Source organism: Macrosteles quadrilineatus, unplaced genomic scaffold (genome assembly GCF_028750875.1).
Source record: "Macrosteles quadrilineatus isolate MER2022 unplaced genomic scaffold, UCM_ALF_1.0 Scaffold_12__1_contigs__length_5162894, whole genome shotgun sequence".
Classification (NCBI taxonomy): domain Eukaryota; kingdom Metazoa; phylum Arthropoda; class Insecta; order Hemiptera; family Cicadellidae; genus Macrosteles; species Macrosteles quadrilineatus.
The window spans coordinates 4,265,838-4,554,195 of record NW_026542605.1 but is presented as its reverse complement, the minus strand read 5'-3'; the positions used below and the strand labels follow the sequence as shown (position 1 = coordinate 4,554,195).

Genomic DNA, 288,358 nt, shown 5'->3' with positions numbered 1-288,358 from the left:
ATCTGATCCTGGATTCCAATTATAATTGGATTTGGTAACATTCGTGGAATACTCTTGTTGATTATATTATGCACACACTTGTCCATGTTATGTTTACAGTGAATATTGATTATCAAGGCATTATTTGACAAAGGCTTGACGTATGTAATATACCTAATCATTAACATCATGTATACAGGGTGACAAAAAAGTCTGGAAACGGTTTGATATCTTTTTAACTAAATTCGTTAGAAAATTCAAACTTTTTACATCAACTTATATGTATGAAAACTACTTTTTCCAAGCATTATAACTTTTTTACCTTCACCAGGGGACGGCCCATGAGGAGTCGGTACATAATCTTTAATGTAAGCATAGGTTGATATGCATGTCATTTTAAAGGTCTGGTCAAGTGGAGTTCATTGCCGGAAACCGCGTCAAAAAAGGTTCATCCGTTACAAAATGGTGGCAGTCCAAAGTTCTTGCGGAATATACCTGCAGAGGCCTTAGAGCCTTATTATGCGCGGCCACTCGAGTGGCGCGCGACCGCGACTGCCCAAAGGCCACTTTTAGCGGGCCATTTTATCATATGGAGCTTATTAAGCGACGCGACTGCGGTGGCGAGGCACGCGACAGTCGCCGCGACTGGCCACTCCAGTCGCGCACCCTCGCTACTAGTCGCGAGCTCACGCGACTGTCGCGTCACCAGCGGGCCATGTTATCATATGCTGTTTATTACCCGCAGCCACAGTCGCGGGCCACAGCGGTCCCTACTCTCTGCACTCGCCTCAGTCCTGATTTTTGTTTAAAGATTTTATTAGATTAATTATATTATCTATATATTAATAAATATTGGTTTTCTTTTCCGAGTCGGTTCGGATTTTCTACCTGACCGATTTTCATAATTTTGGTCTTAAAATAAAGGTATTCACGGACATATTTGCCACCAAACATCATAATTCATGTATCTACTGTATTACTTGACCAAAAAATAAATCAGATTTGTTTCAAATTTTTACTTCGATTAAAGCGGTATTTTGCCCGTTCTGATTACATTATCCTATACAGTTTTCGTCTAAGAACCTTCAGTGAAATGCCAGCTTTAATTTTGAGCTGTAAGATCGGACGTACGTGAAGCATACGCTACACTGAATCACGAATCAACAACAATTATTATTATTTTAACACCTATCCACAATCAATGATAGATACGTAACTCCATTTTTATTTAAGTTATTCTACATGTCTTGGTCTTAAAACAGGCTACCCTTCAAAACATAGGCTTTCATTTGAGATGTTGACCATTTGAATAAGTTAAGTTCAAGATACAGACTGTATTACTCAATTATCAACATTATTGTGAATTTTATGTTGACCCGGGCAACGCAACGCCAAATTTTGCTGCTAATTTTGTACAAATACTATGATTATATCAAATCAAAACCATTATAATATTTAATTTAAGGTAAGTGCTAGCCTCTCCTTAACTGAAATAAAATTATTAATTTTCTTGTGCAATACAGATAAGTCATTCTTTTTTACAAGGTTATCAAAAGAACGTCTCGTCTCCCGAAAACAACAAAAATACATCTTGTCATCCACTCTGAGATCATCATATAAAAACTGAAAAATACCCCTGAATTTCTTAGTTGTAGTAACGGATTGCCTCCCAATACTTTTGTTTCGTCTACGTTTACGACGCTTAAGTAAAATTAAAATAAACAGATCAGCTTCTTTACTTATTCACTCAGAGAAAGTACATGCAAGTCTGTATAAAATTCGGTTAGACGCGTCACCTCGCCACACCTGTGTGGCTACTCATACAAGTATACTCATACAGTAGTGAACATTACCCGGGAAATTTTAAACCCGGTTAAATTTGTTTTGAAGATTGAATAATATTAGTCTATGAGCTAATTGACTTTAAAATACAGTTTCAGCCCTCAAGCTAATGTTTAATACGAGTATTTACCAATACTAAGGCCTGTGCAGGTATATTCCACAAGAACTTTGGACAGCCGCAATTTTGTAACGGATGAACCTTTTGAGACGCGGTTTCCGGCAATGAACTCCACTTGACCAGACCTTTAAAATGATGTGCATATCAACCCATGCTTACATTAAAGATTATGTACTGACTCCTCATGGGCCGTCCCCTGGTAGAGGTAAAAAAATGATAATGCTTGGAAAAAGTAGTTTTCATACATGTAAGTTGATGTGAAAGGTTTGCATTTTCTAACGGATTTAGTTAAAAAGATATTAAACCGTTTCCAGACTTTTTTGTCACCCTGTATAACTATTGCATTAACTGACGTCACCAATTTTTCAATAAACCTTCAGTTTAAGGACTAACGTTGCACTACGAAACCCCTTCGAAAAAGTGTGATATGTTCTTAAACTTTACCAAATAAATCTTTTAATAATTAGGCTTTAGTTATAAGTGCGTTAAGTTATATAAATAAGTGTTAGTTAATAAGTGTATTAAGTTATATAAAACATGTGCTTTATATAAACATAATATCTTTTAATATATGCCTACTTACCTCAGAGTTGATAGCATAGCAGATGTTTTTTGCGTGTGTTAGCAGCATAAACCTTATTTCCTCAGGTGTATATTGTCTTTAATTAAAGCTACTGTATTGAAAACCTAGAGCTACTAATGATTCTTGTACAACGATCATTGCGTTACTGTAAAATCGGTTTTTTGATCTGAATAAAATATACGAGATAATTTAATGATTTAGAATATAGGCTGAAACACGTGTTCCATATATCCGATAATCAATTAATAATTAAGCTCTCATGAATATTCTTACTCATATAATATAACACACTTAATTAATAATAAAATTATAAATAATAAATTAAAGATATCATACATAAATTAAAAACGGCTAAATTTAGTATGAAATAAATGAACTGTTTGAATGAAATTTTGGCAGAGCCATATTAAACGGGGATCAAAATTAAAAAATTTATTTCTTAAATATGCAAAACTGAAATTTATTAAACAGACTTTTCCTGCTACTTACCAAGATAATGAGATTGTACTGTGTTATACACATTGTTCTGGGTTCTCAATATGTAGTTACAAGCGCTAGAAATGTAGAGCTTCGATAAACTAGCATTGCAATTTTAAAATAACTTAGTTTTCCCAAAGAAAAGGATAAAATCGCCTTGCAGTAATGATAAAAATTATCTCTCGGATCTTCCACTTAAGTTGGTACTGAAAAATATGACACCATCACTGATTCATGGTCAGAAAGTTGTACTGGGACAAGAATGTGTGGATTATAGTCGATATTTTAAAATATTTAGTAAAATATGTTTTTAATAATATTATTATGTATCCACAACAGTGCTTAGCGATGGCAGTTTTTAGCTATCGCTATACGGTGGACAATTTACTAGAGTCTGGTAAGTTATTGAAACCACTTTACTACTAAGCGCCTTGGCTACTCTAGCCAACAAACTACACAATACATTGTTGTGTGAAACTTACTTACTTACTTAGCTCTTCTATTTTAGTAACGCAGTAGCAGTAACATTGCTATCTAAATATAAAATGTTTCTAACAAATATACTTCCTGCTCTTTATTTTTTTGGTTTAAGGATATCTCAACTACAAATATGAAATTGAAAAATAAATATTTAATCTAATTTTTAAATTGATTGAGCGTGTATTTCAGTCGTCGTTGAAAATTTGGATTCTTTTTATTACAACGAGAACACAAACAAACGTTTAGAATCTCTAGGGTACACAAAAATCAAGTAAAATGAAAATTCTTGTTTTTTTTCAGAACTGAATTTAATTTCTCTAAGGGTTCAATAAATTGATTGGCACCACTTGAAAACACCCGGGCTGCCATAACTAAATATTAAACCTTGAGCCCCTCCATTTGATTAGTTTTTATCAAATTAGTCAATATTTATTTAGGTGGTACGACATACACTTGATTTACAAAATTTCTCAACGTGATGTTCTTAAACCATTCAATCACAAACTTTACTTAGAAAACACATACAACATATTTTTGGTATTTTAGAGTATAAAATATATTTACATGCACTTATATACTTGATGCAAATGTATTGTTTACAATAGAATCATTGTTAAAATTATAATAAATTTCCTATTAGAAGTAATGTTGCAAAGTAACTGGCATGTATTAGCTACATTCACTAACAACTTTTAACCTTGTAGTTGAAGTACATGTCACTGAAGGCTTTTTAATAAATGTTTCAATTACTGGAAAGGGTATTTATTGTAAATACACTATTGTATCAGGATATCGTATTCAATGTTTGTACTACAATACATGGCAAAGAAAACACTGCCTTAAGAAATATAATTATAGTTTACTACGGTGGAAGTAAATATTTCATCAAGAGATTGATTATTAGAACAATCACATTGAATACAGTAAATTCAAATATAAAATATAAAAGCCCATTTAAAATGAAAAAATAGGTTTTTTCCTAAAATAGGTTTTTTTCCTAAAATACCACATTACAAAATGAATTAAAGGTATGTTTCGTCAAAGGTTAAAATTCGAATTAATCCATACGGATTGAGCAAGGGACCACGAAAAGGGAAGACAATAAAACAACAACACACACAGTGCCTGACTCTGTATCACAGTGGATTCTGGAATCCAATTATAATTGGATTAGATAACATTTGGATTTGGATATTCAATTATATGAACCTATTTGTTGATACTGTGTAGGTACCGAACATTGATTGGCATTGTGTAAGATTTGTTTGATCAAGCCTCTTAAAATTGGATCTTTAACGAAAGTGTTTTTTTTTTCATGGTACTTTTCTACAATTAATTAAACATTTATTCTAGATTAATTATTGGCCCCCAGAACTGTTATATATTATACACACCAGATTTTTCGTATCAGATAAGCAGTGTAAATAATAATTCACAGTTATTAAATCTTACACATAAGTATCTAATTTATATATCCAACCCATTACACAGAACTGCGGCTTAACTTTAAATTACTAAATAGATTAGGTTTTTAACTACTAACGGTAGGCACCACAGAATATCTGATCTTTTTGAGTGAGCATACTACATAAGGAAATTCTAACACGTATTTTTGAGCACTAAAAGTTTTTAGCTGAGAATTGTTTATATAACACATAAAGTAATAGAAAAGAGTCCGCCTGGAGTAGAAGTGCTGAGGTGAGACAAGTTTACTGGTGTTACAAGAACCCTCAGACCTGACAAACTTACTGCCTCGGTCACTTCTACGTTTCACCCTTTCCAATTCCCCTATTTTTTGTACTCTTTACTTATTTATATATTTTTCCATATACTCATGGATATATCTATATATTAATAGGCAAGCATGTTTCTTTAAAAACTTTTTTCTCAGCTCGTGTTCTTTGCAGGGAAAATCTACGCATACTGTTAGGAAGATATTTACCTGTAGATGTACAGAATCCCCTTATAAATTAAAATAAACAAAAAAATAAGTACAAAAAATGAATTTAAAATTTTGAAAAATAACATGGATCTTATGGGTTGCCATGCTGGCGACGAAATAACAACGAAATATAAACAGAAAATCAAAACAAATGGAAGAAACTCCAATCACATGTTCTATTCACAGTGTGGGATAAAAAACAAAGAAGTCTGTACATTAAATAGTTTTGGTCGAGTTTCGAACACTGAACGACCTCTAGCATTTAATTATTATTTGATAAAATGCTGCATTTAACAGTATACATTGTAATATTCTTTAGGTAATATTCTTTCAGCGCCACCGTCAGTCGGGATCGGCTTTCTAAGGATTTAATGGGATAAGGTACTGAATTCCAAAGGCGGCATGCAGTTACTACAAAAGATTTGTTATAAAAAGTCGTCCTGTGATGAGGAATACGCAGCGTGGACGAGCCAGAGCGAGTATTCCTTGCGCCTCCTTCACGCAAAAATTCAAACTTGTTGGCTAGATAATTTGGAGTTCCAAGATTAATGGCTGAATGAGTAATTGAAAGTATTCGGATTTTTTCGGATGTCATCTTCCCTAGTGTTTAAAAAAATAGCATAACTAATTTAACAATAATCAATTAAAATTCATGAAAATCTCGGCAAATGAATGAACACACTATTGTGGCATTTGATTGGCGAGCGAAATTTGACTGGGATCCCAAAATGGCTAAAATAGAATACCCACTAGGAAAAAATAGAGGTTTCTATCTCAATTCAGAAAACAAATAACGACTATGCTATATTTTATTAGCCTGAGAGAGCGATCATAATGTATTTTCAACTGTCCGCAATATCGTACTGTCTTGAGATAGAGACTAATACTTTTCTGTAGATAATATAAATTTATAACAACATTTTAAATGAATTGTCAACGAATTGCTATTTTACATTAAAAAATTTTAAGCTGTCCTCATTTTGGGGTTCCAAAAGGAATGCATATCTTTTCTTGATGTAACTTATTGGAAGCTAAAAGGGGTATGCATACCATGGCCGAACCCTTTATACTCGTAGATCAGTAAATTGAACTATTTTCTATATTGAAACCATAGAATGTTACAAGATCAGATCAGATTTGTTTGACGCTGTCACACGAATGGTATATAGTTTAAGACAAAGTTTACTTTGTAAAAAAAATGAAAGCGTTTTTATGGCTTTAAAGCTGGTTCTCCAGCCAGGGCTAATAGATTTAAAGCGTAATTAAAACCACCTGGTTCCTTTCCATTAAACCGCCAGCCTTCTGACGATATATACAACTTTACACTATCTCCACTCAGCTACCCAGTCACATAATGATGTATTCTGGTCTATTTTGTCCATATTTATAAATTAAATTAAAATGCATGAATTTTCTGTAGAACATTATTAGTTAGGCCCAGTTTTTTATATTAATTTTATACATAGAAGGTGCTTAGTTAGTTCCAAGATATTTAGGCAACATATTGCCATATATTTTACTAAACCTAATATTTTCCAGATAGTATTTGAATTGCTACTGTGTAATTTACTCACGGCCTGTATTTATACTAAACAAAATTATACAAAAACTACCATGGGGTTTTCAACTAATCTTTGAAAACTTTTACTAATTTGTTTATCTAAAGATTTGACAGCTTTAACGATGAGTATTATTCTGTATTCATCTATAAGATTGTCGTTAAAATTTACCTTTATTAAGCTAAGGTTTATAAGTTAAATGAAAATAGTAATGTGGAACAATAGGCAGGATTCCTTTTTAGCGATATCTTTTTGTACGGTACCTTAGAGGAAGAACTGTAACTTTTACTTTGCTATCGAATTGCATGTGACACTGATACATTTTTACAGTACTGTGAAAAGCTGCTGGGCTATTGGTGCTATTAAAAAAATATAAGATTGTTTTCATTATAAACTCTAAATATTATTTGGCTGGGAGAATTATTTTTAGCGTTGTAATGATACAAAGTAATTTTGGAAAGTAATAACAAAACTTGATCAAAAGGTTTTTTTAGTAAAAAAAAGACATCCAATTCTAAAACCTTACTGTAGGATAACATTAATCATTTCTGTAAAAAGTACCACATTCGTAAATGAATTATTTTAACATATAATGGAACTACGTTTTATTTGTCATAAAACCTGTAATCATATTTAGCAAAATATTATCATAGTGTGAGATATGTAAACCGTGAAATAATTTAAGTTTAATGAATTAACTTTCGATATAGAAACTCAGGAATTGTAAGATACATCAGGACTTGGGTCGGTAATTTGTCAGTAGAACAAGTGCCAAGTATACTCATCGATGTATAATACTCTACATCGAGGAGTCATTATACATCGGTGGGTATACTTCGGTATCTACAACTCAGCGGTTTCGAACTAAAGAATGTTTTTGCGTCAGCACTTTAATATTTTTCCTACAGTTACCTAACAATGTACATGTTCTCTCACTGATTTGAGAAAGCAAAGTGGCCAATTCGCTCATCAGTGAGACAATTGTTTTGCTTTAATTACTTTGTCTCACTCCAGATTTGCAACGTGAAGGCACGAAATAGTGAGCGCGTAACATGCAGGCAATGTCGTATGCGCGCGAAATACGTTGGCAGCACTGGCTGTAAATCAGCTGGTCAGCTGTTGTACCGTTGTATTTGTCACTTCACATTAAATGTTATATTAAAAGTTCACTTATGTGTAAAAATAGGTTATGTTTCTTCACCAATTTATTTGTTTTATGGTAACTGTAGGAAAAGTATGATGTGCAACTCGAGTTCAAAGTACAATTGCCTCACTCGAGAAACCATTCCTCACTCGCCTACGGCTCGTGAGTAAGGATTTCTCTAGAGTGAGTCAATTGCTCACTTTTCTCACTAGTTGCACAAATAACTATTTTTACTTATTAAAAGAAATATTTGTTGATCTTCATATTATGCAATATCAAATAAATATTCTTATATACTCTGATTTTACACTAGTTGTCTACATAAATGATTCGTGTCGCATCGGAGTAATAAAAAAAAGGATTCCTACATTTTTATTTGCTTCTGTTGGATTATCAAAATTATAGATCTAACCGTTTCCGTAATAAACTTAACATTACTTAAATTTATTGACAAATCCAATACTTCACTAACCAAAATAACTGACCTTTGAATAAAATAATACGATTGAAAAACAGAGGTCATGTAGTCCCTAGACAAAGTTACTTGTAACAATGCAGTTACCAAGTGGCCATGCGGTAAAAAGTTTTAATCAGATTACAAGGAACACTGGAGACTCTGGAGAAAACTTTATCCTTTCTTTTGTACTTATTTTATTTGCCAAATTAGATAATCAAACAAGTATTTCAACTATCTTAAACAAATTGCTTTGAATGATTCACTATATTTTACTAAACAAACCTAGAGTAACGTATAATTGTGTTTCAAATTATAATACTAAATCACTTTTTTCATAAAAATTACACTTACACTCGAAGAATAACTTTATTTAACAACGTAAGACATATTTTCCTGACATTTTGAAATGTTTTTACAACATAAGTATTTCATGTTTATAGTTATTTTTATGATCGTATTGTGTAAGATTTTTTACTTCCTTGAAAGTTTTAGTGACATTTTAATATTTAGGCTAGATATTTTTATAGGCTATTACATTCTGTTGAGTGTGATGATATCGTAGGAATAAAATCAGGATTCCTTATACGAAAATACAACTCCAGATAACGTCAATAATGATATTGATGTAGTTTTACAATGTTTTAACACACTCATTTTGAAGAGCATCAATGTTGACACGATTTATTCGCAATAAAGATCATATTGTATCTTCCAAATGTTTGCTCAGGAATTGAAGCAAGAACCTCATTTCCTCTGTTAGAGATATATCGTCCTTAACTAAAGCTACTCCTTGTTTACTTAAAGATTATTGTGTTATTTCTTATTTATTTATTTTTATTTCCGACTAGAATTAGTAGCCTATATATATTGAATTATAAATACCTACGCTAATGTTAAATATATCCAATAACAACTATAAATTAAAAACCAACTAAAAACATAAGACTTTATTTGTTTAAAATCATGCATGGAGTGGGGAATAGTTATCTAATAAGTGTCCTACAAGCTGGAGCAATGGACGTAGCAACTGGTCTTCCACTTTTTGTTATCAACTTTGTTCGTCTTTACTGACACTCCGCGGGAAACTAAAATCAAGTGGAAAACTTGTCTCTCCACTAGTGGACGACAGAAAAGGTAGCTGTATCTTGTAGAAAAAGCAACTAATTGCCGCAACTAGTGGAAGACTTAAGTGTAAACACGGCTAATGTTCTACAACGCGACTAATGTTCTACAAATAAGAAAATTAATGTTGCATTTTAATTCAATATATAATTATGGACTAAATTAACAAGGCTACATAACCATGTCACTGGGTAGCTGAGTGGAGATAGTGCTCGCCTATTAGTCAGACGGCTGACGGTTCAAACTGCTACTGGAACCAGTTGAGTTCTTGTAGTTGCTACAGTTTTTAACTTATCTGAACAAAACTTATATCTTTACACATGTTTTACGCAATTTCACTTATTAAAAATAAGTATAAATAAAAACAATGTTTTCAAGATAACATAGTAATGTAAAGTACTATTATCGTAAAATTGAAATAATAGTAAATAACTGCTTAGGATAGATTTAGTAATGTGTTACTAGCATTTGTGAACAATCATAAACTTTTATTAAAATTTAGTGTCAACTTACATGTTTAATATCAAGAATATCATTAATAGTGATATAATGTTTATGTATGTGTTTTTGTTTTACTAAACTACTAAAATTCCTTTACAATGGGCGCATTTTTTAGTCTGGTTTTATGAAAAGCTTGGACAAATTATAGTCAAAATTGTCTTTAAAACTGTTCTAAAACTCACTGACGAAGACCCTCCAAAGGGGAGACTTGAGTTCAGAAAGTGGAAATCGACATAAATTTCCACCCAAGACAGTATTCTTACTTTATGGCCAATGCGTCATTTTAAATGGTTTAAATGGACCAAAACCCAATTCGTCGTAGCATTCAGACGACCTTTCACCCAGTATCCTTTAACTTGATAATGGAGCATATTTTGCTACAAAAGATGCTGTTTGGATTAACCTCTTCATAGCTGCTACAGAACCAGTAAGTATAAACATGTTTATATTGTATAATACTTGTAAATATTTTACTAAGGGAAAATTGGCACAAACCAAAACACTTCACAAACTTGGTTAGGTCAAACTGTTATTCCATATATTATTTAGGAAAAAAACACTACAAAAACCCATGAAGTGGTTGCAGGGAAAAGTGGTCTTGTTGGCCGAATTAAACTTTTCCACTTACTAGGGACTCTGTAATTGCATTGCTTGTTGTAAGTTACTTTAGTCTCTAGTGTGAAATGTTAGGTAAAGTAGCCTTATGTTTACCAACTTATTTCATCCAAATACTTGAACGACATAGTTAATACTGTTGAACATATAATGGAAATACGTTGATTCACTCAATTTAAATTAGAGTAGAAAGATGCAACTAAAGTTACAACTGAATAGCGAACAATTTAAATGTCAATGAGATTCAAACGCATAACTGGTTAAGGATTGAATCTGTTTAGTGCCAATACTTTTATTTCAGACTTATTAGGGTGAATTTGCATTAATAAAACTATTCTTTGACAGTATCTTAATTGTTATCAGTTCCATTGCTCATATTACAGCGTATCTTAACATTACAACACCCATCCATATTTCACTCCAAGAAATAAAATTTGGAATGTTTCAATTTGAGTTATTTTCTTATTATCCCAGAAAATCTATTTAATAGCAGTTGCATATCTCTCAACGCACGATTATCACCTCACAGTACTAATTTGCTCATTAACTTTAAATAGTTCATTTTTTTTTTTTATAAAACTATGTTTAACCATTTGTGTTAAAGTATCAAAGAATTAAACTACTAATTTTAGTTAGTAAAATATACATAGCTAAAAAAGTTTAACCCGTTACAATTTTAATAGTTTTTTGTCAGTTATTTTTATCAATTATTAATAATTTTTTTGCAAGTAAAAATAATACATCCGCCATTAAATGGATAATATAGGCCTGAAAATGAAGAAATATTCAATGAGAATGATAAAAAACGTTTCAAAAGCATTAAAAAATCATCCATTAATTGTTATTTTTATACAATGTATTCAATTTGTTTGGTATCAAGATACTAACTGTTAATACATGTATGTGTTTAATTATATTGGACACTTGATCTTGATAGCAATGGCTTAGTAAAAGGTATTCCACCAAAATGTATTTTAAATAAAAGACAACCAATCGATACTACGTCTTTGTTTTGCCTTATGAACATAAAAATATCCTGATAAAAATATTCGACAGATTTTAAATATATAAATTACATGATACATATTTTTGTTATCAGTGTAAATTTGTAAGCTATTATTATATTATGGTAAAAACAATTACCCATCACTGGCGTTTTCTTAGACCATTAAGTAATCAACGAAAAAGATTTTTTTTAGCAAGGTTTCGTTGGAGAACAACCTTCAGCTTTCTCTATCAACATTGCACAGCTACATGCATAAGTTTTAACGTTAGTTCCTCCAACAGCTCTACATGAACGGATTGCTCGAGGTTACAAACAGCATAATCATCTAGACCCTTACTTATGAGGATTCGTAACAATTTTTTAATTTTTGAAAATAATTGATAGCACATAAACAAAATATTTAAAAAATGAAAACTGCGATCCTATCAAAATTGAATTGGAGGATTTTATTTTGATAAATTATAAATGAGATATTGAGTTATACCATTGTTCTAGTTTACAAAATCATAACATGTAATACAACTAATCAAATTGCAGTTACATTTTGAACCATAACCTCTACAGTATATTTTCTAAGCCATACAATATTTTATAATTTCACAGATAGGAAAGTTTATTATAACAATAGTTCAGATTCTAAAGTAGACCTTAAAGGCAGTTGCATCAGTACACAGGTATGCATATATTGGATATTACATTCGACAATGCTTGAACAAACAAATCCTTTACCAGGCCAAACATTATTCGCTGCCAACATAACATTGACATGTGCATGTAATTAATGAGAATATTCTCCGAATGTTACCAAATCCAATTATAACAATTGGAATCAACTGTGATACATTTTAGATTGGAGATTGGCCACTGTTGATTTATCGTTTTGGCGATTCTTTATTAATACGTTTTAAGAAATCAAACCATTTTAAAAATGAAGAATTTAATTATTATAGGTAAAATATTTTATTTACCATGTTTATTATAATTAATTTTCTAGTGTATACTATGTTTATTACTTAATGAGTTGTATAATTAAAACATTCACTGTTTTAAAAAAAACTATGGAAAATAATGGATATATAAATTAGTACAGCATATATTTCACATATATGCTGTACTTATTTATATAAAACATAATACGTTTTTTTTTATATGTGTTGCGAAATGTAATCATTATTTCACTTTGTATTTGTTTAATATAAAACTACACAATTCCTGAATTTTTTTTTTAAGGTTAAAGTAATACATTATTTTAAATATATTTATTGAGTTTATCAATTCAGTAGGAAGAAGTTTGCAGGTCTAGGTATAAAAAGAGAGAATTTACTTTCATGCATTATGTATTCCGATCCTCTGCGAGCTTTCAATGACTCTTTATGTCCCAAACTAGGTTAAAAGGCTGCCAATGTGTGTAACTTACACGTCTCAGGTCTTTTTCAAGCTTCCACAAAAATAAACCCTTATAGGTAAGTTTTCAATTATTATTTTTACAGTAAAGATAAAGATGAGTTTTTTTCGGATGGATGTAAAACAGCCGTGTAAGATTGTATGTTTAATTTATGTCAGAAAAAATAAAACTGAAAACAAATCATGCATGATTTAAAGAGCTTTTGTCCTGCCATAGGTCAAACCAATAATTACTAAAAACTGGTTTTATACTCTATTGTAATGTTTTGGATCAATTATTTGAAATGCAATCCTAATCTTAAACAGTTTAAACCAACAAATAGAGTGTTTTGTAGCATGTTATAGTGTTGTTAGTTAAGTTAAATGCACGAGTATGCCGAAAAGGTTGAATTACACCACAATAGGTAATTGAATGCACGGCTGTTTAGTATTAGTTCAATCTATGTAGATTCTTTTAACCAAGACCTATTCCAAATACTTTTTAGTTAGTTTTTAAGAATACAAATGGACACGGTTAAATTATTGCTTTCTAACGTTTACCAGTAGGCTGGCATTGGCAAGCCAACATGAAACTGCTAACTCAATTAAACACATTCGGACATCGTAACTTTGAGAATTCACCGTCCACGTTTGGTAGCCTATATGGCTATTTTTATACTGATTTGGGTGTTTTTTGTGTGTGCATAGAATGTAAAGTGAGCTTCATAGTTGGAAGAGATTGTTGGCAATGGACAAATTAATAAATAGATATCAGAATAGTTTATTCTTCGTACCTATACACAGTTTATGATAGACATTTTGTAGGATAGAGGTGATAAGGATTAAAATTAATATTATTTTTCTTTAATTAGTAATTTTTTATTTATCATAAGACATCGTACAAAAAAAGGTTAGTTTTTAAAATACTAAAGTGTTAAAGGTTGTTTTCATGTTTGTATTGTTGTATTTCTTTGTATTTGTATACAGGGTGAGTTTTAAATGAGTTCCCCCCTACTTTTTTCTACATTTCTTAAGATATCAACTCCGGACCACGTCAGATCATTGTAAAGTAGTAAGTACTTCATTTTGACTGGGTATATATTTTTGGCTGCCATCTTGTATCCGCCATATTGGATACAAAGGTTTTTTTTCAATTAAAAAGGTACGGTTGTGACCCATCGTTTTAAACTAGATTTTTATGCTAAATAGCTGCAATTAGTTTTTTTAAAATCTTGATTTGTTCTAAAGTTATGAGAACTTTTTACAACATTATTTTTAGCCCATTTTAACATTACGCATTTAGAAACTAAGAACATAATCGCAAAATAGTGCTAGATAAAGATTTATGTATATCATGTGGTGTATACTTATCTTTATCTAGCACTATTTTGCGATTATGTTCTTAGTTTCTAAATGCACAATGTTAAAATCTGGAGTTGATATCTAAAGAAATGTAGAAAAAAGTTGGGGGGGGGGAACTTTTTTAAAACTCACCCTGTATATTGTAGCTAAGCCGTATAGCAAACAGTAATTATTATATGCAATACTAATTATTTATCATTATATTTTCATTGATTAGAAGCTTTACTGTTACAAAACTTCACTGTTTGGGTGATTTATAATAAATAGTTTTATATTCTTGTTCAAATTCACTTATACAATCACGTATTTACACGCATTTAACAATAGTTCCATTAAATTAAATTATAAGCCCAAGCTAGTTTAAGTTTGCACGGAAAGACACTGTGGAATGTTTATGGTTATTGGGTAACGAATTCTTACCGGACAACAGATCCCAGTACTAAGGGTAATGCAGATAGGAACTTATATAATTGCGCAATCAAGGACAATTGGATAGAAAGTCGGTCAGGCTTCCGGAAGCTCTAAAAAGAAACTACTGCAAGAGAACAATAACAGCTTTTGCAATTGTTCAAAGTTTTATATAACCAAGTTGCATTTTGGTTTACTTTTTCGTGTTCAAGATTTGTTTAATTCTAATTTCAGATTTTATATGAAATTTTGCTTACTTGCATTCTTTGAGATGTTTGTGTCAGTAATGTTTATTCTTAGACACAACTCTGGTTTGATACCCCTTTAGGAAAACCTTTTATCCTACATTCAATCTATTTAGTATGAATCTAAGATGCATTATTAAAAAAAAACATATGTTATTAAATAACGAGTCAAGCCAATTTAAACAACCATCCGTTTTTCAGTAAGAGTTTGTAAAACTAACTTACAGTTACAATGTGATTACCAAGTGGCCATGTGGTAAAAAGTTGTAATCATATAATCATGGTACACTTCAGACTGGTAAAACGTAATTCGTTTACTTTTTTTTATTACTACTCTAGTTCTATTTGCAAAATCAGGTGATAAAATAAGTACTGTTCCTCACTCACCCTGAACGATACCCTGAGAAAGCTGTTGGCAGAGCTTTTTGGGACATTTTTTCCGGTAATTCACTATCACTAGTTTTTAGAGCAAAAGGGTATATTATTAGCAGTAGAAGTGGTAGTAAATTAAACTTTGGTAAGTTTAGGTTAGGTTAGGTTAGTATAGAGTTAGAAATACCTATCCTAACACTTTCCCCTTGTGATAGGGAATTAACGGAAAGCACTGTTTATTGTGATTCAAAATCAAATATGCGCAAACTATATTTGCAATATATCTTTAGTTATCTAAACAATAATACTCCTTTCAAAGAATTTTTTTTCACTTTATACTTTTTATATCAGCTGTGGTGAAAGTCAACGTACTTGTTTACAAACTAATCAGCTTGATTTTATTGTTGTCTGAAGATGTTATTGTTTATTCAATGTAGCCAGTTCCTCAAACTTTTTACGCTTGTTTTTAAAGTGCACACGCAGTGTTCTTTGAAAGTGTCGTTGTTTAGGAATGGTTTACCAATTTTAAGCAAATTGTGACGTTAAAGGTGATATAGTATACGACTTAACTCAATTATTCCATTCCCAAAAAATTAACAATGATAACACTCATTGATAAAAATATCTTCAAACTAATTTGTGTTAGCTAGGCCCAATCTAAAACCTTGTAGGTGACATTAAAAGTAATTAAAAGCTTTTAAATACCTTCTATATTCTTCAAAATTTCATATTCTTTATACGCCCCGACCTAAAACAACCTTTTTGACAGGATTTATGTTATCCGTATACTGTAATAGCTAAAAGCAGCCATCATGCTCCTGGCCCCAAGGGCGACGGTTAATACAAGTTCTACTGTACAAATAAATTAGCGATTTCAAATTTATGTTGAACAATATTATTACGTTATGATGTGTTTTATGTTATGTAGAAAGAAAATGTCCTTCTGGGCATAGGGCCGTTTACAGTTGATACATATGGGTTATATATTATGACCAAAACACTTATGTTTAATCGTGCGAGCTTATTGCTATTACTCCAAGGTTATTTTTCAAGGCAAGACTGCAGCATTTCTGGAATTCTTATAATTTTTTGTAATATATTTTGTAATATTTGTTTTATAATAGGCCCTAATATTTTTGGCTAGCTTAATAGTTTAGTTTAGTTTATGTAGTTAGTTTAGTTGAGTTATATTTTTTTTCCAGTTAAATATTTTATATGATAGCACTTGTTTCTACGGAAATCTATATTAGGAAGTAGAGTGCCCTTGGGTCTACGTTTTACCATGCCTATTATTAATGTAAAATATTATTTACGATAAAGATGAGCAATATAAAATAATTTAAAGCAATAAAAAATTTAAATTGTTTAATAATAGAGATTTTTAAGGTTGTCAAAAGATAGTTTATTGATTAGTTGTCTTTAGACATAATAACTTCGTAGTTTAAAATCCAAAGAAAAGAAATATTGAACACTAACACTCGCGACCGAACGAAAAGTGGTCGAAACTGAAATACCATGAAATTCCAGTCGGCATTCCTATAGTAAATTAAATATTATCTAAATTGATATTACAATTCACATAATGGTAAATTTAATTAATTTGCCATGATAAATATTATATTCGTGTACCAATAATGTAGCGCAAAATTACTATGTTAATTGCTTGCCAACATTAACCAGTAGACTAGTGGTGGTGAGCCAACGTGAAACTGTTAACAAAATTAAAAACATGAACACTCAGACATCATGGCTTTAATACTTCACTGTAAATTGTTAAATTAAATACATTTTCCTGTAGTTTCATTTTCATAATATTTTTAGTGCTGCTTTAAACATTCTGATAATGGAATAAATTTATGACTACGCAACACTATACTTTGGTTATAATCTTACGTTTAAAATGCATAAATTAAAAAATCAAGCGGTTTTAGAGGTCGATTTAATCATTAGTAGCCGGTGTTATGATTGTATACCCTTTTTAGGCTCAGTTTTTTAATTCCACACAATTTAGTTTTTTAACATTTTATGATCACCTAAATCAGCTGCTTGGCATATTAATTCATAAATACTCATAAACATTTAATTGGAGAAAATCACTTTTGCAAATAATCTAAATGTTTGCTAAATAAATTTAATTGTAAGATTGAAAATAACGTATACCTTATTAACTAGTGATTTCTAAATCAATTTCGAAACAAACTCAATGGGATTTATGTAGACACAGATCATGTTTAGAAGATACTGTTATATGGTTATTGTTATTAGATAGCTAATTCGTATCGTACAACAGATCCCAGTACTTAGGGTAATGCAGATAGGAACTTATATAATTGCGCAATCACGGAAAATTGGATAGAAAGTCGGTCAGGCTTCCGGAAGCTCTAAAAAGAAACTACTGCAAGAGAACAAAATCAGCTTTTGCAATTGTTCAAAGTTTTACAGCGTTAAACTCAGTTGCCTTTTTCATATGTTTTACTGTGTACAAAGTTTAAGTTGAATTAGACAAAGGAAAAAAATTGAATACCTGTTTGCATTGTAACTCATCAGAATTGTATTATCTAATAATTTTTGTTTTTGTTTTTCCATTAAGTGGGATATTAATCGTTTATTTCGAGATTTTTAGATTAAAATTTGTTTATGGTTACTATCAATTGTCCTTTTCCGTTCTGTAAGATTTACAAGAGTTTATTTATAACACTTCATGTATCCCTAAAGTCACAATAACTATTAAAACCTTATATAAAGGAAGTTTGATACAATTTTAGAAAGGTGTTTTACCTATTAATATCCTTTTCTCTTTCATTTAATTTGCTATTTGCTAAATATTACTAGTTTTATTTCTTTAAAACGAAATAAAACTTTATGTAACTAAATAAAAATAACCAAGTTAATAACTGCCTTTAATTCAATTTAATTGAATTTAACCTTTAATTTAATTCAATTACATTGAATAATCTGCTGGTTTTCAACCTGAGATCGTAAAACAATGTTACTGTAACGATTAATTTAGTTATAAAGTTTTCAGGCTGCCATGCAATAAAAAAGTTTTAAAATAATTATAAGAAACTCTTGAGAATAACTTGATTGAATCACATATGTAATACTGTTATTTTATTATTACTCTTATTTGGTTAGAAAAATCTTAAAATCAAAAAAGCACCTAGCCTATTTTGAATGCTTCAGTGTGCATGGCTAATTAAATGGTATATGCATAGTAAATACGCTATCTATAGTTACTGTCACAATCGTAAGTGCTACAACTTTTTTAGTAAATATACGGTATATTTTCGTGAATGTATAACAGTATTAGGTATATAAGTACTCGATGCAAATATATGATCCCCGTATTGGAAATATCCAGTTTTTATTTTCTTTAAAACAGTTAATTGTTTACATTTTTAACCTAAAACCACTAAAATTAATTCTCATTGTTAATTTCGGAATTTTCTTTCTATTGGATGTACAATCGATGAGAGAAACAAATAAAAGTTTTGAACAAACTGAAACTAAAACCCAAACCATATAAAACTACACAATGTTTTGTAAAATATTACTACTTAAATTACAGAGCTCAGCCGTGTGTTAACCCATGTTTTTATAAAGTAAAATGTTCGATTTATATGTATTTTAAACTAAAGTAAATTTTCTTCTTAAAGTATGTTAAATCTTTAATATGCCATACTCAGTCTGCAACTGTATTAATAAAAGTTTGCATAAAATATGTGTTTGATACTAAACAACACTCAACGGAAATAAAGTATAATATTATCCTTATCCTTATATTGTTTTAAACGTTTTGCACACTCATTTTGAAGAACATAAATATTTGATCTATATTTTATTAGACCCCAGAGTATCTTGTATTTGTTTGCTCGCGAGTAGAAGCAATAAGCAGCATGATGCTCATTTCCTCTGTTAGACATTTATTGTCTTTAGCCAAAGCTACTGAAAGCCTGCAGCTACCAACACACACATGTATTGTTTACTAAATCATTATTGATTTTACTGTATTCAAAAGGTTTTTGGTATCTGAATTCTCTTCTATTATGGGTCCGTTATATCTTAAATATGAAATATGTGGTTTTTATTTGTAAAAAAATAGAATATACAACAAGTAAGATCTTTTTTACTTTAACTATTCGTCGTGATTAATGTTTTGAAATCTAATAATAATAGACCTGAAATATTTTATTTAAAAAATTAATTCAACCAATGTTGTATCTATAAAACTAGCTAGGTGAAACCCGTCGAAGTCGACAGTTATTGTTGAGGTTAATAAGCAAAATCATTTTCTATGAATTGATGATAAGTAACTCATTTTTTTGAACAATTTGGGTTGTTCATGATGATAAAGTTCGTTATAAAATTATAGTAATTTTTAGTAGGTAAATGACATATTTTACCTGTTTTATATATTAACGTACTTCAATACTCTTGAAATTCGATCCAAAATGTAGCAATTTAACTGACCTCAAACTTTATTATATGGTTTACAAAGTGCCAATAAAAACTTTTTATTTACAAATGCAGACAATTTAAAGATTATCTAACTTGGTATTGATAAACGTGCAAACATTCATTTGACAGTGTTTTACATTTTCATGAAATACTCTATGTGTAAGGTGTTCTAATATTAACGATGCCTAACATTTCTTTCTTGTAAATTTCATCGTTGGATATTTTTTGTACATTTAAAATTAGTTTATTTTATAAAACGATTTACTTTAAATCACGTCATGGTCACAGAATCACAGTATAATATTAAATAAACTGATAAATTATAAGAATTTTCAGTTAAGTACAATTATGTACAGGACTTTCTTATAATCATAAACTACCATAAGAAAATAAACAGTCCAAACACCCTTGAGTCTTTGGTGCAGTTGAGGATTAAATTTGATTACAAAAAAGTCTGAAAATTGTGGTTGTCATCTCGTAAAAAGTTTAACAATAATTTAATTGTCGATTTCCGTTAGTCTACACAATTTGTTGTTATCCAATTAGACAATATTGATTTAGGGTTGACAACAAACCTGAATTGATCAACGCAAATTGCAAACATTTTATTGGGTTACTTCTTACGATAACATTACGAGAACCGGTTTATCTGTACAGTCAGAAAAGCTGACAGCAAAACACTGCTAGGCGACTTTTATATTTATAAAATGAAGAGTACTTAAAATTGTTTAAACTTTATTCTTTCAGTTAATTTGAAGATTGGTTTTGTTGTTTATTGCTAAATGCTGACCAAATTATTAAATCATTACCACCAAAATAACTTTTGGAAAGATTTTTGATAGGTTTGTTGTTCATTAACTAACAAGTGTTAACGAGAACACCACAATATTTTTTTTTTCAAACAGATTGTTTTAAATTTATATATAACAAAAAAACTTAAAAACTAACGAATATGTGTTAGAGGAATGCACTTAGACGTTTTGTCCATTTAAGTAACGTAAAAGAGACATTGAAAGATTAAGTAAAATCAAAACACATAATACACGTTAGTAAAGTTTCTCTTTATATTCCCCGATCTGATGGTGTCGTTTCTACCGAATATTTAATCTTCTGACAGGTTGGAAAATTATGTACTCCTAAATTTGTACTCGTACGGTATTTCTTAATAAATGTATTTACAAAAACGAGTAAAATCATGGTTGAATAAAGCAAAAAAGTCAGTGTGCTTCGTTATTTAAAAAAATGTATCATGCTTTTAAGCAATGTTAAAAAGTTATTTTTTTCAAAGTTTTTTTTATTTATTTTTTAATTAGGATAAAATATTATTGGGTTCATTAAACGTAAATAATACTCTAATCAATGTACTCAAACAATCGTAACTAAGAATAACTGCCCCTGGCCTCACACCATTACAGCAGGAAGTAAAAGATTGTATCGGAAATTTAAAATGATTTATTAAATATTTGATCCAGCAAACATTTACAGAACTCAGGAGTACAATAAATCAACAGTGCTTAATCCGATTCAGTATCACAGTGGATTCCAATTATAATTGGATTTGGTAACATTCGGAGGATATTCTTGTTGATTATATGCACACGATCGTCCATGTTATGTAAGCAGTAAATAGTGATTGGCATTATACATGGTTTGTTTGACTAAAACTAACATTTGACCTTGTAAATGTATACGTAATCCATCTAGGTAATCTTATGTAACATATATGTATATTTTATTTAATACACAAGCACGTGGCATGTCTGACGAATTTATCTGATATACAAATACTTGTGTCAAAGGCACTACCTCATCAACCCCATATTAAATCGAGTCTTGGGGCAAGTTTTTGTATAAATTAAGTTGTATATACTTAGTGTCTATATTTCCAAAAGAATTGAATTTGTTCTGATTAGACTTATGAATAAAACACCATAGTTTTAAATAATATACCAATTTGAAAATAAACACATAATATGTCTGATTTATATCATGTTAAAATTCTTTATCCTTTACGGAAAACACTGATTATAAGTTATATTTTAAGTTCTGTTCTAATACTATGTGTCTATATAGCGTCTTCAAAGGACTAAGTGATTTGTGGTCCTTTGCAAATCTTGGGTAAACCTAAATGGTCCATTACATTAAACCTAATAACATAAATCCTAACACCATTACACACTTGCACGGTAGTCATAATTTAAAATGTGGAATCTGCCTTGGCGATGATAAGTATAAACCATATTTTCTAAAGTAAATGTGGGAGTTTTTCTGTCCAGGAAATTGTGTTTTTTTACCGAGCTTATTATAATATATGCGTATTATTATTTGAACCTGTTTTATTATTCTGTATATTTTCCAAATGAAGGTGTCTGTAGAATTTTAAAACGACACAATGTATAGTTTACTAAAATAACGCTTTTAGAAAAAGCTGTCTAAACTCGTATTGTGTTTTGGATATACCGGTAATCGAACCTGCCTCTCCCGCACCGAATTCTGAGGCCCTAACCACTAGGGTAGCAACACACCCGTATTATAACTAACAATAGCAACACACCCGCATTATAACTAACAATTTAAAGACCGAAATTGATTTTAATTTGATTTAATTTCAAACTTGGTTTACTGGTGAGGTAACAATCACTCAAAATATGATTCTATGCTAAAGAGTTTTAGAATCAGGTGTCTTTTTGGATTCAATTATGTCATTAGTGTTGATTTATGTCAATAAGAAATGATGGTAAAAATTGTAGTGTATTTAAAAAAAGTTTAAAAAATCTATTGCTCTATTATTGTTAATATTATTTTCCAATTTAAGGTAGAGAGACGATAAGGGTAGAGGCCAACAGACTAATGCATGTAGCTGTACAATGTTAATGGAGAAAGTTTCTGCGTCACAGGAAAAGGTTACTATCAAACGTCGTTTTACCAAGAAAATGAAGCGTATAATGTTTTTTGCTGTTTAAAACTTCTAAACAGATTTATAAAGACGGCAACATTTTTTCTCGTCGAATTAGTAGTGAACATTGTATACCTGGCGAGTATTGATAACATAATGTTTAGAAGATTATGTAAAACTTAGACTTTTTACTATGACATAAAAATGTATAAAACATAATCGCCAAAACTTCTGTAAACCAAAGATATTTATTTTACTTCACTTGATATTGTTAAACCAACATAAATAGTATGCTGTAATCATTACTAGAGCATGATTTGGCACACAAAACAAATTACTATATACATTACGTAAAGTAGTATTTTCAATACAGGCATGTTTACTGTTAACTTAATTAAATGTATATTGCTTTAAAACAGGCTCTTGTTTAACATACAATTAATAATCATTGACGAGGATAAACCCCTCAAAAGAGAAACACGTGACAAAGAGAAGTTTTAATTTCACCAATACAGTATCTGAGAGAAGGCAGATTGTAGTTGGGCGCCATTGTCAAAGGTTTGAGTGAAATTTTAATATTTGGCTCGAGGGTTCCTAAGCACTCTATTACAATGCAGCTCTTTCTTTCGCTCTTTTCTCTTTATCTACCTATATTTCTACATGTCATTTATTTCTCAACGTTGTTTACTGGGAAGTTTATTCCTCTCTCGATATAATAATATCTGTTTAAAGTAAGACAAGTTTGACGTTTAACCCAAAGAGGAAATATTAAAAATACACTTAATATAGTTATTTCAAATTACTATTTTAGCAGTTAAAAATACACATATTTTAATCAGTTTTGATTCAATATTTCAACAATTACGTGATAACTGTTTAAAATCTAAATACCATTATGTTATTTGATCACAATGACTACAACTTTGCTATAAGTTATGACGAATTTTATATTTGTTGTGTATTATAAGCTAATAAAGAGAAATGGCCTATGCAGTTTTGGTACTTTCTTACTACAACGACCACGCTGATAAATCGACTTCGAAATAAGATTTTAATTATTTTAAGTATCACAATCTTCCTAACCTAACCTAACCAAAGGTATTTGTTTTACCGAAGTTTTTCTATCTACCTAAATTATTGTTTTGGATTCTTTTTTTCCTTGGGTTATTGGAACGCTCTGTGGACAAGTCCATGTATTTTCTATTGTATACTGTGTTTATTACTTAATGAGTTGTATAATATGAAACATTTACTGTTTTATATTATACAACAATATTTTATTATACTGACTAAACAGATATAAAGTGAAAAGATGATTACATTTCGCAATACATATTTTAATTACAAAAAAATTATTGTTTTATATAAATTACAGCATATATAATTACAGCAGTACAGCATATATTTCACATATATGCTATACTAATCTATATAAAACATAATAAGTTTTTTTATATATCAAAATATGTGTTGCGAAATTTAATCATGTTTTCACTTTGTATTTGTTAAGTATAAAACTACACAATTCCTGAATTTGTTTTTTAAGATTTAAGTAATTCTCTATTTCAAATATATTTATTGAGTTTATCAATTCAGCATGAAGACGTTTGCAGGTCTAGGTATAAAAAGAGAGAATTTACTTTCATGCATTATGTATTCCGATCCTCTGCGAGCTTTCAATGACTCTTTATGTCCCAAACTAGGTTAAAAGGCTGCCAATGTGTGTAACTTACACGTCTCAGGTCTCTTTCAAGCTTCCACAAAAAAAAACCCTTATAGGTAAGTTTTCAATTATTATTTTTACAGTAAAGATAAAGATGAGTTTTTTTTCGGATGGATATAAATCTGTCGTGTAAGATCGTATGTTTAAGTTCAGCCAGAAAAAAATATAACTGAAAAACAAGTAATTCATGATTTGCAGAGCTTTTGCCCTGCCATGGGTCAGACTGATAATTATTAAAAATAACTGTTTTGTACTCTATTGTAATGTTTCAGATCAATTATTTGAAACGCAATCCCAATCTTAAACATTTTAAAACAACAAATAGAGTGTTTTGTAGCAAAAAGGTTATAGTGTTGTAAGTAAAGTTAAATGCACGAGTATGCCGAAAAGGTTGAATTACACCACAATAGGTAATTGAATGCACGGCTATTTAGTATTAACTCAGTCTATATGGATTTGTTTAACCAAGACCTATTCCAAATACTTTTTAGTTAGTTTTTAAGAATACAAATGGACAAGGTTAAATTATTGCTTTCTAACATTTACCAGTAGGCTGGTTCAAGCCAGCATGAAACTGTAACCTCAATTATACACATTCGGACATCGCAACTTTGAGAATTTGCCGTCCACGCTTGGTAGACTTAATGGCTATTATTATATTGATTTGGGGTTTTTTGTGTGCATCAAAATGTTAAGTGAGCTTCAATGGTTGGAAGAGATTGTTGACGATGAACTAATTAATGATTAAATATCAGAATAGTTTATTCTTACGTACTCACTATTCATACGAAATTTCATGATATACGTTTTGTAGGGTAGAGGTGGCAAAGATTGAAATTCAAATTATTATTTCTTTAATTATTGATTTATCTATCTTAAAAAATTTACAAAATCCCGTTAAGGTTGTATTAATACGTGTATTTTAAAGATTCAATTCCATCACACTTTTAAAATTTTATGACGGTTTTAGCTAAACTGTATGGCAAACAGTAATTATTATAAGCAATACTAATTAATTATCAGTATAGATTTCATTTCTTTTATTCATTTGAAGATTTACTGTTGCCAAAATTCACTTTTTGGGAGATTTGTAATAAATAGTTTTATATTCAGGTTCAAATTCACTTATAAAATCACGTATTTACATGCTTTGACAATAGTTCCAATTAATTAAATAATAAACCCAAGCTGGTTTAAGTTTGCACTGAAAGAAACTGTGGAATGTTTATGGTTATTGGGTAACTAATTCTTACCGGACAACAGATCCCAGTACTAAGGATAATGCAGATAGAAACTTATATAATTGCGCAATCACGTAAAATTGGATAGAAAGTCGGTCAGGCTTCCGGAAGCTCTATAAAGAAACTACTGCAAGAGAACAATCACAGCTTTTGCAATTGTTCAAAGTTTTAAATAACCAAGTTGCATTTTGGTTTACTTTTTCGTGTTCAAGATTCATTTAATTCTAATTTCAGATTTTATATGAAATTTTGCTTGCTTACTTAATTTTTGTTTCTTATAAAACGCATTAGGTTTATACCATAACTTTTTTTCCATCTAATGCTAAACATTATGAAAAAGTTATATTGTTTTCCAGTTTTAGGTAAGATATATGTAATTGCTCTGTTTATTTGCAAAAAATGCTTAAGCCGTTCGAGGTTTAATTTAGGACTTTTGAATTTGTTCTACAGTTCAGGAATGGTACCTCATTAGGTTCATTTTCATACTTTGTCTGGCCATTCTATGAGATGTTTGTGTCAGTAATATTTATTCTTAGACACAACTATGGTTTGATACACTTTTAGCAAAACCTTTTAGCCTACATTCAATCTATTTTGTCTGAATCTAAGATGCATCATTAAAACAAGAGTTATTTTCCTACAGTTACCTAACAATGTACATGTTCTCTCACTGATTTGAGAAAGCAAAGTGGCCAATTCGCTCATCAGTGAGACAATGTTAACATTGTCTCACTCTAATTACTTTGTCTCACTCCAGATTTGCAACGTGAAGGCACGAAATAGTGAGCGCGTAACATACAGACAAGGTCGCATGCGTGCGAAATACGTTGGCAGCACTGGCTGTAAATCAGCTGGTCAGCTGTTGTACTGTTGTATTTGTCACTTCACATTAAATGTCATATTAAAAGTTCCCTTCTGTGTAAAAATATGTTACGTTTCTTTACCAATTTTATGTTTTATGGTAACTGTAGGAAAAATATAATGTGTAACTCGAGTGCAAAGTGCAATTGCCTCACTCGAGAAACCATTCCTCACTCGCCAACGGCTCGTGAGTAAGTATTTCTCTCGAGTGAGTCAATTGCTCACTTTGCTCACTAGTTGCACAATGGTTATTTGTGCAGGGTAAACAGGGTCCAACAAAAAAAGTTCTCCTATACTCATGGGATGATATTTCGGATGAGATAACCAAAGAAACAAATCAGCTGGGCGGCTAATAGCTTACCAAATTCAAACCAAATATTACTCCAAAATGACAACAACAATAATAATATTATCAGCAAGTTCACTAATAATCAGTAGTAGTAAATGGTTACCCAGTTTAGCATAGAACTCAGATACCCCTTATCAGTTGTTGATGATATGACTAGATAACTCAGGCTATATAGTTTACTAATACCCAAGAACTATTAGGTTGTTTACTAAGTTCAAAATCCTTTTAAGTGTCAAAAGTAATGAACCAATCAATAAATTAAATCAACTTACAACAATAAATTTTTGAACTAGTCAGTACACAGGAACACAACAACGCTTGTGTACATGGCCATGCTAGAGAATTTTTTATACCAAATATGATAATACGCAAGGTCAATATAACAATAATTTATGATTTACATTCCCATGCAACCAAGGATCCAGTCCTTTTAAATTAAGGCAATCAAGAGCAATTGACAATCACTAGCAATTATACAAATAAATAAATAGATAAATTAATTGATTTGTGAATACAGTATTGCAATCAATGTAATATATTTTCCCTCTGAGGTGTGCTCAAATGGCTTGATAAGAAACAGAATATAATTTTAGATCAGATAATCCCCCTTCTGTAGCTCAAAGCATTCAATAGCTCACCTAAAATGCACAGTTTCAAAGACAGATAAATACAATCACAAACACTAACCAAAATCTTACTAGCTAAATTACAAATACATGAAAATTCAATGACTGGGGCCCCATTTAACCTAAAAGATTAATCCGGATAGGCGTGAATAGTCCAAATGTCTTGAGCTGTCCTCCGATAAGTCCTTGTTAAGTCCAGGCAATAAATAATAGGTAAATATCCCACATAGCACAGAATATTTATTTGATATCAAATAAACGTTCAATATATCAAACTATGTCAAATCAAAAATTTGATATTTATTTGATATTCATTTAATGTTCAAAATGTCAAAGTCAAACAATGTCAAACTTTGAATATTTATTGTATCTTCAAAATATCAAAGTCAAATAACATCAAATTTAGAATATTATCTAAATATTCTTAATGTTAAAAATTTGATTTTCTCTTTGAAAATTTCCAAATATACTAGTTTTAAAAATTTTTAGATTTAACTTTTTAAATTTTTTAGAGTAAAGAATTAGTCCCCGGCCTACAGGGGCCCATTTCATAATAAACTACAAGTTACAACTTGTAACTTGTTATTTCCATTAGATTTGCATTGGGCAATCAGCTGATTTACTAATAATTAATAATATTAGTTTGTACTTTATTATGAAATGGGCCCCAGTTTGTAACATGGAGGTCGGAGGTCAATTATCTCAAAATAATTAATAATAGGAAGGAACACTGAACACTGTAATTTTTAATTAATTGATGATGGATTTTGACTTTTCGCGGGGGGGGGGAGTTGTTGGAACATCTGATATTTTTCTGAATCTAGGCTTACTACACATTTCAAGAAGAGTGAATAGGAAACACAGCTTTTTTAAAAGTTTTGTTTATTAATAAAAAAGTCAAACTCTTAACGATTGGCCTTATCATTTTATTTATACTAGTAAATTAAACCAAACGTAAATTTAAATTTTTTAAGTGTAATATAACTCTAAAAATATGTTAAGTATCTAGTTTGAGCTTGACTTGGCCCATTCGTATGAAAGAAAGGAAGAGAGGAAGACTGAAGACAAAACACCAACTTAATTCTAACCTAAAACTCAGCAAACAAAACAAAACATTACAATACAAAACAAATTACAAAATCCGTCGCGCGACCAGTGGTGGCCAGTTTACTCACGGTGTGGATTTATTTATTTATTAACCAACAAATTGCCCATTTTGAGGGAAAGTACACGATTTATGTAAAATGTACCTATGACAACTAACTTGTTGAGTAGGCTACACAAGTAAGTAGTGAAAATAAACTATGGAAGCAACAAGAACAAGAGTATCAAGATTCAAGAACAAGACATAACCTCAAATCAGTTAACTTAAGTGTGCTGATATTTTGTTTGGTGTGTGTCACTGTTAGTTTAGAGTTGTTATTTTTGTGACTGGGTATTGGCATAACCTACACTGAACATCTTTTCACGTTTTGATCCTTGGAGTATGTAAGTATAAGTCACTATACCTAGTAACATAGACGTATTTTAGGCCTTGGCCTTACCTAGACCTAAGTTAAGCTACTGTACAAATTAAATTGGCCAGCTTATCATTCCTAATGCCTTAACTTAAGTATAAATAGATAAATCTGAAACCTCAAAATAGGCAATCTGTTTTAGAGGAAGTATTTTTCTGCATACTAATTAGGCCTAGGCGTAAGCTACTAAGTTAGGCGGCTTGCTTAGTTCTTACTGAACCAGTAGTTTATTTAGCTTCAAAAGGCAACTTCCGGATGAAAATAGTGTTCAATATATAGGCTAGTAAGTAGGACCATTGACTATACAGTCAATGGTAGGACTAACTTACTGGTTTACAAGGCAAATGGAATACCATACTGTGTTGTAATACCTTGTTAGGCTAATTTTGAAATATTACTAAGTTATGTGGGTTATATTTTACGTCAGTCACTAACTTAAGTTTATGTAAATTCACCATCAAGAATAAGTTAACTTAATTTAGGCTAGCCTAGGCCTAACATATTCTACCTCAACCAGGTTACAATTTACCGGTATTATAAAAGAAATAGCCTAGCCTATTTGAAATCCATTTTCCTTTTAAACTGAATTGGGGTACACTTCCGTATCTGTTGTCAAAAACAACTGAATGAACATAGGCTATAACGATCGATATTTTCATTCGGTTGTTTTTGACAACAGATACGAAAGTCTACCCCTGTATTGTCTCTTAGTCTTTTGTATTTTAGTTGTTGTCTGCTTCCTTTACCAACCAATGATTAGGCCTAACTAATCTTGATACATATTTAGGCCAGAGAAAGGTATGCATGAATTTAACTAAAAGTAGTTTTCTCTCCATTGTTTCAGTTGATAACTCTGCAGCTTTGGTGGAAGTTATTATTTGGTAGCAGTGAATAATTTGCCTACGGTACCAATTCTCCCGAGTGACAAAGTGGCTGTCTAGCAGCCTGTAGGCTGGGAAGGAGGAATACATTTTTCTTTTGCAATCTGCATCTGAAGCCAGCTATCTTGCGTAAGTTTTTTTTTTTTTATTTACAATCAGACATTAATAATAGGTAGACATACATATATTTAAATTAGGTTTTCTCAAAGTTAAAATAAGTTAAAATAAAGTTTCAATCTTAGGTGTTTTTATTTCAATTTTTCTGTTTGATTCGCCATGACTGTGTATGTCTTTTTTGCCATAACGGGTACAGTTCCGCAGAGAACCTGCGATATATTATCGGATTAATAACATTATATCAATAATTATCCGATTCAATACATCGTTCCCTATGTTTTTTCACTATGTAAACATCAAATTGAGTTATGATTTGCAGATTTGGTGAATTGGTTTTGCAATATTAATATCAAATCAGATATATATACCGTCCGATAATATATCGCAGGTTCTCTTAGGAACTGTAGATAAGTTAGGCTCTACCACCAAAACACAACCTAATTCATGATAGGTACCTATTGGGTAATAACGTAGCCTAAGGTTCATCACACAGTTAAGAGAGTTTCTCTTTTTTGTGACCCACTTATATAGGAAGTCTTTGATTTACACTATATAAATATTCCGGCAGTGCTAACTTGTGTAAAAGAAAACTGTATTAGTTGAATTTTTTTAAACGCACACATAGGCCTATACACACACCAAACTACATCCGACCGTTGCACTCATTTCAGTCAGTGCTCACCCCAATATTTGTCCGTTCAAGTGACTGAGGATTACTTTTACCACTACCTGGGTAAAAATTTTCAATTTTCAGATTTAGATTTAGCTTTAACAAGGCTACTCAAAAGAAGCAAATGCCATCAAAATATAAAATAGATTTCACTAACAATTTAATATGTGTACCTAGTTGTAGGCTATCCTGGGTGTTGATCAGGAAAATTAAAATATATACAAATTCTAGTGCTAATACTAATCTCTTTTATACAGAGGCAGAACTGGTACGCAAGAACACTAGGATCGTGGTGTAATGGAAATATATGTTGTTGCTACTATAATCAAGAATTGGCTTCGCCCAGCAAAGTTTAGGATTGATGCAAGGTAAATTTATTGTGTTATTTATAATTTAGGTTAAAGAAAAGATTGCTTATCTAATTACCTAATATAGAACTTAAATTTTATTATAATTAACAGATTAGGCCGACATCTAACTACTGTGATGTTTTCTTTTCAAATTGTGAATTTTCAGTGACAGGCTATGCAAATGAGCAAAACTTAATCTGCGGTTTTATCCATCTCTTTTTTCTTTATTGTCAAGAACTCAATGCCTTATCGACGAATTTAATTATAAAGTACAGGTATAGTAAAAAAATAGGTCTTAAAAATGCCTAACGAAGGGGTCGCCAACCTACAGCCTGTGGGCTACATCCGGCCCTCGTGCAGTTTTATTCCAGCCAGCAGAAAGCCAGCATACGTTTTTGAAAATTATTATTTTTTATAGCAAACACCAATTATATTCTCCCACGATTGCGTAAACACGTGTGGTCAGGTGGTCTCAGCTATATCGTGATCATCTCCCGTGATCTCGCCAAGACTCACGAGCATATTAATACTGCAGTCTCGACGGTGCCGTGATTGTCTTTTGCAATCCCAGCAACACCCTTCATTGTTGACCGTGATTTCCTTGAGGTGTAAAAAGAGAACTTTGTCAATGAATGCAGGCTCAGCCATGGGATATTTATTTACCTCGCGGCTCATACCATAATTAAGAGCAATTAACTGTCTCTTCCCCATTCAACAAAATTTGTGTACAATACCCTGTCTCCAAGTTGGCAGGTTAACGTATTTAAATAGGAACATAGTAAATGTCTCTCACTTGCTAATTTTTTCTCAATAGGCCTAGGGGAATATTAGTAGTAGTCAAGTAGCGGCAGATTAATTTAAATATATATATTTTTAATTGATCCTAATTGGCAGAACTACAAATTGAAATCTTAAACTAGCTGACATTTTAAGTGTAAAATTTTATAGCCTATTCTCACTAAAAAATCATTAAACTTTTTGTCAAAGATTTAGCTTAGAATGTGATTACTTCTTAATTGCACATCTTTCATTAGAATTAGAGGCATTTATAATTTTATTTTATGAACAGAACTATATTTTAGATTATTAAAAAAGGAAACTATGTAGTTTATTTGTTTATGGACAGATTTTGATAAAATTTGGCAAACTTATTTACTTTATCCTATACTATTGACGTATGCTCAAAAAAACTTTTTACCTTCTCCATGGCTGCAAACCTAACCTTGTTAAATCTAATCTTCATTCAATTTTTATCTTGTATATTTTTTTATATTATCAGCAAGTTAGGTTAGCTTATGACAGTTTAATTTTATAATAGAATGCTCTCATTTTGTCCGTAGTAGCCTAAACCTTAATTCAATTTTCTCACAATCAGCAAGTTTGGTTAATTTGGTTAGGTTACGACATTTTAATTTTATAATAGAATGCTCTCATTTTGTCCGTATCACAAAAAGCCTTTACCTTGTGACAAACGACAACTACAATCGCATCGATAGTAGATGATGTTGTGATTCGATAGAGTAGCGAACAATTAACGTTAGTCGCTAAATCGGTGGCGTTTTTAGACAAAAAAGTGCTCACCAAGGGAAAAGGGTTGGAGACCCCTTGTCTAACATATTATATTTTATCTATAGCTGTCTTAGAAAATAACTCTGTTGAACCTCTTTTACAGGAACAATAGAAAACTCAAGAAGGCCATTTGGGAGATGAAGAAGACCAGAATTATTTTTTTGTAAATTGTACATATCTTTTTTATATTTGTGTTTAAATAATTTTTAATTAAACTTATTTTATCATACAAACAAAGTTTTTTCTTTAAAATGTTTTCCTTGAATGCAATTTTGTTTTAAACAAATATGTTTTGTGATACTTTTGTTAATGTTTTGTCAAATAAGAAATATATATATATATTTACATTTTTGGGTCACCCAAGAACTTTAACAAACCACCTATAACTTCAGAATAATAAGTCAAATCAAGGTAAGAACAGTAAAGAAGTCTGAACTGATATTATTTTAATCGCCATGAAATTTGAAATGTGAAAAAATGCAACCTAATTCTTCTAAACATATTTTACCAATAAATGTATGAGACATTTATTTGATATTCAATTTAATTTTTATTTAATGTCAAATTAAGTGAGGTTGAACCTAAATTGACCATTTATTTGATATCAAATGAATGTTCGCGAGTATTAATTTAATATTCGAATGTCAAAAATGTTATATCAATATTTATCACCATCATATTTAAAATGTGAATGTAAATTCAATCATATTCTCTTTATTATATTTTACCAATAAATTTATGAATGTCAAATTTGATATTTATTTTATATTCAATTTGAATATTTATTTGATGTAAAATTGAGTGACGTTTGAACCTAAATTGAACGTTTATTTGATATCAAACGAATGTTCGTGAATATCAATTTGATATTCAAATGTCAAAAATTTGATAGCTATTTGATATCAAATAAATATTCGGTGCTATGTGGGATGTCACTCACCAAGTCCACCGCACAAGGTAGCTATCAGGGGAATTCCGGTCTAGACCGATTTGTCTCACACAAGTAGATAGCACACAGGTCACGGGGTTAATGAGGTCCAGATAGGTGTGAAGATACTGGTAATCACAGTAGGCAAGTCCTGTAGGCTGTCACAGTAGATCCTCCAAGTATGGTGTGAAGGGCTCACAAAAACCATCATCCATTTAAAAATAAATGGTTAAAATCCACATTGAGTGCGAGGGTGAATATAATTCAATCTTCATAAAGACAACATGAAGAATCTTCAGACAGGTACAACTGGTCTTGTTCAAGGTTTGAACCGCTCTGCTCCAGGCTACTCTCTTATCAGTTGAAACATCCTTATCAGTTGAGCTGGTGAACTGATACAATGGCTATTGTCTGGTTGGGTTTGGAGTAATTGTTTGACATGATCCTCTATTTTTTTATTTGAGCTGATTGCGCGCTCATCAGCTCAAAAAGATGTTAACTCATCTTTTGAAGTGGCCAACTTCAATGAATGATAATTAGTGAGGCAATAGAGTATATCAATTGTTACAACAATAATACTCCTTAAAAAAAAATGTATATACTTTATAATTTTCATATCAGCTGTGATAAAAGTCAACGTACTTGTTTACAAACTAATTAGATTTATTTTATTGTTGTCTGAAGATGTTATTGTTTATTCAATGTAGTTAGTTCCTCAAACTTTTTACGCTCGTTTTTAAAGTGCACACGCAGTGTTCTTTGAAAGTGTCGTTGTTGTTTAGGAATTGTTTACCAATTTTAAGAAAATTGTGACGTTAAAGGTGATATAGTATACGACCAAACTCAATTATTCCATTCCTAAAAAAATTAACAATGATAATAGGCATTGATACAAATAGGTCCAAACTACAAAAAACCCAATTTGTGTTAGCTAGGCCCAATCTAAAACCTTGTAGGTAACATTAAAAGTCATTAAAATCTTTAAAATACCTTCTATATTCTTCAAAATGTCATATTCTTTATACGCCCCGACCTAAAATAACCTTTTTGACAGGATTTATGTTATCCGTATACTGTAATAGCTAAAAGCAGCCATCACGCTCCTGGCCCTAAGGGCGACGGTTAATACAAGTTCTACTGTACAAATAAATTAGCGATTTCAAATTCATGTTGTGAAATATTATTATGTTATGGTGTGTTTTATGTTATGTAAAAAGAAAATGTAATTCTGGGCATAGGGTCGTTTACAGTTGATACATATGGGTTATATATTATGACCAAAACACTTATGTACAATCGTGCAAGCTTATTGCTATTACTTTAAAGGTTCTTTTACAAGGCAAGGTTGCAGCGTTTCTGGAATCCTTATATTTTGTTGTAATATATTTTATAATATTTGTTATATAATAGGCCCTAATATTTGGCTAGCTTAATAGTTTTGTTTAGTTTAAGTAGTTAGTTTAGTTGAGTACTATTATTTTTCCAGTTAAATATTTTACATGATAACACTGGTTTCGGAAGTCTATATCAGGAAGTAGAGCATCCTTGGGTCTACGTTTTACTATGCCAATTAATGTAAAATAATATATTAAAAAGGTTTAAATACCTGCTATTAAGCAATCCATTTAGTTGCAGATGCAACTAGTTTCGACTCCTATGTGGAGTCATCATCAGGCGGTACAAGGACTTCTTCTTTCTTCATATGAAGAGCGTCATGTTTAACGAGTAAAAATAAATAAACATTTACACACTACACAAAACACGTTACGGACACGAAACATTTACTGTTCAGTTACGACAACAGACGACGCTAACCCGACGGAGTTTAAGTCCAGACTGCGGGTGGTCATTGCAGTGGTGTACGTCCGTTATCTTATCACCTCAGGTTAGGTCCTAGTCCTGTCTAACACACTTCCACTCTCCAGTATCCCTATCGCAGTGTCATATATAAAATTGGACGAAAACGTTAGTTGGTCATTTAACACATTTTCGTGGTCGGATGTTACTGCCTTATAAATCTCAAACTCTTCCAAGGTGTTTAATTTAAATCTGTCTTTAGAGAAATGTAAAATATTCATGTTGTTACTAATGCTGGTATTATGGCCTTGAGAAATTAAATGTTCTGCAAAAGATGATTTCTAGTTTGTCTGTTTTTTAGTTCCTGTTTTATTTTTATGTTGGAAGATGAGTTTATCAATAATAATGCTTGGATAACCATTTGCTACAGCTATGTATTTTATTGTATTTAATTAAAATTGTGTAAATGTTTATTTATTTTTACTCGTTAAACATGACGCTCTTCATATGAAGAAAGAAGAAGTCCTTGTACCGCCTGATGATGACTCCACATAGAAGTCGAAACTAGTTGCAACTGCAATTAAATGGATTGCTTAATAGCAGGTATTTAAACCTTCTTAATATTATTTGGCAATCCGGAGGCTACATCCACAATAAAATAATATATACTATAAAGGGGAGCAATATAAAATAACTAGCTGTACCCGAGGGCTTTGCCCCGTTTTACTTCATAAGTGAACTCGTTCGCATGGCTCAATCACGTCCTGGTTGAAGTTCGTTCGCTACGCTTACTCACCTTTAGGTTGGAGCTCGTTCGCTGCGCTCACTTGCCTTCAGGTTAGCTCGTTTGCTACGCTAACTCGCCTCCAGGTTGAAGTTCGTTCGCTACGCTCACTCACCTTTTGTTTGCAAATTTGCTGTTGTCATAAATTTAAAAAAATAATAGTGCTGCACCCTGTTGGTAATCCTTGTAACTTTAATGCTATTGAACATCATAGAACAGAACCAACTTGTTTAATTGGATCAGCTGTTAGGATTCATTAATTCCAATTCATTAGTTAATTCATTAGTTCAATATGAGTTCTCATAAGGTTAACATGGGAAACTCCAGAGCCACTGGGGCGGAGCCCGAGAGTCCGATCAGAATAAAAAACAGCTTAGTTTTCCTATTTAATGCCTAAAAAATCAGTGTACCAAATTTCAGCCTAGGAAGGTAAATGGGAAGTAAGAGAATTAGTGATGAGTGAGTCAGTCAGTCAGTCAGTGAGGGCTTTGCCTTTTATATATATAGATTCAAAGCAATAAAAAATGTAAATTGTTTAATAATAGAGAGTCTTAGGTTGTAGATTGATAGTTTATTGATTAGTTGTCTCATTGGGGACTTAAATAACACTTTAACTATAATAACTTCGTAGTTTAAAATCCAGAGAAAATAAATATTGAACATTAACACGCGCGACCAAACGAAAAGTGGTCGAAACTGAAATACCATGAAATTCCAGTCAGCATTCCGATAGTAAGTTAAATATTATCTAAATTGATATTACAATTCACATAATGGTAAATTTAATTAATTTGCCATAGTAAATATAATACTCGTGTACCAATAATGTAGCGCAAAATTACTACGTTAATTGCTTGCCAACATTTACCAGTAGACTAGTGGTGGTGAGCCAACGTGAAACTGTTAACTCAATTATAAACATGAACACTCAGACATCGTAGCTCTAATACTTCACTGTAAATTGTTAAATTACTGTAAATATACATTTATATGTATTTAATATATATAGTATATAATATAGTAAATATATGTATTTTCCTGTAGTTTCATTTTCATAATATTTTTGGTGCGGCTTTAAACAATCTGATAATGGAATAAATTTATGACTACGCAACTCCATACTTTGGTTACAATCTTACGTTTAAAATGCATAAATTAAAAATCAATCAGTTTTAAAGGTCAATTGAATTACTATTATAGCCCCTGTTATTATTGTATACCCTTTTTGGGTTCAGTTTTTGAGTTCCACACAATTTCATTTTTTAACATTTTATGATCACCTAAATCAGCTGCTTGGCCTATTAATTCATAAATACTCATAAACATTTAATTGGAGAAAATCACTTTTGCAAATAATCAAAATGTTTGCTAAACAAATTTAATTGTAAGATTGAAATTAATATATACCTTAGTAACTAGTGATTTCTAAATGAATTTCGTAACAAAATGGGATTTATGTTGACCCAGATCATGTTGAGAAGATACTGTGGTATTGTTATTGTTATTAGGTACCTAATTCGTATCGTACAATAGATCCCAGTACTAAGGATAATGCCGAAAGGAACTTATATAATTGCGCAATCACGGAAAATTGGATAGAAAGTCGGTCAGGCTTCCGGAAGCTCTAAAAAGAATCTACTGCAAGAGAACAATAACAGCTTTTGCAATTGTTCTAAGTTTTACAGCGTTAAACTCAGTTGCAGTTTTCAAATGTTGTACTGTATTCTTACTGTATACAAAGTTTAAGTTGAATTAGACAAAGGAAAAAAAATAATACCTGTTTGCATTGTAACTCATCAGATTTTTATTATCTAATAATTTTTGTTTTTGTTTTGCCATTAAGTGGGTGTTAATCGTTTATTTCGAGATTTTTAGATTAAAATTTGTTTATGGTTACTACCAATTGTCCTTTTCCGTTCTGTCAGATTTCCAAGAGTTTATTTATAACACTTCATGTATCCCTACAGTCACAATAACTATTAAAACCTTATATAAAGGAAGTTTGATACAGTTTTAGAAAGGTTTTTTACCTCTTTATATCATTTTCTCTTTGAATTAATTTGCTATTTGCTAAATATTATTAGTTTTATTTCTTTAAAACAAAATAAAACTTTACGTAACTAAATACAAATAATTAAGTTAATAACTGCCTTATTTCAATTTAATTGAATTTAACCTTTAATTTAATTCAATTACATTGACAACTCTGCTGGCTTTCAACCCGAGATCGTAAAACAATGTTACTGTAACGATTAATTTAGCTATAAAGTTTTCAGGCTGCTATGCGATAAAAAAGATTTAAAGTGATTATAAGAAACTCTTGAGATTAAGTTGATTGATTCACATATGCAATACCGTTATTTTATTAATACTCTTATTTAGTTTGCAAAGTCTATAAATCAAAAGTGCACCTAGCATATTTTGTATGCTTCAGTGTGCATCACTAATTAAAATAATATATATGCATAGTAAATACGCTATCTATAGTTTCTGCCACAATCGTCTGAAAACTACAACTCTTTTAGTAAATCTACAGTATATTTTCATGAAAGTATAACAGTATTAGAGGTAAATAAGTACTTAATACGAATATATAATCCCCGTATTTGAAATATCCCGTTATAATTTCTCTAAAACGTTTAATTGTTTAAATTTTAACCTTCAAACACTAAAATGAACTCTAAATATGTTCTGATTGTTAATTTCGAAATTTTCTTCTTTGTTGTATCTACAAACGATGAGGGAAACAAATGAAAGTTTTAAACAAACTGAAGCAAAACCTAAACCATACAAAACTACACAATGTTTTGTAAAATATTACTACTTAAATTACAGAGCTCAGCCGTGTGTTAACCCTAGTTTTTATAAAGTAAAATGTTCAAATTATATGTATTTTAAACGAAAGTAAATTTCCTTCTTAAAAATATGTTAAATCTTTAATATGCCATACTCAGTCTGCAACTATATTAATAACAGTTTGCATAAAATATGTGTTTGATACTAAACAACACTCACCGGAAATCAAGTCTAATATTATTGATATCCTAATATTGTTTTGAAACGTTTTGCACACTCGTTTTGAAGAACATAAATATTTGATTTATATTTTATTAGACCCCAGAGTATCTTGTATGTGTTTGCTCACGAGTATAAGCAATAAGCAGCATGATGCTCATTTCCTCTGTTAGACATTTATTGTCTTTAGCCAAAGCTACTGAAAGCCTGCAGCTACCAACAAACACACATGTCTTGTTTACTTAACCATTATTGATTTTACTGTATTCAAAATGTTTTGGTATCTGAATTCTCTTCTATTATGGGTCCGTTATATCTTAAATATGAAATATGTGGTTTTTATTTGTTAAAAAAATAGAATATATAAAAAGTAAGATATTTTTTACTTTCACTATTTGTCGTAATTAATGTTTTGAAATCTAATAATAATAGACCTGAAATATTTTATTTAAAAAATTAATTCAACCAACTTTGTATCTATTAAATAACTAGGTGAAACCCGTCGAAGTCGACAGTTACTGTTGAGGTTTTAAGCAAAATCATTTACTATGGATTGATGATTAATAACTCAATTTTTTGAATAATTTGGGTTGTTCATGATGATAGTTAGTTATAAAATTATAGTAATTTTTTGTAGGTAAATAACATATACAACCTACATGTTTTATATATCAACGTACTTCAATAGGCCTACTCTTGAAATTCGATCCAAAATGTAACAATTTTACTTACCTCAAACTTTATAAATTTTTTTACAAAGTGCCAATACAAATATTTTATATACAAATGCAGACAATTTAAAGATTATCTAACTTGGCATTGACAAACGCGCAAACATTAATTTGACAGTATTTTACATTTTCATGAAATACTATATTTGAAAGGTGTTCTAATATTAAAGATGCCTATCATTTATTTCTTGTAAATTTCATCGTTGGATATTTTTTGTACATTTGAAATTAATTTTATTTTATAAAACAGTTTACTTTAAATCATGTCATGGTCACAGAATTACAGTATAATATTAAATAAACATGTAAGTTATAAGAATTTTCAGTTACGTACAGTTATGTACAGGAATTTTCTAAGAAGCATAAACTCCCATAAGAAAAAAACATTTCTAACACCCTTAACATCGGACTTTGGTGCAGTTGAGGATTAAATTTGATTACAAAAAAGTCTGAAAATTGTGGTTGTCATCTCCTAAAGAGTTTAACCATCATTTAATTGTCGAGTTTCGTTAGTCTACACAATTTGTTGTTATCCGATTAGACAATATTGATTTAGGGTTGACAACAAACCTGAATTGATCAACGCAAATTGCAAACATTTTATTGGGTTACTTCTTACGATAACATGACGGAACCGGTTTATCTGTACAGTCAGAAAAGCTGACAGTAAAAAACTACACATAAAGAGTACTTCATATTGTTTAAACTTTATACTTACAGTTAATTTGAATCTTGGTTTTGTTGTTTATTGCTAAATGCTGACCAAATCATTAAATCATTACCACCAAAATAACTTTTGGAAAGGTTTTTGGTAGGTTTGTTGTTCATTAACTAACAAGTGTTAACGAGAACACCACAATTATTTTTTTTTATTCAAACAGATTGAGTAATATTTATGTATAAAAAAAAACTTAATAACTAACGAATATGTGTTAGAGGAATGCACTTAGACGTTTTGTCCTTTTAAGTAACGTAAAAGAGACATTGAAAGATTAAGGAGAATCAAAACACATAATACATGTTAGTAAAGTTTCTCTTTATATTCCCCGATCTGATGGTGTCGTTTCTACCGAATATAATATTTTGACGGGTTGGAAAATTATGTACTCCTAAAGTTGTACTCATTATTGAAAAAATATATGCCGCTTTTAAGTGATGTAAAATAGTCCTTATTTTATATAGTTTTTAACGTTTTAATTAGGACATAATATTATTGGGTTCATTAAACGTAAATAATACTCAAATCAATGCAAACAATCGCAACTAAGAATAACTATCCCACTCCTGATACACAACATTACAGCAGGAAGTAAAAGATTTTATCGAAATTTTAAAATGATTTAAATATTCCATCCAGCAAACATTTACAGGACTCAGGAGTACAATAAATCAACAGTGCTTAATCCGATTCAGTATCACAGTGGATTCCAATTATAATTGGATTTGGTAACATTCGGAGGATATTCTTGTTGATTATATGCACACGATCGTCCATGTTATGTAAGCAGTAAATAGTGATTGGCATTATACATGGTTTGTTTGACCAAAACTAACATTTGACCTTGTAATTGTGTAGGTAATCCATCTATCTTATTAATCTTATGTAACATATATGTATATTTAATTTAATACACACAAGCACGTGGAATTTCTGACTAACTGATATAGTATACAAATACATGTTTTAAAAGCACTACCTCATCAACCCTATATTAAATCGAGTCTTTGGGAAAGTTCTTGTATAAATTAAGTTGTATATACTTAGTGTCTATATTTCCAAAAGAATAGCATTTGTTCTGATTAGACCTACGAATAAAACACCATAGATTTAACTAATATAGCCGTTTTAAATTTAATAAATTATAATTCTGATTTATATCATGTTTAAATTGTTTATCCTTTACAGAAAACACTGATTATAAGTTATATTTTAAGTTCTGTTCTAATACTATAACCGTCTATATAGCGTCTTCAAAGGACTAAGTGATCTGTGGTCCTTTGCAAATCATACCCCTTTGCAAATCATGGGTAAACCTAAATAGTCCATTACATTAAACCTAATAACATAAATCCTAACACCATTACACACTTGCACGGTAGTCATAATTGAAAATGGGGAATATGCATTGACGACGATAAGTATAAACCATATTTTCTAAAGTAAATGTGAGAGTATTTTCTATCCAGGAAATTGTGTTTTTTACAGAGTTTAGTATAATACATGCATATTATTATTTGAACCTATTTTAATTATTCTGTATATTTTCCAAATGAAGGTGTCTGTAGAATTTTAACGACACAATGTATAGTTTACTAAAATAACGCTTTTAGAAAAAGCTGTCTAAACTCGTATTGTGTTTTGGATATACCGGTAATAGAACCCGCCTCTCCCGCACCGAATTCCAAAGCCCTAGACACTAGGGTAACAACACACTCGCATTATAAATAAACGATGTCTTAAATAATGACTGTAATTTATTTTAGATTTATTTAATTTCAAACTTTGTTTACTGGTGAGGTAACAATCACTCAAAATATGATTCTATGCTAAAGAGTTTTAGAATCAGGTGTCTTTTTGGATTCAATTATGTCATGATTGATGATTTATGTCAATAATAAAAGATAGTAAAGATTTTAGTGTACTAAAAAATGTTAAAAAAATCTATTGCTCTATTGTTGTTAAAACTATTTTTTCCAATTTAAGGTAGAGAGACGATAAGGGTAGAGGCCAACAGACTAATGCATGTAGCTGTGCAATGTTAATGGAGAAAGTTTCAGCGTCACAGGAAAAGGTTACTATCAAACGACGTTATACCAAGAAAATGTAGCTTATAATGTTTTTTGCAGTTTTAAAGTTTCTAAACAGGTTTTAATAGGCGGCAACAGTTTTTTCTCTCGTCAAATATGTAGTGAACATTGTATACCCGGGGAGTATTGATAACATAATGTTTAGAAGATTATGTAAAACTTAGACTTTTTACTATAACATCAAAATGTATAAAACATAATCGCTAAAACTACTGTAAACCAAAGATATTTATTTTACTTCACTTGATATTGTTACAGCAACATAAATAGTATGCTGTAATCATTACTAGAGCATGATTTGGCACACAAAACAAATTACTATATACATTACGTAAAGTAGTATTTTCAATACAGGTATATTTACTGATAACTCAATTAAATGTATATTGCTTTAAAACAGGCTCTTGTTTAACATACAATTAATAATCATTGACGAGGATAAACCCCTCAAAAGAGAAACACGTGACAAAGAGAAGTTTTAATTTCACCAATACAGTATCTGAGAGAAAGCAGATTGTAGTTGGGAGCCATTGTCAAAGGTTTGAGTGAAATTTTAATATTTGGCTCGAGGGTTCCTAAGCACTCTATTACAATGCAGCTCTTTCTTTCGCTCTTTTCTCTTTATCTCCCTATATTTCTACATGTCATTTATTTCTCAACGTTATGTTATTTACTGTTAAGTTTATTTTTCTTACGATATAATAGTATCTGTTTAAAGAAAGAAAATTTTGACGTTTACCCAAAGAGGAAATATTAAAAATATTCTTAATATAGTTATTTCAAATTACTATTTTAGCAGTTAAAACAGATATTTCAATTCGTTTTGAATCAATATTTCAACAATGACGTAATAATTGTTTAAAATGTAAATACCAATATGTTATTTGATCACAATGACTACAACTTTGCTATAAATTATGATTAATTTTATATTTTATTTTTGTATTTTTAAATAATAAAGTGAGATGGACGATGACGTTTTGGCACCCTCTTACTATACAAACCACACCGATAAATGGACTTCAAGATAAGATTTTAATTAGTTTAGATGACAAAATCTTCCCAACCTAACCCAAGCGTTTTATTTGACCAATTTAGGTGTGGTTGGTATAATATGAAAGTACCGAAGTGTTTTTACCTTCCTAAATTATTTGTTTTCGTTGTTTTGGCTTGGGTTTTTGGAAAATTCCGTGGACAAGGCCATGTGGGTCCAGACTCACCCCATTAACATGGTAAAACCCGATCTCATGATTTAACAATATATGAACTTAACTGATTAGCAATTACAAACATTTCTTTCTATTAGACCCTTAAGAAACTAACAATGGATTACCAAATTTAAGTTAACACTTAATCTTTAAACAAATCTAACATAATAATCCTAGAAATAATATTTTAAGAAATAAATTCAGAGTTGTTAAACGTCGCCGGCAGTGAGAGCCTGTGTGCTGTGTAGTGTGTGCGTGCGTGTAGCCCTGCGGTTGTAGTAGTGTTGTTGTTATGTGGACAGGTGTAGGCGGCTGTTTGGCCCTGCTCGATTGTGTCAACACTGTTCTCTTCTCTCTTATGAAATTTACTGAAAAAAACATCACCCTTACAATTATTTTAGTGCTGGTTTTATTCAGAAAGGTTTAATATGTTGTTTCACACATTGAAAAAATGCTCCACAATTTACTCCTTGCGTAAACAACGTTCTTAAGTAGTTACGAGCTCGTAGTATAAGCCATGGGCTTTTTTACGGTTTAAAGTACACTTATATATAACCTTATATATAGACCACATATATATAAAGCAATAAGTCCCACCACCAAATAACACCAAATGATTCAATTTAATAACTTTTTAAAATAATAATTTGTACCGGTATTTGAATGAGTATTAATTTAGTTACGGTAAAACTTAATTTTGTCATGTAATCTATTATCAGCGAGTATAAATCCCGCGACTATTGATATTAATCAATCAAAAGCTGCCCACTGGGTCGGTATGGATGTTAAGGTACGGCACGTACAGTATTTTTTAAAAGTAAAAAAACTTTGAATTAAATAAGAAAGCGCTCACTGTGTCGTCACCCAGAATATTATTCAAAAGACTTAACGTCATCTTCCATTAGGTTTGGCAACAAAGATTGGAATTCGCCACAAATCAAAATTTTCCTACTGATGTTGTGAGTCCAATACCTCATTTTCCTAACTTAACATTCTCCTCTTTTTCTATCAAAAAGGAACTCTCTACCACAATTTTCCCCTCCACATACATCTTCAGTGTCGACCCAGTGGGTGCGTAGCAGAAGGTCTACACAGAATACAGGCATTCAACTCTATGTATATGTTTGTATTCATTTATTTTATATATCCTGGAAACTAGACCCTTTCTAATTTCTCAGTATGGATACAGTTTAAAAAGTAATACTTAATATTATTTTAAAGTTATAGTATTTCTTGAAATAATCATTAAAATTGCGAGTATTTTCATATAGCTAACAGGTAAATGCTAATTTTTTTTTTAAGATACGTGTAGTTGAGTGATTTATTCAAACCATATGCGCTCTGATCAATGTGATTATACTAAATACGCTAACATCTTGGAAAATTGGCATAGCGTAGACAATTGTAAAAATACACCCATTTTTGAAACAAAAAAAGAAAGGAAATCTATAAAAAATTGATGGATCACAATCTAACGGTTTGAAATTATGATTCCACAAAAGTATAAATCTTTTAGGGATTCAGAAAGCAACTGAGTTATAATGAATGGATGGGACCGTGTTTGGGTAGAGCTCAGGGGAAATGAGCTGGTCGACTCATCCCTTCGCCAAACACGGCTTGGTCGGCTGCTGACGTCATTACTATCCCTACACTACTGTTGAAAGCTTTGTAGGGTTGTCATTGCATAAAGGTGTTTGAATTTGTTTATTAAAGTAGTTCTAACTCTGAATCAAAACGAAAATGAATCTTCTTGAATCGGGATATATTGTTGGAGAATATCATTGTGGTTTTCAACATGATTTATTAAATGACATAGACGTAGATATGTTTATAATTGGTATTCTTGCATCAACTTCTTCTTTGTTTCAAAATTTGTATTGCAATTAAATGAATTTAGTGTTGTATCCTAACGAATGGATCGTATAGAACGTAGATCGAACGTATATAGCTATAGATGCCCCTTCATACCCTTAGAGTAAACTTGAAATATATTTTCTAAAAGATTCTTTTTGACAACCAATAATCCCCTTCTCTCCCCAAGCATTGAGACATGAAAGACAAGCCGATGCTACAAAACGCTATACAAAACTTTGAATTAATTAATTTCCTCCAGTCAGACTGACTACACAGAATGTTGGTAAGCAAGTACAAATCGCCAAATTGATCGTGCTCCAGTATGCCTCTCTTGATCATATTATTTAGGTTTGTGTCTGATGTATATTGTAAATTTTACGTGACAACTAACCTATATGAGGTTAGTGTAGCATAAAAACACTCACGATAATAATTATGTGTTTTGGCTTAAGATGCATTACCACGCGGGACACCTGCCCAGTGTCCAGTCTCTAGAAGCTTGTTTTAAAATCCTCGGAAATCTCCAATGGCTATGAGCTAATGTAACGGCAAGTCCTAGCCAACATGCCAAACTATGCTCCAGGTTCCAGTAGTTTGGAGTCAACTTTAAGCTGTAGGGGGTCATATCAAAAATTAAAATAACAATTGCAAAAATATATTTTGGCACAAACATATCCCGATATAATTTCTTTAAAATAAAGTTAAAGTGGAATTGGTATGGTTGATAATTTAATTTACCATTCATGTTTCATACAAAACGCATTCCCTGATAATCCAACATACGGGTTTAAACCTATAGACTAGTTCATGTAATTACCACACTGAACTACATAACGATGTATTAATTTAACAATTCGTGCCAATTTCAATTGCAGCGACCATTGCTGAAGGGATGAAGCAAGTTACACTCGCAATAACTCTGATAATTACTATGTTGATTAACAATTGCCTAATTATAGTGAACTATTTAGATATTCCGAATGCAATTAATTAATTATTTGATTTGATTGTAGGCTATTTGTGAACAACAAGAGTTGCAACACTTCGTAAGTTCATTGGAAAATATTTTAATACATGAAAATGTTTCAAATTTACTGTAGACTACATTTTTACCACTAAGCTTATGCTATTATTTTCTGTATAGCGAAACAAAATGTGTTTAGGTGATTATTAGATTTTAAGCCTTGTCAAGCGTTCTCTGTAGATAAGTAATATCAGCTTGAATGTCAATTGGAATGCTGAAAAGCATAATTCTCTACATGGACATGCAACTGCCTGTCCATGTAAACCTATAAACACATGGCTTATAACACAACTTTTCTGTGAAGCCTAAAACATTTATTCTTATAACGCATAGAAATATAAAACAACAAAAGTTTAATATTGACAAGATTAGCGTAAGGGCAATATGTGCAATTGAAGACTGTGCTGTCAAAGAAATAAAAGAACCAGAAACGTTTGGATAAAAGTAGTCATTTTATAAAACGTGTAGACGTTTACTCATTGGTATAGGAGGATACAAAGCGGATCATCAAGTAAAAGTCAAACTGTATTCAGGCTAGCAAACATTCCAAATTGGTCATACCGTAGACAATAGCTAAAACCATATTGATTCGCCTATTGGGTCTGATGATCATTGGAGTGTCCAACCGAAATCGATCACCACTTACCAGTATATTTACCGTCTTGTGAGTAACAGTATAAGCGTAAATATAGGTTTCAAGTGTTATAAGACGTTTTTTTTATTTCCTTTCCGTAATAGCTAGAACTAAAGTTAGGTGCTTTTACTCTAAACCCCCTCAATGTCACCTTTAGTAAAAACGCATTAAATACATAAATTTGTGTAACTAAACTTTGTATGATTTCTGATGAGCGTTGTTGTTAATGTGGAAAAACCAACAGAAAAAAGGGTCCCACAGTTTTTACCCCCATCCATCATCCGCCATATTTACGACGGTAACAGATACTAGAAGCATTAAATTAGCCTCGGTAACACCTTATCAGATGTTAGGCTCGCGCGGGCAGCGATCATTCATAGCAGACAGTGATACGAGATAGGATCAAAAGCCGAAACGTAAACAAGCAGTGCGTGGAGGATGGTGGGGTGTTGAGGGGCCAGTGGGCCACCCCCCACGGCAGCCCAGCTCTAGCAGCCCTCTGATAAGTCACAGTCGGGAATGAGCCGCGTTCCAGGGAGGACCCTAGCCGATCACCGCGCTTGCTACTTATGTGTGCTCTCTAGTGACATTCGCGTGTGTTTGTGTTAAGTGCTCAGACTATATCGTCGTGAACAGTGTTTTGGAAATATTCACCACGTTCAGGTAGGGATGACATGTAATAAGTGAGATGAGGGTGAAACTAAGGAAAATAAGGGTTTGAACGCAATTGTTTGGAATATGTGTAAAGATTTGTTTTTCACTATGGTAAGGTTGACCGATTATGTGTCATCATTGATGATCAAAGACTAGTGATTAAATCCAGCACATGGAATTTATATCAACTATAATTATTATTAAACTAATAACAAATAAATTAGCACCCCAAAAGTTATTATTAGATTTAAACAACTTACATGTTATAGGTCTTTGACAATGATCACAATTATTTAATTAACATAATACACTAAACACCTTTATTATTAATAAAGTAATGAACTAATTAATAGTAGTATCTAACCCTAATAAACAAGCAATCAATTCCTAATGGTTTCTATACATCCAGTGAGCTCTATAAAAATACACTAAAACATGTCAGTTTATGTTTAAATTAGTGTATTCTTACTACTACCTACTTGAACTACGTCCATTTTGTATTGGAATACGAATACAGTACTTAATAATTTACAAACGTTTGAGTATTTGAAATGTAAACAAGCAATGACAGCATGCACGAATATCACGCAGACAGTAAATTATTTGTCAATAATATTTAACGTGGTAGTTTTATTAACGAGTTAAAGTGTATGAGTTTTAATTATTGAACACATAGCATTTAGTCACTTGTTGATCATAAAATACTAGTGAAGTTTACATCTCTAATACCTTTACGTCAAACAGCTGTTGTTACAATCTGGCCGTCACAATCAATACTAGCTCCAGCAAACGTTTCAGCTGTAAAATCATGTTTAGGGGTTTCTGCAACTAATACGTTTCAATCGAAAACTTAGAATGCCATTCCTCAAATACAAGACACGTTAACTATGTAATACTAAGAAAAACCAATAAATAATTAAGCTACATACTTAATGTTATGTTCAGAAAAAAAAATCATAGACGTTTTTTATTTACACGTGTTAACAAGTTTTATATACATAAATAACTATTTTTGATATTAATTTTAGTTATGCAATGATTTTGAGTATTGCATAACGGTGCCAATATAAGATATTATGAAACAAAGATATAACCCTAACTGAGTCTTAATATATTCCACGAACGGAAGAAATAGAAAGTCAACATTTATATATAAATGTCGAAATATACTGTTAACAATTAAGGAAACAGTTGCATATCGATCGTTAAATGAAAAATTGAAATTAATTGAAACTGCATCAAGAGCTACTAATTATGATAAAACGCAAGTTTGTGAATAGCACGTAAAACATTTATGTACTATTAATTTAGGATCCAACCTTGATCATTCAGTCCTAACACTTAACTCATTACTATCCATGTCCCTTTGAATCTGAAAACCGTTAAGCTGGGTTTTCCTAGACGCGGAGTCGGCCAGCGGAGAGCGGACAACGGAGAGCGGACTCAGCTTGTCTTAGGTAATTTAATGTTACTGTTTTCCTAGCAGCGGAGCGGAATGCCATGTTAATTTCAATTCCGCTCTCCGTTGTCCGCTCTCCGCTGGCCGACTCCGCGTCTAGGAAAACCCAGCTTTAGGTGTAAATATAAGTTAGGTATAACAGTAGTTATGCAGTTTAACATTGTTAAGATGAATTATATATGAATCAAGTACTCTTGATATCCCGTAAATACAAATCAATCTTTCATAAGTGAGAACGTTCGACGGGACAGACATTGTTATGGTTATATAGCCTTTATCAAAGTTACAGGGTTTGTTTACAGTTACAGGTTTATTAAATGATTTTTCTAGACTGGGTTATGACATGTATATAATTTTTAATGATGGGCTAGAAGCTTAAGTATTTCAACTGATAAGAGGCAATTTTGTTAATTGAAACACTTAGTCAGATGTATTAGTGTATACATAATATACATACAGTACCCATATCTGTATATCAGTACCTATATAGAATCGCGGACAGAAGACCCGTAGTTGTTATTGAGTTTCTTAAGGGATTGATTTTGACTTCATTCGAAGCAAACACTTAGAATTGTAGGTCCATTCAGGTAATTATTTATCGGCAAAAGGTAATTGTTAATACTAAGTTCAACACAAACTGATAACCTAATTGTATATACTTAAACGCCATTTCAAAAGTTTTACGGTATTTTTTGGAGTTTGGCAGCCTCTTTATACCTTGCATTTGCCCAACAACGGGCAACAGATGGGCCGAACGTAACCAAAAAACAAAGGGTGAGCCGCTACAGTACAAGGGTGAACTGTACCGATCAAAAGTAGTGACAGGTAGCCTACCAGGATCCGAACCCATAACATTGCTTCCTTCGGCCCCAAGTCCGTCAGCTACTACTGAGCCACCGACTCACAAAAGCCATATTTTCTCAAAGACTTGCATACATTTTTGTAGCGCATGACATTTGATATCTAATTAACCTAAAGAATCTACAGTTTCGTTGCTGTTAAAAATAATTCATTGTCGTCTAAGTTGGTTATTAACATAAGTTTAATGTAAACGGTACTCAAATGGACGAAGCCTATTGTTATTCAATATAAGCATATTTACCCATTCTTTCGTTCACCTTTTTAATATTGTAAGGTTTGATTATATCGCTTCTATGGTTTTAGAATTATTTTTTATTGTAAAAGCTGTACTATACAAAAATACTTGAAGTGTTTAAAACACATTACCAATTTGTTCACACTACTATCTAGGCTGAATGTCTCTTAGAACGTAAATCGAAGAGGACAAATAAACATTGGAAAGAATTTCTTTACACACAATACTTACGAATCGCGCTCACAAAGTGAACTACATCGTTATTTATGATTTTTAAGTATTTTTATCGTATTAAATAACTCTTAATTTGTAAGCCTTATCGATTTGAACTGAGCTTCCCAATAATTAGATGTTTCATGCGGTAAAAGAGTAATTGAAATTGCATAATTGACGTGAAATTGACGAGGAAATCAAACTATTAATTAGTTACAAAACAATATAACAATTGTTCTTACAAATAAAACAATACGTGTAAATTATCCCACTTAACAATGACTAGACAGCTAATTTTTTATGTCCCATCTTAATTACATCCGCATTTAAGAACCAAAAATCTAGACTATTATCACAAGTCTAAAACTGATGATAACCGAGTAAACGGTCGACAATTCCCCCATATTGGATGCAAAGCCAGGCTCGTGTGGTCGAGGCTTGATCACTCTTCACCACAGAACGAGCTCGCTTTTAGCAACTATTCGACTGATTACAGATAACATAATGCCATTAATTATTGATAACGCAGCAACCGCCCTGTTTGCGTCAACGTTTTCATGTTTGGCCATTATGATATTGAGAACACTTATTGCATTAGCTTCAATTTTGATTGATTGCCCATTGCGATGACGTGTTCCTTCAAAATATTGAATTAGGATAATAACCATCTATTATTCTATTTGCACGGAACCACCGACGCTTCAAATGTCAATTGGTTGTTTATTTGATCAAGTGTTTATGAAATGCCCTTTTTGATGTATTGTAAACAGAGGTAATGTAATCGGGTTATTTTTGTTGGATGAATTGTTTATTATTTCGATTGTCGACTGTCCATTTTACTTTATTGGACTTTGGCATTAAAATTAAATTAGACCGTTATATTAAAACAGTATTTATTTTTTACCAAGATATCAAACGAAAAACAGTGGCATAAGAAAAAGATATATTCATATAAAATTTGTTAACTCTTTTAAACATATCAATACAATACATATTATTGTATCTTTTTAATGTTTGAACTCTTTTTATAAATTTGGAATTTTATGTAAAAACTATCGTTCTATTTGCAAACGGAATACGGATTAAAAACGTGCTTGGAAAGAATAAAGATTTAACGGGAGAAATTAAAAATACTTTTGAAAAAATTATCGTAAAAATTATCGTTTTAGTATTCAGTGTACTATTGGTTTGACTATAAAACCAATTCCCAGCAAAGTTCAGTTTCACTATACCACTGAACTGAACTTTTCTGAGTTTAAAGTATCCGACAGGAAGTGTTATCTAAACTCTGTTTGAGGCCGACGACAAATATTCCTTTAGGAGTTTTTATCTCTTATCAAAGTTTCGTTTCTCGTCTGCGTCCCGATGATGTTTGTTGTCTGATATCTTTTCCAAGAAGTCAACATGTTGTCAACCTCAGATAACTCAATATCAGACTGAAGTGAACAAAAAATATTTAACAATAGATTTTAATTGTAAATAATGTCAGTTCCCACGCAAAGCCCTATTGTTGAAACGAAATAAATTAATTATATGTAATTTTAAGATCTCTTTTAAATGTATAGTAATGTAATTTAAATATTTAGTATAGTATATATCGTTTTGTATGGTAATATTAATAGTGTGTTTCGCTCTATTTTAAATTTATTGTATTTCAATTTTATCTTAATATACATTGAACATTATTAAAGCAGACTAGTAGTTCGTAATATAAAAATAATTGTTATTTTAGCATCAATATTTTAGTAAAAAAATACTACTGCTATAAATAAAAATTGTTGTTGTGTATTTTACCACAAATAGTCATTATATTCATTTTCGCTAGCATCGGCAGATTTACTCAGTTTGTAGGATTATCATTAAGTGTTTGGAGTTAGTATCTTTTGGTGTCTTTATTAAACAAACACATAAAAACGTCAAGATAACTAAAATATTTTGAAACCAAACAAACATTGTATGTTAAGTGATGTTTTTAGTTTGGTTGATTTAGGGTACTTAAAAGTACGTACATATCCAAACAATACAAGTCCGATGTAGGGTGTTCGTAAAAAAAACCTTCTTTTAACGTGTTATATTCTCTTGATAGTAATAGAAACCCTTGTATACCTAAAAGCCTAATTTATTTCCAAAGCAATCCCTTCCGTAAGTATACACGATTAAGCCCTACAAGAATAACTTTTCTCGCGTGTTTGGAATTAGTACATCATCCGGCGCCGTGCCTCGCTACGCTGGTCTGGCTGGTTATCTTGTCCTAAACAAAGCGAAACTTTAGTTTATCTTCCTACAGGCTTGTACTACATAGGCGGTCATTAAATCTAGCCCTTCTTTAGGTAAGCAAATTTCTGTAATTTTCCAATACCTTTAAGGTTTTAAAACAGGTTAAAGTAATTAATTCTTTATTAAACGCACTCTTACTTAATACAAAATTGCGTAACACAAAATTAAATTATCTAGTATTCTTGAAATAATGTATGCAATTTTACAACCACTATCAATCTAATAGAAAAGCATAGTGGAGATTGAATAGTTAGTTTTCTTGTCATCCAACAAACGAAGCTTTATTTTTGTTTATGGATGACAAGATACGTTTATGAGTAGTATACTGTTGGATTGTGTTTATAAAATTATTATTTTCCATTAGTGCGTTTCTGGTCACAACAGTGGAATTACAGAATTTTATTAATTATTAATTCTCTAACTGAGTTCTTAAAGTTGTTTATGTATTTTTTTTTATTTTTTTTTTATTCCCACAGTAAACTCCATTTTTACAGGAAATACAGACAGTGCTGATGTGCTTCATGCCAGTATCAATATTTTAATTGAGTATAAACGTATGTATACTCAATGATATTATAAAAAATAACAGTAATGCTTTGCTGCTACATCAAAAGTAAATACTTATAACTTGATTGCCAGTGGCTATGTTGCTGAAACTCTGATAGAAAATTAAATCACGATGGAAAGATAATAGGTTTAAAATTAATAATTGATATGATGGTAGACTGTCTGGCAGGTAGAATCAAATACCCCCGCCGCAGCAACCTGCAGACTAAGCGAATTTAATTTACCTGGCTAGATTTCTATTAAAATATTCCCTTGAAATTGTCGGATTGCTTTCCAATTTAAATATAATTAATTTGGATTAGTTTATATTTAGGTTTGCTGTTTCAGGGAAGGTAATGAGGCGTTCTTTATTGAAATTTTGACGCCTTAGTATAAAATCAACAAAGTTTTTAAATTTAATTGAAATAAATTTATGAACTAGCAAACTAAAGTAGATATTTATTTTCTATAAGAATGACAGGGGGAATTTTTAATTTGCACTTTATATTATTTCATCCACCACCTCCACGACATACAATAACGCTTCAATATACTAAATGAAGTATTCATATTTTAAGCTCGCCAAAATTGTTTGGAAATTAAAGTTTTTTTTGTTCTTATGGCCAAAAATTAAAATAAAAACTGTCTCGCGTTCGAATAAACGTAGGTTATTTTGTTCTAAATTTTAAACAAATCAGATAATTTTTCTTGATTTCTCCCACTTACGAACATACACATAGGGTGTCTTGCAACCATATGAACAAACTTTGTCACGTTTTAACATGGCAAAAGAAATAAAAAATTTAGTCTAACATGTGTCCTATCTCATTTTGTTTTCGGTCTATCTGTCTGTATGTGATTAAAAAAAAACATTCATAACGCCTTAACAGTTTTAGTTAAAGCGTCGAAATGGTGTAAAAATGTTTATCTTATTGGCCACTGTTTTTGTGCAAAATATGAATAAAAACTATTAAACTGTAAAAAAATGACAGTTTTTAAAAATATTTAATGCCAAATTCCATTAAATCCGATAGTTTTACAAAATGTTTGCAGGAAATGAAAAAGTTAGTTATTCAAATTGCAACGGTATCTTATAACCTTAGTTTCGACAAAGAATGACTGATTGATTTTTTTTATACATTCAGTTTTATCAATTGAAACAATGTTAAATTGATAAAAATACTTGTTAACATTGTTTATATCGAGAAAAATTTAGGTTTTTGACCTCCAACAACCTAAAAACTAAAAAGTAATTAGTAAATCGGTCCAGGATCTAGGTCCCACCATGAAACCTACGGTATTAGCTTATTTCCAATATGGCAAATTCGCTAACAGAGATATTAAAAAGCTGTTGCAAAAACATTTATAAAAATATGACCAAACAAAAACTTTAAAATAATGTGTTGATATAACAACGTTCACTAAGTAGGGGAAATAAAAAATTAATTTAGATTGGATATAAGAAAAAAAAAATGATTTTTTTACGTACACTTTTGCTATTGCATCAAAAGTTAGGTTAGTATAGTTTTATTTCATTTTCAGGTGTCACTTAAAACCAGTATTTCAGTTTACGTGGGTTAGTTAAAGATTTTTTTTTAAGATTGGATATAGTGTTTTATAAATACAAATAGGCCTACTAAATCGCTTACACTATCAACTGCCATGAAGATACATGAACTAAAATATAATTCGACTCATAATACAAATTACCCAATTTTTTGATCGGTTTTAAAAACTGTTTGTGTAACAATCTCAAGAAATTGGTCCCTTCCCTGACCTGATTATAACCTTAAAGATAGCCTCGTGAAATGATGACGGCTTGGATTTGGGTGCCATTTTATGTCTTATTGTGCAAGCCTTGGTATATATTAGTGACAGTTATGGTACTATATCGCAAATTTATTTGTCTGTTTTTTTTCTCAGTTAACTTAGGCATTAAATTTGTATTATCCAAAGCGTTTGCATTATACTGCTACTATACTTAAAAATAATGTTGACAGTGAGACAAATTTTGATTTATGTTTATTTTTAAATGGGTCGCAATTAGAAAGTATAAAATTGTTGTAATATCAAAATTGATGTATTTTATTATTCATTTACAACAAAGCTTACTTACACAGTTTCATTGGTTTTATGTCTTTTTACCTGCACGCTGCATCTATTTCTTTTCTACAAACAGCTGTGGGGCAGCTGAGAGGTAATAACTAGGCCCAGTCAGCACACGAGGTATTATATACATATATTTTAGGCCAATCTTGGTAAACTATGTAAAGTATATTGAAATATGTAAAATTTACATATAATTTACTCGCTGATATTTACATAGAAAATATCGTTACCTTTTGTTTTAGGTCAACATGAAATACTGTCTTAATTAATATGTGATTGATTTAAACCTATTTTCTGGCCTATTTCTCGATACATTTAATGTATACTGAATGTAACTTATTCACATCCCATATACTTTAATATTGACGTAAAATATACATATATTTACGTCAAATATACATAAACCATTTTCCTGGATTCATACCAGATAGATTTGTAAATTTTGCTCAAAGCCTTGAGAAAGAGATATTTTCACTCAGACCAAACAGTTGCTTTTAGAGAAAGTTTTTCTTAGAAGAAGGGACAGTAGGAATTTACAATACAGGCAGCTAGACAAAGAACTGTAACAAAGGGGTGGCAAGTGCGAAGGTCACTTGTAGAATTCCTTCACCAAGCCAAGAAGTGTAGTTAGACCGAACCGGTTTGGGATTGGGGTTGGGGTTGCAGCGTTGACTTATTGGATCCGAATAAAAATATCGAAGCCAGACTGATAGATACTAGAATTATATCATAGTCAATATCAACATCGAACTTGATAGGCTCGATATTTCTATTCGATAGCTTACTGGGCAGTTATGATTAATTTAAATTTATGTAACTACTACAGTCTAAGTTAGAAAAACTAAATAAGTTAATAATTAATAACTAATATTATTATTATTACTAAGGTATAACTGAAATAAATCATAAATCCTTTCTACACGGAGCATTACTGGTCTTTCGATATGCATTGAAAATAGTATTAGCACGATAGTATCGAATGGGTCGGACAGTACCGTAACGCCGACTAGCCGTCAGCCGAGGCCGCCATTGTTGTTTTTGTTTTAGTTGTTTAGTTCTGTGTTTCTGCTGCAGTTCGAGTTCTTTACTTTATCTCTTCTGCTTTTTATTCTGTGTAGTCTCTGCCCTCTTCGAGATCAATATTTCAATCGTTGTTTCCAAAACTTAGCTGTTAATTATTCAGTTTTTTAGTTAGTTTTAAAAGTTTATTTTACAGTTGTTGTAACTTATTTAAGTTCAAGAATCAAGAAGTTTATTGGCCATCGGTGTTACCGTTGGTCCTAGGCCTACTTTTAAGATTTTCGCTAGATCAACCTAACTTATTTATGTTTTCAATTTATCATCAATTTTCTACAACCCTCAAAGGTAAGTGTTCTGCTTTTATTTATGGTCTAAACTTACAAATACTGGATTTTAATTAGGCTAGGCTAAGTAAGGTTACATCACAGACAATTGGTTAAAAAGAAGGTTTAAGTTACATCTTCATTTTTACTGGTCTTGGATGATATTTTCGGTAGGTGTGTATTCTTTCAAGATTTCGGTTGCACTTTAGTTTCTGTCCTATATTTACTATTATAGGACTACTAGCCACGAATACTAGAACATGTTTTCTAGTACCTATTTAGGGTACTTCAGTATTAAACGGAGGCCACATTTTGTCAGCGCGCTGCGGCGGTTATGTTAGGTTGGGTTATCGTAAATATTATGTGTGTAGGACTTTCCTCGCTTCGTTATGAATCGAACGATACTTTCTATTATGATAACCCAACCTAACATAACCGCCGCAGCGCGCTGACAAAATGTGGCCTCCGTTTAATACTGAAGTACCCTATTTAGGTACGGTACTACACAAATAGGTAGGCCTATTTGTGCTACCAGCTGATGAAACTGTTCTAAACTTAACTTAACCTTAACCAAACATGCAGTTAAGTACTAGGTAACTTGAGTTATGTGAGTAAATGTAGGACCGAAACTAAAGTGCAGCCAAGATTTTATCAAGTAGGCCTACGATATTAACTAACTTAGGTTAGGCCTATTAATTAGCACATTAGTAAGTTACAGGGTTTTTAAATTCGCAGAGGATACGCATCCGGTAACTGGACGTGGATTAGGCGTCCAGCAGTTACTGTCATAACCTAACCTAACCAACCAAACTTGCTGATAATGAAAAATGATAATGAATGAAGGTAAAATTATGTTCATAAAATACAATTATAAATGCCAAAAATTCTAACAAAAGATGTACAGTTAATGGCATTCAAAGCAAAATCTTTGACAAAAAGTTAAAGTTACCGATGTGATTCGAACCAGGGACCTCTTGCGTTAATCAGCCTAGCACTCTATCCACTACACCACAAACACCGATGGTTGTACATTGTATCGTTGTGGTAATGACGTTCTGGGCCCTCACAACCCTGTGACGTCAGTGCCGGACGCCTAAGTTAATCCACGTCCTGTTACTGGACGAGTATCCTCTGTGTTTTAAGTTACGCTTGATGTTTTTTAAATTTACAGTAGGTAATGGTAATTCCCAGGCCTACACTAAGATTTTAACGCAACTAATTATATGCTTCCTTATGTTAAATTATCAAGAGATAAGTTAATTTTTTGGATAAGGGTTTTTGAACTTGTCCAGTTTTTGTTAGACGGTTTGTTTATTTAATAATGACTAATAGGTAACTATACTATATGCTAATTAACTTAGGCCCATGTTATACGGACAGCAAGAACGCGACAGATAAAACGCCGACGCTGATCTACAAATTCAGTGCTGTTATACAATCAGCAATCACGCTGTGTCATCGACGCCAGGGAGCTGTTATACGAGCAGTAAACACGCCGCGACAGGCTCCAAGGGAGCCCGAAGGTCGCCGAACTGTGAATTTCCACTCCCGATAAGTCGCCTGGGAACTATCCTGTCGGAGAAGTATGGTGGGGTGAAGCACGGATCTGCTGTGTAAAAGCTGCCCGTATAACAGTAGGTACTCGCATAATTTCTGTCGCGTTTTTTCCGCCAGTTTTACCGGTCCGGTCGCGTTGTCCACGCTGACGCCAGGTTTACAGTGTCTGATGCGACAGATCAAACGTTCGTATAACTTGCACACAGTGACGTCCATTGCTCGGTAGGCTTGGCGTCCACGCGGCGGAAAATCTGTCGCGTTTTTTCTGTCCATATAACATGGGCCTTAGGCATACACAATTTCATTCAACAATTATTACAAGGAATTAAGTTAGCTTATGCATGGATAGGTATATCTGTCATAAGTAAATAAGATAAACTTAATTAATTGTGAATGCAACAAATAGGCCTAATTTAAAAAACATACCTTCTGTTGCTGTATCTAGGTTATGTTATGTTCACTCCTAGGGGCCAGTTGTGGAATCAGGTCTGGATTTACTTATTGTTTTGGGAAATAGAATGGTTATAACAGTCAAACACACCTAAGAAGGTACTTAGCCGAAAGTATAAAACGATTAAATATGACTAAAAAGTTTTTTTGTTTTTGTAGATCGACTTCTTCCAAAGGATTGGGGGCGCAACAGTGGTGGACTCTGGCTGTCGAGCCCTCATCAGATCGCGGACAAACGAAGTAGATGTTAGCTTCAGTTGGGAGGGAAGGAAGGGAAAGAGGACCCTCCACAGCCTCAACTTCATAAAACACTGGAGAGTGAGTATAATAGTTGCCTACGGTACTAATAGTTACTGGAATCTAATGGAATTTAAATAATAGTCCCTGAAAAGTTATTTTACCTTGGGAGCAGTGATTAACTCTTTTGTTTGAGTTATAATTTTAAATCTATTTTTAAAATCTACCCAACTTAATATTTATGAACACTCTTTTTTTAAAGGTGTGTGAAATATTTGATTTATTTAAATCTAATCTGTATCTAATCATGGGGAGACTGTGGGAGAAATTTGTAAGGATGAGATGCTTTTTTTTTCTAAAACTAATAGGCTAATGTTAAACGTGAATCCGTTCTATATTCATTATTAGATTCAATTAAAACCCTCTTATGTTCCCAACCGGAGACTTTATTTGGGGCCCCTAATTTAAACCAACAAAAACAGAAAATATCAAAAAGAAAAAGAAGAAATAGTTATAAAAAAAGTTAAAGGAAAATTTTAACAAGCTAACAACAAGTTTAAATTCTTTTAGCGAATTTCCCATATAGGGAATAAGCTATTACTGTAGGTCTCATGGTAAGACCTCGACCCGGGACCGATTTACTTTTTCATTTTGGGGTCCTCCATAGGCCAAAAACACCCTCCGTTTAAATTCATATATATATATGAAATATATACATATGTATGTATATGTCCGTTAGCGCGATATCTCGAGCAAAAATGAACCGATTTTGATCAAATTTGGTACTAATGTATAACCTACGTTTATTCAAAATAATTTGAACAGACTATGGGAACGAGGGTTTATGGGGGGTTTTATGGGGTAAAAATTGGGTTTTCTGATTTTTGACTCTAAAAACACAAAACTTCACGATTTCTTTCCATACCATTTTGTATAGCTTATAAAAGAAATAATTTTGTATATAGAAGCGTTGTTGTATGCCTATCGGTTACGGAGATAATCGAAAAATATTGTAAATTAATAATTTCTATGTTATTCTCATGGAGAAAAACTGTTGTAGGCTATATAAATATATTTTTGTCAAATTTGACAATTTTGTTTGTTTCATTCTAGTTTATGAACATTTCAATTGAAATAAAAAAAACACTTCAATACCTTCCTTCCTTGTAGCAGCAAACGTAAGTACAGTACTCATTATAATCAATGTTACCTATTTAAATAGGAAATAAATCTTACAATTTTAAGGGAATGCAGTAGAGTCCCGAAAACTCGGCGTAATGTGGACTGGAAGGGTGTCGAGTTTGTGAAATGTCGGGTTATTGGGAACTAGGGTTATAAATAAGAACTATACAATTTGTAATCCTTTTAGCTGCCTTATTTATTTATATTTATATTACACGTCAGTATTAAGTCATCAGATATAGTACAATAAATCCTTGGTACAAGTTGGGAATGATTTAACTTGAGCCCATGTTTAACTCATGTCGTACTCAAAAATCACTAATTTTCTGAGCCAGGTGATGGCCGAGTTATCCAGACTGCCGGGTTATCGAGTGCCGAGTTTGCGAGACTCTACTGTACTTAAGTAGAAATCCAGCCCAGTAAATGGAAATTTGCTTAGTCTGCAGGGTTGCTGTGGCGGGGGTATTTGATATCCATAACATAAAAAAACTTTTTGTAAATCATTACTTGGCCTCTATTAATCTAGGTAACGACAGTTGGCTCTCAATAATCGGACATTTACTTAAATAGGCCCATTAGAATGTCAGTTTGCCAAAAATGTTTGACTACCAATGTGTGGTGATTTTCCCAATTTCATGGCGATCGTAGGTGGCAATGGTTTCATGATCACAGGATATGTTAACGATTTCGCCGTGATCGTAGGATAACTGAGGTTAGTTTGACCTAGGTCCGCAAGTACTCTAATTACGGCACTGTTATTAGTAATGATTATTTCTGGATACACGAATAAGCTAGAGTATGTAGGCTATGTCTAAAACATGCAAAGGTCTACCAGACCAGTCCAAGTAGATGACAGAGAAGTGTTGATGAACGAGTCTATTTGTGGGTCTCCTTAATCCTGAACATTGGATGCGCCATCTTGCTTTGCTTCGACCACGTACTATGCTTACTACTCAAACCGGCCCTGCAAAATATTCCCGAGTTTATACTCATAAAGTATTTAGTATTAACTAATTAGTGTCCAGTGGCATCACCGCCATGTCGGATTATCAAGGGTAAATTGTTTTGAACCCCCGTAAAAAGTCTTCTTCTAAGTTAAAGGACAAAGTAGAAACGACCTTATGAGAAAAAAACTGAATCAAACACATTAACACTTGCTTATAACATAACAATTATAGTGAAAACTCTGTGGTATCACATTGTAAAATCATGTTTCAGGTGTTGTTGCAGCGTCTCACGGAGACAATGTCACATACAAGGCATTTGAAACCAAGGTTAAAGAATGGTTCCGGCAGGCTCGAAGATTAAATTTTCAAATGTAAAGCTGTACTTGATTTATTAAGATTACATTTTTAATTGTAAAGCTGTACTTTGTACTTATTGCCTACTGTTCTGATTTTAGTTTTGTTGGGTACAAATTCAATTCTAATTACTAATTATATGATATTATGTTAATAATTCTAGAATGATTAGTTTTCCTTTTGATTAATGAGAATTTGTTTCCTATAAAGTAACACATTTTTATGCATTCAATTCAAACAAATACTAACACACCATGAATGAGTGAAGACAATTTAAAAAAATAAATTAGAACTTACCACAGTTTTCATAGTACTACCGTACTGACCATAGTTTATCGCCTAAAGAGTCACCCTTAAAAGTGCCTCAAGTTTTTAGGATGAGTAATATTTTTATAATAATTGACTTAAGCTGGGAACTAATCCATCTTTCTTATGTTGATTACTGACAGAACATTTATTATTATGTTTATTTAGGTGCTAAACATAATTGGATAAATTGATTCTTAATACAATTTAATTAGATTCAGATAATTTTTGCATTACTGTACATAATTAAGATGATTTACATAAATAATACTTAAGTTTACATATTATTGCTTCAGTTTAGCTTGTACAAAATTTACATTCCATATACATATATCATTGACGTATTATTTTTGTATATGGTTTACGTAAATTGACGTATTAGTAATACGTATTATTTACAAAATAAAGTGGGACGTATAGACGTAAAATATAAGTATTCTATATCAATTCAATACGTATAATTTATTTTGGATTTACTTTGGCTCAAAGTAAATAATACATATTATATACTTCTGTGTGCTGACTGGGGGCCTACCTTTTTATAGGTGACACTAAACATACCTATCCTTGTTGTAATCGAACTCAGCAAAAAACCACAAAAACTGCTATAAAAAAGGGTCTACTGAAATTGATAGTAAGTAATTATAGTCAGTCTAAAAAATAGATTTGTGGGCACCCAGTTTGTAAAATAATAATATGGAATTTTTTATATTGCACATACATGCATATAATATTTTGTTATCAGTTCAGTTGTACTGAAAGTAAACATTTTTCTTCTGTTGAATTACTATCGGTTCAATCTCAATTGCATTAGCTACCATCAACAAATTTAAATGTTAATTCAATTCAAATAAAATAATACCATGAGGTTTTTTCGTCGAACTTATTCCATAAGAAGTCGACCTCCATGTTGAAACTGTTTGATCAGTTCTATAATTCATCGAAAATAGAGGAAACGCTTTTACGGCAAGAAACTTGGTGCAAGTCCCATTGCGGCCGTGTGTCTGTGTGCGTGTGGCCGGCTGTGTGAGTGAGAGAAGGCACTGGGGGGTGAGAGAGAGAGAGTGAGAGAGAGCAGTAGGGATCGATACAGCCAGGACTCGCGGACTGGCGAGGGGTGCCGGGTTTGAGGGGAACGTTATAAAGCCCTGAATTCTCACCCTCCCTCGCCCACCTCTTATGCTCTTATGCAACCCCTAAATTCCCCATCGGGAAAACCTCCGCAGACAACTCAAAGGGGGGGGGGGGTGACTTTTCATCGGTTTAATCCCAGTCTTCTTCGCATGTTCCAAATAAACATGTTCATTGTGCCCGGGCGGAATTAAAACTGCCACTCCTACCCGTTGTTGCTCGCTTGCCTCGCTTTCTTCGGATTATTCATCCCCAGGTCCCCACTCATCGACATCGCAGCTCTGATTGGGCTACAAAGGCTGTGATACGTCTGACATATTATATACATAAAAGGGCTCTCTTGATCTTCACGTGATCATACGTTGTTTACTCTGTGGTTTCCACTCTTTTTACTCTTTGTCGTAACGAACGACTGGCGGCAACTTTGATTTGCACATTAGTCTTTGTTACAACCGCTCTTTGACTCGACAAAATGAATTACTCGAGTTGAAATTCCTTTTGGCAACAACCATTTTCATCTGAGTTATTTGTAAATGGTTTTAAGGTTAATGGCCTTTTTAATTACGAATTTATTTATACAACTCTTTGAGCATTTAAAAAACAAGTGATTGAAGTACACTTGAATGGTTTTGGAAACTACAGTATATTTATTTACTTAAGATACAATATTTATTGAGCCGTTCAGTAATATTTACAATAGGCCAAGTCACTAAAACTAACATAAAAACAGAGTTGCATTTCCTCTAATGAAAATATGAAAAACTTATAATAGATGCATTTCATAAATCTACTTAGAAGTATTAATCTATTTAAATTCGAATGTACACAGAAAATATTTTTTCATTTCAGTGTTTGCATTACTTGTACTTTTTAGTTGTTGTGGTAGCATTTTGGTTTAAATTGATGCTAGTTTTTGCTGTTTTATCGTGTGCATTTTAAGTGCGATTTTAATTTACACCCTTAGTTGAATATAGTGTAAATTAGATTAGTTTTAACACATCTATTCGTATTTGGTTTGCTATATCGAACTTTTCTTTGTTGTTTGCCATAAAAACCTCATATTGGAACACTAAAACCACAAAACCTTGGCCTCTAAATCACAATTATTACTAAAAAATATATTCGAATCCTAACAGATAAACCTAACTGATGTGGTTCTTACAAATGGTTATAGATTTACAACTATAATATTATGAAAATTTACTAGAATATTACACTCAAACTGAATATTTTGCCTTTGTAATTGCAGCATCGGAATGGATAACATTTTAAATGTCCCAGATCGTTTAGCACCCCTGAAAGTAATAAATCACGTTTTAATTCCACAAACCTCACAGCGGGCTGTAAAGGTTGGTCGGGTGACTTTTTACAGCGGGTGGTGTTCCGTTTTAAAGGTTGGCCACGACTAATTTTTCATGAGTTGGCCGGAGCCACGATAAAGGAGTACAAATTGCCCTCTGCTCCTCCCCCCAAAACTACCCCAACCTATGTCGCCCCAGGTAAACGGAATCACCCCTCTCTTGATCAAGCCTCAACATCTGTATTTACATCTTGAATGATGTTTGACTTGAGTTGCTAGACCACCAATCATATGTTTCAAAGGTATATTGGTAAAACTGATTGAGTGATGTAACTGCACATTTTTTCATCGCAAAATATTTTTGTTGGAATTGGTTAACCCAATTGGATGTTGGAATTGGGTTAATTAGTCAATTCAATTACATTTCGTTTAATTTTAAGAACGTCTTTTAGAGAATTGCAACTAATGTTTTTTTTAATTGCTAACGAGATGTACAGCGTCGATACAGTAATATACTTTACATGAAATTGAAATCTCAAAGAAATATAAATTCAAGGAACTCATAAACGTTTTTAGAGTAAGCTTTCGTATTAATTACGAGTAGTTTTATTTAAATAAACAATTCTGTTGTAATGCACCTCTTTAGTAATATATTGATTAAATTTTTGTTCTTAAGGTGTTTTGAATAAGTTTAAGTATGGTATTTTGTCTGCCACTAACCAATACATAAGAATAAAACCCTACATTAGTGGGGAAATAAAAATTGTTTACAAGCTTGCTTTATTTTTTCAACGTGATTTCAAAGCAACCTATTGACCTTTTCTATTGTTAAACCATGTAAAGTACAACATTCTCAAGTATTCTAAACTATAGAGTTCAAAACTGAAGCCATTTTAATCATACTAAGTGGGTTCATAAAGCACTCTTTATATTTGCTGAAAGCTGAGCTTTTTAAACATTGGCTTTAAGCCTTGAGCGAATGCGAATGTACAGCAGGTTCTTTTGTCTCTATGTTTTACTAATTGAAATTAAAAAGGAGTCTTGTCCTTTAGTTAAATATATTTTTTCAAGACACTTGTTTGTGTTTGAATACTAAATAAAAACATAGGTAAAGTTTTTGCACTCTTTTTCCTTACAGAAAATATTTAAAAACAAAAAACTAGTTGTTTCTTTCTGAACTAAAAAACCATTTGAAATATTTAGAATTATTTATATATTTGAAATTAATAATAGAAAAGTGACAGTAAGCCTTAGTGTAAAATTTCTTTATGATTCTATAGAAACCCTTGTAAACGATAACTGAGTTTTTATTTTATACATGTAACAAAGCAAACGAGTAAGTCTTTTCGTGCACGGTTTTGAACATCAATTCTATACATTCTTTGTATGAGAGATATCTCCAAATATCAGAGGAATCAGGTAAATAACCGGGATTAAGCATAATTATCAGGACCCCTATCTCCAATTACAATTCTGACTACGTAATTATTATTAATGACTCTAGACTAGATTATTCGTAATATTTGTTCCATTCATATCCATTACGCTCGTTTTATACACACTCATCACTAATACTTCGATATATATAAACAACAATTGATAATAATGTATTTTAAACCCATGTAAATGTATAAACGTATTTAAGTGGGTTTGCTATAAATACCGACACAAACTCACAAACTAGGCCTATTTAACTTTCAGGATTATTCGCGCTTTTACAAATTGTATGATTTTACTTGTGTTGTGTTTTCAACAACTGTCTTTTAATTTGAATAACCTTATTAACTGACAAATCATATTCCAGAACATGTAGTTGTGAATAGTACAAATATATAAATTTAGTAAACTGATAAATATTTAACTTTTACTATCTTTGTTTACCGGCGCTCAGAGATTTAATTTTTAGAAACATTACAAACCTTTATTCAGTAAAGCTTAGTGTCAATACAATATTTCCTATGCAATAGTTCGGTTTTGTTTGATGCTATTATGCGCAGTGCCTGTTGGCCTACACTTTTAATTTGGAACAGTGAGTTTAATTGTTTTCTCGACGTGTTTTCAAGATTATGCAACTCATTTTGTTCGTCACAAACATTTTTTTTTTTTTACTCTTAACCATTGAAATTAAATATATGTTTTTGATATCTGAAAATATACAACAGATTTTTCACAGTTCTCTCATGAACTTTTATTTTTTCCATTAAACACATCTTGGATATTCTCATGAACATTATAAGGAGCTTGAGAAAGGACGGTCCAGTAATAGTCTGTCCACAGCCCCATCCCACCCACCTAACTAATGCATTACTAATGGTAAGAACCTGCTAGACCAGAAAAATGAAAAATAGAAACAGAATAGATGATTAGCGGCACATTTAGAAAGGGAGGAAAAAAGAGGGATTTAAATATAGACGAGCCGGTTCGTGTGACAGAGGGCAACGGTCGGGATGACATAGACGGAACGAACGTAAAAAGAGGAACGAAAGGAAATGAAACAGTCGGTAACCAAAAGGGACAGCGGACATGAGGAATGTGGTAGTTGAGGATGAAAGATTGTGGACTATTTGTCACACGTTGTCCATCGAACCATGCCAGGTGTCTGAATATATGAGATGACGCTGCGATGTATCATCTCACAATACGCTGCCCACACTCCACAATTCTCACACACACACGTGTAAAAACACGCGTGTGGGAAGAGCGAACATTTATAGCGTAATGTGAAACTTGGATAACATGAACACAATCTAATGGTTCAAAGTTTGGATATACAATTAACTGTCAGCCACTTTTCCAATGTATTTAATTTACATACAAAAATTCCAGTTCGTTAATTACCGGTACGGACTTTTTAGATATATGGCACATAAAATATTTTTTGCATACCTCACGTCAATAATGACTATGGTGATTTTTTAAACGTAACTAACTGTAACAAATTTTTTTATATATACATATTTCAGCTCCATTTCTGTCAAACCAAGTCAAAAAATTACTTTGCTGTGTTGGTAGTTAGATATTTAATGTGTAAAGTTTATTACAACGTCAATAGAATGTTATTGATTCAAGCACCTCCATTCTGTTACATCTCTTAGCGCAAAGCATGTACGCAGCATTGTTAAGCTCTCTAATCCCTCTTCACACAAAACACACATTAATTGGAAAGGTCCGCACTTATAACATGGGGAGGTGTGAAAGGGGGCCTATTCACACTTTTCCATTAAGAGATTTAACACGTGTTTCAAACGTTACAAACAGGGCTTAGAAAGGCCCAGTGTTTTAGTTTTTTTTTTAATCCACAATATTCATGTACATAACAGAATATTTCGAACTTTAATTTGGCATATCTGTAAACACTAATAATCTATTAAAATCTCCGAAAATGAGAGGTATAGTCCTAATTGCTATGTAAACAAATGTTTATCCAGCCTACGTTTATTTGTCGTTAAACAATCCTACGTAATTATTTTGTCCTTCGCGTCTTACGCGAGTGTTTGGATGATGGAATGACGCCTTATACATAACGGCACATATATCGTGATATCAAAGCAGTTGTATAATATACGAGTAATTAACGTAATTTTGGAATGTTCTTTTAGCTAACTTTCCAATATGGCTGTGGCACAAGCTTGTCTAGTGGTAGAGCGAGGGGCTTCGGCGCCTGAGGTCCCGGGTTCAAATCCTGTCAATCACCAATGAATTATCTATGTTATAATGCCGTAACCCCAATATTAAGTAGTAATGTGTTAAACAGTTCCAGGCTAGAACTAGCGTTCTAGGATGTAAAGGAGAGACATTAAAGACGTATTGAATTAATCTTTACTTAGACACTTTTATTATCGTCCTGCCTGATAAACTTCAAGTCGGCGTAGGCCTACGCAACGGGATGTCGGACAACTAGTTATCGGGGAGTGTAGAGTAATGTTTTTTTTTTCTGATAAGGTGTTATGCCGCTGCAAGATATTGTTGTAACGTGTTGTAGCGAATACATGTTATACTTTATAGTTTAATACTTCACAATGACATGGCGACAATACAAAGTAGGTATTTTAAGCCAAGTATGAATGGAGATGAGTGTAGGATGTGTTGCACGATCTTAGTCTTGTTAGTGACTAAGGCCGAATTATTCCTTAGACACAGCTGTTAATTAATAGCCCATATATCTAATGGCAACTAAGAGATCCACAGTTTATAGTGGAATCCGAACCACATTTTTGCCTTGGTAGATACCCACGAATCGGTCTAATTTTCAGGATAGTACTGCGGATAGTCGTAGTACTCACTCGTGCGCACGTTAATCCACACTGGGGAGTATCGCATCCACAGTGCATGCCTATAAATATCCACAATTCGTAACCTGAATTCGTAAATGTTGTCGGGATTAGTGTTAACTGGGTAACTTGGCGAGTTTGTTATGAAACTCGTTTCTGGGGAAAGTGTTAACGTTGGAGCATTTTCGAAACTGGCATATGACCTAATAACACAATGCCATAAAACTGTATTTCTTACAATGTGTGGCAGAAGTAACTTCTTGTTACAATTGTAAATGTGAGACCAATGAATGACACTCCCGTGAGGGTGACAAGAGGGGCTCCACTCTCCACGCACATCACCAATCTCGTATTGATAATTGATTCGGAATTAGTCCAGGGGAGGATCTCCCCTCGGGGAGTCCCTACCCTCGTGTTTTAATAACGGATTAAAGAGCCCATACGGCGGTTGAAGATTAGCCCATTCCGACATGGTCTTTGCAAGTCGCAAGTCAAATATTGATAATTCGGTTTGGTTTACTTTGTTTGTTGTCATTAGCGTGTTTTGTTTACAGATTGTTATTTTGCCTGGTACAATACGAGCTGTAACTCCTGAAATGATCTGCAGTAATTTGTTTCCTCTTCCTCTTGAAATTTTTTTGTGTTTGATAGTTGAATGGTTTTTTTTTTTACTGTTGGCCTACTTCTTACTATAGTTTTTAAGAAATTATATGTTTTTGCAAATTATTATAACAAAACCTTTACATTCTGTATACACGTGATGTAGTTAAACACATAAAATAAAACGTTATACGTGAAAGAAAAACTTTTAACTTAAGAACGATTTTTTTATTTCCAAAATCACAAGATAATAGTTCACAGTTGAAATGAACCAACGTGGTTAAAAATACGAATTTTAAAACTGTTTTGAATCGGAACAAATAGTAGTACTTAGTACTTGCCTCATGATTATAAGGTAGAAAATTCGATCGTGGGAAAACTCAGCAGATTTTTAATAGTTTTAACTGGACCTAGATTTTACTAGATTGTTAGTATTTTAATAAATGATCCTGGATGAGAACTAGTGGTTTTTATTCAGTAAAAATATCTACAGGGGGCATTAAACTATATGTAACACTCACATTCAGCTTAAAGATGACATTATGTTGCTGTGTTTTTGAAATAGACAATAAGTTATTAAATAGTTCTTGCATCACAGGTATCCTCAACTTTATCTAAAAGTAAATTACGAGGTAGCAAACCGTTATCCACAAATGGTTAACGAAGAGAGCATCGGATCAGCTACATGCCTAGCGGTCTAACCATTACAGAGTGTCCATTAGATTCGCAAACCTCTAACAGATAGGTGTACATTGTAATCCGGGCATTACCAGTGATACATGAGTGAGGTCCCGGCCTGTAGTGTATCCCACACCTGGCCGCATATCACATCTGACAATTATAGCTCCATCTTTCATTGTGCTGCTGCAAACAGATCTGTGCGGAATGTTTATAATGAGAATGTAATGATTGAGGTGAAAACTGTTAGGTTCACTCAAGTAAAGATGCCAACATTTTAAAGAGTTTGATTTAGTGTGGTAAAATGGTGTTTTGGTGAGTGGTTGTCAACAGTAGGGCTTACTTTGGTCACTCTGGTGCTTGAAAAAATCCATAGGTCTTCTTATCGTAGTATTTTACTAGTACAAACTTTTCAGGAGCCTTTGCCACGAGGACTGGTTAGCCAGCACCGACAATCCAAGTGAGCAATTGCTATAAACTGTGTAAAGCGCATTTAAAAAATAAGATATTCAATATGTATTTAATAGGCGTAACTCTAACTAGAATTATAAAAAAATACTTATAAACTTAATAACTTACACACTATTCTTGTTGGTTTAATTTTTTTTAATATTTAACATCTAAGGAAAAAATGTGTCATATGCAAATACTAGCCTTCCAAATGTCATTCAGTTTTAATGCGGTATAAAATAAATTGAATCCATACCTAAACTCCAGAATTTATACATATATACTGATAAATAAAAGTATTTGATTTCTAGGGCAATATAACTGATATAACTGTTCCATTGGTAGATAATAGGTATGAAACCATTTTTCAATAAAAATACGTAACGTTAACTGAATAATAATTCAAAATTGTTATATCAATGAATTGTAGATAAATAAAATATCCATACTACCTCTTAGTTTCCAAACTATCTACCTTGATTCTGAAGTAACAAATTATATAGTACAGAGGAACAATTAATTGAACCCACTACGCTAATAGATATAAATTTACCCTAGCAGATCAAAATCTTATTTTTTGTTTCAACAAGTGTGCGGGTTAAAAAATGATATGTTCTCAAATAAGCCTTACAAATATCTGAAACTTATTAATCCGTGTATGCGGGTGAAATCTACAATATTTTCTATTATTTCAGTTCAATTTTGCCCTGTTCCTCCTGATTCTATCAGTATAATCACTTTCATCTCCGAAGTTGACTTGTTTAAGAACATAACTACATCTCTATGACTTGCTAAATTTACCTACACTATAGGTAACAGTTTCAGCTATCAAAACCACACGCAGCCAACACGATCATCATACGAAATCTCATACAGAGGTACAGTTCTAATTGTACAGCTCAATGTAACAGTGAGGCTTTGTGTAAAGCTGCCAGCGTCGAATGATCAATAAACCCTCACATTCCTTGCCTCTTCTGGCGTCCCATGGATCCACCTGGCTATTTGTACCGATTAAATGACGTTTACTGGTCAATTCCAGCGACAATTATACTCTTTGTGCTTGATTTTCAGTCTGTATGATTCCGTAATAGATGGTAGGGAGGAGATTGTACACAATATCTATATTGATAGTAATTCATAGACTTAAGCTATTGAGAAATGTTTAGTACAATTAGTAAGATTTAGGTCGTTTCCGTTAAAAAGCTATTGGTATATTCTTATTTTGTTACAAGCGGTTGATCTTTGATTATATTATTAATTTTTTTATCAATGTTTTATTTACAATCTGTTTTACATTAAACAACAAGTAAATGTGATGACATTTATATACATAAATTCAAAATTAAAAAACATGAGTTACCAGCTAAACAGCTTTACCACTAACAAAAAAAAAGCAAAGAAAATAAATTTCATAGCGTGATTGCACAATGACTAATAACAGGTGTGCATATAATTGACCTCACTTGGGAACAAACCAGTAAACTTTATATTTTACACTGTGCATTATACCTACTAAAAGTATCTGTCATATAGTATAAAAAGTATCTAGGGTTTTAAAGGTATTGATTGAACAAAGATGATATAAGTAGTTAAAACAAGTATTTGTTTAAAGTACAGATAAGTACAGATAACTAGAAGGTTTTACTAGAAAATAAACAAATTTTTCGTATTTGCCAAGAGTAGGCCTAAATAGATTGGACCTGTACCCTCTAAGACAACTAATGTTCCTAGAACACTTAGCCCCTTGCCACTTTTTTTTGAAAGCATAACTACTTATGTCAGTTGGCTAGGTCCAGTTGAATATCATCAGTAATCAATAATATGAAGGCGACCGTATGAAGATACTCCTATTTTTCCTATTCATGTTTTAAAATTAAGATACTTCTACACTCCATTGATTTGTCATATTTATAAGTTTTTTCCTAAGCGATTATGCAGTTTTTAAGCATCTATGGTTTTTAAACATCCATCAGTTTTAGAAGCAAATCATACAAGTATAATTGGACAATTTGTACGTGCAGAAATGCTTTGTTACTGAGCTGCAAAAGAAGAAGATTTTCACATACTTCACAAAAGATTTTCACTGCTCAAAATTAGTGGGAGCAGAAGATTCTATAAATTAATAATATATTATTTAAGGGTTATATTTTTTTCCTAAAATAATTATGTTACTGTTGGCTCTATATTTCCTAGTGCATGTCTGATGGGGAACCTATTTGAAAACAATAGTTTAACAACACAGAAAAAGTTTGAATTCCATCCACCAAAGAAGATTACATTAATAAGATAAACCAAACTTGTAAGATAATTAAAGTGCAGCACAATTACATTACTAAGAACTTATCTCCTTCATAGCAATCCCCTTGTTGGGAAAGTATCAACCCTTTAAGATATTACTGTTTTAATTGGTATACGTTCTGTGTAGCTAAGACAATCCAATTATCTTCCAAGTTATTCGTCTCGTTTTCAGATGACGACACTTGATGAGGGGTTTACGTGATTCAGATAATATATTTAAAGGATTTGAAGACAGAGGGTGAAGGTGGTGGAAGGAATGGGTAAATGAAGGAGTCTCGTCGTCGAGTGAAGGGTGAAGAGGTGTATTCAGTAATCGCTTACAAATTGTGGGGACCTTGCAAGAGTTCATTAAATTGACAGAGTGCCATGAATCTCGACAAGCGATCATTACGCCTGCTTTGATTGATTGGTAAATTAACGTTCAATGAATACGAGATATATTTTTTCTGTTTTTATTAGTCTTGACGAAATACCTAATAATTTTGTAAGTATATCAAATAAATATCCCGGATAATTATACATAGAATCTGTATAATGGTTATTCACACACATAGGGAGAAAAATTTTAGACAAATAACACTAAAAATGTCAAAAATATGTAATTGATCAGTATATTTTTAACAGGAAGTAGTAAATCAATTATCTTGCTTCGAATCAGTTAAATTTTTGAGTAGGCCTTTTAAAACTATTGACATTAAATAAGTAATTTGCCATTTTCATCACAAAAGAAAACCCTGATAGTTGAGTGTTGAGATTGGCTTTTTTGTCAATCATAGACTTCGACAATTTTTGTTAGTTCAGCAATCAAGTTTGTAATTACGTTTCTAAGATAATGAGGTCTTTATAAACATTTTCGTAGACAAGAAAATATATATGTGTACCTGCAGTTTCTATTGTTGTCAATTTTATCAGAAACATTATTGCAACTGATAAAAAAAATATTTGCACGACATAAAGTGTAGCATATACAACACATAACAACATATAATATCCACTTAGCGTAATTGTAACTAATTGTTACCAACAGTCTTTGCAATATTTTTCTTAAATACATTTTATTTTGTTCATAACACACATAGATTAGTAACGTTCAGCATCTAAACATTAGCAATCAAATGTGTAGCTCGTTCAAATACATAGTTACAGAGACCCAAATCTCTATAATTCTGTGTTTGTGATCCAATAATTCTATATCTGTGGGCTGCAAACGAGCAATCGCCAATATCACTCCGACTACACGCGGATTCCTTTGCTGAGGTTTGCCATTCACAATTCCATCGTTCCATTGTTTTGGTAAAAATTTTTCAGTGGTCTATGGCGTAGAGTTTTATTTTTATTTTTGGATTCATTATTTTTATTAATAAATCACTTTTAAAAATAATAGCTTTAGCTTTACTAATCACAATGTTTTGAAAGTTTTGAGATTAATTGCAGCGTGGAAAATCTTTCTTTGGGAAACATTTTACTTATTTTTTGTAAGTTGTTAAATTCAACTGGTTTCTGGAGGAATTTTTCGTTGTGAATATATGTAAATTACAATGTTTTTACACGTTTATTAGATAATTTCTAGGCTCTTGTTAAAAGTACAATATTTGTTTCGGAATGTAAAGTAGTTTCATATGTTAAGCATAATACGTAAACGTTTTAGTCCCCGGGGGGATGATTTTAAAGTATTTTTAATAACCACATCCTGTTTAATTTAGTAAGCGATGCAGTACTGTGTACTGTATGAAGCTGACCTGAATGGAAGGTGGCTTTTGTACGGATTGCGAGCTTTCATGCCATCAGTAATATTTTAAGTTCAAGATTAATGTATAAACTCCTCAGAATATTTTTACGTCTTATAGAGAGGTAACATGAATGCTTCTGAAAATTTAACCAAATACGATTCATCGAATTAAAAAATAAACAAATGAAGGGGAGAAACCAGACCGAAACAATTTCTAAATTTGTAAATTGATGTAAATTTATTTTAAGGTAGAAATAACAACTACAAGAAAAACTAAAAAGGATTCAGTTGATCCAATCTTCAAAATTATCATTCATAATCGTAATAAATTTAACGTCAACGTATACCGCTGGTATTGACAAGTCTAGAAAATGATAAGTTTCTACAAAAAACCCTTCTGTATTGGAAAAGTGAAGTTTCTGAAGCGCAAAGAGAACTGTCGCTTTTAGCAATGTGTGCGACAGACGTTGGAGGGAGGGGGACATGAGTATGGCGCCAAAATGACTTGCAAAAGAACATCCCGGGGTAAGACTGATAAAAAGAAGTTTCTCTTCAAACGTCCCTGTGCGAAAACGCTGTCTACTTCCCAGATACCTTTATTTCTCAACGGTTCATCCATTTTGAACTCGAATTTCAAATATCTTGTTTTATATGCTCTAAATAATCATAAACATTTGGAATTAATATACATTGTACGCTTACTTCAGTTTAAACGCTAAGGCTTAAAATGTAGAATGTCATACAATTACATCTTGAAGAGAAATCTCTCGATTTAAGGCAATCAATTAGATTCCAGTTGGTCGGTTTGCTAACAATTAATGTATAACATATACCTATCAAAGTAATTCTAAGTAAATTAATTAGACATATTGAGCTGATGAACTGCAAAAAAATAATGTTATCCGCATTCAAGTCATTATTTCGACTGTGTATTTTAGGTCTGTTTACTATGTCCGTTTTGGTTTATTGTCACAATTTTGACACAACACCAATTTTATCATGCCACAAAGAGCTTTTGTTGTTAACGACGAGACAAGAGTGGTTTATTTATCTGCTGTCAAAGTGATCAAAGAATGCATTTACGCCAAACAGTCACAAACGTGATAACCTATGGTGTTTTTGTTGGGGTTTGTCATATTATATCCTTTATAAATCAAAACTCCCAAATCAAAGTCCCAATCGTCATACAATGTTACGAGTTAAATTAACGATTCATTAATAATGAATTATATGTGTTACAAGCTATTTTGATACGGCACCATTCACTCTCATAAGTAATTTAAAATATAAATTGTCTGTACAAAGACCTCAGGTTAATTTTTTTCGATTTTAACAATAGGGCTAGGCAAAAAAAGATGATGATACTATAATATCAAATATAATATTCAATCTCATCGATCAGTTCTTGTCTTGTAATTCTCTTCCCTAACTCGGACGATGTTTTTCGTTGCTAACGCTGCTTAGTCCGGGTTGTAAAATCAAGTATTTCACTTTTTTATCAATTTCACCTGGTAATATAGGGGGAAAAAACAATCAGTTGTTTTAGGAGTAATTTTTCGAGTGTAGGTTTAAAACTAACAGGACTGATCCGGGGCCTATGTTAAATCTTCTTTAGGTTAAAGTGGGTAAGGTTCAAGTAAAAAATGAAGAGATTATTTTGTCAATGAATTTATCCCATGATTCTTTATTATATGGAAACATTTTACTGTTGTATCTGAATCTAGAGAAAAATATCTTAAATTAGGTTCTTATGGTTTTTGAAAATGAATCTCCAGAACGGATAAGGTTTGTAAATTTTGTCTACAGGGTGTCACAAAAAAGTGTGATGGGCTATACAGGACCTAATTGTACATGCAAAAATAAGTCAAAAATGAAGAATAAAACTTTTTGGATTTCGGCTTAGTTTAGCCGTAATCCGCCATTTTGTTTTTTGGGGAAAATATTTATTATTTCAAAATCCCTTTAAAATATTTTTACGAAACTTGGCACAATTGTTAACACTATAGTAAGTGACATTTATAAAAAAAATTATTATTTTAACTTTCCAAATTTCAAAATGGCGGCCGTTTGAATTTTTTAATGCCAAATTTCATGAAAACCGGTACCTAAATCAACATTTTGTAGGAGACAAAAGTTTTAGTATTTATTATGACAAATCCAACAAAACAAAAATGAATAAAATCGGTTCATAAATAAAGAAGCTGTGTTTATTTTAGTAATTTAGACTGAAATTACTTAATACGTTACATAAATTATTACATTACATTTAATACATTTTAATATTAATAATTTCAGTCTAAATTACTAAAATAACACACAGCTTCTTTATTTATAAACCGATTTTATTCATTTTTGTTTTGTTGGATTTGTCATAATAAATACTAAAACTTTTGTCTCCTACAAAATGTTGATTTAGGTACCGGTTTTCATGAAATTTGGCATTAAAAAATTCAAACGGCCGCCATTTTGAAATTTGGAAAGTTAAAATAATATTTTTTTTTAAATGTTACTTACTATAGTGTAAAAAATTTTGCCAAGTTTCGTAAAAATATCTCAAAGGGATTTTGAAATAATAAATATTTTCCCCAAAAAACAAAATGGCGGATTACGGCTAAACTAAGCCGAAATCCAAAAAATTTTATTCTTCATTTTTGTCTTATTTTTGCATGTAGAATTAGGTCCTGTATAGCCCATCACACTTTTTTGTGACACCCTGTATATGGTAACGTTTATAATCGGAAACCTCAGGAAGGAAGAGATACAAGACTTATTACTGAGAGTAATCAATTTAAATAATTGGAATTATTAATAGTATTCAACCTATTTAACTCTCAAGTTAAATATTACTCATAAATATACTCTTAAATCACCGATAAATATACACTTAATGAAAACACCATATCAAGTTTGGTGAAGGACAAAGTCAAATAATCTGAAAAAAACATATCTACTGCGTAGTGAACACACATTACCCGTAAGGAATTATTAAAATTAATTGATCAATATTGTTCACTCTTCAAGCAAAGTTTCATCTTAACTGTCTTGGCATTATTACTAGGAACACAAAACTCAAAACAGTGATCAACACCTTTATGTTTAATTTATAATTTATGGAAGAATAGCTCTTAACAATTTACCAATTAATAATGTCTCAACTTGGTAAATTATACGAACGTAGAAAACTCTACAATAAGTATGATGTAGATTATAAGCAACAATAAACTACGTTTTTTATATAAATAAATGTAACTGTGCTGTTAAAATATCCTCAATATGTCCTGTATAACTCAAATAAAGTTAGTGGGAAATATGGAATCCCATAAACAAATCATGACTGTGATACTGCTAGCTACATCGCCCACGATAAAATCTCTCTTGTTCTGAACAATAGAGTTGATGTCGGTGCATTAATTATAAGTCTGAAATTAGATGGGAGGCTGTAATTACTTGTTTATTTAACAAATCCACTTCCGATTTTAATATAAATTCGTATGCAAAAATTCAGTAAATATTGTAAAATGATCATTGAATGTAAATAAACATACAAGCTTGGGGGGTGCATGTTCATGTATTTTAACAAGCCCAATCATTACGTAATAATTTCCATTCTTAAATTCCGAAAACCTTTTATCAATTAGATGAGACGTTTGGAATCAGTATTACACTGATAACAAAACATATATTGAATAAGCTCGTTTAGTATAAAAATTAGTGTAAAAAAGTTCAAAGGAGTTTGTCGAATGGAAGTAAACTCCCTTACTTTAAATGTCATTTTGTCAATTCCACCTTGGACAAATATTAAATTTAAAAGACAAACTCAAGAAGATTAATGGCCAATTTAGTGACGTTGGTGTTTTAATCATCACAGTAATAAATGCAGTATTTGATCATCTAATGCTAAAATAACAATGTGGAAGATGGGGTTGGAATATAAGGGGAGGGCGAAAGAGATTGAAACCCAAAGCATAATTGATTGTTCGTTCCTCATGTACCCTTGCCCGCCGGGCTATAATGAATACTCAATATATTCATTGCCAGCTGGTATTCCACGAGCAAGGGGAACATTGGAACACTGAAATGCAATCTAGCAGAGATGGACTTGATGGGTGTCGGGAAATTTGAATTTGCACTACTTTTTAGGGTGTTCAAAAATATTATAGAAAACAGTTCAACAAATATTTTGCTTTTATATCTGTAATAGCTACTATACGTTGTGGCCTTGCCCAACATTTTGATTTCTATAAGTAAGATTGCAAAAATAAATATTTCCTTTAGAAAAAGATACGTGTTGATACAGCAGTTTTATGATATCAACATTACTAACATTATTTAAAATAATTGCCAAAAATTAACCTTTGTATTCGCAATGCTAATATAAGACCTTTGTATGTCAATGGTGCTTAGGCCAATTATAGTTTAATAAGTACAAAGCCCGCGTCCATCTTTGGTGCAGCCTATATAGGCTTCTTTCCTTCAAAATTTCAGCTCAATCAGTCCATTGGTTTTCACATAACATAATAACAGACTGACAGAAAAATCTAAAATTTCCCAATCTTCGTCAATTATTTCAATATTATAGGTGCTTTTTATGTTCGTTTTCCCCGCTATTAGCATATTTAATTTTGGTTATTTTAGATTTTGTATGATTGTTTGAAATTAAATTTTTAGCACAGGCCAAAGTTAAGTCTTGTTTCTATTTAACATCAACCTTTAAATAGTTGCATTATTAATTGATAGCCAGTGATCAATACCAAACTACTCTAGAAGCTGTTAGGATCTCAAAAACACGTAAACTTTTGAAGGTGAGCACTGTAAGCACTTGTCAACCCAATTGTAAGCACTTGCAGACAATTGAATCTATTAACTATGACATGAATAGTCAGTCCTTGATTTCAATTCCCTTATAAATTTAGAATGCAGGGGAACAGTGTAGCTACGTTTCCGGTACAACGGGTTTCAGTAATTTTTGCATTTTGTGTAAATTTGAAACAACTGGCTGTTGTATATTTTTTTGTATTTTTGCTAAATACGTAGAGTAAAATAAACACAAAAGTAAATAAAAAAATAATTGGGGTAATGTATTAAAAATTAGTAAAAATAACTACATCAGTTTGAAAAAAAATTAAAATCATAGCACAATGTATTATGATCCCATTCGAGTTAGTTAATATGCCTTAAGGGACTCTATTCACAAATTGTTTTGTTACGCATCAAACAATACCCAGTATATAAGTCATGTTGCTATCATAAAAACATATTATGAGAGCTGCTTTGCACTACACTGGAGAATTAAGTTTTTCCCGATCCGATGAAAAGTTATTGCATTGAAAAGAGCAGACAGAGACGCGGATAACGCGAAAGTTAATTTCCTGGTCGCAGTTGAGGCTACATGTAGTGTTAATATAATTCTGTGGCGGTGACATACCCTCGGGTGGGGTGTGTGGTGGACATCAATGGCAAACATCGCATACTTTTGTTTTAAAATCTCTTTACATGACATGTTTACGTACCAAGCAGGTTTCCAAAAAGTCATTTTCGCATGTACTTATTTAATGACGCAAATTTGACAGTTCTATATAAACTCAACAGAAGGGTTTTATGCTTCAAGAGGAATTTTCCTTTATTTATTTCAAACTCACAAATTCTATTAATTTAATAAGTAGTTTCTCCATCCCTTAAAATATGTGTAATTTTCTTAGAACAAATCATTATATTAGTAATGTATTCGGGTAGCGATCTGATCTAGTGGTTCGATCGCGAGACTTCAGTCCTTGAGGTCTCGGGTTCAAATCCTGCTCAACCACTAATGGATTTTATCTAAGTGATAATGCCGTAACCACTAGGTCTAGCTTGAAGTAATGTGAAAAACAGTCACAAGGTCGTGCCGTCTTAAGAAAAAAATTTAGAATATTCCGAAGGAAAATTATTTCTTAAAATCTGTATAATTTCACCAACCACTTCATAAAAGTGTCATAATTTTCGACAAAAATATTTATAGTGATATAATGTTCGCTAGCAAAAGAAATTTTATATTTACCTAAGTGTAGAAAGCCATTCCTATAAAAAACAAAGCTAACTAAATTTGTCCAAGCTCTTCCTAATCAACTAAGTATTTCCAATACAAAAACTACCTGACCGTACTTCATACCCAAATTAAAAAAGACTCGCCTATTTTAATAAACTTAGAATATATATTATATACTAGAACCGATAGGGTTATATGGAACGGTCAATACTTCAGCAACCTTCAGTTCTGACCTGACATTTAAATCCCAAATGTGACGGACTGACGCATGGTGGGGAAGGGTGGAGGTTTACTGCACCCTACAGACTCATTTATAGTCGACACTCCGTCACAACTTTCATATACTTCCACCTACCCTTTGACCATAATTCTTTATTCGTAAGTTTACAGCAAAATCGAAGTTGAAGATTTTTTTACAGATGTAAGTGGCCTTGTTTAATTGATTATTTTCCGCACCACAACCGGAAACGGTCCATGGGCCCGTGTGTATAGCCTTTCAAGCAAGTGAGGGGTGCATTTTAAGAATTAACTGAACTGACAAAAACCTTAGTAACAGCACTGGGATCAACGACATAAATGCCTCGAATTTGTTGTCCGTTGCTGTACCGAATCAGCCATCAACTCACCTCCACAAAATATTTAAAATATGAGTCATTGCAAGCTATTATGTTTCCAGATTGTGCAGCGGCAACTATTCCTTAAAATTTAAAATGTCACTCAAAGCTGTAAAAAAATAGTATTATTATATTTACGTATCTTTTATAACCCATAATATCACCCTAGAAAAATAAATTATCATGAAATTATTTCACATTTTCCATCCATTGCATTCAGTTATGTGACAGTGTAAACTAAAAAGCTTTTTGATTCTTTTTATTGCCATGAAAACTGACTAATAAATGAAAACGTTTAAAGCCCCACCTCATAAACTGAAATTCCTGGGTCTAGGTAAATATCTACTCAGTAATGTGCAAAACTTTGTTCATGGTTGTGAGATATTTGTGTAAGGAGTTTTAGCTAATGTGTTTGTGATTGAAACAATTACGTATTATGTTATTCTTCTCTTTTTATTCATTTATAATTCGTTTCTCTTTAAAATCCTGTCAAACTAATAATATGCTCGTGGTTCAAAGACAACTTTAAACAAGTTCTAAACTATTGACGGCTTGAACTGCCATACAACAACAAATTTATTTATTGATTATATTACCATGAAGATAATTTTATTGGTTACCATTAGCTGCGAAAAAGTAATTAGAACCTAGAGTTCTAAAATTGTTTCGTAATACTTGAAAATTTTAGATTATTAACTAGCATAATTAATCTTTAATTTTTAAAGGTAAATTTCAAATCACTACTACTTAGTTAGGTATTACAAACATAAAGAGGTATTCATTGGGGACATTAAGTGCAGCAAGTATTTCGACAAACCATTACACAGCCACCAACGACTGCCAATTGCAAGCAAAACAAACAGCCAATTATACGGTTCGTTTTATCAACAGTCACTTAAGCCCACTTGTAGTGATTGCACTAAGCGCACTGCCGTGGGACAATACATCAATCAATCAAAAGACGAGGAAATGTTTAATGTAAGGGGCGTAAGTAGTATTGCAACTAACTCAAGTGTGGTTTTGATGGATAATGAACAATCTGAAGCATGTAAAACATAAGACTTGTTATATATTCTACATTAACTTGGATCCTGGATTTTGGATTTGAATTTGCACGTTCATACTATTGGTTCAAAAGTGTGTTCTTTATTGATAAACTTTATGTGAAAAAATAAGAAGATCTGGTACTTTGAAATAAATGTCTTCATTTAAACACATATCTAACTAAAGTCATGACTTATTATAAATTAACAACAACAAAAAAATGTTTGTCGATTCTTTAATGATCTATCATTTTCAGTTCAATTTGGACTTTTATGATGTTGGTATCTTGTCTTTTCCCTAATAGACATACTATTATTAATTTCACCAAAAACGTAAAAGGGAAACTAAGTATGAATGTTATTATAATTTAAATAGATAAAACCATAAAACTATCGGTACGGTAGTACAATAATCCTTTTAATTACTTTTTAACAAAATTATTAAAATACAATTTTGTTTATGTATACATTATGGGTCCTTCCTGATTAATGTTGGGGATTGATGGACACTATAAAGGATAAGGAGGAAGAAGGGGTTACAAGGCAGCAAAACAAAGGGTGGAAACAATTAACCGCGTAACTGATTACGTAACTAGCAATTGTCGTGTTAACAACGACAATAACAATAACGCTTGTAAAAATACAACATCAATTAAACAAGAGACCGATGATTTTTTTTTCGTTATTCAAAGTCCGTTTTTTTGTTATGATCAACAAAATATAAATAATCGGATTTGTGTTATAACAAAATAAGTTATGTGGATTTCCAACAGTTATTAATAAGAAAACAAAGTTTACATGTTAAATAGCAAACATATGGGTAAAGTCGTAGGTTTTCAGTGGTAATAATTATATGATATTGATTACGTATAAGAAATCTGTTAGCTTAAAATTTCCTCAAATTTCTAAATTGTGCATATTTAAAAGCTGTTTTGAAATGTTTTTCTCTTAATAATCTGTTTAAAATATTCTTTTAACAAAAGAAAAAAATATAAATACTTTATCATTTGTTTTACATTTGATAAGTTAATTTAGGATTTAATACTACAAACACGTCAATAGCAATATTGTAAAATGAATAGTTAAAACATGTTCAAAGAAATTATTTTGCATCGTCATTTAGAACATTGTAAAATAGCATGTTAGGTATATTAGTTTAATACATAAAAGCGTACTTTATTAATTCCAAGGAAGATTGGATTGCAGTATAACTCAAATGTCTACAGCATTTCATATTCCACGTAAAGTTTTAAACGTGAATACCAAAGTTGTATTTATTATTTCAAGCCTTATACATATTATATTATGGTATATTGGTTAATACTGTTCAAAGTAAAGAAGCCAAAATACTAGACTTTTGCAACTCGCATAGTATATGCTTTAGATATACTCCACACCTTTGAGCGTTAAGTAATGAGTTCTAGAGGTCTAGAGTTCCGTTGACAAGCAGGTTGAAGCTAGTCAGTTGTTATCAGTTAATATGATCAAAGACAAGGTTGTCCCAGGTTTTTATTCTCCTATTGGCTGCTTGTTGACATTTCTTTGCAGTGAGCGTATTTACATCTGAAAGGTTGGTAAACATGGAGATCAAAAGAAACTTTATTCATCTCGTTAGATTGTATCTTAAGCTTTGTTCTTGATGGACATGAATGATTCCTTTGTATCAACTTATCTGTGATAAAGGTAATAGTGACTGTGCATTTGCAATGAGAGACATATTAAGTAGGCGTAATTATGTATAAAATTGTTGTGCACATACACGGATTTATTTCATATTTATATAACATTAAGTTTAATGAGTACTTTTGAACTAACGAAGAATAACACGTTTGTGCCAAATTTAATCAAAATCTTATCATTCTTATTTAAGTTGCCATTCTATTGGGCACACACACATAATAAAATAAGCATTGTCGCTGGATATAAAGGCCAATCCTTCGTATAACTTACTCAGTGTTTAAGTGTAACGAAATATATCATTATCTAGCAATTTACGTTTGTAAAATAACGTTGTGTTTTTTTACAGGTACTACTTCATCAAGGAGATGAAACGAGGTTGTACGTATTACAGTGAATACTTTTAGCGTAGACCTACTTGATACATATGCATGCTTGTACATATACCTTTCCGTTTTGTTAGCATTTATGAGGGAAATGATTCGCTAGAAAACTGTTATTTCTTTAGTAAATGTTAAGTTATTTTCCTGGTGACAAAGTAGCTGTGACTTTCTATTAATGTTATTATCTGTCATATTTAATTAGTTGAATCGGATAAGAGGTTTAAAAACCATCGTAATAGTATTTTTTTTTCTTAGTTGCCCTAACTTGTTCATAAAAAAATAGCCAACAAATTGATGGGAAACAATCATTTCCTCTAAATAACCCTGAATACTAAAAAAAAGCGTAACACTTTTAGAACTATATTCTACTGAGATGCAAAAAGAATCGATACATTTTCAGAGAAATACAGTAGCAGTACACAATAAATCAATGATTTTAGGGAAGCGACATTGCATTACTCTATTTAAATAGCTTTAGAAATTCATACGAGAATTTAAATAGTAAATGTAAATAAAACCAACCAACTTTGAGAGGAAGAATAAAACGTAAACAGTTGGTAGATACAGACAATACAGACATACAGGAAGCGCAGATGTTACAGGACGAGTGTTTTCATTTGAAAAACAATGAGAACCATTCGTTACCAAATGTATGGTAATCGATTCAAGAGCAAGGAGGGGGTACAAACAAAAACTTTTACATCTCCCACACAATAGCTTTTCATTTGTGTATGGAAATATTATCCTGTTATAAATCCTAAATGAAACAAAATGTCATCAATTTGTGTGTTTCCAAATTGTCTGGACATATTTTGCGAACTTTAAACATAAAATGCCATATAAGTAAGATGCCTAGATTTCTGTCTGTCAATCTTTTTGTGATTAAAACAAATATTTTATATCTTGGGCATTTTTAAAAGTAGACATCTCAAAAGTGATAGAAAATGTGTTTTTTAAGGTAAAAAGAGCTTAAGAAATTTCGTTCCAATATCTTTAGCCATTTCATTATGGTGGCCATTTAAAATCTTTAATGCAAAATTTCATGAAAACCGTAAATAGTAAAAACATTGTTTTACGATCAAAAATATCAAATGAAATCTTGTTTGTCAAAATTGGATGACAAACAACCGAGTTATCATACACTCGGTTACGCCATTTAATAGGGCATAACTTAAGAGCATTATGGTAGTCCTTTCGGAGACATCCAATATCGACATCACGTATGGAAATTTGGAAACACCCTGCATATTCGTTTTAGATTCATATTACTGTTTTGACCTTACAAGGTTGCGTCATTATTTTTTTCCAAAGGCAAGAAAAACTCGCTTGGCTATAGTGCTGTAACATTAATTAGAGCTACATTTGCGTATTCGAACAAGTAAACTAAAAAAATAGGTTATCAGGCTAAGACATAATATTTAAGATTTTTTACTCCGGCGTAAACTTAAAAGTAGGTATATAGAACGAACTTATGAGTGTTTTTTGAACATTATCTAATGATTTTAAACAGCGAAACTAAGTCATTGAGTCACATTTTGAGGTAATACGGTAAAATTTTGTTGTTTTACTTAAATTGGCAATTCTATCTTAAAAAATCGATTTTGAACCTGTCGAAATATGTACAAAATTTCTGTAAAATACCATTGACATTTTCCCCTTAGCTGTCAGCAATAAAATGTTATATAGTTTGACCTTTATCTAAGTTATTGTTTGTATTACTAACTCCTTTGAATGGCTGTGTTGAAAGGTATAATGGCTTAGTTTGAGACTGTACATTACTTCTGAGCATGGATGAAAATGTAACAAAATAGTAAATTTTGTTAAGCCAGGCTAACAACGTGCTTTAAGTATACAGGAGTCGGGAGGGAGGGAGCGTGGAAGTTAATTTTCAGCCAAGACTGACCAAAGTCCAGTGTCCACCACATGTAGTGTTAATATGATCTCGTGGCGCGCCACTGTTGACACACCGCGCTGTGCGGTAACATGGGGCAGAGTGGATCATATTATGACATAAACAGTGACAAAACGCTTTGATATTAAAATTGATTTTACAGTTACAAACTAAATTTTTATTTTCTTTATCTACTGAATATTAAGGGGATAAAAGAAAATGTTTGATGTTGATACTTAATGCGGATATTTAAAAGTAAAAGTAGAATACTTCATGTTGTTGCTAAAATTTATCGTAGTAGAAAACACTTTTCTTAAACAATTGATTGAAATAGATCTATAGATCACTTTCACTTTCCATCTAATCAGGCGAATATAAGTTCATATTACCTCTCCTACTGTCAATCGTTCCTTTGTAGGTACTTAGAATACAGCTATTTCGCTCTGAATGAGGTCCAAAAATCTACATTTTTGACTTGCCATGACACCACATCATGTACTGTTGTTACTCAGACTACCGTGTAGATAAGTCTGCATAAATTTCTTTGTTGACAATATTATGTTTCTATTTACCACATATTCATTTTAATGATTCGTTTATAATTTTTTAATGAAAAACTTATCTTTGAGAGGATAGCCCAAAGTGCATTCGCTTTTGTAACGATTTCAAGTGTATTCAACCATGAAATAGAATGAAAATTCTTCTAGTTCAAAACATCGATGCAAAACTGAAAGGCTGCACAACGCGCACTGGTCGTTGATAATATATAGGTGTTGTGGAAAAATAAAAATATACTTAAATCTGTACTGGTCCATAAATTTGTAAGAATTTACATATGTACACTGTTTAGTGAACAATGGTTTAAAATACAACAACTGAGTCAACTTGTAAAAGTGTTGGTAATGCATAATAATAATTTATGACAATAATAAGTAACTATTGCGCGTTGTGGTTCTTTAAATAGTTGGAGACACATCCAACTCAGCACTTAGCTCTGCTGTACCTTGCACTTTTCTAAAGAACGCGGTTATATTTCAACTTTAAACGTTATGAGGTGACAAAAACGAGAAAAGAATAACTAATGGGATGTCTTGGACAGGAAAAAGTCGTAAAAACCAGACGTGGAGGTAGAAGAAAGTCTTCAGATTCACTAATTTCTTCATCCCTTTATTTTATACCTGACATTGACTACAGTTCTCCGATATAAAGAACACTCACATTCTTGCTGTTGTTAGCAATATGCAGCTATGTGTAAATCATGCCTTGACATTTTGATACCGTATAGTACCATTCTTGCAAATCTTCGTAAAGTTTTTCTTTATGCGGCTATTAATGACGGCAATGACGGTATGACGTGTTTTAAGTTAACCTGTCAATAAAATCCACTTTAAAACATTAGAGTGATCAAAACATCGAATACATTCATACCTAATTATGTTAAAACCTGTTTAAAGTTAGCAAAACAACTAATACATTCATACTTATTTATGTTAACACAAAAATCAATATCTGAAATTGGCTGAATAGTAGTGGCAACAATCATTTGGCAATATTTATTTCCTTTTTATTTTGATTCATGTATAAGCTTTAGACCTAATTTAATAATTATTATTCTTCATCCATGTATTTATGTATTTATACGTCATGTTATTTCTGTATTACTTACAAATAAACTTGTGTGGCCAGTTACTGGTCCAAAAAGTGTTTTTCTCTATATTTCAGACATTTTTACAAATTAAATAAGTTACTTGTCAAGTTAGTTAATCCGTTCTTATAAATAAAACTTCACATGAAGTATTACTTTATTATGGTTAATGTTTTTAAATCAAGATTTTATCTTGGAATATTTCGTATTAAACGGTGTAAAATACAATATACATACTTACGCATTCAATTCAAGAATCATATTCCACATTTATGGAACTAAAAAGTACAATTAGATCGTAAACAACAAATATTTGACATAAAATAAAACTCGATTTTGTAAACTTTAAACAATTCCAAAAACAGTGGGCCTGATAAATAAAGTTAGTGAAAAGCTGTTGAATAAAAATTAAATAGCATTGATATAAAACTATACTAATAACAAAAATATTTCAAGATCTATCTGGCATAACTGATAGGAACATTCATCACAAGGTAAATGTCAGAGTAAAAAATTTCATTCCACAGAGTTGTGTATTTTTGTTGATCAATTGCGGTTGGAGGTTCACCCTCTACCGATAGCACGCCCAAATACCACGCTCTATGGCGGTTATCTTAACTAGGGGAGTATAAAACATTTTAAATTGAAATTCGTGTATGAATTGCCAAATAGCTTTCACATCTCAGTGTTTTACAGCAGCCATGTTTCATAAAGCAAGAGGGAAAAACTTTAGGCCAATATTTAACTGCCTGTTTGGATTTTTTTTTTTTACTTATTCATTCTATTTTATAAATATACGAATGATTGAAATTTGAATGTATTCCTAGGTATGAAACGGAATTTACATTTGGGTACACGAGAATGGTTATGTTTAAAGTGTTTTTTTAAGTTTATTAGTGATAATATTTTGATAAAATGTTGAGTTTGTCTTCTTGAACAGATAGTTTGAGTACGATTATTACCTACCAAAAATATTAGTTTGAGTTATCTCATGCAATGCCTCAAAGTACAGGCTTAAATAATCACGCCATTAGGTATTACAAAGTTAACACATATTACATCATTGGGTTATATGTGTAATAAATAACTTCAATATTTAACTTAAAAAGGTTTACAATACCTGAATATAATAATCCTTTGTTGCTGTCTTGGCAACTAGTTTTGGTTCTGTGGAACCATCATCAGGCCTTAAGGTGTCAAGGTGATTAAGTGTTTATCTGACACCTTGAGGCCTGATGATGGTTCCCCGGAAGCGAAACTAGTTGCCAAGACAGCAACAAAGGATTAATATAAGCAGGCATTGTAAACCATTTAAAATATAATACAGTATACGGAGGCTAAACAACACTTTGTCAATATTTAATTTAAAGTTAAATAGCTAACGATTACTATAATTACGATTAAGATTCCCTTGTCAAAAAGTTACTTGGAAAATAGTAAAGTATGATTAGTGTATTTATTGTAAAAAGTACTCTTTATTATCAAGCTATAGATTTCCACAAGGTAACAAATTCAGAGTTTTAACCGGACGTCATTAACTTCAGAGTCGACGGAAATATCAATTTGTTAAATTTGATTTACGTGAAGTCCTAAAGTAAAAGAATAAGTAGAGCGAAATATTGTTCGGTGTTGCAAAAGAGAAATTTCTGAAGCGTAAAGAGAAATGTCGGTTGTAGAAGTTGGAGCGTCAGACACAAGGGTGAGATGTTTGGGGGGGGGGGTGATGAGTGGGCTCCAAAATGACTTGCAAAAGCACATTTCGAGGAAGAAAGATAAAATGAAAGTTTCTTTCCAATTGAGGAGTACAAGTATCCCTTGTCATATGGATATCACAGTTGGCGTGTTACACCCAATATTCCTTCTCTATTTGAGGCATTCACCTCCTTCGTTATTTTGCTTTTACACTACATACATTGTGCTGTGCTATAATAAATTCTATGTACATGTGTTAGCTTTGTGTTTAGCTGTAGGGCTAAAGTGGCCCTTTTTACACTCAAAAAATGAAAAATTCAAGTGGAGTTTAGGAAATAACTGTGTAAGTAGGTATGCCGTTGTATCTTGATTTTGGTGTTGATTATAACATCGGTATGCACATTTGTTTGTCCGTCATTATGTTACATTGTATATTTCTGATTAGTATAATGCTCTTATATCGGCAATGGGATATATGTATACGTTTGTATGTTTTTGTAATTTGAAGTTGAACTTAGCATAGTGTTGGTGGAGTAATACCATTGTATACCCTATGGATTGTAATACCTATGGACTGTATTTAAGTAACGTTAACAGCTATTCGTTTAAGATAGGAAAGATACATACACACCATTTTGAGAGCTAATATTAGTCTCTTTAGGCCAAGTCATTAGCGATAAAATATGCTCTTTTTTACTTTTTAATGAATTTGTTGTTCAATTTATATGCTGGGAAAAGTTAATAATAACTTTCCTATTCAAACAGTTGTCTGACCTAATGATTTTGAACCTATCAATGATAAACTAGTGTCACTAATAATATTTACACATCCTCCGCTTTAAAAACTGGAGGTTTTATTTGATAAACGTTACCTTAGCAAACAACATAAAAATCACAACCGAAAATATTGTTTGTAAATTTACATTGCAATTCATCGTCCGAATAAATATCTTGTATCACTTATGGAATATACAGAGGCAATAGTTATTTTTATCAAATCTCATCCATTTAATTCAATTTATTTTCATATGGCTCAATACGATAAATTTGTATATGCACGACGATACAATATTACAATCTTTTTTCCATTTTGATTGAAAAAATTTCACATTAATGAAATTTCTATGATGAGAACTGAAATGAATCGACAAGATAGGCCTTCATGATGGTATCCATGCGGATCAATCATTGGAATTCGGTGTTTGCCGATAAGGCGGAGCAAGTGAGTTGGAAGGACTTAACAACCAACACTAACTACGTCATAAGTTAGCTGAAGACAAACACTCAATGATTCAACGGGGCTGATTTATTGTTGTTTATGCTATGGATTAATCTATTGGTTCTCTGACTTAGCAATATTTCTTGATACAACCTGTTGTATAAATATGCTTTTAAAATAAATTGAAGCACATAATTTTCATTATGAACATAGAGAGATAATTTTTACTAAAATTTTGGGTTTTAAAATTCATTGTTTTAAAATGGTTGCATTTATTTAACACGCTGTACTTTCGAACCTATGATTAAAAATACTTCTTAAATAAAATTGGCTTCTTAAGGAATTTGCGGTGATTATTTTGTTTATTTTTTATTTTATTTGAAAGTATTTATATTCACCAATATTATTTGTTGCATAACTTACTTCTAGAACAAAGATGACCATTAATAAATCTGTAAAAATCATTAATTTGCCCGATCAATATATTATTCTCAACGGCAATATAAGCATTTCACTCTAGCTTTGTATTGAAATAACCCAATGATTAACAAATTCCATTGCGTTGAAACGAGAACAGATAAAGGGAGAATGCGCTCAGCCGGTGATCAAAGATATAGGTCAGTCCGAGTGCCACTGGACTGAAATGAAACTGTTTAATGGCTCTGATTGGTGAAACATTATCAATCCTAATCTAGGGTGCAACGGCACAAACCATTGTTCTCATTTACGTACATGCTAATTCCAGCGAATTCTACGAATGCAAACAGTTTGAAATTATCGCCATTTTCATTTAAGGTAAAATAAAGTAGAACGATGTACTTGTTTCAAATCCTTTATTAGTTAGTTCGGACATAAAACACTCTAAGAAAGTAAATTGCTTTGGGTTTAATTAGTTGTTTTGCAGGAATTGAAGACGAACGGGCAATGAGATAGGGTTGGTCGTTAGGGCATGACTTCGTATACCCCACTGGCCTAAATAACTTACTGACAAATTAATGGCCCAGCTGGGTTGGAATTTATTGGCTTTATCTGTAAAGTTCTTCTTCAGTGGTGTATTTGACTCGTATTTACAATATATATCAAGTACAGGGGTTTTCCATAGATTTACAGTTACAAAAAGTTCTTTAATATATCAATATTAATTCATTTTGTGTCTTAAAAATAAATAAATCTTTGGCAGTTCTTAAAATAAGTGATAATAGAATAGCAATTTTTCTTTGAAAGTGTTTCCAATTTTTTTCCATTTATGAATAATATAAACCATAAACTAAAGTAAAAGCACATTTTTATATCTAGTGTTCCTGATATTTTCTAATTGGGACTTATTTAACTCACACAACTTATGAATCAATAGAGTTTTTGAAACATGCGTATGTTCATTAACATTAAATTGATCTTTTAACCATCAATGACCATGTTTTAGGAAAAGACAGAAGAAAATTATTATTTACTCATTTATTTATTATTTATTAGAAAATTATTCATTGTATATCATATATTCTTGTATGTTATAATTTATAATCTACCTTACGATTAATCTTTACAAATGAGAGATGGACAGTCAGACAATTGAGGTAGAAGAAAAAGTGACTCATGGTGGCTAGGGAGAAAACAGACAGGGGGGATGAGTGGGTCCCAAAATGACTTGCAAAAGAACAGTTGGAAGAAGGGGGGGGGGGCAAAACATAAAAAACAAGACACAAGTGTTAGAATGAGGGCTATTGATCAAAACGTTTCATTTCTCTCGCTGTCTCACTAGATAAATTGTACTGTCATAGCAATGTGTAAAGAGGTTTATCGACCCAGTTGTCAAAATACACTTTTTTAATAAAATCATAAAAATATTGAATTGATTCAAAACCACAGTTTTAATTCTTATTTATAACAATGTACACTATAAATATCGTTGCAGAAAGATCTTTATAAACATTTTCCCTAACAAATGTTTATGTATAAAGGTTAGAGGTTATTTACAAACATTTCATAATAATTAATGGTGTAATATGGCAGTATCCTTTGTTGATACAATTAATAGCAAAATTTAATTTTGGTTTGTTATTATTTTTTATATAGTTTTCCCTTCCAGGAGTCTTATTCTGGTAAATGTGGCATATATTTTCAAAATGTTACATGCGCATATGACGTAGGTTTAGCTACAAAGAACCAATGCATAAATAATTATCCATAGCCGAGCTACAAAGTAAAATTTGCCTCCACACATTTTTGTTTTACTTGTACAATGTCAGCCTCAGTGGCTAGGCTGAGATTAACAGACAGTTGAAGTTAAAACAGAAACTGGGAATCCTAAGCGTCAGCTCTGCCATTGAGCACTTTTACATTAGAGGCAAAACTTCCAGCAGTGATTTTGATTTGAGGAAGCAGTTGACACTGGCAGATAATCGTATTATGAGCTATATAATAGAAACTGAAGACAGCCAGATTAAAACAGAAGATACATACAACTCACAGGGGGTATTTCTTTGGGGGGGGGGGTCTAGGCATTTTGTTGTGTTATAGGGGGAGTTTGCCAGCCCCATAAAAACAATGTTTAAATTGAGGTTATATATTGCATTATAAAAATAACCAATGGAGGAGTACATTCCAGTTGATTATTTGACTGTGTTTTACTAAGGCGTTGATCAAAGGTGACGCTGATATCCGGCAACGGTAGAGTTAAGTGCTAAGATTAGATTCGTAAGAGTAATATGCCAGGACGCGAATTTTAAGGTAAACGTGAGTAAAGGATGAGAGATAAATAAATAATATAAAAGTGTTTTTACCAACTATTAATAGAAAGCCCAAAAATTAAGGACAACTGGATCGTTTCAGTTTCGAACCAACGAAAGGTTACTGATTTTATTAGGATCGAGCCAATAACCGATTACTAATCGATACAAATCAAACTACTTATCCACCGAGTCTCCTAAATAAAAAAATAAATCTTCACCGCAATTAAAAACAATTCTTATTCCTACACTATTGACTGGTGTAAAGTAAAGTAACACCTGCTAATGAAAGTTACTCGACTAACAGCTCGTCTATATGATCGGAGGGTGGAGTAGCATCAGTGTCTTGACAGGCATTATTTAAACGGCTGATGTATGCTAACTACGTAATTAATCATTTCATTTCACGCCTTGCCTCATCGCCTCCTTACCACTACCCTTCCTCCTTCCCACAGTCTCAAACCCTTCACCTTGTGTCGTAAGCAAAGTGTTCGGCTATTAGTTAAAAAATGTTTGTTGTATGTAAAGAGTTGATAACTTTCCATGTTCAATCGTATTTTTGGCAGCAGCGTTTGTTCTATTTTTACTTTTGCAATGTTTTATTAGTTACTACGATAAAAATTTACAAGACTTTTAATGAGACAAAAAGCTGTATACAGAAAAGTAAATGGGTAAAATGAGAGAGGAAGAATTTCATCTACAGTAATAGAATTGACTACAAACCACTACGCCATAGTCAACAAAGGAAGACTGTACAAACCTACGATCTAGGAAGAAGTTACCACATGGTTCCCTCGTCACATATTTATATTTCATTGGTATAAATCTGAGTTTCATCCGTTACAGCTCTCTTTGCATAGAAACGATTGTAAAATCTTATTTGTTGAATTGGGATGTTAACACTCAAACGGCAGGATATGTAATTATATAATTAAAGACGATCTCAATCTTCAATGTCCCAACGTGAGGGTTACGAGCTTTCAAAGGTGGTAAATGTGGTTTTCTACCCTTATTATTAAACGCAATATTACTCTTTAGAAAATATGGCAAAACGTCCCGAAAAGTGTAATAAATATTCTGGATTCTCTTTCAGAAAGAGATAAAACAATCCTAACACCTGGCGAATTCAACTTTCTCATACATATAAGCTAGTTAAAATCCTCCTCCAGCCGTGAACAATAGAGAAAGGTGCATTAATTATAAGGACGGGATTAGTTAGGATGTAATCATGACGTCATTGTTTATTCAACGATGCCACGGTCGCTGTCGCGGCTCCTCTTGAAACTCGACAAAACCTTCGTAACGAACAAGCACCATTTTTTATTCTCCTTCATGACGTTTTCCTCCACACTAGTTTTATGTTTTCGTAGAGTTATGTAAACATATTTTATTTCTACCTTAACAAATACATATTGGCTATCGATTGAGAGAAATGCTTTTAGAGTTTTTATAAACCTTAGTCAACTTGGCAAATGACACTATTATGATTAAAACACAGTTATTTTTCATGTTTTTCTTTTCAATATCTTTTTTCTACATTTATATGGATTTCTTTATAAGCTTTTGGGTCTTAGAGTATTAAATTAATATTTATAAATCTATACTTATCTTGTGTTACACTTTTTTTATATTTTTTTATATGTTGTTAACATTGATTACTATACGATGTACCATTGGTAATCCATACAATATCTGGGGTAAAGAATTATATTTTATTGTTACTAATCATGTTTATTCTCAGTTTATTATAGTCAAGCGATTTTCTAGAGGAGACATATATACTATTATTATATATATTTGTAACTATACAAGCTTGTAAACTGTTTACAAGATTTGGTTACATTTTCAGTTTCGTTTAAAAATATGTAGTATATGACATTTAATACTGAAACACATCCAGCATACCAGAGTACTAGAGTTGTTATGGAAATGAGTACAAAACACAGCTAGACGGTACTGTATATCATCTAGGTAATCCCCACTTAGGATTAACCTGCGGTTAGCCAACAAAACATGTTGGTATGGAAATGGCGACGTATTATAGTACAATCGTGTGCGTTAGCAAAAACTACGAGTTTAAATTTTCTTGGTTATTTACTATATTTATATGTTTAATGTTTAGTTTAAAATACGTCCACTTGTCTGTTTTAGGTAGACTTGTGAATTGAAATAAGTTTCAGTACGCGTCTAAGCAGTCCTCTCAACGTGGCAAGATTTTTTTTACAATAATAGAAATCGAACCCCAAGTTGCTTAAAAAAAATACAAAAAATATTATTCCAAATTTACTTGAGGAGTTTTTAAACAATAGTTCATAAATATACTCATGTGAAATAAAATCCATCGGGGAAGATTGATTATACATAAATTTTCCTGATTCCGAAGATTTTGTGATGTTGTAGTAAGCTTGACTATCCACGCACATTATGCCACGTTATTACCGAAAGACAATGCAGTACTTGACGCCGCGGCAACTTCAGAGGTTGTGTTAAATAAACAAGTCATGATAACATCCTGAATAATCTCATCCTTATAATTAATGCACCTCCTCCTTTGTTCATACGGCTGAAAGAGATTTTATCCGAGCTCATATCGTATGCAGCATTCATCGTCGGTCTCCACTTGGTTTTGTGCTTCCAAAATAGTTTTGACACGTCATTTTTCAAGCGTATGATATGTTTACAAAATTAGTTATATTATTTTCATGGAATTTTTTAACATACGTTATATTTTAATATGTCTTTTAATTGTTACCTTTCAAAAATTACATCACAATTAAGATACAGAACATAGTCTTAAATTAATATAAATGTGTATTTTTATCAATATTAACCCCTAAAAACTTTGACATTTTCCAAACAACGCAATTGGTGTACAATATTTTCAAATTAAAATGTTTAAACTATACATAAATAACCATAACATGTTTGGAAGTTTATTTCTAAAAGATTCCTCATGTTTTCTGTAATAATAAAGGGGGATTTGATATCCCCAATCCTACACCCCCCTACTAACGCCTAAATTAGTATTTGGCATACAAATTAAAATGGCTGCATATATTACAGCCATAATATTTAGTTCTATACACGCAATGAAAACCTTGAAATTAGTGCGTTAGTAAACTGTAGTGCTTGGTACACTGGTGATAAATGAGTTAAAATCGCGTATGCTGAAAAATCTATAACCTGTATTGGAACCAAATTTAATCTAAAGTTCCATTTTTTTATTAATTATTATTTTAAGAATTCAAGAAGTTGAAAAAATTAGGATTCGAGTATTAAAATGCTGATGGCAAAACTTTCGCCTCTTAAAACAGCTTTGGTATAACACTCATATTAGTTTTGTAACATCCCTAGTAAAATTAATATCGCAATTTTCCATACCATTCGTTATATTTATTATGACGACAATGGCAACTAAAACATATTATTGGGTTGTAATGTTGGCAGTACATCAGCGGCCGATATCCTGTGACGAGCGATCCGGAAATGGAACGTTATAATTTATTGCTTTGTTGGTAGCCCTGCAAATCAATCACGGCACGATTGCCATAACAGCTGACAGTTACCTGTTTTGTTTAATGCCAACTGCACAAATATTTATCCATCACGATGATTTAGATCTGGGATTATATTATGATGTTATCCGACTGTTTGGAACGTCACAAATATAAATACATTTGACATGTTTGTATATATTTGCTACACGTAGTTTAAAAGTTAATTTTATTAATTTATTCTATAGAAATTATTATTACGTAAAGGTTGAACTCATGATTATAGTTACGGCAAATCTTTAGAAACAGAAGACTGTTAGTGGCATCAGGATTAAAATAGGAGTTATCAAAATTGCGTATAATCTAACTTGACTGAAACTACTTAAGAATCCTTGGAGGCTAGCGGCCATCTTGGATAGTTTTAAACAGTTGCTGAAAAGTTATTAATCGTCCAAAAATATTTTTTCAAACAACGAAGTGATTATAATTTAAATATCTAGTATATTGTGGGATAAGCTACTTGATTTGTATTTTTTTTCTTTTTTACGAGCTAGAAAGCCTAGGACCCAAGGACTCTTAACACTTCTCCCAACTAAATACGTTATAATACTCGATAAAACATAACTAAATAAATTAATCACCAATAGATACCATTTATCTTAATTGAAATGCACTAAGCCATTCAAATTCATATGATTGTCTTGTAATTTTGTAAAACAGATGTGTCTCCATTTTTAAATATTTCTTAAAAGACTTGCTCCTTATTCTTCAATTAATTATGCAAATATTTCTAGTTGAACACGGTCTCAGTTATATGCGTTACTTATAACTCCAATATATAAACTAAAATTAAATACGGAAATGTAGCGGTATTTGATTATAAGAAAATTACCGAACCTCAACGGAAATGTTAGCTGATCATTTCCGAGACCGGGGAACGGCAGTCTGCCCAACCAATCATGCAAAAGTCGGGGCTCTTTTGACCAGAATGCCATTCCATATCTAATCATTCTGATGTTGATTTAATAAACGTCGGAGGAAAGTTACGAACAAGAAATTCGTAAAATCTCCATACAATATCATCCGTTATTATATTTCCAATCGTAATTTAAGTAATCCTCTTCATTTGTATTCTTACCTTGTTTCATGCAGTTAACAATGTAAATTTAAATGTAAATATAGATTTAAATGTAAATTTTATTAATTGTAAATTTATTTACATCATTGCATATTTTATATTATAATCAAATTAATTTTGTATTTCATTAATATTTGTGATCCTAAGGGATAACATTACAATTTACTACATAACACAGTAATTGAAAACCTATTTCATTAAATCAAATACCTTTATGTTATAAAATATTGTGAAATTGAGTTAAAAGTATTTTTTGTTGGACTAGGTTGCACTGCAAAAGTATAATTTATCCATCGTAAAGAGTAAGTGAAAAATTGTGTAGTCTTGATGAGGTTTGCCAACCTTTAGAAAGCGTTAAAGGTCTCACTTAAATCAAATGTTTTACAATAATTAATCATTGCAATATTATCTAAACAAGTATTTCTGAGTATTGTTGTTGATTTGATAAGTAAATAGAGATTCTCTACAATATTATTTTATGGAAATTGAATCGATGCTAAGTAATTACTGGCACAAACTATGTTGATACGTTAATGTTTTCGTTAAATTTACATACATTGTTGAAATAGAATAATATCTCACACACATCCTTTTTTCCCATTAAAAACGATATTCACTATAATTTTATACAACACGCGTTTCAAAATATCCATGATTATTGTACTTGAGTAAATACTGATTGTAGCTATTTTAGTTCTAATTACAAAATTAAATATCCCATTTTCCTTATGACGTTCTATTTTCAACCAAATCACCGTTTTACTAGAATACTTATGATAATATGTTTACTTGTTTGCGTGTATTATTTTATTTTAAATACTTTGGTTCAATTGTAACATCCTAAAACAATTTCTTTTTTATATTTATATTACACAGCACGTCAGGATGTGCCTAGAAACATTACCATAAATATGTCTATTAATCTATTGCTGACTGCCAGGATGTGAACCAAGGACCTCAGGGACTGACACCCCAGCTCACTCCTATTATCAATTTTCTATGGAGAAATAAAAATATTCAATGCGTAATTGAGAAGAAAGGGATGAAAAATTCAGTCATGTTAAATACCTAAGGACGCTTATATATTGGGGAAATGTATGGTGGTGAAGAAGAAGAGGGAGGGGAGTTCTTTATGACTATCGCCTGGGGGGATTCTGACATTGGCGATCGGTTGAGGAATTTGAATAAAATCCTTTGATGATGATATTGAGTCCTTATCAATAAGTTGCATTTGCATATAAAGTCATATTTTACATTATTGGAGCGTAAAAGATCCTTTGATGTTACTTTCATGGTGAACTGGGAATTTGTCGTACTATTAGATAACATATTTTGTCTATAAGAGACATAGCAAATTTAACGAGTAAAGATGTATTTAGATGGTATTACAATAACCCCCTTTGATTTGTAATTAAATATTTGCATGAAAAATTTATGTAAGTTCTTAAGCTCCTGATTTATATTAGACATTGCAATGTGGCATGGCCCTCAAGCGGACGGGTTTCCATAGTCCATTTTTGAGTTATATTTGCAAAGAAATTTCCCATGTATTATTGAAGATCGAGAATAATAAGTGTTACTTCTTACATAGAAATGAAAGAGCCACACCGCCACTCAAAAAAGAAAAAAGAGCAGCAAAACTTAGATGCAATGTTATTGTTTTCACTACTCGTTTTCACGAGTAGTAGTTTCACTACTAGTATGTTTATTTAATTAGTTTCTGACCGTTATTTGAAGGACACAATATCATTTGGTTCACTAAATTTAACCCTAGATGAAAAAGCTCTGCTTTTGGCGCTACGGACCATGAATTCCCACTTCTGGTTCTAAAGTTCAGCTTAGTTTATTAATTTTACCAAATATGTATTTAGTCATAAAAAAATTATGCTAACATTCACTATTAACAGATTTCTATACCAAATGAGTTTTAACGACATATTAGTGGTAATTCATTATCTGCTTTACTGTTACAAAGCGGCTATAGCCTAAATTCAATACTAGTGTTCTATTAATACTATTGTTGACCCATTATCTTTTGTCTCTTAATTTAAGAAATGCAACTGTTTGATTTATAGCATGGCAAATATTGCGCCAAAATGTAGAGTTTGCAAGCTCTCACAAATCCTTACAAATTCTAACATTTAAAACATGATTTAAATCCTGAAAAATCTTACTCTTAGGGCTTTGTTCCTGAAATAATTTGATAATGCTCCTAAAACATCATGTTCGCTCCTAAAACATCGGCTAAGGCTCGCTAATATTTCAAGCACGTGCGTATTTAATATCACTGCAATAGAAAGGGCAATAGTGTAATTTGACATCATCAGTGGTCAGGTATAAGCTGTACAATCAATTGTTTTGCCAGCAAACCTCAAATTAACCCTAGGTTAGCCATAGTTCACCTAAAAGCGACGGTGTTTTGTGCATGTTCATTAATGATATCTCCCTTTACCTAATTGGCTAAGCTCTAAAGCGGGAGATCATAATTATTGTGATTCAAACTTTTGGTAACATCTTCTAGCCATTTATTTATCACATGCAAGGAGGAATAATTTTTAAATTCAGTTAAGCCTCAGTGTAAATATTACCTAAAATAGTATAGCCATTAGTTAACTACCATTGCTTTCAGCTTATATACTACAAATTGTCGAAATTACTATTTGCAGACGTAAGCGCACAAGAAAGTTAAAACTCAGAGTTTCGGTTTTTAAAATACCTCTATGAAAAAAGACTAATCAAATTTACTTGAATTTGAATAAAATTCAAATCAATATGTGTTTTCATCAGAACTCGCTGCTATTAAAATAGGACGTTATACATCTAGGGCTTATGATAATGAGTGTTGGAAATGCCTAAACTTTGTTTAAATAATTTGTAAAAGTTGTGGAGTCGAGTACGCCAGCCGCTAGCAACGGCCATCAAGATTCAATTTGGCAGCCATATTTCATTAAGTTTCATCCAGCAGCCGAGATATTTACATATTTATGTCGCCAACATATGTTTGAAACCCATCTGCGTCTCTAGCATCAAGAAATCCTGTCCTGGTTTCTAATCAGTCCTGGTTTACGGAATAGTTTAAATTTGTATGTTCTCAGGTTGCGTTCATCAAAAATTTTTCATTAACTTAATTATTAGTTTAGAAATACCAAAGACTAAACATACTCCCTCAGTAGATGTGTCATATTTATGGATCAGCTGAAGACAACTTTAGTGTTAGTAACGTTTGGTGCCGCTAGATCATGTTTTTGTTTACAATTTGTTTCTTGTTATTTCAGTTATTTTGAAACATCGTTTTACCCAACAACAAACATATTCTCTAGCTTCAAAACCAAACAGTAAAGCACAAATGATCAAATTAACCCTATTGTAATAGAAAAACTTAAGTCGTCACTAACGCCTAGTGACACCAAAATGGGGCCTTTTTAGAAGAGTGCCGCTCTATTTAAACTGTAGAAAACCACAATTTAGGTTAGGTGGTTTTTGTGAATATTTCTATTTAGTGAATAAAAAGCGTGTGAGTAAAGCTATAAACTAACCTAACCTAGCCTGAATTGTGGTCTTTCCACAGTTTAAGTAGAGGCGAGTCTATTCTGTAAAAGACCCCCCAAAATGAACTAGATATTTATCAAAAGAGGTTCCTATTTTACAATGGTATGTAACGTACACTGGTGTTGGTGATTCTCTCGAAATATTGTACGATGTGCTGTTAGTGCAGTACATCTTTTGCTATCGCATGATCAATATTGTTGTAATTTTTAAAACTTAAACTTCTAGTAAAACTTAAGGAATGTTTTGATAATCAATCAATCAATCAATTTATTGAACAATAATATTGAATACATGCATATTAGACAATAGGTGCAAAAACCATACAAGGCTTGTCTGCACCAAAATATTATGAAACACATTTTTAGTTAATTAGTATATAAGTCAAGTTCAATCAGCAATCAACACAGTTTCATGTGTGTCCTAACGTTCCATTGAGTTATCATGCATAATTAAATTATCAAAACCACTAATATTTCAATCCAAATCTCATGCAAATAACAATATATAAATAGTATTACTAACAAACAATGAACAACAGCACAATAGACTATAACAAATAAATAACGATATCTTATAAAATTAAATATTATGTAATTAAATAATATGTGTCTAATACCCGGTATGCCCAAAGGACGTTGAAAGTTGTCTCTTTTTTTGGGTTCATGTAACCACCTACCGGTATACTTGTTCCTTAGATATTTTGGAAAATTACAGGAAAACCATATTAAAATCAGTATTATAAGGAAAACCCATGATGACCTGTTTTCCGTTGGAGATAATGATAATATGGATAACCGTCTAATAGTTCATCTATACTATGTTTGGATACCGTTATTTTTACAGCTATTTGGTCAATAACATGATCGAACGGATTCTTTCTTCCAAAAGAATCGCCTTCAAAGAGCTCTCCATATAATTTGTGGCCTTTAGTTCACCGATTGAGTCCAATTGGGCGGATGTTTATTTGTTGTAAGTCGCTTGACCCAGAAGAATGCTATTAGCTCTTTAAACATCGATACTTGTGTCTAAGTAAAAGATGGGCCTTTAAGTAGCTTAATGTCCAGACTTTTTTATATTTTTATTCATTAACATCATTATATTCAAATAATTTTTGTCCGTATTCATTTTCTTCATTTAGTAGCTAGCACTACTCATACCATGGTTCGTAGTCGCTTGAACGAAGTAAGATATAATTTGCATTGCGTATAAAATAAACTAAAAAGTATTTTTTGCTTTTACAAAAATGATTGTATTATTATCTGTTCTTCAACCATAGTATTTAGTGGAACCACAATAAGAGGCTAATTGTTCTGATATAAACATAAATAACTCTATGTTGTCAGTAATGCATGTACTGATGCTAGTATACAATAGTTGTATATTATATCATTTTCGCATCTATAATAGCTCTTCAACATTGACACTTTCACTAAACTTTCAACCTTCAAAGTTACAGAGTTACAAGCCGTGTAGTAAATTAGAAGTGAATTTTCTGTAGCGATATTAGTTATCTTTAGCATCGCTTTATCCAATCATTTAGAAACAGAGAGAAAACCCCAATAATTCACCGTTCGAGTGGAATGAACGCCCTTTCATGTAGTATGGATTTAATGTGCAGTAAATGTTGCCAGCGCTACAAATGTGCTCACTTTTATGTGCTAATCTTTGCATGTTACTGTATATTATCTCTTTTGTAACAACTGTTACTCTTGTTTTTCCAACGGTTTGCACATATTAGCCGATGTATGGAAAACCCCTTCGGGATTTTAAAATGAAATACACGGCTTCAGAAATTATTTTTGTCTTTCGAACAAAGGTAAAATGTTTCATCAATAAAAACTTGAATACGTTTTTCATTTCATTATATTATATTAAGTCTTTGTTTTTAGGTTGCTTGCCTTTTGCAAGTAATTGTGTGAAGAAATAGTTCAATATAAAGCGATTACTTACATCTTCATCATTTACCTGAGTTACTCATCCAGTCAAGCTATTATGTAGCTACAACAAAATGATTGTTTTAAAATAGATTGTATTGCCAGTAATATGCATATATGTATACATTATTAGCTTTACTAGACTATACATGAAAACTAAATCACATAAATTGTATAACATAATTATGAGCATTTGGTATTTACGTGACACTAAATTTCACTAAATATTACGACATTAAATACCAGTCCTCTATAATTTTTCTGTTATGGAGTCAATTTAGTTGTTGGACTTCTTGGATATTATAATGATAACTTGTAGTTTTCTTGGAGGCCTTATTTCTATTTCCAAAACTTCTATTCAACACTTGGAAAAAGCGCCAAGTAAAAATAACAAAACAAAAACACAACAACGACACTTCTTACTGCAGCAACTGTCTTTTTCTATATACAACAACACACTAATTCAATTGGATTGTTATTTGTTTACAGATAAACAGAAAACTACTACCTACTTTTTATTACTGATATTATTTCATCAGAAAAAGTTCAATATCTAAAGAGGAGATTTTGCAGACTAGGAATCCTGTTTTCACTTTAAAATATTCAAGTAATCAATGTTACTTGAACTAATGAACTAATAAATGTTAGGAGTGCAGTTAAATCGTAGAATATTAGTTCCATTATAAAAAAATTAAGACAGATTTTTTATAAATTGCATCCTTTATTAGACATTTAAAAGATTTAGATTCATGTGTATAAGAAGCTAAATGTTTTGTGTGTACTAAATTCTGAATTAGTACACGATTCACAGTACAAGAGCATACACCAACTCTTACAATGGCGCTCTGATACCGGTCAAATGTAATGATCAAAGGGCGAAGTCGTATTCACTGAAGTTTAAACCATCAAGAATCTTTCATTAAAGCAATCCACCGCACCGAGTAGGTTCTTTGCTCTCTCATGCGAGAAACATACGCTCCGACACAAGGGTAAATAATGTCTAACAGAAACGTAGATTTTTCTTTAACTCAACAGTTAGTTTTACGTGTCCTTTTTCAAAAGATCTTGTATGTAAGCAGTTCAATTCGCCATTAAATTAAGGTATAAAATTTTGTACGTGGTGATATTCTAGTTAATAGCAACGATTTTCTAGATAAATTAGACATCATTTATTTCCAAATGAATATTCCATTGTTATATTTACGTCATATATTTTTACATAGCATGTAGTTTATCATTAACTCGCATGCTCCTTTGAAAGGGTTATTTAATTTTTTTATACCTTACTATCCCATTTATCAGGTAATACCAGTAATAATAACTCCATTTGATTTGTAGTCATTTAGGAATGATTGTTTAGTGACCTAGTTTTTTTTGTACAGTGAAAAAGTATATTGTGAAAATAACCTTATAGCTAAGAAATAAATATCATAATCGATTACTATTTTCCTTTCCAAACGAAATCCTGCACTATATACTCTATAAGATTCATACATTTTCATACAAATTCTTCCTGTTATATTTACATAAATTAGGCCAAAGCTTTGTATATCGTAAGTTAAACCGTCAAAGTAAAGCTTATTGCCAGTAGAGGGCAAGAGCACAAGCTTGTCAAGAATCCGTCTACGCCATATTTCATTAAATTGACCGGAGGCTGAGGCCCTTTGGCTCTCCATTCAAGCAATATATGTTTTCTAAAGACGGGCAACCTTCTCTATTGAAGAAGTGCTCTCTCTAATCTAGCTTTGGAGGGTTCAGTTTTCATCCTGCTTTGGCGTTTTACGAGATAAAACGTCCTTTTGAAAGGGTTTTATAAATTAGAGGCCGCTTGAAGGTGAATATATTGCGAGGTATTTAAATTGTGCAGCTAAGATCGGTTGATTGAGTTAAACTAATTAAAACTGTTGGACACATACTGATCCTGATACTTGTTTTAGTAATGTATATTTACTTATTTCGACTGGTTGGTAGTGATTTAAGAGCATTACAATACTATTTTCTTTTAGACCATAACTAGAAAATGTTTATTTGTCAAGCATGAAATTGATTTTTAAACTGTAATTTTTTCTTTAAATAAAAGCAATGGATTTATTTCAAAATTAATAACTGAGCTTGCCTTTCTTAATTATGAATAATATTCAGATTGAAATCTTAAAAGTAAGATTAATAAACTAAACGTGTGAAAATTCTTATTTAAAAAAATGAATTTAAGAAAAAACTAGTTTTACATTGTTTTTTTCTATCTTTAAGAAACTAAAGCTGAACCGCATCGTTTCTTTTCTTTTTTTTTATAAATTTGTCACGAATAATCATACTTTTCATGCATAAACAAGGAACCCTAGGGGACAAAAACCAACTAGGTTACAAAGCCTTAAGAATATTAAAAAGTCCATTTCGTGAGAAAGTTGATCGATAAAAATATTATCATCACCTTTTCAAAACTCTTCTAAGCCTAATAATGAGTATATTTCCTTTGTTCAAGATATTTGAATGGGACCACTACTATTGGTAAAAACGTTTACTGGGTTTTGACAATTTGCTCTGTTAACCCCCATTGTCCTGTAAATTGGTAGATGCTGAGATTTCTCAAAAGCAAACTGATAACACCGTGGAAGATTTGCCAAATAAAATCATAACCATACAAGGTCAGCTGTAAAGCCCCAAATTTCAGATCATTTCTCCAGTAGGCTTCCCAGCTGACCAGTCTACCAGACTACTAGTTGATGACTAGACTCTGGCTTCTATTATCCCGTTCATTAGTCTGGCCAAAGGTCAAGTGGTCATGATTGCTGGCTTTTACTTCCCCCCCCCCAACAGTAGTTCCTGTTCTTTCATACATCTGATTATATAAATCACTGCTTTGTTGCTATTATATTCTTCCAGTTAGTAAAAAAGATTTTCTTAAAAAAATTTAACTTAAAATTTGTTGTATTACTTCGACAACAGATAAATAGCTTACATGCTGTTATAAAGTTAAGTTAACTGTGAACTGTTCAGAAGTAATATACTATCCTATACTCTAATACGAGCAAAGTTTGCTTGTATGTATGTATGTATGTATGTATGTATGCTTGCACCAAGATCTCGAAAACGGCTCCGACGATTTTCTTCAAATGTTGTATATAGTTTATTTCTGGCCTAAAAACGAGTTTACTGCAATTAGAACTGCCATCAAAAATCTAATTACGTAGAAAAATGAAATTGAAAATCACATTTTTTTAACATTAGTCTTATGGGTTGCTAGGTAACCATGTTGGCTGAATTAAATAACAGGGAAAAAGTAAACAAAAGACTTGTAGCTTGTAATTTGTCTATCCACAGTATACTAGCAAAACAAAATACAGTACAAAAGGAAAAACATCAGTTGTTACTATTGAGCAAAGATTATACTGAAGATTACTAGATTCTATAGTCAAGGGTAGCAGTGTGGAGTGTGGGATCTGTTTATGACGATTAGATTACGGTATCTTTAATCCTTAAATGCTATGGAAAGGGAGGAAAACAGGTCCACGACATAGGAAGTGGTGAAGGAAGTAGTAAAAGCGAGCAGTCTGGAGTGTGGGAACTGTTTATGACGATTAAATTAAGGTATCTGCAATCCTAAAATGTAATGGGAGGGGATGGAAAGAGGTCCGCGACGTAGGAAGTGGTGAAGGAAGTAGTAAAGGCAAGCAGTCTGGAGTGTGAAAACTGTTTATGACGATTAGATTAAGGAATCTACAATCCTAAAATGCAATGGGAATGGAGGGAAACAGGTCCGCGACGTAGGAAGTGGTGAAGGAAGTAGTAAAGGCGAGCAGTCTGGAGTGTGGAAACTGTTTAAGACGATTAGTATAAGGAATCTGCAATCCTAAAATCCTATGGGAAGGGATGGAAAGAGGTCTGCGACATAGGAAGTGGTGAAGGAAGTAGTAAAGGCGAGCAGTCTGGAGTGTGAAAACTGTTTATGACGATTAGATTAAGGAATCTACAATCCTAAAATGCTATGGGAATGGAGGGAAACAGGTCCGCGACGTAGGAAGTGGTGAAGGAAGTAGTAAAGGCGATCAGTCTGGAGTGTGGAAACTGTTTATAACGATTAGATTAAGGAATCTGCAATCCTAAAATGCTATGGGAAGGGAGGGAAAGAGGTCCGCGACGTAGGAAGTGGTGAAGGAAGTAGTAAAGGCGAGCAGTCTGGAGTGTGGAAACTGTTTAAGACGATTAGAATAAGGAATCTGCAATCCTAAAATCCTATGGGAAGGGATGGAAAGAGGTCCGCGACGTAGGAAGTGGTGAAGGAAGTAGTAAAGGCGAGCAGTCTGGAGTGTGGAAACTGTTTATGACGATTAGATTAAGGAATCTGCAATCCTAAAATCCTATGGGAAGGGATGGAAAGAGGTCCGCGACGTAGGAAGTGGTGAAGGAAGTAGTAAAGGCGAGCAGTCTGGAGTGTGAAAACTGTTTATGACGATTAGATTAAGGAATCTGCAATCCTAAAATGCTATGGGAATGGAGGGAAACAGGTTCACGACGTAGGAAGTGGTAAAAGAAGTAGTAAATGTGAGCAGTCTGGAGTGTGGGAACTGTTAATAACGATTAGATCAAGTTATCTACAATCCTAAAATGCTATGGGACGGGAGGGAATCATGTCCGCGACGTAGGAAGTGGTGAAGGAAGTAGTAAAGGCGAGCAGTCTGGAGTGTGAAAACTGTTTATGACGATTAGATTAAGGAATCTACAATCCTAAAATGCTATGGGAATGGAGGGAAAGAGGTCCGCGACGTAGGAAGTGGTGAAGGAAGTAGTAAAGGCGAGCAGTCTGGAGTGTGGAAACTGTTTAAGACGATTAGTATAAGGAATCTGCAATCCTAAAATGCTATGGGAAGGGAGGAAAAGAGGTCCACGACGTAGGAAGTGGTGAAGGAAGTAGTAAAGGCGAGCAGTCTGGAGTGTGGAAACTGTTTAAGACGATTAGAATAAGGAATCTGCAATCCTAAAATCCTATGGGAAGGGATGGAAAGAGGTCCGCGACGTAGGAAGTGGTGAAGGAAGTAGTAAAGGCGAGCAGTCTGGAGTGTGGAAACTGTTTAAGACGATTAGTATAAGGAATCTGCAATCCTAAAATCCTATGGGAAGGGATGGAAAGAGGTCCGCGACGTAGGAAGTGGTGAAGGAAGTAGTAAAGGCGAGCAGTCTGGAGTGTGAAAACTGTTTATGACGATTAGATTAAGGAATCTACAATCCTAAAATGCTATGGGAATGGAGGGAAACAGGTCCGCGACGTAGGAAGTGGTGAAGGAAGTAGTAAAGGCGATCAGTCTGGAGTGTGGAAACTTTTTATAACGATTAGATTAAGGAATCTGCAATCCTAAAATGCTATGGGAAGGGAGGGAAAGAGGTCCGCGACGTAGGAAGTGGTGAAGGAAGTAGTAAAGGCGAGCAGTCTGGAGTGTGGAAACTGTTTAAGACGATTAGAATAAGGAATCTGCAATCCTAAAATCCTATGGGAAGGGATGGAAAGAGGTCCACGACGTAGGAAGTGGTGAAGGAAGTAGTAAAGGCGAGCAGTCTGGAGTGTGGAAACTGTTTATGACGATTAGATTAAGGAATATGCAATCCTAAAATGCTATGGGAATGGAGGGAAACAGGTTCACGACGTAGGAAGTGGTGAAAGAAGTAGTAAATGTGAGCAGTCCGGAGTGTGGGAACTGTTAATAACGATTAGATCAAGTTATCTACAATCCTAAAATGCTATGGGACGGGAGGGAATCATGTCCGCGACGTAGGAAGTGGTGAAGGAAGTAGTAAAGGCGAGCAGTCTGGAGTGTGAAAACTGTTTATGACGATTAGATTAAGGAATCTACAATCCTAAAATGCTATGGGAATGGAGGGAAAGAGGTCCGCGACGTAGGAAGTGGTGAAGGAAGTAGTAAAGGCGAGCAGTCTGGAGTGTGGAAACTGTTTAAGACGATTAGTATAAGGAATCTGCAATCCTAAAATCCTATGGGAAGGGATGGAAAGAGGTCCGCGACGTAGGAAGTGGTGAAGGAAGTAGTAAAGGCGAGCAGTCTGGAGTGTGGAAACTGTTTAAGACGATTAGTATAAGGAATCTGCAATCCTAAAATGCTATGGGAAGGGAGGAAAAGAGGTCCGCGACGTAGGAAGTGGTGAAGGAAGTAGTAAAGGCGAGCAGTCTGGAGTGTGGAAACTGTTTAAGACGATTAGAATAAGGAATCTGCAATCCTAAAATCCTATGGGAAGGGATGGAAAGAGGTCCGCGACGTAGGAAGTGGTGAAGGAAGTAGTAAAGGCGAGCAGTCTGGAGTGTGGAAACTGTTTAAGACGATTAGTATAAGGAATCTGCAATCCTAAAATCCTATGGGAAGGGATGGAAAGAGGTCCGCGACGTAGGAAGTGGTGAAGGAAGTAGTAAAGGCGAGCAGTCTGGAGTGTGAAAACTGTTTATGACGATTAGATTAAGGAATCTACAATCCTAAAATGCTATGGGAATGGAGGGAAACAGGTCCGCGACGTAGGAAGTGGTGAAGGAAGTAGTAAAGGCGATCAGTCTGGAGTGTGGAAACTTTTTATAACGATTAGATTAAGGAATCTGCAATCCTAAAATGCTATGGGAAGGGAGGGAAAGAGGTCCGCGACGTAGGAAGTGGTGAAGGAAGTAGTAAAGGCGAGCAGTCTGGAGTGTGGAAACTGTTTAAGACGATTAGAATAAGGAATCTGCAATCCTAAAATCCTATGGGAAGGGATGGAAAGAGGTCCGCGACGTAGGAAGTGGTGAAGGAAGTAGTAAAGGCGAGCAGTCTGGAGTGTGGAAACTGTTTATGACGATTAGATTAAGAAATCTGCAATCCTAAAATCCTATGGGAAAGGATGGAAAGAGGTCCGCGACGTAGGAAGTGGTGAAGGAAGTAGTAAAGGCGAGCAGTCTGGAGTGTGGAAACTGTTTATGACGATTAGATTACGGAATCTGCAATCCTAAAATGCTATGGGAATGGAGGGAAACAGGTTCACGACGTAGGAAGTGGTGAAAGAAGTAGTAAATGTGAGCAGTCCGGAGTGTGGGAACTGTTAATAACGATTAGATCAAGTTATCTACAATCCTAAAATGCTATGGGACGGGAGGGAATCATGTCCGCGACGTAGGAAGTGGTGAAGGAAGTAGTAAAGGCGAGCAGTCTGGAGTGTGAAGACTGTTTATGACGATTAGATTAAGGAATCTACAATCCTAAAATGCTATGGGAATGGAGGGAAAGAGGTCCGCGACGTAGGAAGTGGTGAAGGAAGTAGTAAAGGCGAGCAGTCTGGAGTGTGGAAACTGTTTAAGACGATTAGTATAAGGAATCTGCAATCCTAAAATCCTATGGGAAGGGATGGAAAGAGGTCCGCGACGTAGGAAGTGGTAAAGGAAGTAGTAAAGGCGAGCAGTCTGGAGTGTGGAAACTTTTTATAACGATTAGATTAAGGAATCTGCAATCCTAAAATGCTATGGGAAGGGAGGGAAAGAGGTCCGCGACGTAGGAAGTGGTGAAGGAAGTAGTAAAGGCGAGCAGTCTGGAGTGTGGAAACTGTTTAAGACGATTAGAATAAGGAATCTGCAATCCTAAAATCCTATGGGAAGGGATGGAAAGAGGTCCGCGACGTAGGAAGTGGTGAAGGAAGTAGTAAAGGCGAGCAGTCTGGAGTGTGGAAACTGTTTATGACGATTAGATTAAGGAATCTGCAATCCTAAAATGCTATGGGAATGGAGGGAAACAGGTTCACGACGTAGGAAGTGGTGAAAGAAGTAGTAAATGTGAGCAGTCCGGAGTGTGGGAACTGTTAATAACGATTAGATCAAGTTATCTACAATCCTAAAATGCTATGGGACGGGAGGGAATCATGTCCGCGACGTAGGAAGTGGTGAAGGAAGTAGTAAAGGCGAGCAGTCTGGAGTGTGAAAACTGTTTATGACGATTAGATTAAGGAATCTACAATCCTAAAATGCTATGGGAATGGAGGGAAAGAGGTCCGCGACGTAGGAAGTGGTGAAGGAAGTAGTAAAGGCGAGCAGTCTGGAGTGTGGAAACTGTTTAAGACGATTAGTATAAGGAATCTGCAATCCTAAAATCCTATGGGAAGGGATGGAAAGAGGTCCGCGACGTAGGAAGTGGTGAAGGAAGTAGTAAAGGCGAGCAGTCTGGAGTGTGGAAACTTTTTATAACGATTAGATTAAGGAATCTGCAATCCTAAAATGCTATGGGAAGGGAGGGAAAGAGGTCCGCGACGTAGGAAGTGGTGAAGGAAGTAGTAAAGGCGAGCAGTCTGGAGTGTGGAAACTGTTTAAGACGATTAGAATAAGGAATCTGCAATCCTAAAATCCTATGGGAAGGGATGGAAAGAGGTCCGCGACGTAGGAAGTGGTGAAGAAAGTAGTAAAGGCGAGCAGTCTGGAGTGTGGAAACTGTTTATGACGATTAGATTAAGGAATCTTCAATCCTAAAATGCTATGGGAAGGGAGGGAAACAGGTTCACGACGTAGGAAGTGGTGAAGGAAGTAGTAAATGTGAGCAGTCCGGAGTGTGGGAACTGTTAATAACGATTAGATCAAGTTATCTACAATCCTAAAATGCTATGGGACGGGAGGGAATCATGTCCGCGACGTAGGAAGTGGTGAAGGAAGTAGTAAAGGCGAGCAGTCTGGAGTGTGGAAACTGTTTATGACGATTAGATTAAAGAATCAACAATCCTAAAATCCTATTGGAAGGGATGGAAAGAGGTCTGCGACATAGGAAGTGGTGAAGGAAGTAGTAAAGGTTAGCAGCCAGGAGTGTGGGAAATGTTTATGACGATTAGATTAAGGTATCTACAATCCTAAAATGCTATGGGACGGGAGGGAAACAGGTCCGCGACGTAGGAAGTGGTGAAGGAAGTAGTAAAGGCGAGCAGTCTGGAGTGTGGAAACTGTTTAAGACGATTAGATTAAGGAATCTACAATCCTAAAATGCAATGGGAATGGAGGGAAACAGGTCCGCGACGTAGGAAGTGGTGAAGGAAGTAGTTAAGGCGAGCAGTCTGGAGTGTGGAAACTGTTTATGACGATTAGATTAAGGAATCTGCAATCCTAAAATGCTATGGGAAGGGAGGGAAACAGGTTCACGACGTAGGAAGTGGTGAAGGAAGTAGTAAATGTGAGCAGTCCGGAGTGTGGGAACTGTTAATAACGATTAGATCAAGTTATCTACAATCCTAAAATGCTATGGGACGGGAGGGAATCATGTCCGCGACGTAGGAAGTGGTGAAGGAAGTAGTAAAGGCGAGCAGTCTGGAGTGTGGAAACTGTTTATGACGATTAGATTAAAGAATCAACAATCCTAAAATCCTATTGGAAGGGATGGAAAGAGGTCTGCGACATAGGAAGTGGTGAAGGAAGTAGTAAAGGTGAGCAGCCAGGAGTGTGGGAAATGTTTATGACGATTAGATTAAGGTATCTACAATCCTAAAATGCTATGGGAATGGAGGGAAACAGGTCTGCGACGTAGGAAGAGGTGAAGGAAGTAGTAAAGGCAAGCAGCCCGGAGTGTTGGAACTGTTAATGACGATTAGATTAGGGTATCTGCAATCCTAAAATGCCATTGGAAGGGGGAGAAACAGGTCCGCGACGAAGGAAGTGGTGAAGGAAGTAGTAAAGGCGAGCAGTCTGGAGTGTGGAAACTTTTTATAACGATTAGATTAAGGAATCTGCAATCCTAAAATGCTATGGGAAGGGAGGGAAAGAGGTCCGCGACGTAGGAAGTGGTGAAGGAAGTAGTAAAGGCGAGCAGTCTGGAGTGTGGAAACTGTTTAAGACGATTAGAATAAGGAATCTGCAATCCTAAAATCCTATGGGAAGGGATGGAAAGAGGTCCGCGACGTAGGAAGTGGTGAAGGAAGTAGTAAAGGCGAGCAGTCTGGAGTGTGGAAACTGTTTATGACGATTAGATTAAGGAATCTGCAATCCTAAAATGCTATGGGAATGGAGGGAAACAGGTTCACGACGTAGGAAGTGGTGAAAGAAGTAGTAAATGTGAGCAGTCCGGAGTGTGGGAACTGTTAATAACGATTAGATCAAGTTATCTACAATCCTAAAATGCTATGGGACGGGAGGGAATCATGTCCGCGACGTAGGAAGTGGTGAAGGAAGTAGTAAAGGCGAGCAGTCTGGAGTGTGAAGACTGTTTATGACGATTAGATTAAGGAATCTACAATCCTAAAATGCTATGGGAATGGAGGGAAAGAGGTCCGCGACGTAGGAAGTGGTGAAGGAAGTAGTAAAGGCGAGTAGTCTGGAGTGTGGAAACTGTTTAAGACGATTAGTATAAGGAATCTGCAATCCTAAAATCCTATGGGAAGGGATGGAAAGAGGTCCGCGACGTAGGAAGTGGTAAAGGAAGTAGTAAAGGCGAGCAGTCTGGAGTGTGGAAACTTTTTATAACGATTAGATTAAGGAATCTGCAATCCTAAAATGCTATGGGAAGGGAGGGAAAGAGGTCCGCGACGTAGGAAGTGGTGAAGGAAGTAGTAAAGGCGAGCAGTCTGGAGTGTGGAAACTGTTTAAGACGATTAGAATAAGGAATCTGCAATCCTAAAATCCTATGGGAAGGGATGGAAAGAGGTCCGCGACGTAGGAAGTGGTGAAGGAAGTAGTAAAGGCGAGCAGTCTGGAGTAAGGAAACTGTTTATGACGATTAGATTAAGGAATCTGCAATCCTAAAATGCTATGGGAATGGAGGGAAACAGGTTCACGACGTAGGAAGTGGTGAAAGAAGTAGTAAATGTGAGCAGTCCGGAGTGTGGGAACTGTTAATAACGATTAGATCAAGTTATCTACAATCCTAAAATGCTATGGGACGGGAGGGAATCATGTCCGCGACGTAGGAAGTGGTGAAGGAAGTAGTAAAGGCGAGCAGTCTGGAGTGTGAAAACTGTTTATGACGATTAGATTAAGGAATCTACAATCCTAAAATGCTATGGGAATGGAGGGAAAGAGGTCCGCGACGTAGGAAGTGGTGAAGGAAGTAGTAAAGGCGAGCAGTCTGGAGTGTGGAAACTGTTTAAGACGATTAGTATAAGGAATCTGCAATCCTAAAATCCTATGGGAAGGGATGGAAAGAGGTCCGCGACGTAGGAAGTGGTGAAGGAAGTAGTAAAGGCGAGCAGTCTGGAGTGTGGAAACTTTTTATAACGATTAGATTAAGGAATCTGCAATCCTAAAATGCTATGGGAAGGGAGGGAAAGAGGTCCGCGACGTAGGAAGTGGTGAAGGAAGTAGTAAAGGCGAGCAGTCTGGAGTGTGGAAACTGTTTAAGACGATTAGAATAAGGAATCTGCAATCCTAAAATCCTATGGGAAGGGATGGAAAGAGGTCCGCGACGTAGGAAGTGGTGAAGAAAGTAGTAAAGGCGAGCAGTCTGGAGTGTGGAAACTGTTTATGACGATTAGATTAAGGAATCTGCAATCCTAAAATGCTATGGGAAGGGAGGGAAACAGGTTCACGACGTAGGAAGTGGTGAAGGAAGTAGTAAATGTGAGCAGTCCGGAGTGTGGGAACTGTTAATAACGATTAGATCAAGTTATCTACAATCCTAAAATGCTATGGGACGGGAGGGAATCATGTCCGCGACGTAGGAAGTGGTGAAGGAAGTAGTAAAGGCGAGCAGTCTGGAGTGTGGAAACTGTTTATGACGATTAGATTAAAGAATCAACAATCCTAAAATCCTATTGGAAGGGATGGAAAGAGGTCTGCGACATAGGAAGTGGTGAAGGAAGTAGTAAAGGTGAGCAGCCAGGAGTGTGGGAAATGTTTATGACGATTAGATTAAGGTATCTACAATCCTAAAATGCTATGGGAATGGAGGGAAACAGGTCTGCGACGTAGGAAGAGGTGAAGGAAGTAGTAAAGGCAAGCAGCCCGGAGTGTTGGAACTGTTAATGACGATTAGATTAGGGTATCTGCAATCCTAAAATGCCATTGGAAGGGGGAGAAACAGGTCCGCGACGAAGGAAGTGGTGAAGGAAGTAGTAAAGGCGAGAAGTCTGGAGCCTGGGAACTGTTTATGGGAACTACATTAAGGTATCTACAATCCTAAAATGCTACGAGAAGGGAGGAGAGGAAAACAGGTCCATGACGTAGGAAATGGTGTAGGAAGTAGTAATGCTAGCAGTGCAGAGTGTGGGAACTGTCTGTGGCATTTATGTATCTGCAATACTAAAATGGTATAGGGAAGGAGGGCAAACAGGTCCACGACGTAGGGAGTGGTGAAGTAAGTAGTGAAGGTTAGGAGTGTGGAGATTGGGAGTGGATTAATGTATCTGCAATACTTTTCAGAGTAAAGTAATAATTTTCCCCGAGCAAAGCTCGGTCCCCAGGTACTATTCGTAATTACGTGAAACCCAATGACTTGAAAAAACGAGTATATTTTGATTATTTGTGTAATGTCATTTAATCAAAAAGTAATACCTTAAATGTGTTAAAGAAATACAGAACCAATGTTCTGATTCAGAGTCCATTTGATCTCCCAGCCTACAATGGAAAAATTTAGCTTAAATGGAGCCTCAACTATTGGGCGTATTCCTCGTTTATTTTCCCTGTCGAAATTGCCAATTCAAAAGTTTCCATTGCCCCAGGCGAATTGTGTCGCGAATTCCAATATTACCGGAGAACTTACAAATTTCTTCACCGTTACAATGAAACTTTTTATATTACGTTTGCTTCTACGAATGCTAGTTTATTCATGTTTTCATTCGCCAGCAATAAACTCAACAATACTTAAGTTTTTCAATCATATTGACTCGCTAGATAGAGTGTTTAATTAAACCCAAGGGAAAACAAGTCATTGAACAATCAACAGTAGGCCTATCATGGAGTTTTACGTTCAAGATGGATATTCATATTTAAAAAATACGTAAATCACGAAAAATGTAACCTCACTTTCAAAAATATGTTTGAAAAACAAAAGAAAATTGATAAAACCTAGTGCTATAGTTGTAGAAATTTTGTCAGGTCAATGTAAGAAATTTGCTTCCCGCTTGAAACAGTCAGTAAACATCTGGTTTAACTGAACGTTCCTATCGTAATGATTTTGCGTAACCTTTATACCGGAGCTGAACCGTTCTCACTGAATGACCCTTTTCAACCTGGGTTTACACAGCTTTAGAATTTGCGTTCGCTGTTATTGATCTTCGCCAATTCAGTCTGAGGTGCATTATGTTTGCTTTCCCTAAACTCCTCGGTAATGTTTGTTCCAATTTCTTTCAAAGAAACTTAACTTGTTTAACATACAACTTTAAAAGAGAATTTGGATGTAGATATGGTTCTAAATAGATAAACTGATTATTAATATCTATACAAGTATTGTATTAGAAAAGTATAAATCCTACAGCTTTTGTTCAGCTATAAAACATGTAATATGTTAACAATAATTAATGCCAGAGCCTAAATGTGTATATGCATAAAGGGCAATTTAGTATACTGCAAGTCATCCTACACAAGCTGTATATGGGTCAAATGTAATTAATTTCTGGATATTTACTGAAACAATAATTTAATATTAATCCAATTTCAGAGTAATGGTTATAAATCTATAGTGTTATTTAACACAGAAAATGTAAAAAAAAAAAAATAATTTAAGGTTGAATAGTGCAAAGAAAATGGTTGACTGGACATTGTCTTCATAAAGTTGGCTTTTTCTCCAATATGTATTATACAGTACTAGACTAACGCTTTATTTGTGAATACTTGTTTTATGCAAATTATGCAGTAAAATATAGGCTATGTGTTCTTTATTTAAATTACCATCTGATTAAAAATATTCATAAAGGGCCTGTCTAAGCATATAACAATTGTTTTGTCATATTTGAAGGAGTCACACTGATTTAAAAGTTTCTATTGCCAGGCTTGGTTTCAAAAGTCTTTCTGTGAGTGAGCTACAAAATTATACATTTAATTGTTCATAAAATTATAAACAAATAACTATAAATCCTAGCTGTAAATGTAAAATTGTGATTATAAGCTAAGTTGTACTATACTGTTTTGAGTATTAAAACATTATCATTATTACAATATTTCAATATTGTTATTTTATAGAGGAAAGCTTCGGCGATCTGGCAGTCAGACTGATACGATGATCCATGGCGTATAATATATTTTCATGAATCTTCTGTCGATTTCCGTTTCCAAGTCATTTTACCAACGTCACATTTTTACTATCGCTGATTTCCACGCTTCTAGAAGTACGATATTTTCACAAAATCGCCTTTCAAGCGCATTTATCAACATTTGCTTTCAATCTTTCGTCTTATATTTTATCCGTTATTTCATCTCGTCTTGTATCTTTCAGAAACAATTTTCCCTATGACCTATAATAGGTTTGTGTATTATTTTTTGTCTTGCATCCTTTGGTGAAATAACTTAAAATAAAGTAAAAAGAAAACAAAATCAAACTATGTAAAAGGATTTTGAAAATAATTTTAGCAGGTTTGTAGTAATCATAGTTTTTAAACCTTGAAAACTAATAAATCACTCACTGTTTTTAAATACTATTTCGTCAGCGATGTTAGTCTGTCATTAGTACTAATGTTAAGCTACAGAATCAAGCAATTAAATAGCCCGGGCTTCCTTTACCCGCCAAATCGGCTCTTCCTTTGGTAATTACGCTGATTAACAGCTGTTTGCTTCTAACAAATCGAAACTAGAAAATAAACCAAACATTGTAAATCACGGTTGATGGTCTACAAACAAACAAACCTAGTTGTGAATATGCGGTGATAAATTTATAAAATAGAAATAACTGTTGACAACACACATTTATATGATTTTAATTTCGAAAATGTCTAGGTCCTATATCAAATTTCAAATTTTTTTATTGACCTTGTTCTTTATCTATTGGTACAATTTATTATAAATTTTTAAGGATTTTTAATGAGTCCTGATTAACATTTTAATGAGATTGAATTGAAAATGAAGTATTTTAATGTACATGAAAAAATCTCTCGTTATAAATTATCGTTTAATAAACCATTCCCTCGATTTAAAATTATTATTTGGTAAATCCTTGAGTATTTAATATTTTATATTATATTATTTTATTCAACATTTATCCTTGCTGAAATAATTCTAAACTATTAGCTGTTTACAATAAGATATACTAAAATCATCAAACAAAGCCAATATATAATATTTTTCTAAAACTTTGATCGAGCTCCTGGTTATTGTTTTCCTGCAAACCCAGTTGGTCAAGCATTGTATTGATCTGGCATTGTTCAAACAAGCCCAGTCGAACCAAGGGTTTAACTAGCTCCAGCAATTTTGTTGAACTTTATTGATCTCCAACTCACTGGAAGAAGGATTTGGGTTGATTCCACTTCACCGAAAATCCACCTTTCTTATTTAAGATCCAGTTTTTCATTGCCAAATCCGTTAAAAGTTTACGTTTTGGTTGAACTGATTTAAAACTTATTAAATTAATCTCTTCACTCGGTTACTTTATTATTATGTAATCTTAGTCTATATTAAAAATATTACACAATAGAAATCACACAACGAGCATTTTTCCATTGCAACCTTGTTCTAATAAAAAAAAAACTATTTATGTTGTGGAATGATACTGACTTTTGAAAGTTGTGCTTTTATTAAAATATCTTATGTTTATCATGTTCTATGGTTCGAAATAACTCTAGAATCTCTTGACTCAAGACATTATTGGTAAGAGCTGATAGGTACGGAAAATTATTTTAGTTTTTCATAAGTCCTACCTTCACATCCTAGAACAACAGGCTCTATCTAGGACAGCTTTACCCACCAGTTTAGGTGAGGTATAGATGGTAGAGGTATTATTGCTTGGCTTTAGATATTTGTATTTGACGAGATTTGAACCTAGCATCCGGGGGAACGAATCCTCGAGATCCACCACTAGACCAGCTCTCTCTCTCTAGGGGTTTGAATAGTAAACACAATTTACTGGAAGACTTCTTCTAGTAGCTCTAGTTCTGACTATACCAAAAAATAATTTAATCGAATTTCCAGCAATTGATATACCTAGAGGCATCTTATTAAGATGTGCCTGAAATACGAACGAGATTTTAGTTTTTTTATTATAGTTGTATCGTTTACTTAGTACGAAAGAAGCATCTGTAGAAAGGGCCCAACCTAAATAACCATAAAAATAATTATTAAAATTTATTCGTAATATTAAGAAATTCCAAGGATTAAATCAATCATATAATGACTGTTTACATCCCTCAAGCACTGGAAATAATATTTTTAGATTTTTTTCTTAGCCTGTGACAACTGCAATATAAATGCATTCTACTAAAGATAACTGTGTTTGATTTGTAACATGGGTCATTAGTGATATTTTGAGTGTTGAAAAGAGATTATTGATAACCCAAGTTAACTCTTTCAGATAAAACGTGTCAGCCTGTCAATATGTACTTGGGTCACAACATTTAGATAAATTGTTTTCTTAGTGTATTATACCGATTTAAACAGTGTTTACAGTAAATAATTTTGTATCTACGAAATAATAAATGCATAGTAATTTAACTATAACTTCAATAAATTAACCTTATATTTGTTTATAACGTTTTCCAAAAAATACGAGGAGGACCATCTGCAAAGAAACAACCAGAATACAAAATATCTACAAACTAATATATACAAGGTATTGCAGGTAAATAACTATACTTGCTGGCCAGATACTATTGCCAAGTGTACGAACTGTTGTGTAATAAATAGTGTATAGGTTTTGAATAAAAATATTTTACAGCACAATAAAATTGCATCTGATATCTTAAGTCGCGTTCGTTTGTATATCCATTTTATACGCTTGGGTGAAAACAAATCTAAACTACAATGGAATTACTTTATACATAACACTAACGAAACACAGCTTATTGTGTAATTATCGAGTAAACGGCATCTCCTACACTTACCTAATGTAACCTTTTGAAACACGCACTCTCGCGATGCTTTTTAAATCAACAATAACTATTGTTTTGTTATTTATTTTTAAATTCGCACGGGTAATTCGTAAACAGCACAATCGGTGGACTTATCAGAGGGTCTCGGGATGAAGCAATTATCAATCGTCCCTTATTGGAGGTTCCAATTAGTTCTTCCTTTGGTGATTTTACTCATTACCTCCAACCTGTCCTGATTGGGACCTGACTAGATGGGAGACTGACTCATCTAATCATTTATATAAATTCACTAAACATTGGTAGAACAGGGTCATTATATATTTTTTTTTCTAGTAACTGGGCTTTTTATTTGCTGTTTAGCAAAAAAAGTTTGAACTGTAAATATTAATCAAATGGTCTTCTGCTAGTTACAAAAATGCCTGAAACGTATTACAATGCTATTATTTTTATGTTGCCCTTTTTAAAGTGAAATTCTAAATGAAACATTGTGTTATACAGTTTGAACATCATTGCAGATTTGCCATTATATTATGTAGTAGAACATCAAATAATTGGAAATTTATTTTCCCATTTTGTCCTATCTAGGGTATCTGACCACCTTTGACACAACTTTGAAGAAATTGTTCCATTTTTGTTATTTCTAAGATTTCTTTTGGCGTATTTCCTATCATAACATTCCTCAAGTATCTGCCCCAGGACTTTCAAAGTTGCTAATAATAAGCTTCCAAGTAACAACCCGATCACTATTTTTATTGTATAGCTTCGAATGGTTTGGAAGTTTCATGCGATTGCAATGTCACATTACTAAACATGTTGTTAGCTAGGCAAAATCATTTAAAGAAAACATGTCAAAAACAAAATTCTTTAAAAAATCAATGGTGTCAATATTTACACAATCTTTCTTAAATAAAATTCTGAAATTTTATGTTTTGTCACTTTTGATTTGATTTGATTTAATGCTAACAATTTTAAACTCTACCTTACAGTTTATTCAAATGTAGAAAAAAATATGTTTATTTTTGTTTTCTATTAATCGAACGAATCACGTCATAGTCTACAATCAATATTGACGTCATGATTCTGCCGTCCAACAGCAGTTCAAATAAAATAAATCGTTTAAATCCCATATTCCGTCCCAGGACACGCGTAAAGCTTCTAGTCTTTATTAAAAATCCTATCTGTCAATTTGACGTATGCATGTTATCAGTCCGTTTGAAACCTAGCTATCTTGTCAATATAAATTCTGTCAAAACTCAACATGAACAATCGAGGTTTTATTTTTTGAAATACTGATAGAAATATATTTTACGCTTCCTGGGTTAGAAAACCCATAAAAATAGGGGTTTTCATGATTATGTTTAGCAGTTAAAAGTATATTTAAATAGAAGTATTTCTTATTTTAGATAAAAAAAAAAATATTAGCTACGGCTTGGATTTAAAACTATAAAAAGCCAGTGTCATAAAATAAAGTTCGCCAGGTTTGCAAGCACTAACTGGGGCGGGTGTTAATCGTGTTTATAAAGGTACTGGTTGTTGTCTCGGTTTCGCGCTGGGAGCCATAAAGTGAGCTGTTCGAAAATATATTCATGAACTTTATTCCCACCCTGGATATCAAATAGGTAAATATAGGTGTGCTAGTCTAAAATTGAGAATTCTATCAGATATTTATGATGATTTGTTTGATGTTTTGATAAACCATAAAATATCTCTCTCTTTTATCGTTATACAATTTCACTGGTGCATAGTCCTTTGCTTGTTTAGCCGAGGAAAAAATAATTTAAATACGATTGAAATGTTTTCGGGGGTTTACCATGGCATGCAATGAAGTTTATTTTTATAATTAATCCGTAAGAGGAGTTTTTGTATAAAACTTAAACTAGTTTATACATTTTCCTAACCATAAATTATGAAGAAATACTTAGTTATACTCTGTTCTAAATTTTATCCACCGGTTTTTGGTGGTTTAAGGGTAAACTCCCCCAAAACATTTCTTGACCATCAAAACATAGAATTTCACAATGTTTCTTTAAACTATTTGGTAGAGCTTCAAGAAGCAATTAATTTAGTATAGTATTTCTGTACGGTTATTTTTCAATGAAAAAAAATTCGTCAAGTAAAAATTTCTATGTTATTCTTAGGGAAAGTTTTGTAAACTATTTTAGTTTGCTTTTTTATGGATATATTTTTATAAAATTTTGCAAGTTTATTAGTTTTGTACTATTATTATTTTACCAAAACACACTTTATTGCCCTCCCTTTAGCAGCAAACCTATGTACTCGTTAAACCTAATGTTTTTTTTATTGTTTAGTGAAAATCAAATCAGGCAAAAGGAAATTCGCTAGTGTGCAGGTTTGCTGCGTTGGAGTTATTTTTATTCAAGCTGTTGACATATTGTTTTAGGGTGGGGTAAAGTAACGGGAAAAGATTTCTTCCCATAGAACCGTATACATTTTGCAAACGGAGTGTATATAATTTTTGTGTACCTTACATTATTATTATCAATAATCATGAAACACTATCAACCTTGGTTCTTCCCTTACTCGTATCATGTATTTTTCTCACAGCCATACTAAACTAAAACGCTAATCATAACCTTTGTAAACATGTTATTACCTACGCACGTGTAATGCACGGTATACTGCGAGTGGATATTCGAGAAGGGTTAGAGGGGAGTTTGAATATTGCATTATGAAGACGAAGTAATAAAACACAAGCACCGCTGCAGGTGGGAATAGAGCCCCTTTACGTTCTGTTTTCCTCTGACTGTAGGACGAGGTACAATAACAGACTAGCAATGCTGTGCAACGGTTATGCGTTGTGTTGTACTTCAGTTTCTTATGTAAAATCCACGCTTGCTTTTAATACTCTTATGAAGGCGAAAATTTATGGATTATTCGTACAACATTCGTAATACTGTTGTTGCTTTTGAGTATTGTATCGTATAACTAGCTGTTGTACCCGTGCTTTGCAACGGGAAGAGGACACAAAATAGAAAAATTTTAATCTTTACATATGTTGCATATAATAGTTACACATCACCCAAAGTCAGCTGTTATAAACAATAGAAATATTGCTATGCCTTATTAATACAGTCTTCTGAAATATTAAAGAAACTATATCTATAGGTACTATAAAAAAATTAAACAAATAATTTAGCATTAAAGACAGCAGACAAAACTAATATGATTATCAAAGCATCAAGGACTAAAAAATGTAATAGCAAATACAGTAGCCTATATGTTTCATTGCATCTCTGATTCTACTCTACAAAAATAGCAACAAACAACTTAATATACAAACCAGTTCTTTTAATCAGTTCCATCTCCATTGCCTTTACATTTTCTCACTTACCATTAAGTAAACATAGTTACAGATATTTCATTGATTTTAGAAACAAAAGAACACTGTGTACCGCTTAGTTTTATGATATATTCCTTGGTTTAATTTAATCAGTGGTGTAGCAAAACAAATAATAAATGTATTAAATAAAGTAAAAATGTGAACTGAAAGCTATGTCAAGATAAAGTAAGAGTATTTTGTATTACCATTTGATAATTAAATATACACATACACAACAGATTTTAGAAAACAAAAATCAAATTTAGTCATTGATGATATTCTTTAGTTTAATTTAAGCATAGGTTTAGCAAAACCCAATAACTAAATATACCTAAATATACATCTAAAAAAAATGTGATGTGCAAGTTATGTTAAGTTAATCTACTGTAACACGTCATGTTAAGCAGTTCATATTTATTTAAATTAGCCTCCAAATTCATACGAAACATCTATACATTGTAATTTTCATACTGTTTCCATGAAAACATATCAATAACATTATTTTCATAACTTTAGACGCTTTAAAAAATCCAAAGCAGAGCCAGAGTTGATACAGCAACATTTATAGAAGCTTTTTTTCTATAGTCATTGACATAGTTTTATAATAAATAATCCATGATAAAAGGTTAGATTAAAATAAACCTACTTCATAGTTATGGAAAATATTATATTTAATTTCTTTGTATCAGCTGTCTGAGATTGTGAAATATGCAGTTTAGCAGTTCTTCTTGTTTACATTTAAATGTCAAAGCAAATGTAAACAAACATTGTTAGTGTTTTCATGGAGACCAATCAATATTTACTTTTAAAAAGTTCACCTCAGAACTTATAAAGCCAAAGGGGCAAAGCCTACGGTCAGTATCGAAATGTGAATAGTCCTATAATGGTCCTTGGTATGGTAGCTATATTTTTGTAAAATTTAAGCCAAGTTGGTTCAGTAGCTTTTGCACCTATTAGTAACACACATACAGACAGACACCATTAGATTTTTATATAATAGTATAGATTTTTACAGTTATTATTATTTTAATCACACAGAGGAAGGAGAATCATGCAAATAAGATAACAAGACCTAGACGAAAACATGAGAATATTGTTTTATCTAGTAACATTAAAATATACATATAAAAATAAAATACTGTAAGTTAGGAACAGGGACTAAATAATGTATACATAGTACTTTACAATAAAAATAATTACTCTTGTCATGTCATGTGGCGACTCTTGATCATATACTATTTCTATTCACTAATGTCTAGTCAAATTGCTTCTCGTTCTCATATTTAATAAATTGCTTAAAAGAATGCTTGAATGTTGTAATATTATGAAAAGAATGATAAAAAACATTAATAGAAATAAATACAGTAACAAGACTTAACCTTTTAATTAATTGTAAACTCGGAATAATGAAAAACTATAATAATTAAGAACATGTTGCCTCCTTAGGCAACATGTGAGAAAATTTGACATTTTACTAGCGTTTATAAATCTTTTAAATTACATATGATATTTGAGGGAAAAGGCTCATAATGGGGCAAAGAAAATGATGATAATGTTGTCACTAGTGTTGCTAGTTTTGTTATGTTTAATTCCTTATCCATTCCGCACTTGCTTAAAAAACGACTATTTTGTTCCTCCTTTAGAAGTAACAATGTCAGTCAATGATGTTTCCATTGTTTTTTTTTTTATTACTGGGACTAATATAATCTTAGGTTCAATAAACTTAGAAAAACTGATTGAAATTGAATGGACTGTGTAAACTGCTAAAACATGTTTTATAATCGACTGAATGCCTGATTAACAGTTAATACCGATGTATAAAATTTGAAGTTCTATTATAATCCTCTAAATAATATCTAACTCGATGACTATTTACCCGTCCAATGGCATTATACGAAATCATTTTTCATAAGTTACTCTGTTCAACCATGTTTCAACCATTTTGTAATTTGATTACAGGATGATTTGAGTACGCGAGAGTGTTCCAAGATGGCGGCTACAACATGGACCTACGTCGTTGTGCTGTGGCTCTTCCTTCTATATCTACTTTCACCCTCTTTGGCCGCCAGATATAATGGTAAGTTAACGTGCTATACATACAATGTAAAACTATTTAGGCCTATTTATAATTTTAGTTTTTATAAATAATTTTAGTTATGTACATACAATTAAAGTAAAATAAATAAGCTTATCTAACAGTAAATTGTTATATCTAACAGTATAAAATTGGTGAAAATAGGAAAAATGTTGGTAAGATAATCTAGAGGAATCAATTCTTTGATCATATGAAAGTTGCACACATAAACTAGGTTGAGTAAATCTGTGTTGTTTCTTAAAGGATTATTTGATCAATTATTGTTCAAAATATTCGAAAAAAGTCCACGGTCACGAACTGTAATTCCAGATCCAAAAACGTTGTAATTTTAACTAGGCTAATCGTTATGAAACATACTATTTTAACTTAACGTAAACTTACAATCCCAATAAGATACAAGTAAATTTGTTTGGAAATCGCCGAAACAGACGCAAAAGGAATGTTAACGTGTTTCAAGATTCTATTGCCATGCCGGGACCACACTACCACAATTACCATCAGTGATGTCAATCGTCAGGTGGCGTGACTGCGGAGGCTATGTCGCATTGGGTCGTTCCCTTCCTGCTTTATTGCCCTAATGAATGAAATTGAGGCGTATCGATCTACAAGTGGGCAACTAACGAGTATTATAATGAACCGATTGTTGAAATTGCTTAGGTAAATACACTGAATGTTATCGCTTTTTTGTTACAGCACGCTAGAAAGCAAAAAGTTTATCAATTATTCAAAACTGCCATGTTTAAGTTAGAGAAAATAACCAACAAAGTAGTGCTGAGTGGTGTAGTGGCTAGGCTAGGGAATGTTTTTAATTTAGTTATTGGAATATACGTTTGAAAAAAAAAATTAGCTTACTTTTAAATAAATGTATTATTTTACTCCGTAAAATGCTTCGGCAACGGGGACTCCTGAAAGTAGAGCAGAAACAAATCAACTTGGATTATCGTTGAACAGAGTTTAAGTTCAATAAGCCAAACAATCTTGAAGCAAGTTAAACCCCAATCTCTACTAGTTTTGGTTGAACGATACAAGATCAATACTGTAGGTACTTGTCCAGAAACAGGTTTATAGGTCAGTGCATCATCATGCATTTGATTCCATGCTTAAAATAGTAACAATAAGTTTAATAATACTTTTTTGGCTTATTTTTTATATTGGTTAGTTTCTTGGACAGTCTCGGGATTTGTGAAGTTTTTGGCAGGTTTGATATTTAGCATACGCCCATCTCAGGCAATGAGGTTTGGACCGCTTCCCTTTGACAGTATTTGTACATTTAATTCGAATACCACAGGGATTATCAAAAAATTCTATAAACACAATTGAAATGTTAAATTTACTCCAAAACCTTTGACTTACATTTTACATCACTCTTTACATGTATAATAACAGAGAATATCAATGGAAGAGGATTTTAATCGTTTAAGAACGAAACAATAGCCACAGGCTGTCACATAAGTTATATCTTTGTGAAAAATACTTTTACCGTCCAAAATGATTGATCTTAATTTTCATAATTGATCATATCATTCTAAGATAATAACATATCCTCATTGTGTATTACATTTGAGCCTGTCAACGTGCGAGATTGTATTGGACTTTCTGCAGTGACTGTGAACGTGTGCTTTTATGATTTTGTTTCTGTGATTGCGCGCGTCTGCATGCATGAGTTTTGGCGGGAGAGAGATGGCCGGAGGCGCGTCGTCTGACGAGTGTCAAACTGACAAGGGAGGGAACGTAATTGATTATGCATGTTCTCACACTCTCCACCCCCGGGCAAACGTCACAAACTGTCTACAACGTGAGGAAACTGTAACTAACAGAATAGAAGTATCAATAAATTCTGTGTGGAAATATATAATTAGATCTGAGTCTGGCACAATCTTTGCCAACCTACAATTTAAGACGGTTTCAACCAGGATGGGGGCTTTATCTTGCTAAATGTAATTTATGATCACGATTAAAATCTTAGGTCCCAAACAGATTTTGCACTATTTTATTAACGACATTTCTAATCCCTATGTGCTCAGTAGAATATAGATAATAAGCCCAACAGGCTTTATAAATTTTACTTATTTTATTTATGATTAAATACTGAGTTATAGTTTTGTGAGGATAACTTGAGTCAGAACGTTCCCTTGCCAAAGCATGCTTAATAAAAGACTTAACAACTCATGTATAGTTTCAATTAAGTGTTTGTGTCTGTATACAAGAAAATAAAACATATAAACAACAATATAATTAGTTTTAGTTTTAAAAAGAAATTGAGGCCAATAACCAAATATAGAATAGCTAATAACAGTTGGTTCTGAAATAATACTTTACGTTTGAAGGAAATCCTTAGAGAGAAGTATATTATGCGGACGGTAGCTGAGGAGTTTTTAACGAGTATGCAGTTAGCTCGTAATACGCATTTTCTTCACAGTGATTTAAGAGAGATAGAACTGGCGAGCTCCATGTAAGTAAAGAGATCAATATTAATGAAGTCAGCCTCTCTGAGTTCATAAAGGCAGCTCTAAAAGCATACCTGTATGTTTAACTATGTACTCTTGCCTGTTGTACGCTGAGTCGTCTCTACATACAATCTGCTCTATGATAACAGTTGTATTGTACTAAATTCACACATACTTCCTCCAATGGACGTTTCCAGCTCAGTAAAGGTACTAAATTATGCAATACTAAACTAAATGTTCTTAAATTTCTTAGTGTTCTGTTATTTCCTGTGCTATATTATTTTTATGGTTACTTAGTATAATTGTATTCGAAGTTAAAAATTATAGTTAGTTTTTTTTCTAGATTGAATTTTATTTAAATATACTGAAGGGTTGACATTAAATACCATAAGAAGATTTTTCACCTTTTTATATAGTATACAAACTTGTTGATTTATGTTTCATAATCGGTTACAGTTGAGTGCACTGATGTCGGTCGATATTTTGTTACTTATTTTAGGGTTAATGGACATTTAACTGTTTGATTAAAGTACTTGACTGTCACTATTATTTGTTAATAGATCAATGTTCAAACGCATAATACAAAATACCATACGAGGTCGTACCTTAAAATAACCTTACACAACAAATCATTGATGTGGAAATCCAAATAAATATTGGATTTAATTTCAGATTTGTGTGACAGCAGTTAAATTTTTTTTCGTTAAATTTGGTATGGGCTTATTATTTTCAAAATTACGTAATTTATCATTAGCAATTAACTGCATATATTAAATTATTTATTTCAACTGTACTCACCCTGGAATTTATGTCATATACGGACAAACACAACCATGTTTGAAAAGGACACCAATGTTTTTACGTGATGCAATTGTTTACGGTCCTTCTTTTAGGTTAAACCCAATTTTCTTTCCTGTAATTGTTTATTTTTCCTCTTAAATGTTTTACTGGTAAAAGAAGATCCACCTTATCCACGAAGCTCGGGCCAAGGTAGCTACACTAATGGCAGGGTGTGTAGTTGATTGTAACTCCCCTTGTTCTGTCTCTGTTTTTACACGCGATGTGATAGATTAAATGCTTCTCCCTTTCCTAATTGAAATATCTAATCAATAACAACAAACCTGGGGAATAAAAACTGTGGTTGTGTACAAACTAAACATTGTAAATGTAATATGGCTTATCAAAATGTTGATTATGCGCTTTAATTAGTGTTGTTTCTTGTATGATAATTGTAAATGCAATCGGGAAACTGATTATTAAAATGAATGAACAGCTGTGTCAAATCTATTGCCCTATTATTAGTTGAGTATTTCAATACACACGTGGCAAGCTAGGAAATTGAATTTAGAATCCTCTTACACGTGTTATAAGACCCTGGTATAGAAACATTCACTTGCAACCCTTATTTATGCATATTTTCTACTTGAATCCCATACACATAATGTATGCCTATTTCCGCTGGAGTCCAGTGCAACTCTCAATGGTAGTCATACAAAATAATTTGGTCCTATCAAAGAAAACGCAAATAAAATATATTTTTTTAATATTTAACCCCTACAACAACGATTTGGTTTTTCTGACAACCAGTTAAATGTTGAAAGGGCATTTTATAAAGTTTCTGCAAAGAAACTATAATTATATTTATAACCATCGTCCTTATAGAATTAGACAGCTTTAAATGTTTAAATTAATGTGGTGACAAAGCAAAACTGTATATATCAACGATATATCTCACGATCTATTACTAATGCAGGCCGAAAGATTGTCTCTTCTGCTCATTTTCAGTTCGTAATCATCCTCGATGCAGACGTTTCATTTTTTGACATTTAAGGGACATGACGTTGTAAGCTCAATGATGCTAATTTTCATTTCAACCCTGGAATTGACACAGCATCGTGACATTGGCGCTGGGAAGGCTGTTAGTTGATTGGTGAGAGCCTCCGGGAGCCCTCGTCATCCCGCGGCTGTTCCTCCTTATATCGCAATTATAAAGTGTTTCACGAGGTATTTGTTACACCTATTCAACCTTTGTTAATAAATACGAATTGGTTTAACACCTAGTTAGATGTTTTCTTTCTTCGTAAAACTGAAAATAACTACTTTATCGTGATGGCAATGTGAAGTCTTTGATTTTAACACTTGTAATCTTCTATATGTATTTACCGTATTATGAGTAGTAAACAGTATAAGTGTAAATATAAATAACAATTGTTATTTGACGTATTTTTGTGCTTTCAGGGGAAAAAAGACCAACGAGAGGCTTGTAAAACTAAATTGGGTTTAAGAAATATTACTTGTTACTACAATAATTACTTGGCTGTGCGATTTCTATTTTATGCTGATCAAGGTCATTCAATTTTTTCGAGATTCGACTACTCAATTGCTGATTTCGGCATCGAATGACATTAACTAATTGATACAATTGCTTTCAGGTTTAAAATATATTCTTCTTAGGGTTCTAGTAACCTTTTGGCTTAAAGAAGATGTCACAGTTAACTCGGTTTATTCTACAGTCCAATAAATAAAACCAGTATGAACCTTAACCATCGATAGGTTAAATCATATTTTAGGATATGAAGGAGATTTTGAATATTTTTAGACATTATAACACACAAATATGAAAATTGCAATCCTACATACAGTACAATTTTAAAATTATATTCCTTTGACGTATAAAGGACATATATTAAAGGACAGGGTGTGAACATCACATGGTTTCATGTTTCATGTAAAGGGAATGAAAATAAAATGTTTTAGAATGAAAGACTTGGACTCGAATTGACAGAATTCTGTTGAAAAGTAATTTAAACATCGTCTCCGGGGAGTCTAAAGTTGGAAGTATTTCCGATCATGCATCTACTTGAAATGAATTACTTTAGTTTTAGGTCAAACCGTTGCATTAGTTTAAACTTTGGCTTATACTTCCTATAAATTATTTCATGTGGGTATGATATTAAAAAGTTATTAAGCATGTAGAAAACTCTAAGCTAATTGAAATAGTATTTTGGACTGCATAATAAGTATGAAGTGTTACTAATCGGATAATCAACCATGGACTTTAACGTATTTTATTTTCAAAAGTAAAATGTTTTTCTGTATAAAAAAAGGAAGATTCGTAGAAGGTTTTCTGTCAGGACAGTCACTTTGCACATTCGGAGGGGGCTGAGTACCCCTACAGAAGGGAATGGTGGTAATTGATTATGCATGTTCGCAATATTGTCCAACCGAGGTGTCCGGAGTGCATGCCAACTGCTCACGACATGCCAACCTTTTTATGACATGCCAACTGGCGACTGGGATGGTGAAATGTCTTTTTCGTTAGTCAAACTCGTATTTTAACAAATTATTTTTAAGGTTGATATGTACGTACATCGTTTGTAGCATGCATTTATAGCGTTTACTGGCAGTCGCTAAAAAAGTCGGAAAACGTCTATATATATATATATTTTTTTTTTATTTATTAGGTTGTACTATTTACATACCTAAATCGTCAAAGTTTTCCCTACGAACTATTTAAGAAATTCCATATATTGCATAAGTTTGTAGAACACCATGGTGTTTAGCAGCTTGAATATTAAAGTCACCTTATTATAGTTTTATATTACAACTTATAAAAAAATAATATATTAAAAGGATAAACGTTATGAACACTATTCAGTTTTCTTAGTCCCTATTAGTTGAAATTTTGGGGATTTCTTAAATTTTATACGGGATTTTAAAACTCGTGATGAGACCAAATTAATTTAATTACGGCACAGAGAAGTAATATTACTTCTCTGTGATTACGGTAATTTTGCAATGCTGAGTTATGCTGAAGGTACCCTAGAACGTGACGAAGGCTACAGTGAGCCTATTAGCTTGACGTTCACCTCCCTAGGCCATTTGTCTACGGTAAAACGAGGATTATGTCAATCTCTGTAATAATAAAATGATCTCGTTGAGTTGATATAGTGCTTGCTTTCAAATCGCAGGCCCTGGTCCAAATCCAAGCGAGATCGTCCCTCGACTCAGGATAAATTTTTCTTCTATCAATTCATGACGCTTTTTAACAACAAGTTGAAGTTAAACAGTAACAAGGCCAGGGTTTGGACTGCTACCGTATAAAAAAACGTGCCAATGACTTAATTGAGTACACACGCAAATATGTAGGTATACCTATTTTTAACACATAACATTTGGGTTTTTATAGTAAAGTAAACAATTTTACTCTTCTTTTATTATTGAAGTACCAACTAGATTTTGATAGGTTTGAAATTATAGTCTTCATTAGAGTTGGTAAAATCTCAGTCTTATTAAAATGAATTAAACCAATATTTGCAAATAACTAGTTATCGATTATAGAGTAAGATAATATGATTTAAATTTGTCGATTAAAAATATCTTCAAGTTCACCAAGGCATTTTAAAATTACAACTTAGCAGTAATAATTCACTGGGAAGTATAATAAATCAAGAAGGCAGCATGAGACCTTGATATCGAGTTTTGCGCATCAGTTTTAAAAGCTGAGATAAGGGAAGGGCGAAGTCGTAAGCGGGGACTACAAGTCTGAGTTTGGATTGGAAAATTTATTACTTCCCTAGAGCATTCGGTATACGCCGTAGTGCATCCTCAAAAATAAGCTTTAAACTGTGAAATGAATTATTTTTGTGTTTGAAAAATAATTTTGTATCTGATTGTTATTTCCTTTTTGATGTAGTCATATTCCTTTCTTTATACTGTTTCGTTTTTTGTAAGGGAACTATCTTAACCCTGGCCTTGTAACAATCTAACGCCGACCTTTTGTTTAATAGCATCATCAAAGAAAGCCCAAAGGTAAAATGTGTATGTACAGTAATCATCTTGTTTGGAATCGATCCACCTACCTTCTTATTTGACGGTGAGCACCAAAACAACCACTCGATTGCAAAATAAAGTACATACTTATCATTATTGAATTCTATCAAGCAGACAATTATGGTTACGAGTAATGTCCAGTGGTCGAAACTCGACCAAAAATATGTAATGTACTCACTTATGTTAATGTTTCACCCCACACTGTAAATAAAACATGTGATTGGAGTTTCTTCCATTTGTTTTGATTATCTGTTTATATTTCGTTGTTATTTCGTCACCAGCATGGCAACGCATAAGATCCATGTAAATTTTTTCAAATTTTTAAACTCATTTTTTGCGCTTATCTCTGAGCCTATTTAAATTTATAAAGGGATTCTGCACACCTACAGGAAAATAGCTTTCTAACGGTATGCTTAGATTTTCCCTACGATGCACACGAGCTGAGAAAAAAGGTTTTAAAGAAACATGCTTGCCTATTAATATATAGATTGTAGCCCAAGTATGATAAAGTATGAGTCTAGAATGTAGTTAAATGCTCTGTGTACCATTGTTATTGACTGTTTCTTTAGTCAAATAATGAACTTTGGAACCATCATTTAATTGTAATCAGAATATTTGGACAAATTCATGCAATACATCCAATTTAGATAGTACATACCATTTGTGGTAACACTGTTCATAGTCACTAAACTACTTTGTTAAGTTGGCTGGAAGTTAGCTAAGAGAAGTAACCGCGTCTACTGAGCTCAGGCTGAAGCAACTTGCTTTGATAAGCGACGTTAATTTTCCTTCCTGCTTGTTTGGTGTTTGATTGGGCCCGAGTAACTTAATGATCAGGGTGTCCAAACTGCAACGGCAAATACACATTTCCAATTCATACTAGCCTTAGTAGAATGTTGTACCATGTAAATGAGATCTAAGTAAATTTCCCCTCGATAAAGTATAACTTTCCACTAACCTACTAAAAAAAATATATGGACCCTCAATTGACACACATAATAACGATATCTTGCTTAATCATAGATTAGCCTATAGCCTACATAACCCAAATCAATTAGACGAATATTGAACTACAGTACTAACCTCGGAGAATATACATAAATATTTCTGAAATAGAAAATATGCAACACGACCACTTGAAAGTATAAAAATACTGTTTGTATGTTTACAACCAAAGTTAGTCAAATCACTGTAGGTTTTCGTGACAAAAGTGATTTCACCTGCAAAGTATATCCACGCCCTTTATTACTTCAAATGGAACAAAATAATACAGCGAAGGGGCGTTATCGGCGGAACGGTGCTTACCTCGACATCCATTTCCGCTCAGACACGAGGCCTCACTTTCAAAATGGTGGAGGAAAAATCTACATAGTAGTTTGGAACGATTCCTTCTTTATAGAATCAAAGGAAAGCTAATTTCATTTGTTTGTGTGTGATTTCGGATGCAAAAATCTGGCTTTAATTTGGAATACCTCATACTCCTAATTATTTTAATTATCTGATCAATGTGATACTTCTTTCCGTCTAGTTCCCATTTTAAGGTTGTAGTAAGTAACACAAATGACAAAATAATAGGAAAGAAATTGCGTGAAAAGGCCTACGCTATTACCAAATTATGTTGTGGGATTTACCAACTGAAGGGACCAAAATTATCAGTATGTCAAACAATAACCTACGTGGCAGATTTAATTAATACCGTAGTGAACAAAAATTGAAAAAAATTTACAAAAATAAATAAGGTAGAAATACTATTTCAGATTGTAGAAGGCTTACACTGTATTTTCACATTCCATTCAAGAACGATATGTTCATTTTTTACCGTCCACAGATGTTCCATTTATTTAGGATTTCCTTTTAGAATCCAAAAGTCCGTTATAATTAATAATTGTTTGGATTAGTATTCTCTTAATAACATTTCAAATCATTCCTGCTGTAATCTTAAATTACTTTGTCATTTGAACGATGATAAATCAATCCAGCAATCCAGCCTTCTTGTGATCACCGTGATATGATCTCTTACCTAATTGGTCTATTGGCCTGTGATCAACATGAAGCTAATTATCCTATTATCTGCTGACCGTGATATCTTCACTCATAGATTAATATTGGCCATGTATCCAATACTAGTCTGAATATAGTGATTTAACACTGAAAGAGGTTCTAAACAGAATGTCAATGCTGACTAACTGTCTCTGTGATACGATTTCGCAGGAGTTGAGGAGCAAAATTGTTTGTTGAACAGTCCATAAAAAAGTTCTAAAAATAAGCTATTTACCCTACAAATAGACTAGCTTTTACATGTAGTTACTTTGTTAGTTACTTATTAATTAGGTATCAGTTAAAGTATTACGAAGGAAATCGTTATTAAATAAGTGAAACATATCCCACAACTGAGTGAGAATATCCCACAAGGAATAACAACCTGTTGATTTATAGATATCCACAAACAGTTTACAAAATATATGACTTCTCCACAATCCCTGATTCAACTGTTAACACATGAGATTTTAAAGAAGGTTTATCAAGGTCCTATACAAGTACAAGGTATCAACGTTCGTTATTTTATTGGATCCTACGTAACTTTTAAATCCACGATTTATTAAATCCTTTTCAAAGTGTTTATTTTAGCATGTTTGAGGCTTATTAAGTAGATATAAGCCTTTCCTGCGTGTTTTCATTACATCCTTCTTGCTCTTTTCACCAGACGTTCTCTCTCTGACTTATATTTTCTGTAGTTTTGTGATTATTGTTATCACGGTTCTTGTTTAGTCATGAGACCAAAGATTTGATCATAAGTAATGTATTTTTTAAGAAAATCCGTTACTGTATACCCTTGTACCTTTATACCCTGATACAACTCATTTGTGTCTACAATGGTTTAACCATCTAAATTAATTTTCATGAAATAGGTTTTTGCACGCTCTCTGGACACACATCAAATCCCCAATCAATCACCAAAGAACATTTCTCCAGTCCATCAATACGACATTCATTACTTTCGTGGCTGTTATCGATCCAAGGCTAAATAGGACTAAGATCCTAGAACAGTCCCAGTAGGCTAATTATCATGTGGTACATCACAAACCTTTAACCTTTGGTGAGTTTAACACTTATTTTTAGACTATGTAATTTGTCCATTTATCAATTTTAATAACACTACTACACTAATTCGTATTTTCATAATCTACTGTTTTATATCAATCGAAGAAAATAAATAAACTAATTGAACTCTAATAAAGAAAGTTACTTAGAAATGTTTTGTTGCGAGGACAACATTGCGAGGAGTGGGCGCAGGAAATGGCACCGTAAAAACAAATAAATGACGTAGTTACCAACAGAACAGCCTCTGTATTGACCCAGATGTTTTCCCGGAAAGTTGGCTTTGTTTGCACCGAAAAGGGTCAACAGATTAATACGCATTTCTCTTGTAGTTATCACAGAATTTCCCATAAAAGCAATAAGCCATTGCCGTAATGGTCCCTTCATGTACCAGGGACCGATTTACTTCTTCGTTTTGATGTTCACTTAAATACTATTTTTATCATTGATATACGAGTGCTTGGCTGGTGTATATATTTTTTTAATATTTGTTTTTTTAATATGATTGGATTAAAAATCATAACAACACATTTGCACAAGTTCATCGTTCCAGGGAGACTAAGTACTCCCTTAATTAATAATAACTTATTTATATATTGAGTCCAAGTTATTTCCTGTGAATTAATCACGTTGTCAACCAGCATGTATTATATCGGAATTAAAATTTGTTTTTAAATCTTATTAAATAATCATTTAACCGACAGGTTTTTCAAATTATTGTTATTGGTAGTTTGGAAAAATCTTTAATGTTTTACCTAAATATTATTAAGTAACACCTATCAAAATAATTACTATTTATATCACTCTTTTGCAATTGACATATGTATTTAAATAGAAACGAGTGATAATGAAGGCATGTAACAATAATTCACAGTAGCAATATATCTCATAAGTTTCAACATTAGCCCAGAATTCTCGACCGGATATGCTGTGGTTAACTAGATACAGGCATGTGCAATCATGTTCTAGTTAGCTTCAACGTGCTCTGTGTATTACTGTACTACATATGTAGACGATAGTCTTACAATTTCAGAAATCCCATTTTTGTAAGCAGAAATACTCTTGTCGTTATTTTCTTTTATGATTTTCAATATCATTTTTAATGCAAATCAAAAAAGGTTATTAAAAACTACTGAGAACCTCAAACATTACTATTGTTTAAGTATATATACACAGAATTCATCAATGGATTTGCAAGAAGACTTTAAAAAAGGAAATAGAATAGTTGGGTCGGATAGCCAGTTTGCAATTATATCTCTTTTATCAAATATCTCCAACACCCCCGTCTTCTTCTCCTCTTCTCTTCACCCTTTTACTAATTTACTTTGTCGTTCTCTGAAGCACGCGATAAAAGAGGTTCATTACGCCCTTCTTTGATTAATTACAACCCTAATAATGAAGCATCTAAAATGGGCTTTTAGAGAATTGAAGATTTCCATCGCAACATCCAGAATTGGGTATTTTGTGTCAAAATTGGAAATTGTATGAGTTTATTTATTTTGTCTCATTACTATTATTCACTGAACAACATTAACATTATTAACTGAAGCTGTGTAAGTTTATTTATTTTAACTTATTATTGTTTTTCACTTTGGGTATTCATGAAGAAATATAAACAATATTCTTCAACTTAATACCGAAAACTTATGAAAATATTTACTACGGAGGGACAGAGTATTTAAAAACTATTCATCGGTTAAACTGTAAAATGAGTAAATGGATTTATTTAAATTATAAACACTGTTGGAAAACAAAACTTATGTTTTGTATTTAAATAGTGTGTACTGTAAATAATAATGATTTTTGGAAAAAATCATAACGAATGTTATATGAATGTTGCACAAAGTATATATTTATTTTGACTATACATACGATAGGCATACCGCCATATGTTGTAGGCCTATATATCGTATAATGTGCCTTCACTATTTAAAAGTAATTCCTTTTTAATGATAAGGTAAATGTCTATTACCTCCTTCCCCTCAAATGAACTTGACAGAAGAAATTAGTCCATGAATATTCTTAAGAAAAATTTAAGCTGTTATGTGCGTTGACGACATTTGCTTGATGTTCTCCGACATACTGCACACGCACATGGTATGCATGACAAATACAAAATTTAATCTGTATGTACAATAAAACTTAATGTCTAAATCCGTGTTAGAAACATACTAAAACTTGAGCTGTCTCCAAGTTGTTGTCCATTTGTTCTCAAATTTGTATTATTGGAGATTCAAATGTATAAAAAATGCTACTTACTTTAAAGCTACTTCAACTTATATCAAACAATCGCTTTTGTCAAAGCCAACGGTGAATTTAAATTTTAATCAGATAGAAAATGCAGGGTGAATGGACCATGGGAACGGGGGTTGTGTGAAGAAAAAATGGGTACACCATACACATTGTTATTTGACAATCAAAACATTAACTTAGAACTAGAAAACAAATAAGTTAATATATAAAGCGTCACTGTCTATATAAAATTGGATTATAGTTATATTTTGTTCAAATGCAGCTAATTTCTCTATTTAAGACTAAGATATTACTATTTTATGATAAACACATTACATTATTAACTTTTACTGTATCAGCAAGGCAAAGTACTAGTTGAAACAATTTATTTTAATAGAGAATTAATATCGTGCAAATCTTGATTCTTGTATCCCTGTATTTTGCTGCCAACTTTACAACACGTACGATACTGATCAAAAAGTTATTTAGAATTAATAAGACATGTATGAGGAAATACTTTAGTAAAAATTCAATCAGGCAAATTAAAAATCTCTAAGTATGCAGATTCGTTCCGGCAGGGGTATAGTTTAATAAGATTTATAAACTCAATGCAGTTTTTTTTAGTTTACCACAGTTTAGTTCACAGTTAGAGTTCTTCCGTTTTAAATAAAGGTAAATCGGTTTTATTTACAATAAGTTTCTAAGAATAGTTTATTTACATTAAATATCAACCGCTTGTCGAGTCTACGTGTCGAAATTCGCTTACCAGCGTGGCATCGACAAGGCAAAGTATTCCCTTACACGCTGTAACAGTAGAAAACATGTTCATGTTGTTATATATCGCTTAATTCAAGACAAACGTGAATGTTATGTCTGGCACAGTTGGTATCCCTGCAGGCCCCCAGTATAACAAGTTGAGAATTACACTTGTTATGAATTACAGCCCAACAGTGCTCCAGAGGCCGAACTTTGTTTTACAGCTGCTCTGGAGATTTGAACATTGGCTTACAGGCGTGTTTCTTTTGTATATTACCTGTTTAGTGTCAGAGTTGAAAAACATTTACAACAATACAAAATGTTAGCAACTGTTTTGAATTGGTGTATTTAAATAAAACATTCAAATCAGTGAGGACAATTGAGGGTGGTTCTGGGGGGTTTTTGGTAAGTGTATTGTAAAGTGAAGGTTGTCAATCAACCACATACACAGTTTAGGTATATATTTAAATATCAAACCCCTGTAACTTTGGGTATAATTTAACGATTTCAAATCAGGACAGATTTAAACCATCGTATCCAGGGTATAATATTGAAATATATTCCTAAACTGTCTATGTGGATGATAATTCGTTGAAAGTATCCTACCATTTAAGCTTTTAATCCATGTACAAGTTTCGTAACCCATTGTTTCACAGCTGGGAACTTAAAAAGAAAAAAGTGAAAAAAGAAAAAAAAGTAAAAAGTGTAAGAAAAAAAACTATGTTCATTTTAGGTCAAGAATACGTTCTCTCAGTTAACTAAAAAAACACTTAAACAATTTAGTAAGATTTTTTTATCTTTTGAAAATTCAGATCATTAAATTACTACATTATAAGTAATTAAAACAATTCGTTAATATTTTAATTTAAGGTTATCAATGCTTCTTATTTATAACTCACTACCGTTTAGTTTTTATAATTAAGAATCGTTCTTAAATATAAATTAAAAATTAAAATAAGACTATTTAACAAATAATTTAATGATGTTGAAATGCTTAAATAAATAACTTTGGTTTTGAAATATAATCTGGTTCTACGGAAGAAAAAAACTTATTAAATATTAGTACTATTATATAGAGTGAAGATGGATGGTATGTAATTGAATTAGATAATTATTAACACAAAAAATTAAATATTTATCTTTTTATTTCAAACATTTTTTTTTCAAATCAAACAGATTACTCTTCATTAGTGCCTCCCTTTGCAAAGCAAGCCTTTAAAACTGTCTCATTAGGTTTTGTTTGACACAGCCGGCCTTAATTCCCCTTTTTACTTGAGAATTATTAATAAATGTTCATTTTGGATACATTTTAATTTTTAATCTAGAACCCAAAACAAAAACTTAAGGTTATATTTCATAACGAGTTCTATTTTCTTGAACTACCTGTGTTATTATAGCTGTAAATATATGTTAATCATTACAGTTAATTTACATGACAATTTATTATTTAGGTTAAGCAACTTCTAACTTGCAGGATTTTACTAGTGTTTGATAAAACACGCTATTTTCCTAATTTTCTGGTCTAACTAAAGACGAATACTAGAAAATAAACAGGTTTCAAGTTTTAATTTAACTGTAACTAATACTATCATTACATCACTTTATTGATGACCAGAGGATTATTTTATGATCAATATATTGTATTCCTTCATTACTATAAAAATATACGCGTGATGTTGGGATAGAATGACATGTCTGGTTTAGCAATTGGAGTATGGAACTTGTATTCTAGAGGCTTGTTTTGTTACTGCTGATAACCAAAAGCTTTAAGCTACGTGACAATGCTAAGATCCAGAGACTTGAATTTTATTTAAAGCAGTTTATAAACATATTTAGAAATGAAAAAGTAATCACAAATTTTGAAAACATGTGATTAAATGTTTACACTTTATAAATAAGATTTGTGAAATAAAGTTTGCAATGTTCGAAGTATATGATGCTCGACCTACATGAGATACCTTTATTCATATCACAGGAGAGAGAGTATTTCTTAAACATGTTTTTATGAGTATAACGAGTAGTCAAATTCCGCTTAGATTATGTGGCTATCGTGTATAGTTGAGATTCGAGCACTAGAACGCGCCCCGCTACCATCCATTGTGAATCTGCTGTGAGGTTAACAGAATCTTTAGTTAATCAAAAAGTGGCAGGTATCCCCAGCTAGAGGAACCTTCTCTGTTCTCCCTTTACTTATATATATGCCTCTTACTATACTTGCTAGACACTGGTTGGTCTTACATTCTCGCAGGCACTCCATGATTTTACCTTTTAGCTTCAACGTATTCTATAACCACTATTATCTATCATCTTCACTACAATCTAGAGACATAAATTGAAGTAATCGATCACCACTAATGCCACTAACTAACGAGTAATACAGTAAGAACTCAGGAAGTGCTACATCTCGCAATAATGACTCCTTTGAATGTGTAAGGACTAGGGGCGGATTAACCAGTGACAGGCGATGACAGGTTGTCACGGAATAAGACATTCTCATTACAACCCCGACTAAGGCAATCCTTTATTGCAGAGTCACCATTAGGGGAGGGACCGCGCGACAGCCGATTGTAAATGGTCGTCTAGCGTGCAAGCTGCGGGTTTATATCAAGGCTCTGTGTCACGTAGGTTGGTACAATTGTTTTGTAAAGTAATTTTAGTTTACTACATCTTTAAAGTTAACTATTCTCACGTTTTATATGTTTTGGTGATGAGCTAGTAATCAAATTCTTGCGATTGTCTATTTCTGGTTCTCATGATTCGTAAATTACAGGATTAGGTCCCTGAACCTAATTGTCATAGGTATGAAGTAATCTTGGAATAAATAGTTAGTGTACATGTTTAGTTAGTGTTTCTTTAGAGTTGGACACGAATATCCTTATTACTATTCACATTCCTCTGAAGATTTGTATGACAATTCTCTCGTATATTACACGATTATACAACAAGTTCTGATCTGAACCATAATATCATTATGTAAATTACACAGCACTGGATTTTCCATTGATTCATAAATTCGCCACTTTTATATATGATAAAAGTTAGGTCTGAATCTAAAAATAACTATGAAAGATTTTAGATGTGCTAATTATTTCAGTGTAGGGAAGTTATAAAAGTTTGCGTTGATTAATTTCTGATTGACAGAGTAATGATTATGAAAGCTAGAATCGACGTACATTGTCTGAACGAAAACTAATATAATGGCTTCATATTGAATAGGTTTAATGTAAATCTCCTTTCCTCAATTTCATTGCGTATCTTTAACGTATACATATTTTTTATTGCTTCAAAATTAGTTTTATTGCGTTTTATGATTTACTAACTGCCGTAATCGTATATTCATACGATATCAAACAACAAATAAAGTTGTGACTAAGATTGACAACGTTTAATAGATTCTTTATATTTTGGGAGTTCCGAATCCACCGTTGAATACATAAGTGTAGTTTTCTTGTAACACATTCATGTGTGGGCCATAGATCAATACTTAAGCACAGTATGTCAAGCATAGTTGTTAGAGCTCTGAAGCAGAACATCCATTACAAAGTCAGATGTTTCAGCTGATGCCAAGAGCTAAAAGCATAAACCTGAGTTTAACTAGTTTTACTTGTACACATAAATCATAACTAAGTGCTGTTAGGTCCATATTTCTTACCAATGCACAAGAACTTTTCGTTTTTGCTTTCACATAACGTCTTCGGTAAAATTTATGTATGGAATGGCATGTATCAAGCTTCGTCAAAATTAATCTTGCCAGAAGAAAGATTATATTGTAACCATGTTAAATTACCTCTATCGCAGCAAACATGCCCACTGAGTATATTTCTAATGTCTTCATAATTCCACCAGTAAACCAAAATACAAAATTGCTTACATGGTTTGTATTTTCTTAGTATCATTAATAAAATTTTTTACATTAAAAGTGCTAAAAGGGTTGTTTAGGCGATCTTTCTCAGTGCTTCACTTTAATTGGGATGAATATTAAATATACACAATTTTACACCGGCATTATTGCAACATTATTTTATGAAAATAGAGTTATAGAGAGGACATAGTTGGTATCACTGTTGAAAGCCTCCAAATAACAAGTTGACACTTCAGCTACAAATAATAACCTACCAAGTCTCTTGGGCATAAATATGTTTCCACCTTGGTAGCCTAACTGAAACATAGGTTGAGTTAAAAATGTGTATTTTTGTAAATCTTTTAAAATAAGTGATAGGTCTACAATTTTAAATCAGATTAAAGAAAATTATATACAATACATGAAGAAGTTTTTAATCGGTTTTATAAATATTAATGTAGTGATATATTTTGGGTCAATTATAGGCTACAAGAAAACCTCAACCAATTCAATGAAATATTTAATAGTTTTGATAACATATATAACCATCCTTACTTGTAGAAAAGAACACTGACAAAAGCTAAAGAATTTTAATACAAAACTTGAAAGTTTAAACCTTATTCATAAAAATTAATTCTTATGTGATGAACCCTTTTTATATTTAAAATTGGTTATTTAATAAAAAATTTCTCTGATGTCATGAAATCGCGTTATATCAACGGTTGGACAAAACAAACCCTTTTTTTACATGCGTGTTTCTTTGTAACAGATTTATTTAAGGTTTTACACAAGCTACTCTGAACAGTTCTCGGGACGCTAAACTCGGAGAAGTTTCCCGCCTGATCGCACACCGAGTCTGTTAATTGGGTTCTACTAATTAACACTTCATTAACCCACAGATGACCCGGGAGACCGACCTTATCCCTATAATATCCTCGACATGTACGATAAATCTGTTACTTTAACGAACTCCATTACAGTGACTTGAAATCAATAATGTGTGATTTTTAAGTTGTATTGTTAGTAATCCGTTTTTATTACTATTTCGAATTTTAGCTAAATTTCTGTCTGGATTGTCAAAGGAAATGGAATATCGCAAAATTAACCTGTCTATAAGCATAATTCAACAAAGATTTTCTCTTTATCATCATTTTACCAGCCATCATACGTAACCGATTTATATGATTGAGGTTGCCATTTTGAATCTGACCTTGCGGAGATGAGAATTGTTACTAATAAGGTAATTTCCTTTAGGGCTTTGCCCTCTTGCGTTGATAACCAAGAGTAAGAGCTCCCTTTTAAAGATTCATTTATGCCGACTTCCATTATGTCGGTTTAATGTTAGTTGTAATTTTACAGTTGATCCTTCAACTGGATTAACTGTTGATTAATCAACATTTGGGTATACTGCTGTCACTACTTGCGTAGTGGAGAAGAAGCATAGTAGTCAGGTTGGATAGCAGGAAAATATTTCAGTTCTGGCGGAGAGGCTGCAATTCTAGGTGGTAATAGTAGGCCTATACAAGTTTCTGAACCTAAAACCGCCCAGACCCCAATTTTTAAGGACCTTGGTCGTCCATAATGACGTCATAAAAATGGCGGCCGTAAGAGGATGCTGGGTCCCCATGAATTGGCTATAACGACCGAATGCCTGAACCGATTTTCATGAAATTTGGCACACAAGTGCTTGAATTATCTTGGCCTGGGTTGAAAATGGTCAAGTTTCATCAAGTCATTTCAAAATGACGGCTGTTCAAAACTAAAAAAATATGAGAAAAATAATTGTGAATTGTTTTATACAAGGTGAGTTTTAAATGAGTTTCCCCCTACTTTTTTATACATTTCTTAAGATATCAACTCCGAACCACGTCAGATCATTGTAGAGTAGCAAGTACTTTATTTTGACTGGGTTTAAATTTTTGGCCGCCATCTTGGATCCGCCATATTGGATACAAAGTAATTTTTTCAAATGTAAAGGTAGGGTTGTAACCCACCGTTTCAAGCAACATTTTTACGTTGAATACGATGCTGCAATCCGTTTATAAAAATATTGATCCATTCTAAAGTTATGAGAAATTTCTATAACTTTATTTTTAGCCCATTTTAACATTGTGCATTTACAAACTAAGGCCATAATCTCAAAATAGTGCTAGATAAAGATAAGTGGACACCACCATTCATTGTCAACCTATTTTCACTTGGTTATGACGGATGTATTTTTTTCGGCCGCCATCTTGCCACCATTGATGGCGGCCGAAAAAAATACATCCGTCATAACCAAGTGAAAATAGGTTGACAATGAATGGTGGTGTCCACTTATCTTTATCTAGCACTATTTTGAGATTATGGCCTTAGTTTGTAAATGCACAATGTTAAAATGGGCTAAAAATAAAGTTATAGAAATTTCTCATAACTTTAGAATGGATCAATATTTTTATAAACGGATTGCAGCATCGTATTCAACGTAAAAATGTTGCTTGAAACGGTGGGTTACAACCCTACCTTTACATTTGAAAAAATTACTTTGTATCCAATATGGCGGATCCAAGATGGCGGCCAAAAATTTAAACCCAGTCAAAATGAAGTACTTGCTCCTCTACAATGATCTGACGTGGTTCGGAGTTGATATCTTAAGAAAAGAAATGTAAAAAAAGTAGGCGGGGAACTCATTTAAAACTCAAATTGTATAAAACAATTCACAATTATTTTCTTCGTATTGTTTTTAGTTTTGAACAGCCGCCATTTTGAAATGACTTGATGAAACTTGACCATTTTGAACCCAGGCCGAGATAATGTATTCAAGCACTTTTGTGCCAAATTTCATGAAAATCGGTTCAGGCATTCAGTCGTTATAGCCAATTCATGGGTACCCAGCATCCTCTTACGGCCGCCATTTTGATGACGTCATTACGGACGACCGAGGTCCTTAAAAATTGGGGTCTGGGCGGTTTTAGGTTCAGAAACTTGTATACTATAACCACCTAAAATTGCAGCCTCTCCGCCAGAACTGAAATATTCTGCCCCTATATGCAGCTATACGACCCCACTATAGGTTTTTTTTTAGACATTTTCAATAATCTTAAATGTAAACTTAGTTTTATTTACTATGATTCATGTTAAATGCGTAAACGGATGTATGCGAGAATTAGATTGCCTACTCCTTGCCTGAAAAATACAGTTTCTATATAAATAATGTAAGTGTAAAGGTAAATAATTGTGTTGTTAAAATTTTTTTACCTATCTAAATTAAATTAATTTTGATTCAAAATCAAATAGTTAATTCTCAAAACCTACCAAAAGAAAAATCCTTTTTTAAATTAATTAAGTTGTCAATAACATCCAAAAACAATTAAAAATTCGAAACTTTAACCTTTTCAGCTTGGGTTTCCCTAATAATTAGTTTTCTTCAGTAACGGAATCAAATTTAGAAAATTTCTTTTCTGCAACAGTAATGTTTATTCTTGATGGTGGCGATGTTTGTGTTCTATACCTATGCTTTCATTAAAGGTTTTAAAGACTTCCTTAAAAATGAAATTAGGATTCTGTTAAAATATAATTATTAACATATACCTAACCCCTTAATTACATTTTGAGCTTCAGTATAATAACTTAAAAGTATGTTACGGTCTACCTCAGATTCTGGACACCCATATACTTTGTATACCCTGCCACCATTAAATGAACAATCGAGCCTTAGATAATCCACTAATTATTGTGTGTATATAATTTCGAATTAATAATTTCTGATTTGTGTTAAATCATCAATACTCTTTAAACAGAATATCCTTTTGCAAACACAATACCGTACAAACAATCCAAAAAAAGTATTGAAAAACGTATTTATTTACGGTAATATTGTATACAATTCAGGTGGAACAGTATGTTATTGATACCATTCTAAACGACAATAACAGATTCAAAAAGCATCGCCATTTTGAGTTACAGTGTCGGGGGAGACTGTGTAAATTACACGTCTTGGACAGGTTGTATTGCTTTGCCCACACTAAAGTTGCTCACCCTAGGAGGACTTCACCACGTACCTTGGGTGGTCTTAATGTGGGAATTGCCGGGGATTAACCCTATTGTAAGGGATTGAAAACACTACCAAGTGCTACAGTTCTCACTACAACACCAACTTTGATAGATTTAGTGTCGTTGTTGATTTTATGGAGGATTGGACCATCAAGGAATAGGTAATTATTGAGAAATGTATTCAATATATTGTTGACAGTTTCAGAAATGATAATTTATTCGAGAATTGTATGCAATATAAAATATAATTGACTGTAAATACAAAATATAGTTTCAGTAATTATATTAGTTATGCATTGACTATCTTTGGAATCATTTATGTATTTTAAGTAGATGTTTGGTAGTTTTGCTTTTAACAATAATCATTTGAATTTATTTGTTGCTACTATATTCCTATACTTTTACTATAATTTTATATTATATCAGTAAGGTTCTGTGAATTTAACAGAAAGGTCAAATTTTACATTTATATGACGTACTACGGTAAAGGTACAAGTCACAAAACACAAAACATAAGGGTTTAAACAGCTTTCCCAAAAAGCGTTTTTAAATCCATCTCCCCTTTTAAAAAATCCCACAGGCATTGGCAAGTAAAAAACAAAATTAACTCCTGTTGTTTAACTTAAAACAGGATTTCATAATCACTCAACTTAAAAAAGAAAAGAAATTAAGCGTTAAAGACTATATAAGTGATCCGAGATTTTAAAAGTCTGTTTAAGTAGTATATAAAATTGTTTAGGAATTGGCCATGTAAAGAGTGAAAATTGTATTTTAAACAGCTGTTAAGCAAATGATTTTTCTTTTTCTTTTTATTGTATGACAAAAGAGTAGTTTTGTTACGAGCACATAACTGATGATTCAAAAAAAAATTAGTAATGTTTGAGTCAGAAATCTCATTAACTATAAAATGGAAACTAAACTTTTGTATTTTATTATTAAAACAGTCCTATAAAGCTTTATTGTAAATGAAGTGTACCTTGTAAATTGAAATTACGAAAATTTAAGTTACCATGTACACTTAATTTACAATACAGTTTTATAGGACTGTTTTTAGCATTAATTGTTATTAGTAATTTCTATTTTATAGTGAATGAGATATCTGACGCAACGATTATTAAAATTTTTCGGAATCGGTTAAGTGCTCATAACAAAACTACACTTTTGTCATGCAGAAATTATTTGTAAACATGCCTTTTGGCGTATCTCTCTATAGTTTTTGAAACCAAATTGAAATAATTGAGAAAAGATAAAAAAAAATCTGAACTGTTTCATAAAAAGGTATCACACTGATTTAAATAAATGCACGATATAATTTATGATAACGCTGAAGCAATAATGAGAATGGTAGTTATGTTTTCAATGGTTCGTTAAACACTGCGGAGCGTCTCGCTGCTGCCCTACCCTACAGTGAGCAAGTAAATTAAGCGTCGAGCGGTTGTTTTGATGGCAGAGGCGCGGCCTGACGGAGAATAATCTGTTTAAAGCTAATACAAAGCAAATATTCTGGCAGGAAATGAGCGTGTCGAGTCAAAATATTAATAAACTGCCTTCTGCTTTACCCATTACTGCTAGTCGGTCTCTCCTTTTTGTTCCGGTTTAGTAAATAAATATACAAATATTTTATTCAATCAGAGTTGTTTATCTGGTGAACTATGATATTGGGAAAATACTGGTAAACAGTTAAACCAATCTTTTGAACGGATTTAAATCTGTCTACATACTCAAGTTTAGTGGTATGAAAAGAAAATAAGCTACTGAAGTACTGACCTGTAAATTTTTTCCCTCTTTGAATAACCATTGTGCCATTTGGACTGAAGATTAGAACCCAGATTTCCAGAACGCTACCTTGCATCCCATTTGTAAACCGATGCCTTACTTAATCCCACACAAGGGTTGTCATAGTATCGGTTCACATTTCTTATTTTATTAAATCCATATTTGCCCTGGAATTACCACATTACCATACAAAAAGTAACGAAGAACTAAATTTGCCATAAATAGCCAACATTTAAGGTATCCGTGACACATGTAATGAATACACAAGTACACTGAAGGTCGCAGGTAAAAGCAGACATTATGGAGTCAGCTTCCACCCAAGTCAAGTGCTAAAAGCTTGCATCTAACTTGTTATCTCCATAAAATAGCAAGGTATGATTATATTTACATCAACGATGCAGTAAAGAGGTATCCAGTGACATAATCTTCTGCCTTTATCCTCTGTTTACATAAAATTCTCAATAACAGTTAATTGATGAATTCCTATTAATTTTGTTATCCACGTTGAGATGTTAATGGTTTTTAGAGGTAATGTATAAGCTATAAAATTCCCGAGGTATTTAAGGCAAAGTTTCGGGAAAACATGGAAACAACAAATTGATGAAGCACGTGCTACATATCCAGATACAATTCACTAATCTAGGCCAGTGCTATTATTTATTTTGTGTTGCAAAGAAGAGCCAATCCACCCGGTAAGGCTAGTAAACAAAGTAGTTTAGGCCTACTGTGTAATTTAAGGTTTGATTGTGAACCACACGGTGTCCCCACTTTTACTTCCTTGAGAGTACTTTTAACTGACTCTCCATCGTTTTGCAAGCTGACTGAAAATGTCAGTGTCAAAACGTATGATGATTTCTTTTTGACATAAAATATTCTAGGATGAGATGGGCCGGATAGGAATTTTTATATTCTCTTATGATTATTTACGATGTCTCTTAGATAGACGTTACAATTTTTACTTTTCCTTGTGAGCCAGGGTGATTATTAGCATTAGCTCTAATAATTCATTTCTTCACTGATGCAAAGTAAATCACGACAAATAAAAGCAAAACCTTAATTTGACTCTGCTATGGAATTAATAGGCCTACACAAAATCCTAATATGAAAACAGTTAATGTTTGTAATGTCAAAGTAGTAGAGTTAATGCGATTTACAAGACTTAAAACAAGGCGAATCTTCTGACGTAAGGCGTCCATATTACCAATATCATACACCCTCAAGCTTTTGGTGTAGAGTTAGCCAAATAGAGGATCTGAGGATGACAGATGATTTTCACTCGTCAAAATGCACAGATGGAAGAATACCAGTAAGTGTGCCACACGTCTGTCTATCAGTTACGTCAATCTCAGCGGTATCTGAGTTTAAAATTCAAATAAATTACAAAATAAAAAAAATATTAGAGCAATATTTAACACATGAATACGATGCTTTAAATTTGTAATTTCAAATTAAATTCTACAGTGTCTGCAACGTGTATCTTTATATTATATATCGCACTGTTTACCATCTTTTACTGTTCGGAAATGTTGGATTATTTAAACCTTATACAATAGTTTAGTGCTTACTCAGTTAATGATTCCTCCATAATTTTTATTCCCGACGTTATTTCTCTAACCCTTCCACATCCTTTGTCGTTTAAACATAACGATAAATAATTGGGAAATTTGTTAAATTTATTTTTGTCACACCTGGGAAAACAGCTTAACTTTAGGGCGTAAAAATCTTCAGGCAAAGATGTTTATAATATAACATTTCAACTAGTAATTCATTCGGCATACGTGATTAATAGTGGACATACTATATTATTGAGTGTTCAAAATAGGTCCTACTCACATATAATTTCTGTATCTTAGTCTTAAAAGACCAAAATCCTTACCATGTTTTTTTTTTACATTTGAAGAGTAGCAAAATGTTTCGAGTGAATAGCATATAACTTTTGCATACACTTTGCAAAATCTGCCAATAATTTATTTAGTGGTTTTACTTTCTTTGTAAAAGTTGTCCACACTAACAACCCGGTGCTTACTCTCGCCTAACGAGTTTCCGTTCCAAACTAACGTTAAAAATAATTTATTGTGGAGAGGCAGAGGGAATAAATTACTTTAATGGCGGGTGGTCACACCTTGCAGCATTGCCAACCACCCAATAAGTCTTTCCCCCGTTTTATGTTGGTTGTTAATGAACCGGGCCCGCTTTAGATTACGTTGTGCACATTTTTGCCCTTGCAATAATTAGTTATTTATTACAGAAAGTTTATAGTAGCCAGCAAATGTTATTGGAAACAGTATTTCGTAAATGTATCATTACGTTTATTGTATAAGGATTGCAATATTCTTACTTGACATTATTAGTCTTACTTACATTATTCTTAATATTGAAAAGTTGTAAAATCGATTTGTTTTCAAAATAAAGGTTTCTAAATACAAACTCACTGTTTCAACGAATTTTTACTGACCAACATGCAAATCTTATTTTCAAACGAAAAAATTATAGTAGCCTATATTCAATTTACTAAAACGGGTTTTTTTGTGGCAGGTCATGTACCTTATGTTCCATAAATGGTTTATGTTGTAACATACATAACAAGATCAACACAAGACTACACACTAAGTTCATGTGTGAAATCAAAGAGGGTCAAAGTGTTTCTAGGAAATGCTTTTGTAATCGGGTTTACTACCTTCAGACTTGCAAACTGTATTATCGACGATATTCTGATGCAAACATCTTTATACCAGGAAATTCAGCTGTATCACATACAGGAAATACGTGCAATTAGACAATATAAAAATCAGAGATTTACGAAATTTGCCCTTATAAAGTATGCGTAATATGAGTAATAATAACTACCAATCCACAATTCTGAAGTGTTTATCATTATAACTGTCAATGCCTGTGGCATATTTGAAGAATGAGGAAATGGAGATACAAAAACCCTTTAGGGAAAGAGGTCCAAACCTATGTTTTGTGGGTGTGCTGGTAATCAAATCCGTCCCTCTTGAAATGAAGTTAGAGACGGTGACTACTACAGGAATAGTAACGCACCCATGCTAGAAAGGAATTATTAAATGTTATAAAAATCTTTTTCAATAAAGTGCCATACTAATTATTTTAAAGTAAAATATGCAATAAAAGAAGCTGTAACAAGTTCTGAAGCTCACCCTCCAGTATTTAAATAGTGTATTCCTTTATTGCGTAATTGAATTAGTCTTGTTTTCAAAGTTTATCACAAGAACTAATTATTTAAATTTCCACTAGTTATAGTTCATTAGTTCACTGCATTTATTTTATGAAACAGCTCTTTGAAAACAAAGTAAATTAATTGTTGAAAATTAACCATCTGAAATATAACTCTTTGCTCTTTTGTAACCTTAAAATAATTTTCATTTAATAACAAGCTTTACTTCATCACTTCAGTCACAGTTTATACAACAAAAAAGTGTCTGTAGATGTCTGTTGACACGATAAAGCTATGAAAATAATTCCATTACGAATTAACTTATATCAAATGTGTGCAAATTAATTTGTTCGAACTATTAATTAATTATTATTTAGATAGCACGATTTAAGATCGAATATCCCGATCCATTAATGAAAAGAAGATTTCGAATTTGTAGTTTATTATAAACCTTAGGAACCTAATTTTTTTGCTTGTTGTTATTCAGTTACAATTTACTAAGAATGGACTTTGTCACTGTAAAAAGATTAAGTTAACGAACAGAAAAAAATAGATGATGAACCTTTATTTGAAATGAAAAACAAGCAAAGCGGGAGCCACACGGGTTCCCTAGTTGTAAATGAACATTATGTTATATTTTATTTCATTTTAACAGTCACGTTTATAATTTACATCTAATTGTTACTGAATTGTAAGTGATACACGGAGTAAATTGTCTTCCATGAGCTCTTTGTGGGAAAACGTTGTCCTTTAGTAAATTACTGAAAAGTTATGGATGCAAATGCAAACAGTTAGGATAATTCCTATATTTCACTATCTGCTATAATAATATAACCAAAATAATTATGTTTCTTATCATCCTAACATTAAACCTTAGTACTAATTCATTACTTTGCTATATTGACCTGAGAATTTGCTTACCAAGCAGTTTTTTTATTTGTACAAGTATTTACAGATACATTCTGGGTGTTATTAAATAATCTCGCTATAGCTATAGAATCAATTATCGTCCAAGGTGTGACCCTGAGTAAGGCTGAGGCCGTCCATGGTTATTAGCCTAGGGATGAAGTGTTATTGGTGTAGACCTAATTAATTAGGGATCGTGTGATCAGTTAGTTGTAGTGTAAGCTTGTTTATTAGCCTTCGTGGCTGGAATACCAAACACTTCATCTTATCAAGTGGTATTCTATACGCTAAAATAATTAATTTTTGGTAATGTAATGTATTTACTTCATTTTGGACTACGGTAGTAACCGTACTCATGATTTATGGTGGGATTAGATAACAGAAGGTTATTTTATTTGAGAAATTATAGAAATTCCAATCGAGATATTATGGATATACGATGAACCATCACCTTTCCCTTTGAATTGTTTCCACGAGTAAATTGCCAGCTGTAAAGTAAAAGAAAACTCTGTAAAGCTTATTCAAAACATATTTGGTAAAGATGTTTTTTGTATAAATATGTAATAAAAAATATAACTAATATAAATAACGAACGCTCCCCAAACTATACTAGCAGTGTCGTTCCCCTTGTAAAATAAGCATATCAGGCTTTTTATGACTATACTGCATCGTTTTTTTATTTTTTATTATTCATTAGGTTTAGTTAATTAGGTTAATTACAATTAGTTTGTAAAGATGTAAAACAGAACTTATAGTTGTTGTTTGTAATTTTTTTATTGTTTTGTTATACTGTTTTTTAATCCAACCTTGGAAGAACACATTGGTCCTTTTCCGTTACCTCACTACCACAATTTTTTTAAATTGAAATTCCGTTCATCCACTACCAGTTTTTTTTTTCATAATCAACAAGATTGGTCGGTTAGGTTAGTTTAGAATAGGCCTAGTTCCATTTTGTAATTGATATATTTATAGACTATGTTAACTGTTGAAATTATTGGAATTGCAATAAATAATAAGTGACAGTGAATTAACGTAAAAGAACCAATACATTTTTAATCTAGTAAAATATACTAAATAAGATAGTTCAATAACATATTTTTTAAGAGTACTGCTTGTTTCTTGACTACTACATTTTGTATATAGTACTGTATTTAAAAACTCAACTATTTTTTTTTTCTTGAAAAAATTTTTTAATTAAATATCTAATAACTATAAATATTAGATTACTGTGTATAGTATTGTTCTAAAAGTTGTATCTGTAAATTAACAAAACTCATGAATAAGGAAAATGTTGTGTTATACTTTATGTATTTTTTCATTTTCAGGTATGAGACAAGTTCAATTTCTAACGTACGCAGATTTGGTAAGCATATTAATGCAATTGCTATACAGTCCTGTGATTAAAGATTAAAATTAAATGTTTACATGGAAAGGTTATTTTGCATGAGAATTGTATTTATAATTATGTCGTAATTTAAAATGATTCTAAAAATCTCTATAAATCTACTACAATTTACTCTTGGCTAACTGCCTTAGAATACGCCTCAAAGCGATTTAAACTCAAATAAACTATGTAGCTGTCCATAAAATGTGAAGCTAGAAACCCTCTTACTCTTCTGAAGATTGAACAAATAAATTGAGTGTTAAGATGGTTGTTTTGACGAGGGGAGTTGAAGCCGTAATGGAGGGTAATCCGTTTACGGCTAATACAAGGCAAATATTCTTGCAGAAAATGTGTGCATAAATGTTAAGCTGTACCTTACTTACTATGACAAAAAAAGAAAATATGTTGATTTTTTTTTCTTTATCCTAATAAATACATTTTAAATATGAAACTTAAGTTTTAAACCTAAGGTAATAGCAGTACGTATCTAGTAGAAGCCTAGTCCAGTAGTTAATGCAGACATTTATGTACAATTACATAAACGTATATTTGTACTAAAACCTTAAAATAATGTGTTATTTGTCTTTACATCCTTTGCATCTACAAAGGAATCAAACATTCATTCAAATTACACTTACTAGTATATTAAGCTTATTAAAACTTTTACTATAGCTCTAGTAAAATCATCCTACTCAGTTTTACGTTTATGTGAGTGCGCAATATTTTATTTGCATGGTTCTCACAGATGATCGAAGTTTTAAGTCTTAGAAAACACACTTAGAAACCAGCAAAAGTGAACTAAAAAATAACAAATAGTTTGTTTAAAATGTATTACAAGTAACAACCAAGGCTTTCTGATATTTTTTTATTCAATTCCATGTCATCGATCCTGAGGATTACAGTTCATGACATACAAAAATATATAAACAAAAGGTTTCACTTTTGAAAAGTTATTACTATATTTTAATTCCTTTTCATTCATAGATGAAATTAAAAATCCCATTTTTAATGATTTTTAATGCACTTTTAATTTTAGTTGGCTTATATGTCATGCGTTTTAATTACACATATTTTTTAATCACTTGTAACCAGAGCGTGTTTATATATAAAGTCCTGGGATTGCTAAATTACAGGAAGTTTAGATGTGGAGATCGACCTTGGATATAATTATTTCAAAAGAATGCAGTTTCATATAATAAAAGAAACTTCCAGATTCCAATAAGGGTGCGTCTAATATTTCTTTGGAATAATTTCAAAATACGAACCCTAAACAAGACCGACATCAAAATATCTTAAACATTTACGGTAACACTTTTAAACATTTTTTTGTAGCTCAGATAGGTAGAAATGTGGGACCAAGGCTACTAACTTGAGTTTCGCTCAATAGTCTATCATACATTTATCTTTATATGTTTTGTATATTTTGTAAATGATTAAAATTTTCTAAATACATTTCTCAATCATTAACAATATTTTATCTCACTAATCCGTACTTGTCTCTCTAAAAAAAAACAAACAAAAAAAAAGCACTAATAGAATTAGCAAATAAATTTGCCGCTTTTGGAGCGAGAAACGCGGAAGACTCTAATGAGAAGTAATCCGTTTAGACGTTGAAAACAAAGCAAATAATCTGACAAGGGGTTGAGGCAGGGGATGATAATTGTAGACAACGTCATTCACATTGTGGGGATGTGAAGAGATGTAGTGATATGGCTGTGAAATACTGGGCAGGATTGCTTACTACAGTAGACTCTTTGTTTGATACTCTTTCTTGTGTTTTGTAGTATTAGGTTGGCAAGTTTTGTTATTTTATATCAAACACCCCTGACAAACATTACACATTACCAATTCCTACATTGAATTCATTTTGTTCCTTCAAGATATGGGAACATTTTAATTCTATCTCATAATACCCAAAACATAATAAGTGCATAATTCGAATTATTTGCTTAGAAAATATACTGAAAGGTTATGAAAGTCCCCCCCTGGTTTTAACAACAAAAATAGCCATGTTAATCCGATTTGTGGGCTAAACTAAACCATCAATGCCGTTAAACAAACAAGAATGTTTCAGCCTGATTGTTGACATTGTCAATACAAAGGTCAAACATCCGTCACACTCTTCAGTGGGAATCGCATTTCAAAGATTAAAATTAAATATAGGAGATATTGAAAGAAAATGTCAATCGTGGGTGGTGTAAACTTAGTTTCTGAAAGTAAAACAGTTTACTGATTTTGTAAACAATTATGAATAAGTTGACGGAGTATAAATTAGTTTCTCCTTCGACGTCCAGGATAACACAATTTTAATTTGTAGGGATGGGGATTTGGCTAGTATAGAGGTTTGATGATATCATGACCCGACATTTTGAATTTCACATAAAGGTATAAGTCAAACTATCAGTTAAAATTGATTTAATAGTATCAGAATTGTTTCCTTATTGTAAATTCCTAACATAACATATACAATTATATAAAGGGTATTTAAAACATAAACAAAAGGAATTGCTGTTTAATATGGTTTGCGGTATAAGGTGGACAAATAACATAACATGACAAGTTTTAAGTATGTTTTTATTAAATACGCTAAACCTACACGATTTTAAAGTGGTGTGTATTTATTTATGTGTATTTATCTTGATATTTCCTACTTTCCTTTTCTATACAACTTTGTTTATACTTTTAACACTTTACTTTCAAATGGCGTACTTACAACTAAACAAATGTAAACAACTACTAATACTAAATTATTTATATGTTAACCTCTATTTAGATTGTTAGTAACCACCAAAATTGTATTGCTTACGGCAGGTCATTATTTGCCAAACATACTACAGTATTTAAAGATCATCGTTTCCAATTTGGCTGTAGAAATGTATTGATAAATGTTACTTAAACTCTTTGAAAACAAAACTATCAAATTATGGGTATAAATAACATTCCTATACTAACTGATACTATCAAGAATTATTGGATTATCAAATGTATAATACATAATTATTGATCAGTTAATCATTTAAATTTCAAATTCGTCGTTTATATAATGATCAACAGATGTATGCAATCCACAAATAAAACGACCGATAAATTCTGTTAAAAACGATTGGGCATTTCTTTACACGGAGGAAGTACAAGAACCGTGGTAGCTTTTCATCCCCAAATCGATCTTACGTGATCGGATTTTTGTAAGCCACTTTTCACTAAATCATTCCCCTCCGTCGTGGTTTAGGGCGAGTGATTGGAAGGTGGCAGAGGAGAAGTGGATGAAAACATCGTGGAAACATTTTATTTAACAGAATTTTGTTTCTAGTAACATAAAAACGTATATATTACGTAACAGTTTTTTTAGCATGTGAGAGTCGAAGAACTATCGAAAATAACAGGCTTTTTAGCCTCCATAGTATTTATGAGATTATTATTAGAATGTATAACAGTGTTATTTTCAAATATCAAAACCATTTTAATATGTTTTGTTAGAAATTATTTTTAGTTCCCACTTACGATTTCGTTGTCAGATAGCACACAAACTCGAGAATAATTTACTTAAAAGCAAATTAATTGGTAATGATTCAATAATCTAGGTATATGCTAAAGATATTCATGGTTTAAAATTGTTTTGTTATAGACTATTGATCAAATACATTTATATTACTTGATTTCCAAGTAGGTTCCAAGTAGGGTTGATTTCCTAACTAAATCCCAAAAAGGAAAACAAGCTAATGTATTAACAAACATTTTATGTTGCACGTTTCAAACATATTGTAATTTAAAAACAATAACAACTACATGAATGCCATACTTTATATTATTGTTCGATATTTTTTAATTTCACATCGATAAAATATGGTGTAATGTCATATTGAACTGAAATGGGTATATTCCTAAGTATTAACCACTTCCTAGCCTGGAGCAAGTGTAGCGGGAAAGTTAGATTATTAAACCAGAGGTAGAAACCGCCCAAGGCACTGCTTTGAGGTAACTCAATAAATTACAAAGTTCCGCTTTTAATTTTTACCAAGCCCCGACATCATATATGACGATGCATGTTAAACAATGTAAAAACAGCACCAACGTGTTGGGTACATTACTCAATTCTGTTACGCAACCTATACAATATGTGGTAAAATATGTATAAAATGTGTAATACTAACATGCGTGGATTACTGCGTGTATTACTCATGCGTTTTACTAACATTCTTTTAACCAGGGCGTGTTTATATATAATCATGATTGATCTCTCAATGATTTTAGTACACTATCTTTAGTCAATTACATGATTTTAAACTAAAAGTAATATATTAGAAAACAAATACAATGCAGATATACAGGGTGATTGAAATAAGTGTGCCAGCCGTTTTTTTCGAAAACTATAAGAGGTATCAAAAAAAGTTAATAGGTAACTGCCTTGGATTTTTTATTAAAAAAATTGTAGTCAATTCAAAAAAATATTTTAGCCGCCATTTTTCCAATATGGCCGCCAACTTTGATTTTTCCTATAGAACACCCTGTATTTTATGATGTATTTCGGTAGAAAATGTAATTTTAAGACCATTTTATTCCTGTAATTCTTTTCATAAACCTAACCGTTTCAAAGATAATAATGGTTCATACACCTTAAGCGGAGACTATACATACATTTCTTAGCAAGCAACTGTTATTTAAATGGAATATGTTGATATTCTTTCGAATGTGTCAAAGGTTTTCGAGGAATATTATCTATATAATTACATTAAATAATTTAAAAAACGTATTTATTTAATTGCAAGACTATGACATAATATTTATTTTTACGAATTTGATTATTGGATGAATATTTTCAAAAGTTGCAGTGCATAAGTATCGTTTAGTAAAAAAAATTTGAACTGGTGTAAAGCCTATATTGTTTTTGTTTGGTTGTATTTTCTTTGTGGTCACAAATTAAAATACAAATAGAATTATTTCATTTAAAATCTACTAAACAATTGTTCATTTATGTCCAACTGTTTTTGTATTTAAGTTATTTTTATCATCAGTTTTAAAACTATTTATCCACATAACATTTCAAAAATATTTTATCACTCCAAAACATTAAAACTTATTTGAAAACTTAAATTTGGGTTTTTTCTGGTTCATTCTTTAGTCTATCTTTGTATTATAATATACAAAAATTGTAATTGCTATTCCCATTCTGAAATAGTTAACAATAAAATAGGTTTTAATTACATTAAATTAAAAAATAGTATTATAATTACAAATGTTTCGTGATTTTTAGAAGTCAATATGAGACACTTTAATAAGTACAACGACTTTCTTAAAATCTTATTACATTAATTGCTTCATTTTACGCAAAAAAGGGTTATTCATTAGTGTCTTTAGCTCTACTGTCACAAACGAAACTTTTAAACCCACTAATTAATTTCTTAATTGGTTAATTGGTTGTGTGACAATTATAAAATTACGTCAGTTGTTAGACGTACGGTATTACTAGGTATTAAAAAAAATTGTTTGCACACTTCAATTTTAAACAGTTTTGATCTTTCAACAGTTAAAAGATAAATACCCCCGCTGCAGCAAACCTGCCGACTAAGCGAATTTCCATTTGTCTGAATTGATTTTCAGTTAAATATATTTTAATAACATTAGGTTTAACGAGTACCTAGGGTTGCTGCTACAAGGAAACTAATAAAGTGTGTTTTTGAGTAAAATATTGATAGCTTAGTACAAAATAAATAAATTTGCCAAGTTTGATCAAAATATGTTCATAAACAAGCAAACTACAACATTTGACAATATTCTCCATAAGAATAACATGGGAATTTTAAATTTACAATTTTTTTTTATGTTCTCCGTTACTAATAATCGAACAAAAACACTTTTATATACTAAATTATTGGTTTTTTTAAGCTCTTTAAAAAAGTCTAAAGAGAAATTGGGAAATTTTGTGTTTTGAGGGTCAAAAGAGAGAAAAACCAATTTTTACCCCATAAAACCCCCCGTAAAGCCCCGTTCCCATGGTCCGATCGTGCTGGTTCGCGAACTCATTCAAGTTTATCCCGCTTTACACCTTTAAACCAAATTTCATCAAAATCGGACAAAAATTACTCAAGTTATCGCGTTCACGGACGTATATATATATATATATATATATTCATAAAGTCAGCACCATTGTTGATACCTTAAAATGTGCTGCAATTGTTGATACCACTTTCCATCGTATATATTCTTTTATTTTGAATCCTACGTTACAGTGGATGGTATATTATTAAGTTTTATAAAAATTCAGACTTATATATTGTTATATATTTAGTTTATAGTCATGTATAACCAATAGTAATCAAAAGTTGATCTTCTTAAAAAATATCACCTCAAGTTGATACCTCGACCAATATAGAGCCGCCATCTTGCATTCATAAAAACGGCACCAAAGTTGATACGTTAAAACACCTGACTATGTTGATACCTCTTTCCGTCGTATATATTGGTTTATTTTAAAGCCTATCTTATGGAAATAGTTTTACTTCTTTGTCTTATAACATCTTAGACTGATACTTCCTTAAATGTTTAGTTTATAGTCTTTAATAACCAACCAATAGTAATCAAAAGTTGATCTTCTTAAAAATATCACCTAAAGTTGATACCTCGAACAATATAGAGCCGCCATTTTGCATTCATATAAACGGCACCAAAGTTGATACGTTAAAACACCTGACTATGTTGATACCTCTTTCCGTCGTATATATATATTGGTTTATTTTAAAGCATGTGTTATGGAAATTTGTTTACTTCTGTGTCTTATAACATTTTAGACAGTTACTTTCTTATATATTTAGTTTATAGTCTTGTATAACCAATAGTAATGAAAAGTTGATATTCTTAAAAATTATCACCTCAAGTTGATACCTCGACTTGTATAGAGCCATCATTCTGCATTCATAAAAACAGCACCAAAGTTGATACCTTAAAACAACTGACTATTGTTGATACCTCTTGATACGACAGCGCTCGGCCGAATCTAGTGGCGTCCACGGGAACTATCGGCCCAGCCAAAAATATTCCGCCGCGCCGATCGTGGGATCGCGATTTGACTACCGGAAGTCCACTTCCTGTCTTCTTTTTATCTTCTGCAAACTACACTGAACGTTATTTTTTAATTATTTCTGTAGCTAAAATATGTCTAGCTGTCTCGCAAAGCCTTCGTGGATTTATGCTTAAATTTTCTGTTAGTCAACGTACATATTCAGTTTTTTTCTCTGCAATCCAGGTTTGTGCAGATAAATAATTCAAGCGTGTAAACGGGGATTTAGGGAACAACGTAACCACGGGCCTTCGGTCCCTGAGGTCCGCGGTTTAAATCCTTCTAATCACAGATATAATTGCTTTTAGCTTGATGATGCCTAAACAGTTCCGTGGTGAATACAATGTCCTAATATGTAAATGTAGGACATAAAATGAAAAATAATAATATGTTATTATTTATCTAATATTACCAATTCGTAATAAAATCAAACTGTCCTTGATAGTGGTGTAAAATTTTTAATTTTTTTGAACTAATAATAATGGATTTAACAAATTGGAGCGAGCTGGTTTGGTTGTAGAACTCAAGGCTTCGATCTCGAGCATTTGGGTTCAAATCCCAGTAATCACCAATTGAGTTTATCTAGGTGATAAAACAATACATAATGTTACTTATCTAATTTTATAAATTCATGATGAACTAGGGTATATTAATTGTCACTAAAAGTGTATTCAATATTTGTTATTGTATTATAACTAATATTAATGGATTTAACAAATGGGAGCGTGCTAGTATAGTCCTAGGAGTAGATTGTGGGGCGGTATTGATGTTATGGGTTTGATTCCCCCCAATTACTAACCAACCCTATCCAATTATTAAAAATTATTAAGACTCAACAAGCTAAAATTACCAATTCGTGATTAATAGTGCCCAAATAATGGTACCGTAAAATGGTTGATTTTATTCGAACTAAAATTAATGTATTTAACAAGTGGTAGTGGGAGCAGCCTGGTCTAGTTGCAGATCGTAAGGTTTCGGTCACGAGGTTTTGGGTTCAAATTCCGCCAATCACCACTGTTCTTTATCTTGGTGATATAAATGCTTTAGGTTATTCATCTAATACTACCAATTCGTGAAAAATGATAATACTGCAACTGTCACTAATAGTGCTGTAAATAATTGTTTTTTTTTTTAATTATAACTAATTTGTATTGCTTTAAAAAATATAAGCGAGTTGTTCTAGAGCTAGAAGTACAGCGTGAAGCGCTCTCCTACACGACCAGCTTGCTCCAGCAGTTCACGGATTAACCATCAACAGACTGATAATTAATCATTATTTGCTGACTAATTATCACAAATTATTCTACTGTTACGATTCTTTAAATTAACTTACCGTTGTGATTGGCAATTTTCCAATGATTCGGAACTCACCTGCACTTGTAGATTGCTAACAAATAGGTAACGTTTTAAAATTATTAAAGCTTTGCCAATGTTATTTTACTATCATCAGCTTTGGCTTGATATTTTGGAGCAAACTTTCTTCTTATATATATGTGTAAATTAATGAGTGTTATAGAATTTACAATTTCACAGAAAAAAATTATTGCAATCCCAATTTCATAAAAAGGCATAATTATCAGCGACGGTAAAAATCAGCGATCAGTCGTTAAACGTTGGTTGTAGATTGGTTGTCACATTGTATTGTTGATTGAAGATAACCTTCAATAAGTGTTCTGAATAAGTGTTCAGTTGTTCTGAACCCACCTTTGGTTCTTGGTTGTAGATTAAACTGTAAACAATTTTAAATAGTATTTTGCCAGGCAATGTAAACAACAACAGCCATACCATATTGTATAGTCAATGGTAATATTGTTTTGTTAGATCAAGTTAACATTGTATGTGTTTATAAGCTGGTGATGGCCCAGTGGTTCGGAACCCTCATTTGACTGTAGCTCAATTAAAACAAAATAATAAACATATTATTCTGGCAGGCAATAAAAACTACTTAAGTCATATCGTATTGATAAATTAAGGTAACATTCAATTTTTTTAGGTTAATGATGGCTTAGTGGTTCGGAATCCATCGTTGGCTGTAAATTACTTTGGTTTTTTTAATGGTTAAATAGTAGCCTATTTGACCAGGAAATGTAAACAACTTAGTCATATCGTTTCTATATAAGTAAAATTAGAGTTTTATCTGTAGCCTACATTGCTCAGAATTACATACCAAGTTTTATAAAGATCGGTTGAAAAATTTCAAAAATAAAAATGTTTATGTAAAATATACAAAATGGCGGATATCTGGTTAACCAAGTGATTTTGGAAAAATATTATTCTTGATTTTCTCTTTATTTTGAGCCATAGAACCATTTCCCGGAGTTTGGCTGTTTACTTACGGGACACCCTGTATATTTTTTGGTTATTTTTACGTTTTCTACATTAAAGAAGCCGAAACCGGTCTTATCTATTATGTCTGTCTGTATGTCACGGCACAGAAGGCATTGTACGCGGCCTTCTTCTGAAAAACGAGAGTACCTATGAATATTGGCGAGAGTGTCTTTAGCTATTACAATATGGCCTCCTTAATTTGTAAATAAAATGTCGGAGTTCAAAACCACAATTTTGTGCGATTTTTGTCAAGTTTCTCACAATGTTTATCACATACGTCATCTATGAAATAACGATCAGCTGTTTGGATCAAGATTATTTTTTCTAGCTGTCACTGATATCCTATACTCTAATATGAGCAATGTTTGCTTGTATGTATGTATGCTTGCACCAAGATATCGAAAACGGCTCCGACAATTTTCTTCAAATGTTGTAAATAGTTTATTCCTGGCCTAAAAAAGGGTTTATTGCAGTTACAACTGCCAACAAAAATCTAATTACATAGAAAAATTAAACTGAAAGTCACATTTTTTAACATTAGTCTTATGGGTTGCTAAGAACCATCTTGGCTGAATTAAATAACAAGGAAAAATTAAACAAAAGACTTGTAAGATGTCTATCTACAGTATACTATCAAATTACAAAATACAGTACAAAAGGAAAAACATTAGTATGTTACTATTGAGCAAAGAGTATACTGAAGATTACTCGATACATTCTAGCAGTACTTTTTTATCTATGATTGTAGTAAAGGCTAGCAGTGTGGAGTTTGGGAACTGTTATGATGATTAGATTAAGGTATCTGCAATCCTAAAATGCTATGGGAAGGGAGGGAAACAGGTCCGCGATGTAGGAAGTGGTGAAGGAAGTAGTAAAGGCAAGCAGTCCGGAGTGTGGGAACTGTTAATACCGATTAGATTAAGGTACAGTATCTGCAATCCTAAAATGGCATGGGAAGGGAGGCAAACAGGTCCATGACGTAGGAAATGGTGAAGGAAGTAGTAAGGCTAGCAGTGCAGAGTGTGGGAACTGTCAGGGAGTGTTGAAGGAAGTAGTAAAGGTGAGCAGTGTGGAGTTTGGGAGTGGATTAATGTATCTGCAATACTAAACTGCGTTCAGAGTAAACTAATGATTTTCCCCGAGCAAAGCTCGGTCCCCAGGTACTGTTTACATTAATATAACTAACTCTGCACATAACCCGTTTTATGGTTTTGGAGTATAGGTACTTAGCTTGGTTTTCATTACTATAATTATGGACATACCCCTCACAAATGTGTAACTTTATAAATTAATAAATTTTGTTAGTGACAAAAAAAAGTTTTTTCATCAAATTATGATCATTTATCTTTTGTTTTAGCTACCCTAAATAATATGGTGTAAAAATTGAGCATTAATGGTTTGATAGATATTTTTTCCAATAACTCAAGAAGATATTTTTGGCACGTAGCACGGATTTCATTTCCACTCTACAAATGATGTTTACAAATTCCACAACCATTTCCGATCACGTTTTGAAAGCAAATGCTAACCAAGTGAGGTTAAACACATTTTTTCCTAGTGTGATGAACACGGATTTAATTAGTGCAACAATGAGTAACCGTAAATGACATTAAATAATTAGGCATCATTCAGTTCAGGAACCGGAGATTCTTTGTGTATCAAATTGTTCTTGAGTTTTGATAACCGGAAAAAGACCTTGAATCAGTGTTGTATATAGTTGGGAAACTTACATTTTTAAATCAGCGTCGCCAATAGCTGAGATAAAAATATTCTACTCATTGACGGCGCTTCAATGGCGGTTGTGTAAAGTGTAAAGTAAATAATCACAATTGCAGTGGGTGATTGTAACAGAGGTTTACGGATTATGCTCAACTCGCTTTTCCAACGTGTCTTCTCACCGCTATGTGCTGCAATCGCTGGACCATACAACAGCCAATAGGCCATTTATTGCCCATCTCTTGGGTGTGTAGGCCTAACCAATTAATCATAACCAAATATCGACGATGATCCTTGATACCCGTGTTCAATGGTTAGGTTGAGGTAGTATTTGAATTACTTTTAACTAGTGTGGAAAGTAACTTCCAATTATATAAAATATTTTTTGAGTTCAATCTTTGGATATAACATGGACCAACACGATCCGGGTGACATTTAATTGCGAAGCATTTGTTTTGGCTTGAAATTGTCAGATATTGTATTTGCGAAGGTTTATAAAATGTCCTATAATTGTTTTGCCAGCATATCTGGAAATATACAAACCAACTGCTGTTCTGAGTATACGAAGGTTTCCACTGACTACAAGATGGGGGTGCGTAGAACGGGAACACAGAAAGTACTACAGTATTATAAAATTGAGGTGGTGTCTGTGTCTGGGCAGCTGTCTCGACCACGACTAAATACTAAACCGATACAATCAAAGTTAAGCACAAAGATGGTCCACATATTTAGGCACGTCATAGGTATATTCACTTCCCTGAGTTCCTCTCGGGCTACGCCCCTTGGATGTCTAAAGTTTTGAGGTGAGGTTTCCCAAAAGTAAATATTAATTAGTCTCCATGAAAGCACGAGAAAATTCACAATGTTTACCTTTGCGTTGACATTTCAATGTAACGATCAGAACTGCCAAATGCGTATTTCACAATTTCAGACAGCTGATCCAAAGAAATTTAATATATTTTACACAACTATATGGTAGGATTATGTAATTTAAAACTTTATCATAGATAATTTATTCTATATCTATGTCAATGATTATGAAACTGATTCGACTTCCCGTTGCGAAGCACGGTTACAGCAGCTAGTTGTTAAATAAAAAAAAACATTCGATTACGTGGGTTAGTCGTGGCCCAGTGGTTCAGAACCCACATTAGGCTGTAGATTAATAAGTTTTAAAAATAGCTAGGCCTAATGTTAATTAATTAGGCAATGTAATGTAAACAGCAACAGTCATACCTTTGAGTCTATAATATAGTCAATGGTCTTGTATCGTTAGATCAAGTTAACATTTGATTTTGTTTAAACCGGTAATGGCCTAGTGGTTCGGAACCCACCTGTGGCTGTAGATTAACTAGGTGTACAATGCAGTTGTCTGCTTGCAATATTGAGCGGAGCTAGCATATTCATTCTATGTCAATGATATATTTGGTTCACATTTGAAATAGAATTCCTATTTTCAGTAGGTATCCAAAGTCAATTATGAGTCAGGATTAAGCGAATGAATTGTCTACTTGCAGGAACCTATAGAAAGTACAAGTATAACCAAATTCTATGTTTCATCTGGTTCTCATAAATTAAATGTCTACTTGCAGTATCCCATGCCAATGATATATTTGGTTCGCATAAATGGTATGCCTATTTACAGATTCTAAAGTCAATGATACGTCTGGTTCACGTAAACGGATTGTTTACTTGCCGTATCCAAACTTAATGGTACATTTGGTTCATGTAAATAAATAGTCTACTTGCAGTATCCTAAATCAATGGCCAATTAATTTGGTTCACATAAATACAATGTAGGTGTGTCTGTGTGTGTGTGAAGGCTGTAATCCCTTAGAGTCCTTCGCCTACCTCACTGACTTTTTTTTTATAATTGCACTATCCAAAGTCTATGGTAGGCTTACTTTTGCTTCACTTAAATGGAATGTACTTTTGCAATATTCATACCAATGGTACGTCGGGTTCACGTTTGTAAACGAATTTTCTGCTTGCAGTATCGAAACTCAATATTATATTTGGTTCACATTAATGGAAGTCCTATTTGCAGATTTAATGTTTGCAGACAGGAAATAGGAATTGCAGTTACCTATTCAAAGTCTACATTGATGGTACGTCTTGCTCACATGAATTGGAAGTTTTTTACAGTATTCAAACGCAATGGTAGGCCTATATTTGGTTCACATACCTGTAATGGCTATTTGGAGTACTGTATTTAAAGTCAATGGTGCATCAGCCTAATTCCGGCGACCCTTATTATTGGTTATTCATTTTGTAGTAAAGTATGCTCGATGACTCGATGATATTAATCCGATTGTTCTTCTCTTTTTCTCTGAACGGTTTGTAATGAGCAATTTTAGATGATTCGTTGACTAACATACGTTTTGACTCTTGTTTACCTTTTTATTGTTATCTCGCAAATAATGCCATGGCAACCAACTAACCCTTAAGGTCCATGTTAAATTTCTAAAAGTTTAAATTCACGTAGGGAAAAGCCCTGTGGTCCGATTTGTACCATTTCAGATTTATACCTTCCCATGGTTGGTTACTATGACTGTGCTAAATTTCGTGCAGATCGCTTCAGCCGTTCAGGAGGAGTATTTGTAAAACAAAAGCAGGGAGTGTAGTATAAGAGCTTCGCTCCGCTCAATTAATTTAAAATTGATAAAATACTATTCAACCAGGCAATGAAAACTACTAAAGTCATATCTAACGTTAAATCAATATACCATTCGATTATGAGGTTCGTGATGTTTCGGTGGTTCGGAACCTACCTTTGCTGAGGAATAATTGATAAAGAAATATTTAAATATTATTTTCAGGGGCCTATTTCATAATAAACTACAAAGTAATATTATTAATAAAACAACTGATTGCCCAATGCAAATCTAATGGAAATTACAAATTACAGGTTGTAACTTGTAGCTTATTATGAAATGGGCCCCAGGCAATGAGAACTTCTCAGTCATATTTTATTGTTGAATCAAGATATAATTCGATTATGTTTTAGTTAGTGATGTCCCAGTGGTTCGGAACCTATGAATTAGCTGTCATTTGTTAAAAAAATTAATATTATTTTACCAAAAATTATAAAAACAACTAAAGTCACATCATATAGGCTAGTTATACCGAGATAACATTCGATTACGTTTAGTTTAGTGGTGTCCGAGTGGTTCGGAACCCATCTTCGCTGCAGTTTGAAAACAAAACAAAAAGTGTCTTACGAAATAATTGAAACAACTTAAGTCATGTTTGATTTGTCGATCAGCTGTTTTGTTTCAAATGAATTAATAATGTCAAAGATTTTAAATACATAAACTATTATAGTAAAGTTTTCTAAATCATGGTAATTTATTCTCAACAAAATTTTACTATTCCCAGCATTAAAATAAAGTAGTAAGATCCATTATTAGTAAACTTTAAGTTATACAATCCTTGATTGAAATGTAGTATACGTTAACAGTCATAAGTCACAGCAATTATTGTTATGTAGTAGACTTTGACTATTTTCAAGTAACAAACATATGTTTCTGTAAATAAAAATTATCTCCTATGTTATCCTTATGGAGAAATACGAAACTTTAAAAGGCCCCAGGGCCTCACTCTCTAATTATTTCCCTAAAAAGAAAGTTTCCTGCACAACTTCACGTTACGCTCTTTCCAATGACATCAAAAACATGTCAATCGGTTCAGTAGTTTCGGAGGAGTAATTGTCACAAAAAACCTGCTTGCGTATTAAATAAGTATATAGATATAGATATAGATCTAAGTGGCCCCCGCCCCTAGTGGGTTTGGGTAGAGTTTGTTGACATCAGTTACATCTCCGTAGTTTTGAGCTCACAATCGGAACAAATATACGTAGTTGTAAATGCGAGATTTTTTTTCCTAGGACGCTAGTAGACACGAGCCCGTAATTGTTTTTCACATTACTTCAGGCTAGACCTATGGGTTACGGCAATATCACTTAGATAAAATCCATTAGTGATTTACCGGAGTCCCGCGCTCTAACCACTAGACCTAGGAGGATTAAACATTACTAGACCAGCTCGCTTTAAATGCGAGAATAGTAATATATAAAGTGACACAAACGTTGAACGGAGTAGACTTGGCAACAATGCAGGGAAAATAGATATGGCAACACTGTAACCGGAAATGGATACAATACGCTGCACCGCAAAGTAAACCAAACAAATAATATTAGTCATTCAACGAATGACTATTATTATAGAATAAACGAAAATGAGTTGTATCGTATCTCAATTATTTCAGTCCATCTGCTTTCTTTGTATGTCTGTCATTGCGTATATAACGCTAAAATTCCAATGTACGTGGACTATTTCGAGGAAGCAACAGTACCTATAAAGATTGAAATTGCCTTCCTGTATTTACTGGATTGGTGAGAATGTCTATTGCCATTAAAACATATTCTAACCATTTTCAAAATAAAATCATTGTTCAAAACTCCCCTTTTGTTCGGTATTGTACACATTTACGTCTTTATAAAATAATAATCATCTCTACAGAAAATTCACAAAATCTGTATAAATTATATTAGCCTACAGTTTTGTATGTAAATCGCATAGAATCTTCATTTTTACGTTGCCTAAACTAAGAATGCAGAAACTAGTCTTACCACAACATATGTTTGGCTGTATGCATTTATTGTATCTCTGTAAAATGTTAGAAACTGAAGTACCTATCAAAATTCAAATGTGTTTCTGTATTTCCTGCAATGGTAAGAATGTCTTTAGCTCTTGATTAAGATCAATACTGTTGATTTAGAAGTTGTTCACATATACAGTAGAACCCCGGTTTACCGAAATAAAGGGGGGGAAGCCGTTTCGGATAACCAATTTCTCGGTTAACCCATCATATGGTGCAATTATTTCCCTGCACGCTGTTTAATGAAATCGAAAATTATGTTGTATTAATAATTTTGTAGCTTAAATGACGTGGATTTAATGTATCCCAAGTACAATAGTTTTAGCCTGTAAATAAAATTAAATTACTAGGTACTATCCTGACTAGTAACCCGGATATTCTGCGAATTTGAAATTGTACTGTACGAAAAATTTAAGTTGTAATATGTTTTTGTTCTCACTTCTCAATGGCCCTTTACATTTAATTGGGGCATTGGCAGTTGTCAACAAGTGATAACTATAAATTTACTTATGAAACCCTCACAAAACGTTATCATAATCCATGGGTGTTAAAATCATAGCATTTTATAAACCAACTCATTCACATGCCCATTTTCCAAGAAGTAATTGACAAAAATGTAAGGCATTATATTTCAGTTACGAGAGCAAAGTTCTTCTTTAAGTAGCTTAGATGTTACCACTGTCGATAAGTAATTCTATGTTAATGACTAATAAGTTTGATGTTAAATGGACACGTTTCGAGGAAATACGTGTGACCACAGAAGGTCTTCCTACTCTAAAGACAGTCGTACAGTAAAAAATGGTTTGTAATGATTGGAAAATGCACATTTCATAAATTCAGATGTAGGCTTTAACGGAGTCAGCTCAGCATACAACAGCAACAAAAGCAATCCATCATTCTACAGCTAAAAAATTGTTACATTGGTAATGAACTCGAACTGTGCATTAATTGTAATGAATACCACCCCATTTGTTAATTTATTTCTCTCCATTGTTGAAACTTGCACCCAAAGATCTAGATGTAATTTACCAACACCAACTGTTTGAATGTTAACTGCCTGAGGTCATATAAATTCAAAGAATGTACTAGTAAAATACATATAAATGCATACAACTACATAGTGTTAAAAATCACACATTTTTACATCTCAGTGTATATCGATCAAAGAACACGTCTCCAGGCAAGGTATGGAACAGTCCTCCATAACTGGGTATCAGTGGCTGGCATCGCATCACCCCCCCCCCCCCCCCAATAATATTTATTGCAGAAATAGGAGATGATCGTGTACTCACAGTGTTTTCACTGAAGAGAACTGAGAGTGAGGAAGGGTATTTTCGTAAATACTGATACAAAACCATTTTCATCCGCATGTACAATTGATGTTATTCAATTTGAATTCATTTTTTTTTTATTTGGTGTGTTTTAATGATTTTCACTACTGCAAAAGTAGCATCGTGCAAATAAATGTTCTAATTAGTAAGTTTTCAGAATTAAATAGTAAGTTGTTGTAAAGTGTGGACTAATTTTCTTATATTTAAATTCCTCTGTCAAAAACCACAACTTCATTAAACAATGACAACTGGTTCCTGGAATAAAAATAATGAACAACTGCTCCACAACTGCTCACGTTAAAGCCGAGTACTTTCTTATCTATCGGAACTTCCGTTGCAAATCATTCCCACGACTCGAGGATAAGCAAAGACTGGCAATGGTGTAAAACAATAAACTATATAAACACATGTAAAGCTTCATTTGAAGCGAGTTTGGAAACATTATATAATTATTGTACAAGTGATTTTTCTTCCTAAATCCTAAATACGTACGGAATAAATCACGTAACACAATAACAGCCTTGAAATTTCCTTTTGTAAAACTTTGGTTTACTATTAGCTATTACTATTAGCCAAACTGTTGTAAAAATTGCTGTAAAATGGTGATATTTTTCGTTAAAACTTAATATGGGGATATAACAGAGCAAACCTGTGAAATCCGCCGACTTTTACGAAGATTAGATTACAAATACTGTTCAGATGTTTTGTTTATATTTCGCTAATGCCAAAACACACTGTAACCTTAATGTGTCATGGAAAGATTGCTCTCGATAAGGTTAAGGCTTTTTTTGTTTTAGCTAATACTTACTCCAACATATATACATCAAAATAACCATCTTGACGTGTAGATTTGTAAACTAGCTTTAGATTTTTATGTACGCAATAAAACTCGAAAGAGACGCAAAAGACCCTTTGTTTCCTTTTATTAGCGAATTACCCTTTAGGGAAGTAGTTATTACCGTAGGTGGCACGGTAAGACCTATGCCCGGGACCGATTTACTTTTTCATTTTGATGTCATAAAGGTGAAATATGAGCAGATTACTCATCAGATCAATTTTAAAGTCAGGCTGAAAACATGAATGGATCGTCTGCAACTGTAAACGAGAGATGAAAAAGTTAAGAAAATAATATAATATTACGCATTTTGCACTTGGTACCCCTTTAAGTATTACATCGTACTGAATCATTGTTTTTACACACATTTCTTAAACATAAAGTAAATAAACTGTGGTGAACTGTCCATTTATTCAAGGTAGTAGTAATAATTGTTTAGCAAACCAAAACTCAGTTATAAACTGTTAAATTGAGAAAGAGGATCAATGAAAGTCAGGTGTAGAATGGTCAATTTTTCATATTATCTAGTATTCAAAATATCTGTTTCTAAATCTTTAGATGCTTACTAAGAAAGTATTTTAAAGTATTTTCTTTCAAATACTGGGACGGGTGGCGTCGTCATATAATCCAGCTAATAGGAGGTCACGAATTGTGGATATTTATAGGCATGCACTGTGGATGCGATACTCCCAGGTGTGGATTAACGTCCGCACGAGTAAGTACTACGATTATCCGCAGTACTATCCTGATAATTAGACCAAATCGTATATACCAAGGGAAAATGTGGTTCGGATTCCACTATAAACTGTAGGTCCCTTAGTTGCCATTAGCTGTATGGGCTATTAATTAACAGCTGTGTCTAAGGAATGCCGGCCTTAGTCACTAACAAGACTACAAGATCGCGCCACTCATCCTACACTCATCTCCATTCATACTTGGCTTAAAACACCTACTATGTATGGTCGCCATTTCATTGAACTGTATTAACAGTATAAGTTAATTTTTAAATTTCAAAATAATGACCACATTCAATTTTTTAAGGATAGCCTAATATATTGTAATATGTATCAACGGTACGCCTAAATAACCCCGTTACAACACATTTGCATATTCAGAGAATGTATAAAGACTTATTCGAAAATCCTGCCTTAAAAAAAATTTTGTCAACTCATGTCCAAAAATAAGTGTTCAAAAGATTCATTCATAAGAGTAACATATAGGAAGTGAATCTGCAGGTTTCCTGCGAATAAAATTCTTCTGTTGGAAGAACCATTAAATAAATAGTATTAAAATCGTATTGGTCGATCTTTTGTGGTAAACATTTCCGTGATTTTGTGACAATAGATGTCCTCTCTGCAACTCTAATGCTACAGCCTTTTTGAGGTCATACTTTTAAATGGGAGTTGACTAAACTGACTTAAGGATAATAACAAACTTTGAATTTATTCATACATTATTACCGAATAAGTTAATTATCAATCACTGCCTATTCTATATAATTAATACGCTACATGAAACTTAGTCGGTTGAACTCCTCCGCCATTTCTTAATCGATTTTATCCATTGACGTCTCATTGAAAAGAGCGTGTCGCGTAGATTTGCAAACTGTTTGGAAAAAGTCCCTTGGGCTCTGCCCCAGTGGCTTTGAAAGTTCCCATGTTATCCTTATGAAGAACATAATTGTTTACATTTTGATCATCATATTTATTTTTTAATTCATTGAAACGCATTGAGTACATTTATTTACTATTTGAGTTTGTGTAAATATAACCCCCAAGACGGATCGTGTTAGTATGGTTGTATCTTAAATTTGTGTATTTATCGTTGTTTTGTGTCGCTATGACGGATCATGTTAGCATAATTGTAACTTAAATTTGTGCGTTTATCGTTTTTTGTGTAGTTAAAATTTGTTTATTTGCTGTTTTTTTTTTTAAATGCCTACGACGCAACGACAACGAAACATAGACATGAGGCGTATCGTGATAACGACCGCAGCTACAGAACAGTGGCGCGTAGTGGCTTACTCATCACAGCCAGCACCTGACCCTGGACAAACTCAACTATATTAGGTTACAAATGCACCCTAACACTACCCCAAAACGATTTTTGGTTCTCGATTGGCCCTCTATCAATGACCTGTGTTGCCTGTACAGCGAGGAATTTTGAGAAGGAGAAAACCGGCCGGAATGCCTTAGGTTTATCAATAACGAAGATAATCGTGGACAACCTTATTTGGCTATAAGTCAGAATATGTTTGTAGAAAACATTAAAAAGCAATACCTGGGGCCCATTTCATAATAAATTACAAACTAATATTATTAGTAAATCAGCTGATCGCCCAATGCAAATCTAATGGAAATTACAAGTTACAAGTTGTAACTTGTAACTTGTAGTTTATTATGAAATGGGCCCCAGGTTATGAAAATGATACAATATTTACAGGACATGTTGATTACTGTTATAAACATCGCGAGGCGAGTATCTCAATGAGTTACACATCGGTAATCTGTAAGTTGATTCTTTTAAACTCATTGTAAATATTACTGTTATTCGTGTTATTAGGTTATAGAATTTAATATAGATATTATAGCTGGATTATTCGACTGTAGACTCTTGAAAACATTTTGAGTTACTTTTTTTTAATAAACTAAATAAGTAGTTCCTTACTCTGTGTTTTTAGTTTTCCTGTGGTTCACATACTCTTACCCATTAAATTTAGCTTTAACCCATCAATACAACTAGACATTCCATCCCCATGTTAACTTTATAGCCAGCTTTGTGACCAAAATCGTCGTAGTTGATATGAGCCACCTACAGATTGCGCTGATCTAAATTACTAAATTCTGCCTAATACACAATCTTTTTAACCAAGTCAAACATAGGGAATGACTTCTGATGAGTTATAGCAACTGTTATGACCCATCAATCAGGTCAGCAACAAAAAATAAGGTATAAAATAGAATTTCAGACAATAGCGTCTGTTTAACTCTGGAAGAAAACCCTCGAGAATTACCACTGATACATCCTGTACTGAACCTAAATTACTATTTCCTTTACTGACCTGGGGCTTTGGTATGTGACAGATGATTCTTTTCAGATCCCTATTCCCAGTGCATTGTCTTTGAAAGACTAATAATTTAAATGATTTTTCTCTAGAGATACTTTCCACAATCACCTACGGCTCGTGCGTAAACATTATTTCCTCTCGTGTGCAGCAAAGGTACTTTTCACTTTTGTTACACATTATATTTTTTCCTGCAATTACTAAAAATCATATAAATAATTAGTCTTCCAAACACTTTATAACACATTTTTAGGTTAGGCTTGAATAAAAAAAATTAAAATGGGAAATGCTGCACCAGCTGATCGTAGTCATGGTATTTTTAAGTGTCATCAACCCATTTCCCAGCGTAAAAGGATTGTGAGCATAATGAAAGCACGTTTTTTGTGTTATTTGGTAGAGAGTGGTGTCGTGTGTGACAAAGAAGAAAACGGCGCGAAAAGTCAAAAGTGTGCGGCGAAGTAAGTAAATGCAGCAATTAGCAGCTTTCTGTTCTATAATCAGTGCAAGAAAGCCCACATTGTCAGGTGACTGTAGGAAAAGGTATTGTTCTCTCTCGCACATCATTTTGTCCTCTAAATGCCGATGTACAATTACTGATACTTTTAATATCATTATATATTTAATCCTTTCCCATTACCATCCCAGTTTATTATCTACAGCTAGTTTCATATTAACAATCTTGAAGTATAAAATTATGGGGTGGCTAGTTACTGAACTGATTTAAGACCCTCAAGACTCCATATTTCTCCTCTATCCTACCTTTTCAGGAATCAGTATTAGTTTTGAATTTCCCCTGAGTAACCTTTTCCTCACATACTACACCAAAAACAGCTTACTCCATCATTCCATAAATATATAATTTATAAAACAATCAATATTAATTTTGCCATGTGTGTACATAGAAATGAATCTACTGATTGATGATAACTATTCGATGGATTATTTTAACACTTTAAGACATTTAATACTTTGTCTGAAATGGCGATTCAAGAAATTATCATTTGAAAACTGCTGTGTTTTAATAAAAGAATAGATTCAAATAACTTTAGTAACTCACTTTATTATAGGTGAAAACAGAAAACATAACTGTACAATCCCAAACATTAGAAAAAAGCTGATCAGCTGGTATAACAAAAACGATCCAAGAAATTATCATTTGGAAACAAGATGAGTCATATGCATTGTTTTAAAAATGTTGACACCATTACGTCTACTACATTCTTAGTTGTTAAAAATGTGTCAGTGACTAAAAAATAGTTTAGGAAATAGTAAAATAGATAGTAAAAATACAAAACAGTTAGGTGCGCGCACCGTATTGGGTGACTCGTCACAGTGGCATACAATGTTGGTTAGGTGCGAAGCATTGGAAACAGGCTTCACTTCACTCTACCGTTTGGCGTGCCCGTTCTATTTTAATTCTGTGGTCACTGCCTGCTGGCGCTCTATGTCAATGACATTAAAATCAAGCTTAAATCTACATTACTAGGCTGGTAACGGACCGATTTTTAGGTTATACGACAGTATCAACACAAGCAGTGCATTTATATAGAGCTCAGCCACATAACATAACCTCAAATGCTGGGAATATGCACCAAAGTCCGCCACTCTACACAACTAGGCTAACAGACCGGATTTAGGTTATACGACAGTATCAACATTAGCAGTGCATTTATATAGAGCTCAGCCACATAACATAACCTCAAATGCTGGGAATATGCACCAAAGTCCGCCACTCTACTCAACTAGGCTATTAACAGACCGATTTTTAGGTTATACGACAGTATCAACATTAGCAGTGCATTTATATAGAGCTAAGCCACATAACATAACCTCAAAATAATGGGAATATGCACCAAAGGCCGCCACTCTACACCAATAGGCTACTAACAAGACAGATTTTTAGGTTATGCGACGGTATCAACATTAGCAGTGCAATTATCTATAGCTCAGTCACATAACATAATCTCAAAATGCTGGAAATATGCACCAAAGTCCGCGAATCTACACCGATAAGCTATTAACAGACCAGTTTTTAGGTTATACGATGGTATCAACATTAGCATTGCATTTATATAGAGCTCAGCCACATAACATAACCTCGAAATGTAGGGAATATGCTCCAAAGTCCGCCACTCTATACCACTACGCTATTAACAGGCCGGTTTTTAGGTTGTACGACGGTATCAACATTAGCAGTGCATTTATGTAGAGCTAAGCCACATAACATAACCTCAAAATGCTAGGAATGTCCACCAAAGTCCGCGAATCTACACCGATAAGCTATTAACAGACCAGTTTTTAGGTTATACGATGGTATCAACATTAGCAGTGCATTTATACAGGGTGTCCCATAAGTAAAGTGCCAAACTCTGGGAATAGGTTCTATGGGTCAAAATAAAGAGAAAATCAAGAATAAAGTTTTTTTCAAAAACGCTTCGTTTACCAGATATCCGCCATTTTGTATTTTTTACTAAATAATTTATATCTTCTGATTTTTTCAACCGATCCTTATAAAACTCGGTAAGTATGTTTAGATAAAAGAGACCTACTGTAGAAAAAAAATTCAACTTGGTCCAATTTAAAATTTCAAAATGGCGGCCATTTTGAACATTTAATCTAAAATTACGGGAAAACGGTAAAAAATACAAAATTGTACTAAGAACACTTTTTTTATAAAATTTTATTTCCAATCTATCAACACCAAAAACATGAAAATCGAACAAAAAATAACCGAGATACATTAAAATGTGTGTTAAGAGGCAGCAAAAAATCCATTTGTTGTAAATAGCCCCAATCACCAGATCAGCTGTTTTTAGAAAATAATTGTAATTGGTATAATTCATATTTTTTCAACCGACCTGTATAAAACTCGATAAAAGAGACCTACTGTAGAAAAAAATTAAACTTGGTCCAATTTAAAATCTGAAAATGGTGGCCATTTTAAACTTGTAATCTAAAATTAACAAAACAATAACCGAGATACATTGAAACCATTTATTGAGTGACAACATAAAAAATGAGGAAACTAATTAAATACAAAATCAAATCTTAACAAATGATAGCTTTTTTGAAAGTTATCAACTACAACAAATGTTCCATGTGTCCTCCATTCATTTCTACGACACAAACCATCCTCTTTCTCATCGACTCCCTCACTCTTTCAAATACCCCAGGCTTTTGTCTTATCACTTCACAACCTGCTACAATTCGTTCCCTTAAGTCCTCAATACTGTCAACAGGGGTATGGTAAACCAAAGATTTTAAATAGCCCCATACAAAAAAGTCCAGGGGATTAAGGTCAGGAGACCTGGCAGGCCATGGGATGGGCCCCCCACGCCCTATCCATTTATTTCCAAACACTTGATTTAAATGTCGCCTTACATCCAATGAAAAGTGTGGTGGCGCACCGTCTTGCATAAACCACATATTGTTTCTCAAATGAAGGGGTAAGTTTTCTAGCAATCCGGGAAGATCTTGTGTTAAAAAGTTTAAGTAAGACACACCATTAAGTCGGTTGGGTAAAAACCATGGCCCTATAAGATAGTCCCCAACAATGCCTATCCAAACATTGAGAGAAAAGCGCACTTGATGCCTTCTTTGTGATATCTCATGGGGATTTTCATCGGCCCAGAAGTGATTATTATGAAAATTAAAAATTCCTTCTCTCGAGAACCCAGCCTCATCGGTAAATAAAATGTTGGAGAGAAACAGAGGAAGTAATGCGATCTGTTGCAAGAACCATTGACATAAGTTAATACGGGGTGGAAAGTCCCTATCGGTTAGGCATTGCACCCTTTGGATATGGTAAGGATACAACTGCTGATTATGTAGAATCCGCCACACAGAACTTTTTGAAATACCATGTTCAAGCGATATTCTTCTAACACTAGTACTTGGGTCTTCTTCCACGGCCGTCAAAACTCTTTCTTGATTATTTAATGTATCTACAGAAACAGCCCGTCCGGTCTTCTCAGTGAATTTTAGTGTTCCTCGTTCCCTCAAATTCCTGTGAACATTTACAAACACTTTCCTACACGGAATTCGTCGGTTGGGGAACGTTTCTGCGTAAAGGCGGCATGCCTCACGCGAATTCCCATTACCTAAGCCGTAAAAAAAATGAATATCAGCTAGCTCGACATTAGAATAGCTATGGTTCGGCATTTAAATAAACTTAGAAAATATCAACCTAACCTGATCACAATGATGATGTTTAAAGTAAACAGAACAATAATAACAACAATGCAACAATGCAACTCAACAAACACATGTTTTTCAATCAGCTGTTCAGCTGATTGGGGCTATTTACAACAAATGGATTTTTTGCTGCCTCTTAACACACATTTTAATGTATCTCGGTTATTTTTTGTTCGATTTTCATGTTTTTGGTGTTGATAGATTGGAAATAAAATTTTATAAAAAAAGTGTTCTTAGTACAATTTTGTATTTTTTACCGTTTTCCCGTAATTTTAGATTAAATGTTCAAAATGGCCGCCATTTTGAAATTTTAAATTGGACCAAGTTGAATTTTTTTTCTACAGTAGGTCTCTTTTATCTAAACATACTTACCGAGTTTTATAAGGATCGGTTGAAAAAATCAGAAGATATAAATTATTTAGTAAAAAATACAAAATGGCGGATATCTGGTAAACGAAGCGTTTTTGAAAAAAACTTTATTCTTGATTTTCTCTTTATTTTGACCCATAGAACCTATTCCCAGAGTTTGGCACTTTACTTATGGGACACCCTGTATAGAGCTCAGCCACATAACATAACCTCAAATGCAGGGAATATGCACCAAAGTCCGCCAATCTACACAACTAGGCTATTAACAGACCGGTTTTTAGGATGTACGACGGTATCAACATTAGCAGTGCATTTATGTAGAGCTAAGCCACATAACATAACCTCAAAATGCCGGGAATATGCACCAAAGGCCGCCACTCTACTCAACTAGGCTATTAACAGACCGATTTTTAGGTTATACGAAAGTATCAACATTAGCAGTGCATTTATATAGAGCTAAGCCACATAACATAACCTCAAAATAATGGGAATATGCACCAAAGGCCGCCACTCTACACCAATAGGCTACTAACAAGACAGATTTTTAGGTTATGCGACGGTATCAACATTAGCAGTGCAATTATCTATAGCTCAGCCACATAACATAATCTCAAAATGCTGGAAATATGCACCAAAGTCCGCGAATCTACACCGATAAGCTATTAACAGACCAGTTTTTAGGTTATACGATGGTATCAACATTAGCATTGCATTTATATAGAGCTCAGCCACATAACATAACCTCGAAATGTAGGGAATATGCACCAAAGTCCGCCACTCTATACCACTACGCTATTAACAGACCGGTTTTTAGGTTATACGATGGTATCAACATTAGCGGTGCATTTATGTAGAGCTAAGCCACATAACATAACCTCAAAATGCTAGGAATGTCCACCAAAGTCCGCGAATCTACACCGATAAGCTATTAACAGACCAGTTTTTAGGTTATACGATGGTATCAACATTAGCATTGCATTTATATAGAGCTCAGCCACATAACATAACCTCGAAATGTAGGGAATATGCACCAAAGTCCGCCACTCTATACCACTACGCTATTAACAGACCGGTTTTTAGGTTATACGATGGTATCAACATTAGCAGTGCATTTATATAGAGCTCAGCCACATAACATAACCTAAAATGCAGGGAATATGCACCAAAGTCCGCCACTCTACACAACTAGGCTATTAACAGACCGGTTTTTAGGTTGTACGACGGTATCAACATTAGCAGTGCATTTATGTAGAGCTAAGCCACATAACATAACCTAAAAATGCTGGAAACATGCACCAAAGTCCGTGAATCTACACCGATAAGCTATTAACAGACCAGTTTTTAGGTTATACGATGGTATCAACATTAGCAGTGCATTTATATAGAGCTCAGCCACATAACATAACCTCAAAATGCCGGGAATATGTACCAAAGTCCGCCACTCTATACCACTACACTATTAACAGACCGGTTTTTAGGTTGTACGACGGTATCAACATTAGCAGTGCATTTATGTAGAGCTAAGCCACATAACATAACCTCAAAATGCTTGGAATATCCACCAAAGTCCGCGAATCTACACCGATAAGCTATTAACAGACCAGTTTTTTGGTTATACGATGGTATCAACATTAGCAGTGCATTTATATAGAGCTCAGCCACACAACATAACCTCAAAATGCTGGGAATATGCACCAAAGTCCACGCATCTACACCAATAGGCTACTAACAGGCCGGTTTTTAGGTGATACGATGGTATCAACATTAGCAGTGCATTTATGTAGAGCACAGCCACATAACATAACCTCAAAATGCTGGGAATATACACCAAAGTCCGCCACGACCGATTTTTAGGTTATACGACAGTATCAACATTAGCAGTGCATTTATATAGATTTACAAGTGAATATATAACTGAAATGTTGATACCAGAGTGCTCCAATGTTGATAGTATCAACTTTAGACTGAGTATCAACAAGAGTAGGTAAGATTTAAGACAAGTATCAACTTAAGGCCCACTAGTATACCTATATATATATATATATATATATATACATATATAAAAATTTGAACGAATAGTGTTTTTGGCCTCTGGGGACATCAAAATGAAAAAGTAAATCGGTCCCGGGTCTAGGTCTTACCGTGCCACCTACGGTAATAGCTACTTCCCTATAGGGAAATTCGCCAAAACATCAGTTACTGATGTGAATATTTTTATGATGAAGTTTCAACATATTCCTTTTAGATCATTACTGCAATTAAGTTTCATGAAATATGTAACGAACAAATAAATATATTTTATATTTACGAGTTTATATAAAGGTCTGCTAACTACAAATCAAACATCTCCAACGAAAGACTAAACAATTGTTAAACTCGATTATAGATGGTAATTATTGAAGGAATTCTTACATGTGTTGACAAATACAACTAACCTCTGGGAATTTAAATATATTTCATGAATTAATCGAATGGGTACCAGAAATATTATATGAACATATACAATCACAAAAAATGAACGCAAGACAATCTCCAATTGTTGCTTTAGCAATCGATATGGCCAAGACCGACCGATAACCGGTAACCGGTTCGGAGCCCATTGCAAAGTCTTAGCCTAGGTCAAACTGCCAGGAGAAAATATTTCCTATCTACTGCATCAACCTCTCCCCTTTACAATGTTTAAGTTTTCCAAGACGATTTAAGTTTTCCTTCTAAGGTATAGCCTCTACGTTGGTTATTTTGAACAAAGAATAGAATATAAAGGAACAAGGGTAATATTTCTTAGTGAACATGTACCTTCTTAACGATATTTTTACCTTTGATGACTGAAAGTAACTTCAAATTACACAAAGTTAACGCTATATTTTACAACATTTGTATAAACTATCTATATTTAATGAAGTTTGCCCGTTCGTACTCGGAGTCATTTCAGAGGTTTGTTTTGGGATGTACACCATCCACTCTCAGCCAATCGTCTTATAGGCCCAATTTCTTAGCGAGACGTATCGGTTGGCCGTTACTCTTAAGGGTGGTTGAGAGACCTAACTGCCCATTTCCTGGAGCTGGGGGCTGTTTCACCCTCTTGTTCGTAATTCCATCCCGCCCAATGTAGGCGTGATACCTATATCACACGCCTGTGCATCAAGAAAGAGGCATACCCTTGCAGTCCCTTAGTGCACCTCCTGTTTGCGATAGGGAATTGTAACGATCAAAACCTTATCGTGACAATTCAGGGCTTCAACCAACAAATATTGTATGTTAGGTATCTTCATATAGAAACTCCTTAATTCAATTTAGTAGCTTTGGTTGGTGCAAAGTGTGCCAACCGTGTATCACATGAAGATGTAATTAATTCTTCGCCAAAATAATCCTGCCTCATGTAAGGGACTTCCGCCATCTGGTATTTAAAACATTCTTAAAAGTTTTAGTATCTTGATTTTACTACAGAAACCAATCGTATTTTTCTTTATGCAAATATAGTCATACATATTTTATGTATATACTTAAGAAAATGCCACATTTTGACAGCAATATACTGTACCATAACCGTGCAAAAGTTAATATATGTGTAAAAGCGAGTTCAAAATAAACAAATATTAATTTCAATTTTTTAATTATGATTAATTTATATCCAATTCTACAGCAAAGTATAAAAGTGTTATAATACTCTACCCTTCGTTCAGAAAATAAATTAAGCTAAGATAAATGTTACGATGAAGTAGTGGGAGACCACATAATGGAGTAGGATTCTCTATAAGGCGCATAAAATGAATTGTTTAAGTAATTATCACAAAATTGAAGTGCAATAAACAAATTCTGAGCGTTCTCGTATAGGTTAGTTTAGTTTCAATTATTACGCCACCAACACATTAGTATTATAGACAAATAAGTAAAGGGTGAGTGTTGACTACCTGAATATTATAATTATTGCTGAGAAAAATCAGCTGTTTATGTAGCATTTATTAAAATCTCAATGATAAAAACGTCCGAGTTCAGTTTTGAAGTATCAAACCAACAACCTTTGATTAGTAGGCAAGCTCTATATCCACATAGCCACATAAATCCAGCTAATTTTAAGATTATTCCCATTTAGAGTCTACATTAATATCGTTTTCGGGTATATCTAGTGCGGCTTTGGGTATATTAATAACTGAGAAAGGTTACATAATCTGTTTTGTCAAAAGATTATAGGATTAACAACATTTCCGAGTATATAAGAAACAAAATAACCCTTTACAATAATCAATAATAAAAATATCATTAAATATCCTTTTAGATAAAATAGCCCTTTTAGATGTTAAGACTTATCATAACATAACATATTATAAGACTATGTTGGAGTACTAACATTTTGTACAATCTCTCAGCTGCCAAATATTTATAAATGCATTCATCCTACGCTCAGTCATAGCTTATAATATATCATTGCCAAAAAAAGTAAATCAAGCATTCTATTTTATTGAAATTTCCTACATTAAACTTAACTTCTAAATTATTAATTTCAGTGGAAATTATCTCTTTACCATGTTTAGATGCGCTTAAAGGCAGCCTGTCATATTAACAAGCTCAGTAACTCAGGCAACTAAGTAAAACTCCATAATTTGCTTGAAAACATCTTGGAGCGTTTCGTAGAGCTAATTCATAACATCTGGTGTATAACCCACCCCATATTACCCTGGAGAGTGCTATGTTATTTATTCATCGTTTGCGTATTTCGTTACTCCTAATATGTCGAGGAAGAAACCTACCAAGGAAAATCGTTTTGGGCGTAATCGTTTTACTTACATTACTTAACTCCAGATTCAAGAATTTTAGTATTTAACATATCTTTTTACAAATTAATACAACAACTAATTTTTTTTTTTTTAATTAACATATAAAATAATTTTTTTTACCCGAAACTAATTTAAATCATTTACCATAACAAAACAAAAATACAATTCAAACAAACAAAAATATGTGGTTAGGCATCTCATGCAATTAATTGCGTTGAGATACCATCTCGGTCAAAGACAGAAGTGCTGTATAGATGGTACTAATAAAATAGGATAAATAATATATTTTCAATTAATTGGAACGTTTATATGTACTTTAATGTTTAAAAAACATACAAATGCGTACACCAAAACTATATTTTTTTATTCAATTAAAATATTTATGAACTTTAAAGATAAAACATATACAAAAGCGTACACCAACAAAGTAATGAAGGATTAAGTGAATTAAAAATATTGTTAGCAATCTATTTGCTAATTTGTAAATAAACATGTCACAGAAATTATGGTAAAGGGCAAAGAAAATTTGTAAAAGAAAACGCAAAAGTGTTCCGATTGTTATTGAACTAATTAACCTTCATATTCAACCTCCTATGAGACAAATATACCTTAAGACATTTGTGTGAACAATTCTCAAAATTGTATACTTTACTACTATCACAGACAAGGGAAACAAAGGGGGACTTTTATTTCCTCAGTCATGCTACTATATAAGTTTCATGTCGCAATGGTACAAATGTATTTTACTCGCCCCGCCCTAACAAGATTAAAAACTTAACAAAATTGCGTATAGTTGATAGTCTTTGAATCTTTATTTAAAAAATCAACCATATTTAGTAGCTCAATCTAAAAGCATTATTTAAAAGTAGTGATATTTCATGTGAATTAGGTTGCATAAATGAATCGTAATCATTCTATTGGCGTAGACATAAGTGTTAGCGAGCTGTATAGCTGTAACGAGCGAGGTGTATAGCGAGCTTAGTAAGCAAATTTATTTTTCTACTAACGATTTTATAATAAATACATCTAACTTGAGACATTAATTCTGGGCGAGATATAAATTCCCTGAGACAAGGCGTTGCATCTCACCCTCGCCGTGTTCGACTAATTCCCTGTGTAAACTGTTAGAGTAAACATCAATTTGGCATCTTCATGTAGCAGGTGTGTCTAGAGCTTGGAACGCAACACCTTGCACGGTTAGAGAGCGTGTAGCTATGAAACATGGGAACAAAACAAGATTACTAAAAAAACTTATTTGACAGGCAAGCATTTGATTAAGTTGCATGTCAAGTTTTTAGGGTACTCCTCGTTTGGTCTATCCTGTATAGTTAAAAAACTTGATTTTCAGAAATTTATTTTTTTTATCTTAATTCATAGTGTTGTTATATGGGACATTTTAAATGCCAAGCAGAAAATGCTAAGTAGAACATTCTTTAAATGTTTTCACCAACAAGTTTTTTTTGCAGATAAACCACACTTTAATTTTTAGTATTTATATTACTAAAATTGTAACCATTTGGCAACAAAAGAATATTGTATGATGATAACTTTGGTGAAATAACTTTAACGTTTATTGATCTTTAAAAATGTATCCTAATTGCATAAATATGCCTTTAATTGATTCTATAAATGTACATTAATCCTATCTTACTAATATTTTAAATGTGAAAGTTTGTGTGTTTGTTTGTTTGTTTGTTTGAAGTTCAATCACGCATAAACCACTGGAGGGATTCGGCTAAAATTTGGCATGATGATAGCTCACATTCCCGATTAACATATAGGCATATTCTTATCTCAAAAATCCTTTCGGGCTCCGCCCCAGTGGCTCTGTAGTTCCCCATGTTAACCTTATGAATATTCATATTTAAAGGGAATTAAAGAATTTAGTCAGCTGTTTCAACCAAAAAGGTTGGTTCTATGATATGCAAAAGCATTAAAGAGTTATAAGATTTACCAATAGGGTGCAGCTATAAATTGTTTTTGCATTTATGAAAACAGCTAATTTGAACTAAGTAGCAACAAAAAAACTGTGATACGCAATGAGAACTAACTGTCAAAGTAGGATATTTTACAGTTATGTTTATGTTTTTAATTTCACGAATAGTTTTTGATATTTTGCGAATTTTTGATAATTAATTTTTTACTATTGTTTAGGCTAAGTGGTAGAACATTATGGCTATGGTAGATGTGTAATACTATAGAATACTGTAAATTTAAAGAAGCAAATTTTATCAAACTATGTCCTCCATCATTACAAACGCAAAGCTTGAGTATAACTGCAATAAGCATTTTATACTTATATGCCAACTCCGTACGAAGGACGGGTACTCAGCTAGTATAGAAATAAAACAAAATGGATGATAAGACATTTTTGGAACAAACGTCTATCTTGATGTTTGTTTTATTTTGACACATGTAAAATATTGCTAAACTTGTTGTGCTTACTTACGGGAAACACAAGACCCCCAGTATATATTCAGTGCACATATATTGTATTATTTGTATTAATGATATAGTGCATCAATTACAATTATTGACAAACAATATGGCTAATTCCATTAAACATTTAAGGGTGTTATCATTGTTTTACTAAATGGTTGAAATTAGTTGTATGTACTTTAATAAGGTATTACCACATTTATTCTATGGTATTACTTACCTTGAATTGTCAAATCCCGCTGCAATGCACCATATATAGACCATTGTTGTGTAGTAGCCCTATATCTACCATCTACTGTGATACCAGGACATCTAGGCTTCAGATTCATCACGTAAGGAAAATATATTATTGTAGCGGTAATCTTCGGATATCTATACTATATATGAAGATATAAAATAATCTTATATTTTGGTTCCCATTGTAAAACGAAAATGTTTTGGAGAGCTACAGCCAAACAAAACATTGTTGGCGAATAACAAAAACGCGTCGTTTGATGACTTGCGATTGATCTATCACCTCTATTGTTTGTGGGAGAATTGTATTGTGAGTATATCATGTGTTACAACCTTCTGTAACACCACAATACAAATATACACTGCAGCATATTGTGATGGATCATTTTTATATTTACTAAAAAATATGTATTTTTTTATTCAGACTAAAATTCTTTTTTTACCTAATCATTTACACAGATTTGATTTATTGTAATTATAATCTTCATGTAAAGTACATTAACGCCAGTTTTATTACACATTATAGTTGTGTTATTAAATATTCCTAAAAAGCTAATAATTGTTTCTTGCAACCTATCGTTATTTCATATTGTACAAGCATTTCATAAATGCTTTTCAATGTTGCTCTTTCTCTAATAACAACATATTTTCAACAATGCTATAATGTTAAAAAATGCTTGATATTGAATACTTTATTTCGGTAGTTTGCACGTGCAAAAGTTGTAAAATCATTTAAAATTTTAATCATAGACTCATAACTAAACCAATATTATTCACACGAAAAAAATCTCCATCAATTGACCAGAAGAAACAAATTTTTTACTCGAACATTAATAACATTTCCACGGGGTGTGTTTTTTTTTAAAGTTAAAGTCTCTTTTAGTTTCGTATTAGATTTTATTTCATGTGGACACAAATTATTAAATAGATAGAGTTTGCAAAAGTTGCTACAATGTTGTTGCTACAAAGTTGTACAATATTGTTGCACTTTACGTTCGATCATTTAAATGTTGGTGGATAAGTAATCAAAATCCGTACAACCTTTAACGATTATACTGTATAATTTACAGTATGACCGGTGGCACAAAAAGTTTTTAGTTTTGTTAAAATTAAAATACTTTGCACATAAAATATTCTTTAGCTTATAATAGAGTGCTTACCCACACTGCCTCAATTAAATCAAGTTTGAAATGGTTTTTCCTATTTACACTTTACATGTGAATGCAATGCCTACATATCGATATTACACTTAAATCTAACAACATAAGTAATACCACGATTGTATTCCAACATATCAAACCTGCAACCAGAGTTGATCCAAACAAGACGTAGGTTTTGCAAATAAGGACGAGGAAACTGTTACGAGACGCTTCTGAACATAAGGATCCGAAATTAGTGTTTACTCACGCAGTTTACAGAAGGAATTAGTCAAACAAGAGTTCCAGGATAATATACGTTACATCTGCAGACATGCAGGTATTGTTCTTGGTTCTGAAGGTATGTTGTTGAATATTGCAAATAACAATAGATACCGTGTTGAAACATATCAGTAATGTCTAATGAACATACCTTTCAGTGCCACATAGTTTTTAATATTGCTTGCAGCTGTTTTTAGCACCGTACAGCAAAATCATATTTTTCTCTAGACGGGGGAACCAAGCAAAATAAGTAAAAATTTGTGTTTCTTTACTCAACAGATTATTTGGAAGACTTTTGATATTGCCCAATTGAAACCTCAACCACAATGCCCAACAGTCCTCTTTTAAATTATAATTGTTATTCTATATTTTTTTGTTTTGAACGTTATACGCCGGCTATAAAGGTTTGAGCAAATTTAAGAGTGATTTGAAATCCAAAAACATTTAACAACAGCGTTAAACAACCTAAAAGTAAATTAAGAACAAAAGTGAGTGAATGATATTGTTAGACAACAAATAAACCTATTATTGTTATTAAGAAACCTTCAACCAATCACGTTAACAATGTTAAACTTTGGTTTTACAAATCCCATTATTTTGTATTCGTCCACAACATAATCACTTCAAGTCATAACATTCTTCTTGGTTTATTTGCAACTCCTGCTACATTTAATTGGAGCATACACTGTTGCTTTTCCAACTGTAAAGATGTTTCAGACCTTATATGACGGAATTAACTTTACAGTGGCAATTTGACCTAGTCAAAAATGAAATTAATAAACTGTCAAAACGTTGTTAAAAGAAAATTATAACATTTATTGGGCTACTTAAACCACCCTTGACAACATATTAAAATATAAGTATAAAATATTTCTGTTTATTTACACATTTTCAAACAAATATTTAAAATTTCGTTTCCCTCGCCGAACTTAAGTGAGTTTTTCTAGAATAAAAAGGACGATACAACATTAATCCTTTAGAAAAAAAAATTATATTCTAGTAATTAATTTGACAAATTTCTAGTTGATAACACTGATAGAAACCAAACACCCAGACAGTAGTGCCTAGCAATCATGTTATGGAGCCAATTTCTTAGCCAGGAAGGCCAGTATCGGCAGATCGTCAGTCTTGAGGAGGGTCCGAGTATCAGACAGGCCATTTCCTGGGGCGGTTTCCTCTCCCAGCAAAGATATCATCTCTGCGTCGCTTCTGAGGGCGTGAGAGATTACATAACACACGGAATTTCAATCTCGATCCCGAACAATGTAGGGTAGATCCTATAAAAAACGTTGGCCTAAGGCACGAGGCTTTAATATTTGTGGTGTTGTGTACGTATTTCCCCTATATTAATATTTAAGAACTTTTTTCTTTATCAAGATTATCGTTGTTGATTTTATGATATTGATATGTTTTATAGACATGTGGATTGTGAACTATTAGTTCCACGATGTAAATTTCACTTGGAGTATTATGAATCAATTTTAAACTCTTTGTATTTTGACTGAATCTTCTATTTATTTTTGTCTTTTATCTTTTGATATCGGTGTTTCTGTTACAATAATAGGCCCGTTTCCAACCGGTATACTGTATTTTTGTTTAAAGGTAAATATGCTATAATACCTAAACATATTATAGTAGTTCCACAATGCTTAGTAAACTAAGTAGCAAATATACACAGGTCTGGAGATAATATACCTTTGTCTATAGTTATACTGACGCAAATATATTATTAATAGAATGTTTACCGTCTTATTTTATGCACTGAGTTTTTATTTATTAAATAAAACAGATTGTGTGACCAAAAAAGAAAAGTCTTACCCCATTCTCGTTCAAAATTATTACCCAAACATTTTTCATAACCATTTGAGATATGTTATGGTACTTAAAGTCTAGAAATAATATAAATTTAGAATGTTTTTAAACGAGAATAGTGTAATTGTTGTTAGCCGTTTCCTGCAAAAATCTGTTACAATAAAGTTTTTTTTCGTAATAAATGTAATATCGGCTTTATTGTGCAAATAATTGATCAATTAATTTATTTTACGTAATAGCAGATATTTAAGAGGTCATCCTCGCTGTTTTATCTTACCTTTTCCAATCTTACCACGTCGGACAGAACGTTATTGGTGTTACGTCAGGACTTGACTGAGAGCAACTGACGGCCGGATGTAATAAAGAGTTCAACACATCCGAAGGGTTGACTACAGCTCCATGGAAACCCGCTTCACGTGATAGTGGTTATACGGAGTTTTGGTCGGGTCTGGTCAAATAGTACGGATCAATCATGTGGTTGTGACCAAGTAAGATAGCTAAGTAGTGTTTTACATTATTGAATAAATACGTAATCCAATCATAATTAATTTAACATCACGATGCTTCAATTAAAATTGGGTAAAAATAATGTGTTTACAATGATTTGGCTGATAATCAATTAATTCAATAATAAATAATTGAAAGGTCATATATTATTTCATAAAATGTCCACACATACTTGTTCTATTTGATAGCTAGGATTTAACTAAAAAATTATGAACAAATTACTGTTAGAAGTATGGTTGGGTTTAATATATTTTTAATTTTCTGATCAGTATTAATTTAATAGCCAATACAAAGTGTAGGTTAGTGAGGGGTTGTCTCCTAAAATCAATGAAGTCTGGTTTATTTCGGTCCAAACATTGGCATATACAAACTTTATTTTCTTGATGTTTATGTTGTGGCGAGGTTTTCTTTACTATGGAGATTCCATTTAGGGACACATTTTCATTAATCTACCTATATCTCCAGTCTTGCCCAATTTCAATATTTATCGCGTCAGTGCCGTGAATTAGAAACTATAATTATGGAAAATAAATGTTAGTAAGTGTACGTTTATGTAGAACCCTAACTCACGCCAACACCATTATTTTTTTAACTTTAAGAATATATACTGCACGTCACCGTTTGATACATAATTAAGCGGCTCAACGACCACACTGTAAAAGCCGGTGTGGACGGGGATGTCTAGGATCATTATGACTGACGTAAGTTCCGACTTTTGAGAAATGAAGTGAGTCGTTGAATGACACGCGTTTTTCTGCAGGGCGGGGCTCATCTGTAAATGGCCCCGTCAATCCTCGGCCCTCCTCTGTAATTTATATCCTCCTTGGAGTGTTTTGTTGCCTGTCAGCCCAAGATAATGATATTAAAGACATTTTACAAAGTAATGGTGTTTTTGTAGTTATTGTGTCAGAGGGATAGTAAATGACAATCTAAGACGTTCTGTTTTAGCAGTGAAAAACATAAATTACTTCGAATTATTCACTGGAACGGAATAATATAGGACGTTTCTGTTTTCTAATTACGGACTTAATACAAAAAAAAATTGGACTGAGTATATTTCTGTAAATAGGACCTTCTTAAAGATGCTAGTCACTACTTTTCAAATGATTCGACTACTGGTTGTAAGCTCATCATGAAGTTGTCTATTAATTTGACATTAAAAAGATCTAATAAAAAAAACCATCAGATTTTTTGTTACCTGCATATTTTTATTGAACAACAAACTTCTAGACTAACCATGTGATAAATACAATTGCTTTATTATAATATTAAGGTATATTAGATTGCACGTTTTTTATATAAATTTTAGGGGGAAATATTTATTTGAATTTACAAGGGAAATAACCCCAAAACGTCTTGTTTGTCTAGCCATATTATGTGTTCAAGTAGTGTTTTTTTTATTGAAAAAGTTGCCAAAATATGCTTACAGTTAAATTAAATAAATTTATGGCTTAGGTGCCACTAAAATCAAAATAAAAACAAGAAAGTTGTGATGATTAAAAAGTGTAGAAATTGGAGTGAGTGTTTCTTTCAGGAGGTGTAGACATTACCCAGGTGTACGTACATATTATGTGGGAGTAGAAATCTACTTTGAAAATACTAGTGTTCCTCGTAGAACATTGTAATGCATAGCTACAACCAGTGCAATCACAAATACATATTTAAGGGAGATAAAAAAAATAAAAATGAATTCACATAATTATACTACAAAAATAGCATTATGCAGAACGCATGTTAACTAAGTTATCATTTCACACAAATGCATCTATTGAATTGTTTAACAGTTAATTTAAAGTAAGTGATAGGTGCATTTCTGACAGTTTTGGTTGTTTAGGATTTAAAGTTACCGGTATTTGTACACTGATAGTGATATAGATTTTTACATTATTTCAAAGTTGTTATTATTTAAGAGTTATTTTAATGTTTATTTGAATTGCAGGTAAGCGGTTGGAATGCTAAGAGCTTGTCGATGGGTAACGTATAATCAATTCAATTTGCATACTTACAGTTATCAATATATGAATACAGGCTCAGTTATAACTTACTTGCTCTCACTTACTTTCTTTGTAAAATACTCAAAACTCTTACGACTCTTTCAAAACCAACTAGAATCCCTCCTTTAATATCTGTTACATGTTTTTGAAACACGTTTTCTAAGATATGGCAAAACAAGTATCTTTTGAACGTACGATGTCCTATAAGGGTCACTAATTATATACAATTCAAAGAAAAAAATATATTTCTCATTAAAACAGATTCAATACTTTTGGATGGATTTTCCCTAAAATTATTCGTATTGATCATTAAGAAGAGAGAAAAAATTATATCTAGAACAATGAATTTTTGAACATACTTCACTCAAATCTCAAACATCCATATATAAATCCCAAAGTATCCTTGAATTTTTTATCAAACTAAAAGTCACACCCTTATAAACCATATACTTAAAATGTTCGTCATGACGAGAAACCTTGGGCAACACTATCCATTATTTCATAAATTTAAGGTCGTAATTCCTTTATAAAGGAACTTTCCATATATCTAATGTTAAAAAATACCTTAGCTGTACTTATTTGTTTGTTATTCTTTCAATGTATCACCTTATAAAAATAAGGTGTGATTATTTGTTTGTATTACCGTATTCTGTTTTGTTTATTTCAATTTAACTTAACCAATCAATAGCTTTATTAATACTTATGAAGTATAACAGGGTTAGGCCCGTGAGTAACAGCCAGTTTCATTAATTCTCAAACTTATCGGGTTTTAAGATCATAGATTTTTACGTCCATTCACAACCGTTGGGTTAAGATGTAAATTGCACAAATGTGGCATAGATAAGTCATGGTAAACACTTCCTGTATAGCTACTTTCCTTCAAAGGAAATTTGCCTAAAAACCCAAAGCACTTTACTTAACTCAGTACACTGAATACACCTCTGAAAACCACTTGTACTTTAAGCTGAATAATTCCACCATTTACTTACAAATGGCTTTAGTTGAATGCTGTTGTAGATTGATGTGTTCACATGTTTGTCAGTGCCGTTTGTTGGTTATTTCTTAATTCGAGACAGTTCCTGACATTATTTGCCATAATTTTGTTTAATAAATGATTACATGAAAACACTTTTTGTCCCATTTCCATTTTAAAACTTAAACCTTGTACATAAGATAAAAGTTGTAAGATAATAAGGATTTTGGCCGATTCAAGTATAATTTAAGCAAGTTAAGTAAAGACTTGTAAGACTTTTTATTCACATGCCGATTCTTGAAGAACAAAGCCTTAACGCGTGAGTGGAGGAAGGGTCGGAATATGAATAAGGGTAAACAAAAGCTGACTCGGGATCACGTGAGAACTAAAGTAAACTTTGCCTACTCACAGCTCAGAGGGAAGAAAGAAAAAGTCTGGGAGAGTATTATCATTGAATATATAAAACCCAAAACCTCACTAAAAATACTAAAGGCAACCAAGCTAAATATAAATTATGTGGCTCTAAACATTGTATATTTTATATTCACTTCATATTCTTTTTTCACCACTGCGTTCGTGTAGCAAAACCGGAGTTTGACTGAATCGCAAATAGGTTTTAAAACAATAAAGAACGTGCTATATTATTAAAATCTATGACTCTTTTAATTTTATCAAAGCTTTTGTTCAATTTCAGTTAAATTTTAAGAAATGAATACGACCGAAAGATTAAAGACTCAAAATCACTAAAACAAGGTAGAATTGTAACTCGGAAGTTTTAGACTCAATTTAGACAATTTAGACTCACAGATCTTTTGTTTAGAATATGGCAGAACAACACAAATGTTTTTTTGTTCAGAACAACAACATAACACATAATTAATTGAAAGTAAGTTCCCTTTCTTTTTAAAGCAAAATATTTAGTCCTAACACATAAAAAATCAGTGGCTATTATGATCTTTTTGGGCTTAATCAAGAACGCTGAAGCTGGTAGAATCGCTTATCACTGAAACAGTAAATTTTAAAAATCATAGCCAAATGCATTTCAGCTTTATGGAATTGAAATATAATAATTTTCAGTTTTTCTGTTGTAAAGGCTACTCAAATACTACACTGAAACACTTTAGACTGTCAAATGATGAAGTTTCTACGGTTAAAACAACTCAAATCTATCTATGATGAATATTAGTTCCTTATATCAACAGAAGGAATTATACAACCCGTTTGCCTCGGTGTAGAATAGTACACACTTCCCCCCCTGAAGTGACAAACTCCCGCCGTTACATATTTTACACCCCGTGGCTGTGGGAAGATGTACAACAGGGTGAATGTCGCAGTAGTCTAGGGTGTTTATGTGATTGTTATATCTGGTAGCAACTTTGCACAGCACTACGTTAGGATCCAACGAGCCTTTGGCATGCGATCATATGGATGAAGGGGGTAGGAAATAAGTTGTGTATTCGTTTTGGTGAAAATGTGTTTGTAAGTGTTGTAGACATATACACTGGACTTCACTTAATGACTATTGTGTGGAATTAGCATAGACAAAAATAATTAAATATAGACTGTCAGCCGTGCTGCGGTTACCATGGTTACCATAGGTTCTGGCACACACCACTGGGAGTGCCATGTAGTTATATAGTGCGTACGCCATAACTAAATGGCGCTCCCAGCGGTGTGCGCCAGAACTTATGGTAACCGCATGAATGCTGACGGTCTATATTTAATTCTTTTTGTCTATGATTTTAGTTGAGTTTGTAAGTTATTAGACAAGTCTTTTTCAACGGATAGACAACAAATTAAGATTTCTTTGTGTCAATCAAGCATTGTGAGGTTTTCGTCCGTATTAGTTTTCTAATTGTTTTTACGACTTTTTACTCTTTTTACAACGAGAACGAGAACTAAGGAAAATGCCAACAAGAGTTTATTCACGACATTCGTATTTAAAGCTGCAGAAATTTGATCAAGAAACTGTAGCTTATGATAGGGACTTTTTAAAGTTAAAAACACATTTTTCAATAGTTTTTTTTTCCACTCAAAATAAGATTTTTGTATAAGATGCAATAAAAAAATACTATTTCAGTTTAATTCAATGTTTAAAAATATGTTTTAAAACAAAAATTTCAATTTTGTTCACATTTAGGTCCTTGGTTTGTTTTAGCAAATCTTCCCTATGAAAAACATGTACTGTATAGGTGCATGGTGTGACCTAGATTCGGGACAGATTTGATTTTTCATGCTGTTGTTTAAGATCGTCATTCGTTTGAATTTGCATACATACTATGCATATAACTGGGGCTAACTATTGTTGCGCGACTTTCATTAACCTCTTTATTCATTTGTAGAGCTGGATATACTTAAATCAGTTCGCAAACCAGCATAAGCAAGCTAATCGAACCAAGTGTTATGGGGTGAATATCAGTTTTTCCCATGTTTGACACTGTTAAAGTATAACCTTTGACTATTAATACAACAACTGTATCCAATAGTCAATGGTATAACATCGCGCAACATATTTCTAAACCGTTTTGAAGAGCTCAACGATAAAATAATAACAGTAGGTATTGAAGCGCTTTTGTAAAGCCTTCGGATAAAATTACCGAGAACTGTACATTTGTAAATCCCGTGGAATTAGTGTTTCGATTAAATAATATGTTGTGTATTACTTATTTTTATTGATATATGTGTTTATCACATTTTGCAAAGTATTTATTTCATACTAAGCGATTTACATTTTACAATAAAAACACTGTAGCAGCCAACTTGAGTACTCGTTAAACCTAATGTTATCTGAATAGGGAATAAATCTGACATCTTAAAGTATATATTTTAGTTAAAATTTAACCATTCAAATCTGGCACGCCTACAAGTGTTATGTGTCAGGGGGAACATTACCTAAAGCAAAAATAAAACTGCAAAAGGTGTAATAGCTGTGTTTTAATTTAAATATAGCCAATTTTCCGTACCTTTGAACAGCCAGAACTGCGTAACATATTCAGAATACAAATCCTAAGTACTATACTGAAAAACAGTTTGACTTTTCAATTAGAATGACCTGCAGAGATTGTATTTGAAATTCCACAGCCCGTGTACTATACACGAATGAACTCATAAAATACAAAGTCTAGGCTACACCACAATAAGAGAACTAGAACTGTACAATCTGCCATTGCAGCTGATTCTTGTATGGTGTACAGTATTACTTTTTTCATCAGTTAACCTATACATGTGCAATGGTTGGGGACAAAGTGTCCAACATATTGTACTTAATTTGTTTTTATTAGCACACGATTAATTACAGTACGATTAATTATGTTCTTTGATTTTTTTATTCTTCAAAAATGTATATCAAAGGAGTAAATTGTTTAAGATATATACTACGTAAGAAACCGGATACAACTGGCTATAGCCTAATTCATTTCTATATAATATTTTTTGTAATATTAAAACTTAAGATTTAGAAATTTTGTTTACACAAAGTACTTGTTCAATAATTAAATGTATTTAAATTACAATTGTTGTTGAAATGTATTGTAATTAAATGTATGTATGTAAATACATTAAAATTTATGTAGTCAATGAGCTTACCTGTCTGCTAAACTACACATAAGAGGATATAAAAATGCATATACAACATTTTAAAATACTTACAAATATGTTAAAATTGCTGTAATCAATGAGCTTACCTGTCTACTAAACTACACATATGAGGATATTAAAATGCATATACAACATTTTAAAATACACACTCTACACTAATGTAGCATTAACCAAACTAATTACTTTCTTAAGAACCCACCTCACTAGGTAACAGTTGCGTAAATTGAGTATATATACAATTGTCTTTGCTATGAACTGTATTGGAGAATTTCAAACACTTAAATTTATCATTTTAAAGTACTGGAAACATTTAACTTGTTTCTCTGTATGTTTTTTCTCCCCCAGCATTTATAAGGAACAGACTGAAAGACGCCATTAAAGGGATGAGCCGGGCTCCGGTTCGGGTTATTTCCCCAATTCAACATTCCAAGTTTATTTCAAAGGAAGTTCGCCTCGGACCAATAAATCGCTCCAGTTCTATACGTGAGATGGAACCCAAGATGTTGCAATCTAAACAAATTCATGTAACGTATCGTAAGTATTCGATGCCTAAGTGGTACCGTAATAGTCGTCTCTTACGAGTGTGTTCTTTGTAAAAAGCGAACACAACAATATGTACACTCGTTTAGAACGTATACAAAAATATAATTTACCTAATGGGACATAAAGACAATTACTAGTTTTTCTATAAAATTTTTAAGTTACTGTAGTTCTCCACTTATGATAGCTTATAGTATTATGAGCTGCTTTTATAAAGTCATATGTTTATTTAAGGTATCGATTTGAAGGGATTCAAAGTATTAAAATTACTCAAAAACGCCGAATACAAGTAAATCTACACAACAACAACAAGTAGATCTTTGTAGGTCCTCAACTTCGTCGTTGTAAATACGATCCCAAGTCGGCAATAGATCATGTTTGACTTAAATGTCACGGTACTACCAATTTTATGCTTACTCTACTGGGAAAATATAATAACCACTTTACGCACAAGCATTATAACAAATGTATTCATAATGTAAATACGGTTATTTCTTAATTCAATCAGTGCAAAAATTGTATGCATTTCCAAACACAAGTAAGGATACCTAAAAGTATCATTTCCCCACGAAAAACCATGAATTAATAGTTCTATAAACACATTTTACATTCTAAACATGATAGAAAACCCCCATTCTCAAGTGAAAAGACAATTCAGAAGAGTCAAAAACGTGATAAAACCTAATTTACCCAAGACAATAGATTGCTTAGGCCATTAGTGAAGATTACTCCAAGCATCCCAGATCACAGTTGCTATTGAAAGGAGTTTTTAACGACTGAATAGCAATGGCAGTTCGATGGACTCTCTTTTATTGCGCTTTGCTTGATTTGACCTTCCAAGAATTTCCTTCTTACAATTTGTCCTTTTTATCTAGCTTTAATTGTTTTCCATTACATTAGTCTATACTATTAATTTAACATGTAATCGATAGAGTAATGAAATAATGTGATTTAAAATGTTAAGTACGTTAAGGTTTGTTAAAAATTTGCAAATAATATAAACATTAAAGGATTAGATCTGAGACGAAATTTTTAAATATTTTTAAGTTTTATCAATGGTTGCACTACAATTTATATCATTATAACAGATTTTAATGAATTTATCCATATTATTTCAGGTAAGAAGTGGAAATCCTTTGCTAAAACTATAAATTTTACGAAATGAAACTCATCGCTTTGCTAATTAGTGTTATAAATAATATTAGTTGAATGTAATGCACAAGCCTCCATACAGAGCTAGATTTATTGCAATTGCTTTTTAGCCTAGAATATTTCCAAGTTAAACTTACCATTATTTTAAGCTTAAAACAGTATCATCTTAACTTTATGTATACAATTTTCCTTTTAAAGCAGAATATATAAAAAATTCTCTTTAATCTTGATTTCACGAACAAGATTAAAGGCAAACAAAATAACTTATTCCTTTACAACCGACTGCGCGTTGTTAAGTTTCATCTTTCATGTTTCTTATTTAGTTTTTATATTCGCAGGTGTCATATATTTCATTAAATAACCTGGTAAAATTGATTTTCATTGGTATATGGTTCATGTTATTGCCCTATTTAAGCCTTTAGGTTATAAACCTTCAAGTTTCGTTTTAATGTTTCCGTTTTATGTATGTGTATAAACAAACCTGTATGTTCAATATCTTAATTAAGATATTTTATAATAATAAACGCGTCTATTATAAGAGATGGTTGGCCAATAAATAAAAGTCAGTGCACTTATTTGAACATTTAATAGAAGTGCAACCTAATATCGGATGGAACCAATTTATCTTTTACATTTTTACTGCACCCAACTATAACCTGTGGATTAAACCCCCAATTGAGAAAGTCGTTATATACTAAATAGTTTTGTTATTAGAGGTACTAAAGCAATAAGAACAACACAAGTATCCCTTTTCGAGACAGGCAGTTTCCAGTTACAAACAAAGCAATGTCAGCGTTCCGCCTACTTCAGGTAGTCTTTTGTTGCTGATTGTGAAGTGGTCACAATCAGTCCTTTATTATCACGTGAGACAAAACCACTTTTACCCGTATCTAAAAAATAATGAATAAGTAACCATTTCACTGTATAAGGGAAACTCATGTTTATTTTTTGCAACAATATTTTATACTCATAAATATTTGCGATGCAAGTATGATTCACTTACATCTTTTGATGCTAAAAATACTAATTCCCTCATTGAAATTGTAGCATATGGTTAAACCCTTGATATTAAATCCATAAGCCCAGAGTGAAATTTAAGTATTATTTCAAACCAGTTGTAATAACGATCATTCGAAAATTGTGTATTTTTATCAGGGAAGCAAACGTTTCTTGGCTTGATTATTTGGTATGTCTAAATAAATTGGATATACATTACAACACTGAAAGTTGAACTAGCAATATACTAGCACAATGGTGCTAAAATTTGTTGTTAACACATACTTGTTATGTTTAAATATTATAATTCACTGTGTTCTTGTTTACAATTATTTAATATACTATGAGCGCACCTAGTTACAGTACGGGTTTCTGCACAGGCTTCCAAATGGCTTCACCATTCTTTGAGGTCGTAACTACTAGTAAGCCTAAGTAAACCTATAATTTAGTAAGCGTTAAAAGGCTTAATTATTAATTAGTAAATCTATATTACAAACAAGATAAGTCTTCTGCTAGGAGGACTTAAACATTTATCTCTGTTTGGTAGTTCACACGTATGTGATTTATAACTTGTGACATACATAAAATAAGAACATGATTCAAAAATTATTATCTGGATATAGCAAAACTCAAAAATTTCGTAAACACGCATTATTGTCGAATAATAGCATATTTGATTCTAAGAAAATGTCAACAGAAATCATCCAAAGAATTGCATAATCATAGAACATCTACAATGCACATTGCATAACAATAAATGAAGAACACCTTTGGCTTACAATCTTGGGCATTTCCTGAAAAAAAAAACAGTGTATTATGTTTTTATTATAAGATACAGTACATGAATCAAACGGGTTCCTGTATTTCTCTCACAGACGGTTTTGCTATAAGAATTGTCTGTCTTAGGTGTTCACCCTGCTGTAAGGGTATTATAAAACAGAGAAACGTAATTTAAATAGCCCCTTGGAATAATACAGTTATTACTATACACAACAAATTAGGTATGAAATTAGGTATGGAAAAAAACTTTTAAACAATTATATCTAAATTCTGTTACGAACAAACTATTAGGATGGTAATACGGTAATACTATGCTCTTTAATAAAAAGTAAATCATCAACAGTTGGCATTATGGTGTTTCAAATTATGAAATACTTTTCAATAATATAGCAGAGAGCTAAACTTATAACAAGCAATGCATTTAAATAAATTATTAGAAAAATGTATGTATGTATGTATGAAATTTCAGATTAAATTGTTCGTCACATATTGGATCAGCAGTTTCTAACTTTGACCTAAAAACGTATTATTATGCTTTGGTCAGTCTCTGTTTGGCCAAGCTGTTTTATAGCTCTGTTTTATAAATCCTAATGGATCACAGTTCACAGTTTTCTGATCTGATCAGTAATCTGATCTGAGTAATCTGATCACAGTTTTCAGATTATGTCCAGTATGTGTATGGCGTAGTTTTGATATTTAATTAATTACATCACCATCCTTCAACCTATTTATAAACCAACTCTTGTCGTCTGGTATAAATTGCAAGGCGTTAACACAAAAACATCTTTCTTTGGCAAGAGCAAATTCTTTTCTCCACAGCCAACCTATACGATACGTAACATACATACAACATAAATCAAAACATATTTCGGATTATACAGTATCATGAGGAGTCTACTTGTATTTTACAAAGTCAATAATTGTAGTTTCCTACCCAGACAATCAGCTGATTATATCTTCATAACACCCAGTACCGTGACAGGGAACCATCAGAACAGCAAATAGAATGTGAGAATCAATATCCTTACATCAGATACCCCTATGATATCACCTTCTCAAATGCAACCCTACATTGTAATCCATCGTCGATTGTAATACCAAATATTTTACTGAAAATGTTAATGTGTACCTAATATCAATTGGTTTATTTTATGAGGTGAAACAATTGAATGGTTAATTAAAATGAATATTGAGTAATGTGTAAGTGTAACTTATATTTTTTATTGTACTTATCTTCATCTATTGTATAAAAAGGTCGACATAACTAACTTACCATTAGAAAAAGACTTCAACTGTTCAATAACATGACGTTTGAATAAAACTTTAAAATTGCACATTGTAAATGCTTATCTTAAATATGTTAATCTTTTAGAATTTTAGGTTTGACTATTTTGTGTAATGATTCTATACTATTTAATTGACAGAAAAAAAAACAGAATAATAATGTACTGCGTCACTAAATCAATCAGTTGTTTGGTAAAAAAAAAAAATAATAATAAGAGAATACTCGGGGTAGTATAGTAATATTCTATTTTCATGGTCATATCATATGTCATGAGTATAAACTTGTTTGATAACCATTATAGGTTACTTCTAATCTACTTGTACTAGTTACCAAAAACTGTATTGGGAAAGTGACTCATACTCATAATTATCGGCTGATTTTACTCTAGACAAAGGCCTAGAAATCTCAACAATCAGTCTTCTATACAGTCACCATCCAGTCTTCAGTCTTGTAAGCACAATTAAAAACTATGACGTCTCCAAAATTCTATTGTTTCAAGTATCCACGTAGATTTTCATGTTTAATATCCTAAGCAAAAGTCTTTGGCAGCAAAACTCTTAAATTACCTATTGTTGTTAAACGGATGACCTTACTTTCACCGTAGGTTATTTGTATATCGTATCGTGATTTTTCACTTCCGAAATGAAGCTATTACGTCCACGTCGCCGTTCCAAATAAGTGGTGTATCGTTAGTTGTAGTGGTCGTTTAAATCATAAATTGACATGAGACCCAGAAGGGGGTGTTACCCTTGAAAGTGTCCCTAATAGCCCCCAACAGGCTATGTTCACGTGTCGAGTCCCATAATTGTACCTCGGGCAACGCTGCCACGTGCGGGGCTCAAATTTGGATCGATGGCGCTCCGTCAACCAATAGGCTTACAACTGTAACATAATACTACACTATTCATGTTGGGGTTATTTATGATATGGTGGTGATGTTATTACAGCTTTACATGTTTTGGTTCTGTTACACTGACGCGTGACGCTGGTTGCTGGTGAGGATTATTTACACACTTTAATAGCTTTAATGAAAAATAGGAACAAAACTATTGTTGTTGTATAACAAAAAACTGTATAATATAACATGAGCTCAATTCCTAATATAATGGGTGTTTATTAAGTAAAATAATTCGTTGGGTGTTTGACGAATACCTATTACACTAGTTACATACTTAAGTTGAACTTTCCATAGGGTCCTTTGGTCTTAATCTGCCATTAATCATGTGTATGTAATACTTTTCAAATAGAGTTTTTAGGTAGAGTCGATGTTAGGCTTCTCAGCGTTCTCTTTGACTGAGATAATATAATTTTTTACTATATTACCATCAGCATTCTCTTATCAGTTTTCTGGAAATAAAATACCCAAATGATGCACTACATTATTTTTACCCTACTAATAAATTTAATTAACCAATATATTATTATAGAATACCTAAAGAATATGGCCAATTCTGAAAAGTTACTCTATTTCAGATAACAATTTATGATTGACATTTTTAATTCAAGCTGGATATATTTTTAAAATCCGTGGCGTGATTTCACATATTATTGCAATATTGTGGCCGTAAAAGCAATCTCCCGCACTCAGTATGATAAAATCTGTATTAAGATTGAAGTCACGTTAAATTTAGGCCTTCAACTAAATTGGGCTGTACGATGTTGATAAACCCACTGTTTTCCATTAACTAAAGGTGTTTATAACGTTCTATAAGCTGTTCTATTCAAAAAGCAGGATTTTGTAACACAAATCATACTTTATAACTTATGAACCCTCTCGTGTCATTTATGTATTTCAGACTGAGTAGGAAGATTAATATTATGATAAAGCATGCTGATATCCGGTGTGAGGGTGGAAACAGATAAGTGTGACTAATCTAATGTAGACCTACTATTTTTGTTTAAATTAACCCACTGTACTTTTAATTAATAAGGGTAAAGCACGCTGTCTATTTGAATTAGTAAACATACAACTTCATTATATTTGTTACGGAATATACACATGGCAGTAAGCTTTATTTCAGTTATAGCCAGGTAAAAAACTTCCTCATAATTAAAAACATAACAAATAACAGGTAGTCTACCTGGTCACGTATATATGTGCAGATGAGCAGACTTTATTTGTGGTAACTTTGTTGACTTATTCTTTGTTTTCCAAACCAATATTTATTCCGATTTCTCGGACGAATCCGCAATTAAAACACATTCATTCGTCAGTCTAATTTCTCTTAGCTTGAAAACCAAAATAGCTTCACTCCAACCAATTTTCATGTCGTCAATAAATATGTCTGCAGTCTCGTCCCCCTAGGTAATAACCTCCAAAATAGATCTACTTTGTAGAACATTCCCGGGGTATTTCAGGAGGGTGAACAAATTACATCTATTCTTAAGATTACAAACTAGAGGTTGAGGTCGGATTGTGCTGAGTTTGTAGTATAGGCGAATGTTATTGTTCTTGTTCTTAGGAGGGATAGAGAGGGTGTGGATTGTTTAACTAACTGGCGATGTAGAAGATTGAGCATGTCGTTCGTTGATAACTAATAGTTAGTATAGGCGTATGTTATACGAAGCTGTAGTAGACTTATTACAGGGGTTTTAAGCTCCATCGTTATTGTAATGTAGTAAGGGTAAAAAATAACTATGGTAGGTTTTCAGTGGTCACTTTAATTAACCTCTGGATAGCTCCTCCCATATTAGATAGGGCAGTGTAAATAAAATTCAAACTGCAAAGAAAAATGATTGGTGTTAGTCAAAAGAACCATAGATACAATCAATTCACTATTAATCGTGTAAATGAACCATTTTCAGTACTCTCATAGCAAGTAATCTACTAAAACGGAAACAATTACACAGTTCCTGTTAACAGAGATGTTCGGCCAACATTTGTAGTTTCATTGAACGCGGAAAAGAGCCTTGGGCTTAAAGTTGGGACTCATTGTACATGCACAATCAATTATGCCCCAGTTGAACCCCCTGCCTCCCCACAACTACCCCAGTCAAGCCTCTAGCTAACATCTGGTCCCTGCGTTCTTTCTGAATCTATTTTCTTTCACACTCCTGCAGCTGAATTGAGAAAGAAACCCTTGAAATGGTGTCAGACTTAATAAAAAAGAATCTATCATCTTAATCTTAATATACTATGTCACAAATATTATATTTATTCGTCTTCCTATGTATTTCCGTTTAGATTGAAATTTCTGAAGTGTACAATGATTAAATATTACACAAATACACTATGAGCAATATACAAAACACCGAATATCACTTTAATAAAATAGTTTTCTTTTTATTTAACACTTTAAGTAGCTCAATTTAAGTAAATATTTCGAAGTAAGGTTTAAAAGGGTTTCGAAGCTGTTTCTTTTTACTATTAGCATTAAATACTTAAAAATAAGGCCATTAAAAAGTTTTTAAGAAGTGTTTTAACAACGTCAGAACTAAACCCAGCGAAATGAACTGAAAAAAAAATTATTGCTAGAATTTTTTGTCATTTACGTTAAAATTACTTCTGTAAGGAGTAACCATATTGTAAATATTTCAGCCCATAATACACTCAATGTCGTAAATAAACTGAGGTATTTTGACTTGTTTATACGATGTTATTTAAGTCACCCCAAGATCTCATACTAAAGGGGAAGTTCCTTTGACGAATCTGAGAGTTCAGAGTTGAGGGAATTTCTCGAGAGGGTGAAAGTCAGTTCATCTCCGATCATATCTCCTTTCTGTGTAATGTAGAATCAATACTCACATGTATTTTGGAAGTAATTTCAGATTCGGATGCGTGTCTCTGAACTTACACAGGAAGATAAGATTGGGACATCGTGTTGACGAATGTTGTCGACTTTACAAACAGCATTACACAATCAAGGCTGTTAACATTTCTTAAACTAATCTATAAAACAACAAAAGTTTGTTTCGTATGTATAAAATGTTTAGACGGAATTCAGTCCTTTTTAATACAATCCTAACAGTCATAAGGTCTCCGAATAAATTTTATACCGTGGGCTATCTAATTTATGAATTAAATTTCTAGTTAAATTTGTTTTATTGCACGCACATTAAGAAAGGGTATTTATAATCTGTGTGCATATAACCCTTTTTTCTGTTCCGTGTATTCAGGATTCTTTCTTCTGTCTATTTTAAATTTGAGCTATAAATGACTATTGTGGATCGGATAAGCGTGGATCCAATCAAAACTGAATGATCCATTAATTATATTAAACGATGGATTTTTTAAATGTTAAATAAGTTTTTTTTCCACTTTACCGTCAAAAAAATTTAGTATTTAATTTTTCGATTAATTAGTGGTTTGGAAATGAGTATCAGGTTTTGTCAAACTAATGTGTTTTTTGTTCTAACTTATTAATAAATCTGATAAATTAAGCTTCCCAAAAACTACCTGTTCCTCACAAAAGTACTAATATCGACTATTGGTATTCAAAGCTAGAACATAATTGTAAAAATAAAAACCTTGTGTGTTTACATGAATGTTATCATTAAAGTAACTTGTAAAAAAAAGACCATTCTAATCCGAGGAGGGGGGTTTTGTCCGGGGTAGGTGACGAATCAGGGTCCCGGATTTTGGGACATTGATCCAATTCTGAGCCCCGGAACCCTACCGTCGTGACCCTCGCGGCTTTCAGCTCGCCTACTCGTGCGTGATATTTGGGGGTCTGTAGGGTGTTAATGGTTACAATTATATTCCTCGCCCACTAAAACCGTTATATGTTGTCTCATTACCAAGGATTTGTGGGCTTGTGTGTTTAATTATCGGCGATACTGTTAGATAACTCGTTTACAAAGGGTGGTCGTTATGTTGTATGTTTCACGCTATTTATATGGGCTGTAAAATCATCGCATCATATACTAAGTTCATTTATTTTCGCTTTATTTGTGAGTGTTGTGCTTGTATTGGGCTCCGGATCACCAGTAACTTGTAAATTAATTGAATTGGAAAAGATCGGATGCAGAGGTAACTGTTGATTATCTGGCATTTTAAACTGAATGCATTAGTGAAATATACCAACAAAAATCCGTAAAAGATTTTTTTTGTGTTTTTAAAATTGTTTATATAGTTACGAGTCAGTAAACATCTTGTGCATCAACAAAAGACTAACATATATATTTTAATATGTCTTTATGTCTCTTAAACTATATTAAATAAATAGATGCAATAAATACAGTGGACATCACTAGTACAGTAGTCAACACATTACCAGACCTTATCAGGTTGAATCGAAAATGATAAATATATGTTTTACCTGTGATTATATCTATGAGCAATATTACTCACATATTGATATCGTTTTACCGATTCATACCAACCAATTTCACTAATGTACAATCACTAAATTTAGTCTATTTTATTCTAAAAGTACCTAAAATTACAACCCGTCGAGGTTTTGAAAGTCTTCAATTTTTATTTCTAACGCAAAAGACCGAGGTTAAAACAATAAGTCAACTAAGCCTGGTGAATATTCATTACAAGATTGATTCAATAAATAAAATCTACTTCATCTCCAGAAAGAATTTAAAAGCGGATTTGCTCGCCCCGCTGTACGTTATTTCCTTACCCTCGGCCCTCTAATGTATTCAAGAATATTGAATTTACAGACGCCGTTCTTCGGTTAATAATTTATAAAGTCGATAATCCGCAACATAAATACGTCCCGCGCTCTGCCGGAATTTCGATGAGCTCGTCTCTTTTAAAACGATTAAATCTATAGCGTCTTTGGAGCGTGGGGAAGCTGTTGGGGTCACAGATAGCTTTAGTGCTTCCCGAACGAACTTTCACAATACATTGGTTGTTTTAAATAACATATGTAGTGTTAGTATTTATTTGTATGGTAGATTAACCCATTGACTAGGGCCTCAGCAAGTTTTATCACAGGGTAGTACCGGTAGGCGACTATAGGTACATTATGCAGTTTATTCACATACCGTAGTTATGATGTTTCAATACGATTTATTGCAGCAAAATCATTTTAAACGGGTTCATTCTCATAATATTGGAACAGGGTTAATGAAATAAAAAATCCTGTTATTTTCAGGCAAAGTTACAGGGTTTTACAGTTTTACTTGAATTTTGATCTGACATGTTAATAAGAGGGTGGTTTCTCTGTACTTATAGATTCTAAAAAAAAAATACAACTTACTATAATGCCAGTACTTTGCATATAGCTAATTATAATGCTTAGACTACATAATGAAATAAAAATGCGAAAAATGTTGTCCTTAAAAAAATATAGTTTCAGACTTATCCTAGTCTCAGTGTAAAATAAAATGCATGTCCTTTCCATTCATCACACACACCAGGTATTTACACACAGATATTTATTTATGGTTGTAGTATACATTACATTCTTTAGTTTTTTGTATCGGAAATGTCTTTGAATGTCCTCAACTTGACATTTTCATTTAACAAACTACAAAAACGTAACAGGATTTTTCATAAAAAAGTTATTAGTTTAATATTCTATGGTTAAATGGTTATAAAAACCACGCAATGGTGATCAACTGTATTTGCTTCTGTAGCCTCTTCGTAGCTAAGCACATGAAGTCTATAAGTTATACTTTGCTTTTACAACGTCCTAGATAATGATTCCATTTAGAGGATAAAAGTGGTGTTCATATTTGACTGAAGGAGGCAGAACCTGTCCTTCAGCAAGTCAAATCGTCCTTTATAAATGGAACAGAGCGTTAATGATCAGTGAAACTAACGGCGTCGTTTTCACTAACACTCGCCTCATCAAATGCATTAGTTCCACTCACGGATTGTTCTACGTATATCTCCAAAGTTATTCCTCTTGGGAGACATTTTGCTTTTTGGTGATGAAGAGCTTCTATGCGTTTTTTCTTGTTATTCGTGCTCTTAAAATATACCAGTAATACGATTGTTTCGAGTTTCAATTGGTAGTTTTAACTGGTTTGTTTAGAAGTGGAATATAATCCTTCTCAATAAATTAAAGTCTAGTTTTACAAACTGTGGCAAAAACTGAAATTGACCATGCAGTGGAACGTATGCAACAAATTGTACGACCAAATTTAACCTACTTGTCTACATTTTATCTGGAACAGTTTTAACATAGTTTAGAAATTTCCATTGTGATGGTAAGAGTGTAGTCAATCTCAAGCATAACAAAAACACATAAGCCCAGTTGTATATTTAATAATTCGTAAGGAGAAAGATTATTACTATTTTAATAAGCACATATTGTTCATATTATTATATTATTTTTTATTAAACAAAAACTAGTGTTTTACCTACTGCCACGTTCAAATATTAAAAGAATTCGAGTAAAATCAGTTTTTACTTTACCAAACAAAATGTAGCGAACAAAGATTTCCATCAATTGTGTCCAAATTGGTAAAACCACCACCATTATATACAAACAACCCTAACATCTACCGATTATTTTGCAGCCCGGTTAAAGGCTATCCTGCAGATGTTTTAGTGTAAAAACCGGGTTCTAAGGTAAGTATTTTCAAGCAGCGCAGTTTGGCGTAAACGACGTAGAGCACATAATAACACCTTACTGAGGTAAACAGAGTGTTCACACACACCGCCTGATCCACGATAGTGGCGCCTGAACCAACTGATAACGGTCCTCGTTACATAAGACTGAGTTATCATCTCTACCTTCGGCATTCAGGACGATGTGTTTGTGTCTATAACGCTTATCGTTGAACAAATTTGTGAAGCTTCGGCTGTAAGAAGCAAAGATTTCGTTGATCGAAAGTGTGGTTAACTATTTTTTGTTACAAATATGATCCATTTAAAAAATAATAGAAAATGTCAATATGATTTAACCGTCTCTAAAAACATGAGGAGCCATGAGGAGAAAAATACATATCATTAGCAGATCTTTCAGCTCTAACCTCAAACGCAATTCTGTATTTGCGACAGAATAAGTGTATAAAACACAGTTAACATCTTAGATAGTTAGTTTAAATAGTTATTTGTGCAACTAGTGAGCAAAGGGAGAAAATTGACTCACTCGAGAGAAATACTTACTCACGAGCCGTAGGCGAGTGAGGAATAATTTCTCGAGTGAGGCAATTGCACTTTGCACTCGAGTTGCACATTATATTTTTCCTACAGTTACCTATTAATACTATTTACTATTTACTATTTATTATTAATACTATTTATACAGTTACTAGCTGGCCCGACAGACGTCGTCCTGTCCTATTGTGGTTTTATGTCACATGCTCGTTCATTTTCAAGATGAGCTCGTTCGCATGGCTCAATCACGTCCTGGTTGAAGTTCGTTCGCTACGCTCACTCACCTTTAGGTTGGAGCTCGTTCGCTGCGCTCACTTGCCTTCAGGTTAGCTCGTTCGCTACGCTAACTCACCTCCAGGTTGAAGTTCGTTCGCTACGCTCACTCACCTTTTGGTTGCAAATTAGCTGTTATCATAAATTAAAAAAATATAGTGCTGCACCCTGTTGGTAAACCTATTGACTTTTTAATGCTATTGAACATCACAGAATCAAATTGTTTAGCTGCACCAGCTGTTAAGGTTCTTTAATTCCATTTAAATATGAGTACTCATAAGGTTAACATGGGAAACTCCAGAGCCACTGGGGTGGAGCCCTATTGACGGATCTGCACCAAACTTCACACAAACCATCCTTGAATAATGCTTAATAATGCCTAAAAGTTTCATTACAATCTGTCGAGCGGTTTTGGAGTCCATAAAGGACAAACATACAAATATACAAACATACAAACATACATTGGATTTTATATATATAGAAGATTACCTACAGTTATAAAACAAACAAATTGGTAAAGAAATGTGACATATTTTTTACACAGAAATTAACTTTTATGATACAACAGTACAACCAGCTGACCAGCTGATTTACAACCAGTGCTGCCAACGTATTTCGCGCGCATAAGACCTTGTCTGCATGTTACGCGCTCACTATTTCGTGCCTTCACGTTGCAAATCTGGAGTGAGTGAGACAAAGTAATTTAGAGTGAGACAATGTTCTCACTGATGAACGAATTGGCCACTTTGCTTTCTCAAATCAGTAAGAAAACATGTACATTGTTAGGTAACTGTATGAAAAAGTGTTAGTTTCTTTTGTATGAACAATCCTAGCTTTTCAGATTGGTAGAGACTATGGTTTTCAAATTAAGTTGAGTGAATTCTGTAATATAATTACTGTTAATTAGTGCCTCGACACCCTCCATATGTAGGCGGGTAATACTGGAGATAAGCTAGTCACTTCCGGCACGGGTGGGACATGAGTGGGACTGTACACCCACTAGGCAATAGACAATGTCCAAATGTGACTCATACATTACTTCTGTATATCTAGATGTACAATATTGTTTTTTTTTTACAAAAAATGGAAAATAAATAAGAAGATATTCTAGTTTCAAGGCATTTTTCGAAAAAAAAAGTTGTTTCAATTTATGAAGTGTGTATGATTTCTTACCCTGAGTATTATTTATCGACTAATACATACGCCTTAAGTGTTGGTTCTTGTAACACACATGAATACAATGTTATCCTTCAATTTCTGTAAATCTGTATTTTAATATAGGTAAAAGGATTTAAACCCTAATTTTAAGTAGGTTTGTCGGCTTTTAACTCAACGAACTGTGAACAAAGGCAGCCATGTCGTGAGTTCGCATCCTGGTATACGATCAATCAAAATAGGTAAAGTTACTGTAAAGGATCACCCCTTGTTATTTTTATTTTATTATTGTTCTACTCAAATATGTGACAGTTCAATGTTTAAAAACCCAATGAACTGTTAAAGGGTGTGGGACTTTTATTTATACTTACTGAATAGTTTATTTCTGTCTTATTATATTATATATAGGTATCAAGAAGAAAAAAACTACAGGGTGAGTTTCTACTGACCGTGTTAACTTCGCCAGTAGGCTCTACTCACTAAAAGGAACAAAAAAGGTTCTATAAACCCATGACCGATTTTCAACTGTTTGGCTATAATAGGGGATTTTGTGTTTTTCTTATTTTATTAGACTTTGCGCTAATAAAAACTTAACCAATTACTTTAGAGAGTTATAGTTAAAATCATTGGAAAGAATATTAAATTTGCTATAGATTAAAGGTTTCATTCAACAATTATACCATTACATAGTCCACGTTATATCCAAAATAAAGTAAAAACTGCATTAAATTAATTAGTTACAATAATTTTCATGAGCCCATTTTGATACATAAACCTGCATCTATGCAATGTTGAAATGCATAAAAAACTTGGCCATTTAATAATCTTTCAAATGATATGCTATTCGATACTATTAATATAAACCAGTGAGAAATTACTAATAAACTACAATAAAACACGGTTTACAGATTTTGTTTTTGTACAGTTGTTACTGTTAATAATATTTACTGTATTAATCATGTTGGCATACTCTTGATTGGTAAAAGGTTCCATAGCTTAATAAATGTAGAAAAATGCTTAATTGACTTGGAAATACAAAGTTAAAACAACAAATTACTCAACAATGTATGTTCAAACAGCTGAGTTATCTAGCTATAGATAACAAATCAATAAAAGCTGAATTAATCAAGCACAAGGTAAAACTAATTACACAGCATTTAAGAATCAAACAAACTGAATCTTTGAAAATGCGAAAAAGCTTGAGTTTATACATTTTATTAATTAGGTTAATTTTAATAAAAATTTACAAGTTACAAAAAATTTAAGAATTTTATCAGATTGTTCAATATAATACAACATGGAGTATACAGTAATTATTACATAACAGTAAAAACTATACAAAAACAAAATCTGTAAACCGTGTTTTATTGTAGTTTATTAGTGATTTTTTCACTAGTTAATATCAATAATAGTATTGAATAGCATATCAATTTGAAAGATTATTAAATGGCCAAGTTTGTTATGTATTTCAACATTGCATAGATGCAGGTTTATGTATCAAAGTGGGCTCATGAAAATTATTGTAACTAATTAATTTATTACAATTTTTACTTTATTTTGGATATAACGTGGACTATGTAATGGTATAAATTGTTGAATGAAACCTTTGATTTATAGCAAATCTAATATTCTTTCCAATGATTTTAACTATAACTCTCTAAGTTAATTGGGTAAGTTTTTATTACATAATTTGTGGAGCAAAGTCTAATAAAATAAGAAAAACACAAAATACCCTATTACAGCCAAACGGTAGAAAACCGGACATGGGTTTATAGAACCTTTTTTATTCCTTTTAGTGAGTAGAACCTACTGGCAAAGTTAACACGGTCAGTAGAAACTCACCCTGTATAGACAACACGAGGAGAGCCCTGGATAAAGAATAAGTTTTATCCTAGATAAAGAAGTTTCTTGATACTATACCACTAGACATTATATAGTAGCCCATTCTGACCATAACCATTCTTCTCAGACCTTTTAACACTTAGCTCTTCGATGCTACGACAGTGAAGTTGTCGCGTCTGGTGAACGTAAAATTAAACTTTTCAACTTATTTCAGCATAAACATCCAACACGTAATGTCGAGCTGCAGATGCGCCTGAGAATAAATACTCTCCCTCCGCACGCCATGGTCGTAATTTCCTCCCCATTGCACCCTTGGGGGCGAACCCCCCACCCGCTGCGTCCTATTTTTAAATAATGAAGATAACAAGTTTAAATCGGGACGACTCTTGAGTAAATGCTTGCTGAAGTTACCTACCTTCGAGCTTTATTTTTCAAATCACCTTTTAACCTCATTACCGTCGTAGCCAACAACTTGACGTGATTCGTTACCGGTTATAATACGATGTTTAAAGTGGGTGTAAAAGTGCTTCTTAACCTGAAGAAGTTTTATTGTACTTTTATATTCAGTAATTCAAATAATTCATTTTCATTTTCATTTTATTGCACTGAGAAAATTGGTTGTTTTTACCGTTTCTAAATTTGTCTAAAATCGTCCATTCAATTTTGTAACTTCTCCTTCTTTCTTTAATATCAGGTGTATTATGTTGTAAAAATGCCTAACAAGCAAATAAATTAATAATTGCGGGACAGTGTATATAACCATTGAAAGAGTACACGATTTTTGAAACAAATAAATCATAATTATGATTCATTTTTATTCTATAAATGAGAGCAATATATTTAATGCATCACACGCAAATATAGGTAAACAAACCTAAACCTATATGACAACAGATTTTTCTTTTAAAATTAATAGTTTAGTAACCCCTTTACACTTCAAATACAAATTATCCTTGTAGCACCACTTTACTATATTCAGTAAACCGAAATAATATTTAGCAAATTTTCCTTCCATTAATATCTAGATGAGACACAACATTTCATTGCAACATTTAATTGCAGCAAAGCGTAACAATTATCTCCAGACATTAACGGAATAGTAGTTAATTTACAGAAGGCGCTGAACTGTTAAATGTCAAAGTAAATGTTTACATTAAACGTAGTTTATATGTACTTGGCACTTTCATTTGCTTCGTGTTCAAACACAATTACAACTATATTGACCCTTCAACTCTTTGAATGCTGATTGTACATTGAATTTGTCAACGCCAAAGGGGATATTTGGTGCTGTATTCAAAGTTGTAATAGGGAATGAGTTAATTTTGGCTGTTTCGAATAATTGTTTTTGGAACAATTTTGAAAATTGTTTTGCGAAATATGAGTTCTGGTGGTGCAAAATCTAAAGACATCTTAAGGGAACAAATATATAATTACCATAGCAAATTGAGAATTTATATGGGAAAAGTAATAAGCAATCAGTACTATGTTAATGTTTTGGATTAAAATTGTCTTACGTTTCCAATTAGGCTTTTATGGACATCGTCATTTTAGAAATGTATATTCTTGGGACGGATTCAACTAAATATGATCTCTGTCATTAGTTTTCAAATAATTCAATTATGGTTATCTTCCGGTTCAATTATAATGTACGAATTGGTGTTAATATCTACTTTGATGTAATCCAAAAATAAGAATAAGAATAATTTTAGGAGAGTTTTTGGATTACATCGAAGCAGGTATATACATTAACTATAATAATATACCAGTATTAATACTCATCAATATGTTACACTACATATAATTCACAGATTTCTCAAATCTTATAAGATTTGTATGACCTAAATGCAGTTACTAACCACACTTGGGGACATCTTCATTCATTTTATGATTGCTCATCGTTAATATAATTGTATACGTAAACGAATGTTTGGAATAGTAAATATTTCGTTACACTAAATGGTGTGAAATACCGTAAAAAGCTTAAACTATGTTTGACCTAATTTCAATATATCTAACCCCCAACTTATACATCTTGATTTACTGGACGTATGTATATTGTACTTTAGCAAAACATCAAACCACACAGACTGCAAATACATATCCATAAGCTTGGTGTGGTAGTAATTCTTTCAGGTCGAAGACACATTGAGTAATTCAGTTACAAATCTTACACGCTCCAGATCGGAATACACCCATTACTCCAAACAACCGCGATACATGTGAATAATGACTATACAGGCACAACGACTTCTTGTTCTCGTTATTTATATCATGTCAGTTCCGATATATATTACACTTAATGTAGAGTTTATATAAGTATAGCCTGGAACGGTCTTTCGTCATCAATAGTGGTTTACATAATTTTACAAAGGAAAAAGTAAAGTTTGATGCCTGGCTACTTACTACTACAAAAATAAGTATTTATTTGTAATAGAATTTGTTTTACCATAACGATTCCATATAAGTCTGATGATTGAATAATATCAGGTTATAACGTTATCTCCAAAATAAAACTACTTCCAGATTATTTTGGCATATCAAAGTTTATAAACTATGGAAAATATTAAATCATAAAAATAGGGTTTCATGGAATTATTGTGTTATTGAGAACACATTTGAAGTTATCGATGGGGGCTTTCTTATTTGAATTTGTATTGACATAATATTAGCTCGTATTTATATTGTATAGTTCCCTTAAAAGTTAAGGCTTTGACCACTTGAAAATTAACTTTAACTATCCTTAACTTTCTATATTGAATATTGGTCAACACTATCCAATGAACTGAAATGATGAGATTTCCGTATAGGAAGCTAGAAATTATCGTTCCTTTTGTTCCATTTGTTGTTTTTCTATTTTGAGTATTCTATTATTTGTATGAGTTGAATAAAGAAAATCATAGTAATGAAGTAAAGTGAATGTAAAGCATTTGATCATGACTATTCTTTTGAAGGAACAAAATATTTTGATTCCACTCGATGCACCAGCTTCACAAAATGTAGGTTATGACGGTCAGTTTGAGTTTTTACTGTTGGTGTTTCAGTTGAAATGTAAATGTGGCATATGTGCTCTGTCAGCGTCAGTTGGTCGCGGGATTTCAACATGTGGCCCTACAGTCTACACTGCATATCGATCGCTTCTACGTCGACCTTAACCTTAACCAACGGTTGTGAAGGTTTATAATCAAACACATCTTACTTAATAATATTCTAACAAAACTTGATTAAAATGTTTAAAAAGTGATTGTATTGCGTTAGTCATAATATACACTAACCATAACGATCTACCATTACGATAAAGATATGGTTATCTTTTTTATTTAACTAGAAGCCATACCCATGCCACGCAACGGAAAGGGAACGCTTAAGAGAATAATTATTATGTTCCATAGATCTGATGTATGTAAATAAACTTAGTAATCCACTAAAGGTATTAACTGGCTACTCCGTTTCCCAGGCATTATTATGGGGAAATTAACCTTACAAACATAAAAAGCTAGATATTAAATGAGTTATTCATTTCAATTATATTACAAATTGTAGATATTTATTGGCAAGATCTGTTGATCCAATACTCCCTGGTGTGGATTAACGTCCGCACTAGTGAGTAATACGGCTATCCGCAGTACTATCCCGATAATTAGACCAATTCGTTAGGCAAAAATGTGGTTCGGATTCCACTATAAACTGTAGGTCCCCTAGTTGCCTATAGCTGTATGGGCTATTAATTAACCGCTGTGTCGGTCAGAGTCACTAACAAGACTACAACATCGCGCCACTCATCTCCATTCATACTTGACTTAAAATATCTACATTCGTGTGGCCGCCATTTCATAAGAAAGTATTAAAGTATTATTAGATGTAATAAGTGAAGGTTTATAATCATACACCTCTAACTTAATAATGTTCTTACAAAACTTGATGAAAGTGCTTGAACAATTGTTGTATTAGTTATGTACCCACCCACACTAACAAAACGATAAAGATATAGTTACGCTTTAAATTAAAAACTGGTTTAGTATGTCTGTGAATTTTACTATGATTTAACTGAAATCCAATAACCAAACTGGACTAACATTTTCCAAAAAAATGTTATGTTATATACTGATCAAAAGGTTTTTCAGTTAATGCTGTTTAGGCTAAGTTAGGGTCGTCTCGTGTAGGTTTTCAAGTTGGAGCATTTCAATATAAATATTGATTGGTACTTATGACACAAAAGAGAAACCACAATTTGGACGGTTTGCGCTATAAAATTATACTTTCTTTAAATTTTGATCGTTATATTTCCGTATTTCATTCTCCTTTATAACTGATTATAGTAAACCATAGTGTTTTGTCATAGACAAAAGAATAGATAATAGCTTACCTTGTCTGTGGTTTTATATTGCTATAATGTACATATTGAGTTTTGTTTCAAAAATCTAGGTTGAAAGTGTAAAGATATTTTCCTCGGAATTGCTTTCGTGTAAGCTACTCACTCCGTTGCAAGAAACGTCCACTTATATTTGTCAATATATTTTTGTTTGTTATTATTTATGTATATGTGATTAGACTGATAGGAATACAAAGTGCTTAAAGATCTTGAAGAAGATTTCAAGGTTAGTGGACTAGTTATAGATCAGTATAGTTATCATTCGATGCTATAGCTAGAGATGCTAGTTAACTAATAATAGTCAACTAGGTGATCACCTGAAGATTGTAACCAGTTTAGTTACACTAGGTAGTAAAACGTTCGGGTACAACCTATTCTTAAAAAAAAAAACTATTGAAAACTCCTTAGGCGAAGAGGAACACAAAACAACATCCAACTTAATTTTCAAAAACTGCTGCGTAAATCCTAATCAAATGTGACACTTTTCATGTTTCATTATTTCATCTTCAACCATCTAATACAAGACAACTATAGTTGGAGATGTTCACGTTTAGTACTGTACAGCAAAGTTTACTTACAAGAGGTCCAATTGTTTTCTTTGCTTCTCGTTCACGTGTATGCATACTTGGTATAACTTAGAATGCCAAGTTGAGAACAACACTTATGTGCCTGACAGCAACGTAAAAGTTTGAGCACTTCAAGCTACGAGAACAAAGCCCTAAAACAAAAGTGTGCAACTTTCAAGTTTGGAAGTTACTGAATATAAATGTGGAGTGAATTTTTTGTCTGGTGGCAGGTGAAACTTCAGCTGCAGGCTACGTTGATATTGAAAAGTGTTGTGAAAAGTGGTATTTCACTTCACAATCTTTGTTTTTACTTTTTTGGTATTTTATATAGTACCACCACAACACAACCCTAAACAATTGTATATTAAAACCCATCGTTAGCCTTAATATCAAACCTTCACTTCAAAGCTTAGAGTTATTAATACTTTTTTGGGGACTAGAGAAGAGCAAAAATTGATATTATTCATTAATTACATTGCCCACATTTAAGTAGAATTAACTCATATAAATAGTCATAAAAATATACAGAAAAGATTATTCCAATCATTTTACGTCATCTAAGCCACATAGTAGTTTATTCAAACGGTTCGTATTATTTTCATTAACGATTATACTGCATAAAAACTTCTACGAGTGTCGTAAAGACTATTAACGCGAGTTGCGTACACTACTTTACCTACGACAGGTTTTTAATTACTAACAATCTGGTTTTTAATTACTAAAAATCACTACTCATATCTTCTTAGAGAGGTTATGTTTTCGTTTATTGTCATTGCCACTAAAAGTTATGCAACGACTTATTGTATAATCAGCTGATTTCATGTAATTGCGTGTTTGTAAAACATCGTTAAATAATAAGTTCTGCTAGCAGCATTCTTACCATAAATATCAGGTACAATTAGGGAAATATTGCATATTTTTTGGACAACTGAGTAGTATAGTTAAACAGTTCATTTACGGTTAGATTTTAGCATCGAATATGTAGTCCACAACGAGTTGGGTGAAAAAGTGGTTAAGAGAGTTTGAAAATAAACCAGAAGCACATTTTCATTTATTAATTTAACCTTATTTTGTTTCGTCCATTTAATGAATTGCTTGTATGTAATTACATACCTTTGTTTCGATTTTGGTGGAAAAAGATTAGCACAAACAGTTTTTGCTCTCATTTCCATCTCGTCAACTCACTTTTACTAACTGATATTTTTAAATTAGTTTAATCTACCTTCCTTTAACTTCCACCAACTTAGGTTAAGAATACGCGAGTATCAACAGGAAAAAGTCGGATAAATAATTAAAATTGTTAACTGATCAGCTGATTAGCTGATTAGTTGACGTTCAAAACATTACAATTTCACTTCTTTTCTCTCAATCCTTGAACCTCATTGGTCCGTTACCCGTGTTGTTATGAGAACAACTATGTTGTTATGAAAGTCAACAGCTGTTAAGTGAAACTTTTCAATTCTAAGAACTGAATTTAAATGGCTACTTTAAAAAAACGGTCGTAGGTAAAATACTTATAATCAATCTACCCAGATAGTTTGATTAACATTTAGTATTGTTCATACGCATTTTTACTCCTTTCGTATAATGTATAATATTTAAACAAAAAACTACAGTGTCAACAATATAATTATTACATGTTATACACATGGTGATTGAAGCCACGGTAACTGTTATTATTAACTATCTTATTGAATATCATATACGAATAGTTTACAAAACACACCGTGCATAGTTTTTTTTTAATTATGTAAATTTCAATCGAGCGATAGCGTGTTTCTCTTTCCATAAACCTATAATTTGCATTTTACAACTTGCATTGCGGTTGTGAAATACTAAAGCTTAATCCATATTAATGTTTTGGGTCAAACAATTTTCTGCCAACGTATGTTTATTATTCTTTTGGATTACGGATAAACCTTTCAGTTTATACTCGCGTTATGTGTAAGACGATTTCATTTGGATTTTGAATCCTTGTAGCATTGACTATTGGATACAGAAGTTGTTGTATTAATAGTCAAAGCTTGTAGTTATATATTTTAGTTAATTTCACCGCACAACAATTTTGCACAAAAACTTATTTTTCATCTTATTTTAAAACTCAAGTTTTTAATTGTAAATGTTAAATTTATATACTGTAGGTCTACACTGTACTGGACATTTTAGTCCTATACAGTTCATCTTAAATGTTATTGGAGTTTTCGTAAATAAATCTGCAGGGTCTAGAAATATTAACACAATTTAGGCCTAATGCACAGTTTATATCTGTTAGTTGTTCAATAAATTATGGCTTGGAATCAAACCGTGTAAACAGGGCATTTATTTAGAGTCTACATAACGTTATCTAAAACTATTTTTACGAGCATTACGGGCAGTTCTAAACTCTAGAGTAAATTTAATCAGACTACTTTTAAGTATGTTATACTTATTTTTGGTAAAACCAACGAAACTAGGCTATTATAAATACTATGAACTCATGATCCTAGAGTTCCTGTACACTATAAACACTTTGACAAGTACAAAATTGAAATTAAATTGCAATTGAGCGGAGCAAAATTTTATAAATAACGCTGATATCTTCTGAGACACTGCGAACAAAGGATGACAGCTTCCGATAGCTGAGACCAAGCTTTTGTCACGTGACCTGGATCCTGGCTATCTTAAAAACTCAGGAGACCTCGATATAATAAGAACATTACTTGATATGAGATTTATAATCACAACTCTATTACACAGAGACAAGACTATTGTAAACTAATGTGAATAGCCACAGCCCATGCACTGGCATTGATATAAATACGTTTTTCTATTGGAGAACATTTATTTACAAAGGAATCTGTACAGCCATGTTCACATATACATATTTTTGATTAAATGTTCATGTTAGATGTACAATAGTTTAAATTGATTTTACATGGGTTTTGTTTGTGTTAACAATTCTTGTTTTTGTAGGGGGTAGCTACACCCCTCGTCTTTTTGCTTTCTTGCAAATATTTTATGAAGTATAAGTAATTAACTGATAGCGGCAAAACGTGTATATACTCAGGATATACTCATTTTGTGATTTAATCGGAAAATGTAAAGCTGGTGGAGTTTTATTTTTACCTTAAGCCCTCCAAAAACCACATACATTGAAAAATTCTTGTCCATGGCAGTATAACAAAAAAAGTTTAATTCAATAGGAGATTTATTTTTATAAAATTTATATTATATAAAAGCTCTAGATAAATAACAGTTTTATGATTGTTGTACTTTTATTGCGGAAACGATCCTACTTTTAAAGTGTTCATTCTAATGATATTAAAGCAAAGTTTCGTGACATGGGGGATCCCGATTGGTTGGAAATGAATAAAGTTACTTGTTCCCGGGGGTTGATTTGAATCAGATCCAAACTGAATGTAATAGTTACTGTAATTTGATACTCAACATACATAGCAGGAACATGTTCAACTGAGAAACTTAGTAACAGATTTTTTTGAAGCTAAAAATGGTGTATTATGTTTTCAAATTACACATTTTACTAACATTTATAGCTTTATATAGCGCGATTGCAATAACTAGTAATAACAAAGTGTAACACTGAATGCGTGCATTTTCATCACGCGAATTACTCGAGTTCATTGGTTTTTTGCGTGCTTATCTAATCTGATAATTTCACAATAAACATTTCTTTTGAACGCGTAACCATACAACCAAGTTTTAAGCATGCAAATTATTATTAAATTAAACAATATAGTGATAAGATTTTGATGGACTCAAAATATGGTGATGGAATTATTAAAGTTGTAAAACGGTGTTTAAAAAATACAGGCAGGATATTTTGATGTAAATTCGCACTTTTATGATTTAATATTTTAACCTAATATAATACAGCAAATTTTAAATGGTTTTAAGTAGACTGGTTAGGAAGTAGAGCCATCAAGGTATTTGTAGCAGTTTATGACAAAGGCAATAAATGTTACAACTATGTGTATGAATATATCCCTAGATTTGAGAATGCAATTTAAATGTAACATTTCCATGCCTAATTGCCACAAGTAGAAGGTAACTAAAAGGATATATTTGTATGCCAGCATACAGTAACCTAGACTGAGCTCCCCTTTAAAATTAAAATTGGTTAAAAACATGTTTTGTTTTATTTAGCAAATCATTTTTTTGCATAAATTTTTACTTTGAATAGTACATAAATTAAAAGCTATGATGAACTTTATTTAAATGTATGATGTAGTTCAGATACATATAAAACCCCTAGGAAACAGCATTTTGGATTTTTCAATCTAAAACCGTTATAATTATTTTATGAAAAAAATAAATCTACCATTTAATAGAAAAACATATTTCATATACAAATATTCAAATTACGTATTTTTTAACATTATAAATTCATATTTAAGTTTAAGAATCAGAATTATAGAAGAGGACTGTCATACCTTTTAAAATAAGGTCATAAAACAACAAAGGTTAGACACAACTTCCATTCGGTAAATGCTAGGTTGAATATTATTAGCCGATATTTTTACAAAGAGAGATGACAGGTGTCCAATCTTCCAACAATATCATTAACAATAACCAAACCTGCTTTCAACTCGGTTTCTCCCTCTAACAGAATCTATTTACAAATTTCCTTATTTTTCAACGTCAATGAACTGTAAAATATGTTATTAATTTTATTGTAAAATTATGAGGGAATAGTTATAGTTCACCACATTACGTTGATCCCCTTTACTATATTTTTTTCATTATATTAATATATAAATAATATAGTATATTTAATAGAAATAGTAATTACCTACGACAAGTTATAAATGTAATCTTTTATATAGGCTAAATTCATAAAAATATCACTTTTATAATTGTACTTTATCTGTGAGTAGCTTTGGTCTTCTCTTTTATATTATGGACGCCATATTGCTCTCTCAACTCGAATTTCACGCCAAAACATCAACAGAGTAATTTCATTAGTGTGAGATATTTAGGGACGTCACGAAGGGATGCAAACACCTCAGTGAATAGACGAGAGAACAGTTGGGATAAATTGTTGTAATAATAACTTTAAAGTAAGTCAATAAATAAAACTAGTGTTCGACAAATGTTAAGTATATTAAGTATTAAGTATAAGCATCGAGACAAAACTATAATCATAATGTACACCAGAACGTGTTCAAACATGTTGGGAGTGATGACGGCTGTTTTGCAAAATAAATTTTCTCAAAAGTAAACTAAAGATTTTAAAATTAGTATACAGAGAGTATTAGAATGTGTATATAGAAAGTTTCCACATGTATTGAATTTCTGAGGATTTAGACTGTCTTTTAATTGTTGATAGGTGTTCACGTTTTAGTCTCAGAAAGTATGCTTCGGTTTTCAGTTGTAAATTTTACATTGAGGACTAAATAGATCTTCAAGAATGACAAATATCTTAGCACTGCTAAGATTTAGCACATTGCAAATTGTATTTGTTCGTAAACTCCTTCTCACAAAATAAAACAGGATAGCATCTTGATGCCAGGTTCAAATATTGCAAAGAAATCCAGAAACCCAGGATTAATATACATAGATTTACTGTTCACAGTTTTTACTTATCGAAATATTTTTGTAATGGGCACATCCCTACAGAATAATCAATACATCAAATGCGTTTTATAGTTATAGTCCTTCTCTATAAGGACTAAAGTTACATTACCAAATTTCATAACTGACAGCTGTATCTTGTTTGCTCTTCATCAATTAAAAACTGTCTAAGGAGACAATGTACTGCACTGTACTTACCAATACACTAAACGTGTTTTATAGTCGGCTAACACTGTAGTGTAACTTAAATAAAAATCAATTAGAGATGGGCTACATACCTCCACAGAATACCCAATACGCCAAATGCGTTTCATTGTTGACTAGCGCTGTTACTTCAATTACATTAACGTTTGCGACACGGTAATAGTTGCAGATAACACTTGTTACATTCCAGGTACAGCTACATCTTGTCTGCTCTTCATCAAATCACAGCCATCCTCACCTCGGGTAATCTCTGTGTAATCTGGTGGTGTTAATTAATGTATTAATCCCCTCCAGGTGGACGACGACATCAGGCGGATTAATTAAGTAAATGTTCTCCTTGCTAGCGGACATCAACGATATTAGTTACTCACTGAAATCTTTGCCTAGCAGTGAACCCTTTGTGTTACAACTTGTATATAAAATATGGAAAATATGTAGATACTTTACATGATCAACACAGAACTATGAAAATATTTTTTTCAGTTGTTAACTTTGTTTCACATGTATGTAATTTCGACTTAATTATAAAATATTATCATAAATGAAAGTAAGGATTTTTCTTATGATTCATTAAAAGTTACAATCAAACATTTTAAAATCTACCTTTAATGGTTCTTTGTCAAACCTACAGGTAATACCTTGTTTAATAATGGTTTAACCCCTTTTCATAAACCGGTTGATTCATATTCAACGAGGTACATTTTTACAACTGAAAGACATGAACTGCCTACAGTGTGATTGCGTGGAAAGATAAAAATATAAATGCATTTCATTCAGGTATTAAATTATTTTAAATAAAATAAAACAATTAAATAAGTATAGGTTTGGTTAACGACGATAAAATTACAGATTTTACCTTTTAATATTATTATGAATAAGAATAAGAGTAAGAATATGTATTATTTTTGCACTTGTAACTGATTTATTAGTTCTACCTTATGCTAGCATTTATGTTTTCACCTATTCACATTTTGCATTTTACAACAATATCAGCAATTTAGAAATATGAAATAAACAGGACAGTTCCACTACCTCATATTATTGAACGAAGCTGCAGGAAACCAACTAATTGAAAATCACTGAGGCTAGATCTTTATCTTTTAGTGAAACCCCTCTGAAGCTTAACCTTCAAACTGAATTCAACATTCGTCCCACGATCGCAGACAACAATAATGAGATTGTTCTTTGGGTGCGGTTTCCGGCGGATGCAGTCAGATAAGACCAAAGACCACCTCAACCGATGGGCTCATAGACCTCCAAAATACCGAGATGCAAATAGATATCGCTCCTAAAGGGTTTAGAACGCGAACCACGCAATTAAGTGCAGTACGTGTTCCTTATTAATATGTCTTTTATCATGATGTGTGTGTGTGAGTGTTCACTCATTTTTACCGTGTTTCTACGTAAACATTTTACCTAAAAAACACAAGTTCAAGGGGAACTGGACCAATTAATTTTTTTATGAATTCAACACACGTTATACATTTTGTAGGATTGATGATTCTTCCATTTGGAATCATAATAATTTTTTAAATTTTCTTTTATAAAATGATTTTTTGGTACTTTCCTGTTAAAGGGAACATTCATTATTATCGATGATTTTTTTCTCGATATATCGATATTAACAAATTGAAACATATCAGCTGACAACTACGAAAAATGTTGTTCAGTATCAACAAACATTAATGAAATGAAACTGTAAAAAAAATAACCTAACATAACTAACAAAACTTGCTGTAACATTTAAAAATTCCGTGTTTATAACTTGCCTTTTATATTCAAACCCAAACGGAAGTTTTAAATGGAACAGCAAGTTTGGTTGGTTATGTTAGTTTAGCTTAGAAACAGTTTCATTTCTTAATCCATTTAATAGACTATTTTAGCCTAAACATGATCAGTTAGTTGTTGTCAATTTGTAATGGATCGGAAAACAAAAACATCGATATATCGAGAAAAAATCATCGATAACAATGAATGTTCCATTTAACAGGAAAGTACTAAATTGTTCTGAACATGAGTTTTTTATAATAATTTGCATTCAGAAATTATAGGTAGATTGTAATAATACATTCTTAACATCGTTTAACGTTTTGTAGTGCATAAAGAAAATACAATTTTAGGATTAACCAGGAAATAGTTGTTTCCATCATTATTTAAAAGATATTTAGGCCCAACACCTTTTACCATTTGTTTATTTTATAACTATTGTAGAACACAACACCACATAATACCTTTTTTGTCATTCGTGATAAAACTAAATGGAAGATCCTGGTTACAATCTTGGTTATTCTCAGCTATTGTATTTTCAACAAGTAACTGTAGGCCTACTTCAGATTAGCGGTTTGGATTTGTCAAGCCGGCCAGACAGAAACCCAAAATGTAACTGTTTTTTGATAAATTTAAACACCAATAATTAATTTCAGAAAGATTATTCTTTTCCCAATAAAGCAAGTGAGTATACAGTGACTCTTGTTCATAATCTCCTCAGTTCTTCTCCTAAGCTGCCTAGTTCGCTCCCAGACCATCCATATGGTGGTAGCCTTCACTCCCCTTGTTTATTTTGTTCTCAGACAACTCGGCAGTGTGAAAACAAAAGACTTGTGTCAATGTTTTGGCCCCTCTGCTCTTTGTTTTGTGATGTTGCACTTCAAACCCAATATGCCGAGTACTCTGAGAGATTAGACCTGGAACTTGGCGGGGAATGTTGACACTGACAGAACAATACTGATTATTTCCACCGAAACGAAATCAGTAGATGGAAGAAAATTAATGTAGAAAATACAGAATTCTTTATTCATTAATGGTGGATCGGGTAAGAAGATTTAGGTCTTAATGTGATTTGTGATGTGATCATAAAAAGTCGGGAGAAAAGATAATTCTCTATGTGATTTCTCTTCTGAGTGGTATTTGTTTTCTTGACTTCAGTGACTTTAATCAGCATTTTCAATTAAGTATGTTTTAATAGTAACTTAAACACTGTACACATTTACACAATTATTTAGCTTAAGCATCATATTTCGATGACATTACATAAGTTAAACTGATAAACATAAGTTGTGTTTACAATTTGGCATTATTTCAAAACTGACATAACAGTAAACAATGATTCGTGTTAATTTCTGGAATATTGAAAAGATCGTATTGAAAGGTTGTAGTAACGCATGACATCATCCATGCCTATTATCAATTACATTTGTTTTCTCTTTTGTTTCTCTCATTGTTCTATCAAAATAGTTTCTAAATCCATCGTTAACATTTTCACACACAAATTATTTAGGAGCAGAAGGTGATAAAACCATTGTTAAATGTTCATGATATAGACATTTCTCCAATCTATACATGATAACCTCCTTCTACAGATTCTATATGTTAAACGGTTTGGTGTTAAACAACTAATACTTTTATGATAATACTGTGTAACAATAAAAGTATTCCCTGTTTAGTTCTCCAAAATGCTTATTCCAATAAGTATATCCATTACTTGATTCATGGAGACAATATTATATTTCTTATTAATTAATATAAAGTTAATTAATGTTGTTTTAAATAAATAAAAATCAAGTTTTAGATTTTAGACTAAAAAAAATATTTTTTTTTGGAATCATGTTGGTTGAAACTAGAATTAATCTCAAATGAATACACATATAAACTTTTACACAAATCAAAAAATAACACAAAACATAAAAATAATACAAAAATACAAAAACGTAAACTATTTTAATTTTTGCTCAAAATCCACGAATCAATATTATATTTACCTCAAGACCAGAGAATGTATTATTATTGACATAGTTCGAGCGTATATTTCGTCAAACAACAAGTGGAGGCATTGCCGCTTGGTTTGGTTTTACTCCAATAAATATTTACTTTTAATCAAATTCTCCAGTGAAGCAACTATTGACACATTGTTACACGGGAGAAACGACCATTTCGTTACAAATCCCTTTTAACAAATTAATCCTGAAAAACCATCCAATTAGGCTATAGGTTTTTTAAATTGGAAAAATATATTTGTAATTAACAGACCAAAGTCACAACGAGCAAAAAAACTAATTGATCTTATGGCGAAAGATTATGTTATGTTATAACACATGATTTCTACTCAAGCTATAAATTTAATAAACTACTTAATAATTATTCTTTTAAATGCATGCCGGTCTTTGTGTCTTACATTATGTACCGTACTGGAACTTTTTGACGATATTACCACCTCTAATTTTCTGTTTCTAAACATTTAATGCACATAAACCTGATGGCTGGCCCATGGTCTTAAAAAGGGGGGGGGGAGGTATACTTATCAAATCGATAGAGGTTGGCAGTAGAATGAAAACCAATTAGTAATTTAATCTAGACAGTACCTGTGATTTGCTTTCAATTTAATTCAATCTACCACGAACGTAATTGGCAAAATCAAAATTGTTCTTTAAACTAACTTGGGAAAAGTGTTCGTAACTAAACTATATAAACAACACACATTGTTATTGTTTCACTAGAAGGTAATTTTCTTAGAGAAATCATTGTATATTTCATTCACCTAGATTCACTAATTTTAAACGACCAGTTTTGACTACGAGTTTGTAAAACGTCACGCATGAGAACAACTGATTTAATAAATCATTATATTGTGCCGAGTTCTACATAATGAATGTTCGTGTGATGTCATTTAAACACATTTTCTCGAGTGCCTCACTTCCAAGTGACACTGTCAATTATTACACTGTCAACGATTTGAAAATTATGCTTGAAAGCAGTTGCTCATATATGAGTTTGTTGTTAAAGTTTGTAAGTTGGTATTGTGTATCATTCACTGCTTCGGCTTTATTAAACTAAGCACATATTACATACTGATTATTTTAAACTTGTAGAGTTTATTTATATTTTGTTATTTAGTCTATGTTCTGATTGAGAATATTATAGTTATATTAAACAAGTTTGTATGTTAAAAAAATCTAGCAAAAGTTTAATACGTGTTTTGTTAGCTGCCATGTAGGTACAGCCACCTTTCTACAGAATTTCCGTATCTTCAAGGAAGTTGTGTAAACTTGTACTGATTTAGATACCTATTCCATAGTTTGGCGCTTATAATGCTCATAATGTATTGCTTACTGTACGAATTAGTGAGGTTATTAAAAGTACCTAGTAATAACTGAACTTGTGTAGTAGTAGTTTCCACAACGATTGCGTAAAGATAGTGTTAATGACACGAGTAGACAATTTAAGGTACAATTTAAGGTAATTTAAGGTACATGGCCTTGGCGAGTGCCTTAAAAGCTTCTACGAATGTTGAAGACTATTTTACGCGAGTTGTGTACACTACTTCACCTACGACAGTTTTTTTTGTTATTAACAATCACTACTCATAACTTCTAAGTGAGGTTACTTTTTCGTTTATAACCTGTCATTGCCACAGACAGTGATGCAACGAAACATTGTACCAAACACTAATTTCACCACTCGACAATTAAATTGGCCTAAGAAACGCGTATGTTCTCATGGTTCATGTGGATAAAACTTCTAAGCATCAGTTTTACACTGATTGGGTAGATATCCAAGTTTTTTTTAGATAATCCGGGATTTTTTTATATTTGTTCTAAAAACAGAAGTTACACTGTTGGAAATTTACGTTAAAATTTCACATTTAAAATTATGAAAGTTTTAGAATGCTTTACCATTGAAAATATACAATACAAATATAATTAAGCGCATAATATAATCATTTTAAACATACAACTACAATAATAAATTTTAGTCGACTACGCTTGTGAAATCTTCATGAGTACGTGAATTTAGATATAAAAATACAAAAATGAAAACCAATACACAAAAGTCCAACTACTAAAGCAGGTGCTAAAAATATTTTTTTTACATTTCATGAAAGCAGCGTTTATGAATGGTAATGGTATATTGTAAAAACTCACACAACTTGATTTAGTTTTTCGTTCACTATGTTTTGCTGTTTTAATAGTAACACATATTAGTATGTTTTATTGTGTTTGTACTGAGCTAAATTTACAGCTTTGGTAAACAAAGGCCAGTAATATTGTAAGGAAACTCATTAAGTCGTTATTAATTTTAAATCTGGCGTCGCCATCGGGGTTTTATTAGGCGCTTCTTTGTTGAAGTTTTTACATTTTAACATCTTCCGACGCTTTTAGCACTACAACACTTTGTTAATTTATTTTTATTCTTGTTTTTGTTTATTAATAGTTTTTTGTAGGGATTGAATCATAGTCACTTTTTACCATGCAATCGTTGGATGGTTAAATTAGTTTTAAATCAGTGGAAAAAAAGTTAACATAGGCTTTTAATATATGGTTAGTTCACAATACAACATAGAAGATTTATTTTATTTTATTGATTGAAACTGTTTAGAAAGATTCGTTCAATATTAGTCAAGGGTAGATTATCATTAAACTATCTTTTAAAAGTTAATAGGGAATACATTACCTGTATCTGCCAATGGCAATGGTTTTTGCGCCCCGACTCTCAACCATTCATCTGTCTGATAAAACGTTCTGTTACACCGCGAGTCTTCATTCATAGACTGATAGTTCATCACGGCGCGTCGCGTGGCTCTTGACTTTAAAATTGTAAAACAACACTTAAATCCCAAATAAAGAGACTACAATGAACTGATTAAATAATTAATTTAAGTAGGTGTCTTGATTAAAGACAAAATATTTAGTAATCATAACTACAGAGAGCACCGGGCTTACATATATCTTACTATTAGTAAATACAATAACATTCTATAAAAAATCTGACTTCTTGAAAAAACAAAACCGATGTTATAAAGTTTTGCAGTTTAAGATAGCACATTTTTTCTAAAAAGTTAACGTAAGCTTTTAATATATGGTTAGTTCACAATACAACATAGAAGATTCATTTTATTTATTGATTGAAACTGTTTAGATAGATTTTTTCAATAGTAGTCAAGGGTAGATTATCATAAACTATTTTTTAATAATTAATTGTTAATAGCAGGTTCGTATTGTTTATTTTCATTAAATATCGTCCATGGATCACTAATGCGCTCAAACTTTACACTTTCCTCGAAAAATTAATTAGTAACCGTATGCTTTTATCGAGTTGGATTAGTGGTCCTAGAATATAAATATATATATATATAGTTACGTTAGGATTTTTTCTGCTTCATCAGATAATTGTCATTTCTCAATTAGAGATACTCATTAATGTATTATCACATTACATAAAATGTGAGTGGTTGGGATAAACGTATCAAATTCATAAATAATATAATTTGAGATCCGTATCAAGTTTAAAGTTTATTTATGTACTTGAGTTTGAAATCACGATCAGGGATTTTCTTTTACCACAGTATTTTTTCCAACTATTATGAATTTCAATTCGATAACTGATACTCTAAAATCATACTTAGGGGTTTACAACGCTTAATTTAATTATTTCATTGAAATTTAATAACAAATACATGAAATATAAAATCCTTTAGTCAATTTTAGCTGCATTTAATATTGCCTGGAATACCTATAGTATTACTATAAATAGAGAATACCAGCTAAAATTGAACATAAAATGTTGCATTTATTTGACTCAGAAAAATACAATTAACAACTTGTAACGCAATCAGCTCAACAGTGAGTCGAGTAAATTTTATTTCAACTGAGTTATTGGAGGTGACAAATCAGCATACTACCTCTGGTACAGTCTGATTTAAAATAACACAATGAAAAAAATATATATATAATCAAATCGTTAAAACCGAAAAAAAACAATCGGTTTACTAGTATTAGTCCTACAGTTTATCGTGGTAGCATTTGACAGTAATGATTTAATTTAATATAGATTTTAACCGTGCATTGGATTAATAATTTTAAACAATAAACCAAAATCGCGGTTTTAATTTGTAAGTCAGATGTGTATAAATTATGATACACTTTATTTTATAGTTATTTTTGTTTGTTTCAGGTATGCTGTTCATTGTGGTCGTATTTGTAAGTAAAATATGTCATAAGCTATAAAAAATAAGCATATCCATAATGTCTTGTTGAATTACTATAACTACTGCGGTTGGTGGCTACCATGGGACCGACATACGTATACAGTATGTGTAGTAAATATTATTATTCTTTGAAGTATGTTCCTTATGTAAAAGATCGTAATAATAATTAAGGTAAATAATAATAAGTAAGGTAAATAATAATAAGTGAGGTAAATAATAATAAGTAAGGTAAATAATTCATCAATTGGAGTAAGAGGACAGAAAAAACTAATATTTCCCATAAAGCAAACGCACTTTGATACATGACATTTGCAAATGTTAATTCTCTCTTTAAAACTGATTAATCATGAGAAAACATTTATGGTGAAAACTAATTGGGTTTAGCACTCATTTAGGCCTATACTCTAGTATGTTTTTCATACAGTTGCTACTAATATTTAGTTCCTTCATATCAAACGTCTTTTTAACCATCTATAGGACTTATATATATTACTTTACTTAGTAAAATAATCTTATTTTTACTACGATAAAACCTATACCTTTGTGTAAGATTATACACATTTTCAAGATGTGAACTTTACACTGTATTTGTGGATGATCTAATTAGCTAATTTCTTGCTGTTGGAATTTGTTGAACTTGTTTTGTTGAAGTTGATGAAACACTACAAACCATTATCTATATTTTCGATATGGTTAGTTTCGATATGAAAACATTTTGCGGATATTATGGGGGTCGCTTCACTTCACTGTCTCTAAGTATGCAATGCCTACCACAGTTACTGCTTTTTATTTTCTACGTGGTAAAACCAACATTTCCAAAGACTTCACGATACCCTCCTTGTACTAACATACATTTTAATTACATCCAACAGTCATTGAACTACATATCATGACCAAAAACCAGTGAAATGCATCTTCGTTGTAGTACACAATGTCAGTGAACTACACTGCCTTTGTGTCCCACTATTCATCCTACAATCACATAATTACTACGCCTACAAACGTCTATTCCATATCACTTTCAACAATTACTGAATTACATTATTGTATTACTAAAAATCCTACACTAACACTAAATATTATTACGTGTCTTTGTATTACGTAACTCCAAAGGTAACAGTTTTACGCTTCATATTTCACCACTAGCAGCTAAATTAACACAATGCATACCGTTAAAACCATATTCAATCTTCTTGCAAACTTCGTTAAATCCTTTATTTTGTGTTACACATTCTTTTCAGTTTTGGAAGATAATCTCTTGAAAAGGCTAATTGTAATTATTTTTTCTACATTGCTCAAGGTGTTCTGCCCGAGTAGTTATTCTCACTTGACGCCTTGCTGAAGTAGTTAAAAGCATCGTTTATTAATCATGAAGGTTAGAGGGTGTTGCGATGGGTCAAAGCTCACGCACACTTCATGCCTACCTAATGGTCAGCCACGCGATCCACTACATTTTGGTTTATTCATGCACAGTCGATACTTTACTGTAACTAACTTTCCTGTAATTGCTTCACAGTCTTGTAACGATTAATTCTGGTCTCATGAGATAGTACTGTGTTTCTTCATAAAGTGCATTTTCTTACAGATAAAGTGTTCGTCTATTCAAGATTCACTGTTTATATTTTTTCTTAGGGCATATTTTACGGAAATGCTTTTTTCTAACGTTGTACCTTTTGATAGATAACATCATCAATGATAGCCCAATGACAAATAACATCTGTGTCCAATATTGATTATTGCTGGTGATTGAACCAGCGACATTCAAAATTGAATGCAAGTACTTTTACCACTCAGTTACCTAAACTATTGTTTTATTACAAGTATACTTCGGTTGTAAGTTGCGTTATTAGGAATGGAACTACTGCAGTATACCACAGACTGTGGTAATACACAAAAATTAGTATTTGTTCAGATAACGTATTCTACAGTTTTGAGCTTTTAGACTGATTTGACTGGTATCATTCATATTTATGGGAACGAAAAGGCAAATATATTTCTTCAGTATGAATGACATTCATGCACAGTTTCCTAATTCAGCTTGCATAACACAAAGAAAATATAATTAAGCAAATAGTTGTTTTAACGTTTAACCTTTCCCCCAAGTCAAGCTTCAAACACCACCCGTATCCACCTCAATTAGTTATGTAGAGAGTTTATACTTAAATAAAGAGTATAAATATTAGTGTGTTGTGCATAAAACATGTATTCACTGAGTTTCGTTGAATGATAAATAACACTTTTTTTACAACTTGCGTAAGTTTTATGAAAACATCTTGCTTATTAAATAAGGATAAATTTTAACCATTCGTCGCAACAGGAAAATTCGTGCCATAAACTTTTAGTTGCCCATCTCCCTACGTAATTAAACTGGCTAAATACGCCTTCCCAATTAAAAATGCCAATCAAATCTATGTTCTAAATTATAAAAAAAAAAAAACATCGCAATATTTAGTTTATTATATAATGGTGAAATTCCTCTAACGAATCTTAAATTATTCGTTTGAGGACTTGTTAACTTACGTATAGTTTATAAATAATTCTGCTATGTGGATACAATAAAAATCAGCGTGATGGATACAAAACTTTAACTTCCATTTTGTGAACCTAATCAAATATCCTAACGTCTTCAAATTGAGTGATAAACTAACAAAATGGTGTCACATAATGATAGATATAAACGTGAAAATCCGTTTCGCGCCGAAAATATGCTGCTGGTGTTAGTGGCTTCAGGTTTTATAATGATTAATGCTCTAGGCGAGTGCTGCGGCAGTGAGAAATGTGGCGGGAACGAAACTGAACTAACATAAACAAAGCGGAACGATAGTAAATTAAATATACATTAGTATGAGTCACTGTTCTATATAATACATGTAGATTAACATTTCATTTGTCTTATTTTTGTTGAAATATATATACTAAAGCTTATTTAATCACTTACTAGATTTGTAGCATCACATTTTACAGAATATTGTATTCAATTAGTTGTTATAGAAATAAGTTACTTAGGCGATATTTTATAAGTTAAATACAGACAAATGGTTTATTTTTTTACCAAAATACTACACGAGAAAAGTAAAATAAATCCCTATTGATTCATAACAACTCAGTAGGGGATTACTTATAGAGTAAAACTAATGTTTAAAGAAAATCTACTATTAAGTACATCACCGTTCTAAATCATGAACAAAAGACGCTTTGAACAGTCCTTTTTCATATTTTCTTTTATACCGTACGTTAATTCAATTTCCGTTCGTTAGCACGTATTTTCCAAAGTTTTTGACAATTTCCCATTAAACGATTTGACTATAAAATCTAAAATAGTTAGGTTAGTGAAACTAAATTTTGATATGAAAACTTGATTGCGTTTAATGAAAAAGGTAACGTGGACCACTTCGTATAATTCATGGCTCGTTTGCATGCTCGGCTTTGGGTTTTAACGGCTGCCACAAATGGTTTCCATGTTTTAATTTTCCCGCCACAGTGTGTTTCCAATGTCGGTCAAAAGTCAATTTCACATGTCACCTGATGTATTGACGTATACAATTAATCAAAAACTGCATCGGAAAATAATAACTCTATAACACAAAGCGTCATAGTTCCAGCCAAATTATTGGTAAATGAGTTTTAATTGAACGAAACAGTGATGAGAAATTAATTGGTATTGAATACACTAATATTTAATTTGGAAATGGATGCATGCATTTAGTTTGGGTTTGTTATTTATGTTTTTTATTTCATATATTAATTTGACAGGTTTACAATCATTAAGCCCAGTGCACAAGTTTTAATTTTTCTCGCAGAAACCAAAAGTGCAACCACTGATAAATTAGAAGACAGATTTTCACATTCTAATTATGTAAATGAATATTATAATAGTTGTAAATGATTATTACAACTCCTTAAAAGCCTTCATCACATCTTTAGAAACCCAAACACTATACGACACGATACATTGTATTCACTATCATCGAACACCTAGACACCCTCAAGGTAGAGTTAATTAATCCTATTTAGACAAACTTCTATACACAATTGTTTTGTAAAATTTTTGTGATGTTGAATTTTCAACGATACTATGTGATATATTTTTTTTTCTGTCATATATTATTTTAGACGTGTACCGTTGCTATCATTATAGCGTTTATGTTCATATATCGTGTGTAGCAATAATATTCTTGTAGCATTTATCACTCAAACCTGATAAGTTTTTCAATGTTTGAATGTTAAGAACATCTTGTGTAGTCTGTTGTATTAAAGAAGGTAATTAATTTTTTAATATAATTAATCTTATATATATACTTAATGTAAACATAGTGTTCAACTATTATTTATACCTTTTAATATAATTCTATTTTAAACTAATAAAACACTAGTACGATCCCATTTGTAATACATAATGTTCAAACAAACTTTAAGTGCACTATTACATGCAATAGTGCATTGAAATATGAGTGAATATTTCAAGGAATACTATAATCCTAATCACCAATTAAGTTTGTTGTAAAAGTAGTTTTGATGGCTGATTCAAAGCTCCTTTATCTTTATATTCAATGAATATTCCATGATGCTTCGTTATTGCTGTAAATGTATGATGAATAATAAATCTCTCACATTTTATCATCGTCCATAAATTAGGCTTTACAGCCTATAAACCTGATAACGCAATATCCATAATTTATCATAGGGTAATAATCTGCTCAGTTGCCTACGTGCAGTAACTTTCTACCAAACATGAAACAAAACCTTCGGACCCATCACAGGTATCATTAAAAAATATCAGGAATATATTTTTTGTTTGTTTTAATCTTCGTAATTTATAATGCTCTGGGTTCTGTCACATCGAAGTTCACAAGATATAAATATAAGATACTCGTTAACTGTTAGTAATCATCTGTTCATAGCTTTTTTAACAACTAGAAGATAATTTTCGTGTCTTAAGTGCCTTTCTAGTGGTTTTGAAAACAGTACACAAACAATTCTGGCTTACTAAAACTTACCATCTAATAAACAACCAACCAACCCAGTGATTTACTAGTTTATTATGTTGGTTGCTCAGTTGGTAGCGCCACGGACTTTGGGCCCAAGCAAGACCCCACTAAAAACATGCCATGCTGCAGGATTCATGACGTCACACTAGTGGATAGATTATTTGATAGATTCACTGCCATATTCCATATGTTTAGGTAAATAAGCTGGATGTTTGTCAGATTTTAACGGTAAAACTTTAGTACAACCATTGACTATATACTACATAGTCAATGGTACAACTATCCACCACTGTGACGTAGTGTTGCGCTGCAGCATGGCCTGTGTTTTTCTAGTGGCAAGGCAGGAATGTCGTGGGTTCGGATTGTGGTCACTGTCACTACTTAAACCATTACAGTCCACTCTTTTACTGTATCGGCTCAACCCTTTCTTTACTGAATACTTTCCACGCACAGGTCGGAGTCCTTTATGAACGGGCAAATGAAAAATTTTAAAATACAACAAACCTAAAAAACCTGAATATGTTATAGTTATAAATCCAATAGTAATTTAGCTAAGTATGTTGTAATTGGATTGAATGGAAAAACAAAAGATCACCAAAATAAGATTTTCAAAAGTACTTTTTAAAGTATTTAAGTATTCTTTTTAGTAAATTTGGAGCAAACCGTGTGAGTTACCTTCAACAAAGTTGTCATGTAAAGCTGTAGTCAATAAGCCTCACTCATGAATATACAAACAAGCATATGATCTTACCTTTTCACGAAAGTAAGGGACCAAGTAAACTCCAAAAAGAAAGTATAAAATATATTTTTACTGTTAAGGTTATCAAGGAGGGTTTTAGTACGGATATTTTACAGCAATACTCATTAATCTTTGGTTTGTCCAATGCACACTTAACAGATAAATGAACACGAACTTAAGGCAATCATATTGGAGTCATATCGACGAGTTTCAGTGCCATATTAGAACGTTCTCCTTATTCAGGGGTGATAAGCTTTCTTCGAAATATCACGTTATGCATGTCTTGAGTGTACTGTTTCGATTACTGGACAATCTAACTAGAGGTTAGAATTACTTAAATTATATTTTAGTAAAATAATCAGGATGTGATTTTAAGAAATTTGAAAACATATTTGTTTGTTATCGTATTGGAATTCCATAAATATCTCAACAACAATACAATACAACTTTTCGGTCTCAATGTGTAAATTTTCTCGCTATATTTTGGTATAACTAATCTTTTACGATACAGTAATATTATATACTATCAAATATTTTAAGTATACGGATAAACCAATGCTATTATTAGAGCTAGCTTGGCGAACGCTACTCATGGCGAAAGTGATAGATGACCCCAGGGATGCAAGTCCCGGTGACTCCAGTGTATTCGTCACCAAACTAAGAGTGTCGGAGCCCCGAATTCCGTCCCTCTCCAAACACTCAGAAGCAATAACACTTCTCCACTTCGCCCCTTCATCAACAAACACTCTGTCCTGTAACAGCTGACTCCCATCTCTGACTGATTGTCTTTGAATCAAACAGCCCGAAAATAATGGCTTCGACCCCATCGTGTAAAGAACTGTTTACTTCAACAGATTTGTAATAGTGTATTATCAGAATTCTTTTATCATTTGGAGACCTTAAACGATGAAGACAAGACCCTACTTACCCTGATAAAAGTATAGACTATGGTCCAGTTATTTTGAAAATTAAAATATTAACACTACGGAAAGTATACGAAGAAACATTGTTTTTTATCAAAGCTGATTTTAAAATAATAGATAAAAGAGCGCTGCTAATAAATGAGTTTCGCAACTTTAAACACTTCCAAAAGAGATGAAGGAATGTAATCTTTAACATCTTTTGAAAGCCTTTCAGAAAAATATTCTTGGAATTAAGTTTCGATTAAGAGTGATTTTATCGAATGTTTAGAGATTTCTCGTTGTTGTTTATTGTAAAAATATTTCATATGGTTTAAAATACCTTGAAAGGTCTATACCAGGTGCTATTGGTGGTGGATCCGGTAAGCCCAATCGCTGTTCTCATAGAATGATGATTTGAGTTCAAATCCAAACAACCACTTGGGTACATGATGATTGGGTACACTTGGGGTTGGGTACGTGATATTGCCGTTGTGTAGTGTTTCGGAACACACATTAAGCTGTATGTCTACTTGTCTAGAAATACAATACGATGAACTTCTTTGCAAAGGAGAACTCTTTCTGTAATTGAGAAACCCCCCCCCCCAAAAAAAAACCAAAACCAATACTGATTTTTAAGCCTCGAGGTCAAGAGTACACTGTTATTTTGACGTGGTAATATCAAATGAGATGCGCACATTTTTATGTTGTTTTTCAAATATGAGATTGTTTGAGTTGATTAAACAGTAAATATTGTTGAACGCTGGTGAACAGCCATATGAGTAATCTTCTACGAAGTTTGTCATATGATGCTGTTGTCAATAAGCCCTACTCATGAATATACAAACATGAAGTATGACGTTACCTGAGCGCGTTAGTAATCAAGCACAGACTAGGTGATACTAGGTAAGGATAGCTTATTGATTCAATCGCATTTCATTTTTGTAAACTTTTTTTAAATCAATAATTGTGGTGTATAGAATTTATTATTAAATATTTGTATTTTAGAATGAACCTAGCCCAATTTAACACATCTAGTAAACACCTTAACCTTTGCATTTTGTGTTAATTTTGAATGTATCGAATGTTTGAATAAATAGGTTTCTTTACTAACTGTACAACGATCTAAAAAAGTTGACCAAATAAAATGTATACTACAAGGGTACTAGTTAATCATTTTGTAACCGATGATAAAAGTAGCCGTAATTACACAATGTTTTATACCAATAATAAATTGATGTTAAGAAAAATCTATAAAATTATTATGTGTTTAGATATTTCTAACCAGTGTATATGATTGTGTTAAAAGGGGTTCTACTTTAAAACGTATAGCAAAACATCAATACATTATTTAGGACTAAGGATTGACCGGCTGGATTACCTTTTATCACCGGATCCATTGGTGATCGTGGTTTTTATAATGTGGTTTTTAAATCGAAATGGACTATTCAATAACATAAATATTAAGAACATACTATTTATTATACAACAATCTCTGAGTACTTTATAAAGATTACTAGCTGTTCTACCCGTGCTTTGCAACGGGAAGAGGACACAAAATAGAAACATTGTAATCTTTACTTCTGTTGCATATAATAGTTACACATCCGCCAACGCTTTTAGAAACAAAATTCTTCTTTTATAGCCTTAATAGAAAAGTTTTTAAGTTATGACTTTTAAATCTGGTAAGTAGTGGATACCATCATTTTGGTTTTGATTAATATTAAATCTTGTATAGGCTGATATGAGAAAAACTGACCAAATCTTTGAATAAAACTTTGACATACATGATTTACCGTCATCTCCCTTAATAACATATCTTTTAATTTACTATTGACATTTTGGAGTTTCAATTTGGAAGTTGCAAAAATACAAATTATTAAATTTAAATGAATTTTTTTTAATTTCACTCTTTTTTATATTAAATCACAAACTCTTCCATCTTCAGTTTCTTCACTCGCAATAAATCATTAGCAAAACTAAGTCAGCTGTTATAAGCTTTAGACATATTTCTGTGCCTTATACTGTCTTTTGAAATATTAAAGGAACTATATCTAGAGGTACTATAAAAAATGTTAAACAAATAATTTAGCATTAAAGACAGCAGACAAAACTAATATGATTATCAAAGCATCAAGGACTAAAAATTGTAATAGCAAATACAGTATATGTTTCATTGCATCTCTGATTCTACTCTACAAAAATATAAACAAACATCTTAAACCAGTTCTTTTAATCAGTTCCATCGTCCATTGCCTTTACATTTTCACACTTACCATTAAGTAAACATGGTAACAGATATTTCATTAATTTTAGAAACAAAAGAACACTGTGTACTGCTTAGTTTTATGATACTTTCCTTGGTTTAATTTAATCAGTGGTGTGGCAAAACACAAATAATAAAAGTATCAAATAAAGTAAATGTGAACTGAAAGCTATGTTAAGATAAAATAAGAGTATTTTGTATTACAATTTGATATTTAAATATAGTTACACATATACAACAGATTTTAGAAAACAAAAATCAACGACGTACAATTTAGTTATTGATGATATTCTTTAGTTAAATTAAAGCATAGGTATAGCAAAACACAATAACTTAATTTACCTAAATATACATATAAAAAACAATGTGATATGCAATTTACGTTAAGTTATCCAACACATGTTAAGCAGTTAGGATTTATTTAAAGTAGCCTCCAAATTCATACAAAACATCTATACATTGTAATATTCATACTGTTTCCATGAAAACATATCAATAATATTATTTTCATAACTTAGAAGCTTTAAAAAATCCAAAGTAGAGCCGGAGTTTATACAGCAACGGTTGTAGAATCAGTTTTTTCTTCTATATAATCATTTACATAGTTTTAGAATAAATAATCCATGATAAAATTTTAGATTAAAATAAACCTACCTTATAGTTATGGAAAATATTATATTTAATTTCTTTGTATCAGCTGTCTGAAATTGTGATGCAGTTTAGCAGTTCTTCTTGTTTGCATTTAAATGTCAAAGCAAATGTAAACAAACATTGTTAGTGTTCTCATGGCAGCCATGGAAACCTATCAATATTTAATTTTAAAATGTTCACCTCAGAGCTTTTAAAGCCAAAGGGGCAAAGCCTACGGTCAGTATCGAAATGTGAATAGTCCTATAATGGTCCTTGGTATGGTAGGTATATTTTTTGTAAAATTTAAGCCCAGTTGGTTTAGTAGTTTTTGCACCTATTAGTAATACACATACAGACAGACACCATTAGTTTTTTAAATAATAGTATAGATAGATTTCAACTAACTTCAATCGCATTTTTACGTCCTAATTCATAAAATATTACCACTACGATGGTTGTATAATTACAAAAGCCCAAATAAATCAACGCCAAAACAAACCAGTGCACCTAGGCATGCATAATGTAAACATATTCAGCTCGTTCAACCATACAGAACCCCACCTCTGTAAGTGACAAATATACGAGCAGTTACATATATTACGTGTTACGCGAGGTGGGGGAGTCAGGGATATACGAGCGTCAAACCCTACCGGGATATGTACAGTATGTGGCTGTTTGAGGGAATTACAAATACCGTGTTTATACCATATAGCTGCGACGAATATAAATGTGAATTGTATTTTATAACATAATATTACCAATGCAAAAGCATAAGGTGGATAGAGATTAGAAGATGGTAGCCTCTGTTAACGTTGAATTTTTCTGTCTTTAGGCACACATAGCATTCTAAACTGTGTGTAGGTAGAACGATGGACAAACAAACACAAGTAGGCCTCTTATATCGTTGTATAATTTCAGGTTTGTTTTTCATGTCTAGTCCATGTTGGTGACACTGCGCTATACTAGGTCGACGAAATCTTGTTTATCTTATTTTAGGATAATTTTTACGTTTTGTGCGTTACCTTTTGGTCGAATATAGCTATGGGACGAGTTATTGTTTATGGTGATGTCGTTATATTTGGTTGAACGAGGTTTAAAATTACTGAAATAACAAGAAAGAAATTGTTATCAAAAACATAATCCTAGTGGCACCAGACGGAACTAACAATAAAATTGAATTCAGCTGGTCCATAAGGATGGCACATCTATTTAGGGAGTAGTGTATGTTTAATCTATAGTGAATAGAATATTAGTGACTAAACCGGTTTAAAAAGATACTACTAAATATATCTGCCAAGGATTCACGGTTTGGGCTGCTACTCACTGAGATATGCACACTAGCAAATTTTAACACACATGACCCTTCATTTTACAAAAAACAGCCATGTATCTTAGATTTCTTTCACATGTAAACGTAAAAAGGCGGTGTACTCTTTATTAATAGAAATTGCTACATAGAAAGAAGTCTACCGTGCACTAAATGAGCCGACTCACTGTTGACAATTTCATTAAATTTTGAAGTATTCCGGCCACATAACATTTGTAGTAGTTTTTGTTTAACTCATTTCTCATAAGTTAATAATTTAATTTTTAATGTTACAAGCTACGTAGCTAATTTAATATCCATAAAAGCTTGGCAAACTGGCGTCAACAGTTCGCAACCTATGTAAACATGATTCATGTAAACAACTGCCCCTCTGACCTTCCCACCATGCCTGTTTACATCCTTCTCCACAGGGCAAACACAAGTGATCAAATATACCAAAATATGGACATCACATAACACGTTATCATTTTCAACACACTAGGTGATTTGTTACGTATAATATTTAATTATTTTGGTCTCCACATTGTATTACCATATCTATCATTCGGGGTTTTTAACAGTTAAAAACATTCTCATACACATAAAATGTTTAATGATTAAGATTAATTTTTATGTGTAATATTTATAACGGTTGAGTTTTAGGTGTAACAAAGCCTTGTATGGTGTTGGTGTTAAATTAATGTACTGAATATAAAAAATAGCACGTGTAGGAATGCATTGATTATTATACATAGTTTATGAAGCTTATGATGTACTTCATGTAGTTTTAAACTTAAGAAAGAGGCATTGTAAGTTTATAATGCCAGAGATATTAAAACGTTACATTAAAGAGTATTGAGAAAAATGAAAGGCATATTTTCCGTAAAAGCCAAACTCCATATTAGTCACGGCTGAGCTGTCTGAAAAGCTTTGTGAGTTATTAACAGCATTTTATAAATGGCGAACAGAAATATGTGTACATTTTGAAAACTTGACCGAAAAAAATCATGCAGTCATTATATTTCTTTAAATCCATTCTGTAGCGTTTTGTAAAATGTTTATTATAACAAATATCTTTTTAGACTTTATGTGGCATGAATTTCACTATATTCAATTGATGTTAACCATGTATAATATATTAACTATATAGTTTTGTACTTCATACAGAAGGTTAGTATAAGTAATTTTTTTTTAGCAATCGTGTTTGGCTGTCTAATTTTTGTACAAATACTTTTGTGTACAAATAGATTTACAGCACAGGACATTGTTGGGTTTACGTTTTCAAAATATGTTTACTATTTGTAGCATCTATGAAGCATCTATCTATTCGCATAGTGTGAAGATTAAGACTGTTGGATGGGAGCATATGATGGTAGAGTGAAGATTGACTTATGAATAACCAAGCACAGACAGGAGGTTGTAGCAAGCCGTGTGAGAAACATCTTCTTGATAACATTTAATACAGCTTAGTTAGTTATGAAGTAAACAAACAATGCTGACATATTTTGAAACATATTTCAAATTTCATTACCTTAATGTATGTTCTTATTACTTAATTATTGGACTTTGCATGTCTAATAATGTGTTAAAATAAATGTTTCAAACTATGAGCTTAAAAAATTTGTAGTTGTGGACTTTGCATGTCTAATAATGTGTATCTTAAAATAAATTTTTCAAACTATGAGCTTAAAAAATTTTTAGTTGTCTTGACTTCAAATTCTTAAAATTTGGCAAGTAAGATCAGTTGTATAAATATTGCTTAATTTACTTTTCCGTTCAATAATTAGGTCAAAGGCCGGTAAAAATGTAACCAAAATATTTTAGGTCACACACATTGCGAAGCTCTAAATAAACTTTTTACATCTAATTTACTATACATTGCAACATGTTATACTCATGTTTAACAAAATGTAATGTACGTTAATGAAACGTGTCTCAAACGGTAGCACAATGAATCCATATCAGCATTTTCGCGTTGCGTTAACGTCCATATTATGTATGGTATATTTTTAGCAATTTATGGTATTTCATGGTTATATTTAGTAGGTACAGTTTTTTCGTTCTGTACCGGCTCGCTCCTAGCTTTGCTTGACTCGTTCCACGTTCGGGCACGAGGCCCACTCACGGTAAAATGTTAATGTTTACTTCCATTAAAAACTTGCAAGACTGCACAGTAATACTAGGTGTTTTACAACATTAGGTTGGTATTTATTTTAAACGGCCCGTCGCGGGATTTCACAATTCCGAATTCATGGTCTTAAGTAGTGCACACGTTATTTATACTATCTTTTATGAAGCGTTGGGCTGACATTTCCCTAAAATTTCTTGGCACAAATTCTTTACTAGGTTTGATGACTAGCTATCACGAAAATAAAATCATCACCTTCTCAGTGTAAATGACAAAGTTATTTATCATTATTTGATATTTATACAGTAAATATAATCACGTTTCATGAGATAGTGAGAACACAGCTTGCAAAGACTATTATTACAACGCGCATTGTTTCGTTTTTAGAATCTCCTAAATAACTATTTATGCAAATCCGCTAAGCTCTTCTCACAACAAAAACACTTTCAACTTCTAACTCTCAGTGTAGACGTCACTTTCCCGCGGCTTTAAACACGACCAGGAAGTCAAACAAAACATGTCAAATTAACATAAAACAAAAGTTACTTAGGCCGTGGAAATGACTCACGTGTACGCCTAATGTGTTGTTTTCAAACCCCAAAAGTTTTAAAACCGCTCAACATGATTTACTGGTGTAAAACCCTTTTTTTATACTTCCGATATTGTAGATTGTTTATCTTTGTTAAAAAGTACTTCAGTATCAGTAACAACAAAGTTGAGGACGTCAAATAAATGTGTACGTAAGGATAACTGTTGACTTGTTGCGTTTACACATTCTAATATGTTCTGACAAAAACGGAAACATCTAAAGTAAATTTATATACGTCATGGAAAACGGCTGGTATAAATTGTTGCTTAGAGTCGCTAGTTTACTTCATTACTTAGGTGGGACCTATTTGTTCCATAGGCCAGAAATTGAGCTGCTACTCACTTATGAATTTTTGCTAAGTTATAATTTCTTGACTTGAGGACTGCAGCCTAACTCAATCTGTACAACCACTCATCAAGGAAACAACAAAAGGCTTCTAGTCGGCTCTGTATTAGAAAAACCCAGATCCATATACAGTTTGATTAGCTTTGAAGAATAATTATACATATTCTACAACTTATAATAATCCATAAAACGTCCTTTTGTATGGTTTAGGATATAAAACTGATTTCTAAAGCGCAAAGCTGTTGCTGTCACTAAAACCAGTGTTTCGAATGGTGTAAGCCAGTTAACTGAAATAAAAAATCATATTTGAATTCTCACCAGCAATCAAGGACTACTGCCTCCACTATCTGGATGTTGACGAGTCCAATTTGGATAAAATGTTTCTGTAACCAATTGAGAATGCTATAGGCGAAACATATGTAGTGGACTTCAAACACTATATTTGAACTGCAAGACGAGGTACGTAATAGTTTCGTCTATACTACGCAGTTCAGGGGCTACAAAATTGTATGAAATAAAATCAACGGACTCTGTATTAGGGGAACGATTTACCAATTCAGTTCGTAAATCACTAACTATTTTTAGCTAACTAGCTAAAGTTTTTATTCAAATCATGTCAGCTTTATGTGAAGAAAATGTATCAAAATCATTGTAATTGCTACTTAAGTGTTATTGTTTCTAAATATAATAATAGCCAGAAATTATTATAACCCTAAATATAGTTGTAGTTTCAATGATTGTGATACATTTTCTACGCTTCAAGTTGACATAATAAGGATAAAACCTAAACTATCTTTTCTATATTGTGCTACATAATTTGTTTGAATAAATTAACAGTTAAATGTCTATAATTATACTCCTATATTATTCAATTCTTTTCTTTTTTAATACCTTAAAAATAATATAACACTTTAGGATTATATTTAAAAAAGCTTTTGATTTTGCTAATTTATTTAATCTTGTTATATAAGTAACAATAAGTAAACAGTATTGTAACCGTTAATAAATGCTCAATTGTAATTGAACAAACAAGTGTAACTTACAAAAATACCATAAATAGATGTCATGTATGAATTCCATTGATATCTCTTGATAAAACCACTTATTTTATCCTTTAACATATATTGCCGTTCATAAATAAAATTTGGAATATTTTAATGTAAAGAATTGTTTATTCAGCAGCCAATAAACCTAATTTATAATATCGTTTACAATATTATCTTAATCGTAAAAATGTGTAATGTTTAATGAAAAACAATACCATTAAATTTATCCATCCTATTGGTCTTTTTTAAATTAAACATGATCAATTTAACTTGAGCTCTTTTCAGGAGAAATTAATAAAGTTTTGTTGTATCGTAAACAATGGAAGTTTTTAATAGGGCTCCATAACTTTTTACAGCTGCCTGTCCAATAAGGTCCTAAATAATGAGGAGATTAATTAAAAATAACTCGACGACGTTTTATGCATCTTCATTGTTCTACCTAGCTCCTTAAGTCATTCTACTTTCGCAATACCCGTTAACCTTAAAGATTACATAAAAATGTAATAAGTATGAAATATCCTTGTGGTTAATACTTCGTTAGTCATTTTTAAGAATTATACAAACTAATACAAACAATAGGTATTTATCTAAATCTTTGTATTCTGTCTATTTCAATAATATACAGTATATCTTATTTCGATATTTATCTATATCTTTATCATTAGTAAGAAAATCAGTCGACTCAGATCCTACATATATTTTACGACTTTGGATTAGTCCCTTTTTATTCAAATTGGGGAGCGAGCTTGTCTCTTTGTGGAGATTAGAGTTTTGGAGCCCGAGATCTTGGGTTCAAATCCCACCAATCATCACTGGATTTTATCCTATGTAACAATACCACGAGCCTATAGAACTAGCCTGAAGTAATAAGTAAAATATTTCCGGGATAGAACCTAGAGTCCTAGGATGCGAAGGTGGAATAAGTTCCTTTTCATTTCCACCCGACATTTGCTTTCAACTCCTACAAACAGGGTCAACTTACTGTTCCATCGGCGTAACCTCTTCTGGACAGTTTGGCCATTACAAACTTTCGCAATGTTGATCAATCGCAGAGGATTGGCTTAAAACCCCAAGTCAGGTCCATCTCAGGTCAGGTCTATCAAGTGGGAGCGTTACTTGCACGTATCAACATGTCATTACCCCAGCAGATATCGGTCAGGCTGATAATGTTGATGACCCGCCCTAAGTCTCTCGTCAACCAAATCAAGTTGCACCGACCTCCCGTCCACACAGAGCAAGTATCTATGTGCAATGCCCCAAACAGATTGAGCCATCAATTAATTCCGCGTAGACGTATCTTTATTGATATTTAACCTATAAAATATTACTGAATGATTAAGTAAAATATTTTTTAATAATATAACGCACGGAAAGCATAATATAAACATTTTCTACGGACAAATTTATATGCCAGAATGGTGTTTATTACAAATATCTAACTTGAAGTAACTTAGATGTACACAGCAATATATTCACTTTTGACATGTATATTAGAAGGCAGAATCTTGAGTGTACACACCCCTCCTTCATAAATTTATTTTCTCCTCATATTCCCTCTCGTGTAAAATATGTTAGTGACGTGTATATTTCATTTCCAGCCCACGCCAATGCAGTTGTTCGCCGGTGGAAATGTTTTTTATTTTTTATACTTTTTTATTTAGAAGAATGTTTTATGACATGCTTTAAGATTGTTGTAGTATTTAAAATGTTTAGAGTTGATATTTGAAATTTTTCATGAAATTATCACGAACGTTGTACAAAATGAATATTAGAAGTTGAAGTAGCAAATAGAAAGCAGTTTGCGGAAGTTGCGTCTCAAGGGATAATTTTCATGAGGATGAATCAAATACTATTCTGGATAATATTATGAATAGAAATTGCTCGTTTAGTTCAATTTGGGTTGTCGAATATTTAAGTAAAATAATTGTTGGGTGCAATAGTAAAATCTTATACATCTACGATATAACCTTTCTTAAATATTAATCCCCAACTTTGCTAAAAGGTTTGTTGGCTTAGCCTAAAAATCAGTTGGCATCCAACACAAGTGACCAACTCACTCTGTGACTACTGCTTGTGTTTGTAATTAATTTTTTTCATGGATATGGTACATAATACAAATTGTGGTAAATGTAATAATGCGGTTTTGTTAACATATTTAACTCTTTAAAACTTGCAATTATACAACCCATAAGTCATAAAAATTTCCTAATCATGATTTTAATGTGTTTAATATTTTTTTCTAAAAACATTTTTGTAGTTAGATGTTTTTTATTCCCTTCAATTACTACAACTATTCATAAATGTCAACCTTCCGCCAAACGACTGTTTTTATCGAGACATGATCTTAGAAATTGTGCTTGCTACTGAGCCAATTTGTTATTGTTACCCTTTAATTATATCGTTTTTTCGACCTTCGTATTATTACTGTATCTTGTTTGCCTCCTTTCTTAGGATTAACTATTCATTTAAGTTAAATGTTTCTTGAATCAAAGTAAATGGTTTATTATTACTTTTAAAATCATATATTTCGTAACGTTCTTTTGTTTTCTTTACAAACTCGTTCTATGATTTTATCGTGATATTCTTAGCCATTGTTTGTATTTTTAGAGTAAATATTTTTGTTGATATCCATTTTAATACATGATACCGTGATACAATTTTAGTGCCATGATAACAGTTCATAAACTGCATTTTTAGCTTTTGACATAGTGTTTAATAAAGCCTAATAGGACGGATTTATTAACAAAATATTATACAGTTAATATTTGGTGTAAGGTGTCTTCATCATGTTTTTAATAATATTGCGATGAAATGTGTTTATGATTTTAAATCAATAAGTTCTACTTGACTTTTTTCTTAGATATCTACGCGTTCTCTTTCCTATGGACTAGTTTATTTCCAATTTGTCGTCCTAAATAGATTTGAAAGTGGTAAACAATCAGTGATGTTTTGATCAACAAATTTTGTTTACTAAAATATTAGTAAATTTGCCCAATTCTATTCAATAATTTACCTAACAAAAATAAAATAGATATTCCCTTGTGTATTTATCAGGCTAAAAGGTGTCAATGTAGATATTATTTTATAATAAAAATCAATAAATGATGTTTAAGTCGACAATTTGACATTTCAATGTAAACATTCAAGGAACATGTCTAATGCGTTCTGTAGTTTTAGTTTTATATAGAGTATTAATGTACTAAAAGAAGTAATAATGTCAGAGACTCAGTCAGTATCACGACGGACTATAACCAATGTCAATGTCTTGGGTTCGCTCCCGGAGGCCGCAACTTAAAATTTGTTCACTCTTGTACTATACATATACACTGCCAATTGAGGGTAGCAAAATAAGACTGCCAACATTTAAAAATAATATTATATTTTATGATCTATTTTTTTTTTTTATAAATCGCCGTTAATAATGTTTATTATTAGTTTATTTATTTGAACTACAGGAAGAGGGAAGTCGTGTAATTATCAAACTACCAATTCAAACACCACTTGTAAACTATAAGTTGGTTACTGGACATTGATCTATTGAATATCAAACAATGAACAACTTTACATCGAAGGGATGGTTCAATACGGGTAAGAGGGGTAACAACATCCATAAACATCAAATGATAATAAAAGCTGCTCAAAGCAGTAAGGGAGGGAACTGCTAGAGGGAGGAAGTCGTTTGATGAATGTTTCATTTATTATCTTCTTCTTTGTTCTTTTTTCGCGTGTAACTACAAAAAGTGTAATTTGTTTGTCATTATCGTTAGCCGGAGTCGTTGTCACTAACGACAGTGGTTCTGGAGGTCGAGAATTGTTGATTGCAGGTGGGCACTTTCTATGTGTCTTGTATCAATTAGTGATGAAATTGGTATAAGAATTTATTAGTAATCTGGTTGTTGGTTAGCTAACTTTTTGTAACACAACATTGTTGGTATTATGTAAGATATTAGCTACATAGGGATGTAAAGATATCTTTTTCGATGCCTTGTAGTATTTTTTGTCTCCCTAGGAAGTAGGCTATTACCACCCACGGTCCTCACGGCTAAAATCTAGTTGTGGTACCACTGTACTGTTTATCTTTATTATCTTATTCATTTTTATTTTGTCTACAATTATTCATTTGGTTTATTTAGCTTAACCATGATTCCTAAAAATCACTAACTAATTACCTCTATGAGACGCATGTTCCCTCATGCATTTTATACTTCAAACCTTCAATTTACTATTATTATTATTAATGATGATTTCTTAGACAATCTATGCTTCTATTGTTACATTATCGTCATAATTAATCTGGGTATGACTATAGTGAAACAACAGAAGAATTAATAAATTACATTATGAAAAAAAATCCCACCTGCACATCCGATCTAGTTGTAAAATAGGTTCGGCCGAACATTTTACCTTGAAAATAACTTACTTATTTTAACCCTACCTGCAAATATTTTGAGATATCCCACACTATTTAATTTGTCCTTTCCTACCTTTTTATTCACTTTCAAAGGTTGTCTGTGCTGATAAGCTATCTTGTATTGTTGCAGCCGACACGGGTTGCCGGTTCCCCACAAGATGGACGGGGACGTGGTTCCAGTCCGGGATCAGGCAGCCAATCACAATACAAGACGCTAGACTCAGTACAAAGGGTCGATGCCTGTTCTCGGACGGCGACAAGTTCCTATTAGTAGACGAGTGAGTATGATTTATTCTAAAAACTGATATGCAAATAAGCGTGTTTAGCCAAATCATGTAAATGAATAACAACAGTAAAATTAAGTGACATGCCTCGAATAACTTTGTTGCAAGTATGTACCAAATTGTTCATTAGAAATCATTTACCAAGAACCTAATGATCAAAGACAACTGGTCGAGTTCAAAAATATCAAAATGAAATAGGTACTTAAATATAGTTATGATTATTTGCATTTAAAAATGTAGGCTAGTAAATTATAATCATCGTACTTTCTCAATTGGGATTGACTTGCTACGAGATTAATATCATAGTGTAGTAAAATTTGTAAAACACAGCATTTATTGTTGCGATGTGTTAGGAAATAGTTTCGACTATTTGTTGATCCAGACAATCTATAACGATTAGGACTGGTGCTATGCATAAGTTGAATAAGTTTAAACCAAGCATCGACTAAAATTAATTCATTGTTTCTTAAACATCTATTTATAACTTTTAAATTTTTTAAATGTGTTGAATATACTTAAAAAATTCACAAGGAATTTGTTGTGGGATTATTTGAGTGCTATTATCGTTGGATAAAATAAATTTAGGGAAATTCAGCACCAAAACGGAAATCATGGCAATAAGGTTACGATTTTAAATTTCTAACTAGTTTGCAGAAAGTTAAAGTTAAAAGTCGACAAGCATAACAAAAACATTGTGTCTTTCCTGTGATCTGCAATGTAAAAAGGTATCCATACGATATACAGGTTTCATGGTGTGTATAAATGTATCGTAATATATAAAAACATAATACACTGATAGTAAAGTTTGGAACAAATATCGGTGACGATTTATGCAAACAATTGTTATAAAACCCTACTAAATATGAACAAACTGTTATTAAAAATGCTTTCCAATCGATCATTACGGTAAAAGCCTTTACGCTGCCGTTTGCCGGCAACGTCCAAAGTATCAAACGCTTTATCAGATAACGGCTGTGATACCATTTATGCTTCTCTTTATGTAGTCATCAACGTTCCGGTTGGTCAACAATCCGCTAAAAGCCTGTTGTTTAACGGACAACTGATTCTCTCCGTTTTATAAAACTACTTTTCAAACTTCTGCACATGATCGAAAGTTGTAATAAATTGTTCCAAATAATAGTTATGGACTGCGTTTTTTTTTTTTTTTTTTTTTTTTTTTTTACCTCCAAGTATTGCTGGAATGATTTCGATGATTTGTCATTATTCATTACAGACGTACATAGTGCCTGTGCGCAAAATTCAAATTCAAACGTAAATTACTATAACCCAATAAAATATGTTCATTTCCATAGCACAATGTATTGTAAAAGCATAAGTAAATGCTTTGCATATTTATATTGTTATTTTACAAAAGTAACATTGTATGCCTACTATTGCTATCGTTCTGTTACTCTATGTTATTTGTTGATTGCTTGTAGTAGTTGTTAATGAGTGTTTCGTGTAAAAACCTAATCTTTCAACGGCTCAGTAAATAAAAAAAAACGAAATAGCCTTTTGTCGATTTTTTTGGAGCGACAAAAGCTGTGTAATTTTTAAATCGTTATAAAATCTATCCTTTTCAGGTAAATAATTTAAATGCATTTTTAATATTGTAGTTACGATTGTATATTTAATTGAAATTTGAGGCTAAATTTTTAACTCTATTGAAATGTTTTTTTTTTTCAGCAAGAACATTTGCTACCGATGTGTGGTGATCCACGAAAAGCATATAAACGTTCTACAGTACAAAGAAAGTAAGTCACCTCCTTACATAATTTTAGGTAGGTTAACACTTTGGGTAAAATCTTCAGCTATGAAATACAGTATATGTCTGTAATTACGTCAAATATACGAATATGTTTCGCACTACAGTAATGAATGAATAAACCAAAACAACGTTTTGTTGTTTAATAATCATTTAATTAACTAGTTTATACTTTGTTTATCAAACTTTATTCAAATAAAGTTTAAAAATTCGCTCGTACTTGTTAGTATGTTAGTCTATTTGTTTATTTCTTGGATTCTCAATTATTTATTTATTCCATAAATATGACATAACATAAATATATACTGTAAAAATAAATAGAGTAATAGCTCCAAAGGGCCCTTACAGTTTATATGACTTCAAGCGAATCAAACCAAGGAAGTTAAGTCCGCAACTGGCCTTCAATCAATCTTGTGATTGGAAATCCGACATAGCTTTTGACAAAATAACGCTTTACTCCCTTGCGAAATTGATTGGAAAACTTTGTTACAAATGTGATTGGATTCTTACAGTAAGTTTGTTGTGCTAATTTATTTAATCCTTGTTAAGCTCTAGTATAGTAGCTGTGTTTCTGTGTGGTGTATTATTTATTATTTGTTAGTTACAGGTGTGAGCTAATTAATTTGCAAAACTTCAAATTTCTAAAGATAATTTAAATACACTTTAAATATGCATTTTAACGAGTTTTTTTTTTTTTTAATAGTACAACCGGGTTTTTTATAACTTCAATGACAAGACCTTACTATAGCATTTCACTAATGATAGCATAGTGTAATTTTCAAACCCTTAATTTATCCCCCCTAATCATATGTACGAACTTCGATAAGAAGTACACCACAATAACAAGGTTTATTAGATATTACCCACGAGAAACTGTTGTTGGTACATAAGCAAAGTTATTGTTTTATTATATAAAAATAACAGTAGGCCAACAAAATTTAATTTTAACCTTTAGCCTCTTATGTTTACCTTCTAACACGTTCTATAAGAGATTATACGATACGTTATAGTGCATGGTATTTAGTTTCAGACTGACAAATATATTTGTTTAAGATTTATTATCCTCCCACTAATCTCAGTGTGTGTATTTCCCTTCAGCCTACTGTATGCCACGAGACAGTCTGCAGACCCTGTGCTCTCTGATCACCGGGGACGCCCTGTTATACTCCATGTTCCGTGAGGCGGCCACCTCGGTGCCTTGCCCGTTCAGGGGAGGACACACGTTCACCTACAACCGAGGACATGGCGAGTGTCGTTATCCTGTCAGCAGCATTGACTCCTGCACCCAGGACTCTCGACTGCTCCTCAGATATCAGGCGTGTCCTGACGTCCACGGCACTGAGAGCACGGGTAAATTACCTATTTATTTGTGTTTAATTTTGAAGATGTCTGGGTGTTGTTACATGTTTACACGACTTTGCTCACTTGTAAGCTCGCAGTCCTCGTGGATCAGTTTGTGATAGTTTTAATACATATTTCTGCCCGGTGAATAAATATTTATGTTGACGATAACAACCTATACATTTCTTGTATCATTCAAAACTTTAATTTTGTTCAGCAAAATGAAAAATTGTTATAGATAAACGTTGTAGTATGATTACTACAAATTAGAGCACTGGTATATTTGTAATGTAGTATGGCTAAAACAATCGTCATCAGCATCCTCATGCGTTGAGGACATTGAAAGTCAATGGTTTTAATCATGATTTATACACAAATAGGTATGTATGAAGCAGTTGATGCGTGGAGAATAAAAGTGACGAATGGAAGAGATGATAACCTTTTTTATTAAATTAGGTCGTCTGGATTATTGTACAAAATTCAATAAACATTCACCCTCAGCAGCTAGGTGACATATTCGGACATTTGCTTAACATCTATTGAGCGTATACACTTCCGCTGATACTTCAATTCAGTTTCTCACTTTCTATCTACGCACACACAAAGTTTGTATTCTTTCCTTTCGCCTGTCTACTGAACTTTCAAATTAACATATCAACAATCAAATAACCTTAGAAAATTAATTTTGAATAATTGCATGCACTTTGAGTTCAACTTTTATTACTATCACTACTTGCATTTGTTTAATTCTGCATTCCCTCTGCAGTGGAAGAGCTGGAGTGCCTCGCCACCTGGAAGGAGGGCTCGTCCCGCTACCTGGTGGGGAAGGTGGTTCCTCTACATCATACACACTCCACCTCCAATGAGGACAGCTACAGGTGTTTTGTCTACGAGAAGATGTCGGGCCAAGGTCAATCTGCCATGCAGCTGTATGGTGAGGATCCTGAGTTCCCGAGGCCAAAGGCTGACGATGTCGAGTACAGGTTAGTGTTTTATTTTATTTGGGTTTCATTTTAGTTTAATAATTGTAATAAACTTAGAAAATGTATAAACCTTAATGAACGGTATCAGTAATGTGTAACACACATTTTTTCCCGTTGTCTTGTCAAAAACCTCTATCATAGGTATGGTGGGAGTGAGGAAATCACAAAAGTTGCAATAACTGTTAAACCGTAATTTTTACAGCAATGGATGTTACACCATTCTGTTTAGAACCATAAGGACCATAGCTTTCGAAATTTTATTAAAATCAGCCAAGCCGTTTTTTACCATCCCATTTTTGTGGGAAAATCACCAATAAAAACCAGAATAAAATACACTTGGATATAACTTACTATTTATTAGTACACACATTCCAAATTGAATCTTAGTCGTACGAGGTGTTGTATGTAGCTTTGTCTACATATGAACATACACATAGACATCACGTCGAAAGCCACTATTTTCGGGGATCCAAACCGAATACATCCGTCGGAATATGTCCGTGTTTGTACATTCAGTCAGTTATTCTGTAAAGATTCGGATAAATTCTTCATGAGGAGAGCCTCTCAGGATCATAAAGGTTGGGCCAAAGATGTATGTTGAAATTTCATCATTTGTATAATTTGTCTAAGAATAGCAACAACAAACTTTGTAAATAATATATCTTTGCTTATTAGGAAATTAGCTTATAAATGGGGAAAATTATTTAGTTATCAATTATTTATCTTTTATTATGTTTACAAATGGCTTTGTTGCTTCCTCACGACAGACAGCATTATCTAAAATTGAATTTTAGGTGCCCCAATCGTTACGCATTAGCACATTATAAAGCTAATGCTATTTGACTATTTTTACAGTTAATTTTTCACTTAAACGTAAAATACTCTCTTTGATTATGAAAGACACTGAACATTGTAAAAAGCAATAAAGGAAAGGGAAGAAGTATAAAGTATTGTGTTTATTGGCAGTAAAAGCCACTGGTATTAAGGCAAGCAATATTACTTCGATCCATAATACCACACACTTAGGGGTTTTATTGCAGCTATTAAGAGGTTTTTATTGGAAGCCATATTGATTCGTGGGTGTTTCTTTATTATAATTCCCTCAATATCAAGTACTTAGTTTGTGTTTTAAAGGAAAATAACCCGTCATCCAGTTTATCTATTTTAAAATCAACGTAACGAAGATTTTACATAATTCATTTTGCTGACCTAAAGTTAGGAAGGTCTTTTAATGCTATCCAAAAAGAAATCAAAACAGTATCATGAACTAAATTGGATTGTAAAATTGTATTTAAAATTGATTGTTAACATAGCTAGAACTAGTTAATTACCGACAAATTACTTTCCCTGCAAATTAAATGGAAGACGTTAAAATGTTTCGTTGGAAGTCAGTACATCCTTTTAAACGAGTAAGAATTAATGGATCATTTTAAGATAAAGAGATTGCGTTCTTATGTATTGTAGTGTCTGTTAGTTGTTTTATAGCTGATTGATGTGTTACATACTACGTTTGCACTATTTTTTTACATTTAAATATTTTTCAGAGTTGCTCAGTCTGGAGACGCCACATGTAATGGACTCTTCAGCCCCATGGAAGGGTCAAGAACAATGACTTTGAAAAAAGGTAAGTTTAAACACAATATTAATACAAAAAATATTTGTTTACAGCCTTTCTTTACCCTGTATAACATACGTAAAACTAAATTATGTCCAGCTGCTATGTATATCATAGTTTTAGCTTTTGACAAAAAATCTAAGAATAACAGGTTTGCATTATTGTTATTAACAGTCTTGATACCTTGTATTATATATTGCTAATACATATGTAACTTACTAGTTGTAGCCTAATTTTGTTGCTAAATGTTTTGTAAATTCTTATTCATAAATTTTGATGTTAGTATATGTTAAGTGCTAACCAAGGATTTTGATTCACTAGTCACACTTATTAGCCTCAGAACAGTCACTTATTTATAAAGTAAAACAATAACCGTACACATACTCGATTGGAGCATCGAGCATCAATAATGGTTTAAATTGATCTACATTGTAACGCGTTATTTTATGTTATTCACCATATTATGTATGTATGCTGTATGTGTAGGTCAATAAAAAGCTTCATAAGAAGCTGTCTATTGTATTTTCTTATATTTTATGGGATTCCAAAGAGGACTTTAATCTTTTTAATGGTGAAGTAATAGATATATGTTGAAACATTCCATATTTTCCAGTGACTGCGAGTCAGAAGTGCAAGTTCCCCATGTGGTTGACCCAGCATCACCAATGGTACACTCTGGACTACCGCAGTTCCTACAAGTTCCACCATCGCAACACGACACTCCACATATCCAACACCAGTCTGGGGTCTCTGCCCAGCGAGGGGCCTGTGGTGCAGCAGCAGCTGTCTGCCTACGACAAGGAGCAGGAGGTTGGTGGTGGAAAATGTCAGAGAAAATCTCACATTGAATCAAGGGTTAAATAAGACCAGGATTTGTGAATATATTCAACAATTTGTGGTTAGCAACACAATAAAGCTCTGTTTTTATAACTCAGTTGGTTAGTATGTGTGAAAAATATTGGAGGTGTCAAAACACTAAGCTGGAATAGCTAGATATCAGCAGTGCAGTGGCAAGCAGAGGGAAGGCATTGGTAATTTTATGGCCTTGAACAAACTCAGTGTTTTGATAACAATCGGTAGGACAGTAAATAAGTTCTGTTTGTTTCTAAACACTTAAGATGAAATAATGATACACGAGGAGATGAATGGGAAAAATTATGAAGTGTATTTGTGAATTTTTTATGTATCCAAGCAATACAATCAAACTATTTTCCCAAATAAGATAGGTTTTGATAGTCAGTAGGTTAGTCAGCAAACAAATTTCTGATGTAAGGAGTAATAAAATGGGAGAAGGAAATAGCAAGCATAATGCATGCCTGGAAAATTGTCAAACTATGATTCTTCACAAAAGGCCATTATGTCAGTTAAGTGGAAACTGTCGGTTATTATAAGCTTTGAAGTATTGATGAATATACAACAAATTTACTACAAATGTACAGGTACCTAAATGCAAATAGTTTTGTTATTTGGTAAAACAAAACCCACAGTAATCCCCATGTTTTATTCCATGGACATTTTTCAAACATGCAAGCAAATAATGCCTTTATAGGCTTTTGCCTTTAAATTGTTTATATTTTTTTAATGAGCATCTTTTATAAATTACTTTTTGTTATATAATAAACATTCCATCCATTTTTTAAACCTAAACAAAATGTGTTATATGTCAATCACACACCTGCTAATTTCTATAATATTCCAAATGAAATATTCTTAAAATATATAAGTAATAAAAGGTGAGTACAGTATTGACTATTCTTAAGGATAAGGATAACTGACCCATTACTAAGGTAACAGGAAGATGAAGTTTACAAAGTATACAATGTTGTGTTAATAAGGTAATTGGTAACGGGTTTGATTAATTGGTTGCCCAAGGGTGTTTTGATATTCCGCTAAGGATATTATGATTTTGCAGTTAAAGTGCACATCCCTGGCATATTGTCCTTCCTTTTAACTGTATTAATTAGATAAACACTGTTTAGACATCAATGAAAACACATGTAATGCATTAATTTCAACCATAACGTATTACAGTATGTCTTCACTATCACTGTACTGACTTTTTATAACTGACCAATTCGAATGTTATTGTTTATTGCAGATTTAATTATAGTGTACGAAACGTATGTTAAATATTCATTTTATTTTTAGGTTCGAGTTGTGTGTTCAGAGATTCTCCAAGCCAACAGTGAAGTGGCTTATATTATCACCCACTACACTGTAGGATGGTAGGTTTTGTATACGGTTTTACCTACTTGTATCTACTTAAACAGATTAAACCTTGCACCAGTTAAATTATAATTGTTTATATGATTATACTAACATTTTGAACTCTATATTTCAATAGACCTATTGAAAAGTTGTTAACATTTTTATCCTTGCCTACTAAATTCAAATAAATGAGCTAATGGAGCTTCAAAATTTAAGTAATCAGTATTAATAAAATGTTACATATACGGAATAGTTTTCATGTTTTTACTTATTGCGTCTATTTTTTATGAATTGTGTACAATTTTTAAACTTGTAATCTCAGAACTAAATTATTTGTTTATTATTTTTACTAATTTATTGAAAATTATAAAAAAATCTGAATTCACACAAACTATTTACCGGTACTAAACATTTTCAATTTGTTTCAGCCAAAACGGCTACATGTGTATGATGTTCCACAAAAGAGACGCCCACATCATCGAGGTCCAGTCAGGTATTGAAAACAGATTAATATTATAAAATGTTACAGCATATATGAAGGTAAAGGTTTTAAAAAAATTGATGGGATTTTTAAATAGTTTAGAAACATCACTACCAGCGAGCACATAATAAACATCACAACTATCCCCTCTCCTTGATTATCACATCGTCGAGAATTTCTTTTTAATTTACTAAAACCCATCTAGAATGAATCGATAAATGCAATTTTGAAATATTTGAGCAAAATATTATCCATCCAATTTCCTGGTATTAGCCTCATAGATTTGCTTCAATTTACTAAAAGCTTTATCCAAATACTTTAAAGAAAGAATATATACTGTACTACTCATATAGCAGTTTAACTCTTAACATATTTTAGATACGTAAATACAGTTATTTCAGTTTAAAAGCAAACGCAGTCAACATATATTATAGTGGTTTGTTTTGGCTTTCTAACCTAACTATAGTTTTAACAGAATACAAATTTTCTAGTGAAAACCATACAGATTTTTGTGTGCTTAAGGTGAGCTAATCAAATTGACCAAACTTTAAGTATGCATAAATACATTTGTGAAATAATGCAAACTTAATGTAGGTGTCTGTATTTAAGTCATGTATTTTATTATATATTACATTTCAGGAGGGTTTACACGAAGGCCTGAAGACGCGTGCAACTCTGGTTATTTTGACAGGAACACTATTCCGTTCATTACTTTAGTCAGTGAGTATTTTTATTAACTGATTTGTTACCAAGGTTTGTATTACTATGTTCATTTAGTATTTGCTGTTATAAGACATTAATTTGAAAAAAAATATAAGTATACAATATATTTTTAAAAATAACACTATTTTCTAGACTCTTTTACATTTAAAACCAAGTATGATTTGATTAATTGATTGATTTATTGAAGTATGATTTGACTTTGTAAATTGCATAACATTTGAGAGGAAAAATTGGTAGTTTTTAAAATTGCAATGATGTATTAGAGATTATATATTTCTTCAGTTATTAAATTGTAGTGCTATGTATTTTGTTGTTAACAGAAGTGTTGGGTTCAAAATTGAAAAAAATATGATTTTCGTTTAAAGAAACCATACAATACTATTTGAATTGGGTTTTAACAGCAAAATTAGAGAAAGTCTGATACACTCGCTGAAATAATCCTATTTTAAACTAAGAACAAGAATTTTACTAATCAGACTATGTGTTTCTTGACTTAGAAAAATTTGCAAAATTAAATTAGTATCACGAATAACAGGCATCATTCAAGGCGTACGGTTCCTTAAAAGTAACAAAATAAATAAAATACACATTTATACATGTTATGTGTTGTGTATATTTATATATGTTTCTATATTGGTTTTAACTGTAAATTATCATAACATATTATTCAAACAAACTTAGATTAATATTTTCAATACCTGACATCTTTTAAAATCACTATAAGTTTAGCACTATTATTTGTACAAAATATAACCATAAATACAACTCCACTTTATTATTTTAGAATTTTTAACAATAGTATGCTATTTCTCTAATTACAAATTCTATAATAATATGAAACTACCCATGATAAAACCTCTGGAATTCATGCCCCCCCTAACAGTTTGCGAAAAATAAGTTTAAAATCACGGATCAATTTATTTAAATTCATTAGTAACAGTGTCATACAGTGTACATATTCGTTTGGATAAAAACAATAACCTCTTATATTCCTAGCCTTCAGGCTACATAAATTTACTTTGGACTATTAAAAAGATCCATTAAATAATTTAAAAGAGAAATGTGTCGACTGCTTGAATAGTAAAATTTTTAACCCTCAAATTATAAATAGTATTTTTGGCATCTGTTAATTTTTTTCCTTAATTTCCAGCTGAAAACCCAGAAACCAAAAAATGCCCCCACTTTGGCCGGTTCTCAGTGAATGGGGTGAGCAGAAGAGAGCGACACACGAGGTCCCACTCTCGGGACACAGCGGTAAACATATCACGTCATCAGGGGTACAGTGCGGTAAAGTGGTTAACAACCACCGAGGGACAAACTGACATTCAGGACTTGTACAACAGAAGACTCAGGCTAAAACGAAACCTGAAACAAACCAAGGTGGAAAAGCCCTTTCAATCTAAAAATAGGAACTATGACATAATAGGGCGCCATCTCAAAAGAACCCACAAAAGACCAAGGAGAGATTTGGAGCCCTATTCCCAAACAAAAGCTTGTTCCTTGGACTTCAAGACTCTGATGGTTGGCTGTGCATCCTCTGACACAATGGAGTTTCGATCAGAATGCTCTTCCCCAGACAACAATATGGTGTCAGGTATGGAGATTTTGTTTTTACAGTTTAAGTTAAGATTATAAAGTTCCGGGTTAAATTACACTGAATTTAACAGTTGTCTGTTCATTACAATTTGTACTTGGAGAGAATATATGGTTTATCATCCCAAGAATGGTAGCTATATATCCAATTGTCATGAAAATTCTCACTAAATCTAATTTCAAATTTCTATAATATTTTTTAACATGTTACTTTTGAACACATATTATTGTTAGATGTTCTAATTTTGAATGCATTCTTCAAATTCTTAAATATGTAAATTTATATTCGTTTTGATAAACTTCAAGTAGAAATGAAATAGAACAAATCCAATGTAAAATTAAACCGTAGAAATACTAGCATTTTTATATTTGCATAGGAAGGTTTCCCCTAACATTTCTCACAGTATTATAAACCACTTTCTTTCTCTTGCCCTCCCTGTATCTTATTATGTTTTACCAAGTTGACAATTCTACCTCCTGCTCCTCAGCCTACTCCTGCCACGGAGGATGGTCTGACAACTCCACTGCTACTCACTACCTCATCACCACCCCGCTGTCAAGGAGCTCGCGAGGGGCCAAGCGCTACTGCTTCGTCTACCAGAGCCAAGCTGACAATGTAGTCATGTTCTCGACCAGCGCTGATACTTGCAGGCGAGACATAGTCCCTGGATCCACCGGAGTGTTGGCATTCAACATTACTAGTGAAGGTGAAATCTCCAGCATAAACTAAATATTTTTCAAATCAAATCTTGTTATGTTTATTAATATTCTTTATGTGCCAACTGTTCATTTCTATACATTGACTACTTGGCACATGTGATGATCTAAGGAGAAATTGAGTTACAGACACGGTGTTTGATTTAGATATTTAAAAGCTGTTGTAACTTTTTAACTTGTTTTGAAAGGAAAGATTTTTTTTTTAATCAAACGGAAACACTTAGATGTATACCTAAAAATTACTATGGGGTCTATGTCTTATGGGCGAATCAGTAGTGACTGCAAAGATTTGAAGGTGGCTAGTCTGCAATGTCCAGATTATCAACCTTAGATGCAGCCCCTGAACTAAATACAGTCATATAAATGTTTGGAAACCCAATATATTTTTTAATATCAACAGGATAATAACTAACTAAGGAAAAGTTAAATATTGATCTTTTACAAATGTGGATTCCTCTTTTGCAATAAAAAAAATTATGTATATAACATTTGATTATAAAAGGTTGTTACCTGGATCTGCCAGAGTAATCCAAAGGCTGTCTGTCGACTACGCATTTCAAAGCAATAATAGCTTCATCATCAGGTATTCAAGAACACGTTTCACTCATCAGAGGTCGTCAAATAAATATAGTTTTAAGGAAGAAAACATTTGAATTTTATTATGTACTAGCAGAGTACCCGTCCTTCGTACGGGGTTGGCATATAAGTATCAAATGCTTATAGCAGTTATGAGTGAGGACATGGTTTAAGAAATGTCGGTTCTTTTTGAAGTTCGTTCGCTACGCTCACTCACCTTTAGGTTGGAGCTCGTTCGCTGCGCTCACTTTCCTTCAGGTTAGCTCGTTCGCTACGCTCACTTGCCTTCAGGTTAGCTCGTTCGCTACGCTCACTCGCCTCCAGGTTGAAGTTCGTTCGCTACGCTCACTCACCTTTTGGTTGCAAATTAGCTGTTGTCATAAATGTAAAAGAAATAATAGTGCTAGTGCTGCACCCTGTTGGTAATCCTTGTAACTTTAATGCTATTCAACATCACAGAACAGAACCAACTTGTTTAATTGAAACAGCTGTTAAGATTCAATAATTTCATTTCTCATAAGGTTAACATGGGAAACTCCAGAGCCACTGGGGCGGAGCCCGAAAGGATTTTTGGGATAAAAATATGCCTATATGTTAATCGGGAATGTGAGCTATCATCATGCCAAATTTCAGCCCGATCCGACCAGTAGTTTTCGCGTTTACTTTTCCCATACACACACACAGACACCACCTCTTTTTTATAATAGTATAGATAGATTTACCCTTTTTAACGACTGTGATAACTCATTCACTTTGTCGAAGGAGCAGCTCATTTAGTCATGAGTTAAAGTATACACCAAAAAACTTAATAACACATTTTTTTTATTCCAGGACAATGCCAGGAGCTAAACACAGCGTCTAGCCTGCACCACTCCCCCTACTTCTGCATGCTGCTGCTCTCAGTGGTGTTTTGCCTAGTAAGACCAGAGAGGTGATTTTAATCAGGACTTAACCTAGCAAAGTAGTTAGCCAATAAAGTGGTTACACCACTCAGAGTTAGCCGGTTTCCTTCCGTCAGCATCTGATGAATTGGTTACTCTACTCTTTAGTTTGTTTCCAATCGTGATAAATGCGGTGTCTTTATATATAAATGAACATATTGTACATAGTTTCTAAGGTAAAGTTTTTATAGCTTTTAAACGTAATCAGATTAGGGAGAAAGTGGATAGGTGGACCTCGAGAGTGTTAAGGTAAATATTTTGTTATTTTTTTGGTTAATTATCTATGAAGACATGATATTTTAACACGTCATATATATTTTAGTGTACAGATAAAAATTTTAATATATATATGTCTAAGTTTGTTGTTTTGTTTTTTCTGTGATACAATAAAGTAAACTCGGTTATTTATTTCCTATTTCTAATAGAATGAACTTTATCCACATAAAATCTTTTATATTAGATTAAAATTCAATTTTCTAATACTAAATGACTTGTAAATCATAAAAAAAATAATAAACTATTACACACTTTTTTAACAAACAAAATTTATTATATATTGGCTTAAGACTTCTTCAGGAGCAAAAAACAAAACAAATAATAGACTTTGAATAGTTTATTATTTTTATAACGATACAGCCATTTGGTTCTATGAAGAAACTATGACTTGTAAAACATTTGTTTATAGTTTTCAAGGTGTTAAAATTTTATGTGCCAGCAATTATTCTTTTGATCACCCGAATATTTGCTAATATTGATACTATTATTTTATTATTCAGTGAAACTGCTTGTAAACATTTGTTTCATCACTATGTAATCAACTGATATTTTTTGGGCCACAAGATTGATATTTTCAGCAAATGTTATGGTTTAGTGTTCTTTCTCTGTTGTTGAGTAGATTTTTTAGTAAGAATATTGGTACTTACGGTAAAATGTTTAAATTGAATAAGCATTAAAGTGGCCATTAAATTATTTATTTGTTCAATATGTGTTCTTAATTTTTTTTTTTACGTTTTTAAGTCAGCTGTATTGTTATTACCAGGGGTTTTGCTATGAAACAAAGCCAACCACAATCTTCTTGTGGCTCAACATTTTACTTTTTAATCTGCGTTAAGTATGTGTGATTTATTTTTTTTATCCTTACAACTTATAGAATTAAACAGTTAAATCTTGCTTTAGAGAGACTACTTTGTCAGTGGTAATCGTAAAAATGATCTGTGATAGGTAGTAGTGGCTCATAGTGCACTGGATATACAAATTGTGCAGTGGACTTGGTACAATAGTAACATGTTAAGTGTTGTGTTATTTAAAAACATTTGCTATGGGAATATTTGTTGTTGTGGTTGTTTATGCAGTTACTTACAACTATGTTTCCAGTGTTTTCTTAAAAGTAAGAATTTCTTGTGAAAGCATAGTTCTTTTCAAGTCTATTTTCAGCCGCTGCTTAATATATTTAAGAATCAAATTGTTTTTTTATTGTTTGTCACAAGAAAAAATGGAAACAACCTAAGCAGCAAATATAACCCAAAATGCATAATGTAACTTTGTTATAAGTCTCATAAGCAATGTACAAAGTGATTTAAAAGTAAAACATTTACAAAAGAATGCCTCTTACTATATTTGATGCGTCGAGCTGTATGTTCTACTAAAGGTGCCTTGAATGTAACGTATTGTACGAACGGTTGGTGGTTTAATATTATGTGAGGGTGTTATTATAGTATTTAGTTAAAACTGTTTTGAAATCTGATTTCTCTCTTGGATTGTTTGTCAGACATTGTCTATTGTTTTTACATAGTTGTTAAAAAGATATTCGAAACAACAATTTTATTTTGGAATTAGCTTGCTTTATACGTTATGACCATAGAAACAGCTTTATTAGAGATACGTTCATCTAGTTTTGAAGTAGCTTCGAAGATCTAAAACAATTGCAAGCATAGAAAAAATGTTTTAAGAACATGCACAATTGTTTTTTTTTTTTATATATAGAGTATACGTGTTTTTTCTATATTAGTAGTAGTTTTTTTTTTTTTTTTTTTTTTTGCGACTTCTAGGAGAAACCATTGAAATAAACAGACATAACACAAAATTAGAAAAGTAGGGTAGTTAAATTTTTTGTTCATAGATCTGTATATGTATTTGTTTTTATAAATAGAATTAATTGATAATTTGAATACATATGAACTTACAAATTTACTTGTTTAGACAGTTTTAAGTATTATACCAGCAATTTGTGTTATATCAAAAACTATGGTCGTTCTGAAAAAACTTTGTAACTAGTTTAATATTCAACTAGTTTCCTTGCAATCGAAAGTTCTTTTGCAATCATGTGTTGTTGTGATCAAAAATAGAAATACCTATAAAAAGGTTACCATGCGGTATGATTCCTTATAGTTAACAGTTACTAAGAATTCAATTTACTGTACAATTGATTTTTAATGTCTTAAACTTTCAGATAAATGCATAAACAACGGTTATTTGTTACACCTGACAGTTTACACAGAGTTTTTGGTATGCAAACTAACCAACGATGATTTTCTTTATCATATAACTAGACATGTTTCGGCAAACTCTAAGGGAGAATCATTTATCACTTGTATATACTAAGATATGAATGTTGTTATGATAATCATGCAGTGACTGTCTGTGCAGAGTTCAAACTTTTGAGGCTATTGTTGCGTTACCCTGTCCATCATATTGTACAAATGTTCTCAGATGAGTTGTGCTGTTTATTCTTTATTTAGCTGTTAGAGGAAAGTAGCATATTCTCAAGTAGACAACGCCGAAAACCTTATCATTTTAGATTAAATCTTCCTTTATAACGAAGTTGACTAGGATTTTTTTACAAAAAATTGTAAAATTGTTTTATAGTTATTTGAAAAAGTCACAGAAGGTTTTCTTAAAAAAACTGTTTTGTTTTCCATAGTTGTGTCATAGTTTTTTTAATAATTTAAGCTATTTAAACTTTGTTATTCATTGTAAAAGTTACCGCTTATGTTTTTATTGATAAAGTTTTATTTTATATTCAAATCTGATAATATTTTTTCAAGAATGATATGCAGTATTTTTGTAGAAACTTAACTATTGTTTGGAAAAACTGCTACTCCTTCTGTGGCAATTTATGTTTGAATTAGATGCGGTTATTGCTCTCCTAAATACGACATTTCGTACACTTACTTTTACACTTAGTGATGAATTCATAATTTATAACATTCATTTAATTCCCTCCCCCCCTCGGTTATGGATGGCTTACCCAAAAACAAATATTACGAAGTATTTGTTAATATACAAATAAGTTTTTTTAACTAACTAATAAGGCCAGGACTTATTGGCATTGAAAACGTTTTAAAGATGTTATATTTTCGTTTTACTTGGTAGAAAAATGCTAACTTACCGTGCTGCTTTAGTTTTTGTAAAATAAATAAAATGAAATAAAAATTTATATTATGCTTAATGTATAGAACAATACATGTTTTTTTAGGTATGGATCTTTCTTAGGATATATCACTTTCAGTTCGCTACCATTAGTTTTTCATTATAATAGCAGAACAATAATTTATATTCTTTTAAACAAGACTTATGTATAGGTTGTCAGATATTTATAGACTATGTTGTATATTATATTTATATATAACAAAAACAAGCAATACGTTGATGTACATACACAAGCTCATATTTGAGTACAAAACCATGTGTTCTGTTTTATTTTCCTTTCACTTTTCCAGACCTACGCTACCTGTAAATTACAACAAATAACGTTAAAAGTTGTCATTTAGGCCAGGTTGAAAGAGGCCAGCCAGCGTCACTGACTTTGGTGCGATAAGAACGAGCCAATCCTTTAAACATTTTCATAAACCATTTAATTTTCTGCTTTACTTATTAATAATCATGCCACAGGACAATCAAGATTTTAACAATTAGGCCTAATATTTTTATATTTTGTCGTAACAGCTCTTAAAATGACAGTCAACTAGAAATTGAGAGTGAACACCAAAAACACACTCTATATATACTACAGTAATAGAAATATCTGTTTACAATGTGTTCACCAGATCAAGAAGGACGATCAATTAATATATATAGTGTTAGCCTATAGTTATTGAGACTATTAAGCCATTGATTAACGAAAACTTATAAAATGTTATAATCATAAATAGTACAATACACTAGTGTACCTATTGCTTTAAAATACACAATGCTACTATAGTTACAGGTTAGGTATTGTGTATATCATAAATGCTCACAAATTACCAAAAGTGGTGCAAGAGTTTAAGGATCAAAATAATGGTTAACAAAATGTTTAGTTTTTCAAGGATACATCATCCCTCCCAAAGGTTTCACATTAGATAATAAGATACCCCAGCCGCAGCAAACCTGCAGACTAAGCGAATTTCCATTTGCCTGATTGGATGTACACTAAAATGTCTCCTTAAAAATAGCACATTAATTCCTTATTTAAATATAATTACTTTAACGAGTACTTAGGTTTGCTGTAACAGGGAGGGATTTTTTTTATGTTAATAGTCTAGTAAGAAATAAATGCATTTTCTAAATTTGATTAAAATGTGTTTTTGGCCTCTAGGGACCTCATAACGAAAAATTAAACCGGTCCCGGGTCCAGGTCTTACCATGAGCACTACGGTAATAACTTATTCCCTATATGGGAAATTTGCAAAAAAATAAATATCTTAAAAAATATAACCAATTTTTTTCATTGATTGCTCACCTTTTCTGATACCTAATGGCTGAAAACCAAGTAAACTACTTCGGCTACGTTCTTCAGAGCACTTGGAAAATCAGAACCAGATAGTTGGTCAAAATTTGTTAGATAAGCCAACATATTATCCATGTCGCTTAACACTTTCAGTCTCAATTTGATAATATTTGTAGACAACGTTTTAAACTCCCTCTAAATTGAAATTTTTTTGTAAAACTGTTATTGATTAGGTTGTAATTCAAATTTTAAAAAGTGCATTACTAGAATGTCCCGCCAACAAGGCAAACATGTAGAATTAAAATTAATTTCCATTCTAGCTCCTGAGCTGTTGTATTCAATATAATAAATAGGTGACATACCTTATAAATCCGACAAACAGCTCATTTTAAATTGAAGGTCGAAACATGTAAACGACCTTCAATTTAAAATGAGCTGTTTGTCGGATTTATAAGGTATGTCACCTATTTATTATATTAAACATGTAGAGTAGATCAAGCCATTGTCAAACATGCGACCCAGTGTCAAGCGCATGCGCACGGGCACGTCAGGAGAAGCGAGCGACTCCCGGGTTGCCGTGGTGCATCCACCAGAGCAGGAACATGGCTGCATAAGTTGCTGGTACATGGGGGTAAGGCCCCTTGCGATGTATGGTGATCAGTCTAATGTATTTCAGTAAATAATCCGTTGCAGATATCACCTATCAAACTACTTTAACGTAATTTCCAATGTCACCTTTTAATATCAATAATTTGCTCAACCCTTAGTTCACGTTGTGTCCAGTTGTCTAATTAGTAATTTCTGCATATATTAAAAGACAATGCTATTTCTGTATTTAAAATGTTTTAATTAATATAAATAATCATCAAAACTGGCTTTTTGGGCTTTTGATTCATGGTAAATTGTCTCCTCTGGTTAAATTAAGTGGTTCAGTTGTCGTTTCAAGCACAGTGGTTTTGTCGTAACAGTCAATCAATCGCCAATGTCGTAGCTTAAAAGCCACAGAATAGTGTTACTCAACTTAAGGAATTTCAAATTTCATTTGTCCAACATTTACTTGAGTGAATACTCAACCGTACTGTTAAGTGGTTAAAAACTGACTTTAAATTAATGCCTGACCAGAAAAATCTCAAAAATCCACTAAGTACATATAATTTTTTTAGATCAAAGAACTGTTTGATGCTGGTTCATTTTCCAAACACAAAATATCTCCTTTTTAATTTAAAATCATTCCACACACTTTTTGTCGGTTTTAGAATATGTTTCAGTAAATAATTCCAGTATCAGGTCTAAAATTCAACTTAAACTCATCATTTGCAGGTTAATAACAAATCACAACAATCCAAGCAAGGTATGTAAAAGAGTACAACTATCTGTAAAGATAGATTAGTTTACAGAATGAAAAAGTCCATACAAAATAAAATATAAAAAAATAGTTTATAGGTCTAGTTGAAAGATCCAGTAAAATTATAAACTAATACAATACAGTAACCTACTACTGGATTCATAGTTAGTTTTCGTTCCATGGAGACCAAAAATTCAACTTTTTCTGTCTCCTAGAAACAAAATCATTTTCTTTTGAACATTCAACAGTAACAGATCAATTTTAAAATGTTCAACGTAAAAAGGTTAGTGTGTGGTTTAGGCGCTGTATCGATTTGGTGGTTAGTCTCCCGGAATCCTCCCCCACCACCACCACCACCAAGCGAGGAGGAGTTGAGGTTTTGGGTCCCGATCTGGACTCAGTGAAGAAGAAGAGAAGAGATTCAGTCCAGGGAATAGAAGAGAAAGGCCCTGGACTGGTGATGTGGGAATGCACTTGGGAAACTTATAGTGCTCAGAAATTTAAAGGAAGATTTGAAGGAAAACAACACGTGGGAGGTAGAACAGACTGTTCTGAAAGGAAGGCAGCATAATCTATGAAGAATTATTAGGTATCAAAACTTGTGTTTGGTGCTGCTGAAGGAAACATGATGATCACCTTTGCACTGTCAGTAACCAATGCTTCTCAACAAAAATAAAATACAATTCTATACCCAAACTGAATTTATGAGTTTTATATGCTAGTTTTTAAACTTAAAAAAAATATATTTAAAACTGGCGGAAATTGAAAAACAGAATGTTAAGGAAATTAAGAATATGATTAAAAATGACAACATACGTATTTGTTAGAATTATTTCCCCATTGATTTTTTTCAAGGCACGTACATTTTGCTAATGATATTCTAGTACAATTTCTTTTATCTACTTACCTATAGGGAAATTCCTTTATACACACCTCAATGTTCTTCAGTACATTTGGTATCAAAGAGTCGTCTTCAAAAATATCTGCTTCGTCAATCATCTGATGGTTCATATTCAGTTTCTGAAAACAAAACAAGACAAATTGCTAAACAATAGCAGGCTAATTATATGAATCCAAACAAAATAATCAGGCCGACTGTAGTAGATTCAGATTGTTATAATAACTAATCAAAACCATTTTTTTCATTTTAAAATAAAATATGGCGTTATCTGAGAGTATGTTTAGACTTGATCGAAGTTGATAAAACATCGCCTCTAAAGTTGATAAAAGATCACCTCCGATACCAAATACAACAATGTCCTCTTCGATCTAACCATTCACAATAGTTCAGCAATACTCAAAGAATACCTCCTATATATTCTGTGAGGCCAATCAAATTCTCAAACAATTAATGCACGAGAGCCGTCCGTACATTAAGGTCTCCATCATGCTCTTGTCGTAGCGAAGAGAGTTATTTGAAATCTGTGATCAATTCTTTACTTCATCCGTTACGATTCTAGCTATATCTCACGCCTAGAGGACGATTAGTTTTGTCAATAGTATTCAAAAACGTGAAGGAAAATTTACACTTCTGACAAGTATTACGTTCTGTCCATCATTAGAACTTTCTGGTCTCAGTCATCAACCGAGACTGAAGTCCTATGCTGATGGACGGACAAGAAAGGAGTAAGTCTTTGGACAAATAAAATGTGCGTAGGGATGCTGAGAGTGAGATGGTCAATCGGTTAGGCTGACTAAGTCGTTCAGGTATGAGGCTCGTATGAGGCAGTTACCAAAGTTGGATGACTTTTCCATGCAGATCACGGTATTACTGAGCAATAGAGATTCCAAACTGATATGAGACGTTTCAAAATCACTGTCACGGGATACTGTAAGTCCTGGAAGTCTTAAACAAACCTATCAGTAAGCAATGTTTCCACAAATTCACTCTCTACCGTAATGGAAACTAATGAACACTTGTTGCCAGCCCTGATGAGCAAATTTGTATGACCCTCTGAGAACTCGCTAAGCCACTTAGGCCACTTAATTTTAAATAGCAAAACACTTTTTGTAAACATTCAGTCAAATGGTAACAGATTTAAACAAGTATTAACCTCCTTCGAACGGAAACTTAATCACGGAACACGATTGATAGTTGGTGGTAGCGTCAATTTTCTCTCACAAAACTATTTACCACTTGACTAAGGTGAGATTATAACCACTGTATGCTTAAGTGTGGGAACAAGCTAGAATTGTAGTAGGCAAAGTAAAAAAAATTGACTTTGGTCCCGGATTTGAGCCACAGCTAGGGGACTTTAATTAACAGACAACTCTCGAATTTGGGAGAATCGCTATTTTTTTACATTGGATGATGTTTATCATAAACATTACCAGTGCTGAATTAGTAGGTTTTATCTAACAGTTACCAAAACAGGTTCATACAATTTGGTTTTCTAATGAAGAGTTATTAATGTTTTCACTACTTTAAGGTGGTGTTAAAATCTTAAACTAGTGCATCAAGAACGCATATTAAATACAAGATGGAACTATTGTTATTACTATGATACTAAAATAGAAACACTTTCGGTGCATTAGTGATGGTAATTTCAGTTTTGAAAAGTTTAATCTTCCATTCTAAATTAGTTTCAAACAGCAATCTGAATCGTCAAGCAGACTGAAAGTCAAATAGAAAATATTGCTGGAAGAACACGATCAAAGGAATTGAAAGCCATCCAAGAAGATTAGTTTGAAACTTGGGTGATTAAAGGGTAATTATACAGTGGTAAGAGGGGATTGGACGTGATTACAGTGCAAGCTGTTAAATCCTTCAAGTGTCTTGAGTTTTGTGTCTTAGGAATTAATCAGCCTCAGCTGTGGGATAGTAAGTTATGTAGTCAATTTTTAATTTAAACAGAACTCCTCAATTTGTAATTACTCCTGTCGCATCAAACCTGTTGACTTTCGCACGTTTCTTGTCGCTCTATCAAATTGTCACAAAACATGGTAAAAAAGGAATTTCGTTTAAGTATTTGCTGAGTATAGATAAGTGTATGGACTCAAATTGCTGCTTAAGAAGGCATTTAAAAAATGTTCTATAGTTTTTTTCACTAATTAAGATTTTTTCACGAATTCGTTAATTTCACGAATTTAAATGATATTATTGAATAAAATTAGAGAATTTTAAAAAGATATAAGAAATCCCTAAACCCCCAAAAAATTCACCTCATGCATAATATGTAGAATTATAAGTTCATAAAACAATAATCAATTACTTCACAGTAATTAACTAGTTTTCTTGGAGGTTGACATGATTAGATTAATACAAGGTCATCAAAACCGAGCGTATTTTTAGATCAAAATTGAAGGTCGAGTGTTGAATAAATTAAATTATAGGTTTATAAATTATTTCATTATGATTATATCACTTAACTCATTACTCAGCGAGTATTACATTCACTTAGCTTCCTATGATCGAAGATAGCATGCTATATTAAACCACTTATACAGGGTGTATTTATTAACGCTCACCCCAAATTAAAAGTACTGTGAGGCACATGTTAATCACAAAAAAAACTGGTATTTAGGTAACCCTGGTTACTTTAAATCAACCTATTATTGACATTATTTTTGACAATTTAAAAGAAACCGAATCCGAATTAAAGAAAATACTAAAATTTCTATATTTATGTGAAAATCAAAGGAGGCAATTGGTAATTCGCTTAGTCCGTAGGCTTGCTGAACACACGGGGTATTTTTAAAACAGGGTACAGGGGTATTTTTTGTTTACTACTGATACAAAATATACAATGGTATAAATTTAAGGAAACCGACCCCGTAGTAAACATAAAAGTGCCCCCGTCTCAGTAAACCTGCAGACTAAGCGAATTTGAATTTGATTTTACTTAAATTTTAACTTAAATGCTGTGTCTTATTTCCAATAAATTCCTAATATGACTAAACCTCAAAGATATCTATGCAACAGCTCATATAACTTGATCGGCAATGAAGTAAAGAAAACGGGGTTACCAAAATGTATGGTTGTTTTGTCATTAAAATGTGTCTGGCAGTAGGCCTACTTTTAATTTGGGTTGCTCTTTAAAAAAAATACCATTTATAACAGTGACCAATTTGTTTAGAGTAAGGCTACAATTAAGTTAATTTTTTTAGGGTTTAGGTCAAATTTGTTACTAAAATCAATATAATTTTGTGTAAAGCAAGAGTTATAATTCTATTACACAAAAGAAAACAAGGAATAAAAAGAATGATTTGGATTTCTCGATTTATGAATATATTATAAACAAGCTTTCCGAAATACTAAATATAGTAAAACGTTATACTAAAACAATTTGTGTACATCACTGAGGAAATGTGAAATAAATTTTTTACAAGTAAATTAAATCAAGCTAAAAAGTTTAATCAGCTAGGTCTGTAATCAGCAGGATAATTAGCTAGTTATCCATGGTAGTTAATTCGTTTCATCTAAATACGTAAATAATTTAATTTAAAACTCCCCGTTTATGTTTTCTGCTTTTATTAGGCTATTTACTTTAATTTTGAATTTTTTCTGGGTAAAATGGGAACTAAAATACTAAACTGATGACTTTCTTGTGAGCCTATATCTATATGGGCTCTATCTTTCCAACTGTACCTATAACTAGGAAAACCTTATTATATGTTTTTCCTTATGTTGGATCAGATTTTTGTTTTTTAACTTACATAGGTTTTTTGTTCTTATTTGTGTAAATAGTTTTATGTAGATCGTACGGTTTTTACTAAAATGGTTGTCCCTAAATATAATGTTCTAAGCCATGTGCATCATGGAAAATAACTTATATTGTTAATGTGTATCCCCCTTCAACAAATATAGGTTGCCTAGATTTATAGTGCGGTGTTATGAGAAACAGCACGGTTTTGCATTATGTAGCACCTTGCAAAGTAATAAAACAATATTATGTATGTTTCCACAGCAAAACGTTTACGAATAAATCTACACAGTCTTACCATGACAACAGTGAACGGCAAAACACTATTTTCACTTCATGTCACGTAATAACACAGCTTTTATACTGTTCTAAGTCACGTCATAGTCTTTCTCAAAAATAATTTATTAATATATTTTGTTTTATTAACATTAAATAATGTATGGGATAATTTTTCGTTTTTAAACTATTTCCGAAGAGTTCTAAAAGCCGATGGTTTACTATAAAACACGTTAAACGTTTGTATAAAAATTCCCTTTTAAATAACAGGTCAGTTATTGGGGAATGGGGGGATTCGCATATATGTCCGCCCCATTTATTAGTTAAACTCAATTATTTTCTACAATAATTCTTGTAACATCATAAACGTGCCATACCATGAATAAAACCTTAACAAAGAACTTGATTTATTGTGTGACTGAAGGTAAAATACAGGCAGATTGTGGTCTATCTTTTTAAAAACCAAAGCTCTCTAAATAAAAAACCGAACAAATCAAAATTGCAAACAACACATCATATAACATTATATATATTGATTTTATATATTGTATGTATTTTTAGATCAAAATTTAAATGATATCTTAAAGCTGTTCATGTAAATAAGATATATTGAAATGAAGCAAGCAATGAGTATGAAACAACTTTATTTTTAATAAATTTTAATTTAATAGCTTGCAAAAGGTTTGTTGAAAAATAAACAAAGAGAAAGTTTTGGAAAGCCTTCAAGTTGTTTTTAATTAGTTACATCATTATATTAAACGTTATTGGACAAACCTTTGTAACAAGTTGAGAAACCTTAAAACAACTTTCGTCACGTACAATACTGCTCGACTTCCTTTTCTCGGTGATTGCCAATCAAATTGACTTGTAATTTTCTTCCAAACTACCAACTATCAGCCAATCAAATTTGGTTAGTCCAAATTTGTACCTTAATCAGAATTTAAATAATTATCTGGTTATGTAATTGAATGAAACTTTTTTGATCTAATAAATTCTTTATGAAACTTATGTTTTATAGTCCTAGTATGAACATGTTATAAAACATGATTGGCTTGTATATAAACATTTCCTTTGTTATATATCGTGTACAAATAAACAGCTCTTTTAGGAATCAATGACATAATTTTAAAATATTTTAAGCTACTTAAGTAATCAGACATTTATCTTAACGTCACGGGTTAAGATCCTTACAATCACTGACTTTTGATTATGAGATTTAACTATTAGTCCAGTCAATGAATGATCCAAAAGTAGGTGTAGAGTGCGTGAGCAGGTAACTAAGCGATTCCTTCAGAAACTTGTTCAGGGGGCTTAGGGTGTTAACATACCAAAAGTCCTGACTCCTAGGTGGTGAGCCAGGTGGTGGAGGGGGGAAAAAGGGGGGGAAAAGGTATGCATTTTGGGTTTTTTGATTATATCTCGAAAACTATCAACTTTTTGTATACTATAGTAAATTATAAAATTGAAGAAGATTAAATTTTCTACAAGAAAAGTATATAATGTGTTTATTTTAGTTCAACAGATTACGAGTTATAACTTATTTAATTGATATCTTATTAAAATACTCCTTCCATAAGAAATACATGTAAATTAGTATGCGAAATGGGGCGAATCCTATCCGCCCAAAGGAAATATAACTGATATTCTGGAAATATTGACAAAATTTCCAGTAATTTGACACTTTAATCATGACATTTTGTCAAAAATTACAGCGAGGGTGAGCGTTTAAAAATGGGATGATTTAAGGTTTTTTTTATATTTCGAATAAAAAAACACCAAAACTCGAAATTTTGTTACCTCACCCTCGCCTTAATTTTGGATCAATTTTAATGATTAAAGTGTCAAATTACTGGAAATTTTGTCAAGATTTCCAGAATATCAGTTATATTTCCTTTGGGCGGATAGGATTCGCCCCATTTCGCATACTAATTTACATGTATTTATTATGGAAGAAGATTTTAATAAGATATCAATTAAATAAGTTATAACTCGTAATCTGTTGAACCAAAATAAACACATTATATACTTTTCTTGTAGAAAATTTAATCTTCTTCAATTTTATAATTTACTATAGTATACAAAAAGTTGATAGTTTTCGAAATATAATCAAAAAACCCAAAATGCGTACCTTTTCCCCCCCCCCCTTTTTCCCCCCTCCACCCCCTGGCTCACCACCTAGGAGTCAGGACTTTTGGTATGTTGACACCCTAAGCCCCCTGAACAAGTTTCTGAAGGAATCGCTTAGTTACCTGCTCACGCACTCTACACCTCATTCCTTGACTGGACTATATGGCTTTACGCGGTTTTTTAGAGCCCACCATAGCTTAAAGTCCACCAATGAAACAACAAAAGGTACTTACGTATTATACGGAGGCCACTTATTTTACAGCGCGCTGCGGCGGTTGGGTTAAGTTGGGTTATCATAAATATGTTTGTAGAACTTTCCTAGTTTCGTTATGAATCGAACTATACGAGATGAGTCATAAAAACTTATGATAACCCAACCTAACCTAACCGCCGCAGCGCGCTGTAAAATAAGTGGCCTCCGTATAATACGTAAGTACCCAACAAAATACTTCTCTCAGTTGAAGAGAAGTTTCTCTGTATTTGAGGACTCTATCCACTAACCAGACAAGAAACATCGTACTCAAGGAGGAAAAATGGGATGGTTTCTCATACGATTTGTATTTAATTACGAACTTAACTGTATTGTGTGGGTATAAAAGTAACTCAGCCCACATGAAAGGTAGCATTAAGTTTATCGCAGCGAAAATGGACGATCATACAGATACAATACAATCAAGTAGCAACAATAAAAACTGTATTTTACGTCACATTGCTTCTTGTGGTGTATTTATTTATAGAAAAATTAACATTTATAAAGGCATAAAAACCCTATTGTCTTCATAATCTTTATACCCTTGGTGATCTGTAGAAGCATTTTAAAACTAGAAAACCCTATTATCTACATCACATATTATAAAGTTAACCAAAAACATGTACAGATCGATTTCATATCCGACGATTGCCAGTTTGATCTGGCAAGGATACATGGTAATAAAAGTAGGGTTGGGGCCGTTTCGTAAATCTTAGTCGTGGGGTACATATTACCATGCATGAGTAGACAAAGCCTGTACTATGATATTACAGGGCCACAGGTGCAAGTAAACAATATATTTAAGTAATCTATATTCAAGTGGAAAATCAATAAATAAAATGTTTTACAACGCATAGAACTATATTTTCCACTTGTTAAACTATACTATGTTTCAGAATGAAAATCTACGTATTTGAATTAAGCTAGTGGCAGAGTGTGACCAATTTTTGTCAAATTCCACTACTTATAAACCATCCAATTAAAAAAAAGCTTAATTGTAACTAACTATTGTATCTTTTCTAGTATGGCTATCATTTTTCAGCGAAAAAATATTTATTATTTTGATACATTAAAATATATCTAGCACATAAATAATGTCTACGCCTACGTCAAGTTTTATCAAGAATGCGCAATGGTTTTTTATGTACTAAAAAGGTGTTGTATATAGTCATCTGTATTACTTTACCTGTTTATTTTGTTATCAAGAGTCGAAACGTTATCACTTTGTATCAGAATGTAGCACAATTCACATCCGGCGCCGACTGCAATAAAAGTACAATCAGATTACAAAGCTATCGACACGTCATGTCGTCGCCCTATCAGAACTGCGACAGAACAGAAATATAAAAATGGTTAATCTCTTACGGGAACTTTACCAGAACATTTTATTATATTGCTGCATTATAGTTGTATTTTATATATTCATTAAGATTAAGATATATATAAATTATCATCATGCAAACGTTTGTTTAAAAATAATGCTTCTACCTGTGTGGGAAAAGTACGAATTTGACCCAGGCCTATACATTTTAAATAACTATTTTAACACCGTATCGAATAATAAGTTAAATATCCAATTGTAAATGCCTTTGTAAAGCTTGAGAAGTAATGAATACAAATTTTACTTATGTTTCATTTGAGGATAGAACCAAGCATTTCTTATTTGAAGAACACTAAAACATTGAATTACTCTGGCTCGTTGGGATGGATTAATATCACTTATAGCTTATATTGAAGTAGGCCACTTACATTTGCAAATCGTACACTAGGCAAATTATAGAACCTTGTCGTTCTATTTTAATACTGTTGAAAATATGTTTAAACATTAATTCTGAGGAAATCAATTTTATAAAGTTTACACTTTTTATAGGCTCCTACATAGTCTTTCCATTTATACTCTATGTAGGCTTTCAATAAAGATGGATCTACATCCTTTTTGCCGTTGCATTCAAGTAGAGAAAACAGTTTTAAATCAAATTGTATATTTTTGGTCGAGGTTGTTCTCCTTACAGAAAACGTTCTTTTAGACTTAGAGATACGTCCATTGTTCTCGACTTGACAGGTAAACAAACATCTTAATTAAGAGTTAAATTAACCTAATCTCAGCATTATCTTGTAGCCATGATAGTACAAACAAATAATATTTCCTCACAATGTTTAAACAAACTAAACAACATAGTTTGTATGAGTTACAATAATTCCTCGTGTTCCTGTAAGATTATGTGCATTTGACCAACATGATGCAAATTAACATCCAAATTAACAAATTAATAAATTAACAAACCAACATCATGCAAACTAAGGCTTGTTATTCTCTGACACTTACTTATGAATTAGTCATAACCAATTCAATTCATAGTTATAGTAAAATTTTATAATAGAATATAATACAACAGATCATTCGCCAGTTGTTAAATTTCATCAAAGAACAAACCTCAAATTATACAATCAATGAAAGCAAGCAAGATGAAAATTCAAACTACCTCTGTTTCGTTAAAAATATTTCTATTTTTATATGAAAAATCTATTGTTTAACGGTTGTTCGAGTAGTCTATATCGTAGACGAATAACCGATCAAATTCGTTGTGAGTCATCACAATCACGTGATCAATTGTGGGGATGGATAGGAAGGGTGGGGTGGGAGGGGTAACATTGTTACATTGCATTGCGTCCTGATTCAAATCGATCCCCAACAACGACGAAACTTATTTCATTATCGAGAAATCGAAATCACTCCAATGTCATGAAACTTAACTTCAATAGAAGGTGAGTGTGCAGTGGTATTACTTTATATGTATATGCAGAGTATTCGGGTTTATTCTGTGAAATTTATAGAGGTAATCTAGGTATTTGAAAATAGAAATTTATATCAGGGACTTCAGTATATTAAAAAATATTGAGTATGTTAATGATATTACTTTAAATTGAGTGTATGAAATCATAGACAAAAAGAATTAAATTTTGTCTATGATGAAATCAAGAAAAGTTTATGTATTACAATATTATTATTAGTGCGTAAAAATATTTGACAAGTTTCTAAAAAATGTATGCGTTGTTTAAAATAATTTCGACATCTTTAAAGTAGCCGAATTAGTATTACTGTTACTGCTCCTCGATTTTGACACGTCAGAGTCTTGCAATCGAATGTTTCCTATAAACACGTAGGTATTACCGTAGGTGGCATGGTGAGATCCATACCCAAGACCGATTTACTTTTTGATGTCTCCTGAAGTCAAAAAAACACTATTTTTTTACAATTTTGTATACGTATGTCGTTTTAATCTGATTTTAATAAAATTTTGCAAGGACGTGTAGGGCAGGATGAAACTGAATGGTTTTACGAACCAGCAGGATACAGTCACGAGACCGGGGTGTTATGGGGTTTAGAAAAGTAAACTGTTGCAGTAAGTTTTAGTTTATGGATATATTTTGGTCATTTTTTCACAATAGATAAAAACACCTCCCTTCCCCGTTAATGCAAACCTAAAAAGTAAATTTAATTAAATAAAAAAAAATTAAAATTAAATTAAATCTTTAAATCTAATGTTATTTGAATAGGGGTTAATATAACTTGTTTGTGGAAATATTTTATTAAATATCCAATCAAACAAACTCAAATTTGACTACTCTAGTGTGAATGGGTTGTTTTTTTTTTCTTAAAACGATTATTTTAACCTATGCACACAAAACATTAACTTATATACTAAAAACTTTCGCAAAATTTATGACAACTAGCCTGGCCATACCACTGGACCAAATTACACGCGGTTAGTACCAAAAGAAAGATATTTTCCTGTAGATGTACTGAATCCCTTTATAAATGAAAATAGGCTCAAAAATAAGCACAAAAAAGATATTTTAAATTTTAAAAAATTAACATGTGTCTTATGAGTTGCCATGTTGGTGACGAAATAACAACAAAATATAAACATAAAATCAAAACAAATGGAAGAAATTCCAATCACATGTTTTATTTACAGCGTGGGGTGAAAATAGAGAAGTTTGCACAATACATACTTTTTTTGGTCGAGTGTTTGACCACGGGGTTAGCTCTCGTAGTCTTCTAAAATGTCTTTCTAATCCCAATTAGAACAGACTAGAGACTCGATAGAAGAAATTCGGTTAGTAATTACGTAATTTTCTAAATAACCATTTGTAATTATGTCACGTTAACTTAAATATGTTTCATGTATGCGGGAAAAAGGTTAAGTAGAAGTTCCTCTTGTCTCGGATACTTTCTCATTTTTTAAATGGCCAAAAAGCCTAAATCTTTTTAATATTTAATAAAATATATGTACACGAAAATAAATAGGGCTCTTAATTTATAAATGTTAAAAATACATATTTGAAGACGAATGATTATATATTTTTATTTATTTATTCAATAGCCACATATAAGCAATAAAAATCTCATATTATTTTTATTCCTTCGATTTCAAGGAATGGGTACAGAAAACTAAAAAGTATTATGTTCTCAGAAGTGGTCCCAGAATCAACCTTTCAGTGAAACCTACGGTATCCACGTTTTCATTATATTAAACTACTCAGTAATATTAAAGGCAAGTAAAAAGATCGGTTGAATAAATTGATGTCCCAAATCAATTTCAATTCCAGTTATGAAATTGGGTATGCATTGATTAAAGCACACAGAGTTATTTATGTCTCCATTACTCGAAATGTGTTGGACTGTTAACATGCAAATCACAGCACGCGAACTTGTAATGGAATGTCACATGTTTACTTACGTCCCGTGCAATTGTGGTAAAGCTCTTGTCAATATTTATAGACATCTGGTCAAATATTCGTTTTTGTAATTAGGCTAAAATAGTATATTGTAAAAGTAAGTGTTCTTTAACAGCAAATAATAAATATTACTACGTTTTAAGACTGCTACGCTGTTTTAGATCTAGCATATTCAGCATTACCATTTTTATGATGATGGGTATAACTGTATCTCATTGTATCAGAATATAGCACAATTCACTTCCGTCGCCGACAGCAATAAACATACAATCAGATTACAAAGCTATCGATATTTCATGTCGTCACCCAATCAGAATTGTGACAGAACAAAAATAAACATTGTTTCATGGGACATATCGAGGTAAATTATTAATTTTATGTTGATACTTTTCAGTTTATTTACGTTTTAAATTTATTTGTTATAATAATGAAGGCGTTTTTTGCGAGTTCTGTTGTAGTTAGTCTTAATTAAATGGCTCTTGAAGGAAATGGGGCTTTTTATTCAATCTAATATTAAATATTATTAATAGTACATTTTTAGTACATGCATTACATTTATTAACATTGATTTTGATAATTAATGGGGCCGCGATGAGTTACATTCGTCAAACCGTCGTAAAGTGTTAAGTTTAAGTTCTTTAAAATTTAGATGAGATATTATTATTGTATAAGTATTTTATATAAAACAAAGATCCCCTATTCAATATTTTCCTTGCCTAAAATATCTCTCCTTTAGTTTGTTTTATTTTCTTTTGATAGGTGGATTCAGGCTTATGGTTAATGTACATTCTAAACCACTGAGGCATGACTCATCACTTGACTAAAAACCATTAAGCGATTAGTGTTGTTTGAGATATGAACTCGGTTTTCTATTAAAGTGGTACCACGTTCTAATCACTATCTATATATGCTCTCGATTGCATGTGAAGTTTTTTTTTATGAAAATATTATTGTTTGTATTATAACGATTTCATTAAACGGTTCACACTAAAACTCTAATACGTGAACAATATGTTTATCTAAATAATTACTAGTATTTAGTAAAAAGCCTTAATTTTAAAAAATTATTAATCTGTAGTATGATAGAATATTGTTTAAAAGAAAATTACAAGTCAATTTGATTGGCAATCACCGAGAAAATGAAGGAAGTCGAGCAGTATTGTACGTGACGAAAGTTGTTTTAAGGTTTCTGAACTTGTTACAAAGGTTTGTCCAATAACGTTTAATAGGTATAATAATGTAACTAATTAAAAACAACTTAAAGGCTTTCAAAAACTTTCTTTATGACTTAAGCGTAAGCAAATTGTTCGTAAGCGAATTGTATCATAATAATGATATTTTTTATTAATTACTGATTACTTTGCTATAATCACAACTCATTTAATTGACATTGGTCAATATGTGTAACCATTTTCATTAAATAAGAATCAGTTGTTGTAAAACCATATTATCATTGGGTTAAAAAGTACATATTGCAGTAGGTTAACATTCTGAGACAACCCAACAAATAAGATGTTATTATAATAAGTTTAAAAAAATTACCGTTTTTTTATGTTCTCTGGAAATCTTAAATATTAATTTTGAATGGAATTTCTTAGCAAAACAGTTTTTATACGAATGAATTGATTTTTTTAGCAAAACTATGACGTGACTTAGTACAGTATGAAAGCTGTGTTATTATGTGACATGAGGTGAAAATTGTACTTTGCCGTTCACTGTTGTCACGGGAAGACTATGTAGATTTATTCGTTACCGTTTTGCTGTGGAAACATACATAATATTTTTTTATTACTTTGCAAGGTGCAACATAATGCAAAACCGTGCTGTTTCTCATAACACGACACTATAAATCTAGGCAACCTATATTTGTTGAAGGGGGAAACTTATACAAAATACAGTAAGATCTTTTTTTTTATTTTATTCACAGATAAGAAAGGTTTGAGAGTTTCTTGTAATTCTTGAATGTGTTTATATATTCCTTTCGCGTTTCATGGTCAAAGGCATTTATATTAGGCGGACTAAAAAGAACAACTAAAATATAAACTGCTGCTTGGCCTACGGGATCATTACCAAATAGTAAACACTAACTATGAACTGTGATATACAGTATACCCTGCAATAGGACAGAAACATTAATTCGGCATCAGCGCATTCAATCGTAACCGGATTGTATCAGACGAGAGTGAGATTTAACAATAGTTAGAAAAGACTTGCAGCTTTAAAGTAGATGATTATACCACGCTTAAACTAAACCAATTTTAAGTAAGTGGGCTTTATTCGTTTTGCATTTCATAAAGTTGTATAATTAAGTGTTTAAACTAGTGCTCTAAACAGTATTACGTACAGCTTAAATAAAATTCATTTATAAAATTAAAAACCCTTATGGTTTATGAGAAAAGTCATATATTTTTGACAATATGCTCTGAGTAAAAACCTGCAAATATACTGGATATCGTAAACTGCATTGTGATCAGGTCTTACTTAGCCTGTATACATGAAGATTGTTTTCATTTAATTGCATTATAATATCTTGTTATATTGAAACATTGACCATTACGGCAGCTACTGGTTGTTGGGAACTTAATTATTTTAAATACAGGATCAATTAACTGTAAACCAGATAAATGCGTTACTATTCCCTAACTTCTAATGCAGGTTTAAATGCGAACAAATAGTATTTTTTTTGTTTTAACATTTATATTGTGAAATGCTTAGGACCCATGGTGATTAACAAAACTAAGGGAAATTATTTGCACCAGGCACACAAGTTATTGCCTCTAACTTTACTTAAATTGGCGCTCATTTAAAGTACAATGAATCACATCTATCTGTTATTAAGTAAGTAAGCTAAATTACTCACTATTTTCACTTTTAGTCACTATTTTACAAATTAAATAATATATTTTTTACAATTTATTGAAAGATAAATTTCACAAGGACAAAAGTACAAAAAGGATATGAACATGTTTGTCCTCTTTATGTATTTAAATTTGCGTTAATTTTATGTTTTAATCGTGTATTTCTTAAATTCTTATATACCATTACTATTTATGAATACAATGTGTCATCCTAAAAAATCCTCCTAATCAAAGTTATCTTGTCTGTCACACAGAGACACAATCTTAATTTTATTCAAAATATTACTAAACCCGACACATCCTACAATGACTATGTTGACATATTTGTAAGTTCCGGAGCTGATTTACATATTCAGTTTCCAGTCAGAACTGAAACCGAGTGACTCGTTACCTGAATATCTGAGTCCTCCAATCAAACATCAGCACAATCAGGAGGTCCAATCACCGTGGTTCCCGCACTGTGGTTTCATTATGTACAACGATATTACATGCAAACAATTGTATCATTCCGTCTTTTATTTTAAAAATAAACTATTAATATAAACTTAAAACTATATATATATATTTTTTTATGACAAAATATTTAACAAATACTAAGCTGACGTAGTATAAATTACCTTGCTCCGTAAAGTGATTCCTTGTAATTAGTTAGTACATTAATGTAGTTTAAAACTGCAGAAACAACCTACAGGCAAAAATATAGATAAACAAGTCTGAAAATTCAGTGATTCAGATGTTATTACACCATCAAAATATTTTTAATTAATAGAGTAGACATTATCATGATATACGATGAATGGTTATGACATTAATAAATAAATGCAGCGGAATCAACTAAATATATTCCGTATGTATAGTTATTGAATTGATTTTCAATTTTATAGTTGCAATAGTACCTATATTTCGTACCTAGGGCCAAAAATGAGGTTTTGCCGGCTCGAGATAGTTTTTAAGCTCGAGACAAAGTCGAGAACTTAAATCGATCGAGAGCTGCAAAAACATCTCGGTCTGTGGTACGAACGCTATTTTTCACCACACTATACCCTATTACTACTATCCACCACTATAATAATGCACACTAATAGTCAACACAACTACAACTTTAAGATTATGTGAAGAAATAATTTGAGGAATCAGCAAAAATAAAAATAAATAGTTGCTAGGCAACGGTGACAATAACACAATTATATTGCAATGCTATGGATTTTGATTGTGTATTTAAAATGCATTCATGTTTTAAGTAAGTAAGCGGGCAGCGGTTTTTGCGGCCCCGGAATGTAAAAACCTGCTCGGTCCCCAAATTACGACGACAGCTGGCATGGCCAGCAAAACGTAACTTTCAGCCACCAATAAACGTATGTAATACAGCCAAAAACATCATAGTGTGGTGAAAAATAACTTTATTGACTCTAGTAAACATTTTATGTCTTAAGTGTTTTATCAATGACTCCTTAATATGGCCATGAATGAAAAATGTAGGTGTGATCCAGCAACTAAAATCCTGGGAGTGTTTTAACGCAGAATATTGAGAACTAAATTATGAAGACAAACTGAGAACATTTGTTTTTCAGACTAATGTAAACTGTTTGCTCTTATAAAGAAACGAAACACTGGTAGAACGTATGGGTAATGAATGTTGTTTATTGGAGCATTTGCTACCTGAATATATGTTTATTTGGTGTTTTCCTACACCCCGTGGGGGTTTTGTTCTCTCAAATTTGACTTCTTATGGGTGCTGCAACAGGATATTTCTCAAATAATCAATTAATCACGTTACTAAGCATAAACTAACTAATCGTTTACACTAATTTATATACTAGAAAATACTTCTATTGCATTAAATGTAAATTATGATAGTTGAGTTGTAATCGTGTTTTAGTATAAACAAAACATATAATAATATAATAATTGAAAACATTATAAAAACATTAGTACCCTTTTTAAATTCATTTTTAATTAATAAACGACATGTTTCGACACTTAGGTCATAGTCATGTTTACATTTACAAATACAATAACAAAAATAATGAAAGGAATAAATAGTCATATGTTAAGTTAACTTAGAATTTAGAGGATCTTGATTTAATCATTGTTTAATTTTGTGTATATTATATA

At 32.3% G+C, this 288,358-nt stretch overlaps 1 protein-coding gene and 1 long non-coding RNA gene across 3 annotated transcripts; both read left to right on the top strand.

The window, feature by feature from the left end:
* The first annotated feature begins 28,851 nt into the window (after nt 1-28,851).
* Nucleotides 28,852-33,046, top strand: LOC129004842 (uncharacterized). Of its 2 annotated transcripts, none has more exons than XR_008491772.1 (4): nt 28,852-29,237; nt 30,111-30,276; nt 31,192-31,302; nt 32,957-33,046. It is a non-coding gene; the product is annotated as an uncharacterized LOC129004842 (long non-coding RNA). The 2 variants fall into 2 exon arrangements; XR_008491773.1 differs by lacking the exon at nt 28,852-29,237 and adding an exon at nt 29,357-29,444.
* Nucleotides 33,047-48,159: 15,113 nt separating this feature from the next.
* LOC129004892 (uncharacterized) lies at nt 48,160-267,233 on the top strand. The gene is made up of 14 exons (XM_054433587.1): nt 48,160-48,299; nt 126,088-126,205; nt 252,197-252,344; nt 254,037-254,104; nt 255,214-255,465; nt 256,223-256,439; nt 257,984-258,063; nt 258,668-258,864; nt 260,203-260,279; nt 260,691-260,755; nt 261,383-261,463; nt 262,617-263,060; nt 263,548-263,766; nt 265,184-267,233. Exons 2-14 carry the CDS (start codon nt 126,118-126,120, stop codon nt 265,285-265,287), a joined length of 2,040 nt encoding a protein of 679 aa, XP_054289562.1. The 5' UTR covers nt 48,160-48,299; nt 126,088-126,117; the 3' UTR covers nt 265,288-267,233.
* The last annotated feature ends 21,125 nt before the right edge of the window (nt 267,234-288,358 follow it).

Coding starts and splice junctions, on each gene's coding strand:
- LOC129004892 (XM_054433587.1), top strand. CDS start 126,118: ATGGCGGCTACAACATGGACCTACGTCGTTGTGCTGTGGCTCTTCCTT. Junction 254,105..255,213: donor CGTTCTACAGTACAAAGAAA/GTAAGTCACCTC, acceptor ATTTCCCTTCAG/CCTACTGTATGCCACGAGAC. Junction 255,466..256,222: donor CCACGGCACTGAGAGCACGG/GTAAATTACCTA, acceptor TTCCCTCTGCAG/TGGAAGAGCTGGAGTGCCTC.